At 47.5% G+C, this 284948-nt stretch overlaps 4 protein-coding genes and 4 long non-coding RNA genes across 23 annotated transcripts in view; 6 read left to right on the top strand and 2 right to left on the bottom strand.

The window, feature by feature from the left end:
- The window catches only part of PTP4A3 (protein tyrosine phosphatase 4A3), a 36701-nt gene extending 875 nt beyond the window's left edge, over positions 1–35826 (top strand). Inside the window, exons 1-6 of one of the 3 annotated variants that reach the window (XM_084508472.1) lie at positions 1481–1624; positions 27450–28244; positions 29642–29734; positions 33029–33159; positions 33742–33816; positions 34326–35826. In XM_084508472.1, the coding sequence (XP_084364598.1) occupies positions 28140–28244; positions 29642–29734; positions 33029–33159; positions 33742–33816; positions 34326–34443 (522 nt within the window). In that variant the 5' untranslated portion in view covers positions 1481–1624; positions 27450–28139 and the 3' untranslated portion in view covers positions 34444–35826. Of the gene's footprint in view, positions 1–1480; positions 1625–17851; positions 17874–27449; positions 28245–29641; positions 29735–33028; positions 33160–33741; positions 33817–34325 lie in introns of those variants that run through there. The other 2 variants (XM_084508473.1, XM_084508471.1) reach the window with 2 other exon arrangements.
- A 21878-nt stretch (positions 35827–57704) lies between these two features.
- On the top strand, positions 57705–59032 carry LOC311433059. The gene is made up of 2 exons (XR_014690533.1): positions 57705–57772; positions 58951–59032. It is a non-coding gene; the product is annotated as an uncharacterized lncRNA (long non-coding RNA).
- A 28815-nt stretch (positions 59033–87847) lies between these two features.
- Positions 87848–110108, top strand: GPR20 (G protein-coupled receptor 20). 2 transcript variants are annotated; one of them, XM_084510790.1, is made up of 2 exons: positions 87848–87947; positions 108763–110108. In XM_084510790.1, the coding sequence occupies exon 2, from the start codon at positions 108778–108780 to the stop codon at positions 109843–109845; it is 1068 nt and encodes a 355-aa protein (XP_084366916.1). In that variant the 5' UTR covers positions 87848–87947; positions 108763–108777; the 3' UTR covers positions 109846–110108. The 2 variants fall into 2 exon arrangements, with proteins under 2 accessions (XP_084366916.1, XP_084366915.1); XM_084510789.1 differs by lacking the exon at positions 87848–87947 and adding an exon at positions 98956–99142.
- LOC311432380 lies at positions 100221–119267 on the bottom strand. Its single transcript, XR_014690028.1, has 3 exons — positions 119137–119267; positions 100930–101083; positions 100221–100375 (listed from the first exon to the last, which is right to left on the bottom strand). It is a non-coding gene; the product is annotated as an uncharacterized lncRNA (long non-coding RNA).
- Positions 119268–147891: 28624 nt separating this feature from the next.
- SLC45A4 (solute carrier family 45 member 4) lies at positions 147892–217760 on the top strand. 13 transcript variants are annotated; one of them, XM_084509620.1, is made up of 12 exons: positions 170343–170456; positions 175823–175944; positions 176612–176813; positions 184433–184659; positions 190348–190681; positions 190759–190978; positions 205901–206089; positions 208041–208220; positions 209225–210300; positions 210409–210508; positions 211256–211467; positions 212185–217760. In XM_084509620.1, exons 5-12 carry the CDS (start codon positions 190679–190681, stop codon positions 212545–212547), a joined length of 2343 nt encoding a protein of 780 aa, XP_084365746.1. In that variant the 5' UTR covers positions 170343–170456; positions 175823–175944; positions 176612–176813; positions 184433–184659; positions 190348–190678; the 3' UTR covers positions 212548–217760. The 13 variants fall into 13 exon arrangements, with proteins under 13 accessions (XP_084365750.1, XP_084365743.1, XP_084365745.1 ...); XM_084509619.1 differs by lacking the exons at positions 170343–170456; positions 175823–175944; positions 176612–176813 and adding an exon at positions 167541–167704; XM_084509618.1 differs by lacking the exons at positions 170343–170456; positions 175823–175944; positions 176612–176813 and adding an exon at positions 167541–167704 and having other exon boundaries at positions 190348–190978; positions 212185–212574; positions 213694–217760.
- On the top strand, positions 195297–205590 carry LOC311431769. The gene is made up of 2 exons (XR_014689632.1): positions 195297–195326; positions 195752–205590. It is a non-coding gene; the product is annotated as an uncharacterized lncRNA (long non-coding RNA).
- A 977-nt stretch (positions 217761–218737) lies between the features above and the next one.
- On the bottom strand, positions 218738–259130 carry DENND3 (DENN domain containing 3). The gene is made up of 24 exons (XM_084509005.1): positions 259127–259130; positions 251811–251902; positions 247198–247474; positions 246317–246432; positions 245684–245823; positions 239984–240095; positions 239008–239127; positions 237578–237796; positions 236888–237009; positions 236232–236387; positions 233993–234089; positions 231299–231402; positions 230788–230969; positions 229900–230421; positions 228622–228884; positions 228096–228266; positions 227086–227215; positions 226535–226642; positions 225083–225222; positions 223683–223843; positions 222654–222787; positions 221762–221877; positions 221493–221630; positions 218738–220369 (listed from the first exon to the last, which is right to left on the bottom strand). Exons 2-24 carry the CDS (start codon positions 251892–251894, stop codon positions 220169–220171), a joined length of 3813 nt encoding a protein of 1270 aa, XP_084365131.1. The 5' UTR covers positions 251895–251902; positions 259127–259130; the 3' UTR covers positions 218738–220168.
- LOC311431494 lies at positions 252187–262746 on the top strand. The gene is made up of 2 exons (XR_014689488.1): positions 252187–252787; positions 261728–262746. It is a non-coding gene; the product is annotated as an uncharacterized lncRNA (long non-coding RNA).
- The last annotated feature ends 22202 nt before the right edge of the window (positions 262747–284948 follow it).

Here is a 284948-nt window from a genome sequence, read left to right as displayed (position 1 = left end):
GCTCTCTCGCCCGAGGCCCAAAATAGCCGTGTCACCGGAGCCCCACGAGCTTTTCGGCCCCGCTGGCAAAAGGCAAAACCTTTCGGGGAATAACACCGTGCTTAAAGGTTGGGAGGAGACCTCTGGAGGTCGGCTTCCTCCACCCTCCTTCCTTGATCACCGATTTAATCTCATTTTTTGCGTGCGCCTCGATGACTGCAAATCACCAGAAGCATCCTCTGCGAAGTGCATTTCTTTGCTTCATGCCTGCAAAGACAGCCAAAAAAGCCACATTTAGGCCCGTTTCCAGCTTAATCATCCCTTGCGAGGGGTGGAAATCGGTGCCTTGAAACCCAGCGGCGCTTGGTATTAAAATAGCCGGCAGTAAACACGGGCTCCTATCGATAACCTTAATGACGGGTTGGGTTTCGTCTTAAATAGATGCGCGTTGCCACGCCGTAGGGAAGTGCAGGTTTAGCATCCAGATGGGGCGTAGCATGTTTTTGTAGTGTCAGTGGGGGAAAAAAAAAAAAAAAAAAGGGTTATGTATAATGTGTTGTTGGGGAAGAAAATGGCAAATTTGGGGGTTGGGAGTATGGAACTTGTTTCTGGGCACCACGTGGGTGTTGGGTTGTCCCAGCTTTGGAGGTGCAGCATCCCTGATTGCATCTTAGAAAGGCTTGGATGGAGCTATCAAGCCTTAATACTCCACAAAAACCCACTCAGATTTTTTTTTGGGGGGGTTCTTTTCCCTCTGATTTTATCCCAAAACTGATGGAGGCAAGCAGCGCCCGCCGCTCCGTTACGGGCTCGGTTTTACCCGCTTACGCCACTTGGCGAACACGAGAAGGGCCCGGATTCCTGTGGCAAGGAGCCCTTAAAATTTCAACAGCTCTACCTATAAATATAGGCAGCGTGAAAGGCAATCCGCCTTCAAAAAAAAAAATTTTAAAAAGAAAATAAATAAATAAAAGCCTCACACTCTTTTTTTAGTCCAACCGTATCTGCCTGACTTGAGCGCAATGCAGCGCGTCTCCGGCCGGGAGCCTCCAATGCCTCTTGCTGATTTCTGTACGAGTAAAAATGGGTGTAAAGGTGGTGTTTTAGGGTGAAACGCAGCGGGATGTGATGGCAGGAGGGTTGCAATGGGGTAGCTTTTGGGATGGTGGAGCTGCAGTGCCCTGGGGCGGCGCGCGTGGAGCCTGGAGCATCCCTTTGGGTGCGAGACGGTGCCTGGGGTGCAAATTGAAAAAAATCATAAAAAATAAAGAAGCATGGCTGGGGAAATCCCCTTCGGCGAGGCGTCCCCGGTGAGGAGCCGTGGGTCACCTTGCGGGGCCAAAGCTTGGGGTGGGGGAAACCGGGTGCTGGCGGCACGGGGAAGCGCTGCGTGTGCACTTCGCCCCGGCGCGGAGCAGACAGGCTCCGCACGTGACCGTCTGCATTTCAGCTGATCGCTGGACCACTCTGCCAACAGGCTCTTCTCGCAGCTCGGCGGCCGTGATAGCGCTTCTTTTTTTTCCCCTTCTTCCCCTCCCCTTCCTTCTTTCTCCGTCCTCCGCCTGCTTTCCGAGCCCAAGGCTGCGACAGGGGGGGAGCCCGGCTGCAGCTGCGCGGGGTCCGCATCCAAATGGTTTCCTGGAAGGCGAGTTTTTTTTTTATCTAAAAACGATCCTTTTCCCTTCGTCTCTGTGCTGGTTGCGTGTTGGTTTTCCTTCCTCGTGGCACGGGCGGATCAGACGAGGGCTGTGGGGACCGGGGGTGGGGGAAGGAGGGATCGAAGGGGGGGGGGTTTATGCCCTCGCGGATCTCCCCGCTGCGGTATCGCGCCCGATCGATGGCAGCTCCGTCCCCTGTCATCTCTGCGATAGTTCCCGGCGATTTCCTCTTGACGTCAGTGCAGTTAATCAGACGGGGAACGTGGGAGCTGGCAGCGCCGCTGCCTCTGAGCGCCTCGCAAAGCCTTTGGGGGGGGGACACCAGGCGCCCACACGGGATTGTGCTGGGGGGATGGCAATGAGGCAGCCTTTCAACCCGGGGAGAGCTGGCTGCGGAGCCAAACCGATGTTCTTCACCCTTAATAATCCTCCTTGCATCTGTTATTTTTTCTCCTTTAAAAAAAATTATTATTATTTTTCCTGCTAATAACAAGGGAAGCAGCGCAATCCCCTACACCTGCTGCATTGCCGGAGGCAAGGACCCGAGAGCCCTTCTTGATTTTTAAGCAGCCTCCATCTCCCTACCCGGACCTTTTTCTCCTTATTTTTATTTATTTTTTAACCCCAAAGCATTACGTGAAGACACCCGATGGCTTTTTTTTTTTTTATGGCCGGGCTCCCCACGCGGGTGGCGGTACCCGCGGAGCCAGCGCCACCCCCAGCACCCTGCGGGAGCCCCTCGCGTGGCGCTGCTTAATTACAGACTTAACGAAGCATCTCCCTATTTCCACTGAGACGCAAAAACATTCCCTCCTGGCCAAGGGTTTTACAGGGGAGGCCGAGCTGGGCAAGAAAACGCTTCCCGGCGGCACCCTGGGGAGCCGCGCACCGAAATGGGAACGCCCGCGTCCCTCCAGCCTGGCCCTCCCTGCCGAGCCCTTTCCTTCCCTATCCGACCTGCCACTCAAAGCCTCTCCTCGCCGCTGTGTTTTTCCACAGCCGGCTGCCCGAGCGTGACAGGGGCAAGAAGAAAAGCAGCATGGGGCCACGGGGGCTGATACTATCAGCCGGGGATGCAGCCGTGCAGGTGGGCTGTGGTTGGGTCCCCCCCTTCCTACACCCTCGAGGGTGTTTGGCGACCCATCCCACCTGCCTGCGCCTCTCCTATAGGGCTCCTTCTCCTCCAGGTAGCCCAAGCAGATCAGCTGAGATGCCCCGAGATAGGTGAGGAGAGGAGAACATCCCCATAACCCTACTGGGGCAATGGGGGGAGTGATGGGGCTACAGGGTTTTGCTTTAGGAACGGCCCCAACCCCTTGGTGGCATCTCCTAGGGCTTCCAGGCTTCAGGCAGGACCTGTCACCAGCTCAGGCTCCCCACCACCAATTTTGCTCAGGACCCCCCCTCAGGGCCTCTTTTTATTTTATTTTATTTTATTTTATTTTATTTTATTTTATTTTATTTTATTTTATTTTATTTTATTTTATTTTATTTTATTTTATTTTATTTTATTTTATTTTATTTTATTTTATTTTATTTTATTTTATTTTATTTTATTTTATTTTATTTTCATTCAGGATGTTTTCTAGCAAATCGCTGGAGAAGCACTCGGGAACTTTTGGGGTTCACAGTGGATGCGGAGCAGACCTGGCCCCAGCCTCTTGGCTTTGGGTTTTTGGGGTCACAGCCCCCAAGCCCCACTCGTGCTCCAGGCAAGCAACATGGCTGGGTGCATTTTTCAGCTCTCATTGGCACAGGGGCTTAAAAAACCCCATTGTGTCCAAGCTAAGCAGGGTAACACTTCATAGCTGGGCGCAGGAGTTAATTTTCCTTCCCTCTGCCATGCCCTACAGCTTTTTTTTTTCCCATGCAGCAGGACCGGGGGGAAATGGGGGTGCGAGTCCGGGCGATCCCGATGTCCACCCAGGGGCCCCCTCCGTGTGAACGGGGTCAGCAGCTGGGAAATGGCAGAGTGGAGTGGTAATTCCCAGCTGCCACGAAAGCGGCTCTCAAATCAAATTCCCTCCGAGGAGCAATTCCAAGTATTTGAGGGTTTGAACTTTTCCGGGGAGGACTTTGGGAGCTGCCGGCTGCCGCGCTGCACCCTTGGCACCGCGAAGAAGAGACCCGGGGGAATGGGTTTCATTATCCCAGCCTCTAAAAGATGTTTTTTTTTTTAATGTATAAATCATTATTTTTATTCGTTAGCTGCGTGCCCTCCGCGACGACCCGAGAACGGAGCGCTGCTGGAAGCAAAGCTTGCCCTAAACCCCAGAAGTGTTGCAGGAGATGCCCGTGGGGCCTGGTGGCCCTTGTGGTGCCACCCTACCTGTCCCCACACGTCCCCAAGGGCTGGGTGCCCCTTGCCATGCATTCCTCGGCCGGCACTGCTTGGTAACTGTGGGCACAACAGAAAAACAAACCTCGCAGCGAGCTTCGCTCTCCCAGAGCCCCTGAAGCTCGCTTTAAAAAAAAAAAAAGACTTTGGAGCGATGTGGTCTTTTTTTTTTTTTTTTCTCATGCTCATGAAAATTCTCATACCAAAGCTGTAACCTCCGCTGCCCCCGCTTTCGTTGGGTTTTTAAGGTGGCTTTTTGGGGGCGTCGGAGGGGAGGTTTATCCAGCCCCGCTCCCCAGGCTCTGTGGGTGCCGGATTGCAGCTCGCGCAGAAGGCAAAAAAAGAGGGGTTTTGGTCAAAAAATGAGCAAAAAAGTGCAGTTGGGGACGGGCTGGGTACCCCAAAACAGGGATAATGTGCAAATGCAGCCGGACTGGAAGTAGCCCCCATACTGTAAGGATCCAGATTATAGGGATCCCCAAAGGGATGCTGGTAGCAGGGCCATATCCAGCCTCACACCTCTGCTTCCCCACCACCCCTCCTTGAGCTGGGGACAAACCAAGCCAATTTGGGGCAAAACCCCTGCTAAAAAAAACATTTGCAGCAGGGTTTTCCTCCCCATACCAGCTTCATCTCAAGATTTTCTCGGCTCCTTGTAGGTTCCTTTCCCATCCTTCCGCCAAGCCGTCCGTCGGCCTGGCCCTGCTGGACTAATCCTCAACTCCTCTTTTTCATTTCTTATTCTTAGTTCTCTGCGGGGAGGTGGGAGAAACTCATCTCCTAAGGCAGGGAAGTGGCAGAGACCTGCGAGTCCCAGGGGGAGCTTTGGCACGGATGGGAGCAACCCCTGTGCTCTCGGCTGGCTCCGGACTCCCAGCCCCAAGTGGCATCCCTCAGACCACACACTTTGCTCTCTTTTTTTTTTTTTTTTCTCCCTCCCGACCTAATCCCTCCAACCCCTTAGGCTTTTTTTTTTTTGTTGTTGTTGCTGCTGCTGCTGCTGCTCCTCTCCGAATTCCTTCTCATTCGCAGGCTCGCTGCCAGCCTACCACACGCTATAAAAAGGGGACTTGTTCTCCAGGCTCCCCTCCGCTACAGAACATTTACACAAATAGCCCCGCGACGCGGTCCCGTTCCCCCTGCTAGCGCTGGGAGGGTGCCTGGGGAGCGGGGCTGCCCTCTTAAGAGAAGCCAAGAAGTCGAATTTCCCGGAGCCTGAAGCCCAGGCAGCGTTTAAGCTCCCCTCCTCCTCCCGTCAGCTGGAAAAACAGAGCCGTGCCTTTATTTTATTTCATTTGATTTTGTCCCTCTCGATCCCGGTGGAGGTGCGCTTTGCATCCCCTCGGGCAGGTGAGGCCACAGGGCAGGATTTGGGCACGACCACAACGTTTTGGGCCCCAGCAAATCCTCCGGGAAAGGAGCTGCAGAGCCCTAGGTCAAAAAAAAAAAACAATGCTTGTGGTTCCAATATGGTTGGGACGGGCTGGAGGGTTCATCCCTGCCGTGGGGATGGACTGGGTGACTTGTGTTTGCTCCCCCAGCTTCATCCCACTTTTTTTTCCACCCCATTTTGCCACCCATTTTCTGTTTTCTGGATGCTCTGTGTTCATCTGTAGGGACGCTGAGACGCTTGCCATGCTTTGGACCACGCAGAGCTCTCACCGAGCTTCTCCTTCCTCCAAATTTCCCCATTACACCACCCAGACCCGCAGGAGGATGCCCCACGCCAGCTGCCAGCTCCCAATCGAAGCCCTCAGCTGCTTTCCTCAGCACTCTCCTCTTTTGCAATGCAAAAACCCTTTTTGGCAAAGAAGAAGGTTGTTTTTTTTTTTTCCTAAAGCAGCCTTTGGTAACGTCCTTCCTTCTCCCTGCAGCTTGCAGACATGGGTAGCGACGTGACGGCTCGCTCCCGGCCGTGCTAATCTCGTGCTAATCTCTCCCCTGCTCGTGCGGGGCTGAGCCAGGTGCTTTCCTCCAACCCAAATTGATTTATGGCATTTAACTTCAACAGAGCAAAACACACACAGCTCCCTAGCACGGGTCCCCTCTGGGTGCTTAGGGCTATCCACGACTCATTAGGGTGTGATTAAAACCTTACCAAGCAGGCTCGAGGCTCCGTGCACGAGACCCTACAAAACTCAGCACGATTTGAGCCTGCTCCAATGTAGGATTTGCCATCAGGGCTCTGCTTTCCTCCTGGGGGTTGTAAATCCCCCCATGGGGATGTTAAAACCCGCTTTGTCATCTTATTTCCCCTGCTTTTTCTTTTTGCTGCCACGTTCACCGGCTCTGCTGTGGGTTTTCTTGGCCGGTGAGTGCGTTTTTGCACTTTTTTTTGGAGGCCGTGTGCTCATTCCTGGGGACGCTGAACTTCTCCTTCTGGTTTGGACCCTCTCCTTGCCAGGTGGGGCTCGGTTCCTCCCCTCCTTGCCTGGAAATCTTCTCCAGGTGCCCAACCTCTCCATCCTCCTGACCACCAGCCAGCTCCCTTATTTTCCCCAAGCTTTCCTTTACTTAAAAGTTGATTTCTACGTGTTTTGGGTTTTTTTTTGGTGGTTTTTTTTTCATCCTGCTAAACCTAAACTGTATCAGCCTTTGTCCATTTGAGGCAGGATTTTATGGTCATTGCAGCATCCGTCTGTCGGGCCGTGCCCTCGTTAAACCGCGCGTAAATTGGCATCGCCGCGGAGGAGCTGGGCTCTGCGGTTCTTAGCAGGATTATTCTTGGCTCTCCATTTCACCAGCAAAGCTGCTCTGCTGGTGTAACAGTTCCCAGCCTCGCTCCTCTCTGATTTTAGGTGCCAACCCAGCACTGAGCAAATTCCTGGGAGCAAACCAGAACCCCATAGCAAGTAGGTTTCCACCCAGAGCACCTCTTCTCTATTCCGCGGTGGTTTTAGCGCATCACATTGGGCATTGAACTCTCCAAATCCTCCCCGAGCAGCCCGCAGGCTCCTTTACAACCACAGCTCCAGCCTGGATCTCCCGTTGTGCATCGCCTCCTGCATTGCCATCACTGGTCTTGGTGGTGCTGGTGGCGTCGTGTTTTCTCACTGCCTCCCTCGCCATCCAGCACTTCTTTTAGGTGCAGCTGGCCATTTGCTCCCTGCGGTTGCTCTTCCTCTTTCCTCTCTCCCCGTTTCCTTGATTTCTCGCTGCGTTTGAAGCCAGGGGTGGTCGGGGTGTGTTTTGCAACCCTTCCGCTCCCGTTATTCGTTTCTGAGAAGCCAAGGGGAAGGAACTGCAAGCAACAAAGAGCCCAAGCTTGGAGGGCTGGCTGTTTATTTGTCAAAGCGAGAAAAGACGAAGAAGACGAGAGGAAATCCTCAGCAAAAACGTACCTCAATGAACTTCAGGTTTGGGCGCATCAAACCTCAGAGGAGCAGAGCAGGAGCAGCAGGAATGGGGGGACCTCCTCCTGATGTGACTTCAGGCAGAGGTGTTCCCACTGTAATTACTGCAAATAACACCTCGGGTTTGTATTTTGCACCCCTGTCTGGCTCTTTTTGCATCGTGCATCCCATCTCGGTGGCACCTCCTGCAGTGGGTTTGCCATAAGCCAGCCCCCAGGGGTGCAAATGGGGTCGAGGAGACTCGAGCCAGCCTTTAGATGCTCCAAAGAGGAGATAGGGACTGCAGGATGGCTCAGATACCAAGGCAGAAGATGCTCCGAGGTCCAAAAAGGACAAAAATAAGATCTTTCAAGAGCCTTGAGGACCGCTTAAGGTCTTCTCCCTTGGAAGCAGCAATTACCAGATGAAAGAAAATGTCTTCAAGCCAGCGACCAGACGTTTGGGAGCATCTGGTTTGCGTTTTGCCCGTGCACTTGGGGCGGCGGGGAAGGCTGCTGGCTGTGTTTATAGCCGGGCAAGGCAGAGCGGCGTCCTTCGGGGAATACGGCCGGCGCTTATGAAACGCCCCAGACAGGAGCGATTTCCACATCCCATCCCAGAACCGTTTAGGTTTTCTCTTGCCTTTTCGTCCCTCCTCGCTCCCGAGGAGGCATCGGCGGCGTGTAATTGCCGCCGGCTGTAATGCAGCCAGACCGACCTCTTCCTGGCAGAGGCGAGCGCAACAGGAGCCAAGGGCTATTGCGTGCCCTGAATAAAACGATTCCAGCCCCAGGGCCTCACCCAAACGCGAGGCATCCAGGACCAGCTCGGTGCAGTTTGCTCGAACCCACAAGAGTCGCTTTGCTGGCAGCTGCCCCTAAATTCTTTTTTTTTTTTCTCTTGGTTTTCCCCGCAAAGCCACCTGCCCGCTGGCCACATCTCAAGGTGCACCTGCGGCTGCCAGGAGCAGCACATCTGGCTGCCGTTAGCGGGCTCCATTTAGGGTTTTTTTTGCTAAAAAAAAAAAAATATTCATGGCTTTAATTGAAAGCAGAGGCACGCGGCTGCGCCCCGCCGCCCGGCGCGTGGCTTTGCTGGGCTTTGATGGAAGGATGGAGACTCCAGGTCCCCCAAGGAGCCGTCGTGGTGCATCCCACCGTGCTTCTCTTCCTGCTCCCAGCTGGGATTTGCACCGAAACCCAAAGGATTTAACTTCCTAGCCCTGAGCAAAGACAGCCCGAGGTGATGCAAATGCATGACCTGGCCCAAATCTCAGGAGGAGGTAAATATTGCACCACGCGGAGCGGGCCGTATCCTTTGCCCCAGCTTGAGGGGCTTTGCTTTCTCCTCATCCTCCCAAGTGGCTTTGACGGGAAAAAATGCACCAGCAGCTGTGCTCAGCTCCGTGGACCATCCATCTGAAATTTTGGTGGTTCTCACCCAGCTGGGGAGCCTCTGCTGCTCTTATTCTGGTTCAAATCACCTCCGCTTTGTGCAGATCTCAAACCTGGGGACTCAAACTCAGCCCCCTTCCAAGCAGGAGGTTTGGGGAGGAGATGAAGAATGGGAAAGGCTTTCTCCTTGCCACCCAGTTTAATTACGAGTGTTGTGCTGTGGATCCCCATCCCATCCTCGTGTGAGGCTGCCGGCGGGGAGGAATTGGGTTTCACAACCCATCTTTCCAGGCTGCCATGAGATTACTGGAAGGAGAGAAATGTGCCGGAGAAAACGTCCCAGTTGCTGTTAAAAGGCGCAGCTTTCTCTCCTCCTTTCCTCCCTGCGTCACCCTGGGGTGCCTTTGCCCTCCTGGCCTCCCCTTCCTGTGCAAATAATTGCAGGCGCGATAAGCGGGAGCCGTTTGGCTCTTGTGTCAAGGAGCTCATTGCTTTTGCTCGCGGTGCTCCCGGGACGGAGCTCAGCCCCTTTATATCTGAACAATAAATCTCGGGGCTCTCCAGGACACACCCTTTGCGCGAGGCACTACTGCCTCTTAAATAATGGGCCTGCCAGATGCTTGCTCCGTCTGGGTGAAGAGCACGCCAGCCAGTTGGAGCATCTGCAAATCATTTTCCAGGAGAGCCCAGACAGCGCAGGAGGCTCGCCCGAGTCCCTTTCATCCAGCCCTTTTGGATCCCCGCAAACATTTCTGGGCTGCTTGGAGCAGAAGCGTCTGCGCCAAGAGGAGCTGCTGGAGCCTTCTCCCCCGTGGGCTCGAGGTGAGGGACGTATCCTGCACATCCTGGGTGCTGGCTTGAGAAATGGTTCGGAAAGTCTGAAATCCGTGCCAGGCAGAGGTTAATTCAGGCTGTTTTCTCGGATCCCTTCCTTACGTCCACCGATGCTTGGAAATACCGAGAGCACCAGATGCAGAGCTGAGGTCCTGCGTGTTGGTTGAGCTGGTCTGGCACCGGATCTGCTCCTTCTGGATGATGTGACACTGAAAGGGCTGAAGGTGGGGACAGCTTTCTCTGTTGTGCCCCATCGCTCTCGTTCTGGGGCACAGGGACCCCAGTCACATTTTACCTCCAGCAAGAAGAAATCCTGCGAGTTCTCTGCAGGTCTCATTGCATCTGACACAGCAGGGGTGAGAGCTCCATGGTGCACTTGCCCTGGTTTCTCTCCCAGGCTAATTACAAGCCTCTTGGACTCTCTCAGGCAGCTTTGGCAGGTGCTCTGCTTTTCTAGCTCCAGCGCCGGGGAGCCCCGGCCACAGCCGTAAAGTCTTTCCCCGACTATTAGAAAGCGCCTTCCGCTGCTGGAAGCTGTGAAGTGAAAAGGACCTACACAAATAAACTTCCCGAGGGCAGGGAGTCAAAATATCCCTGGGCATGTTTGGTGGAAAAAAGGTTAGCCAGCCCCAAGCCTTGGACTCGCTGCTGGCCTGACCTTGTTGACAAAACACGGGGTTATTAATTGGGGTTTTAGGCAAACGGCCCGAGGATATTCAGCAGGAGCCTGTCCATCACGGCGGCTGAGATCTCCCAGGGCAGCGCCGTGAGAGCAAATCTGGCCGTGCTCTTCGCAGACCTCCGCGGAGAGCTGAATGAAATCCCTCCAGGATGCCTTGGCTCGCCAAGCTCCCCCGAAAGCCAGGCGGCTGGTGCGTAATGTGCTCTGGACCTCGGGTGGAGGGGATGCTGCAGCACACCATGCTGTCTCCTGCTCCCTCGCTGGTCCTGTTCCAGCCCCAGCTTTTGTCTCTGAAGGACATAATGTGTTTGGAGACACGCTTAGGGTCTGGCCCCAGCTCTGGGTTGGGGTTTTATTGCTGAGGATAAGGCGTGCAGGGGTCTCAGATTCGCGCAGTGGCCACGAGAGCATGGGGGTTCCCCAGTAGTGGAGCTGGGGCAGAAGCGCAGGAGGAGCCAGCCAAGAAACCAGGCAGTTTAGGGTTTCCTAAAAGGACTCTGTAGACCATAATCAAGCTCTTGGCTCCCTAAATTCAGATTTCTTCTCTCAAGCTGAATCTTAGTCGTAGCATCGTAACCCTGAGCAGGAGTGTGACCTTTGCTGCCCCAGCGTGGTCCTAAACTTCTGCAGCCACTCACTGTTGCTCTGGCCTTTGAGATGCTCACCATGCCATGCCAATCCCCAAGCTTGGTGTTTTTTTTGGGGCTACGACAGGGTGTTTGTGGCTACTTTCGGTGCACCCGCAGCATTTCAGCCGGAGAAGAGTCGCCGGAGCAGCTCAGCCGAGCGAGAGCAGGAGCCGGCTGTTCCTATCGCGGCTGGCGAGTTCATTCACAGGATCTCACGGCAGCGAGCAGCCCATCTGCTCGCTTCCCTCAGCTCGGAAAGCAAGCAGAAACCAGCGCTGGCGCCGGCCCAGAACAGAAGCTATGGGATTCCTCCTCGACAGCGTGACAGCAAACGCTCGTCTCGCACGGGGCCAGTGCTGGGCGGCTCTCGCCCGCCGAGCCCGCGGTGAAGCCCGTCCCGTTTCAGGAAGGGCTTGCCTTTGGGCTGCCAGCTTTCCTGCACCTGAGTGACTAAGCGAGCTGGAAAGCACCTTTGGTGCGCGCCAGGGTGGTGAAAATTGGGCTGCCAGCAAGGAAACATGCCAGCGCACATCCCACCGTGCTGCGAGGAGGTGGGCAGCACCTGGCAAAGGGGCTGCGCCCTCTCCACAGCTCCCTTGAGAGGCTGACAAATGTCTCTAACATTAGAGACCACCTCATTCAGAATGTGGTGTGGGTGAAATGTGCTCCTCAGGGTTTTGCCAGGTCCCTGAAGCCCCGCAGCTGAAGCCCCCTTGCCTGGGATGCTCAGCTTTTCTCGGCTTCCTTACTTCAAGTTGCTCTTTGCAACCAAACGAGAGGGATCGAGGTGCCCCTGTTCGTCTTGCACAGCCTCCTGACGTGGTCTTGCCCACGGTGAAACCAGCACAGGGGTGGAGCAGTCCTTCGGGCAGGAATTCAGAGCAGCCCGGCAGCTCTCCGCAGAGCCGCGATGGCAGGCGGCCCACATTTCACAAGTGGGGTTTTCCCATCAGACTCTCCTGCTGCTATAAATAACAGGAAACGTTCTGTCGGCTCTGCTCTGGAGAAGGTCAGGAGCTGGATTCTGTGGTCCCCGGAGTTTTAATGAGATTGGAGGTTCATGCAGCATACCCAGAAGTCCTCTGGGACGGCCTGCCTGAGGCCCTTTGGTTCCTTGGATGGCAAAGTCTCGAGCACCGGCCTTTGGCAGAGTCACCTTAGCCACCCTTTTGAGATGTCAGGTCCTGCTAAATCCTCCACATGCTGTTCCTTCTCCAAGACCAGATATTAACTCTTGGATCGCTGACGAACCTGCTCATGAGTGGTTTGAACCATCCCCTGCTGGCAGCTCATCTTGCGATCTCCCTCATCAGCACTTGGTATTCTCCTTGTGGTGGGCAAATGCCTAAAATTTACCCTTTGCCTTCTCCATCAAGGAGGCTGATCCTTCCTGAATCTGCACTGGGGCTGAGGGACCAGCCCTTTGACTCCTGGGTTGTTGGTCCCACCACAGAGATGGGAAGGTGGGGTGGGAAACCTGTGTCCTCTGATGGCCAACCATTGTGGTTGTCAGTGCAACCGGGAAAAGGAGCCCCTAGTGAATGAAAGAAAACTTCAAGTAGCACTCAGTGAGCCAAAATTTCTAGCTTTTATTCAAATCATAGTATTTGTCTTGCAGTATTCCCCCAAACCAATACTTGGTCAAGAGTGAGGTGAAACTAGCCATGCAGTGCTCTCCTATCTCTGTTATTTGGGTCTGCTCCTAATGCCTGTCTCCCTTCAACTACGTTTTGTCTTGGCAACATCTCTCTGTCTCTAAATACACGCATACCACAGCAAGGTTCCTACCAAAACGCTGGTTCCTCAAGGAACCAGAGGAACTCCATCGTTGTGGATAGGACTTGGGTTAACATCTGGTGCCAAGTGGTAGCTGGTGAGGTGGAAAGGTGGTCTGAAGAGGCATAGACCAAAATAACTCACATCTCGTGCAATTGATGTGTGCAAATAAATCTCTTAAAATAGGGATGTGGGTGTCCCATGCTGTTGCTGTAGTTAGTATGAGGGATGGGGAGATACCTCCAGAAGTTGGCTTGCTCCACAGCCCTCTGTATTGATTAGAGAAGTGAATGCAAAGGGTAAATGGTGTTTGTCCAAGTCTAGCTGGCATGGAAAAAACTCAACACACGTCTTCTCTGGTTGTTGGCAGTGGTGCGTCTCCATTGGGCTTGCATTTCCCGTTGGGCATCCCCAGCTTCTCTCCTCCTGGTTCTCCCCTTGGGCTTGCAGCAGGATGGAAATGTGACAAATCCACCGGGAAGATCTGGCTCCGGGAGTTTGCTCAGACATCTCAGCAGCTTTCCCTGGTTGTGGAGGGCCGTGTTGCCCCAGCAGCCACGTGGGGAGGAGGCAGAGCCGCCGGCTGCTGCCTCTCCCTTTTCCCCAGCAGCTGCAGGAATGCTTTGATGTCTGCTCCTCCGGCCCCGAGCACCCAGCACCAAGATTAACCACCCGTCAGACCCCTTCTCTGCCTCCAAACTAATCTCCTAAACCCGGGCAAGCCCCGCTCAGAGGGCTCCTGGCATTCCCTCCTTGCAAAAAAGAAGGGTTAAAAATAGTTTCTCCCCTTGCACCTGCTCCTCCAAAGCCAAAAGTGAGTTTTATTTTTACAGCCCAGATTTCCTCCTGGTGGCTGTCTCCTCTGGTGGGGTGTAGGGGAACGGGGCAAATAGAAAAATCATCAGTCTTAATAGTGCAAAGAAAATAGACAGCGTGGGAAGTGCTTATGCTACACATGGGTTGGAGGGAGCCCTTTCCCTTCTCATCATAACCATGTGCTTCGAAACTCAGGCAGAAATGCAGCTCCAGTGTTGGTCCTCAAGAAAAAACACCTGATTTTGCTCTTCTTTTGTGTTTTTCCAGGCCAACCCTTCAAGGGACGGGAGGGCTGAACAATTGCAAATGGAGCTGTGTGTTTGTGGGCAAGTTATTTGTGGGGTTTCCTGGGTCTAAGTTAGCATCCCCTCTGCAGAGCTCTGAAGCGGAGAAGGAAGCCTGGCTCGGCCCCGATTAAATGGTTTCAATGAGGGTGAATTATTAATTTTTTTAAGGCCTGCATGTTTACATTTCATAAGCTTATTTTAAAACATGTACACAAGAGCGGGCTTATTTATAAGGCAGAATAGCCCACTGTGTCCTTACCTGACTTGAGTGTCAAGGAAGCAGCTTTTTTTTTTAAAAAAAAACTTTTTACAAGCGTGGTTTAAAATAAAATCCTGGTTTGTTGCACCCCAGTGAATCTGCCCGGGAGGAGGTCAGTGCAAGGTCTTGTTTTCCGACTGTAAAAAACTCTTGTGCTTATTTACAGAGCTTCTTCTTGCCAGCTGTCATTTTAGGATAATCTGTTAATGACAGCTATAGGTAAAAAACTCATTTCCATCCCCCAGAGTCCTGGCAAGGCTGCGCTGCCAAAATCCCAAACTAGCCCAGCTTCCCAGCGAAAAGCCTTTGGGAACTTTCCATCTGTAGAGCAGGATCTGCTGGGTGACCCATTCAGTCAAGGTCTTGGCAAGGTTTCTGGCTCCAAATCCCCAAGGTAAATACATAAGAAAGCCTTTTAGGGGCGATGGGCGTTCTCTGCCTCTTAGTCCCGCTGGCAAAAACCGCGGGAGAGGCCCCGCTGGCTGCCCCCGAGGAGTTTCTCCAAGGAGGATGGGGTGATCCTGAGTGAGGAGGCGGTGGAGGAATGAGGGGGTGCCAACAGCCAGGGGAGGATTTTTTTTTTCATTCTCTGTTTTAACTATATGAACTGGTGAGGAGCACCTTGTGGTGGTGCAGAAGAGCTTCGGGGGAATGTTAAGTGTGGTGAGATGTTAAGCATGGGCCTCAACGACAGACCCAAGGAGTGAAGTCTCACAAAAAAGAAGCAAAGCAAGTAATATTTATCTGGCAAAAGGGAGGAAAGATGTTTTTATGTCTATGCTGAGAGAGATTTTTCTGCTTCTAGCAAGCTTTCACGAAGCCCATGGTCCTGGTGGGTATGCTGAAGGCCTAGGAGGCTGGGAGGTGAGCAACTACCTTGTGTACCCAAGGAAACAGCTGAAGCAGACGTAGGGCAAGGGCCGGGTTTCCATCCAGCAGAGCTGTAAAACCAAAGCCCTGACCACTGGTGGTTATTTAAAGACTTCCTGCGATGGGAAGGTGCTTGGCCAATGTTCAGGCTGGGCGCCTGCTCTCTGCAAAGCCAAATAAACAGAATCCACTTGAACTTTCCACCTTGCGGGCTCGGCCAGATGCCTCATCCCTCGCTACGAGTGCGCCTCGGATGGGCTCTGCCTCCGAGCCTCCATGGAGGATTTAGGGTGACCACCACGCTGTGGGGTACTTTTCCCTTCACTCAAAGGAGGAGTTGGGTGCTGTTGTCCCACTGCTTGGAGCTGGAAGGCAGCAGCTGGGCGGGAAGGCCTGTGTCTCCAGGATGGGCTGGGATGTCCTACGTGTGGTCTGTGTCCTCAGATGACCGTGGGCAGGGCAGAGAGAGGAAATTATATCCTTTAACTCTAGATGTGTAGTTTCAATGCTAATTTCCCAAGAGGAGGACAGCTGAGATATTTCCGTGTAGCCGGGTGCAGGAATTTTGTCCATCCATCACAGACCTCCTGGACGGAGTCCAACAATGGGACACAACGATGGTGGGACAGGAGCAGCTCTCCTGTGAGGCTGAGAGCTGGGACTGCTCAGCCTGGAGAGGAGGAGGCTCAGGAGGGGATCTCATCAATTTGTACAAACACCTGAAGGGAGGCTGCAGAGGGGACAGAGCCAGGTTCTTGTCACTGGTGCCCAGTGCCAGGACAAGAGGCAACGAGCACAAAATGGAGCAAAGGAGGCTCCCTCTGAACATCAGGCAGCACTTCTGTGCTGTGCGGGTGGCTGAGCACTGGCACAGGTTGCCCAGAGAGGTTGTGGGGTCTCCTCCTTGGAGATCTTCAAAAGGCACCAAGATAAGATTTGATAAGATTTATTTAACGTGGTGCACGTCTATCCTTGCTTCTGCCCCTTCCCTGGTGACCCAGGACATTTTGGCAACCCAGCGAACTCTGCAGTGGATGCACCTCCACGGATGGCTCCCTACTGCCAGCAGCAGCCCCATGGCCTGGGAACTTTTGCAAGACTTGGCAGTGGGGCCACTGCAGGCGTATTTCACACAGGACCCAAAAATATTGCTGTCAGTGCAGCGTTGGTCGGTTTGAACGCAGGGTCAGGTCCCTAAGAAATCAAGCCTGTTGATGGACAAACCTAAGCAGATTCGAATGTTTCGTCTGATTTTCTTGGATTGCAAAGTTTCCACGGGAGCCAAAAAGCTCGCTTCTCTTCTTGTTTACTTTGCAGACCAGAAATACAGCTGGGTTCAGTGAAATTAGGAAGCTTAAGTTCTTGTAGCGATGTAGTAGAGGGGGCAACTGGAAAAGCTCAAATCTCTCCGTCAGAGCCCATAAAATAAGTCCAAGATGTTCTTCCCCAGCTCTGCTGCCCTGTTTCTGCTCTCTGCCTGTGTTTGGCATTGATAATGATGATTCAGGCACAGGGCAGCCCCGATATCAAAACCCTGGCTTGAAATTCCTCTGAATTTGTAGTAAGGCAGCAAATCTTGGGGCTTTTCTCTCAATAAAGGTCAATGAGTTGGGACCATGCAGATGTTTCGAAGCATATGAGTGCCAGTGCTGAGTCTGGATGATAGCACGGGAGACGGCGGGTGCAACCAGAGCATCGTTTTAAACTGCAAATGAACCCTGAAATGACAGCAAACTTGAGGCAAGCCCACGTTTCGGGCCAGGCTGGCCGTGAATCAGCTTTGGAAAATGAAAGACGAAACTTTCTGACTTCAGCTCAAGTTATGAACTTCTAAACTCCCAATTATCTGATTTGCTGGAGGCAAGCCAGAGACAAACATTTTTCGAGGCGAGCACATGGGATGGCTTCCTGAAAGTGAACTCATTCAAAAAGGCGTGATTTGGAAGCAAGAAGTTAGACTCAAAAGCTGATGTTTTGAACTGGGTTAATCCCACATGAACGTGGCTTGCTATGGATTCCTGAGCTCCTTTTGAGCATCCTGTCCTGTTGCTCTGGGATAAAATGTAGGGGCACAATACAGCACTTTCAAAAGTTGAAAAAAAAAGCCTGTTAAGCCCATCCAAATGATGTCAAATGAGCAGAAAACTTCTTGGCTTGGTCTTTCCCCCCCAGATGCCAAGCCAGTGGCTGGCCATGAACTACGTAAAAGTGAAGGCCAACAAGGCAGCCCACAGCCCAACTTTTTTTTTTCATGGTGCACCTTTGGGGTACCCGTTTCCCCTGTAAAAAATTAATTTATTTTCTCTTTTACTTTAAAAATTGTTCTGTATTCCCAAAAACTATTTGCAGGTATATATTCTGATTTTCTTAATGGTTCCTCCCTTTGGGTCAGCCCTATATTTTTAAATAATTTAAGCTAAAAGGACATATAAGTATATATATCTCTAAAATCTAACACAAAACTGAAAGAGGAATTTGGGAAATCTGTTCAATGGGCAGAGAGGGAATGGCATTTGTAGGTCAGAAAGTGAAGCGTCCTTAACACGAATGGGATCAGTGGGATGGATTTGGAAACGGGACAAGGAAAAGATGCTCAGTGGTCTTCCATGCTTCTCCAGCTGTCGTAGCTCTCCTGCAGATAAAATGTTGAACTTTATCCTGCAGGTGAAACGCAGGAGAGGCATCGTGCAGGCAGCTGGGCAGCAGTTCCCCCCCCACGAACTGCTGGAAGTGCCATCTGCTGAAGTCAGTGGAGGTTTTGTTGAGCTCTGTTTGTTTTAGTCAAGCGGCCGGGTCAAGGACCAGGGTTTATCATCAAAGGGATGCACCCACGGCACCGGCTGCTGGGAATTGTCCTCGTCCTTGGGGCTGTGGCCTCAACCTGGAGGGATTACCGGGGTGTGCTGTAGGTGAGGAGTTTGTGACGCTGTGCCACTGCCGGTGGCCCTGGTGCCTGTCCCCTCTCTGCACCTCCATACCAGCAACAGTGCTTACATCTGCAGTTGTGGCAGCAAAATGGGTGAGTTCAAAGCTCTCTGCATCCACCAAAATCTCTTGTTCCTGCCCCAGTACAAGGCTCGTATGCTGGGAGCAGATTTGGGGTAGCACCCCTCTGCCTTGGAGCAAGGGGAAGGTTGCGTGGTGCTCCTACGTGCAGCTCACTGCGGTCCTTGTAGCTGGCAGGGGCTGTGGGTCCAGCTTAGCAGGAGAAACCTGCATTGCCAAAACCCCTGAGCCAGCCCTGTGACCACATCCCATTAATCCAGCGCCCGCCTTTCTGCAGGGAAGCCTCGTGGCAAGGTCCCCGAAGTCTTTTAGGTATCACTGCCAGGCAGAGCAGACACAGCCCATGGGTAAAGCTCGGGGGAACTCCTGCTGCTGTGTTTCTAGTAAATGCCTGCCCAGGGCAGGGTAATGACTGCAGAGAGGATGTGCTCCATCCAGCTGATGGATGCCGTTTACGGTAGATCTGGAAATGGGGGTGGGGGGGGTGGAGTGAGGGTTGTTCTCTTCCAGAGGCTGATAAAATGCTGGGGAAATTCCTGCCTGGGAACACGCAGCACTTTCGTGCTGTGCTGGTGCCTTCAATTACAGCGCTCGTTTAGCAACCCTTGGCTGCCCATCCCAACCCCGTGCTGCCCACGATGCCGTGCCAGGACAGCTGCAGATGGGCTGGGAACAGAGCCAGATGAAAATCCACCTTTTTTTTTTTTTAATTCCACCCCCCAAGGCGGGATCCACTCCTGGTGCAATCGCCCGGGAGGGAGCTGCCAGCGAGAGCCCCTAAGAAAATGCTGGGGTCTGCGGGGATGGAGGAAAACCCCGGTGCTGGAGGAAAAATATTTAGACTCTTGCATGAAATCTGGCATAGATGAGGCAAGCGTTCACGTGTTTAAAAGCTGGCTGTTGTGGTTTCACCAATCCTTGTCTTTTCCCCCTGTCCTTGTTGGCATCCAGCGCGCTCTCATCACGATTTACCAGCAGGGAAGAGGAAATACCCCACGGGAAGGATGTTGCAGCACATTCACCCCTTGCTCTGGTGCAGGGTTAGGGATGCTAAACAGGACCCGGGAACCCAGGAGCCACTTTCTCATCTCCACAGCCGTGTGGGTCAGGAAGAGGGAGGTCGAGCCTTGTTAGAAGGAGGTGAAATTACTGGGATGAGCTGCCCCACCCATGCAGGATGCTGGCTTGGCTGTTTTCAATTAGGTATGCTCCTTTTGCTTTTCCATGCAGAATAAAAAAAGACCATTTCAACCTAAAAAAAAGACACAATTTGAGGATCCGGCCTCATTTGGTGTTTGGTTTCTCCAGGAACCTCTCAGTGCTCTGGGCTGCCCATCCCCTGGCTGGTTTTGCTCTCGTGTGCGGGGCCAAAACTGTGGGACAGATTTGCAAAGAAGCAAGGCGTCCTTTGTGCTGGCTGCTGCAAGCACTCAGTGCACAGCTCCTGTAGGGCTCTGTAATGTGGATTTTCTGCTGAGACAGTTAAAATTCTATGGGTTTCAGCCAGGTGTATTAATAGGTATGCCCTCCTTTAGCTGCCTCTCCGTACCGCTGATTTTGTAGCTGATCCAGCACTGAGTACTGGGTATTTCTGCGTGGTCCCTGCAGATTTATGTTTTATTTTCTCTTTGCTGCAGCCGGGCTTTTTAGGAAGCAGCAGGAAAAAGAGATGGGGAGAAATCCCTCATCCCAAATATTTAACCTGCTCCTAAAGACCTCTGTTCCCCTAAGCAGAAAAGGGTGATGAGGATGCCCAGCTCAGCCTGCAGCAGGTTTTCTGCCCAAATGCATCGAGGTGGGCCTGAAAATAAATATTTATTATCTTCGGTAGCTGGCTGCTGGCTTCATCATCACAACTGATGAATTTCAGCTCGCAGCTTTATTTATCCAAGCCAAGGAAGCTCGTTTGCTTTTGGCCTGCTTAGAGCCTGCTCCAGCGCAGCAAGGGTGGCCAGGAAATGCCACCCACGCCAGGGTGTCGAGATGTCCCTGAAACCACGGGGAGCGGAGCAGCTTGCGTGTCTCCAGGCCATCAAAACCTCCCCCTGGGGCCGGGGAGGACGTGCAGAGAGCAGATGAAACGCCGCGTCCTGTCTGTCCCGTGGCCCTGCCGGATCCGGCCCTAGGAGCTGGGGAAGATTTCCTGCTGAGCAGGGCGGCGAGGCTTTTCGCATCTCAGCCTTGATTTAATTTTCAGGTGATAAAAAAAGTGTTGCGCGGCCCTGCCCGGCACTGCTCAGCAGCCAGCGCGTTCAAACGCTTCCCGTTCTGCAGGGAAATTTGCATTTCCCTAAAGGCAGCACCGGTTTTATGCAAATAGCCCCGACGAAAGAAAGTTGAGAGTCGAGGCCAAAGCGTGCTCGTGAGTAAGCAATTCTTGGGGATTTTTGTCAAGAAATCAGGCGCTCTCCTGCAAACCTCTCAGCATTTTGGGGAGCAGCAGCGTGTGCTGCCATCAGGGGGGCTCCTCCAAGCTTGAAAAGCTCCAGGTGAGGAGTGCTCCACCTCCACGTTGTCCCACAAGCCTGGAAAAAGATGCTTTGGGGCAGCAATGCCTTGCTGCTGGGTTTGCTCCTTGCTGCACCATTCCCACGGGATGTGGCATCCCGAGTTGGTGCGGTGTTCACATGCAACAGCATCTGCTCTGTCACTGTAGGCAAAGGATTTTCTGACTATAAAGCTTTAATCTCCTCTTTCTTTCCCTTCCTGCCATCCCTGAAAGACGTCAGCCTTCTGCAGTGCTCTCCAAAATCACCTGGGCACGGTGCACTGCAGCCAGAGGTGCGGCGCTGCACAACATCCCCCTTGCTTTCTCTATCAAGATGGTAAGATGAGTGAGCAGCAGCATCCCACAGCATTTCTGGCCTCTCCCATTCAGAGCAGGTTTTTTGCTCACACATATGGTTGTGATTTCTCTTTTGGAGATGCCGGGGTGTTGGCTGGCTTTCCTAAAAGCCACCGATGAAGTCGGATGCTGCTCCTGGAGGCTTTCAGTGCTGGGTGACCCCAATGCACGTGGCCGGTTGCTGATCTGAATTCTGTGATTCTGGGATCTGGGAGATTGGTTGCCACAGAAATCAGTGCTTAAAGTCTCCCGGTGGCTATGCAAAACATCTCCTTTCCAGAGCACCATCTACTTGCTGGCGTGGGCTCCTTCTTCCAGAGCAATGCCTGATCCTGCCTCCTCCTCCTCCTCCTCCCAGTCTGGCCCCCCATCTACCTGACTGAAGGGATGTCAAGGCTGTGACTTCCAGCATTTTGTTCCCTTTGATCTTATTATTTAAGGGCAAACCACCTTTATTTGCACAGCCAGCTCTGGTGGGTGGGGGACGCCGGCACGGTGTCTCTCTCTCGGCGCTGGGCTTTTGCGCAAGAGCAGCAGCGGGTCAGCCCAAAGCCCTGCCAGGTTTTGTCCCCGTGCATCACAAACCGGTGGCTCGGAAGCATTTGCAAACCCACTTCTGCCAACCCACGTGCCCTGGCTGGTGGAGGAAACCTAAAAAAGGGAGCGAGGAGCCGTGAAATCCCTCTCAGCCTGCTGCCTATTAACGCGGAGGAGGAGCTGCCTTTCTTCGGGGCCCGGCTTCTCTGATCGATGCTGGCTCGATGCCACCGGAGGAGATCTTTCCATAGGGCTTATCACAAAGCAGCCCCAACATGTTTCCTCCTACCCCACGTTTTGCCATCCCCGGCACGTTGCGGGACAGCGTGTGCTTGCAACACCCCCTGCGGGGCGAAATCCGCCCCGTTGGGGAGGTTGAGTCCCCTGGAGCCCCCCTTCTTCGTCAACAAGCGGCCGGCGGTGGGGTTGTGCAAGACGCCGGTGACGCAGGGAGGGCTGCCTCTGCCCTTTGGTCAGGGCTTGCAGAGGTGGCAGGAGCAGGAGGTGTGGGTGCCGACGGGGTGGACGGGGGAAAAAATGCAGAAAAAAATGCTATTTTTGGCTCAAGTTTGAGCCGGGCTTTAATGGGAAGGTCTCAGCAGCCCTTCCTGTCCTTCCCATCCCATGAGCTGTTGCTGGCACTCCCAGTGCTTCCCATTTGCCCTTCAGACACCTGCCATGAATATTAGATTTGCTCAAAAGCACAAGAGCAGAGGAGCAGACGTTCAGCCACGATGGATATTTGGGGTGGTAGAGGCACGTGGTGGTGGTGGCCAAGCAACAACCCCAGGGTCGGTTGTGCCTTGGGGCGAGGACAATGCTTTGGGGTTTTATCCTTCCATAGATGCTCTCGAGGAAGCCTGGAAATGTCCCAACAGAGGAAGAATTCCTTTTTTTTTTCTCTGATTCCTTGCACCAAAAGAAATCCCTGAGGGATGTGAGCGGCCCCAGCACCCAGTATTTGGAGCTCCCTGTGTGTCGGGTGCCGGATCATAGGGACTGGCAATCCCCAATCAGCCAAACCCTCCCCAAAAAAAACCTCTCTGCATATCTGGGAGGCAGCCAGCTTCCAGCGTGCAATTACCATTCCCTGCAGAGTTGGCCTCGCCCCCCCCGCTTCTTTTTTTTATTTTTTGGAATTTTTTTTCCTCCTTTCCCTTCACATCCAAGCCAGGAAAAGCCTCTGACGTCGGCACCACGGCTGCGAGCCGGTGGGGGAAGGCGGTGGAGGGGATATCCCACATCATAAAACCAGGATCACATCGCCCGTGAGTTACCCACAGGGAGGGGGACGGATCGTTTTCCCCCAAATGCTGAATTTTTGGTGCTTTTTTTGCATTTTTGATGCGCGTCTCCCACTGGCTGAGCCTCTTAGGGTGCAAGCAGGAGTTGGGCTAAAAAAAAAAGCCATCGCTGCACACCCTGTATTTAGGCTGCTCGGGGAGGGTTGTAGGGTAGGGTGAAACCCCAAACAGCAGCTAAAGGGCTGCTAAAGGGGATGTCTGCAGCACCTCGTGTTCCCTCCAGGGCTGTAGGTGCCTCTTCAAAGAATAAAAGTGCAAATAAAAGATAAAAAGGAGTCGATTGATCGTGTTACCCCGGCCTCGGGTGCATTCCCTGCTTGCACAACAGCTGGGAGGACCGTGCTGTTATCTGTCTGTCTGTCTGTCTGCCGAGCTATCTGATCTTCCCCAGTCCTCCCTCTCCTCCCTGCCTCCCAAGTGCCTCCTGCTTGCGAATCTCTGCTCTGACATCGTGCCAGCATCCTGGCCTCCTTCCTAAATACCACCAAAAACTCCTTCAACCCAACCGGGGATATAAAATAAGGGGCCACGCGGTTCTTTTTTGCGAATTTAGGTGGGAGCTGGTGTCTGAACCACGTGCTGATAGGGGGTGGAGGGAGATTCAGGAACTCCTCATCCACTTTTTGCAGCTCAACACCTGGAGCAGGACGTGCCGGTGGCCGTCGGGCTCCTGCGGGGTTTCTTGTTTTTGTCTCTCTCCTCCCGGACCTTTCCTGTCGAGTTCCCGTTTCCTTCCGCGCGGATGCGGCTGGAGGAAATCTCAACGCGGTCGCTTTCCTCCAGCCGGCCCCTGCGATGGCCCCGCGTCTTCTCCAGGTCCTGGGGCACGGTGGCCGTGGGTCTCCTGTTGGCACCGCCGTGATCAGGGATGGATTTGTGGAAAACCACTACGTGAGAATGCCTGGGACCCCTCAGAAACTTGCCTTCTGTTTTGGGGGTGTCGGGATGGAGATGCTCTCGGTGGAGCCGCAGCTAGGAGCAGAAGGAGTTGGTCATAAGTGGAAGAAGAGGTTGGTGGAGTCCTGCTACGTGGGCCGAAACCCGCCGAGCAGATGTAACACAGCTGGGTGTTTTGCTAGTTTTTTTTTTTCTGAAGGTGAAGGTTGAGCGTGAGATGAGCGCGCTCGGGAGATGGCTGTATTCATGTCCGGGTAAGATGCGCATTGTCTGGGTGTGTAAGGCCCTTTGTTCCAAGTGAAAAAACCCACGTGGAGCAACGATTTGGCTCTGCAGAGCTTCCTTTTCCTTCGCTTAGGGAGTTGCTGTGTTTAGGAAAACCTGACTCTAGCAGCTGCATCCCGCTAACCCCAGCCACACCGAACACCGGCTGTTCCTGCAGCCTGCCTTCTGCTCGTCGACCAAGCCCTTTCATTAGCTGCAGCGAGGAAGATCTGCCCTTTATTTTGTGTCAAGGTACGGGGAGGACGAGCAGCCCCATCCCTGCCATTTTAGGGTCCATGCCCAGATGGCTGGGATGAGGCCAAGGTGTGCACCACGGAGCCACCAGGCTGCAAGTAAATAATTAGGAAGGGAGCCTGGTGCTTCCCTCCACTCCAAGGTGTATTCTTGGGGTGGTGGCTTGGTGGTCTCCATGTCCTGGAGCAGCATCCCCATCCACTTGGGTCATAACAACCCCAGGCAGCTTGGGGAAGGGTGCCCAGGGAAGTGGTGGAGTCCCCATCCCTGGAGATGTTCGAGAGATGTGTGGACGTGGCACTAAGGGACATGGTTTGGTGGTGGGACTCGGTGGGTTGGTGGTTGGATTTGATGGTCTTGAAGGTCATTTCCAACCTAGATAGGTCTGGGATTGCTTCCTCACCATGCCAAGGGTGTGATTAACCTGGATTTGTGTGGGACTCTTGTCTACAAAACCTCTTGCATGCTTGAATCTCTAGAAAGGACATCCCCGTGGGAAATAGGAGCTGGAGATCTCCAGCTCATGGCTTCATTGGGTAACTTGCGCCAGGTTTGTGCCATCCCCAAATCGGGGCTCTCTTTTGGGTCTGAGTTCTGCAGGTCACCCTTTCCTGGGTTTCTCTGATACAAGAGACAGCACCATCCTCTTCCAGCTCCAAAAAGCACGTAGAGAATTTTTGGGATGGGACTTTGTCCATCCAAGCAAGCTGAAGTCCGTGTACGCATGCAGAGATGAAGTTTTCAGCACAAATTGAAAAAAAAATCAGCACAAAACGAATCTCTTCTGTCTTGTCAGCCAAGCTGAGCTGCGAGGTGAGGACATTTGGGGACCACGTGGCGAGTCCCCAATTCTTTCCCCTTCCTTCATTGGGCTTCACCCCGAGGAGCTTGAGCCTGGAAGACCAGCACCGTGCCACCGCGCATCCTCCTCCAGGGCTGATTTACTGCTTGTGCTTCCTCCTGCTCCCCTGGAGCTCTCGAGGCTGAAGGGTATTTATTCACTTGGCAGGTTATTAATATGAGCTGAAATCCCCTTGTCCGCATTGTTCTGCCGCACTTAATATGGTAATCAGCCTGTATGGCCGGGGATGATTTGCGATTGAAAATCCATTAGGAATTTATGGGCTTTGGGCTGAATTGCTGGGACGTGCAGTTGCCAAAATACTTGAAATGCTTCCCCTGGAAATGAGACCTTGTGGGAAACGAGTGCTCGCTTTTCTCAAACACGATCAATTCCCAGTGAATCTCCATTGCCGGCAGCAAGTACTCCCGAGGCAATAAAAAAAAGCCCTATAATATGAAGTTCACCTATGGAGCACAAAGTGTGGGATGGAGACCAGACTATGGCTCCCGACGTGCTGTGCAGAGCTGCACTCAAGCCCTTCCAACCCCAACCAGTCTGTGAAGATGGATATCAAAAAGAAAATGCTGAGAGGCTGCTCGAATCAGACCCCAAATGCAGCTCTCACCTCACTCCCATCCTTCAGCCGACCTTGCAGCCTCTTAGCAGCCACCAAAATGGGATTTTCTCAGTGAGGGCTGCAAAATCCCCCCCTGGGACATCCCACTCACCCCTACAGCCCCAAAATCAAGCCCATTTTTAATGAAGCTTTGCAGGAAACAGGAGCTGCCCTGCACCCATCACTGCAGCCTGTACCACCCCATAATCCAGGCTGGGTTTTAGTTTTGCAGAGCATCCCCACAGGACAAGTGAACATTTTTCTTTAGCAAAAAAAACAACGGTGTGGTGTGGGTGCCACCACTCCCATCCTCACATCCTTCCTGCTTCATCCCTTGCTAGAAAAACCTGGTTTGGTGGGACCAGGTTCTGCAGAGGGGATCTGTGCCAAAATCCCCTTCAATTTTGGTGCCTGGCCCCGTTCAATCTCCTTTCCATAAACCCATCCTCGCGGGGCCAGGCGCCGTGCTGCGCGTCGGGGCAGTGCCAGGGCTGGCACGTGCTGCAAATAATTAACAATTAGTGCACCAGCAGTGGGAAAATCCGCGATTTGCACAGCCAACCCGGGCACGTTTCAGTCGGAAAGCTTCCCCTTGCCACACCGCCTGCTTTGTGGCTTTATTTTTTTTTTTTCCCTGTTGATATTTTTTCATTCCAACCACTCGGAAAACAAGCGGGTGGGCTGCCTGGAAATGATGCCTGGGTGCCGAGGAGCGCGGCGGCGATGCTGGTGCTCAGCCACCTCCCGGCCCCGCTTTGTCTCTTCGCCTCGGAGCCTTTTTGGGGTAAAACGATGCAGGGGAAACTTTCCAGGAGATGAGAGGAGAGGCGAGGGGGCGCGTGCTCGCCCGGCTCCGGTTACTTATGTGCTTATGTTCTATTTTGAGGCTCCGGCCACGCGGCGCTAAGCAGCCGCTGACCCAGGGATGGGACAGGCTTCAAAACAAGAGTCTGGTGGGTGATGATCTTGGAAAACACCGGGTTTCTCTAAGCCCAGCACGGGGCTTGTGGTGTCCTCATCTTCCTCCAGATCCATCCTCTCGTGGCTGTTCGCCTGGTGGTCGTCGTATTGGGTTTTGCTCCCCCTGGTTTAACCTCATGGAGAGGAGGCTGGGTGGCCAGGGAGATATTTAAGGCTGAATTTTGCTGATCATGCCCAACTTTGGGTGCTCTTGTGCCCCATGGGAGGGTGCTGTGGCTGGGAAGGACCTGGCTTCTAGGCAAACCCCGTGGCTTTCTCCTTGCCATCACCAACACGAAGGCAAAGAGGTGTCCCCGTGCTGCCGGGGTACCCCGTGAGTAGCGATGTGCCGGCAGCGGGGCGAACGAAGGAGCATCCAACCCCAGCAGCAGCAAAACCACCCGCCTCCCACCCCCTCCTCCGCCAACCCCCCTCAAAAAAAAGCTCATTTGCAGGCGGCTTAGTGGGCCTAAGAGCATTAGGGATGCATTTGGTTGACATTAGCCGCTCGAGTCGCGCCGGGAGCGTGTGGCTGCTTAGGGGCAGGCTGGGCACGTTGTGCGCAGTGCCGAGGTTGCCGGGACACTCGGGTAAGGTCCGGAGGGATGGGATGGGTGAGAAATCGGGGTGCTGCCCCGACACGCCGCCCCCACGGGGGTGCTGTCGGGGTGGTTACGAAAACGCCGCCGAGTTGCGTAAAAAGGCGGGCGGCTGCGGAGGGATTGGGGCGAGCACGTGCCGGCCGGCACAGCCCGCACCCACGGGGCAGGAACGCCAGGACCCCTCGCCCTTCACCACCTCGGAGCCTCCTCATCCTCCTCCTTGCACCTCTGAGTGTCACCCGAACGTCAGAGCAGGCTAGGGATGCTCATCGGGGATGCAGGTTCTGGCACAAGTCATTAGGGCAGCGAGCCCCATCCACTTGATGCAAATAGGGTTTTATCTCCGCGTCCCCATCCCATCCACCGCGAAGCTTTTGGAGACACGGAGAGCGGTGCCGGGGGTTCCTTTGGTTTGATTCACGGGGCTGCCCTGACCTCTGCCTTTTACTTTCCCTCCCCTTACAGCCTCGCTCTCCGCCGGGATTTATGGAGGTGCTGAGAAGCAGCTTTGAGCACTGCAGCCCCCGGCCGCCTCGCCTCGCCCGGCGTCCCGACCTTCGGATTTAACCATTCAAGGCTCCCGTGCATGGATTGCCCGAGCCAGGCACCGCTGCCGGCCACCGCCGCCGCCGCCCCGTAGGCTCCCGGCCCCCCTTGCCGTCCCCAAGTACTCCACATACCCCGATGGGGTAACGTGACGGGGCCACCCCCGTGCCACCACCATCCCCATACGCAGAGGCCTTTCTAGAGCGCGGCACCGGAGGCGACAGCCGCTCGCCATTGCACACGCCGAGGACGCCGACACTACAGCAAAGGGATTTTTATTTTGGTTTTTTTGTTCTTTTTTTTTTTTTGTAATTATTATTATTATTATTATCATTAATATTATTACTACCGTTTGGCTTTCACCCCGGGGGGGCTTGCGGTGTGTCGAGGAAGCCGGCGCACTCCCAGGAGCTGGGATTATTTGCACAACGTTTGTACATTGAGTTCTCGATCCTGTTTTTGGTGTTTTTTCGTTTTTGTTTTTGTTTTTTAAAGCGCAGAGCGGTGTTGGGTTTTCTTTTCCCCTCCACGCCACGCTTTTCTTGGTTTTTTTCCCACCCCCCCCCCACCATCAGCATCACCTCTGCGTCACCGTCCTCCCATCCCACCATGGCCCGGATGAACCGCCCTGCGCCGGTGGAGGTCTGCTACAAAAACATGAGGTTCCTCATCACCCACAACCCCACCAACGCCACACTCAGCACCTTCTTGGAGGTAAGAAGGGTCGTGATCCCGTTGCACTCTTGGGGGGATTAAAGCTGCAGTCGGCTCATTGGGATGCAATGGGGATGGATCGCGGGGTAGCTCATCCATAGGACACCAGCGCAATCCTATTGGTACCCCCCATCCCGATGGCATCCTGGACGAGGTCCTTATCATCACCAGCTTTTTAGGGCAGGATATTTTGGAGGACCATGAGTGTGGGGTTTTTCAGAGCTTCACCATCCCCATTGCATCCCCTGCCAGCTCCAGCAAAACATCACCTTTTGCAGTGAGATGCGCAAACGCACGCAACCTCCCCGGCGTCTCGACAAAGTATTTCCCACCCCAAATATCCCAGCACCTCCAAGAGAGCAGGAAAACCCCCCATACCCAAAAAAACACACGTGAGCACCAGGGACATGTGTGAACACGAGGGAGAAATCCGAAACAGCCACCGCACACTGGTGGCATAATTCCCGTTCCTTCCAGCCGCTGCGATTTCTGGCTGAGCGCACGGGGATTCGCCGCGGTTTGGCAGCCCTGCGCTGGGCAGGGATCAGCAGGATCATCCGAGCCCCCGGCCCGTCACGAGCAGGCACCGGGATGATCTCAGGCGGCGCCCAGCCGGGGCTGATACGCCGGCACGTAATCCAGGGGCAAGCCGTGCCACGGGTGCTAAGCCCGGCTGGAAGGAGCCCAAGTCCCGGCGTGCCCGCAGCGCGTTCGAGTAATTAACTGGCGGGGTACGGCAGCAAAACGCCTTCGTCAGTCCCAAAGAAGCCCCGGGCAAGATGCTGAGTGGGTTCAGAGGGGTGTGCCAAGCCCTCATCCATCTCCACGCGCTTCTGCAGGGGGAGTTTAAACCTTGCTGAGCACCACTAACACCTCTTTTGGAGGATTTGTCCCTTTTTCGGCGATTTTTCTTTGGGGCATGCACTGCAGCTCTGCATCGTGTCCCATGCTCTGGGTTTTGCTCTTGGTGCCGGGACCTCAGGTGCTATTTTAGTCCTGGTCTTTTAATCCTCCCATTTTGTGGTCCTGGTCTTTGTCTTTGGTGCTTGCATGGGAAATTTGATGTGTTTCCAAATCCCTTCGTGGCTTTAAAATTAAATGGCTCCATTGGCGCTCTAGATTAAAAATCCATCCCCGTGCCCATGCAAGGGGTTTGGTGCCCCGGGGTTTACAGTTTCCTTGGGATTTGTTTTAATGTTTCCTTCCCAGGCCAAGCAGACCATGAGAATTTCTGCTCTAGCATCCAGAGAGGTGGGAGTGATGCAGTTGTAGGGGATTTGTGGGTCTGTGTGGTCGTCACAGGGCTCGGCCATGTTGGGGACAACCAGAGTGCATCCCAGTGGGGTTTTTCCAGTTCTGCCTGTCCTAAGACCCCCCCGTCTCCTTTCCCCCCCCAGGATCTGAAGAAGTACGGTGCCACCACGGTTGTGCGAGTGTGCGAAGTGACCTACGACAAGACCCCCCTGGAGAAGGACGGCATCACCGTCATGGTAGGTGGACACCAGAGGGACACCCCCGTCCGTGTCCCCCACGTCCCACGGCTCCAAAAAGCAATGAGGCTCCACAGGGGGACACACAGGAGCTCGGGGTCCCCCCAGTCCCATAGGGTAGCACCAGACAATGATGCTTTACCCTCAGCATCTCTGCTTCATGTCCGTGCACGAAGAGGGGCTTAAAAATGAGCAAGCTCCTTGCTGGGAAAGCTGGAAGTATCTGGGCTGTGTTCAGGATGGATATAGGGGGTGGCGAGGGAGAGGTTTGTGGGTTTGGTGCAATTATTGCCTTTCCAAGGTACCGCAGGAGCTTTTGGAGGTTTGGTTGTGCTGAGCTGCAGGCTCCCTGCCATGCAGCTGAGGCTTCCCACTGAGCGGGATTTCTGCAGCAAAGCTCCCCCCGCAGCCGGCGCAGGGAGTGTTTGAACAAGCGGGGGGAAATTCTTTTCAAAACAAATGAAAAATCACAGGCTTTCCTTGGTCGGCGGAGGGAAAAAAGCTCCAAACAGGAGAAACTCAGCTTGCTTTGAATCCAGCCCGCAGCGATCCAGGCGTTTGCTTACCAGGAGGAGAGAGATGAGGATGATTTACAAAGCTGAGCCCCAGACCCCATCCCCAGGGTCTGCTCGGCATCCCTCCTTCGGCACAGATCGTGTGCGTGCCCTGGAGCTTGAAGGCAGGGTTTGAAGCCCAACTTTGGCCTCGGGGAGAGGCGGGCGAGCTCCCCGCTTGCCGGCGTCGGGCTGAAATTGGGCTGGTGCTTTAAAAAAAGAAAGCAGTGCCCACGCAGCCGAAACTGTGACTCATGCAGCCGAGCCCGCAGCTGCCTGCGCTGCCCGGCGCTGGGGCTTGGGAGCAGCCACGAGAGCCACCGAGCCCACGTGGAAGGTGCACATCGTTCCCGTTACCCTCGGCGATCCCATTACCCCTTACCTAAGGGGGATTAGGAATCGGGGGGCTTTTTTGCTCTTTTTTTTTTCTGGGGAATCAAGGGGAGCGAGCAAGGAGAAGGAAGGCAAGGATGCTGAGCTGGCAGATCCCAAGCTGTATCTCGCTGATAAATAATTGGAGGTGATGTCAGGCGAGATTGCCGTGCCGGGGATTTGGCACCGGGTGAGCTGGGAGCCGCTTCCCAGCCTCGGGGGGCAGTGAGAAATGGGAGGAAAACAGCAGAGGAGCTTTCGGGGGGGATATGGGGCACCCCCGTCCTGCCCTTCGCAGAGCAGGCAGGTGGTTTTTGGTGGGCTCCAGCCTTTCCCCAGCTGAAACACGAGGGTGTTCTCCCTGTTGGGAAGGGTCTGGGGAGCCCCACTTGCTGGTGTGGGGAGATGGAGAGTTCTCGCTATATAAGATACACCCTAGATATAAGGGATATCCTAGATATCAATAGAGATATACCCTAAATATAAGGGATATCCTAAATATCAATATAGATATACCCTAGATATAAAGAATATCCTAGATATCAGTTATACCCTAGATATAAGGGATATCCTAGATATCAATAGAGATATACCCTAAATATAAGGGATATCCTAAATATCGATATAGATATACCCTAGATATAAAGGATGTCCTAAATATCAGCATAGACATATCCTAGATACAAGGGATATCCCAGATATCAGTATAGATATACCCTAGATATAAGGTATAATCCTAGATATCAGTATAGACATACCCTAGATATAAGGGATATCCTAGATATCAATATAGACATACCCTAGGTATAAGACATCCTATATATATAGATATATATCCTATATGTAAGATACATGTATAGATAGATACAAATGCATCTTTTATATAAGATACATTCTAGATGTAGGGAGATAAATATCCTATATGTATACCTATATATCCTATATATAGGATATACCTATATCCTAGATATATACCTATATCTTATAGAGAGATACCTATTTCCCAGGTATAGAACCTCAGCCTGAAGGACTCCAGCCACAAATGTGGTGAAAAACAGAATTTGGTCTGTAAGACAGGAGAGACTGTGCCCTACGTATGCATCCTATATGTGGGATATCGCTGTCACTCTCTAAGATATGGCCTATATAGGAAGGTGTCTACATCCTATATCTACGATATCCTGTAGGACATGATAGATATATCTTACATAGAGAGATAGCTATAGGTAGAGGTGATATCTATAGATATCATCAAACCATGATGATTCTGTCCCCGTGCTTCCCATCGCTCATATTTCTCTTCATCCCATCCAAGTGATGCTCTCCTGCCCACCCCTGCCTCACAACCCACTTTCCTCCTGCCAAAAAAAAAAAAACATTTGGGGATAGAAACGGCCCCATTTTGGGAGCGATGTGCAACCCCAACTGGTGGTCAGTGCCCATAGGGAGAGAGCATCCCTTCCCCAAAACACATTCAAAGGCAAGGAGGAGGATGCTTTTTCCCCCCAGGAGCAGAGCCTGGTTGGGAAAGTGTAGCAGCACTTTACCTGCTACATCACCAAAGCCTTATGTTGAGTCTGTGCAGCTCAAGGAGCTTTTCTGATGGCCAGGAACACGCTGTGGCAGCGAGAGCAAAGCCTGCCGTTTGGCTCTTGCCCCCAGCAGCCTTTTGGAAAATCAATTTTCTTTCATTTTTGTTCCTTAATAGCCTTCCCGTAAGGATGCTGTTTAAATGACCCCATTTGAAGGGTCTCCCTCTGGAAGGACAGAGCCCTTCAGCTTCTGCTAGAGTTACAGAGGGGGTCCCCAAAATTGCAGCCTCCCAGATGGCCCAGGCATCCTTTCCAGGCTGTGTATTTGCTTCCTCCTCACCTTTCTACAGCAGGCTGGATTTTGGAAGTGGGAGATGTTGGCTGTGTCCTGATCACCTTTGTTAAATTTCCTGCAAAGTGGCTTGGTGCTCCTGGCACTGGGTGTGTCGGTGAGGGAAAGGATGGGGCTCGCAGCGTGGCTGCCAAATGCAAATGTGTTTGAGTGAAACCCCAAATGAGCTTGGAGGAGGCACACAACGGGCTGTGGAGGCAGGAGGATGTGGGGACAGGACCACGCTGGAGGCTATATAGGTGCTTCTGAAGGATGAGCCTGTTCCTAAATGGAAGACCCTGAGCCTAACACCATCCACCCACAAAACCCTGAGCCAAAGCAGTGCTGCAAAACCCCAAACCCACTCCTATCCCCAGCTGGCTGCACCCTGAGCTCAATTCCCAGCACACAGCGTCTCCCCAGGATAAAAGCAATCCCCTCTGGCTTTCCCCGCGGGGATCTGACGGTGGTTTTCTCTTTTCCCATCCTTCCCCCGTTCCCGCAGGACTGGCCGTTCGATGACGGAGCGCCTCCTCCCAGCAAGATCGTGGAAGACTGGCTCAACTTGCTCAAGACCAAGTTCTGCGAAGACCCCGGCTGCTGCGTGGCCGTGCACTGCGTGGCCGGCTTGGGGCGGTAAGTCAGAGCCCAGCAGGAAAAACCTCCCTGTTTCCCCAATCCTGTCCCATTTTTATGCAGGGATTTTGCAGCAGCGGAGATGTTGGGAATAGGCAGTGATGTGCTGCTTCCTGAGCTCCTCCTTGCTCTTCTTGCCTCCTAATTTTGGGTACCGGGGGGTACCGGGGATGCTCGGTGCTGTGCTGCGATTGCCCAGCAGTGGTTTTGCTTCTGTAATCTTCTTGCAGTGCTTCCACTGAGAGCAGGAGCCCCTGCTGCAGGTTGGGGCTGTGCTTTGCATATATATTTGGATCTGCTTGTACAAAGATTTGCTTCCAAAATCCTTCCTCTCATGAAAAGAGCAGCAAAAAGCTGCCAGCTCCGTCCTGTGGGTTTGACCTCCAGGGTCAGCCACTCTTTGGGGCAGCATTTGCAGCTGTAAATTTTAATTTACAAATTAAAATCCGGAGCTGGCAACTGCCCACAAAACCGCTGTCACAGCCCCATGGTCCCCACAATGTCACCACCCCAGGACGGAGCATGAGCTCCTGGATTTGGGCTGCGTGGCAGGGGGGTGACCGTCCTGCCGTTGCCTTACAGCGCTCCTGTCCTCGTGGCACTGGCCTTGATCGAGAGCGGGATGAAGTACGAGGACGCCATCCAGTTCATCCGACAGTAAGTGCCCCAGCAAGCAGTGTTTCAGCACACAAACCTGGTTGGGGTGGGAAGGGACCTCTGGGGCCATCTGCTCCAGCCCCTGCTCAAGCAGGGCCACCTCTAGCAGGGTGCCCAGGACCACGTCCTGGTGGCTTTTGAAGGTCTCCAAGGAGGGAGAAAGCAGCCCTGCTCCAAGGGCATTGAAAGATCTGGCGCAGCTCAGCTTTTGGGAGGTTCCTGTTGGAGGAGTCTGTGCCTTCATGCCATCCTGCAGCGTAGGATTTTAGGGTGACTCCAAACAAATCCACCTCCATGCCCTTGCCCAGGGCACTTGCAAGGAGCTTGCACTGATGGGACCCGGTGCCACTGCTGGGGTTTGTCCCCATCGCCGTCCCTGCAGGATGCACGCAGCTTCAGCCTCCAAAATCCCAAACTGTGGCTCCGGACAGGGGATTTTGGCCCCACAACGGGTGAGTTCGGAAGGGTCTCGCCCCGCACTAACCCCCCTCTTTTCTCATTCCCCGCAGGAAGCGCAGAGGAGCCATCAACAGCAAGCAGCTGACGTACTTGGAAAAATACCGACCAAAGCAGAGACTCCGATTTAAGGACCCTCATAACCACAAGAACAAATGCTGCATCATGTAACCTCAACGACCTCTTGCCAAAACCCGTGCACACAGACACCCCAGGCACTCGCACGCGTCCCCCTCCCTCCTCCCAGCCCCGCGCACCCCACGCACTGCCCCGCTCGCGGACCCCGCTAATAGGGGTCGGGGTTTTGGGGGGATATGGAGCACCCCCGATGTGTGCCGGCACCCGGAACACGCTCACCTTGCGGAATCCCCCCCCAAAAAAAGGATGCTCGGTCCAGTCAAAGCCCCGAGGAGCGAAGGCGGTGCTGCCCTTTGACTCCCGGTGCTAGCAGGCAATTAGTTCCCGTGGTGCCGGTTCTCTGTCGCCTTCCTCCTCCTCTTCCTCCTCCCCTTCCCCTCTTGTTGCACTGAGAGCAAGTCCCGGCATGAGGAGGGATGGATGGGCACGGGGGCACTTGGTTTTGGGGGATGCAGGCCGGGCTGTGCCAGCCAAGGAGGGATGGGGAGCAGGAGGGCCGGGGCACCCCAAATAAAAACCCTTTCCCACCTCTTCCCTAAAAATAAGGGCTGCAGCAGCAGGGATAGGGGTGGTGATGGGAAGGAGGGAAGAAGGGGGTTCGTAGCATGGTGCTGGCCCTGTGGCCTCAGGAAGGGCTAAGCTAAGCCCCCCCAGCACCATTCCCTTTCTCCTGCCCCCCTTTCCATCACCATCTCCCTGCGGGGCTCGCGGGGGGCTCGCAGCCCCTCCAGGTCCCGCAGGGCTGCAGCGAAGGCAGGGGCACCAGGAAATTTGGGGATCGTGGCAGGGCTTTGAGGCACCCAGCTTTTGGGGATGCAGAGTCAGCGCTGGGTCCCTCCAAATGCGGGGTGCTCGTATTTATAGCTTCCAAACTCAAAGGAGAGGGTGGTGGTTTCTCTCTCCCCGCGTCCCCCCAGCTGAGCTCGCAGCGATGCTGCAGCACCGAGCGTGTGCTCAGCATCTTTCCCATTGCATCCCCAAGCCACGGGGCAAACCCAAATTCTGGCCGTGATGCCCTGGGAACACAAAAGTGCATCTCGGGGCACATCCACATCCTCCAGCACAGCGTTTGCTGGCCGAAGGGCCAGGCTGCAGCTTTCCTGGGGGATTTGGAGTGCTCCTGGCAAGAGCGCGTCACCAAATTTTGCACCTGCCTTTCCCCTCTCCTCCCACGTGGCATCTGCACCGTGTGTGCTTGGCACCCCAAAAAGCCTTGGTGCGTGCCATGGGGTGGGAGCAGAGCTGCCCCCGAGCCGGGACGTGAAACATCTCTCAACTTTCTGCCTTTGAACGCTTGCAGCAGCGGGAGCGGTGGGCACATAGGGGGCACAGGGGTGGTTTTTTTTTTTTTCTTTTGATGAGGGTAAGAAGAAATTTGCTAATTAAAGGAAAAAAAAAAAAAGTTTGTCTTCCGCACGTCCTCTGGCCTTTCTTTCTCCCATCACTGCCCTGCAGAGCTCGGTAGGTGACCCACAGCCACCCAGACTCATCCTCAGCACCATCGGGGTGGGACAGCCCATGGGGTGGGACTGCCCACGCTCCCTTGGGTTTCTCTGCCCCTTTCCAGGCTGTCAGTGCCCACATCTCATGGGGAAGGTGATGGTGGCTGAAAGGTGATAAGGTGAGCTGATAAAAGCTGTATCTTGTATTAAAACAATCCCTCTGAGCCAGCATCCCTTTCCTGCTGATTTTCCCAATCATGTCCTGCTGCTAAAATAGGTGCTGTGGCTGCCGCCTCGACCCCAGAGGTGTTAGGAGGGAGCTCAGCACTGCGACAAGGGCGACCCCAATCCCTCTTGGACCTGTGGAAGGTTTAGGATAAGACTGGGAACCACCACTGAGGGTACGGAGGTGTTTCTGCCCTGGCAAAGGGAGGAGAAATGTTCTCACCCATGCTCACAGGAGCATTGCACGTCAGATCGCCCGGGGCAAGATTTTGGGGGTAACGCAGGGAGGGAGGCAGGCTTGGCGGCGCTTCTTCGCTTCATGTAGCATCCACCCGACACCTTAAAAATAGGGAGCTTTTAGCATTAAGAGCAGTCCTTGACCTGGAAAAATCCACCTGGCCAAATCCTGAGCACCCCTGGCCGGCAGAGCAGCGCCTTGATGTCCTCCGGTTTTGTGAGTCACTGCGAAAGAAACCATGCTGCTTTAATTGCCCTACTTTTTTCTTCTTTTTTTCCCCTTTTTTCATTTTTTCTGTTTGAATGGATGTGTTCCCCCTGTCCTGGAACTTGCTGTCACCTCCCGCATGCTGCTCCGTGGACAGGACACCCAGGAGCTGCCACCCTTGCATGGAGGCTTTGAGACCTCTCCATGTTGAACTGCCAAATATTTGGGATTTTTTTTTTTGTTTGCTTTTTTTTTTTTTTTGGACTTGGGCTCCTACCTCTGAGGTACCAGCTCCTTGATGTTTCGGCACAAAGCCAGTTACAGAAACAACAGGCTATGGAAATGGAGGGGTCTTCCACTTGGGTTTGGGGTAAGAAATCTCAGATAACCCAATTCTTTCCATGTCTTGGGACAGTAAAGGGGAAAGTTGGAGCTCAGTAGATATGCAGTGCCTGAGCGAGTCCCAAGTGACCAAGAGCTCATGATTTGGGTTGATTTTAGGGTCCCTTTTTATGGTAATCTAATCCCTGTCTCACCTCAAATGCCGAGACATGTTGAAAAGAGAAAGGTAAAAAATCCAACACGTTTACCAGTTCTGTTACTGCTCTTGTTGTCTCCATTGGGTCTTGCAGAAGTCCTAGGGAATTAACACACCATGGCTTTGGCTGCAAGGAAACCACGTTTGCCTGCCCTTATCTGCAGAGGCAAAGGCACAAATTGGGTTTTAGCCTTCTGCACCCCTATCCCCCCTCCATGGAAACCCTCCATCTGTCCAGCATCCGAAGGGACTCATCTCCAAACCTCCTACAAGGTCTCCAGAGACCCAAGCAATGGCAAAACCATCAAGCCAAGAGCTCGTAGGCTTTGCCCAGGAGTAAATCATGGCTGAATATCACATGGGGGATAAACCCAAGCAGGAATTCATGGTTGGAAGGACAACGTGGCCATTAAAAATGGGCAGCTCTTTGCTTAGGGAAGGTCTGGTGGCAGACTTTGCATTTGTAAATTCATATTCTTAATCTTGAAGCTTGGGCTAAGAGCATCGGATGAGGTTTATGAGTAACAGATTCTCCAAGGATGCAAAGGGTCTTGCTCTAGCTACAACAGAATGAGTCAATTTATTTTATTTTATTTTTCTTGGGTTTGTTTGTTGTTATGTTTGTTTTGTTTTTGTTTTTTTTATTCGTCCCAGTGGGGAAACACCCAGGGAGATTCATGACTTTCATACAGTTTCCAGGGGCTTCTATCTCATTTCCTTCCAGCGGGCAGGGTAGCTGCAGTTCGGCGGGTGGCTTTGGATGGGATGCTGGCTGGTGGGAGAAAAATGGGTCCAGTTTCTTTGCACGGTAGGGGTCATGGGCCCGTTGTGATCCCACTCACAGGCTCCAGCAGACATTCCCGGGGAGGGGGGCGTTTCTCTGCACTCGGTTTCCCTTTAGACAACGATCTCCAAATGAACCCTCTACTTCCCCGCTGTTTCTTTCTGTGCAACAAAGGACTGAATATTTTCCTTTTTAACTCCGTGGGCAATCGTAGTAGTATGTAGATTAAGCCCAGATGATTTTTTTTTTTTTTTCGGTCTGAGCCATAGCTAAGTTATTGTACCCAATGCTTTTTGTATCAGGCGGCATCACTTTGAATATGCAGATGAGGTATAGGATCTTGACACTTTATAACTTTTTTTAAAAAGAAACTTGTCTGTTTACTTATGTCTTGTGTAAAAAGGAAAAAAAAAATGTATGCCTTTTAGTTATCACTTTTTTTTTTTTTTTTTTTTTTTGAGTTCTATGAAATTACAGTGGTTTCACTCCAGCAGCGGCGAAATAAAAAGCGTTTCACTGTTTTGTACATCCCTGTGTGCTGCAGTGCTGCTAGGGTCGGTGGAGGGGTGCACAAGGAGGGTGTATTGGGGTCCTTGGCTGGCATCTTCAGCCCTCTCTTGTTCCTCCCAGATGCATCCCAGCTACATTCCCTGGGATATTTTTACTTGTCTCATCCCCCTGCCCTTTTCTCAGGGCTCCCAGGACAGATAACGGAGGTGGCTGGGAAAGGGTAGGACCTACTGTGACCTACTGAGACCCCGGAGCACATGCTTGATTAATCACATGCTCGATTGCCAAAGCATGTCATGGTTTGTAGGTATCTGCCTCGTCATCAAATAATCGGCATAAGGAAAGCCCACGCACATGTCCTGATCCAGTGCCTAGCATGTCTCAGCTGATGGAGTTGGACAAATGCTGTTGCTACTAATGCTGTAAGGTCCAGAGATGCCTTATCCCATATAGAAAGAGCTGGCTCCATGGCAAGGCTGTAGTGTAGCAAAGCTGACCACCCAATGGTCCTGGTTGAGGCCCCAGAGGACCATGGCTACTAAACTATACTGTGGAAAACCCTTGAGGTGACCTGTGCAGTGAGTAGCCCTTGTACCAGAAACACCAAATACTTGGGTCTACAATGACCAGTCTCCCTGGGCCCTATAATGAAGCAGCAATGGGAGAAACCAGCTCCCAAATAACCATCACCCACCAGCATGACCGGGGATGGGTTGGGAGCCTGGGCAGGGACTGCAGTTGGAGAGGTGGTGGCTGCTTCTCCCTCTCCTGCTTCTTCTCCCATTATAGACCAGTCAAACAGCTAAATCTACTGGGTGGAGAACAGCCACTGTGACTGAAGGCTTGGGGCAGCATCCTCCAGTTGAGCAACACCAGACACGTTGACCTCAGTCCACCCAGGAAGGCAGACTGGGTGGACTGGTCAGCACACCACCAAGGAGGAGACAGGCTGGATGTCTGGGCAGGCTGTCTGCTGGCAAGAAGAGGACTTTTGCAGGGAGGCCGTGGTGTCCAAGCCCTTGGAGGAGTTTAAGAACAGGGCTTATGTTTTGCCCCATCCAAGTTCAGGACATGAGGATGACCGCTGCCATGTGGTTTTTATCCCAAGCCACGCTAATGCTCTGGGGTCAGCTGTGGTCAGCCCAGCCCCTCTCCAGGCTCAGGACACACTGAACAAATTAAAACTGCTGAGATAACTGAGCTAGGCATGACATGGGCACTCAGAGACATGACGGATATCTCAGCATTGCTACAGGAATTGGAATGTGTTTTCTATGGGAAAATAACTTCCCTCGACTGGGAGAGGGGGAAGGTTGAAATGGTCAGGACTCATAATGTTTTCTGCAGGACAGGAGCTTTGGAAGATATTAAATGGGTTTTACGTACCGACTCTCACCATCTGGGCCAAATTATGGACCCCTCATATGCCTATGGGGACTCCTCGAGAAACCCAGTCACTATGATGTACCAGCTGAGCAGCAGAAGAGGTGGGCTTTAGAATCATAGACTCATTAAGGTTGGAAAAGACCTTAAAGATCATCCGGTCCAACCATCATCCTGCTACCAACATCACCCACTAAACCATGTCCCTAAGCACCAGGCCCAACCTCCCCTCGAACACCCCCAGGGACGGTGACTCCACCACCTCCCTGGACAACCCGTCCCAGTGCCTGACTGCTCTTGCTGAGCAGAAATATCTCCTCATTTCCAACCTGAACCTCCCCTGGCACAACTTGAGGCCATTCCTGGTCCTGTCAGTGGTTACCTGTGAGAAGAGGCCAACCCCCAGCTCCCCACACCTTCCTTTCAGGCAGAGAGCAATGAGGTCTCCCCTGAGCCTCCTCTTCTCCAGACCAAACATCCCCAGCTCCCTCAGCCTCTCCTCACAGGACCTGTGCTCCAGGCCCTTCACCAGCCTCATAGCCCTTCTCTAGACCACTAATCTTAGCAGGGCCAGCAGGCCCAGGAACAGTTTTGACCCTCTCCAGTGAGTGCTGTGCTCTGCAAAGCTCTGCCAAGGGCAAATCTCCACCGGCCTCAGCCCCAGTTAGGGCAGGGAGCACAGGCCCAGGGCTCTCTGCATAGGAAGCTGCTGCAAGGTGGGTGCTGACATTGCTACTTTAAGGAGTGTCGTAGGTTTTCCTTACACTTCCACTGCCAGATTGATGGCTCAGCGTTAGTCTTGATGATTGAACTGTTTGAAACAGGGCTTGTAAGGACCATTTGTCCACCTCTCTGCCCCAATAATTTGAATCCTGAGGACTGGGACTGATTACACCCCACAGGGCACAAGAGCTCCCAACATCACCACGTTCCTACAGGGCCAGTGACAGCAGCAGGTAAAGGAAAGACCTTAGGAAGAAATTCTTCACTCAGAGGGTGGTGAGGCATGGGAATAGGTTGCCCAGAGAAGCTGTGGGTGTCCCATCCCTGGAGGTGTTCAAGACCAGGCCGGATGGGGCTTTGGGCATCCTGGTCTGGTGGGTGGCATCCCTGCCTATGGCACGGTGTTAGAACTGGATGATCTTTAAGGTCACTTCCAACCCCAGCCATCCTCTGATTCTAAGTAATATGTCCAATAGACCATAGCTCAAGCTTTGTTGGAAACACGGGAGTCCACCTAGAAGAGTCACTGCTCACACCTCACCCACATGAGACCTGCTCAGTGCTTCACCACGGGCAGAGACCAGCCATGGGGAACAAAACCAGGCTTTGCTCATGAAACCAGCTGGGTTTTTCACTCTGCCCCCCATGGCCAAGGCAGGAAGGCAAAGACTGGAGGCTCCATGGAGGCCAAGGAGCAGGAGTTTGCAAGAACAGACTGGTAAGGAAGGAAGGCTGACGCTAATTGTGTGAGCTCCTGAGTAATTACAGGGGTTTGGGTGGGGTAAGCAGGGAAGGGGGAAGGAAAGTCCCCTTGCGCTGCTGTAGGCTCGGGGAGACTTTTCGGTGAGATGCTGGCTTGCAAGAAGGGAGAATTGCAGGTCAGATCACACAGGGGCACCGTAGCCAAAGATGTCCTTGGTTCGCCCCAACGCTCCTCAAGCGCTCTGCAAGGCAGATCCTTATCTCCCCACCCGCTTTGAACCAGGCAGCTGCAAGGGGCACTGCCTCCAGGTTTGTGCAATAAGCAACTGGGCCTTCAATCAGCCTAATTGCTGCCTCGCCTCCCCACCAGAAGGGCCAGGGGGACTTCTTGAACGCAAGCATGTGTGCTGGAGGAACACCCGCCCGCACTCCTGCCCGTACATGCTGTCTCCTACCTGCCTGCATTCCTCCTCACCCTCCGTCGCCAAAAATCGTGCACCCCTTTGCAGGCCAGCCCCTGACTCTGTTCCGGGCCAGGCTGGTGCCTCTCCACGTGCCCGTCATCAAGAGTAGCACGACAGAAGCCCAGTAAATTGGGGTGTGTGGAAGGGTCTGGGTTGGTCACTCATGGGTCTTGGGATCTCTTCACAACTCACGCCATGGTTGGTGGAGGAGTGGGTACCTGTGAGCCCTACCAAAACCACGTATCTCAGAGCCTTCAGTCATGACAGAACCAAATTTGGTGAGATCCAGCCAGCTCAAGGTGAGCATCCATCACATGGTCTCATCCCCACCTCTCCAGTCAGCAGATATCAAGTCAAGAGTTGATACCAGAGACTCGGGAGAGTCCAAACTTCTGCAGATATCCAGCTAACATGGAGACAACCACGCTGGAGACCCACAAAGCCTTGGGAGATAACCCATCACTCTAAACTCACTCCACAACATTATTAAACCACGTCAGAAAGCCAGCTCTCAGCAGAGCCATGGAGGAAAAAGCAGCAGGGACTTCAGTGTAGCCATGGTCCAGGTTCATGAAACCGGATGAAAAATGCTTCATGAGGGCCACTTTGGCCCCTGTTTGCAGCACGCTGAGCTGTGACAAAACCTTCCCTTGCTTTTTTTTCAATGTCAAAGCCAACACCACCTTGTTTTGGGCATAACACCTCTCTCACTGTTCCCATCCAACTGCTCGGGGTTCGCAACATCTCCACCTGAGGACATGGAGCTGTCTGCAAAGGGACTTCCACCAACAACACCACCAGCATCAGGGAGAGGCTGTGAGGTGATGGCAGGCTGCAGGGGTGAAGGTCCCTCATCCCCCCAGGGTCTGGGGAGCTTTGTGGGGCCGGGGCACATATCAGGCACAGGAGGATGGGAGGTGCTGCCCCACTTGCGTTGTGGTATCTGGAAACTCCCGTGTTCCTGAGGACGAAAATGTAGGGCAGATCTTGGGTTGGGAAGAAAATTAAAATGTTCTCAAGAAATGCAGCTAAAAAGTCAAGTGAGAAATTAAGTGCTGCTTGGCAGAGGTACAGGGACTTGGATCGCCGGAGGTGGGTTTTGCCCTGGGAGCTTTCCCTGCAAACAGAGCAAGGAGGGGAAAGAGAAATGCTTTGCCCAGACACATGCCACCAGCCCCATGGTTCAGAAGGGATTTTTGCAAATCGCTGCTCCTTGACGTGACCATGCCAGGGAGTCATGCTGCCCTGCTCACCAGGCAGGACCCGAGGGCAGAGAACTCATTTCAACCATCAGGGAGAAAAAATATTTGAGTGGCAGGAGGGGAAGAGGCTTGCACAGAGCCTGGAAAGGGCTGAGTCATTTGCTGACGGTGTCAGCAGCCAAGGAGAAAGTGCTGCTGCCAAACAGCCACCTGGATCTGTGTCAGAGCATCCTTTAAAAAAAATTATAATAAAAATTTAAACTGACAGCCTCTCCCGCATCCCGGCGGAGAGCTACGTGTGCAGCCGGGGAGTTCCCTGCAGAAAGCAGCGGCGGTGGAAAATGCCCATCCCTGGCTGCAGGTGCTGGTTTCTGTTGCAACACCTCCCTTGGGGCTTGCGGAGCAGGGGAGGCTGCACAGCTCTCCCACAGGAACCGGGCAGCCTCCAGGGACGTGTCACGGCCAAACCGGGGCTTGGGCCAAGGACCGGGGGTGGGAGATAATTAGAGAGCTGCCAGCTGGGTGCCGGGAGGAGCGCGATGCGAGGGCTGCCTCCGCCTCTCAGGACAACCACAGCACTGGATGCGCTGCTGACTTCAGCCCAGAACCGACTCTTGGTGGGTGATAGAGGGCAGAAGTTTGGGGTGCCTGGCTCAAGGCATTGAGAGGAGTCTTGATTTTGGTGTGTGGATGCTCAGCACCCCGAAGCAGGGCTGTAAGCAAGAGGGATCATGACAATTCACTGGGTGCTGCCAAATACCAGGGGCAAAGGTCTTGGGGCTCCTTCTGGGTTTCAAACCTTCCACATATGTTTATTTGGGGGGAGAAAAAACAATTCGGTAGTGCATAAAACATACAAAACCAGCACAAAAACAGCCTGCTGTGACATCTGTATCTACCCCACCTGTAACCAAGTGACCCAGACATGAAGTGAGGCTGAGTCCTTGTGGCTGCAGCTCCACAGCCTGTTAAATCTGCACTCCCCATCCTAGGAGGGTCTCGGGACAAAGCCCTGAGCAGCCTGGGCTGACCCCAGTAGCTGACCCTGCTTTGAGCAGGAGGCTGGACTGGAGACCTCCAGGGGTCCCACAATGATCCCAGAAGAGAAAAAAACATATATATCTTACATCTCAGAGGATACAAAGCTGCAAGAGATTCCAGTTTCCTCTTGGGACTTGCACCTTCTCCTGAAGCTGTGACTGTCTCCTCCAAGATCCAAGCTGTAGTAGGGTCAAGGCATCCCCAGCTGTAGAGGGACCTACGTCCAAGCTGCACGCTTCCTACAAACACAATTCACCAATAATTATGAAGGTTCATCTAATCTGACTTTCTGCACAGCATGGTCCATGAAACAACTTTACCAAGCCCATAAAGCTGTATTTGGCTGCAGAGAGCTTTTTTTCTGCAAGCCTACCATGGTCCAAGGGATGGGTGGTTATTTGTTAAGCTGCAGCAGCCTGGTGGGATGTACAAGTCCTAATGCTCTTGCTGTTACCATCATCATCCTCATGGAGAGCGAGCATCAGACCCAAACATTGCACCCAATCCCAGACACCATCAAAAACAGATAAATCACTTTTCTACACATACCCCATACTCAACCTCTCATCTGTTTTCAGTTGAGGGATTTTTTCTCCTAAGATATTTGCATATTTACCAAACACAAAGCTCTGCAAAAAAACGTCTGGCTCCATCAACCATTGCCACACGCTCCATCGTGCCATCAACAAGGCTGAGCTGCACCCCTCAACCCCTCCAGCCTTCACTGGGGTCCTTTTCCCCAGGGATAAAACTTTTCCACCTGGCTGGGCTGAACTCTGCATCCGAATAACCACTCGCTGTGGCTGTCTGTCCGTACCACTCCACTATTTTTAATCCCCTCCTGGCTTCACCAGGAGCAATTCAGGGTTCATTTCCAACATGCTGGTGGGAAATACTGCGTGACTTTGGATTTTCCTCAGAAGAAACAGCTCCAGCCATTAACGACTCCCCATTGATCCTTTTTGAGATCTGTCAGTTGGCCAATGCTTAGCTCATTTCACATATGCGCTATTGATGTTGCGTGGGGCTTTTCTCCCTCCCCTGCAATGCCACGTTGTACAAATCAAACATTTTACAAGCATGTTGCACATGCAGTAATGTTTATGAACCAATCTTACAATCTAAAAGAACAAAATCAAGTCGGTACAACGAGATATTTTCGCCATAAAACCGCGTTGACTGGCATTTTTTATATTACTGTTCTCTATGTTTTTATGAACCAGATCCTAGATCAGACTGTTATTATTAACCATCAGCCTGTTATTATTAGCCTGACATCACTCCTAGACGTGTCTGGCCCATAAAGGCAGCTGAGCTGTTCAGCAGGCTCCCGAGGCTTAGCACCACATTAGTATGGGTCCTGGAGACCGAGAGAAGATGCTGGCCTGCTCATTAAAGCCTTTGCATCTCCCAAGGAGCTGAACTTTAGTCTTGCTCGGGTTGAGCTTCAAGCAGCTGCTCTTTGTCCAAGAACAGGTTTCCTTATTGTGTGCTGAAGTTTTTTGGGAAGCCCAGGTAGGAAGTAGGCGCAATTTGGCTGGGCTCATGCGGGCTCACAGCATCCCCCTGTGGCTTTGTAGAGCTGCCAAGGAGAGGAGGTGGTGGTGGTGGTGAGATGCTCCAGGTGCAGCTGGGTGCTCTTGCAAAGCCCTTTCTGGGTGTTAGCAGCATGCGGTGGGGTCTGACCCACTGGCTGCAGGATGGCAAGGATCGGGTTGGACTCAAGAGTCCAAAATGATGCTGGAGGAGGATATCCCTGCCCTGAGAATCTTGGGAAGACATAGTCCATAAAAAAGGATGTCTCAGGTTCTGGACCCAAGACTGAGCCAGATCCTAGTGCCCAAATCCCACCACTGTCTTTTGGTGTCCGCACCCACCCTAGTTTTTCTCTTCTCCTCCAGCAAACTCATCTGCAACATTAAAAAGCAGCCGGCACAAAGAGCCAGCTGCCCACCCATGCTCTCAGCCTGCCACCAGGGTAGAGAATCAGCGTCCTTAAGGACACAGCCTTGAACAAAAGCCAGGGAATAAACCCAAAACAAGTTCCTCTGCAGCCTGACCTTTTATTGTCCGCACGGGGCTGCCAAACCAAACTGCGCTGCGGGGCCCTCCTGCTCCTTACAAGCTCAGCCCAGATTCCTCCCACCGAGGCTCGCGGGGACTCCCCGGGTGTGAGGAAGACAATGGGGGGGGAGGAAGACAATGGGGTGATCCTCGGGGTGGGCAGACAACAGCCAGGGTGTGTCGCTTCCTCTGCCTCCGTCCAGGGAGGGGACCCAAGGGGGCTGGGACCCGCAGCTCCTGGCAAATGGGAAGGTGAAAGCAGATGCTGTCTTTGAGGTTGATCGTGCCAGGAGGGTGCAGCGGGTTTAATTTTCACCCCTCTGGGGTCTGTTGGGGCCACACCAAAATAAATAAATAAATAAATGTAATTGTCCCGCTATGAATGTCTGGTGCTGGAAGAAAAGCTTAGCTCTGGGCTGTGCTTGCCCTAGAAAATCAATTCCTTGCTTTGCTTTTGCTGCCCTGCGTTTTTCTCCATCACTGTCCTGCTCAGCTTGCGAGCTCCTGAGGACACAGGCAGAGCTTTAGTGGCCGAGGAGCCCTTTGCTTGGGGGAGACAAGCCCTGCTCCCCCCGCTTGCGAGCACGCAGCCAGGGCTTGTCCACATCAGTCGGAGCCGGCTGCCTCCAATTAGCAGCGGGTGATAAATCCAGAAGGGGGAGATGACAACCCGGCGAGATGAATCCAAGCATCCTGCCTTTTCAGTTCCCTTTTGCCCATCACCAGACACGGCCGGGTTTACCCGTTCCTGATGGACTAACCAAACAGGGAACCTGGTTTGTGTCCTCCTCCCAGCCTCACTGTCCTGCTGTTAGTGGAAGGAGATGCCAGAGGTGTCCCCTGTTAATCTGTGGATAGGCTCAGCCCCATTGTCCAGCATGGACACATAGTACCAAGCAGGTGACCCTACCCTGAGCCAATTTGGCTTGGTAGATATTTTGGGTGATGAACCCCCTGGTCCCACAGTCTCCTTTGGCATCAGTGCCTACAAAAAAGGCTGGTGCAATCACAGGCATGATTTGCAGAGGACGTGGGCAGCCAAGAGGAGCGATTCCCAACTTTATTCCCTTGTCCAGCCCTGCACAGGAGAGCTGGGAGCCCTGAAAGCCAGCATGATGTGTGTGATGCTGCATAGAGACCCCACCACGAGGAGCTGTCAGTGCAAGCCCTGGCACCACCATGACACACAGGAACCTGGGCCAGGGCACCCCAAAACATCACCGCTGTGCATTTCCAACGGGAGAGCTGCTGGCATGGGATCAAGGGGAGAGGAAGAGCTTTGGCCAAGCAGACAGGGCGGGGTGGCCCAGCACTGCCCTTCCAGCCCTCCCCGGCCTCTCCCGGCTCAAGGAGCTCCACCCCAGCTCATGTGGAGGCCTGGCTCGGGGCTCAGACTGCTTTTTGTTGTTTTTTTTTGCCCCGTGGTTTTAGGGAGGCTTCGCCCTGATCCTGCCAAGCAGAGGAAGGTTCCCCTCAATGCCATGCTCCCCAAGGGCAGTGGCTGCTTTTCCCCTGAAAATCTGGAGGGAACATAATCTCCTCGAGGGCTTTTCAGCCTCGGCGTCATTTGGGTTGAAACTGCCCAGGATGATTCACATAAATCTTGCTTCTTTAGGAAAACAAGGAAAAAAAAAAAGCCAGGGTGTGGTGTAAAAGCAGCTCACTGTGCCAGCAGCATCCCTGCTGGGTTTGCTAAGCCTTCTCTGGTGGTTTGCAACCCAACTCTGCGACTGGCTCTTTTGGGAGGCTATAAACCATCCTTGGGACTGGCACAGCTTTTGGGATTGCCAGCCCCAGAAGTGATGGAGAGCAGCGTCTGCTCTGCAGACCTCCACAGATGGCTCTGACAGAGCCCAGCCCTGCTCTGAATTCATCCCCTCCAACAAGAAAAAGGGGATTCATGACCATTTCTAAGCTCTGCCCCCCCTAAGCAAAGTGTGCACCTCAGCAGGGAGTTTCATCCCACAGCCTTGTGTTGTCATACTTTGGTTTATGGTGCATTTCCCGTTGCACCAGCCTTTATTGCAGGGAAAAGAAAAATTGGGAGGGGATGTAGGAAATGCAGCCCTAGGGTTTGGGTCAAGGCCAGGGTGGGATGAGTGGTGGAGTGGGGAGGAGAGGAGGACCTCATGGGACGTGGTTTCACAGTGATGCCCGGCTCCATTCGGAGACACCTTGTTCAGGACTGGAGTCTTGTGGAGACATTTCAGATCCTGCCAGCAACCTGGAGAGGCAAAAATCATCATTAGTTGGAGCAGGAGGCAGCGGGTGGGGGTATGGATACAGAGCTGGTAAAGCCTGAAGGTGTGGGGTGCTGCCTTGAGCAGCTGCTCATCTTCCAGCAGATCGCTTCTCCTCCTTTGGAGCAGTCCAGCTCCTGTTTTGGGGCAGAAGCTGTTATTTGGCTGTGTTGGGGCAGTGCCTGGCACAGTGGAGACAGCAAAAGAGCTGTGACATGGAGCACGGGTGGGAAAAAACTGCTCGTCCAGCCATCGTTCCCCTAGCACCACGTGGGGCTGGCCATGCATGGTGCATCAATGCCCTCTTCTGGAGCCATCCCGGCAACATCACACCCCGCAAGGATGGGGCTGAGAACAGCAGGGCTTCCTCCCCATCCCACACAGCCAGGACATGGCCCTAAGACAGAGCTCCCTGGGCTGGAAGAGGGAGAATCGAGAGAGGGAGGCAGAAGGGATGCAATTCCTGATGTGCCAAATTCATTTCCACTTCTTCCCTTCCTCACCAGAAAAGGGTTGGGAAAAGAAAATAAAAACTAAAAAGAAAATAAAAAGAAAAAAAATAAATAAATTTTATAAAGACCAGAACGACCTGGGAGCAATTTTTTGCAGCTCCATTTGGTGCGGATTGTCCTTGGACATGATTCTGTAGGGTCTACCCGAGGCCAACCCCGTCATCTCCAAAGTGGGCCGGGTGAGCAAGCACATTAGCAAGTTGGCAGCTCTCCTTTGTGAGTTTCTTTAAAAAGGAAATTGATAGGATTAATTGTATGTTAATTAAGCACGCCAAACAACCACTGGTGAGACCTGCCACCGTCTTGTGCTGTCATGAAACGCGAGAGCCGTAAAACAGGTCCATGGCTCCGAGTGGGAGTAACAACAACACGGGTTTTGCCCTGCTCCAGCACCGCAGACCCAGCCCAACCCTTCTGCAGGAACAAAACACGCGTTGCAAAATTTTTTTGTGCTGAAATATTTCTGCAGTTTGCTCTCCTGCAAGCGTATCTCGTGCCAGCTGCAGCTGGTGTGGTGTCTTCGGGGCTCAGAAATGTCCCACAAGACTGGGGTGACTTTAGGCAGAAGCAGATCTAGCTTGAGGACTACTATTGAATGGCATGGGGCTGTCTCAGCACAGTTTCCACCACATCTCCTGCCTTTCCTGGCTCATGTGGGTGCCACCGGTGTTACCAAACCTTCCCAAACCACAGTTCTGGGATGTAGAGGTGAGGCAGGTTGATTTGGTTTGGGGTCTATATCTTAATCCCATAATCTGGATGTTCCTTGGGAGGCTTTCTCTGCTTTATCCATTGCGAGTTGAATGGGTAATGATGCCTTGTGTTTATAGGTAGCAATCTGAGGTGCTTGCTTATTGGACTCATGATTAATGGGAACAGATTAAGAGAAGGTGTTGGAACAGTTGTTTCAAGTCTGTTTTCTTTGGGTAAACAACAGAGAATGTCAAATGTCTTTGTCATTGGATCCACCAGGTTTGGGTTCCCTGCTTTCTTGGACTAAGCTAACAACAATTTTCAGGCTGGGGCTCAGATTAAACACAGCACTCAGCCATGTGCTTAAATCTCCTTGGCCTCCATGGCACTTCACTGCAACCTTGTGCAGTTCGCTAAATTTGAGGACCTTGAGTTTTTTGGATAACAAAGATAACATGTCCTTGTCATTGCCATGCTAAGGGTCACTAAGTCATATTGCTGGCTAGCACCAAGCTCTTCATCACTTTGTTCTCTCCGTAAGTGGTGAAATAACTTACAAGGGTATTTTATCTGTTTTTATGTGTAAAAAAAGTCATATGTCCCTTCCATGAGGCTGGTGGAACAGCAACAAGCAAGCCATGCTGATCTCTTTTATTAAGCAAGACTCAGGCCTGCCTCAGCCTGTTGGCTAGCTGGCTGAGAAATGATGAGAGGTGGCTCCCTGCAGAGAAGAGTTCAAGATCTGAGGCATGACTTCGGTGGGCTATGTCCCATTTTGGTGTTCACAGGGCACAAGAGAAGAGCTCCAGCCCCCTTCCTCCTGGAAATGTCCAGGCCTGAATACCAGGACATCTTCAATAGAAGACCAAGTGCCCAGGGAACGTGTGGACTACACTATTGCTGCTGAAGGCCAAATAGTCTTTCCAACATGGTGTGTGCCCACATTAATCAAGCATTTCTGGAACAGTTCTCCATCTTTGGTATTTACTGATGTAACAGTTTATGTCCATACCATCAATGTCTCTTTGTGTCCTGGATAGTGGTTGCGTCCAGCCTGCCCATTGGGAATGCTGTCTGGCCCACATACATTTGGAAATAAGTGGGGAGAATTGCGGGGTTACTGAGTCAAGAGCATGCTAGGGACTCTTTTAACACCTTAACATCCCACTCACCTCCCAGGCAGCTCCTAGCATTCTCATTTATTAGTAAGGATGTACCCAAGGATGTTGGGCAGCCCACTGATAATTGTTCTTTCTGCAATATCCTTCCAGCCAGGCACTTCACACTGGAAGTGAGCGATGGTTTGGAGGCTGGAGGACATAGCCTGGGACTGCTGTTTGGTCTGTGTACTGTTTTTCAGACCCAACATGAAGCAGCATCTCCAGGACTTTCTCCAGGACACCAAGACAAGTGGTTAACCCAAGTGATTTTCAGCCCACCAAAGCCTTCTGGATGCCCAGTGTCAGCAGGCAGAATCCATCCTTCTCTTGCTGTCCTAAGACTCCATCCTTCGTTCTCCACTTCAGCTGCATCCAGCGTGCTCGGAAGGAGCAATCACTGTCCCTCTGCCTTGGCTTTTGTCCCCTGCAGATTGGCATCCACCCCGGAGATGAAACCCCTTGTAGCGTGTGCTCGTTTCTTTTTCCTTGCTCTTGCACTCCCTCTGCTGTCCCAAATGATCTACTGACACAGAGAAATGCTTGTTGCAGAGCTAAACGCAGGGTGTTTTCTGTGTAACAGAAAATGAACCCGTTAATCCGAATTGGAGCTCACCTGTTGTTCAGGAAAAACGGTGTGAGAAATGAAAATGCGACAAGTACAGCCCCAAAATGAGGGGGGCTCAGCTTGAGCAAGAACTTCTTCAAAATCCCAAATTCTCCCATGTGGAATCCCCCATCTCTGGATAAGCTCAAAAGCAATGGCAGCTTTTTCAGTGGTCCAAGAGCCCATCAGTGGGGTTGTCTGAGCTAGCACTGAGCTCCCTCCTCTCCTAGAGATTATCCAAGCTGAGAAGGACTTCAGACAGTTTTTAGTCCAACCTGCTGTCAAAGCAGAGTTAGCTACAGGGCTCAGCCCAGGTTGCTCAGGGCTTTCTTTAGTGTGGACCTGGTACATTAGCAGGCCGGGCCATTAGGACTTGAGGAGCTTCACCATCTGAGGACCCTTTGCATGGCATCATCCCCCAAACTCCTCTGCCAAAGAGACCCCAGACTGAGGTGGGGTAGTTCCCAGACAAGTGAGAGATGATGGCCAGGCTTGGAGGGCCAGGAGGCAGCTCTACACCCCTCCATCTCTCTCTTAGCAGCCCAAAGCTGCTCCTTTTTCCTCTCCCAGTGATGGCTCAGGTAGCTCAATGGTAGCTCAAGGTCAAGGGGACAGGTGAGATTCCCTTTCCAAACCATGGCTGAGGCAGTGACATGCGTCTGTCTTTTATCCACGCTCCTCTCTCTTGGTCTTTTGGAATGGACTTCTTGGCTCTACCACCACACTGGGCACCCATCCCTTCAAAAACAGGCCCAAAATAAGAAGCCTCATAGTTCAGCTCTGGAGGCAAGCTCTGGAGGCCAGAAGAAACATAACCCTCAGAGGCCCAGTTAACCTTTCCCCAAACCGCTTTGCCTTTCAAAGCCAAAAAGATGAGAACTAATGGGGCTGCTGGGAAACAAGGGAGAGCATGGAATTGCTCTGCGTGTCCTTTTGAAGGTCCCAAAAGGAAAAGGTCTCTGACAAGGGGTTTATTTTCATTAAAAATGACAGACCCAGCTCAACCACTCAAATAAACAAAGCAAGTCTGTAGAACAGCAAGTGCAAAAGGTCCTGGGTTATTTATAAAGGGCTTTTAAGTATATTAGGCCTAACACCAAGATAAATCAACCCTGCTAGGATTCCAGAGGCATATCACATGTGGCTCTAGCTGTTGTCAGCTTTGTGCCGGAATATATTTAGCGGGCTGCTATCTTCCAGATCTTCCCTGCTTTTTCCCTAGGGACTCCGCTTTGAAAACTAATACATTGAGACCAAACACAAGTTCCTGTGCTCACTCACATATTGACCAGCTCAAATCCTTCAGAAGCATTCAGTTGCCATTGCATTCAACAGGTATTTTGCTGCCCAGCATGTTGCAGAACAGCAAAGGAGCTTGTTCAAGACCAGGTTTGCTCAGTGTGGCCAGCAGGTTGGTTTTTATTTTCTGTGATAGGCTATTTAGTGTAGAGGGTCTTCAACTTCTAACACTGTGAGCCCACATTCAAATAAATCTGAGGGATTACTTCATGGATGGCCATAATGAAGATGAGGACGCTTGAGGTCTTGTGGGAGCTGTTCAAACGACCAGTTTGTAGGGTGGGATGACATGGCCTTGACCATGAAGAGCAGAAGAGGGTTTCAGCTGGAGATTGATCATTCAAGTGTCTACATGTAGGTGCCTACTGCCTTCTACGGGTGCAATTCAGTGCCCTAAACACAGCTGTTTCATACCGCATGGGATATTCCCACTGACCTCCAACTGGCACAATGGCAGCATGTGGGTGTCCTATGGCTCCCATGCCATATCTGGCCTTTTCTACATATCTCTCAGGTATCCTGAGGCACCTCAAACTGGACCAGATGTCTAAGCAACTGGATTGTTCTCTGCATGTCCCAGAAACCTGGGTGAAACTTGTCCCACATAGTGCCTTGCATGGTAAGGTTAGGGATAGGCACATTTCTAAATATTGACTTAAATTCCTCCCACTCTTTTTTTTTTTTTTTTTTTTTTTTTTTTTTTTGGAAAGGATGCCACCTCAGGGGAGAGGACTTTGGGGGAAGAAGAATATCTTAGAGCTATGTTCAGATGAGTGCCCAACTTTGGGACACCAGTTTCCCTGCCAAACTACAGCTGCTCGTGCACCTCTGTTGGAGCAGTCTGGACAGTTGGATTCACTCTTCCAGAAGATGTAGGACAGGTTTTTTTTATCTTTGTTTTATCATGAGGCCAGAGTGTGTGTGACTGCCTGGGAAAGTGATGACATTCTTTCAACATCGCAACACCAGCATCATCGATAAGGTTTAAGAAAACGAGCGGAGAGAGGGAAGTACTTGGTTTGGGGAACACTAGTGGAATCCTCTGGATTTGCTTTTTGATCCCACATACCTCATCTGTTTTCAATTTATTGAAATTAACTGCAGTTTAGAAACACCCAGTAACTGCCTAATTGGTTTGAACTAACTGACTGCACACAACCCAGAAGATACCAGCTGGTGACCCCCTGCCTTTCCAAAATGGCTGTGGGAATTGTCTGTAGGAACAATTGCTCAGCAGGAAAGGCAAGCTTTGCAAAATCAGGCTTCACTGTGAGAAAAAGTTGTGGTTTTGTTCAAGTTGATTCCAAATTGTTGTTGTTAGTTTGATTTTTTTTTTTCTTCCCGGAAAACTCAATTCAAGAATCCTGTTTTGGGTTAGTTTAGTGCCAGACATCTGCTTTTAACTTTGTGCCACGACACACAGCGTGGCAGCAAACTTCTTCCTTCAGTTGATCTGTGCTGGGGTTGCCCAAGAACATAGCTCTCCCCTTTAGCTAGACAAGAAGCAGATGAAAGCGCTGAGGAGACCGGGGAAAATTAAAATTTGGCTGTCTCATATAGGGACTTCTGTAGCTTTTTGCCACCATGGATGGGAAATAACACTGTTTTTCCAGAGTTGCACTCAGCACTCCTAGCAGCCATCTTAAAGATGACTGTCAGCCAAATTTTACCAACCCCACAGACTCAAATTTTCCCTACAAAAGACAGGCGTCTGGCCTCCATTGCCCATCACTTTTCTTTCTTTCTTCTCTCCCTGCACTTAGCACTTGCAATTTGATGCCCCTGGTATTTCTGAGAGTGAATTCAGTCTGGAAAATGTTGAGGACCAAGGCGATGTCCCCTTGAGCCATTCAGCCCAGCACTGCTAGGCTGGAAGCATCAATACCAGCACTGCTCTGACCAGCTGTAAAATCCCACACAACTGTTTTCACTTTGAGACTGCTCAAAGTCGGTTAATTCCTGGAAACTTGCACCAGATGGCGGTGCCAGCCCATCTCCGGCTTCATCTCTTAAATAACTACAAAGGCAAGCTCTGTGTGTTCCTGAATTGCTGGGGTTTGTGCTGGTTGCTGAGCACCCACGCCATGCAGATGTCCCAGTGCACCTTAGGGTAGACCTTCTTTGACATAACTGTCTGCTCTGTCTTCCCAATATCCTGGGAGAAATTAGACAGATAGATAGATAGATATTAGAAAAATAGAAATAAGAATATTAGAGGCAGGGAGAAGATGAGGAAACCAGTTTGGCCTCACTGGGACATGGTTTTGCCATCTCCCACAGCAGTAATGAGCGCCTGCTCTGTGTCGTGGTGGTTTAAAAGCTCTGGTTGCAGCCAGAAATTTCAGAAATTTCAATCCCTCATTTGTCCCTGCAACCACAACCTGATCCCAGGAGATTTCTACATCAGAATGAAAATGCGTCTTAATATTAATGTGTGCAAAGTTTTAGACCAGGTTGTCAAACAACCCCTGATCACTCGTTGTTTAGCAGTTATGGATCCAAGCTACATAAATCAGTAACAGAGCACACTGTCAATTTCTCCATCTTTTTCTTCTGGAAACCCTCAAGGAATTCAGGCATGATGTGACTGAGGACTCTGCTCATCTTTCCAGCCTGTCTCCAGGTGGTGCCAACCCTCAGCAGTAAGGGATGAGAACCATCCGAGCAGGGAAAGAGTTCAAGGAAGGACCACAGAGGGCAGGATGCAGGCAGCTTGGAGGTAGATACCTGCCCAGGGCCATGCCTCCTGCTCTATTTAATAGGTCAGGTAATAAAATGGTTTCCTTGTTCTCAGAACTTCCAAAGAAATTCTGACTGAAAAGGAAAATAAATAAACAAACAAAGAAATAAATAAATAAATATAAGAACTTGTTGAGATTTTCAAATAAAAGCATCTCTAAGGCTGGAGATGCTACAGGCTCTCTGGGCACCTATCCCAATGCTTAACCACTCTCAGGGGAAACTTTTTTTCAATATTTCTCATTAGAAATTCCTTTGCTGACACTTGGGCTTGTTGCCTCTTGCACCTTTGAGACGAGATTGGCTCCAGCTTTTTTCTAAGTCCCCTGTAGGCATCAGAAGCCTCTTAAGTGCAAAATAAAAGAGAATAATCAATTTCCCTGACCTGCTGGCTATGTCCTTGCTGAAACAGCCCAGTATGTGGTTCATCTTCATCACCACAAGGGTGCATGGCTGACTCCCATCTGTGTTGTGTTGCTCCATTTTGTAAGAGCCAGTGTTCACTGAAGCAGGGATTTGAAGTTCCCTCTGCTAGAGGATTTCTTATCTATCAGGCTAAAATAAAACTGCCTACAGTCCCTTCTTCTCTGGCTTTGACCACAGATTCACTGTGGGACCTGAGAAAATTTTCTCAACTAAGGTTTCATTGAAAATGTTATGTTCCATGGTAAGGTTCAGTTTCAAATAAACCAGCATTTTTTGATGGAAAAAGATAATCAGAAATCATTTCAATCATTTCTAGGCAATTTTACTAACATCTACCCCAAAAGAGACACTCATGGAAGAGCTTTTCTTCATTACCATGATTTTTGGGAAAGGCTCTGGACTTTAAGGTTGTACCCAGAGACCATCTTTCTGATGTAGAAATATGGCATGAAAGGTTTGGGCTTGATGATTTTATTGTGTCTGTCTTTATTTCACTAAGAGATTTAGCATTGCCCTTCCTTAGTTTTGCTGAAAAACACCTCCTGGATTCAAAAGAATATTTACTGCAAACTCTAAATTCTCCATAGCAGAGAAAAGAATTTGAACCCTTAATAAGGACTTCCTTCCTCCCAGTATCATTCATTCATTAGATAAAGATAGGCTAAAACAAACATAAAGGACCAGTAAAGATGGAAATTTCAGTGATTAAAATATGATTCTCCCATCTGTGTGCCACATAATTTCCTTGATTCTTAGGATACTGCTTCTCATCCTCTCCAGATCAGCCTGAATGACCTCAGATGACAAACAAAGCCAGCCTTTGTCATGAATAAACGTTGCAGGACTTCAGAAACAAGATATTCTGACAGGCATGAATGGTTCCTCTGATGCCCCCAACTTGTAGATCAGCTGTTCGTCAGACTCTTGGTCAGATAAGGTTCCTTGTGCCTGAGCTCCTGACATATTGCAATGGTTGTGTCTGTTGTCCAGCCCTGTTTCTGTGTCAAACATGTGTCCACGTGCTCTGCATTTCTGCCTGAAAGGTTGTCACTTCCTACTTCCCTCAACAGCAGAAGAAACACCCCTCTTTGGAAAAGGCTTGATGATTAGGAGCAGACCGAAGCTGACAGCCCGTGTTGCCTTCAGGGTTGTTCCTAGTCCCTTCCTAAGGAGGACATTGCATAGAGCTCATTCTTTAAACAGACACAAAGCCCTTTTGGGCATGGGTTTATGGCAAAATATCCATTAACGCTTGTTGTATGGCAGAGGCATATGTTCAGCCCAGAGTGGTCAGAATGCTAAAAGGGAAGAGTTCAATTTGAGGCCACTTGAGCAATTACTGGCAAAAACACCTCTTATTTTTGTTGAAGCTTCTTATGTGTTTAGTCCTCGGAAAAGCAGATTGCCTGAGGAAAAAACACAAAAAAACATGTGAGCATCTGTGGAGGAATGGTTAAGTGAAATAGGACATGTTGATGTTGGGCAGTTATGAGGCAATGGGCTAGTAAAGTACCGTACTCAACTCACATGAGTCTGGCACGTACACAGCTGGCTGAGAGCCAATCAGGCTCAAGGACACGATGCCCTTGAGCGATGGGGAAAGTCCCTAAGGCAGGATGGTGGCTAAAAGAAGGAGGAACTACCTGAAAAGAGCGGGAAATGTTAGCCAATCCTGAGCTTAGTTTTTGCAATATGTATGAGTTGATTATGTTCGAACTAGATAAAAGGCGACTGAGCTATCCATTAAAGTTGAAGTTCATTGTTCACTTATACTGAGCGTCTGTGTCTTCCTCCCGTCGACAACAAATTGGCGCCCGAGCAGGGACCGGTCTGAACGGGATTTGGACACTGCTGGCAGTGATCCTGGGCCACGTGTTCGACGGAATAAGGGAGGATCCGGTCCTGCAACGCAGCCTAGGAGGTGGAAGGGACAAGAATCCCCGCACCCGCGTCGGGAAGGTGAAAGGGACGTGGAGTCCCCGCACCCGGGAGAGGATCCCGCCGGTCACGCGTCGCTGAGGTCTGAAAGGTGAAAGGGACAGGAGTCCCCGCACCCACAGCTCGGAAGGTGGGAGGGAGTCCCCGCACCCGGGATGAGCCTATAAAGGGTCCCGCCGGAAAAGCGCCACCGAGGTCTTTGGAAAGGCTGCAACTGTATATATAAAGGTATGAAAGACAAGCGGCGTATAATTTGCTCAGATGCTTTTTAGAAAAGCGGAGTATTTTAGATATAGATTGTAGAAAAAGATTTGCCAGGGTTATTAGCATATGCAGTAGCGCAGGGTTGTTTTACAAATCCTGATACAGTTTTTTGAAGAAGCAGAGTGGCGTAAATTTGGGGACAAATTGTTTGATGTTATTAATGATATTAAGTCTGCTAAAAAATTTATTGAAGCCTTGGAGAACAGTCACTAACGCTTTAGCTACACATCAGGCTGAGCAGGGAGTCGCTGCTGCCGCTACAGAGCGACTGGGATTGCCGGGAAGTGCTGGAGCTGGGCATTGCCCACTGCCGCCTTCAGAAAGAATGATAACGCTGCCTCGGGGCTACGGGGCAATGGGAGCCTCCCCACCCCCTTCAGTCACCGCCACGAGCAGCGCTGCGCTTGGAGTTCACCGTGTGGCGAGTCGGCACAGAGCAGAGGGACGGACATCAGGACCCTGCAGCCTGTCTGACGTAACCATGGAAGCAGCGGCGGCTGTGCTGCTTCTCTCTGGCATGGTTTTGATCTGTGGAGACCGTGCATGGCAAGGAGTACCAGCCAATGCTTTTGGAGGACCGTGTTACCTAGGGCGACTCACACTTTTCGCTCCAGATTTACACTCGTGGCAGAACTCGACAAGGAGCAGAAGAATTAAACGAGAACTAAAAACTCTGGGTTCTGACTGTAATGATGATGTAGAATTGTGGGGTCCAGCAGAAAGATTCTTTGTTTCTTTGGTGCCTGGTGTGGGAACTGCACACGCTTTGACTAACATTAATAAGCTTGCTTGTAGGGCTGTTAAACAATCAAATGTAACAACACAAGTTCTTTCTGAAATGTCACAAGATATGGAGAGTCTAAGACATGCTGTATTGCAAAATAGGGCCGCTATTGATTTCTTGTTGCTGGCTCAGGGACATGGGTGTGAAGATGTAGAAGGAATGTGCTGCTTTTATCTTTCTGACCATGGTTAGTCAATTCACGACCAGTTGAAACGGTTAAGGGATCATACACAAGAAATTGTAGTACAAGATAGTTGGTTTGAAGGTTGGCTTAAATCTGTTTTTGGGAACATGGGTGGATGGGTTTTCTTAGTTAAAGAGGGACTTCGCTTTCTACTTATAATTATATCGATTATAGTTGCTGCACGTATAATCCTTAACTGCCTAACTAAGAAACTAGAGCAACTCACAGAGAAGGTATTTGTAGCGCAAAATAAAAACGGGGGAATTGTGGAGGAATGGTTAAGTGAAATAGGACATGTTGATGTTGGGCAGTTATGAGGCAATGGGCTAGTAAAGTACCGTACTCAACTCACATGAGTCTGGCACGTACACAGCTGGCTGAGAGCCAATCAGGCTCAAGGACACGATGCCCTTGAGCGATGGGGAAAGTCCCTAAGGCAGGATGGTGGCTAAAAGAAGGAGGAACTACCTGAAAAGAGCGGGAAATGTTAGCCAATCCTGAGCTTAGTTTTTGCAATATGTATGAGTTGATTATGTTCGAACTAGATAAAAGGCGACTGAGCTATCCATTAAAGTTGAAGTTCATTGTTCACTTATACTGAGCGTCTGTGTCTTCCTCCCGTCGACAACAAGCATCATTTGACTTTTGAAAGAGAATAAATGAGAAAACAACATGCATATCATCTGGCACATGTCCTCATCCAGCTCCCAATTCGTTGTGTGCTTTGTGCTGCAGAACCCAACCTCTACCCAAAGAGAAACTAAGGCAAAGGGGTTGATGCCAACAGAAGGAAAGGTCTTTTTTAATATGTGATGCATATTATAAACTTATGGGACTTGTCACAGGATGTCATGGGGGCCAACATTATGATTGAGTTCACAAAGGATTTCTTCAAACTCATGGAGAATTTCAGCAGGACAACTTAGCACAGTGATCTGGCTTCAACTTCTGCCTTAGGAAGCCCCTAAAATACCAACTACCAAAGGCAGAGCCTATCAAGTATGTTACTCTAGGCACCTGTGTTTCTCTCAGCCCAAACATCTGCTCAGAACATCAAACATCAGCCCAAACATCTGCTGTCAGAAGCAGCACACTGAGATGCACCAACAGAGATTGCCATTTGTTGCCCAGCATGGCAAGGAAAGACTGTGGGTTAATGAGATAATCCTTTATTTCACAGGCTGTGGAGAGCAGATTTTCAGCTGCTGTTAATCAGCTTTGCTTCCTACTTCTCCGTGAGGCTCTGGAGATTTGCCCCTGCCAAGGATCTGGCCCTGGTTGCCTTTTTCAGACATGAAGAGTGTCCAGCATGCCCTCAAGAGCTCCTCTTGCACTGCAGAGTCCTAGCGAAGCCCTTGAGGCTTGCTGGAGGTGCCCAGAGGAGTTTCTTCATGTCCCTTCAGAACTGCCCTCAGCAGGGAGAGAAGGATTTCTTAGAATTGCCTCAAGAACAGCAAGTTTGGGAGGTTTTCAGTGCAGCATGGGCTTTTCTTAGCAATGAACAATGTCCATCTCTTGGGATCCATCAGACATTTAAACCTTGGGTGGCTGGGCGGAGGTATACATCAGATCTGTTAAACTAAACATGGCAATGCAAGCCAATCCTTCTCAAAAACAAATGCAGAAACATTATTTTTCCAGCAGGAAAAAATAAATAAAAATAAAAAATCACGCATAGACAGCACAATAGGGGCGGCTATTTGGCAGCCCCCACCCGTTCTCATGGGACCAGCCTATCTGGTCCTAAAGGAATTGCCACCATCTCGTAACATTATAAAGTTTCTTTCCCTGTAAGTTGCTATATAAACTTTTCTAATAACTATAATGTGAACTGATCCCAGCTGCTCAGAAGATGGATGGCCATATCGCAGATCAGTATCAGACCCTGACGTAACACTCGAGAGCTTCGCCTCCCCTGGTTCCCATCCCTTACGGTATCCTATTTCACAAGAGTAATTGCTAGCAATCGCCAGCCAACGGCTCAGAGGCTGGAAATGATATGTGGAGACAAGCTCTGCTCCTGCTCTGAAGGATTTACACCAGCTGGCTGAGTTACTGTAGGCAACCAGAGAGAAGTGTTGCCTCCCGATGATATTAATGGGGCTGGGAAGTTTTGTGGTTCCTGCTGGTTGACACAGAGTCAGCCTGGAGTGGGGGCAGCCCATAAAGAACAGGTGATTTCAGCCGTGTTTCTGCTGGGTTGATTACCTGCAGAACTCACATCAGTTACCAAACACTTTGGGATGGTAGGCTTGGGATTTATTGTCCTCCGAGACCAAAATACCACATTGCTGCTAAAGGCTGTGCTTTCCACAAAGCATTGGCAGGGCAGTCTGAAGAGGATGCTGTGAAGGAGGCATTCTGTGCAGCTGTACACATCAGGGCTTTATTTTTGCCTGTGATAACACAATTTGCCTGTGTACCAAGGTAAAACCAACCACCTGGTCCTTGTTGTGTAAAATGGGCCTTACTGGAAGTGTTATGCTCCCAGCAAGCTTCACATGGGACTTTCTCCTTCATCTCATCAGCTGCAGCCTATCAGTCAGCCTCACAGGGGTCTTCCAGGGGTCTGTCCCACAGAGGACAGCCAAAGGTCTGGCTCCATCCATCTTCCATCTCCCACCAGAGCCAGCAGTCACCTAGGAAAGTGAGTACAAACAGGGATGAACTGCAGTACAACTCCCCCAAAATATTCCCACTTCAGTCAGAAAAGACATATTTCTCCCTAATTATCCTAACTGTATTCTCCTTGTATGGATTCATCCAGGCATAGGAAACCTTTTCTGCTTTACAAAACCCTATGGTATGGAGATCCATGTTTAGCTGCACTTAGTGAGGAAGGAGCTGAAACCAGGACTGCTTTAAATATGAGACAGTTCTTACTGTTTCCTGAAGCACAAGCCTCCCAGCCCTTTGTTTGGAAACGATGTTAGTTTTTTTGTATTTTCTGTGCCAAAGAAATCCTTAGGATCGAGGATATTTTAGGAAGGTCTTCTGGGTGTCTCATCTGCCCAGAGGTGATGCTGGGCAGCACTCGGGATACATGGGGAAGGCTGAGCCACAGCAGGCCCATGGTCACTACAGGGAAATACCTGCTAAAGGATGCTCTGAAGCACCACATCTGCATGAGACACAGCTGTAAACATCTACATCAAGAGATGTATGTCCACGCTATCTGGCATTTCAGCTTCCCTTCGCTCCAGACTAGTGAATCCCACCCCACCTGGCCACGTGCACCAGCCAAAATGCAGATATCAGTGGCACAGACACTAAAACCTCCTCCTGCCCACCCGTATGTGCTTGTGGCCAAGCAGCTGGATGAGTCTATTCCATGAGCTCAAGTAACAGAGATGTATCTGGGAGCTAAACATCCTGCAGTGCAGAAGGGGCTGCCAAAAAAAAAAAAAAAAAAAAAAAAAAAAAGGTTTCCTTCCTTGCTTCAAATCCTACAGGCTTTTTGCAGCTGGAGACATCCCAGGGTCTTTCTGTTGTCTGGTAGCCTGCTCTCCTTGCCCCCAGCAGATGGATACAAATATCTGGACACCCTGAAAACCCAGTGCTTGAGACCAAGAGACACACCAATGCCAGCTCTGAATCCATTTGCTTTGTGATCACAGAAGCTTTCATTCCCATTTTGGTACCTCTGGCAGCACCTTCTTTCCTAGGCATGCTTTGGGGATCTCACCCACAGAAGTCCTCTTCCATAGAAGAGGAGGACCCTGGGTCAAGCCTACAGGGAGAATTCAGGTGCCCTGGCACCCGGCCTGGTTTTTAGCATCAGTTTTATTCACTGCACCAAAAGAAAGCTCACCATGACGTTGTCCACAGCTCTCCAATATCATCCATTTTTTTATTTAATGTATATACAAAAGCACTTTAACTCCATGTGGGCTTTACTAGCCTCGTGCCCTGCAAGTGCTCAGAGTAGCCCCCAGAAAGCTGGAAGCCATTTAATAAGAAAAGTTGAATGTATTAACTTTCTCTTCCCAACCATTTAACAAGACTCATTTAATGCATCAACCTTCTCTTCCTGACCTGCTTGTGCCAACCCTGTGGTGGTTTCCTCCCCAGCCCCAGCAGCTGATGGGTCCTAGCGCAGCCCAGCCCTTCTTCCCAAATGCAAAACCCTGCAGATAGCCCTCTTCTTCAACATCAAAGAGGAAAAACCCCTTCCTTGTGGATGTAGCCAGGATTTTTGGTGACTCTGGGAGGCTCCAGGCACAACCCCGCACCCTTGGCAGCCCACTGGATCCAGCCACTGTCCCACCAGCATGGGCGTGAGCTCCCCTGAGGGGAAGGAGACCGAGGTGCCAAGGGATATTGCTGCACTGACAGCTGGATTTACACTTTCTCCATCTGGGCCAGACGTCACTTTTCACAGCTCATTGCTCTGCTTTGTGTCCAGCGCTGCTTCTCCCTCCCTCCCCTCCCTTTATGTATAGATATTTTATTGCAAACACTCCGGTTTTTACGACCGGATTTTTCACGCTCTGGCCCACTTCCCCCATCAATTCTTTTGTCACTTTTACTGTCAGCTGCTCCTGGATAAAAATAACAAGGAGGGCCAGGTTTCGTGAGCCGGTCTGCGTGCTCATGGGAACATAGAGAGAACAAGGGGAAAATTATTCTGAATAACCAGGCTATCTGTCAGGAGAAACAGTCGCTGATAATAATAGGCTAGTGCATTGTAACTTACTATTTAATTGAAATGCTGCTCTATTCTTCTTTGAGGTCCTCTTGCTGGGTGTCCAAGTTAACAGGAAAAAAAAATTCCTGTCCAAATTGGATTCAAATCAGTATATGTATACTTTTTAGTTTCCTGGAAACTGGAAGCTTTCCAAACATGGAGCACACCCATTGGAACTGGCATTTTATCAGCTCCACAGCCAGTAGCAGCAAAATAGAAATTGATACCAGTTGCACTGTGTTGCTGCAGGCAGCACCCAAGTTCCCCTGTTCCTGGGGTTAATCGCTGGGTGAATGCAACCAGGGCTTGAAAAACAGCAGGTTCAAGAGTTCCTGGCCCATAATCCTGGCCAGGTTCCACTGAAGTCCAACCTTGGACTCAGTTAAATCTCTTTAAACCCAAGCTTTTTTTCAAAGAGAGAAATTCATGTTTTCTGAATTAGCATTTTCCCATGACTCTTTTACTTTAGGAAAAAAAAAAAAAAAAAAAAAAAAAAGAAATAAGCAATGCACGATAATCTGAATAAGCCCAACTGCAGTGGTAGGTCTTTCTTATGCCTATCCTTGATTTTACATGGACATCTGTGCAACCTCTCCTACACAAGCAAGGGCCAAGCATGCAGAATATAATCACATAGCTAGTAAAAGTAGCGCATGTCAGAGATAGCCTGGAAACAGGAGATAAAACCACAGATTAAAAATAACTTCAACCCAGATGGAGTCAAGGTTGAAAACAGTTTTCAGGTAAATATATTGCAGGATATATACACCAAAACAAAGTATTAAAAACATTAGGAATTCACTATAAATTTAAATTTAAAGAAATCCAAGCATGTTAATATAAAGAAACGTGAAGGTAGGATAACCAAAAATATTAACCCCATAGCAAGTCTACAAAAAATCCATTTCATTATGTTAAGCACTCTAGTTCTGTTTTTCAGTCATCAGATGGATTGAGTTGCCCAAGGTCACGTTAGATATTTTCACTTTCCTCCTTAGTGGTGCTTTTCAAACAAAATTAACAAACAAACGTCAAGAGCTTTAAAAAAGTGGTTTAGCAAAAGTACATGTAGGCAGTGGAATTTTCTTGCAATAACAGTCTTATGGCTAGAGTTGTTTAAATGTAGATGAGGCACTTGAGAATGAAACAAAGAGAGAATCCCATTCTGCTCCTGCCGGGGCATGTGGACAGGATGACCTAACAAGTCTTTCCCATCTGCCATCCCTGTGGTTCTCTGAGAAATCAAATCCCAGGAGACCCCAGGGCCTGATCCTGAGAGGTGAACCCAGCGGACTAGACTTCACCCTACTTAGATTTACTATAAATAAGCTTGCGTCGGGGCCAATTCCTGGCATTTGCCTCTTTCTCAGTCCTTTCAGTCAGCCCCTCTTGGCATTTAATGATGTGATTTTTCCAGCAAAGTATGGATTGCTTTCACTTCCATGTTTTTCCCAGCTGTCTGACTCAGAAATATGGGCTGTCTTGGTTAAATCTGGGGTGCCAACACTAGAGCAATGGGCAAAGATGTCAAAATAAATAAATAAAACAGGCCTAATTTTGCAAATATTTGTGCAAAGGAAAAAATGAATCTGGATCTGATATGTCTACCCTCTTGCTGAGTGTATAGTAAGTATGCCAACGGATGAGTTTTCTGGCAAGAAACTTTGTGTAAAGAGTATACACTAAGTGAATTCTCAAAAATATTTCAGGAGGGTTAATTTTCATTGCGCAACCCTTATTCTAAATGCCATTAATCTCATCAAAGATCAAAAACATTACTGTGTAATCTGTGTAGCCTACAAAAAGTTAACCAGACTTGCAACTGTCACTAACTGAAAAATATTTACTACAAGCAGATGAAAAATAATATCCAATAATCTGTACAATCAAGAAAACCTTCATTCCCTAGGGGACAAATTGAAAACAGAAGAGGAGACCAGATTCCTGGAATGTGTTATTTGACTGAATTACGTTCTCAGCCTTCATTTCATTTTTTTTATATGTGCCGTCCAATCTGGGAAAAGCATTTGACAATATTTTAAAGCTGGTAACAGTTGTTGGTGGGAAACTACTCATTTAATTGAAATCAGCCATTTTGTGTCAAACCAGGAGTTCACACAAGAACTTTCCATTTTCCATGTAATAATTTTAGCCAGAAAAAATGCCCTGGGACAGACATTGCAGTCAATCTCATGGAAGTTAGCAATTAAATCTGGAGCAAATTGCTGAGAATTTGGAAATTATTTGCATTTAGCTTTCAAATACTAATAAAAACTGAACTTAAAATGAAATAAACATTGTATGATGCTTACAAAAAAATTACTTTTTTTCAAGTGCACATCTGGGGGTAGAGGTGTCCTTTCTAGTCCAGAAAAATACCTTCACTATGTGCTGGCACTGCTAACAACATCAGCCTCAATGTTGACACCAACATGCTGTGTCCTCTGACTAGTAGCTACAGGAATCCACCACCCCCAAGGTTACACCTCAATGGCCTGGATTCCTTCTCCTTCATACTCCACTGGGTCAGATATCATCAAGGTATCAACGGTGGAAAAATCCAGCTGAAGAAAAAGATGGCATCTGACAAATAAAAGAGTTTCCAAGTGTAATGAAGTTCATATGCACACATAGATACTATATTTTTTAAATAAAATAAATAAAAAAGTTGCAGAGGGCCTTTTTCCCAACTGTACATAGGTCTGAAACCTGATCAGGACTCCTCTCTTCCATATGAACTGGTTCTGGTTCAGGAATGTCACATTTTATTGTCCTCTACCCCCATGAATCAATAACAAACACCTTGATCAGCCCAATTTCAGTCCAAGAATTCGGCCCAGCTTCTTGTCACCTTAGCACGAGATGTAAAGGAACCTTATTGTAAAGATGGGTGGTTTTCTCCTTCTGATCTATTCACAGGTTTCCATTTGCCAAGTTCTGTCTACTTTCCACAGGGCCGCTATCCATGGAGAAGGCGATGAATACATGGGCACAGCATACAGCTACTTGGAAGGGGCAGTGAACATCACATGGATCACAAATTATGGCAAAAAATGTAGATGTGGTGCCCTGACAGATGCTAAAGACCTGGGGACATTCCTGGCTCTCTGTACCCTTCCTGTTAAGGATAGATTTGTGTCCATCTTGCACAGCACCACATCAGACATCCAAAAAGAAGACAAGAAAAAGACTGTCCTTCATGTCCTGGTGTGCCAGTATTCAGGATCTCTAACCCTCCACCCAGACCTGTAAATGGAAGGCTGTGTTCTTTCTGTTGGCAAAGCAAGGTATTTTCTTCCCAGGTCCACAGTCAAATTTCTCGATACTTCATGGCTGGACTATGCCCTCGACTTCCATCCAGCCTGAGTGGGCTTTGGGAATTGGCAGCTCATTACAGAGATCATTCATAATAAGCAGATCAGTGATGATGAGAAACTCATTGGTGGACAAGACCAAGGCCACACTGGGGAATGACTGCATGTAAGGAGGAGACAACTGCATGGTCCTCATCTTCCTCTCATTGACTTGGAGGGCAGATAAAGAAGCAGAGACACAGTCCTAGGCAAGCCATCACAGGGAATATACGGTGCTACCCAGCACTCCCATGCCAAGATATTGTGGACCTAGTGTCCACAATGGCAACGAGGTGAGTCATGTCTTCAGTCCAGTCCATCCAATGTCTTGCCTTTCTCAAAGGGACAACTTCCAAAAGGGGGAAACTGATATCCACTCATCTAAGCCTAGAGAAAAGCAGAGGAATGTGAATAGGTAGCAAGGGTAGAAGGAATTAGGGCTACTCTGTGCTTGCTAGCTTCATTCCTCTGCACCCATTTTTCTAGCCCATAATGGAGACTACGCCTCTTCAAAGGAAGATCGTGCTCCTATCTCAGCCAGTGGCAAAATGCCCAGCAATTTCAGTGAGAGCAAAACAAAGACTTGTGGAAAAAAAAAAAAAAAGAGAGAGAGAGAGAAAAGGAGCAAATTCACACTTGCCATAAATGTGTTTGTGTGCCGGCTTTCTATCTGCAAAGGCTTTGTGTGAGCTCACTTCATCCCCATCACTACCAGCCGTCAGCTTGCGCGTGGGTGGTCAGGGCAGCGCTCACCGCAGGGCGAGCGTATATCAAGGAGCGATGATATCAACAAGCCGCCCAGCACTAGAGCTCTGCCCTGCTTGGGAGGGGAGATCTCCCATGTGCTGAGATCTCCCATGTTGGGCAGTGCTCAGGAGGTCCATGCAGATGGTGCCAGCCCATCATGCCAGAACCAGGAGGAGAGAGATGAAGGAATTCAGGCTGGGAGCTTCCCAGCATTGCCATGAAACATCGTCTTCCAATGTTTGCTCATTCTCTGTCGATTTCAAAGCCCGTGCACGTTGCTACCCTAAGTCAGCATTAAGCTGTGCTGCTGACACTGTGCAGAGAAAAGAAATAGTGCTGGGGATTTGGATGTTATTTCAACATACAGCTTTGCTCTAATTCTTTATTGCCCAGGTGAGGAAACAGAGCCCAGGCTTCAAGGCAGCCTGCCAGGCAAGGATCCTGGAGTCTCCAGCTCTGAGCAATTCACCTGATGAAACACCTTGAATGTCCACCAAGATGCTGATCTTCTCAGAAGCCCCCACAATAATCATCAGAGTAACAAGGCTGACATCCACTGGAGCCTACCGTGGTAGGTGCTAGGACACGTCAGCCCCACGGGATACTCCCAGGTATGGGAGGGTGTGGACTATAATCCCACTTGACACATAAGGGTAATTATTCTTCATTTTCCTTGCTCATCACCTAGGTAGTTAACCCAGTAGGGCTGAAATGGCTTCTCACCTTGTCTAGTGGAAAAACCTCTCCTGGAAACCACACAGAGTAAATCAGCACACAATAGTTTCCAACAGACTTGAGATACAACAACTTTCTTGGCAACATTTGAAACTTTTTCCTTTTTTTTTTTCCCAAGGTCTTGACAGGCTCTAGGGGGAAAGAGGAAGAAATATTTTTTAAGATGAAAGAGGAACACAGGTGCAACATGAGCCCTCATCCTACTGAGCTGTTGCTGTCAGAAGTGTTAGGGCATTGGATTCTCAGGCATCCATCTCCAACTCTCTTGTATAAACAAAAGTCTAAACAGCCAAGCAAAGGCTTTATGTCCTAGGGAATTTAGCATTTTTCTACAGTGCTCTTCACAGGGAAAGAATGCAGCTCCAGAGATGGACAATCTGCTTTAAACCATCCTCACGGTTGACGTCACCATGATTAAACTAAGCAATTCTGGGGCCAATAATGACAAAAAGGGCAAATTCTTCTTTGAACAGTTACTCCAAGAGCTATCCCACCTGCTCTGAGGGCAAACCAAGCTCCAGCCCAGCTGACCAGAGGGCTCTTTGGAAACCAGAAAAGACCCTGAGATGGCCACAGCGACCTGGCTGATCACCCACATTTTCACAAGAGTCCCACCATTCTCTTCAACAGGGCAAAAGAACCCCAACATGATTGTACTTGAGGCCATCTCTCCCATGTAATTTTGCAAAGTGTAGGGTACAAAAAAAATCTGCATGGTGTGGCTGTGGGACCACAAGTAGATGCCAAGGATAAGGGCATTATTCTGAATAATGAACATATGTTGTGTTCTCTTATCCTAGATTAGTCCAAGAGGAAAGAAAAGGGTTTAAATAGTTTGTATTCTCCTCACCATCCTCCTGATTCACCTCCTAGGAGGCAGTACAGGCTGAGATTCCCTCCAGATTGTGACACATAAACATAGCTGCTCCCATGTAAGTTTAGTGCCTGAGTTTCCACCTAAGACACTGCAGTCAATGGCACCTAGAGTTTAACCCATCCCATTCTACATAAGATATCCAGCTTGGTATGTATTCATTTTCCTGAAATGAGATATCTAGAAATGTCTGAGATACCCAAGGGCATTTAAGATGTCCACACAAAGCTGGTAGATAAGACACAAGGTCCTTTTCAAATGAGGAGCTATTTAGATAATTGAATTCCTTCCACAGCTTTCCCATAGTAGTTGATGACATTGACATATCAGGTAGCCAGATATGTCCTCAGGCTACCTGGATGTTCTCCTCAGCGTCTGGTCTTTGGGAATGATCTAAATTTCTTGCTGATGGTGAACAAAGTGTTGCCAATGAAAATGTCACCTTCTCTAGGCAAATGTCACTGTCTGTTCAGACTCTGCATACTGCCTCCCATGATAATAATGCCTTCTGCTCTAATCTCTGTGCTTTCAAGCCTGCAAGCTACCTGCCTAGTAGAAAGGTATTGATTCAGATATCCAGAACATATAAAACCATAGTGGAAAGGCCTCCACAGAGCTCATTTAACATTAAAGATTAGAAAAAAATAATAATCATTTAAGCAGGAAATTGTCCCTATATGTTCCAATGAAGCAGCCTGGATATTCTTTCACCTCTCTGAAGATACCCCAGAAGAATCACCATTCTCCACCTGAATGACACTCTATATTTATACAACCTCTTCATCTCCAGAGTTCAGAAATGTTCTTTGTATATCAGTCTTCTTGGCATTTAAGAACCATTTCCCTCAAAATTCTCTCACTGGTTTTACTTGCATTGGTGGGACCTCCACTCAAACCATGATCATCGTGCTTGCTACAGGATTCTTGGTCCTACAAGACTACGTTTGAACATCCATGCCTGTTCTATCTCAAAAGGAATGACATCAAGAAAGGAGTGATGAGGCTGCCCAGTTGGCTGAACCCAAGCTCAGTATAACCTCAGCGCTATTGCAGCATCTCCATTTGGTGTCGTTGTCTCTACACTGCCAATTCCTTCAGTATGAAAGGTGAGATGATAGCAAAAGCTATCCATATCCACTTTTTCCACTAAAATAAGGATTTCCTTGACTGCATCCAAAATGTTTTTGTTCCTCAGCTCCGGTGCACCAAGCACTGCCTCTGGACACATCAGCCATCCCCTGGGACTAACAGGAGAACAAGCTGGGTGAGTCAGCATCCTGCCTCCAAGAGTGGACGCCCAAGAAGGAACATAGGCTTAGGACAAATATATTACAATATTTCCTTAAAACACTTCCCAGCATTCAACAGTCTGGGGCGTTGGGAATTTCCCAGGTAAGAAGGATTTCTGCGTATAGTCTTCAATGAATTTCTCTTCCGGACTTCTCTAGTGTCTTTATGAGCCTACACAAGCTTTTCCCACCCATAGCCTCCTTAGCAAGGACCATCACAATTTTGTGATGTTATATGATCCAGCACCTCTTTTTGCTTGTCTTGAACTTGTCTCTTGGTAGCTTCTTTTGGTGTCCTCTAGTTTTGCATTGCAGAGATCATGAAGAGACACCCTCCAGCCTCCTCCTTTGTGCTGCTCAAGAGAAACATTGCCCTATGCTCCCTTATTCTTCACTTTTTCAGCCTGAGAAGTCCTAAAATTTGGCAGCACTGCCACTTCTTTCCAGAGCAGGTCAGCAGAGGGAGCTGCTGGTCTGAGCCCTTCCAGCAGCTCACGTCTCTGTGCGTGTTTCAGCTTCTAGCACTCAGTCTAAATATAAAACAATACCCATTGTTTCTCCCAGCTGCGTCTGCAAGTTTCAGGGGAATGCAATCAAATAGCCAATTAAGGCAATGCACTCAAAAGGAAGAATAGTGGTACTTAAGATAATGCTTTATTCTGAACAAAGGCAGATCTCAGGGCTTGTCGTAAGGCACCAGCCAAGGGAACAAGACGAGCAAGAACAAAACTCCCCAGTCAGAATGACCCCTGGATCTTTCCATGTTTTAGGGAAGTTGCTTTCACCTGAAACATCAGAGCTTGAAAGATCCTGACTTGAATATCAGGTAATGTGGGGATCTGTAGGAACACAGCTTGTGTTTTGCTGGAAACTGGTTTTATGCCTTGGAGAGGTCACTTGAGCTCTCCGTGCCTCCTTTTCTCCAAACACCTGGGCTTTGACCACCTTTCCTCTAGGTGCCCAGGACAGGGAGCATTTCTTGCCGTGGTGATTAGAGGAGGCCTCAGCTGATGGGACCCATGTTAACCTTGCCACATGTTGAGCTGGGAGGAAAAAAATAATCAGAAAATGTCTGAAAAAGCTCGGTTTCCAGTGTATTCCCCTGGATACTAGCACATGTTTCTCCCAATTTTTTTCTGCAGAATGAGAGAACTTTGGTGGAGGAAACCAGCATTTGGTGGAGATTGCCTCAGGACAGGTGATCTTTGTGGGGTCCACCACGAGACCCAGAGTACAGAAAGCACCGACTGCAAGTGCTGAGCTCCCCACATGCCCTGCAGCTGAGCCTGGAGCTGCTGGCTGAAATGAGCTGAAATGGGAGCCGAGTGCAGGAGGAGACCCAGGGGCCTGACAGCTTCCAGTCCTCCGGAAACTTCGGGGGGAAAAAATAAGGAAAAATAAAAAAAGTCTGGTTTTGGTCTGATTTGGAGCCAAACCAGCTCGTAAAGAAAAAGAAAGAAATAAAAATAAAAATAAAATAAAATAGAAAAAAAAAAAAAAAAAGTCTTGATGACATTTCCCGCTAACCGGAAAGTCTGCTTTCTTTTCCAGCAAGCTCTCACTCCCCCATCACCTCTGGTTCTGGCACCCTCCAAAGCGCACGTGTTTTGGCTGGATTTTATTTGATCCTCAGCGCAAAGAGGAGCCTCGCGTCTCATTTCTGGCAGCTGGATCCCACCGCTGGGTAATTCTGTGGCTAAACTGTTTAAATAATGTTAATGGCTTTACAAATTCACTTTCAAAACAGCCCGAAGTGTAAAGCCAATGCAGCTGAAGCAGCATGCTGGGGCTTAGGCGTGTTTAGATAAGAGTGGGTGCAGTGTAAGCTTTCAGAGTGCTCCACACGAGCTATTCAAAAGCTGGAAACTGGGGACTTCTGCCTCTTTGCTGCATCTCCTGGGCTCTGGAGGGGTAGTTTCCTACTACAGCAGGGCAAGGTTTGCAAGCCAGTGCAGCAAGAGCCTTTGGGGGATTAGTATTTTTATTTTTATTGGCAGCAGGATCCTGCTCTGTGGCAGGTGCTGTTGGAGAAAACAACAGCAGCTCCATGTGTTTTTTTTTTTATTTTTTTCCAGGTTCTTCAAAACAGCAATAAATAAAAAGAAAAAGAAAGAAATCAAAGGCTTAGCAGAGGGCACTGAATTTATGATAGAAGCTCAGGCCTTAGCATGGGGCTCACACCCACTTCTTTGAGGCCCAAATTGCAGTTGTCTGGAGCCAGGTCATGCTCTCAGCTTTTAACCAGGACCTGCCCTGACTCCCCAGCTGCTGAGAAGGAGGTTGTGAAATGCAATGTGGCTGCTGGAGGTGGCACGACTGAACGTGGGCAGAGAGCAAACCTCAGAGCTGCAAGTCCAGAAGGCAGAGGCAGGAGCACAGAGATGCAGGCAGCGCATTTCCAAACCCAGACCTTTCCTGGGTGCAGCACAGAAAGCCATCAGAAGATGCCAAAGCTCTCCATGCTTAATGGTATTTGCACACCTACAGCTCTCAGGGCTTGCACGGGTTTTGAGTCCCCCACATGGGTCCTGCTGGTGCTGTGATAGTCCTAGCAGCATCACACAGGATTATCTATGCCTCGTAGCAGCCCACATTTCACAAGGGTCACACATTGCTTCCACATAACTGCAGCTGTGTTCAATAACCTCCCCTGGACAAATAAAAATAGGTTGGGGATGTGCGTGTGCTGTGATTTACATCGGGATAAATCAGCGGTTCTGCCCCAGCGGTCAGCTGTGTACCAGCAAAGTGAGATAAGGTCGGTACAGACATTTGCAGCGTGCTGCAGGAGAGATTTAAAGTGTGTCAGCATGGCTAGACTCCATGTTATGTGTTTAGGAAACCAAACAAATTCAAAGGAAAAAATTAAGTGTGTGTTTTAATGATGGGGATGATAAACCACTAAAACTACAGTACGGGAAGGGGTGGATTCACTTCTCGGTGCTTCAAAACAAATAGCTCCTCCCAAAATTGCTTTTTGGGCAATTTACTGAGCAATGATGTAAAACGCAGAGGCTGCAGAAGTCAGAAGAAGGTCTGCCAGCGGCTTTGAAAGTTTACAGTCCGGTTTTAGCCTTGATGAATGAGAGGGATCAAACAGGAAAGAGGGTTTGGGAAGAGAGACAATTTCGGGTCAGCATGGAAGGAAAAAAACAGTCATATGATACCATGGTGTTTGTGGGGACCACACTGCAACCTTGGCCGTTGTAGGATCTGATACCATGAGGTCAGGGCTGGCTGATCTGGGGTCACGAGGACGAGGATCCTAAGCACAGGGCTCCACATCCCACAGCATCGTTATGGGATAATTATGGCTGGAGGGGACCTCAGAAGGTCCGACCTCAAAGCAGGGTCAGCTCTGGCCATCAGTACAGGTCGCTGTCCCCCAGGATAGGGACTGGGCAAGCTGTCTCCTTCCAGCAGAGTTAGGATCACCCTGCCCAAAGCACAGGCAGAGGAGGCAGCCCAGGAAGGATGCATGAAGGACAGAGGCCATGCTTGCTGAAGCCAGACACAAGGGCTTTGCCCTTCCCACACCTTAATTACCCATCTCCTTCTGGACTCCTCCAGGCCACAGGAGCCCCAAGGCACCTCTTGCTGCCCCAGGGTGGCAGCTCTTGGCTCACCCTCTCTGGCAATGGTGCCGATGTGATCATCCTCCAGCTCTTCTCCCACTCTTCCAGAATCAGGATCAGAAATCCCAGGCTGGTTGGGGTGGGAAGGGACATCTGGGTCCATCTGGTCCAGCCCCTGCTCAAGCAGGGCCACATCCAGCAGGGTGCCCAGGACCATGTCCTGTTGGCTTTTGAAGGTCTCCATGCTTCCTCCAAGCTTCTCCACAACCTCCCTGGGCAACCTGTGCCAGGGCTTAGCCACCCACACTGACAGAAGTGCTGCCTGATGCCCAGAGGGAGCCTCCTGTGCTCCAGTTTGTGCCCATTGCCTCTGGTCCTGGCACTGGGCACCACTGACGAAAGCCTGGCTCTGTTTGCAATGCACCTTCCCCTCACGTATGGAAGGGAGCACTGAGCACTGAGAAATGTGGCCACAGATTTTCTCCATCCTCTTGTTGTGCTTCATTCCAGGTGGCTGAAAGACTGCAGAGTCAGAGCGGGGAGGAACACAGATGGACAGACGCCCATTTCCTTATGAAACCAGGCTAAAAATAGGGCGAGATTGGCCCTTGGAAGCCACCCGGTCCATCCTTTTGTGCCGAGGTGGGACCATTTCTACGAAAGCAATTGCGACAGAAACTATTTTAAGCCCCCTCCAGCTCCTCCCAGAGCAAGCTGGTTGCGTTTGTCCCCATCACTCTGCTCCCTTGTGTCACGGGGTGTCCCACAGGACTGCCTGTGTCGTCCCATCACTCTCCTCCTCTCTCTGCTCCTGTTTCCAGATGTGTGCCAGACACACGGACTGTAAAACCCAGGGATTCGAGTTCTTATACCTCATCGACATCAGCCACTGAAGAAATGAATCCCTCCTTAAGATTTTTTCAAATGAACTGGATTTAAATTTCTATTTACTCCACCTGTTTTATTATGGGTGATGTCTGCCTCTTGACTTCATGGTTGATTTCTTCATTTCCGTAGATTTCCCTAGGAGATGTTTTCCTACAGTGAACGCCATCTGCTCGAGCCTTCCCTGCCTCCTCTGCACCAGATATACCCCAATTTCCCCAGCCTCCTCCTTCTGCTAAACATGAAGTTGGTTCATCAGCCATATCCAGGGCAAGGAGGATGAAAGCTGATGACCCAGAGAGAGGAGATTCTCCAACCCACACTCTCATGGGGGCACATCCTTTGGAAATGCCATTCCTGCGCGTTTCAAAATCCTTTTCCCAACCAGCACCTGCCCTAGCAGTGGTGTACACCCTGTCTTAGGTCGGAAAGGTTGCCTTTCCCCTTTTCCTCCCTTTCTCCCATTCTTCTCCTCTGAACCAGCCATTCCCCATGGCTATATAATCCAGATTAAGATGTTCGTTATATTTTAATTGCAGCAAAATCAGAATTCATTTTTTTTTTTTTTATGCTGGGAGATGAGGCCTTCTCTTTTTGTAAATAAATAAATAAATAATAAAACAGTTATTTAGAGAGAGAAAATGTAATAAAATAGAAATAAAATTAAATATTAATAAATAAATAAATGAAACCAGAAAAGAGTGCAGTAGCTAAATCTCAGAGCTGTTAGACCGCGTGCTTTTTGCTCTCTGCATCCTTGATGGGAAGATTTTGATCTGTGATGACAATTCTCTGTCTCAATAGCCTTTTCCTGCCCAGCAATTTCCTGACGTGAGGATGTCGGTCCTGATTGCAGCAGGCAGCTTGAGAACAATCCTATTGCAGCCAGGAGAACTGAGAGACAGCAGAGGTGGCAAAGAGGCAATGGCAGTACTAGGCAGGCAATTCCCAGAAACATTTCTCTAGCTGGTGAGAAGAGCACAGAAAGAAAAACTCTCCAGGGACAGAAAAGCCCATGGAGGGGATACAAGATGACACAGAGCTTCAGAGACTCCAGTTCTCCCCAGACAACTGATTTTCCTGAAAATAAAGACTAAAATAAGGGAACACAAAGAGATAAACAATTGTGGGGTAGGACTGAGCTGGGCAGAAATTCAGAAAGAAGAAAAACGAACAGATTGGAGACGAAAAGAGCATCCAGCAGGCATGCACACAAACCCAGCAGGACGGTGGTTTGCTGAACAGTTGCCCTTTAGTTCCATGTTTGCTCTTTAGAGGGGTGAGAGGACAGAGAAGGGGACATCCAGCTCTTTCCCCCAATGCCCATCATGCTCTAAGCCATCATTTTGGGCAAGGCTTGCCCATTCTTGACTCGTGCTTTTTCTCACTTTGCTAGAACAAACACCTTATTCTGTCTGTTCTGCATCTACAGGACAACTCCACCATGATCCCACTGCTCCATGTGCAATGCTGAGCATCCCCTACCCTTCCCACAGAGCCACGGGGTCACAGAATGGCTGAGGTCAGAAGGAACCTCTGGAGGTCATCTGGTCCAACCCCTGCTCACCTACAGCAGGTTGCCCAAGACAAAATCCAGATGGCTTTTGAAGACCTCCAAGGAATTGTGTCATGGGGCTGCCCCACCAAGTTGGGGAACCACTGGAAACATTGCAAAGAGGAAGAAAAGGTTGAGCAAAAGGAAAAATGAACTGTAACTTCTTGATCCAAAGGGTAAAATGAAATTAGTTGTGTGTTTTTGTTTTGTTTTGTTTTGTTTTGTTTTCACATTCCTTTCTTCATCCCTTTCTGTTTTGCTGCCCCCAACATTTTCTGCTGCCGTGTCTCTGTGTAGCTTTGAGCTGTGCTCATCCCAGCTACCTCCCCTGTGGAATAAACCTTCCTCCCTCTCTGTGCAAAGCCAGCCTGTCCAGATCCTCAGAGGACTGAGGAGGGCTGATAGACACTGCAGAAATCCCCAGGGCCCTAGCTGCAGAGTCATATTCCTGGAAGGAACGGGGAGGTTTAGCAGGGGTGATTCCTGCTTGCAGATCTCACACGCACAGCTGGACTTTGCAATTTCTGAGACTTGGCTGCGGAACCCTGGGTGTGATTTCAGATCCAACAGCCTGCGCTGCCTCCCCACCTTGCTGCTCCTTTTCCGTGTCCCTGGAGGGTGAACAAGGAGAAGGTGACACACGCTGTCATAGGGCGATTATTGCTTTTGCTGCTCACATTTAACAGCCACATGTTCCCATTGACTTTTATTTCATATGACTTCCGTTTCTTCACAGGATGATCACGTCTCTCTGTGCAGAAAAATCAGCTGCCCTAAGTAACGAGCTTGTTCCATATGGGAAGGATCGGAAACAGCTTGAGTGGGGTTTCAAAATGCAGATTTAAATGATGGGCCGGAACTAGAGCTTGGTTTTGGACGCACCATGAAAACATCAGCTCGGGTTTCGGCGAGCTGAAACTCACAATTGAATTGCATGCCAGGATTTTTCCAGCTGGAAAAAGAGATGAGCAATAGGAGAGATGATGGAGGTTTATAAAACCACAAAAGGCATGGAAAGGGTAAGCACAGGCTGACTTTTTGTGGCCTCTTTTAATGCAAGAACTAGGCCTTTAATCAAACCAACACGAGGAAGCTGCAAAGCAAACACAAGTCAGTTCTTGGTGCAATGTGTGGTCAGGCTGTAAAAATCCTCGCCACAGGACTCCATGGGTGCTAAATGTTGCAGAAGTCAACAGGACAGAAGGTCATGAAGAGATGTCCGCTGGGATTTGTTAAATATGTAAAACCCAATGCAGCTCCAAAAACCTTCAGTGCACAAGTACTGGAGGCAGGGAAAGTACTTGGAGAAAAAGCTTCAAGCATCTCTGCTGTTCTTATATGGTGTATGTACATACTATAGAGATTTAATTCTCCTGTAAGCACAGAGGAAATGCAGAGGTCCCTTCCAATCTGAATTATGCAATCACCCCACGACCTGGTGTTTATTTGCAGCCCTGGTTGGATTCCTCCTTCACTTCCTTGGCAGTGGATCAGTCCAGCCCCACAGGGATAAGCTGACAGCAATGCAATAAACACTTTTGGTGCAACCAAATCTAAAGTTCAACCCGTAATCCTGTCCTGATGTCAAATGTATAGATCACATTCTGGTCCCTGGGATGCTCCACTACAGTTTAAACAGCCTGTGCATCCTTCTGGCCGCAGTGATGAGAGGTGAGACCAAAACGGGACCAAGACTGAGCTCTGGTGACATCAGGGTCCTGGGCAAGGTGGGTTCAACTGGTGACTTAAGGTACTCCCCATTTTTCCCCACTGGACACACAGGGAGAAGATCACATTTTCCAAGTGACCCAACCCTGCTGCTGATGCTCCCAAGCCTCAACTATCACTCAACATCAATTAAATGCTCCCTTCCCTCCGAGCGTGTCTCTCTCCTGCTCTGCGCCCTCAAGTTCAGTCTTGCCTCCAGGGAATTGCAGCCCGACTCAGCTCTAACCAAAATAAACTATTCTGGCACGAGTCCCTGTTTTTCAAGACGTAGCTTTAAAATACTCAGCAGTAATTTTCCCCTTTCCTTGCTCTTGCAGACAGCACGGGCTCAGTTGTGAGAGCTTCAAAGATTGTCACCTACAACACCATAGTGGCCCCAGTGTACCCATGTATTTATTTTCTGATATTTCCCTAGCCGATGGAGATTTATAAGCTGAAAACAGATGAGATTTTCCATGGCTTGTAAACTTGTGGAAAAAATCAGAAAGACAAAGACAGCTTCGGGCTTCGAAGCTGTAAAACAACATTCAGCTCATGTGATTTTAAATGCTTTAGACTTTATATCAATATTGTTCTTCCATCGGGGGGGTGGGTAGGAAGAGGGACCCAGCTACCCCAACAGCAGGAGAAGTCTTTCAGAAACAACAAAAAAACCACAGGCCTGGGTAATCCCTGTTAATAAAAACAAAGCTGCAGCGCAGTTTGTATTTATAAGATGGAATCAGGCAAGCACTTTATTCCCATGGTGCTGTGAGACCAAAGGGATATCAGAGTGGTCGCAGACATGTTTTGGAAGCTCCCCAAGTGCATCCTCTTGTTGTCTTCTCTTTTCTCTTTTAATTTGAAGGGACCAAGCCCTGAGTGCTATGATCTAGCCTGGATCTCCCACTCTGTCCCTCCTGTTATTTTAACTTCAGGCATAGCAGTCCTTTGAAAAAGTGCCCCGTTCCCACTGCCTGGGAGCTATGGGAAAAAGCTATCTTGGTCCTATCAGGAATGTGCCTCGCCTCTGCCCTGCGGTTGTGCTGCCTTCGGAGAAACTGGTGTCACAAAGCAGTGTGGAAGGACGGGCCACGACTTTCCCTCAGAAGAGCTGGGGATGAGGGGGGACAAGTGGATCAGGCTGTGCTGTCCCTTGGCTCCTCGGAGCTGGAGGAAGCTCATAGAGACCTGGGTGAGTTTTTTTCCTGCTTCTTGGGGATGGGAATGTTTTAGGGAAGTGGAAAGTTTAGGTCAATGTGCCGCAGGACGTTGGAAAACCCATGGCCTGGGGAGCAGCTGGAGGCCAAGTGAGATGTTGGAGAGCTAGAAACCTGCACATTAGCCACTGAATCAAGACATTTCTGGATCATCTCTGCTAATTAGCTCTCCAGAGGCTATAAGGGAGCTCAGAAACCTAATACAAAGGAAACATGGACATGGAGGCGCCTACATATCTTCATCCCCATCTATTACTGAATCCCACCCCAGAGCTGGCAACATGAATTCCCACCAACATGCCCAAAGGTTTTCATTGGGTATGGGGTCCACAGATAATACAAAGCAAGAGCTGAGTGGGAAAGAGCACGTTTTGTAGCTTGAATCTACCTGACACAGCTCCTGGAAAGCTCATCTTCAAGCCAAAATGTTCAAACCCTTAAAGGTGGAAGAGCTTAAGCCAGAAAATAGGAGCCCAACAAGCAAGTATTGACCCCATGATGTGTGCATCTAGTACTTGCCTTTCAGCCAGGAGGGTACTACATATAGAAAGGATATATCTGGCCTTTCCAAAATAGATCCCCGACCCATGGAAAATGAGAGTGTCCTGCCCCAGATTCCCTAATAGGGCTGTAGGGCGTGACCAGGAGGGACATGCTGAGACATCTCAGAGGATGATCCTGTGCATTAGTTCAATCTTCCCAAACAGGAAAAAAGTCTTTAACATTTTCAGTGTCAAAAACCACTGCCTCCCTCTACCTCTGCCCTCTCCAACCATTTTACCATACAGAAACCTCTCAGGCCATTCAACCTAACCCAGGGTATCTAAGAGGGGCAGATTTAACACCCCCAGAAGCTGCACTAGGCCCGTAGCCTTTTGAACCAGACAGGCAATATTCCCAAGGGCATCTCAAGTGCCAATACCATGCCTGACCAGCTTCTCATACACCCAAATTCAGCATCTCCATCTGACTTAGTGTCTCAGCTTCCAACACCTGGCTTCTCAGGGTCCAGAATTGGGCAGGTCTTGCTTCCCTTGGTGTCCAGAGCAAAAGTCTCATTGACCTCAAAGGAGAGGACCAGAATTCATAGGTGATGGAGAATGCACTGACAGGTGAAAATCACACACACACACACACAAACAGTTTACCCAAATTTCCTCTAAGACACTGCCCTCTTCACCTCAGCCTTCCCCTCAAGCACGTGGATCCCAACCATGGTTGGCACTGCCAGGGTCATCGCATTTGGCACCTGATGTGCGACCCTCAAGCACTGCCAGCTGTGTAAAACATTTTTGGCTCCAGTCTGGAAACATGAGAGGCCTGGAGAAGAGTTCTTCCCCCTCTAGCTGCGATTGAATAGGGCTGGTTAATCCTTTTGTAAGGGTGCTAGGCAAGCAGCCAGGCCTGCCCCTGGGGAAGCCATCCAAACCTGACTCATCCTCAAGCAATTCAGATTGTTCTTTTCAGTACTTTGGAAAAGGTTATCAGTCTTCTTGTTTCAGGACAGAGCGGACTGATGGATAGGGGGAAGAAGGCAACATGCACTGAGCTTTGTCTGTGGAAGGCAGATAGAGATGTGTGATTCAAGCTTGCCCTCTGCAGAAATCTATTTTCCACATGTGAAAAGAAAGGTTTTGTGCTGCTCTGCAGTATCTGACCACCATTCATTTCTACTGAGCCACCAAACCCAGGAGAGGAGGAGATGAGCAGCCAGCCACAGGTAGACACTGACTCCATCCACCCCCTCTTGGAGCCAGCGCACTCTCAGAGGGATAGGATTTCCCTTGCTATTCATGCATCCATGCCAGACTGACTTCTGCTCATGTCAAGGCTGGTACAAAACCATAGGGACCCTGTAGGAGAAGGGAGAAGCAGGAGGGTAGCTGGGAAGGACCAGAGTTAGCTGGTTCTGCAACACAACCAGGCTCCATACCTGCTGATCCCTACACTGACTCCTCTGCCCACATCTTCTCCTGCCTTTTGTCCCTGTCTGAGAGGCAAATGTTTGAGAGGTTCTGTGCATCCAACATGTGGCCTTTCTGCATAGAAGAAGATTTAAGAGCTCTTCTGACTGAGCCATGAACTGAAACCAAGAAAAAAGCTGAGCTGAGCATCACTTGCAAATAAATCCTTCCCAATAGTGTGGGGTCAGAGGAGTCCTAATTAGATCAGAAAAGACACAAAACTCAGGTCATGGCATATACAATCAAAACAGGAGGGCATGTTTATCTCATCATAGCCCACCCAAAGAGTCAGAAGTAACCTTGGAAGACCTCAGAGCCGACACAAGACTCACTTTTGTTCATCAATGCTTGATGGAGTTTTGCCCCAGAGCTGTGTTGGCAGCCAAAGATAATTAACAGCATCGTTTTCCCATTAATCTGTGGCCCATTGGGTGCATGGAAGCAAAACAATATGTTGCTGAGATCTACTTACTTCCCCCTTTTTTACATTCCCGGTTATTTGCCAAAAGCCATCAATACAAACAAATCAATAACAGGCCTGTACTCACTTCCAGGAATGAAATGTGTGCCAGCTGCTAGGAAACTCCTATAGGAAAGATCTTGGCCTCGCTGCTCAAACACACAGAAAGGCTTTATGGGGTGTAAATTAACAAGCTATAAAATGTATCAATGAAGTAGCTATTCCTTAAACATTTTACTGCTTCCTTCTGTGTTAATACATCTTCTTTACGGGCTTGAGCCTGATGGGTACCACCAGCTATGTAAGTGGATGGAGAGAGTGTAGCACTTTTTCTATAGAGAGCATCGACCAGGCTTACACAATGCAGCCCCATCACGGGCTGGTACCACAGGGCAGGCGGCATTGTTAGAGGTCAATTGCACGTCAGAAAAGAACTATTTTCTGACTTCAAGAGCATAGTGACTCAAGGAACTGTGTCCTTCCCAACCAACAGCTCTGTGGTCATCTCCAGTCAACGTGAGCCCATGCTGATGCAGCAAGGACCAGCCCTGCTTCACCCTCCATGACCTTCCCACCAGTCATGGGCTCCCACGCTCTATTTGGGCAGACAGACTGATCGGGGAAGTGATCCAGCATGGGATTAAGCACTGTTTCATTCATCCAAGACCCTTTCACATAACTTCTCTGAGTCATTTTCCAAGCAGCCACTCCAGTATTTGCCTGGCGTAAACATGGCAGAGAAACGTGCAGCTGGGTGAAGGGGAGGACACAACGGCTACAGAGAGATGACCAACACAGGTGAAGCTAACAGGGGCTAATCCACAGCTGAACTGCTCACCCAGAGACAGAAAATGTGATTTCAGAGAGGGCCAACGTTTGTCACCACCCAACTGCCTCCCATGGCAATGTGCTCCATCCACTCCCATCCGAGTTCTTGTGCCTCAGCCCAAAAGGCAGTGAAAGTCGATTCTGCCAGGTTTTATTTGGGGAATGTGGCCTCCAGCCTGGAGAACAGTCAACCAGCAGTGGTAACTTTGCCATCAGAACCTCCCAAGCTTCTCTGTTCATACCTTTATTTGCTCCGTGATGAAGCAGACAAGAAAAAAAGTACATTTGTATCCACTTTTAGGCTATTTTTGTAATCGGGGGAAATTTTGCATAATTCAGAATCAGGCTCAAAAGTGAAATTGTCTCTAGGAGCATATTGCTTGCACCTAACAAGCATGTTAATGGCTTGGTGTATTCATACAAGAGCTCAACAGACCATTTTTATTTGGAACAGGCTACCCAGGGCAGTGATCATGGCACCAAGCCTCCCGGAGTTCAAGAACAGTTTGGACAATGCTCTCAACTATGTGGTTTGATTTTTGGGTGGTCCTTTGTGGAGCCAGGAGTTGGACTGGATTATCCTTGTGGGTCCCTTCCATCTTGGGCTATTCTATGATTCAGATCTTGGATGTATTTTCTCAAATGGCTTTGGGTAAATCTTTTACCCAAAATGACTGTTCTGGAGAAGACAAGGAAAAGCTACTACATGTCATGCAAAGACACATAAAGTTCCATGACAGCTCCTGTATTCGTGTCACAGTGTATGATATACAGATTATAGATCACCTTCCATAATGCATGTTGAAGGTCCTGCATAAAAGCTGAAGGAACCAAAGGCAGAACTCCCACCGATTTTATCAGGAATAGTACTATCCCCAAAAGATTAACTCCTTTGATTGAAACATTTATGTTCAAATTGTTTACACTGTCACTCCTTAACAAGGTGAGATTTACACTGCCTCGGAGTCTAGCTAGCACCAGCCCAATAAAGTCCTGACTTTGGCCCAATAAAGTCCTGGCTTTTCTTCCATCGTCTCTACTACTTTTCTTAAAACAAGTGTGTTATTTTCCTTCCAAACATCCCAGCTCATTCCAGCCAAAAATCTTTGAGTTCACTTCACCCTTAGAGAGAGCTGGCCAAGGAACAAGGAGGACACTTTTAATGAGGGCAGAGCTAGTAGGGCTTGAGTTGGTGGTGCTGGAAATTAAAGGCAGTAGCTATTTTCCCCCCTTTTTTCTGCTCTGGCTTAGATAAATCCCCAAATGTCAAAGTTGAGCATTTATTACATAGCAAATGCATTTTAGTTCTCAAACTCACTTTAAGTAGCCAAGGTGCTAGTGCATAAATAGCCAGCTTTCATCAAAGTGGTGTTCCCATGGTAGACAGCTTAAGCTAGCTCTTGTCAATGTTGGGAACAGTCGCACGCCGGAGCAGCTGATGTTGGCGTTGCTGCTATGCCATGGGGCACCCATCTCACTGCACTGCGAGGATGGGAGCCCGTAGTTCCCTCAAGAACACAACCTCCTCCATCAAAGGTTAAACCACGGAAAATTCCCAAGTACTAGATCATCTGCCGTTTGCAAATCAGCAAGTTAGTTATGCATGTACTTCTCTGGCCACTTGAACTAGGACCTCTGTGAGTTGTCCTGTTGACTAATGGAAAGTTAAGCCTTCAGGGCTCCAAAGGCTGGGCCACTGAGCCTTAAAACTGTTGTTCTGTGCCAGTTTGTCCGAGACACTTTGGGCAGTACAGAACATTGTTGTTGGTTTCTTATTTTTATTTTTAATCTTAATTTTAGCTGGAATAGAAGAGCAAGATTGTGGAAGAAATGTAGCAACAGTATTTGAAACGAGCATGGAATTTTACACAGGACAGAGCTCCCAGAAATAGCTCTGAAACAGACTGCTTTAAAAAATAAAAAATAAAAATAAAAATAACAGATTTTATTGGTGTTAGAGGGGTGATTTCTCAGGGCTCTATTTACTGAGACAAGCCTAGAAGGGAGGGAGTGTGTATCCCTACAGAAGAGAAAGCAAGACATGTGCCATTACACAACCAGGCAGCGCATGAGACCAGGGTCTCCATGATATATTTTGTTTAGATGATGGCACTGCAGTCCTGTGTGTTTGCTTAGCAAAATCCTTTGGTAGATCCAAATGAAAGACTCCTGAAGATCTGCTCAGATCACAAGCTTTGGATGTGGCCATTGTTATTTTGGGGAATGGAAGGGTAAAAATGCAGATCGGTTGCAATCTGCTACTTCACTTGGTCACTGAGAAAGGAAAAAATAAATCCAGGTACTTGCTGTTCCATTTTAATTTTTGCGGGTAAACTCTTTTGATATGCTTCCTTGTTTCCCTGGGTCTGGTCTGCTACCTAAAATTCTGCAAAATGAGAAAAGAGAAAAAGGAAAAGCTCCTGGGGAAATGGGCTTGGACTGGGCTCCCTCCTTTCGCAGGGGTCTGTCAAAAAGGAAAGCAAAGAAAATGCCACCTCTGAGCACAACCTTCAGCTCAGGAGAAAATGCACCAGGAGAAATAATAAACCCTGGCAGGGCCCCAGACTGGCCATCATGTTTTATGAACTGTCGTTTCCCTTATCGATGGACCAGCTCGGAAACACAAAAAGCTGCTTTTGCAAGGCAAGAGGAAAAAACACCTTAGGAAATCCAGAAGTGAGGCCTGGCATGGTTAGGGTACCACAGGGTAGTGGAAGAGAGGTAATGGCAGTCCCTGCTCTAGTGAACACTAAGCTATTTCCCAAAAATGAGACCCTGAATATATACCTCCAGAGTTAATAAAACAAGGACTGCAACACAGGTGTTCAGCAAGAGTTTCCTAACTATGAGGCTTGGCAGAGAAGAAACCCTAAATCCCTGCCATCCTCAAGAACATCCACAGTTCTCTTACAACCCAACACCTTTAGGGTCATAAGATCTTCCTGAACAACCCTTCACAACCTGTGAAAGACTCTAAAAATCCCTGCCAGGTAAAAAGAGGGTTAATATTGCTGCTACCTAGGAGGTTATCACTAAAATGGGACTCCTGCCCAAGCGTGATGGGTTATGGGCATACATCCACTGTGATGGGTTCTTCAGAGCTAGATGGTCTGCCTTCTTTTGTTCAGGAGGTCCATTTGTAGCAAAAACTATAAATAAGCTGATAGGTCAGGAGACAGAATGAAAAAGGGTCGCTGCTGGGTCATTTAATGTATAGACAAATACATGTTCACTTGATCTGCCGTGTAAACCTCAACTGTTCAAGTTTATCATTCACTGCCAAAAATGCTATTACAGCAGCTTGAGATTTCAAAGACAGCTATATTCCTGTTTCTGACTGACCTTTGGATGGATTTTTTAACTCGGAAAAAAGAAAAAAAAAAAAAAAAAAACACTTTATGTGTTCTGAAATGGAGCTTAAAAGTTTTAACACATTTCTAAGTATAGACATGGTGATTTACGAGGGCCCCTTTTTCTGGTTTTTATAAGACTGTCTTTCTCCAGCAAAGAACGATATATTGGTTCAGACAAGAACACCGGGAATCTTTAAGACTTTAATATTTATGACATAAAGGGTGTGATCCAATAGCCAACAAACCAGACTTATCATTTGGCTCAGCCATGGATGTGCCAAAAAACCCAAAATCTTCCCCTCTCTGTGTCTCTTATTCTCAGTGGTGGTGGTATATAGGGACAGAAAATATTTTCTCACTGGCTGTTTTCCAGTGCAAGCTAATCATTTGGTGGTACCAGATGAGATTTCCTTTCCCAAATTCCCTTCTCCCTGCAAAGTTTTATTACTGCAGTTTCCAAGTGCTGGCCAGCCCAATTACGTTTTTACCACCAGATGCTTGGGGCTGCTCTGGTTCATACAGACTAATCTCAACACCTTACAACTTAGGGTTTGTGCATCATGGTATCACCTAGACAATCAACTAGGAGATGACAGACCAGTTGTGTAAGAGCTGAACAAGTGCATCATAGAAAGGTATGATGCAAAAAGTTCCAAAACCCAAAAACAGCATGGGTTTAATTGTGGTTGTACAATAATACAGGTCAAGCTCTAAATTCATCTTTAGGTGTGGCTCTAACATCTGCATGCTCGAGTGCTTGCATCACACCACCCAAGTGAATGAGCACTCATGAATCTAACAGAAAACCATCAGCATTAAAGGTATGAAAGCCTCACGTTGGAATTCCTGGAAGCAGCTTGGCCACGCAAAGAAATCTGGCTCGGCTCCCAGGCAGAAAGGAGCCCTAAACATAGGTGTGATTAATCTGCCGTGAATAATTCAGCATTAACGATCACGCTCACAGGTTCCAGTTTCCGCTGGTGTTCTCCAAATCCTCCAAATCTCTCACAAACCCTGGTCTTGTGCACGTCCCATGCACGTGTCCATGCACACGTCCACTGCACGGAGCTGAAGGAAGGATACGCACGCCACGTAGCAGAAATCTCAAGATGATTTTTGAGCCCTAATTGGAGCAAGTAAGATCTCCAGCCTTATGAGGGTCTGCAGAGAGGTAAGTTATTCAGGTGTTGAACCCAAACACAAGAAGCTGTGACGTGGAAGTGTGTAAAAATCTGACCTGAGTGTATACACAGGTACACTGAGGTGCACTCTCGTCTTCAACTTCATGGTGCATGAAGCCCACATCTTTAAGGCCACCCTTGGTGATGGGCAAAGCAACCCAAATCTGCACCTCCTCTTCCCTTGAAGATAGGCACAGCCCTGGCCTGAGCACAGAGGCAATACAACTGAGTGTCTGTGTCCATGTGGCTTTGGGCAGGGGGCTTGGCCCCCCTTGATCCCCCTGCACTGTCTCCATCCCTCTCCCTTGAACCAGCACATGGGGCTGAATGGGTGGAGGAAGAAGGCAGGGTTTTTCTGGTTCAGGTGAGGAAGAAAGCAGCTCTCTGCACAGGTACAAGGGCCATGCCTCCAAACATCCCCATGTCCAGGTGGTGATCAACACGTGGGGCCAGCTTGGCCTGGAGAAGCACCCTTTCATCTACCACAAGCCCCTAAAACTGCCTACATCACGAGAACTCACCTCCAGCTCATCTTCGCTCCTCTCCCTCCCCAGCCCTCCCCTCCACCCTGAAGACATCCTTTGACCAAAAGGAGCCGCGGAGGCTAGGAAAGACACTGACGTCAATGTAAAAGTAAACCAAAGAGGTCTGGTTCCTGTATCGCTGTGCCGGGCTGAGCGCCGGAGAGCGAGCACGCTGTCGTTCGGTCGAGGAATCCGGGAGCAGGATCAGCAGCTGAGCTTTCTCATCCGAGCTGTGTAAGTACCGGCGGGGACGTGCAGCGAGGGGGAGAGGGAGGGAGATTTACCAGCTGCAGCTCGGGAAGGCAGCCCTGGCTGAGCTGAGAGTTTGGAGGCACGGAGATTGGGATGGGAGTCCTTGCAAGCTGGGGCAGGAGCAAAAAACACATGGGTTTAGGTGCTGTTGGCTCCACGTGCGTGGGGATGGGGCTGGTGAGGAGCATCTTCTGACAAGCATCTCCTAATAAGAATCTCCTAACAAGCATCTCCTGAGGAGCACCTCCTGCACTGGGTGCTGCAGGGGAAGGGGAGGGCTGGAGAGTTTTGTGCTGGTGCAATGGAAGAGGGAGTCTCATCGAGGGAGATGTGGGTGAACCAGTTGAGGTGAAAGCCAAATTTGTGCTGGTCCACCTTCTAGCCAGGTACACGTGTGCAAGGATGCACACTTGATGTGTATAAAGCAGGCTGCAGGCTATGCTACCTGAGAGATTCAGTGTGAAAAAAAAAAAAATATATATATATATATATATTTCTGGTGTATCTCCCTATTCTGACTACCTCTGTCGAGTCCAGCTACATATGCACGTACACATCTTGCAGATGTCCCCATGTAGGGATGCAGAGCTAGACACAGAGGTTTTATACCCAGATGAAAAAGTGAGAGAGGGCTCAAAATGAACTTTGCAACATACCATTAGGAAGCAGGAAACTTTCCCCAGGAAAATGGTATGGAAAGCACCCTTGCTTTGGATGTTCTTGAATGGGGGAAGCAGCTGGTGGGTGAGAAGGATGAATGGTCCTGCATGCAGCTGGCTGAGACGTGTCTGGCTGCAGTACCTCATACAGAGAGCACCTCCTGTCGTGTACACAAACCATAGTCAGCGGCGGAGTGTGATGAATTGGAAATGCAGCTCTTTGGACCCATTTCAGCTGTGTTTTGGTAACATGAGGCGCCTTCTGTCCTAGCATTTCTCACATGCCAGGGCCAATTTCTCTCCTTCAGCAAAAAGCTGTCCCTTTCCCTGAAATGGCCGTTCCTCCAGCAAAGCTGAAACTACCCCATTCAAAAGCAAAAGGCAGTGGGCATAAAAGTTTAATCCCTATTACATGTGCCTGACAGTCCCAATTGAAAACCACCGGGGCAAATACCTCTGTCATCCAATATTAGATGCAAAAGGCTGCACCTCAGCTCCTGCTGCAAGCCCTGAGCAGAGCCGGAAGAAAGCTAGGATGCTGTGGAAAAAAAGAGGCAGAAATGCCCACCACCTCCGTGACACAGCATCCAAAGGCACTGCCTTCAGTGGGAACCTCTTTACTAAGAAAAGACAGTTTTCTGTCTCTTTTGCCTGCAGAAACCTCTGCCAGCCCACAAAAGGGACAGCAAATCCCCTTCTTCCCCCCTCTCTTCCTACAAGGACACATGGCCACTTACTGTATATATTATTAATTCATAGTTTTAGTACATTTTGCTTAACTCCATTTGAGCCTCCTTTGTCTTCCCCCCCTGTGTGTTGAGACAAAACACAGGGAGGGAGCCATCTCTTCCCTCCCCGTGGAGCGCAAAGGCGCCGAAAGCACCCTACAAGTCTTCCTTCCCCTGTTTTGAAGACGGAGGCAAAGGCCAAGGAAGGAATTGTACATGAAACATCCCTCACGGCACGTTCTCCCGCAGGCAGTGGAATGGGGGAGGCTGCTGAACAGAGCAATAAATCCCACCCCGTGCACGTACAACACCGCCACGGCGCTGCTCCCCCGTGTGTGCATCGCAGCCTTCCAAGCACAGGGGTGCACCCTGGGGTGATGCTGTTCCTGCCCCTGTGTCCTCCTTCGGGGGAAAAGACCAAATCCTGCCCCCCGGCTGGTCAGAAGGGAGGTTGGCTGTCTGCATTTTAATGGGCTGGAGACAGGTAGATGGGGATTTTCAGCAGGCAGGTGCTCAGCACATTTGGGGAAACCTCACCCTTTAAGGAGACGCGAGCCCCAGCATCCAAAAATGCAGACATCCAAATTCCCAAGCCCTTATTAAAGTTGGAGCCAGAACTCCCCCATGGGAGTAACGCTCAGACAAACACACCAAACGCATATTGCTTGGACTTTTCTGTACACCAAGGAAGGTTTCTTTACACACCTGGGTGTTGGGTTTAGGGGAGGTAAAACCATTTATCACCTAAATGTGCATCATAACGAACCTCCTGTAACATCTAAGGTCAGGTCTACAGCCCCATCTGAGGAACATCTGCTGCTTCTGTAAATACCATAAGGATCCTGACACCTCTACATGCTCTCTCTTTCACCTCCCCTCCAGTTTTTATACTTGGCATTTTAATTTGTAGAATTTCACTCAAAACAACCACTTAAGGCTACCCACAGAGAGAAAATCCTAATTGGTGCTTAGCAGAGAAACTCTCTCCTTCCAGGAGGTCCTAGGGAGACACAGCAGAGTCCAGCCACGCTTGACAAAGCCCAGAGGTCAAAGAAGTTGGGCAGCAGTGAGGGGTGAGTGAGGGGAAAAAAAGGTGTGAAGCTTTGGGGCTGATGGGTCTGGGCTGAGCTGGGCTGTGACACCTAATCGACATCACCTGTAGGGATGACACTAACCAGGGACACTGCTGTTCAATCCCAACGTGATATTTACAGGGATCGATATGCCATTAGTGTGTAGACCCAGAGGACTGAATTCTTTATTGCCTCTTACACATAATCCATAAAAGATGTGCAACTCATCTATCACAGCCTCAAAGTGGCCACTGTCACACAACAGGAAAGGTGACTTCTTCCACGTCACTCCAAAAAGGTTTTCTGGCAAATGTCCCCTCCTCTTCACGGCTCCAGCCACCTGCTCTGCAAATACCTGCCAGAAATCTGGGGCTCTGGGACATGCCCTAAAGCCACCAAATGTGGGATATGGCTCCTGGTGCAGTGGCCAAGCCGATGGCACCCATCACTGAGCACACTTGGGTTGTCACTTCTCTCTGTAGGACACCCGGAGAGATGGATTTGGGTCTCCCTGTGGAGCTGCCCCATAGAGGAGCTGTCACAAGTAGGTTTTGGCCTTGTGGATGAGGCTGGGGAGGTTTGCTGAAGTTCTCTATTTCGTCCAGGACACCAAGGACTTCATCTAGCAGGATGCAGAGGAGAAGCTGGGTGGTCACAGCCGGGGTTCACCTGCTTGCTCTCGCAGAGTGGCAGGCTGTCTCCTTTTCCCCTGCTCAAATAAGCCAAGCAATACATCTCCAGGAAAAATCCAGGCTGCCAAGGCACGCCACGCTGTCTTCAGCCCCCAGTTATGTAGATAAATTGATTGTCGTGAGAGTGACGAAGCAGCGCAGCAAACAAACTTTCAGGAGCATGGCAGCCCGTTTTTCACACCCCAGGCTCGGGGCTTCCTGCAGCTTTGATCAAACACACAGCAAATTGTCTGCAGACTGCGTTTGTTTTAGAGGCAGACTTGGGAGCTGAAGCAAATCAGCAAGGGGCAGAGCTTTCTGAGAGACTGACCACATTCGTGCAGTGCTGTGCAGGGTGAATTGAGCGGGTATCGATCATGGGGCAAGCTCACACAGGGCAGGAGCAGGATTGCACAAGGAAAAGCACAAGGAAACACTCTGCCCCTGAGCTACCCCTTTTCCCACCACCCCAAAATGGGTTCGGAAATGCTGGGAGAGGTGCACAGGCTTTGCATACCCCACCCCATCTCAGCCACATGGATTCAGCTGTCACAGCCCCGCGTCCCGTGAAGGCACCGAGTGTCAGGCGCCTCGGAGGATGCCCAGGACTGAAATAGCAAGGAGCAGACGTCAGGAGCCGGAGTCACTGGTGGGGAGAAGAAGGGGAGTCATGCTGCCTCTGGCCCTTGCCTAGATTAGGGATGTCTCATACCAGGGCTGCTCGCCTCCCACTCACCACAGTATTAAGTTTGCCCGAGGAACCGGAGCTGCTAAGACACCAGCAGCAATAAATCCTGACGGTGTGATTCCTCGTGAGCAGCTTACCTAGGAAAGTGCCCAATTATTTCACACACGCTGATTTATTAATACACCCAGGAGGGCTTGAGCCACCACTTCTTGCCCAAGGGAGCTCAGCCCTGGAGCTCAGCATCTCGACTCGCGGTAGTGGAACTGATAAACGACTGGCCGTGATCAGATGGCATATCTAAAAATACAGGGCCTGCGGTTTATTTTTCTTGGAAAATGGAAAGACACCCAAAGAAGCAGAGCCCGATTTAGCAAACACAGCAGGCTGGATTTTTGCTTTAAAGAAGCCAGCAGAATGTGCCCGTGAGGAGGTGACACTTGGGTTGTGGTACAGCCATGGGATTCACCTGCAGAGCCTTTTCCAAGGCACATACCCATTTATTAGCCCATTTAACACTATTTATTACATCTAGCAGTGCTTTTCTAAGATAAAATCCTTACAAGCAATGCAAAGGGCCGCAGTGCATGGGTGCCAAACGGCACTTTACAGCACCACCTGAAATAACAGAGAGAGAAGCTACGAGTAACAAGATGATGTTACGGAGAAGAACGATTCAGCAGTGGCAGGTTGAGCTTTTGCTCCTGATAAAAATTTCACTTTGAGGCCAAAAACATGAGCTGGAGGTCTTCCATACACCCTACCATCCATTGGGTATTCTTAGAGGGGCCATTTTGATAATAGGGAAACTGAGGCACCTTCACAGACAGCAGCTTTGTCCCCAACAAGGCCCCTTGCACAGAGTTTGCTGTGGGAGGAGGGCCCGCCTGCAGGGACAGGAGCTGTAATTCCAAACAGCTGAAAACACAAAGGGAAAAAAAAAATCCAAAATAACAGGCAAAAAAAATCAGCAAATGTACCAGCTTCTTCCAGAGGCAGCAATTTTAGGAATCACTTGTAATCAAGCAGCAGCGGGGTTGGTTTTTTTTTTTGTTTTGTTTTGTTTTCCAAAGGGGGCCCTTTCTTTTCTACATGTTCCTATAGGGTTTTTCATCCCCGTGGAATTTCCTACCATAATCCACCAGATTTACGCTGCCCTGTTCCGGACCAGAGCATCACTGAGCTCCGCGTGCCCCTAACAAAAGGCAGCTCTTCGCAATCTCCACAAAGCAGGCGAACAAAAAGGGCTGGAGAATAGGATTAGCACGGGTTCAGCTTGCAGAGAAAAAGAGCAGGGAGGGGATGTGATTTTCTGTGAAGCCATTTGGGGAGCGTGGAGCAGATTTTCTGACTTGAAGGCATCCTGCCTCCTGGTTGCTGCGACTCCGCGTGGCACCGGGGCATGGGCTCGGCTGCTTGCACAGCGAAGGAGCCCGGCGTTGAGCAGATGGTCCTGGCAGCATCTGCTAAATTGGAGAAGGTGGAGGTACCAGATGGGGCCCCTAAGGTCCCTGCTGCTTGCTTGCCATGTGTGTGTGAACGTCCTTTCCGTTCTCTGCACCCCGCCTCTATGGGCTCAGCTTGGGTTCACTGAATGCTGGAGGTGGGAAGGGACCTCTGGGGCCATCGGGTCCAGCCCCTGCTCAAGCAGGGTGCCCAGGACCACATCCAGGTGGCTTTTGAAGGTCTCCAACGAGGAGACCCACAACCTCTCTGGAATACCACTTCCAGAGCTCGGTTTGAGGTTTTCTGGCTCAGCCCTACCACACCGTGTTTCCCCCTACCCCAAACACAAGAGCAGAGCACCGAGAGCTGCTTGGGGACTCTGTGGACCACCCTGGAGCTACATCCTCATGCAGCCAAGCCCAGTGTCCTGCTGATTCCTTCTCTACAGGCCTGGAGCCAGAGCTGGGTAAAGCCACTCCTCGGGGCCCGTCCCTGACCTCCTGGAGCACGTGTGCCCGAGCGATGCCAAACCCCGGCTGCCTGCGTAGCTTTCCCCTCTGAGCACCCGTGTCCCTGTGCGCCCAGTGACAAACAAATCCAGCAGGGATTGCTTTGCTGGGAATGGGGAGAGCTCCGCGGTGAGGTTGTGACACTGGACGTCGTGTTCTTGGCAATTAGGTCCTTAAACTTTGAAAAAAATAGCAAGGAGGAAAAAAAAAAAGAAATTCAAGAAGTGGCTGCTGGCCAGAGCTGGGTTGGGGGGACTTAAAGGTTAGAGGGAGACCTCGCAAGGGGTCCCAAATGGTGATGGATAGCAAGGGGTGGTGGAGATGTGATGTGCTTTGTTGGGCTGCTGAAGGGTCTCTCCAGCTCTTTTTATTGGTGTCTTGATTGAGGATCCGTGTCAGAAACCCCACTGGTGTGACAGCAGGGCTGATCTGGGCAAACTGGGCTGGAGGGAGGGATCCTGACCCCGCACAGGGTATGTCTATAGCAGGACAGGGCACATCCATCTCTGCAACCCTTGTCATGTAATAAATGGACACAGGCGGGACCGATGGACCAGGACCAGTCATTGGGGACAGACCTCGGGGTCACCTGGAGAAGCGGCTTGCTCCTCGTGCCCTGCAGATGCCTTCACAATTTTCAGCTCAGCGAAAATGCCACGGCCAGGGGAGAGAAACACAGGGGGAGGAAATGCTCAGAAAAGTCAGTTCCTAAAACTGCAGCAGGCAGGCAGGAAACGGGCTCTTGCATACTTTCTCCCCCGTGCCTGACTCACTCGCCGGGGGCCATGGACATCGTTTGGGAACCACTTTTCTTTCCCTGTTCCTCATCAAATGGACAAAGCACGGCTGCATCCCGTCAGCAGAAGCCCCCGTACGGTCACTGTCTGATCTCCCTCCCTGTGTAAACACGCCTATGGGGAGCCTGTTTGGAGGCTAAGAGTCCTTCTGGCCTTTGCTGTGCTCTGAGGATGCTGAGTGACAGCCCAGCGGGTGCTGGGAAGTGCCTGTGATTTCGGAGCAGTGCCTTGGCAGGAAAAAAGGACTGCTGTCTGCTGAGCCTCTTATGTCAGGTAGGTACAGCTGCCTCTGGGCCCTGCTGAGAGGTAATTACAGGGGCAGCTGGATCATCTTTTATAGCTCAGCCAGCCTCTGTTGCTCATGCTGAGAGGCAGGCAATGGGATGCTCAACGTGATGAGGGGAAGCAGTCGGATGTCCTCCTCTGGGCAGAAAAAGCTCAAATTTCCCTGCTCTTTTGGTGTTTCTGCCCCAGCTTTGCAGGAGAGAGACAAGTTCTGGGAGACAAAAGATCCACCTTCACAACCTACCCTATTGCCTTTCCCAAGCTGGTGTCTGGGAGCTACAAGGGCAGTGAGATTTCTCCTCCTGCACCAGTGATGGAGCAGGAAGGAGGGAAGGTCACAGGCTCCAGCAAGGAGAAACCCCAAGCCCAGACCCCCTGCACAATCTGCTGGGTCTTCCCGATCAGCCCTGTCTGCTACTGGGTTGGTGCATCCATCTGAGTACCAGTAGCCCTGACGGGATCAGTTTTGACTCAAATTGAATAAATGGAGCTCAGCAGGGGCAAATCTTGAGCTCCATCCCATGCCAGTCCACAAGGTTTCCCACCCTTGTGGACAAGCAAGGATATAGGATGAAGAGTCAAGGTTTCTTCCTGGCTCTCATGAGCCCCACCAAATTGGTCTGGCTAGAAGTTGTCCCCACCAAATATCTGCTTCTCTCTGCTATTCTCACTGCTGGAGGGTAGAAGTTAGGGCAGGTGCTTTCATCCATCAGGCAGGAGCTCAGCACCTGTCGGACCCCGCTCGGCTCCGTGAGGCTCTGCAGCAGGGCTGGGACAGGAGCCAGCCTTTTGTTCCTCGTCCTTTGACAACGTTCCCACACTGCTGTCCAAGGTTTTCCTTCCAGAGGATGGGAACGCACGTCCAACTCGTTAATGGCAAGGAAGCACAACGGGGTTGACCAAGCCCCTCTGCAAGGCAGGACATTCCTACACATTCGTGGAGAGTCTCGGTGTCTGTAGATTTTACCGTAAACCAAATGTGTGGTTTATGAGAAGAGTTGGGGAGGGTAAAATAGATGTAGGCTGTCCTCTATGCCTTTAACTTTTCCTGTTGTGGTAAAGGATTTCCTTTACCATAGCAGGATCCACGTCATTTCTTCATCAGCCCTGCATCTCCATCAGCTGGGCAACCTCCCTAGGTAGCCTTCTGAGGACAGGCTTGTGTTTGTGACATTCCCTCTTCCCCTTTCCCTTTCTGGTTCTCCTGCTGCCTTGTGCAGGAGCAAGACAGTGGACAGACATTTCAGAAATACCTGTGTTGATGGGAAAATGGGAAAATGCTCAAGGAGGTGGGCTATGGGCATGTGAGTTCATGTTCTCTGAAGCAGCTAATCAAAAGAGGTTTCCCAGACCACTTAGTGAAGATCCTACTCTTCTTGTGTCCTCCATGCAGTGAGGATCCTATCCTTCAGTGTCTCCATGAAGCCATGACCCTAAATAAAGGCTCCTCAACTTTCTGAGCTCTATTACATTGCGTCTGGGTCCAGGACCTACTTGGGTAGAAGCTCTCCTTCAGCACTGAAAAAAAGAATGAATTTCTGAGGATCTGTTCAGTCTAACAGATGCTAAATTCAACATCCCAACAAAAACAGGCATGCTCAGACGTGTTGATCCCCACTGTTATGGGATTGCTAGGAGTTATTATGGGCCAGCAGCACTCTTCCATACCCTGACGATTGTTATCCCATGTGCTAATTTCAGCTGATCCAATACCTTCTTCCACTTACACTCTGAAGGCATCCACTTCAATATTTAATGTTGTTGCATATTCTTGGAGGTCTTTTCCAACCTCAATGTTTCTATGCTTCTATGATATTGAGCCAACAAGCTCGAAAATTTTCCACTTGTTAAAGCTTCCCTTTTTTTTCCCCCTTCGGGAGCGTGATAAATGTCTGAAAATCGAGAGATGATGGAAGCTCTTCATTCATCAGCTACGGTTACAACTCCTCCCAAAGTCGAGTGTGGGAACCGTGTCTGGGCCAAAGCATGGCCCAGAACCCGGACGGACCTCCTCCACCTTAAAAGCAGCATCTGCTTCCCGATAAGGCATGCTCTGTACTATCTCAGGCACAACTTGAAACTTTGCAGCTGTTGCCACTCCAAGTCTAGCTCTAAATTCAGCAAGGAGGGAGAGGCTGGGATAGCGGAGGAGTGTGGGGCACTCGTTTTCCTGTCCACAAAGGATGGGAAGAAAGCTCTTGTGCATCATGCAGGAGAGCAAAACCAAGTTGGTCCTCACTTAGGAAGGGCCAGGAAGCCCCAAAGCAGGTGAACAGAGCACAGGTGTCCATACCTCATCCTGGAGAAAAGTCTCCTTGCTTTTTTCAGTCTCATATTTGTAATTCTAGAGCTGTTCCCTAAATATATCAGGTTTGTTGACAGACTGGTAGAAAATTAAACATTTTCCACCATAGACAATAACAACAATAGGGTCCAAGTTCATCTTCCCCACCCAACACTGGACCATAGGTTGGTTTCTTCTCTTTTGTTTTTCATCTTGCTCAGCTCCCAGGAATGAAGGAAGTGAAGGCAATTTTATTAGCCCGAGATGACTCACGGAGGCCTTCCAATCAAACTTGTTTTCCAAGTCATGAGGAAGTGAAAAGCAGATGAGATCCCAGGCACGTGCCTGAGCTGGAGGTCGCTTGTGAAAGGCTGGGATATCTGCATCAGGGAGCACGTAAAGTCAAGGGAGATGTTCCTGAAACTGGGGGAAGAATCTGCCCCTCGTTCTGAGGAAACTCAAAATAGAAAATCAATGAAATAACCAGACAAAAGAGATCAGCTCAGACTTCCTGGGAAAGATCCAAGGGTGAAAAACTAATTCCAGAAAATGAGGTCAACCTTCTCCAATATCCATAGCTACTGTTTGTGCTCTAGCGAGACACGCATGTGTGGAGTTTACCTCTCCTCTATTTATGGATTTGGCCTCTTGACCTGGAATTCAATGCCTCTCAGTTGATCTTGTTGTGTTGTGACGGGCTATATCCTGCCTGTTTGTTGTGTTGGCACCAGCGAGGCCTTTATCTAAATGGTGCAGGAAGACAGCAGCCCAGGGCTGGCACTAAATTCTTATCGATTCTCCCTGTCCTTCTGAATAACTACCTTTGATGAAATGTTTTGCTTCATTTTTTTTTCTGCCTTTTTTTCCCAAGAGGGACTCCTAAAGCTCCTGTAAAGCCTCGTGGAAATAACATCTGTGCATCTTTGACCCCTACCCCTCAGAAGATGGCTTTTTTTGGTACCTAGTCTAGACCAGAAAACATCCCATCATGAGGAGGGGGTCAGGGATTTGGGAGATTTGGGTCCTTACAGTATTGGTCAACAGAGACATCTTGAAAGCTGGTCCAGACGTGTGCCTTGAGCCTGTCTCAGCAAGGTGACCCTTCATTATATTATGCCCAATCTCACCTCTTCTGCAGCCAAAGATGAGGGAAAACTCAGCTCCAGGCTCTGATGCCCACAACCACTCTACCACCAGAAGGAAAGGGCTGTGTGAGGATGGACAAATGTGCTGGGGAACCTCAGGCTGTCCAGTTGCACCCCCAAATAACCTCCACTCAGCCACTTCAACCTAGATCTGATCAACACCTTTCTCCAACAACTGCAGCCAGAAGTCACCAAGGCATGCAAAGTCACCCTTCATCTCCCTCTGCCAGGTCCTTTCTTAGGGTCTGGACAGCTGGGTTGGTTCAAAGCATATCCCAGGCATCCCAGGCATCAGGTCCAGCACCTTCCTACAAAGTTTCTATCTAATCCCAGATCATGTAGGGAAGACAAAAAGAGAGGTATTTCCCTCCCATGTCACACGGTGGAGGCTCAGTGACTTTGCAGTGGCCTTGAGCTGCCTGAATGCTCAGCAAGGAGATTTTGTTCCCACAGAGACATAGGAAAAAAGACCTGGGGAGGGGACAGGGTGGGCAGCAACGTCACTATTAGTTCACTAGAGATGTTCAGGCATTAGCGCAGTGAGGAAGGCTGGAGCCCTCTTTAGCGTTTCCAACACTTCATAAATTTCAGAGAGATTTAGGGCAAGGAGCCAGACGTTTGGGGAGAAATTCTGAACACTAAAAGACAAGTGGAAATATTTTTTTTTTTGGTAGTGTGTATTTTTTCCCATTAGTTGCAAGGCTATATTTAGAAGAGGGGGGGGGGAGACAGAGAGCGCGTAAGAGAGATTAGGCATTTCTTCATGTTCTGTAGTCACTCCAGTTGTTCTGCTCGTAGGAACAGATGTCTCTTTCCTGGGGCGATAGCAGTCAGGTCCACAAGGAAATTTTCTTACCAGCAGCTCCTCTAACATAGAAAGGATATCGGGCCAGAGGTAAGTCAGTCCATCGTGGAGGGATAGACCAGTAGATGCTTTGGGATGTGGGTCCCAAATGGGGGAGCAAGCGATCGGGGAGGTGGCAGATGTGGGAAGATGTGACCCTAAGCCTGGACTGGACTGGAAATTGTGGTTATCACAGCAGGGAGCCCCAGCAGGGTGAGGTGGAAAGGGCATGTTGTTGAATATGTGGAAGAGCTACTTGCAGAGCCCATGGCTCTGCCCTTGCCGCAGGTGTAGAAGGTTTCCAAAAGGTGCCCGGGCTGCACCATGGGGCTGCTCTGGGCTGCAAGGGGTTTTTCACATCGTGAGCTTCCCGTTGTGGGGTTTGGGGGCTGTACCATGATATGTGTGTTTTCCAAGGAGATGGGGGGTGATGAAAGGCGTGCAGAGGTGCTGGCTTTCCCCCCAGGGAAAAGTACTATGCCAACTCTTGTGAAAGTGGGGGGTTTTTTTGTTTGTGTCCACATAATGAAATTTGGGGAAAATAAATTTGTGCAGATTTTTGAAGCCAGTAGATAAGTCGGTGCATTGCCTGGCTCGGGGGACTGGGGATGTTTTATCTCTGGCTGTGCAGAGGGGTGCAAGTTCAGCTCTAGGAAAGATGCTGTTTTCTTTCTCTGAATCATTTGCACGGTCAGCCTGAGGAGAAGCAGATTCTCTCCGATATCCTTAACAGATTTCTTCAGAAACCCTCCCGGCTTTCATAGCAACACACCTTTCAACACCTCAAAGTTTTTTTTCCAGGTTAATCCAGAATTTTCAAACCCCTTAAGGCACTGGGTGGGGAGCTGTCTGCACAGCGCAGTGACATACGTGCCTTGGGAGGGAAAACACAGCAGCCAGTCCCCAAAGGATTAAGATCTGGTAATCCATCCTAGGATTCCTCCAAAAAATGTCTGCTCCCCGGATTAATCATGGCTCTGTGCCTCAGTTTTCCCCCTCAGCCAAGAGAGCAGCACGGCTTGAAGTGAGCACTGGGCTGCAAAGGTACATCTGTGCTGGGCTGGTCTGCTGCTCATAGGGAGATGCAAGCACACCAAATTTTCCATCAGTCCCTTGTCCCTACCTGCATTTGTGCCACCTCCATTACCCTGTGGGTGTTCAGCTTGGCTTTTTCTGTCCTGGACCATACAGAGCTGCAGGTATTGTCCGAAGGCAAACCTCTGCTGCTGCTCTTCCCCAGTGTCCTGCTCGGGCTTCTTGCCACGGGACAGAGCCAGCAGGCAGCTGGAGGCATAAAGAGGGAAAAGAATTCATAGATAGCTAAATTTGCAATTAAAAACTTCCTTTTCAAAAAACAAGTGGCAATGCACAGGTCTGATGTTGCTCAGTTTAAACTCCCACTGTGGTTTTGTACATGCCTGTGAAGTTCCTGGATGTGCCTATATGGTAATTCTCACTGCAGGGCTCTCCTTGGACACAGCCAGGACAGATTTTAATCCGAACTGACATTTCTAGCACTGTGTCCCAGCCACCCTTGAAATGCTAGATGGATTACTCTAATCCCCCCAAAAATCAAATGCATTTCTCTTGTACTGTTGCAGCCTCCCAAGAAGACAGGCACAGATCCATCTCTACTGGCTAGACCTACAAAACTCCAGGCCCATTAGCTTCTTTCCAGATTTAGCTTTAAAAAGAATTTTAAAACTTCTTGGAAGTTTTTTTTCTTCTCCAAAAAAAAAAAAGATGTACTTTCCCCTCCTACTATACTAAGGACAGAGAGGGATCTGAGCAAGAAGTCATGCTCTGATTTCTCTTACAGAGCTAAAAATGCATGGTACCTGCTGCAGAGATGTCAGACCATGCTCCCTGGTGACAGATGGCACTTGGTAGTAGCCCTGGTGAGCTACGAGATATTGATATCTGCAATGCTAGCAGCATGATTTATAGGGCATTCAACAAAACACAGCAATTCTGTCACTCCAAGGCCAGGATCTGGTAAAGCAGAAAAGAAGGACATGAAATATGCTATGGTATCCATAAGTTGGTATCCATAAGTTGTTGTAGATGTCTAAATGTTGCCCTAAGATGTCTGGACAAGAAGGAATTACCTCAAGATGCACCAGGCGAGGTTCAGGTTGGAAATTAGGAGAAAATTAGTCTCGTAAAGAGCAGTCAGGCACTGGGACGAGTTGCCCAGGGAAGTGGTGGAGTCACCGTCCCTGGGGGTGTTCAAGGAAAGGTTGGACGTGGTACTTAGGGACATGATTTAGCGGTGACTTTGGTGGTAGGAGGATGGTTGGACCAGATGATCTTGGAGCTCTTTTCCAACTTTAATGATTTTATGAGTCTATGATTAGCACTTTTAAGGTGACTTGTACAAGCAAGCTTTATAAGAGACATGCTGAAAGATCTCTGGATGCCCACCACTGCTGGGTGCACATGTGTGGGTCTGGAGAGACAGGGGACCTGCAGGTTGTATGAACAATCCCACTTTGTTCATTTGTACCTGTACATTTGGGCTTCTTCTTTCAAAGTCAAATGTGCAAATGGGCACAGAGGAGGTATAAGCTGTGCAGAACTCCACCAGCATGTGAATTGCCTGCTCTGTGTATCTTTGGGAGCCTCGTTCCATATTTTCCATGCATGCTCCTATCAGGGATGGACCATGCAGAACTGTCAGGTTTAATACAGATTGTCTCTGGGGCGTTCAGCAGCCAGCTCAAGCCCAAATGCAGAGAGCAGGCAATTTGAGCCAAGAAGTCTCCCTCCTGGTCACTTTTTGTCCCCAGCAGAACCAGGCAGCTCACAGAGGACCTGATTTTGTCCTTGGGCTTTTTAGGAAGCGTGGGGTACACCTATGTGCACAAACAGCATTAAACACAACAGGGTGAAGTAGAAATACCCCAGGGTATCACAGAATCATTAAGGTTAGAAAAGACCTCCAAGATCATCTGGTCCAACCATCACCCTACCACCAATGTCACCAACTAGACCATGTCCCTAAGTACCACATCCAACCTTTCCAAACAAATCACAATTCATGGCAACACCCATTGCCCATCCATAGTAGGGCCTTGGAGGTGGAGGACCATGGGTGGTCTTGCTGAGCCCATCAGACAGGAGGCAAATGGCTCAACAACATCACAGGATTGCCAATCTGTTGCAAATCTGAAAACATTTAATATCAGGCCAAAAAAAAAAAAAATGAGAGGCAAGCAAAGCACTCTAAAAGAAGCCATTCGGTCTTGTTTGCAATGTCTTGATGCCAAAGCAATTGTGAATTTTCAGGGAAGAAGACCTAAAGGAAAGGATGTGTGGTGGAGAGTGCTAGTAAACTCCTTGCAGGTTCATAATAGAGGAAAAAAATGTATTCTGGCCATGCTCAGTGCCTAGTTGTGGGTTTCTCAGCTCTGGCTTCCTCTGTCCTCCCAGTGTTTTTCAACCTGTTGGCTAATTTCAACCAAAATTTGGCTGCAGGGGAAGATCACCTCCATTTTCAGGATATTAGGCAGCAACGAGAGGAGAAAGTTAAACAAGTGCCGGAGCCAAGGGAATAGCTGGAACGTGAATGCTCATTAAGGCAGCCGGGTGTCCACATGGGAAAAAGCTATTAATAAGCATCTCAAACAGAGGAAAGCTTTCGTCCAGCCCTTTGAGCCACTGCAAGGCATGAAACCATGAGAAAGCAGGTGTCATTTCATCCGACCCTCACAGAGCCGTGTGTTTTGTGTCTCCAATGCGCCTTTTAGTTCCACAGCCTCGGAGGGGGAGGAATAATCCTACCCTGGACTGGGTTTCACAGTTTTTGATGGTAATTCCCCCACAGCCAGGTGTTTCATACACTTCATCCAGCTACCCTCACTCCAGGGGGTTTCATCAGTGCCCAGGAACCAAGTGAGAGCAGAGATGTGATGCCTTCAAATACAGGATCTTCCCCACCCTGGGAACAGCCTAATTTCTGCTTTGGGGTGGGATCTTTCTCCCCTAGACATCAGCTCACGGCCCGGGCGCTAGATGGGAACCAGCTTTTCCCTGCTGGCAGCTGGATTCATTCCCTTTCTCTCCCTTTCTCCCTCCGTTCCCACTGTCAGCAAACCCACCCTCCCCAGGCTGACAGAATGAGCCCTACCATGTATAGGGCAAGGTCCTCAACATGCACAAAAACACCATATTTGGCCAGTTTGAGCCCGAGTTGAGTGAGAGCTTGCCAGGAGGAGAATCAGACAATTTAAACCGAAAGAGAGTGAGTTTAACCCTTCGTTTATAAATAGGATGATAAATCACCTAGGGAACTTTAAACACGGCGAGGCTGCAAAGCTAAACACATGCTGCTGCCATGCCAAGGTTAGCAGGCAGGACAGGGTGAGGGGTACGGGGGGATGATGGAGGATCCAGTTTGCCAGGTCAGATGGTCAGATTCAGGACAGGGAGATGAGGAAAGCTGAAGCTGTTTATACTAAACAACGCTTGCTCTCACTTATTAATGTCCTTTTCATCTTTCCCATCCCAGTGCGTGGCTCTCTTTTTCTCTCCCTGTATGCAGAGATGCTATCTGCACACGCCAATAAATAACCCTTTTGGAGACTGGTTAGGACAAACCTCCACTGCATGACCTGCCTTTTCTTTTGTATCCCGTTATTTGAATTGCTGGGCTAGATCCAAAAGTCCCCTGGGTCAGGGAAGCAACTCCTGTTGATTTCAGCGAGCAAGGGGTGAGGCTTAGGGCTGATGCAGAGCTCAAAGTCGGGTGGAGAGAAATAAAGGATGGCCAAGGGTATCCTTCTGGGACAGATGAGGCACTGAGCCGCTTGTGTTGAGTGAACAAGAGGGATCCAAGCAGCAAGCGAGCAAGACAAGAGGCAGCAAGTCCTGCTTTCCGCTCAGAGACCATCTGTTTCCTATTTGGCCCAAGAATGATGGAATTGGTTGCGTCTCGCAACGATGAAAAAGCATTTCAGAGCAGGTTCCTGTCTCCCATTGCAGAGCAGGGACCTTTATCAGAACGAGGGAAGCCAGGTCAACCTCCAGTCTCCATCCCTCCCCTTATCCCGTTCCTACCCAGATGCCTGCTGGACTTTTAAGGAAATGCTGCTCATGGCCAGCCAGACAAAATCCAGCCTGAGAGGTATAATATAACAGCACGGGCTAACTGGTGCATTCAGACACCACTCCGATGGGAGGATATTTACCCATCGTGGACTTTGCAGACTGCCAGCTCCATGAGACAGGGATTGCATGGAAATCTGGGGAGCTGTGAGCTGATTTAGGCATGGAGAAGTCCAGCTCCAATCTCCCTGGGTATTTTAGGAAGCAGGGTGGCACAAAAGTTGTAAACTCTGCAAGAAAAGGTGACTCCGGTTCTTGGAGCTCTTCGTGAGTTTATGCTAGAGTTGCAAGCTATGAATAGGTACCATAGAAAAAAGAGGTTTTTAGAGGCTGCAAAGCTTCTCATGTGCTTATCCATGACCCTCACTGACTGCTCCATGGTTATGCATAATTGAACTGACCCCACTTTAACACCTGCATGAATATTTCTGGTGGCGGAGACAGGGAGACCTGCCTGAGGTAATTTTGGACTTGGAAATGCGGGGAAGGGGGCAGAATTGGAAACCTCTGGGAATGTTCACTTTTCCTCAGACACGAGGTCACGCTGCCTTTCTGTTCAGCCTGCTGCAACATGGGGCAATGTACCTTTGTCAAGTGCTTGGAGACCCAGAATGGAAAAATACTTAGTAGCTGTTAACCAAGGGTTTGGTCCAGCTCCATCTCATTAAAAGCACTCAGAAGAATGCCGTTGCTTTGCCAGTCAAGCTCTCCATCCTTGCTGTTTGTGAGCAATCCCACAAAAAAAAAAAAAAAAAAAAAAAAAAAAGGCCATTCACCCGAACATCCATCAGCAACAATTTGATTAGAGGAAGACTTTTTCCCCTGCAGCCCAAGAGCAGCTTTTCCATCGCTTGTCAGTAAGGAAATCTTCAGAATTACTTACATTTGTCAGGGTTTCTTTCACATAGCTGCTTATACTGTGAGTCCAGGCAGGGCAGCGATAGAGTAGGAAGAAACATCAGCTCTAACACGGCTCCTCCGTTACAATTTGGCAAAGTGCTGCCTGTTATTCTTTTGGGTGATTACAATATCTGGAGTTTATTTCACTGCACACAGAGCTCAGTGGAAGAGGGGCCGACGTAAGCCAGCACACCGTATGTGCTGATGATTTTCGTTTCTGTGTACGGGCAGTACTCACAGGGGATACTTTCCTATTAGGCTAAAGTGCCCTACTTACCTCAACAGCGTTGTGAGGATGGGGCACATCTGAAGGCAGCTCAAGTTACTTATTTCACTGAAGCAGGAAAAGAAAAATGGAAGATGAATATCAGGTGCTCCTGATAAGGCATCTGAGAGTGAGTAAAAAGCTTGCAGAAGAGGCGAGTGACTAACAAGATGTAAAATCAGAGCAAACAGCCAATGCCTTACAATTACAATAGGAGGACAAATGCACATGCAAGTTCCTCCTAAGGGGTGGGATGGGTGATTTTGTCTTCTCCCCTTGCTCACCTACCTGCATGAACACAGATATACAAGCTCATGCCGCACTCGAGAGGCAATGGAGTCTTTATTTCCTTACTTGCACGGGTGCAGTGGCTTCTGCAGCGCTCCCCGTGACAGCATCTGCAAAGGGAAGCCTGGGAGCAGATCCAGGCATCTGCTGGTTTCAGTTTGTGTTTGTAATTAAAGAGCCACACAAACAAACAGAGCAGATCAGATGGTGAGAATATTAGAAAATCATGAGAAGATGGGCCAACTTTCTACACCCTCCCCACGCGTCTTTCTCAAGTGCCACGCTTTGCGATTCCACTGCCTTCAGCCAGTCTTGGGTCTGTTTTTTCCTGTTATTTACCATCAGCATCCTTGGCACAAAATCAGAAGAGACGAGACTTTTCCCCAGGAGCCTGCAGGCTCAGTCAGACCCAGACAAAATAACGTGAACACATGTGTGACATTGGCTGCCGCTGGAGGTCAGTGCAGGGGGAGGTAATCCAGTTGTTTCCAAAATACATGTTCCCACATCTGATTGCTGATGGAGATGTCCTAAGTGCAAAAGTCAGGCCTGTTCCTCTTTGCCCAGCAGTCCTTTGGGACATCTGACACCAGCCTTCGGGATTTCAGTCCTGCAGAATAACTTGGGACTGGGTTTGATTTCAGGAGGGCTTTGATGATTGAGCATCAGCCATTCCAATGGGCAACTCAGAGGCATGGATCTGAGCAGCTACCTAAACACGACAGATTGCCATTTGCTTATAAACATCCTCCCGAGTTCAAGGATATTAAAACCCAGCTTTTTTTTTTTTTTTTTACCACTTCCACTGACTAGATGAGAGGCAAGAAGAAAGTAGAGCAGCCACCAGATCCCGGGCTGCCTGACCTAGGACACCTCATGATGGCAAAGTCAATTCTGCAAACATCTCCAGAGGGAGCTTGATGGCAGACCTAAATTCTTAGTCCTAATCTCTGCTTTTTCTCAGCAAATACTCTCCTTTAAGATCACCTCAGTGAATGATACAGAAAAAACACAGGTGGGCTGTGACATGCCATGAGGACTCCACTCAGGGTGGTGAGGCCCTGGCACAGGCTGCCCAGAGAAGCTGGGGATGCCCCATCCCTGGCGGTGCTCGAGGCCAGGCTGGATGGGGCTTTGGGCAAGCTGGGCTGGTGGGAGGTGTCCCTGCCCATGGCAGGGGGTTGGAAATATGCTTCTATGGTTACAATTGATTTTAAGCTGGAAAAAAAAAACAGCAAGCAATGTGTTCTTGCAGCTGACAAGACAAAGTGAAGACAGTGCTAGGTCAGGAGGATCATGCTCAGCAGATTGAGGGGACAAGTTACCTCCAACAATTCAGCCCTGGTGAGGTGCCCAGCTTGGTTCCACTCTGTTCAGGGGAAAGTTGAAAGACAGCAGTGGGTTACCAGATGGGAGGAACCAAGTACATCCTGGGGACAATCAGCTGGAAAGCAGCTTTGCAGAGGACTTAGGGTTCTGGTGGACATCTAGATGCACACAAGCCAGCAATAAACCCTTGTGACAACACCCTTAGGGTTGCCTTAGGAGGAACGTTCCCAGCAGGTCAAGGGAGATGATCCATCTCCTCTGCTCAGCACTCAAGAGAGCTAAGTCCAGCCCAAGGAATTCCATCTATCAGGACTTTGTGATTCATTAGCCCAACAAACAAGCTCTTGGTGGCTGGCCACCAACAGCCTGAAGCCTTTTGCAGGCAACAGAAGTCCTATTGGGACACCTCCCAATCCCCAGAGGCAGCAAAAAGGATTAGTGCAGATAGGAAATCAGCTGCCAAGCTTGGAGGAGCTTGATATCAGGACCCCCTTAACATCTCAAGCCTTCCCCATTGAGACACACCACGGTTCCTGCAAGCCCTGGGAGATGTGTTTGCAGCTCCTTGTCTCCTCGCCCTTCCGCACTTGGCTCTTCGGTAACAAGGATTTCAAACCCTCATAACTCAAGTCTTTCAGCATCATTCTCTGCTGATTCAAGCTGATTTTTTTTTAACCTCACAGGCCTGCTCAGCTGCTTTGAGATATTCCAGACATTTTTCAACCATTTATTTTTATTGAAACCAGCCAAGTCTCTGTATATATTGGGCTTTTTTTTTTTTATCTTTTTAATATACAAATCAGTTTAAAATAGTGTGTAAGTCAGGAATGATTTGCAAATTAAACTGTCAGACCCTGGCAGGAGTGGTGGCTGACGCCCTTGGTTGAAATTTCCCGGCTGCTGTTGCTCTGAGTGCAGATCTCTAGAAAAATGCCACACAACCCGCTTGTGTTTTCCTGGAAACTTCAGCCACCCTTTGCTATTAGGACAGTCTCATCGTTCCTGAAGATGCTGCTGCATGGAACTCTCTAATGGGATCACCTGGTTAAGAGAAGGAATGGGATGTTTTAGGAGTCAGACGGTGGGCCTGTGGTCGTGCTAATAGGTTGGTAAAATGTCTTCTGCCTGCCAGCACTATCCTGCTCCCATGGGAGGTTCAGAGAGAGGCCCCAGTTAGGAAGAAACTGCTCCCATGGAGAAAGAACTCAAAAAACGAGTGCCTTATTCAGGAAGTAAGACTTGGTAGGACCCTCATACTGGTCTGAGCCTCCCTCCCACAGCAGCAAATGGACTATGCGTCAATGCACCCTGCTTACCCCCAGCAACCCCGTCCACTTTTCTGGGCCATTGGCCATGTGTTTGGCCGAGCATGACCCAAATCCCTTAATTTCCCTTCTCCTCTCTGCCCCCCTTGGTGTAGTTCACTTCTTTGTTCTTGCTAGGGTCTTAAAACCAATTTTGAACAGAGCAAGGGAAGAGCAACTTGAAGTTGGCATCGTATTGTTTTGGGATTCCCCAAAACACCTTTGAAGTGGGGATCGCACGCCTTCCCCAAAACACCCAGCTGGAACCACTGGAAGACAGCAGATATAAAAGCAGGTATTTTCCTAGCAAGTACCAACCTGCCACTTAGTGTATTGACTGATAAGCTGCCTAGAGAGTACAGCAATACCTATAATTACTGAGGATGTGCAAATACATTGGTTTAAATGTTCTCGGGACAAGATTCTGAGCCTTAAGCTGTGATATATCCGTCAATAACCCTCTGCTTCTTTTGTTCCAGCTTGCTGAGAAGGCAATGACCATGCCGACCTCCTCCACCCAGCTGCCAGCTCTTGACCATATCAATGCCACCCAGCGACCCAACTCCAGCCTCTACTTGTTCTCCGTGTTCATCCACCCTGACAAAGAGCTGTACAGAGAATTTTACAGCCTATCGATCGCCCTGATGGCAGTCAATGCCATCATTTTCCTGGTAGGCGTCGTGCTGAACAGCTTGGCGCTGTACGTGTTCTGCTTCCGTACCAAGACAAAAACCACCTCTGTTATTTACACCATCAACTTGATTGTTACTGATCTCTTGGTGGGCTTCTCCTTGCCCATCCGGCTCATCATGTTCTACTGCGCCGGGGACTGCCTGTATTGTTCCTTGGTTCATATCTTTGGCTACTATGTCAACATGTACTGCAGCATCCTCTTCTTGACGTGCATCTGTGTTGACCGCTACCTGGCGATCGTACAGGTGGAGGCCTCACGTAAATGGAGGAACCCCACCTGTGCCAAGGGGATCTGTGTCTTCATCTGGATCTTTGCTACCGTAGTGACTTTCTCCATCCTCATCATGGCAATACAGTTTGCCCAGTGCTGCCTCTCCAAGATCCTGGTCCTGATGGTCTGTGAGTACTTCTTCCCCCTCATCATCATCATCTTCTTCACCGCCAGGATTATGTGCGCTCTCTCCAAGCCCAGCCTCATGCACCAGAGCCGGGAGAGGAGAATGAGGGCTGTGCAACTCCTTATCACCGTCCTCATCATCTTCATGATCTGCTTCACTCCTTTCCACGTGGGACAGGTAGCCATCGCCATCAAATCCAACATGTCCAATAATGTCAGCCTCCTCGTCTACCATGTGACGGTGACTCTGAGTAGCCTCAACAGCTGCATGGACCCTATTGTCTACTGCTTTGTCACCAACAACTTCCAGTCAACCATGAAAAACATTTTCAGGAAAACCGAGCCACAGCAAGCCCACGTGGACATTCTGGGCACAAACAAGAACTCCAAGGGCTCCAACGCAATCATCGCGTTCTCCAACACAATAGGAAGCCCTGTGAGCTTGCCATCACCAAGCAGTGTCCAGATCTAACCTACTTCCAAGCGGACTTGCTGCAGGAAGCCGGCGTAATGATGCTGGAACATTGCTAGGGTGCATTGTACCGTTGCCTGACATCTTTTTTTAGGGTGAGGTTCAGATTGACAGTGGTGGAATTTATTCCTCAGAAACATTGTGGTCTGTTTGGAAAATAGAACTTGCAGTGTGGTTAGTACCAATACAAAAGAGAGATTATTAATTACTGTTCCCAACAGGAATGTTTTCTTTGTATTTTAATACAGACATTTTGCTAGCAATGAATTCCTTACTGTGGTTTTCTTTTCCTGTTTGACATTGTAGTGATGACTACGAGTCCTATTATGACTTAGAAAGCAGTAAATCCCTCTGTTTTCTATGAAAGCTTTCAGGCCTTAGGCATGTGCTTAAGGGTAAAGGATAAAAGTGATGTTCCCAGAGCTATTCAAAGATTTTAGATGTCAATGGAGTGGGGCAGAACCATTCTAACCCACCTATCCCCAGTAACTACTCAGTTGTTTCTGAAAAAAGTCTGAACTTTCTCGGGGAGAAATTGTGAAGTCAAGCAGTAATGTCTCCTCTCACTATTTAAGCTTTAAGAAAAAAAAAAATATATGTGGGTGTGTATGTTTTCATGCACATTTTCTGTGCTTGGAGAGAGGTTAAGGATATGTTCCACCTTTATTTGGATCCCTAAATCCCCTAAATTGCAGATGAGCATACAAAAAAAAGCTGTGAAAATGAATGTGCTTTCCAGCAAACTCTGCTGTTCAGCTCTCTCTCCCTGAAGAACAGCCAAGATGAAAAGCAGAACCAGACTGTGATGCTATACTATCCGTGTCTGAGTTTTCTTCCTGGCACATTGTGAAACCAGGGCTCGCAGTCCTAATTCCCTCTATCAGTTCATCCACTCAGTCATTTAAATGCTGATGCTTCCAGGGACAGAAAAAGATTCCATCTCAAGCATCCAGGTCAAAACTCACCCCAGCATAAAGCCCCTACGATGATTTAGGAGCCATATTTGAAAGGTATGTGAGGATATGGATGCCAGGAAATTCTGTCCAGAATAGTGGGTAAGTGTCCTCATTTGGACTTTACCAATTAAACAATGCCAATACTAAAATTATCCTAGGAAAAGAGCAAAACCTGCAGTGCGAATGGCAATAACATTTGTTGCTGCTCCATTTCTCCTTGCTCTTTTGGCTACTTACCCTCCATCTGGAAGGCTACCCTGAAGTCATCAAGTCTACCAAAAGGCTTTTCCTGGCACACAATGGTGTTGCCATTTAGGACAGCGGGCTCTAGGGTTGGTCCAAGCTGGCCATCCTTGAACACTCTGCTTCCCCCAGGTTTCACCCACGGGGCAGCCACCTCCATTTCACAGAAACACAACCCAAATGATTCTTCAAACCGTGTCCTGAAGCTACATGCATGTTCCCCTCACCCCGTTTCCTCAACCAATCAGTCAGGCACTGGGACGGGTTGCCCAGGGAGGTGGTGGAGTCACCACCCCTAGGGGTGTGCAAGGAAAGGTTGGACGTGGTGCTTGGGGACATGGTTTAGTGGGTGACATTGGTGGTAGGAGGATGGTTGGACCAGATGATCTTGGAGGGCTTTTCCAACCTTAATGACTCTATGATCCTCACATATCCCAGAGCACTCCCAGGCACAGACACGTCTGCTTGGACAGCTGAGTCCTGTGCCTGAAATAAAATTATATATCTACAATCTACAAATGGGCATTGCTCACTCAGCTTCCAAGGGACCTGAAGAGGATTTTTTCCTTCCTAGAGGTTGGGATGACAGCCATCAACACAGTGGTACATCCCACGGGATGTAAGACTGTTGTTCTGGCTGTTGCTTCCCATTCTAGACATGGCCGTGGTGAGTACTCCCACGGTACTCTGCTTTCCTTTTGCCTCATCTATTTCTTCATTCACCTGCAAATTACTGACTTTGATGAGGCACCTAACAGCCAAGGTCACCTTCTTGGCAGGTCTCCGACAAATGATGCTTCAGCACACACGGATTATGCTCTTGCTTCTTGGCCATGCTAGGCACTTCGCATTTCCACCAGCCCCTCATTTTGAGAAAATACGCCTCAAAGTTCTGCACTGCAATGCAGACCCCCAAAACCCATGCCCACCCACCCACAACGTGCTCTCAGACCGCGTTCTCATTACAGCTAACTTGTTTGTAATGAAAATCTGCCTCATATATACAGAGTTGTTAACACTACTGCCTTTTGCCAAGACTATTTCAGAGAAACCGGAGCAAAAGTGCAGGCTCGGTGCATAGCTTATTTTAGGTTCTTTGTTCCAACAAGCTACAATTTCACACCTCCCTTTCTTCTGCTATCAGCAGGGTTTTTGCCATATACAGAAATGCTTTAACATCTTTCTCAGTGCCGTTGTTTCTTTGTGGCCAGTATAAAATCTCCGAGATTATTTGCTTAGATGTTTGAGTTCCTAAATAGTGTCTCAGCTGAATCTCTCTGCTGTAAACTTAACTTGCAGTAGGCTGAATTCCCTTTACTTTCAGTGTATTATTCACCCCCCAGAAGACCCATCTGACACTGAATAATTCTCTTTACTTGGTAAAGCCTGTTGCGTTATCTAGAGCTTTCAATGGTCCTTCTTCCGTTTTCTCCCAGCTCCAAAGCAGGATCAGGTCCTTTATCAAGAACACAGTCTCCAAAAACTGGCAAGCTGCTAAATCATTCACAAGCTAGCCTATTTTATTAGTGACTCTTTGTGCTCTCCGTTTAATCCATATTGTTTACACGTGTCATTTCTCCTCAGGGTGCAGCACTTGCCAAACTTCTGTCCTATTTAGAGTCAGAATTTTCTGCTCAGGGTGCAATGTAGAAAATCAGGATGAAAAATTTGGCTATCATAGGAAACAAGCTTCCAATAGCACAGGTTTGCTGGGCCCATTCCAATTCTCAGTTCTCATTGCTGCTGAAGCCTCTCTCAGTTCTCTTCCAAATTTCTCTAGGCTCGGGGCAAGTCTCCTGCCCCTTATCTTCTCCATCCCTCTGCTCAGGTCTCATGTTGGGTTGCCTCCCCGTGATCAGGTTGCTCAGAGAGGTTGTGGGGTCTCCTCCCTGGAAATCAAAAAGCCACCAGGACGTGGTCCTGGGCACCCTGCTGGAGGTGGCCCTGCTTGAGCAGGGGCTGGACCAGATGGCCCCAGAGGTCCCTTCCCACCTTAACCACTGTGGGATTCTGCGATCACCGACAGGGATTGCAACAGCCCTGTTCCTGCCCCAACCTGCCCTTCCTCTGACGAGGGCAGCACATCAGAAGCTGCACAAGATACACCAGGAAAGCCTCCACAGGCACTGTGAGTAACACCACGCACCATTAAATACACTCAGAGGCTGTGAAAGCAGAGCACCTACAAGACGACATTTGCAGGGCGAGATTTTACGTTGAGTACTTGAAGATTTAGATGCTGAATGCCCGACGATTTCGAACAAAATCGGGCACTTAACAGCCTTTGAGAATCTGAGTCATTAGCCAAAGGCTGAAATATTAATAGGGTTGGATGGCATTGCATAGCATGCTATCACCGCCAAGTCCGTGGCAGACAGAATACAGTGTTCCCTAAAGAGCTTAACAGCAATAAAGAGCCCTGTAAAAAGCTCCAGCCTTTCAGGGGAATTACATCGTTCATTCCCCTTTGATGTACCACAGCTCTCTTGCACATCTCAAATCCTATGAAGTGAATTAGAAATATCCTCTTCTACCAGCTGCCCCAAGGCTAGAAAAAAAATACTGTGCAAAATCTCATGTTTTGGGGGGGATTTCAGCCATTCCTGGGACAAGACATCTCTGTTAACAGTGAGCTCGCCTGCCTGAGTCACTGATGTCTGTAGAGAGGCAGAATAGCCAGCCCTAGGTCACCGTGCAAACACAGCTGGGCCTGGAAATGATGAAAATCTGCAATTTTGTGCAAGGAAAGGAGCTCCTGCCTTGACACGTGGGGTTGTATGCCAGATCGCCTTCCCCCTGGGCTCTGAGCTAGCCCTAGCTCCATAACCTCCTTGATAACTGCAAAGGGGAACCAGCATAGTGGTGCTTGAAGGTGATTTCTTCCCTCCTGTTCAAGTGGAGCTTGGTAGAGGGGAGGGCTGGTGAGAACAAGGACGAGGAAGATAATGGAGGGGAAGGCAGCCAGGGAACGCAGGGAACTGATATTCAGCATAGGATGACACAGGAAAACGAGGGAGGGCTTGGCTTGCTTTTCCCCATCAGGGTATCGCTAGTCCTGAAACAGGAGCTCTGGGGAGGATTCCAGTGCTTGGATCAGAGCTGGAAGACTCCCATTTAAGGAAGAAAAAGCCTAAAAGCGGAACACTGTACCCTCTTCCCAAGGTGAGGCCCAGCAAAGGGACAAGAGTGATCTCCCCACAGCCGTCTGAGCTGTTGTGTTCTTGGGGTAAAGGAAAGGAAGGGCTCCTGTGTGCTGGGAGAGATGAAGAAGGTTTTTGTCCCCCACATCCATGGAAAAGGGGTGCAGGAGGTGCAGACAGGGACCTGGTGTGATATGGGTGGGCTAGTAGCAGTTTCCATCTTGTATACTGGTTAAGTGATGAGGAGGATTGCTAAGGGAAGGGCTGGGTGACACTGCAGCTGGATGGTGCCACCTGGAAAACCACATCACAGCACACCTCATGACCCACGGGGCATCCCAGGCACATGCAGAGTGGGATATTGCAGCAGGTCCAAGAACATGGGAAACGAGTGGATATGTCACCACAGTACCTCAGCAGGGGGTACTGTTCGTCTACTGGGATCTGATGGGAGGAACAAGGGAGGATATCCCCTGAAATATTCCCTCCCCATCTCTCTGATCCACCGCAGGACATGTAGCCTCAATTCAGCTGCTCTTTAAGGTGTGCAGGCTCTTTTTTTCCTCTGCTGGCCTTCAATATAGTCACAAACACAACAATTCAATACCAAGCTGAGACGAGGACATTGGACCAGCAGAGTCCTTTACCCTGGGTGAAGAACTGGCTTGGCTCAGGTCTGCCTCCATCCTTTCTCTACACCCAGCAGATGCTACAAAAAGCACCCAAACTTCACTGGCAGAGACACGAAATTTCCTAAGCGTTTTTGCAATCTGCCAACGCTGGCAGCATATCAAGGCCTTAATTCATGAAACTATCCTTCTTCAGGCTGTTTGACTGTAGCATCAGAGCTCAGATTAATTTAGGTACGGCTTTGATTTCTATCGCAAGTGATTTCACTTCTCTGTCACAGCCATATGTAGAGCTAACTGCTCAACGCGGGGCTGCCCTTTCCAGCTCCCCATGCATCAGAAAAGAGCATCTCAGATTAAATAAAGCCAAGTTTATGTGGAGGAGAAACCTTCACCTGATGGCAGTCTCAGCGAAAACTCACAGAAAGGAGCTTCTACCACCACAACCAGACAGTAAGTAGCCCTCTCCCGGCTCCAGTCACTATTAAACCCACGTCTTCCTATCAGGAAGGGCAGAGTGCTGGCTGTCACCTTTCAACACCAGGCAGCAGAAAAGCAAAGGTAAACATTTGCCATTGATGTTTAGATTAAATTCTATTAACAGTGGGAAATTAAACCACTGGCAGCCCTTATGGGTCTGCTTTCCTCGTTGTCTTGACGATGTAAGGCCACCTTGGCGAGAGCCTAACAAAAAATTGAACATGTCTAGGACCTCAAGGAGAAATATAACAATGGGGTAATGTTCCCCTGTGGCCTGTGGAGAGGCCCCTGGTGGAGCAGGCTGTCCCCCTGCAGCCCATGGGTCCCACATGGAGCAGATCTCCACACTGCAGCCTGTGGAGGAGCCCCCAGTGGAGCAGGTGGATGTGGCCTGGAGGAGGCTGCGGCCCATGGAGAGCCCCCACAGGAGCAGGCCCCGGGCCGGAGCTGCAGCCTGTGGGGGACCCGTGCTGGAGCAGTTTGCTCCTGGGGGATGGACCCCGTGGGACGGAGCCGTGTGGGAGCAGTTCCTGAAGAGCTGCTGCCTGTGGGCAGCCCACACCGTGAAGGAGCGGTGGAGACAAAGCGTCAGGGACTGACCGCAGCCCCCATTCCCCTGCACTGCTTGAGGGGAGGAGGTGGAAGAGGGTGGATGAAGGGGAAAGGTGGTTTTAGTTTGTTCTGAGTTTCTCACTGCTCTAGTCTGCTAGTCATAGGCAATAAATCTCATTAATCTCCCTACGCTGAGTCTGTTTTGCCTGTGACGGTAATTGTTGAGCGATCTCCCTGTCCTTATCTCAACCCTTGAGCCCTTCCCATTTTCTTTTCTTTTCTCCTCCTTTCCCTTTGAGGATGGGGAGTGAGAGATGTGGTAGTTCTCAGATGCCCAGCTGGGTAAAACTACCCCATCACCTGTCTTCCAGCTGCAGTAATAGGGCTGAATGGGGCATGGATTGCTGATTTTCTTTGAGTGTTGTGCTCTTGACTACAAGATGTGATCAAGTAGGTGTGTGACAGCGTGTAAGCCTCTTGTAAGGAAGAAAAGGAGTCGCTTCAGAGAGTTTTCTGGAGAGCTCACTTGAAGCTTATTGTAGATAAATGTGGGTAGAGATCAGAATTGACTGCAGTGCTATGCCTTGATGGACAGATGTGATCCAGAGTTTGGTTTCTTTATGGATCGTGAAGGGATGTATACACAAACACCAGCTGACAGCCATGTAGAGATGTACAATGCTCCATGAATGGGCGGATCTACCAGAATAGGTTTTATTTTGTCAAAAGGTCAGTCGAGAGCTCTGATCCGAACATATCTCCTTCTCCAGCCATGTCACCTTTGCTCTTTTCAGTGGGAAGAGCCAAAGAGCAAGCACTGCTCTGAGCTCCAGCCCCCCACAAGAGGCATTTTTGAGAATTCCTCTCCTCTCTCCCTTGCAGCAGACCTTTAGTATTCTCCTTGGTATCTCAGCAAACCCTAACAGGACTTTCTTGACGTGACCTTAAAGCAACCAAACAAAATTCCCTTTACATGGTTAAAGCACCTGGCCTCAAAATACTACCCAAGATTTTCCTCAGAGTGGGTTTACTTCCATCTCCTCCAAATGCAGATGTCTAAAACAGGCCTAGAAATGGTTGTTCATCTCCACAGGGGAAGAAAGGATTGCTGCAAGTCGGTTATACAGATTCCCCCAACAGATTTGCCCAGGGGAAGCCCATATCAGAGCAGGGCATGGCACAAAAGCCTTGGGTCAGAGCCCAGAAGTTGGCTCATCTTTCCTTTGATCTCACAGGCAGCACCTCTCCAGCCAGTGAAGGACCCCTATAAATTCATTCATGAGGCTCCTTAGACAGCAGCTTACACCAAAGCTCCGTACCCAGCCCCTTGACGTTTTGGAGAGCTCGGAGACTGCCCAAATCCCAGCTCCCAAGGGCAGGCCTCTCTTGATTGATATTATTTAGAGTTGGAAATGCCGTCCTGCCAGCACCACTTGGAAAACACGGCGGTGCTCAAGCTATTCGGCTGCCCATTCGCAGCCCATGTGGTGGGAATCTGTTGATAGGCTCTTGACAGAAGTTATGGTTTGTTTATCTGGTAGCTTTACTTTGTGCCTCCTACCCAACCCGGAAACCCTTCCTCTTCTAACCTCTTGGCCTGCTATTATACACAGACTAGTCTGCACGATAATTTTGGCAACCATGCTTCATCCTCTGACAAACACTGCGTAAAGCAAACAAATCAGTATTGTCATAATTAAAGCGAATTATTGGGTGGCTTATCTATACAATCCTAACAGTTCTGCCACTGCAAACACCATACCTTGCCTGCAGAGGTTTCAGCAAGTGCTGTAGGATATATTAATCCCTGCAACAGCAAAATTAGGCACAAAAACCCTGCTGCCTCCCAAAGTTGGCAGGACTTGGAGGCCTGCAGGAGTTCTTCTTAAGGTTACCGCATGCCTACCAGAGATGAGAAAGCCTCATGCAATCATCCCTTTTAAACTGGAAGCCCTTTTTAGGGCTTCTTTAGGGGGTTTTAAGCCCTTTTTTAGACAATCTTCCAGTTTTGCTCCGATGTTTCCCTAAGGTTTACAAAAGATAAAGCACGTTCTCTGCAGCATCACATTCCAACCATGGCTCTTTGCTTTGTCTTTGTCTAACAGATTACTACACCCCACAACGCCAGATTTTTTTTTTTCCTTTGTCCCAGCAGAGGTATTTGTAAACAGCCATGCATTCCCGCATTCCACAAAAAAATATATTAAATGGCCCTGTCTCTTCCTATGAGGCATACTTCCACGGTCAGACTTGCAGCCTAGTGTTGGTGATCGATAGAGCAGCTGTTTGTCCTGCAAGCTCCTGGGGGCAAGAAAAATTGATTGGTTCTGCTGAGAGTATCTTGTAGGGTCACTTATAGCAATGCAGAATAAGAGGAGAAAGGGAGAGCCACACAAAGCAGGGCAGGAGAGCTGCACAGAGGTGTAGGTGTGCAAAGCAAGCACGGGTGGCAATGAATCCTCTGTGTGTGTGTGTGTGTAGTTATAACGGGGTAATGGAGAAACAGGGCAAGGATCCTGGATGAGACAGCTGCGGGAAGGGAAATCCTCTCTGTGTCAGGCAGCAGGAGCCTGTGGGCTGTTAAATACACCAGCAAATTCCTGCTGTGTGATGTAAATCAGACATCACCCAAAGCCAGGTCCAGAATCCATTGGCGGCCAGGCAGGATTTCGGGGGTTTGTGGTCTGTCCTGGGCTGTTCCTGGAAGTCTTTCCCACCTGCTCCAGCTGTTGGTGCCTTCACAAGAAAAAATATTCCTGGTCCCCTGCGCTGGGGTCTGAGAGAGCTGAACAACTGGCTGAACACCTGAGGACCCCGGCACCTTGAGAAACCCTGATTGATGCGAGGTTAATGCGAGCCCAAAGGGGCAGGAGATCTCTTTATGCTCTCTCCACCCTCCTCGAGGACACAATTTGCTTCCCATTCATGGCAGGGTGGTTTTCCTCTGCAATCAGCAAAACACCTCTATGGATTAAATACGCTTTAATAGCTCTCCAGAGGAGCCTCTTTGACCACCTAGTGGAGCGTAAAATCACAGGAAACAGCCTGGAGAATAGAAAAAGCTGTCAGGACACAGCCATAAATATTCTATTGCTTCTTTTTAGGCTTTTAGGCTTCAGCCTAGGAAGTGGCTCATCTCTGCTGCCAGGAACAGAGGACTCAGCACTGGGCAGGACAAATGTTGAACCTCTCCACTCATCCCTCCCAGTCTGCCCAGATCCCCACGAGCTTTTGTCTGCCTTATTAGCAGCGTTACAGCCATTCTACCATTTCTTCTCAAGCCTTACTCACGCCAGTGTGTCCAGTGTCAGTCGGTGAACCAGAATCCAGCCCTTCCCACACAGAGGTGAGATCCTAAATCTATCCTAAAGCTATCACTTGACATGCCAGCAGCCACCGAGGGACTGTCACAGGAGCTGTCCCCCAGCTTTCCCTTCCCAGGCTTTCTGAAGCAGCTCAGAGCAGTCCCACACCAATTTTATTATGCTTAAGGAACTTTCCCAAGGCCACCTACGACTCACTTGCTCGGTCCAGGTGGCTGGTATCCTTGTTTTGCAGGAATTTTTCCATTTTCTCGTATCTCTTCCCTTCCCACGGGAACAGGATGCCCGGACGATGAGATGCCGCATGGTATTCTTCGCTCACATGAGCAGTACTGGTTACACACACTGTTTAGGGAAATTTTATAAACACAACCAGCAGGTTTAAGGATTTTTTTTATTTCAATTAAACACTCGGGGATAACAAAATGCCAAACTCCTAGAAAAGCATTAGTAAATCAGTAGATTTAAACCAGGTCAAGGAATTATTTTTTTTTTCCTTGGAAATCCTTTTTAGCTCTGTAAAATGCCACAGGGTGGGAAGAGGGAGGTTGGCTAAATTCCCCAAAAAGACTTTGCTGACCCTCAGCCATCTCTGCTGCATTGCACTGCTGCAAGGCAGGGAGGATCTGCTCCCATCACTGCTTCCTACAGCTTTTTTGGATACCCTGCAGCAAAAGGATTTCAACAAACAGCAAAAGCACAGAGAAAGGCTCCCAGACTGTGGCAGTGGTTGAAGAGGGCTGACGCTGCCAGCCAAGTAGTGACCAAACCAAGCACTGCCCTCTGCTGAACACAGTCCGAAGTCCCCACAGAGATCCCAAGGATCCAGCTAGCCAGAAAATTAACACAGAAATCCTGTTTTGCTGGGAGGATGGAGAAAAACAACGCCCTCCTATATTAGATCATGAATTTCTCCTTCAAGTCTGCTGCCAAAGTCCTGTATTTTGTGGTTTTCATGTCAAATCTCTGCTACAGGGTTGCATCTCTACAGTGCATTTAAGTACACACCGCTACATAAGGCTGCTATTTTGTGCTCACCATCAAACGTGTTTTGTATTGATCCCTTTCCACCAGCCACCCTGATTAAGGATTTTGGCAAATGTGTAAGAAAGAGAAAAGTTTCTGATGAGAATGATCACAAAAGTGCATCCAAATAGGCAAAGATATGGGGAACGTACTACATTTGAGAGGAATCACCCACTGAAAGTGATTTCTAAGGGACTTCGTGAAGTCTCCATCACAATAAGACAAGCCTGGGTGCTCTCCTCAAGGGCACATCAGCTATGGGGAGGAGGTAAAATCTCTGGCCCCATTCAGATGAAGGCCAGACTAGGTAACTGGAGTAACCTCCTTCATCTTCAGAATGCCAGTCATTCCCTTGTCTGACATACTTTGGGCTCAGTTTCCCTCATTGAAAGAGCCTGAGGAGCTTTGAGGGTGATCTCATGCACGCCTTCATGTCTTGGACCCCACAGAAACCCTTGGTGTTAGGTCAGAGGTTGGACTCAATGATCTTGAGGTCTCTTCCAACCTAGACAATTCTGTGATTCTGTGATTCTGGTGGGTTCTTCCATCCCTAATCTCCAGCCCAAAGCTGGCAAAGGACCACACACAGACAGGGGCAGGCAGGATTCTCGTCTACCACCAACAGCTTTTTGTACACCTCTTCTGAGACCACCTGTCCCCAAAGCTCTGAGGGTGAGGGGTCAGTCACCGGTGCCCCCAGGATGGATGGATGTTTGCTCCACACACTAATTTAGAGTAGGGCAGCCAAGCCCCAGGGCACAGCACACACAGATTCCTAAGGATTCATTTATTAAAGCTGCCAGCTAGGACTACCCTTGGCACCATCGCTTGATTTATAGCACACTTCTCAAAACAGCCCAGCCAGCCTGGAGCCAGGAAGGGAGCAGAGACCCAACAGCACAGCTCCGTGCCCTCCTTCTGGGACTGAAAGCAGAGATTTTCCCATCCAGCCACCAGACTGGTCCAAATCCCACCCCAGGTGCCTCGTGCCTTGAGCTGTGACTTGCCACCACTGCTTTAGCAGTCACCATGCCACTTAGCTGAGCTGGGCTGGTCTTTCAGCATCCTTGTGGCCTCTCCTCTGGACACACAGTGCAAGAAGTGCCTGAGACCTCCCTTGTCTTACCACCCCGGAGACCCCAGGGTTATAGACTGGTAACACACAGGGTTACAGACTGATGGACATCTGCTTATTCCACTGGTGGGCTTCCCTGGCATTTCAGAGATATCAGCCCATGCTGATGCAAGGAGTTCAGGCATTTTCTAAGAGATGGCTGCAGTTAGTCCGCTGTGCTGCTTTTAGCTGCTGGTGAAGAAAAAATATCACATCAGAGCTTGTGAAAAAGCATCTTTAACACAGCACCAGGCAAGGGAAAATAAATGTTAGCCCCTACCTGGAAGGAGGATGGAGGCAGAAGGCTGCACATCTCTCCTCAGGGCTCTTCAGCACTTGCTGAAGGGGGGCTCTCTGCCATTTGCCAGAGAAGCTGGCTCTGCCAACACAACCCACACACAACATATTTCACCCTAAACTCCCACCCCAGACCCCATATCCAGAGCTGGGCAACCCCAGGATCCGTCCCCCATAGCTATGGTGGTGGCACCCCTTAACAAGCCTCCAGTTGGACTCCACAGAGCCAGCACCACGGGCTGAATCGTTCTCCTTCCTAAATCATCTCAGCTCTTGCCCATGTACTCGGCAAGAACCCATCCCACACCATTTTTCTGGTGCAGTCTTAATGGTGCTGCCGAGCCTTGGTTCAGAGAGGGGGATCTGCCCCCAGACACCTCAGCCTGAGGCGGGCATGGCCGTGCTCACGTCCCCGGGCACTGCGAGCTGGGATCTGATTTCTGGACCTTGCCACAGGGACTCATGAAAGGAAGGCAGCAGGATTCCCTGCCCCAACGTCATGGGGGAGGCTGAGGGGAGAAAGGAGAGAGGGAGAAGATGGGAGAGAGAACGGAGAGCCGCTTCCCGCCATGGTCGCAAGATGGCGCTGCGGGAAAGGCCGAGGGCCGCCATGCTGACGGCGGTGAGGGGACCCTCGGTGACAGCAATGCCGGCCCCTCGGTGGCAGGGCTCAAACATGGTCCCCACACGGTGGCAGGGCTCAGACCCTGTCCCCTCAGAGACATGCTCCTTAGGTGTCAGGGCTCTGACCTCTTCAGTGTCAAGGCTCAGCCCCAAACCTCTCCCCCCACCCACAGTCAGGTGTGGAGCCACAGCAAGGTCACAACAGCCATGGGCAAGGGGACAGCCACTTTGTTGTCCCCTTCCCTCAGCAAGGGAGTGGACTCAGCAATGGGGGAGCCCAAAGGTTGCTCCGAGCACCCCCTGCTCCCCTCCATTTGAGAGGTGAGAGATGGGGACACCCCGCTCCCCTTCACCCACCTCAGCACATAACACAGCCAACATTTGGCCCCACGCTCTCAGCTATTTGGGGTATAAAACTGCCCCAAAAGCAGCAGCAGCCAGGCATATGTCAAGGTCAAGGTGGTAATTGTCTTTGGATGCTGCACAGGGGCAGGTGTGGTGGTTTTACAGCAGCCCCTCTAGCTAAGCATGTGGAAGGGATGCAGCCCTGTGACAGACCCTGCTTGTCTTTAGGGAGTGCTGGCATCTTTACAAGAAAGGTTCCCCTGTTCTTGCCATGGGATACTGTTGCATAGGTGACCCTGGCCTAGTCCTGGGATAACCCTTCCCATTAGAAGTCCTTCCTCTTTAACTCCCTCTGTCCCTGATTTCATCTATATGACTCCTTATGTCTTGCAGATACATGGGGAAGCACTGTGTCCTGCCTCGCCTGCCAGGCTGTAGTCAGTGTCCTAAACATACCTGGCTAGAGCTGTTTTAACGCTCTGAGGCTCTCATCCACCCCAAGGATAAGTGGTCTAAGCCCAGACCTCCAGATGAAGAGCAGTTAGTATCTCTCCTGGGTGCACAACAGGACCCAGGACATGGAAATGCTTTGGGTATCACACACAGCATGTGTGGGAACCCCTCAGCTCCAGGGAAAACCTACACACCCTGCATTACACTCTAGCAGTTTCCTGTCTGAAGCTGTTTTATTTGTCAACTTCTGGGATTGCTAGTAAATCAGGGGAAAATAAAGCTATGACTTATCCCTTCCATTCTCAGACACGCAGTGCTCCTTCACTGGGAATTTCCTTTGGGTTACCAAGTCACTACAGAAGGAAAAGGAAAGGTTCTGGTGGAAATAAGTCACCACAAATCAATCCTGTGAACCACTTGCTATGGAGTGCATCTCCAGACCAGACCATCTGAGTCTCTTTGTGCATTTTCCCCAGGCACTATGTATGTCTGAAAGAGCCCCAAGAAGCCCTGTTCAAAGTTTAGCTCCACCACCACCCTCCACGTGCCACACAAAACACAACAGAGCATCCCAAGCAGTTCTCAGTCAAGGAGACACTTGAAATACAAAGGACTAAAAGCCTCCAAGGATGATGTGCCATAACAAAAAGGCAGGAGACAGCAAGTATCTTGCCAGGGTCATGGGTCCCTGTCAAATGATCATAGAATCATAGAATCATAGAATATCCCAAGTTGGAAGGGACCAAATGATGTCACCCTCTGCATTACAGAGAAGGAAGGACCCAGCCCAGTTCCTTTCTGACGTTAGGTCTGACTCTGGGATAAATTTTGGGGGTGTAGGCCATTCAGAACACTTCTGTCTCCTTCTAAAAGCACAAGTGGACTGCTTGCCCTTCTCCACAACTGGCTATTTTTACTTGGGCTTGTCCGGTGGTAACAGGGAAGGGAGAGAAAAGAGCCCCCAAAATAAATCAAACCCAAAGCCAAGTTCTGCATCAAGGAGGAAAGGTTTCCTTCCTCCTAGCAGAAACCCTGAAACATGGGAACAACTCAACATGATGAAAACAGCGTGTAGCTGAGAACAGTAATGGGCATCCCCTTCCAATGCCCTCCTGTGGATACCAACAAATCCCACATCTTCCCAAGTGATCAATATGTTCTTCTCACAAAATAGATCCCCCATTTCCCTGGTCAGTCCAAGCTCCCTGGGATTGTGCACAACACTGGGAACCAGCTGGTAACCCCCGATGTTTAATTCCTCCTTGGTCTCCCTTAGGCATAGAGACTTTCATGTCTTCGAATGCAACAAGGGAGCAAATATTTCCATTATCTCCTTTCTCCCCCCCGATTGCACATACCTCTTCCCGTGACACATAGCCTGCTGCAAGGCCACGAGGCACCCATATGCTGGGAACATTTTGTGATGTTCCTTTCCTAATCCATTTGAACCCTAACAATTTGACAGGTCAGGCAAACCTAACAGGTTTTGCTACCAGCTGGTGGAGCAGAACAGAAGAGCTCATCCCTCTTTAAGTAGGACCCAAAGGACCAGGAGGCCACCCCAGCCTCCAGCCCTGTGAAATGCACGATTCGGTGGGCTGCTCGGGGAGACAATCACCAGTATAATCCCGGAGCCTTCCCTATCATTCACACTCCTTTGGACAGGGCACGTAACTTGCCTGTGATTCATCTCGGCAAGCTGCCACAAAGGAAGAACATTCAAAATGGCCCACGATGACTCTCCGCTGCTTCGCTCCAAATCAAACAAGAGAAGCAGCGGCAGCTGCAGAGCCTATTTCAAAACACAGAGCCCCGGCGAAATGGTGACACAGCAATTCGCCCAAGCCCAAAACACTGCAAGGCTCTGACATAAGCAGCCTTTTTTTACAGCCCAACCTGCAGAGGCGGGGGAGCTCACCTGGCTGGTGATTTGATCTGTTTCTGAGTGACAAGTCAATGGAGAAAAATGTGGTGGTGCCTCGCAGTCAGAAACAGTTGCACACAGAAGCCAGGCAACTCCAGAAATTGCCCCTTTTCCCTTTTAACACAGTATTATTTGTATCCTGGAGATCCTGCTGCTATTTTTTAGGTAGAGGACCCCCCAGCCTTACAGAAGAAATTTATGCTCCAAGGAGGAAGTGCAGTGAGTGACTACATCTGGCCAAATAACCATATGGAGAAATGATACTGCTTTGGCACGGCTGTCCTGGGGCCCTTTATAACCTCTATCCTAAAACACGGCCCTGCCCTTCCAGATCTTACTGTTTTCTCAGCATTCTTGCTTCAACCACATTAAACCTGCGTGTTGATACTGAGAGTCAGAGTTAAAACAAATGGATTTTTGTGTAGCTTCACTCACTTTGACGTGGTTTAGTGAGCACACTTTAAGTTCGCCCCTCTGGGTAGTCCTGTTTAGCTTGGAAAATTGGCTCTGCAGGAACGAGCTCCCCAGTAATGGATCTGTGCTCATTCCTTGTTCCAAACCACAGTTTTCTCTGTGCTTTAGTTTAGTATGGCTTTAGAAGTGGGAGTTCTGAAAACCCCAGTGCGAAGGATTAACGTGGCTCGTATTTGTAGGGTGCTATCTACATCCTCGCTGGAGATGATTTCAACACAAGCGTTGCTTGTATCTGCCCTCCCCTGCGTTTGCTGACATGGGATCAACCTAATCCTCTTCCCAATCACACCCATCTGGTGAGCTGAGCCTAACCCTTTAGATCTGAGCTGATACCAAAGCCATAGTGCGGGAGGGCAGGGGGACACGTGGAGCAGGGCACATCCAGCTACACCCATCCAGGGAAAGGAGCCGGCACAAGCTGGCAAGAGCAGAATGAATGGGGCGGTGGTGTTGATTAAATAGGGTGTCCTCAGAGGCTCTGGGGTTTAATGGCAAGTCTCTGGCAACTGAAAGGAGGTGGAGAGGGCTAAAAGCTCAAACAGTGGCCGAGGAGGTGCTCAGCCTTCATTCCAGCCTCAGTATGGACAGAAATGGGGTACAAATGTCAACCCTTTCGCTCCCTTTGAAGGAAGCCTTTGTGCACTCGTCTGAAGACACTGACTTCTCCAAGGTGCTTTCAGTTGTGGTGGTTTGCTTGAAGAGTGCCCCCAGTTCCAGTTCTGGGAGAAGGTTCAAGTCCGCCCAAGGTTAAAACCAATCAGCGAAATTAGCAGCGGCTTCATCTCAGTTAACCTCAAATTGCCTACGTCTACACAGACGCACCTTGAAGCAATTGAGCTCAAGCTTTTCATTGGCGCCGGATCAAGGACCATAAATTTGTGTTTGAGCTTGAGCTCGCACTGCACATAAAGCTTATCCAGACAGCAGGCCCGCATGAGCATTTACGAGCTGCTTCCCTTCCTCTTTCCTATTTCCACAGAAAATTGCTGAGGAGTGTTCCTGACGGCCTTTTAAAGCACAAGCAGTCAAAATATATCGGTACGGTATTTATAGGCTGTTGAAGCAGTATAAAATAAAAATAAGAGCCTGCTCCTTTGCTGCAAAGCTCAGATTCGGTCTGCAACAACACGTGCTGTTTGCAAGCACAAGACGTTATCTGTGCAGAGGTTATATTCACGTGACAAGTGGTCAATATAGCAGGGGGCAACACTTGCAAAATGTCCCTGTCACCGTCACCGTTCCCAGCATTTGGAGGCACGGAGGTCATCGTGGTTGCATTCGTGGATGGATCCAGCTTTGGCCACAGTCCCATTGCCTTCCCCACTGGGAGAAGCAGGCAGATGGAAAAAAAAAAAAAAAAAAGGCTGGGAATTGAAGCTAGGTGCAGGGCAGGAGCTGCTGATGCAATTTGTTTGTACGAACTTTGCTTTGGGGATTGTCCCGCCTTGCGTCACGGCGTCGAGAAGAGCCTGATGGCCCATGTGGCCTGCTAGATCTGATTCAACCACCAAAGTTTGCAAAGACCTTGAGGTTTTTTGCAGATCAGCACAAACCATTTTATGGGGTTTGTTTTTTTTTATTTGGTCCTCAGGAGCATAGCCATTGTATTGCAAGATGCAATCCTCGCTCTACCTGCTACAATTTGCCCCAGCTGCCGGTCCCTGGAGGCAGCTGAGACCAGCCAAAGCACAGAACAATTCCTGCCCTGTGCTGCAGAGGATGGAGCCTGCTGGAGATCCCTCTCTGAGTTTGCTCTGTGGACTCTCTGCCCTCATTAAAGCAGAAAGAGATCTCCTCTCAGTGCCTGTTTCCAGTCCCTAAGACCAGGAATCACATCTTTGCCCTTGCTGCCATTGTGGCTGTTACCACTGAGCATTGGGAGCATCCCTTCTCAGGAGGAGTGGGGCATGGAGTGAGAACACATCCACGCATCTTTGCTCTCATTACCTTGTTATTATGAGGTCTGTTATGTTCCACAGGCCACAAACCATCCCATAATCACCAGCCATAAAGCAGTTTGATCCAGCAGCGCAAACACTGCAGGTGTTTCTGGCAGGGGATGGACTGGGGAGGGCAGATCGTAGAAAGAAACGAATTAATGGTTAACATACAGAGCGGCTTTTTTTGTAAATAGCAGCATCAGCAACTCTTTATTCTTGCAAAATGTAGCTGCAGATGTATCGTGGCCAAATCTCTTCTGTAGTGCCCTAAAACTGGCAGCAATAGGGTGCTGAGATGTGTACCTGTAAGAAAGCGTGCATGGAAAACCACAGAGCAGCCAGACAGACGTGTGCCAGCTGCTTCCCTTTATCTCCAAGCCTTTGCCTTCTTGTTCCGTGCATTACAGTGCTTCACCCCACAAAGCCCTGCAGAAGGACAGCCTGGACTTCCCCAGCAACATGTTCCAAAACCTCAAAAAGCTTGCAAGGCCCCGAGGCCTCTTTGGGAGCTGGCTGGAGGAACTCAGACACAGGCCAAAGGTGGACGTCTGTGTAGGTGGGGAACAAGTTGTGCTGAGAGCTTCCAGCTCTTCTTGTGGGGATAACACCCACTGAGCACATTTGGGTAGTCCATGAAAATGAAAGGTGTCTGGAGGAGATGGCCGAAATCTGGAGTGGAGGAGAGCACAGGCTCAGATGCCTCCTCAGCCACCAGCCAGCCAAAATCCTCTTTTGTCTCCCCTCGCAAAATGGGGATCAGCTCCCCCTCAACATCTTGTGCTGGTAGGGAAACGCCGGGCGGGGCTCGGCAAAAGATTCAGTGGGATTTCTGGGCCTTGCTTAGTCCACACATCTGTAGCTGGGCTGCATTTCTCAGATCAAAAAGAGAAATTGCTTTTAAAGTCATTGGTATTGATACATTTGGCAATGACAACATTGTCGTACGCTGACCCCATGCCCCTTTAATCTGATTTCTCCCCCACTGCCCTGGATGCAGACACTTGCAGAGGTAACGCTGCTCTCCCATCTTCTGATAAATCCTCCCACGCACAGCTACCCATATGAGATCATTGCAAGGTGTTTTTTTTTTCCTCTCTTTTTTTCCTTTCAAACCATTAAGACGTGAAACAATTTTTACGTCCATCACTGCTCCTAATTTTCAGACCATTTTCCTTATATTGTTATGACCAGCATAAGAGCCAGGCAGAGGCATCTAGAAAAAAAAAAATGTGACTCCAAACTCTTCAAAAGCCCTCTGCAATATCTCTGCCTGGCCAAGCTCTCATTGCACCCTGGGCCAGGAGGGGCTGCAGTGATGTACTGGTTCTCTACCAGATATAAAGCACATGTTGCTGAGTGCCAGCTCTTTTCCCTCGTCCTGCTAGTAATAAAAGATATCAGAGTCACTCAGTCCTCACCTGGCCGGGCAGTCAGCACAGGGAAGATGTTTTTCCCTTGCAAAAGTAATGGCTGAAAGAATACCTGCAGGGTTTAAGGATCTGGTTCTACACTTTATGGAAATGCTGGGCCAGACGGAGCTGGTCTAGGTGGATATAGCACCACCTGAGTTGTTTAAGCTGCAGTAAATGAGAAAGGATCAGGAAACAGCGAAGTCATTTATCCCCTAAATGACACCGAAGGCAACAGAAGCCGCAGAGCCCTTGTTCCACCTGACGTGCCACTTGGAAAGGAGCAACGCGAGGGCCTCTGTCATGGTAACTGCTCGTCCCTAGCAGACGAGCTGTCTCCAGGCCTCTCCGATTACATCTTTGCCGTTATAATTCACATCCTGCACCTATCAGCGATAAGGTCGATAGCAGCAAGTACAATGGGGAGCTGCTGAGAGCTCTGTTGTTGCACATGCTCCCGCCGACACTCGCTGCGCTACAGAGACCAAAAATAACTTCCTGGTCTCCCAGAGCGGCGCGGAAAATATTTCCCTGTATTTTCTGGGTTATGGATAACTTCCCTTCTTTAGGTTTATGGTAGCTGCTCCTCCAGGATAGCTGAGCACAAATATCCCTTGGGGGCATGTGCCGTTTTTCCCTGCGCTCTGCAGAATTGCTCTCACCCCAGAGACCTTCACGCCCTCCTTACAAGGGCAGAAAATCACTATCCTTTCTCTGTCTTTTATGCTTATGAAGCATTTACTCGAAATTTCTCCTTTTCTTTCCTTTTTTCCAACATCCTCAGCTTTATGTTCTTACTACAAATCTCCTAACACTTTTATGTGAGCTCTCAGTGCGTGCTCATAGCAGGGAGCAGCAACACTGCTTGTGCCCTCTGTTGTTACTCTAAATTAAATATATGCAACCCCTGAAACTCCCAGAGGCACTTTTCTATTTTTTTTTAAGCAAGAAAAGGAAAAAAATATGTCCCAGGAGCTCCAATTCTTCCCCAAGAGCAACCACATCTGCAATTGCTAAACACCACCAGGGCAATGGACCACTACAATCAGGGGTTTGCCCCGTATTTGAGGCAAGGAGTGGTTTCTTGTGTGATAAGTTGTGTCCTCACTGCTTAGACTTTGTGGTTTTGTTTCTTTCTACTCCAGGAGCTCTCTATCAGCTGCTGTTATTGACATAAATTGGAGTGAACCCAGGCAGGGACTTTCTCCCTCTTTCCTCTTAATAACATCCCCTGTTCTTATCTTTCATCCGATGCATGAAAATTATCAGAAAAAAAAAAATAAAATAATAATAATAATAATAATTACTTCTACTCAAACCCTCCAGCTTTTTTGCTTCTCCCTTCCACTTTTCCCATTTCTTCTGATGCTATCTCTGACTGACTTTGTATTCTCTGAGCTTTGTATTCTCTGAGTGGTGAATGCAGAGATCGTCCCTGTGTGCTGGCATGCTGTGTTCTGCTTAAATGTTCCCAAATTATCCTCGGCAGTCTGCAATTTGTTTTCAACACACGCTTGTAAACTCCAGAAGTGCAGCGAGAAGGGGTAGGAACAGGATGTGAGAGTCTGGCCAGGTTGAGAGTGAGCAAAAAAGAGTATCCAGGGGCCTTCGTGAAGGTCAAGTCCTGTAGATAAGCCACCATATCATAAAAGCCATTAGCACTAATTGTTTTTCCAGCAGGAATCCCTGTCCCTTTTCCACTGTGTGTATGAAAATACAACTCACACACATAAGGGGTGAAGCTAGAACCGCTATTGCAGTCACATCTGGACACCTCCGAAGCCAGAAAGGCCCCATAGTGCTGTCTTACATGGATACACATCGTAAGTCCTGACCCCAAGTAGGTTAAACAGGCAGTGCAGAGCAGGAACGGGTAAATTTATTACTCCTCTGGCCACGGAGAGGGATTCCTTTGCTGGGGCTGATTGGTCTGGCTGTCCCCAGGCTCCCAGAACAGCTCATGAACTCCCGTGTTTTCATGGATGCTGAAGGCTTTGACAGTCCCTGATCCAGCTGCAAAGAAACACCAGCTTTTCTGGCAGCATGGTAATGACTCATTGTCAGAGCAAACATCTGCGTCTCATCTAACATCTGGTGCAGCACCAGAAGTCCGACTGATTCCGTAAGGAAACCAACAATGACCTGCTGATCAGGCCAAGAGGAGGCAGGCTTCAAGCTGGTTTGCACTGCTCTGCAGTCTCCAGAGCACCATTAATATGTCCAGGGACGTGAGGGACCTGGAACCAGTACTGCATACCCTTTTCTGACCTCATACACTGCAGCCAAGTCAGGGCTGTTGAACACCAGAACTTGCGAGCAGCCAGCTGCTTGGGGAAGCAAGCCCAGATGTGTTAGGAAGGGCTGGATTTTGTAGGGCGGGAGTAGGATCTCCTTTAAAAGGTAAATTCCCCAACAAACACTTGGACTTCGAGAAGCCCAAGAAGCTTTATGTGCCTAATTCTGCCTCTGTCCCTGTGAGCTCAGGCCAGACCCATGAAGTCAGCCATGGGGTGGCAATTCTCTGAGGGCTGGGAGCCTGGATATCGTGCTGACGTGGTTATTTAGCCTTTGGGTACCTCCTGCTCAAGGCCCTGGTGTTGCACTGAGCAAACTGGGCAGCTGGCTTCAAGTCCCCAGTGTCACCAGTCACTGGCTGGAATCTGTTAGGGAAAACTGAGCATCCTAATATATTGTCACTAACGTGGCACCTCTTGCTCCATGCAAGGATATGGGAGACAGACCAGATTGCTCAGGTCTTTACCCAACCAGGTCTCGAAAACCTCAAAGGATGGAGACTGCACATCTGGTCCCCTTGCTTATCTTGTCCTCATGGGGAAATATCAGCCTGACAAGGTCAGATCTACCTTCCAAAAACTGGATTTTTGTGTATTTTTTGATGTACTTTTGATGGCCTGTCTTGTCTGTCCAGGCCCAAAGTTGATCTGGGGGTCCCAGAGCAAACCCCTGGCTCCTTACCCCATCAGCCACAGGTAGCCCCAGTCTGTTGAACATGGGGGCTGCAGAGCCACTGGATTTCAGCCCGTAACACCTGCACCCAGAACCCAGAAAGATTGGCAAGACCCTGAACATTGGGTCTAGAGACATCAAACATGAGGCTAAAAGAGTCTGGTGATGTATTTGCCTCCTCTGCTCTTTGCCAGCCTGCCCCCTGCTTTTCCAAAGGCTTTAATTTGCCTGCCTGACAGCTTCCTTTTATTAAAAATCTCCCTTTTCTTTGAGGTAGCCAGAGTCACAACACTGTAGGCCAAACCAGAGCTCCCGTCCCCCAGGACATGTTCGTTTGGTGGCTTGGCATCCTGATCAGGCTCTGAACGAAGGATGAGGCAGAAGCTCCTGCTTCAAAAGGTGCCTCCACGCCACCAATAGAAGGATCTTGGTGGCCACAGCTTTCAGAGGGACCTAGGAAGGTCTGATTCAGCCACTGCTGCTGGATAAAAAACAGCCCAAACAGAAGGGGAAACCAGCTTCTGGTTGCAGCATCTGTGTGGGGCTGGACACTTCTGCTTTCACACACGGGTGCCATGAGGTGGTTCGTGTCTCTCACTCACACGTCAATAGGCCCCATGCAGGCCCAACACAGCCAGGGATCTCCCTGGGGGTTTGGTGGACACTGAGGAGACCAGGAACATCTTTCCAGGGAACTGCCTGGGAGGATCCCCTCACCTGCATCCCAACAGCCTCACATCCTTAACTCCAAGTCCCATCTGCTGTCTGGACCAAACCCATAACAGGGTATATGGATCTGTGGCCATTTTTCAACCACTATGAGGGGCCACCAGTATCATGAGACTTCACACCAACCTCCTCCCACATCTTTGTGGAAGAGAAAACCTCCACCCCAAGCCAGGTCCCCACCAAACCTACCTTCTACTCCCTCCTTCTGCTCTCCTCAAACCAAGACCCCAACCCTTAGCTTCTGCCCTCCACCTCCTCGGCCCTGTCCTCCTCAAGCAGGGCCTTCCCTCCACCCATCCAATAAATCCAATAAACCAGCCTCCTTTTTTCCTTTCCATGCCTTCCACCTCCTCCATAGCCCAGCCCATGGCTGTTTTGGAGCCAAGGCACCCCACTGCAGGGAACCATTTGGTTTACTCCTGTTCTCTTATGGGATCAGATGTGACAGCAATGAGCACAACAGAAAAGCTGTCACTAGAGGCAATGTACGGAGACTGGACTTCAGATCTAATGACTTAGAAGCATTTCATGTGTTAATCATTCTTCTTTGTTGTTCTTTATCCAAGTTGAAGCTAAATCTTAATCTCCTTAATCCCACTATTTCCATGTGAAAGGTCTCCGGGCAATGTGGGAGATAAACTCATTTATTTCTCTTAGAAGTTATGTCAAGGAGCACGACGGGAGGATCCGCATAGGCAGGATTTTTTAGCAACAGTCCCCCAGGGTGCGAAAGCCGTGTTCTTTTTTCAAACCTGATTAATTCTGCATCACTTGGGCACATTACAGACACCATTTTCTTGAAGGCTACAGCGTATTCCCTGGGCCACAGCTGCTGCTTCTGCCACTACTTGCTATTTCTGGAATGATTGCATCTGACAAATAGCAAAGGGAGAGATTTCAGCAATGACTCAGAGGCAGTTTCACATCCAATTTTACATCCAATGAAAGCTTTTCACTGGCTACAAAAATGTGAATGAATGAGGCTTCTTCCTGCCCCTACAGCCTCTTGGGATCTTATTGAATGTCACATCTCAAGCTAGGGGCACTCCATCGCCCTTCGGTTTTTCTCCTTTCCAGGCACAAGGGACAATGACTGTCAAGTCCTCATCAAACTTCTTGGGTTTCTCCCTGTTTAGTGACAATGGGCTGGGTTTGGATGTACCCTTTTGTCCCCTAGAGGAGCTGCCAGTGATGGGTCTCTCCATGCTGTCCCACTTCTGTGAGTCACCGGGATTTACTCACTTCTATTCATCTCCAAGTCCGAGTGTCTTTTGGCAACACACAGAGATTTAGTCTATTTGCTCATCTAAGAGCCATTTACACCTGCCATTTGTGCAGCCCTTTCACTGTGGGTCCCTTCTGGTTCTTCAGCAGGAATCTTCATCCATTCTCCAGTCTTGCCAAGCTCAACATTTCCATCAGAACATCAGCAGAACCCCAATACAGGCACAGCAGTGACTGCTCTGCCACCTGCAGGATCTGTTGCCCTGCTAATGTAGACCTAGAGAGCCCTTGTCCTCCCCTATAGGTAAAGTTGCCCTGTTACCCCATCCCTGCTAGTTCTCCACCTCTGTTTCTGCTTCTGGACCCAAGAAGCATCAGCACGGTAACAGAGAGACATTTTAGCTTTCATAGCCTGGCTTAGTCCCACATTCAAGCAATACTCCTAATGTTTTGGGTCTTTTTCCATGTAGGAAAATGGTGATAGAGAGGAATATGGAAGCAGGATTTCTTTTTTTTTTTTTTTTTTTTTCCTATTTGAGGCTCAGTTTTAATGGCCTAACTTTGCGTTAAGTATTTCATAAATTGCAAACAGCCTTCTCAAAACACAGACTGAAAAAAAAATATATCTTTGAGAAATTCTAAAACTCAGCTTTTCTCTGTCATCAGAAATTGGCTGAAACCCTCCGAGCTCCAGGAACCCCCTACCTTTTTCAGTGGAGACATATTGACCCCCCAAGGGGAAAATCTGCATATCTCTGCAAATATTCCTTAAATTCTTGCCATAATCCCCAAACCTGGAAATTACACATCTGCGCATCGCTTCCACTTCTAGAATTTGCCCATTCCGTGACTTTTTTCTCCTTTCAGGAAACGCCTTGAGCACCTTTTCAGGCAGATGTGCGGCAGGGCACTCGTACCTCCTGCGGTCTGAGTCAGGCTGAGCCTTCTCCTCGTGGCCTTGTGAAAGTAACGTGACTCACAACGCCAAGTCCCTGCCCTCCGATTCCAGGAGGACTAATAGCAGAAATGGTAATTAGCACGTTGGAGGATCAACAGTAATTACTGGTGTGTATTAACACCTACTATTACCGTCATTGTTATTAATATCAATAATGGCTCGAGAGTAATTGTGATTCTTGAGGCAATTAGAAGAGCAATTTTGTTATTACTGCTATTTTGTGCCTGTAGCCCTGAAGCACCTCGGAGCCCTTGCCATGAGCAGAGCTGGCCGCGACGGTGCCAGCCCCAAAGGCCAAGCCAAGAGGCAGCGTGGGGAGATGCTGAGATGGAGATGAAGGAGGTGGGGACACGAGGCGGTGTCATCAGCACACGGGCAGGAGCAAACAGGTGCTAACGTGCCAGCTGAGGAGTCAGGCGATCCAGAGGCGTTCCCCTTCTCCACCACAACCTTCCCCGTGTGACATCAAAGGAGGCGTTTGGAAAGCCATTGGGGAAAGGAGGCAGCTGCAGGTTATGGTGCTTAATTGTAGGTGTCTCCATGGGTGTAGGTGCCTGAGCTCACTTTGCAGCCACCAGGGACCAGATCGGAGCTGCCAGTGGAGGCTAATAAGCCATTTAACTGGCTGAGTGTACAGCTAACCCACCTGCCTAAACATCAGCACGATAGACATCAATTATATCGATAAAACCAGGAGCTCAGTTTGGTGGTAAAGCCATGATGCTCAGCTCCTGGTTTAAGTTACAGTGCTGGGCTCCCACCTGAATCTAGTTTTCATTCCTCTCTGGACGTAAGATCTCAAAATGGGTGTAAAAGATCTCAAAATGGGTGTTACATCCTGACATGTAAGATCTCAAAGTGAAAATAACTTGCTGTGCCCGGGCCTCTCTCTCCAGAATTTATAAAGTCACAGAGGAGAAGATATTCCTATCGGTTCAGTGATCCAGCAGAGCCAAGGAACAGCTGTACTGTCATGAGCGAGGAGAAAAGCAAAATGTGACGGAGGCTCAAAAGCGAAGGAACAAGGAGGGGAATTTCTTAAGCCAGTTTCACCACGAAAAAACAGCATCTTGTTAAATGACACCCTGTTGCTGCCCGCCTGGACAGTGGTCTCTTCCTCCTCCAAAGGTCTCCTCCAACCTGAATTACCCTGGGACTGCAGAAGCCTACAGCAGTTCCCAGCTGTTATTCAGCTCCCTGTTTAATCATTTACAGCAAGGTGGGATGGGCATCGTGCTGTCAAGACCTTGGTGCTCGGCGAGGTGACACCCCCAGGAGCCCCAGCCTGCCCATCGCTGCCTCTTCCACCCCACACCAAGCTGAGCATGGGGCTCACCCCAAACCACAGCAGAGCCTTCCAGGAAGGGGCTGGGTTATTCGGAGGGGTCCGCATCCAGCCACCTATCTCCGAGGTGACACCCTCTGCGCCTACGTGACCAACACCCTGCTCCTCGCCCTCCCCACCCAAGGAGAAATTAACCCACGGCGAGGCTCCCCGTCACACCCTGGGAGCCCGGTCGTTACCTGGTGACCTGCTAACAAACATATTCCCCACACCACGATGCTGTGTCCTCTCTGAGCCCCAAAAAAGTGCCAGTGGGCAGCTTTTTGACTCTTTGCGGGGTCAGGAGCATCTCTGCGCTCCTCATCCCCAGTGCCTTGTGCTGGGGGCACTTGCATCTCCAAATGGTCTTGTGCTCCTAGGAGAGCTTTGCAGGATGGATAGTGGCTGGCATGATATAATAACACTGGTAAATCTCTGATGTGGTGGAGAGCTGCCACAGCATAAATTCACCGGTGTTTGGCACCGAGGAGCACTCTGCAGCACGCCCCGTGGTGACGCCGCTCACCGAATGCTGCGCTCACGGCCCCGAAGTCCCAAACACCCTAAAGGGTGTGGGAATGAGGGCATCAGTGAGACATAAACAGGAAGAGTGAGAGAAATCCATGTGTCACCGCTGGGAGGGCCTTGTTTCCGAAGCAACTGGGTGGATCCTCAAGCCTCTGGGAAGGACACCACGAGGTGACCTCCTCCTTCCCTCTGCCCCAAGGCAAGAGCAAGTGTGCCTGAACCTGCCCCGAGTGCTCTCAGCTGCCCCTGAAACATCCCAGGCCACCACATTTGCTGTCCCCAGCTCTGCCAAAGCTCTGCCTCGGTTCCTCCACCTGTAAAAGGAGGAATTTGCAAGCGGATCCATTGCTGGGTGATTGGAGAGGCAGCGGGGAGGGGAGCCTCCGGCTGATGCTCGATGATTTGCAGCCGTTTGGTGAAAAGCAAGAAACGCACATGAAAAATTATGTGCTTAGGGGTGTTGACACCTGCTGAGGTGGGTGTGACACAGCTACAAAGTGCTGCCAGTCTCATGATGGTCCAGGTGTGCACACCCGTGCTTGTTTGGCCCTTCTCGTGCTCCTCCAAGCGCAAAGGGAGCATTTGCCTTGCAGAGCAGTTCCCAGCGCAGGGACCGTGGCCAGATTTCCAAGGGACACCATGTACCTCCTTTTAACTGCAGTTTGAAAGAAGTTTTTTTTTTTAATTTTATTTTTATGGTTATTGTTGCTGCTGTTATTCTGTTGGGCTTGGAAAATGGTGTGAATTACAGTGCTAGACTTCCTAAAAAAAAAAAGTCAACATTTGGTCGATTGGGCCAGCATCCTATTTTAGCAAGGAGAGCGGCAAGAATATTACTATTTTTGTCCAACGCTGCATATATCTGATGCCTGTGTGAGCACTGGATGGCAAATACAGCCAAACATGTGTTTTAAAAATTGAAGTATTTTTATGGCTTTAATTGCAACGCCCTCAATCTTTGAACCCTACTCTTTGCAGGACATCGTGGGCGTCCAAAGCTGCGTAATCTGGGTCCAGGTGAAGACCGATTCAACACTTTGCCTCAATCGATGTCTCAATCCTGTGCAAAATCATGCCATCAGCTTGAGCTTGAATATTCCTGTTGCACCAGACAGGCTCTGTGTGCAGCAGACATCCCAGAGAGCCTCACAGCTGTTTACCAGCTCTGTGTGCCCAGGATCTGTAGGGTCCTGGTGCGATTCTCCACCACCCCATATTAAACACAAGGACTTATTCCTGAGAACAGAGACAGCAAGGGGCTTCTTCTCAAATCTGGACAATAGTTCTGGCTCCTGCAGAGCCAAACTTACTTACAGAGATCAAACTTACTTAGCTGAGGTTGGTTCAATGCCCCATATGTTATTGTGTTCCCAATTTAGCTCTGAAGTCACTGCTCCAGTCACTACTTAGAACGCTAAACCTGTGTCATTAAATCATCTCGGAGCCCTCTGGGGAACAGTTAAGACTCAGGATGGCCTCTTGGTATTACTGTGCAATTTAGCTGTGTTCAAATCCTGTTAGCTGAGAAATATGATGAAAATGTATCCAGGAGACCAGCGCTCAGCAATACAGCTTCTATTCTTGACAGATGCACAAGCCCAACTTTCCACTGATAGTAATTGCTGAAGACTCGGACCTCATGATTTATCCAGGGCTTTTAAAAGCTTGATATTTGCTGTTCTTCCGGCGTGGAAAGGTGAAGTTTAAATATAAAACCTGCCTCGGAAAGTTGTGTGCCATCCAACCGGCCAGCAGGTTCCTTACAGATGATAGCGCCCTGATCCTGGCATAATCCGATGTTTCATAAATGCCTTAAAAGATTAACGCATCATTTTCTGCTCAAACGGCAGAGGAGAATCGCATCTCTGCAGAGTAAACACTGGCAGCAGTCTTGCATAAGAGCCAGCAATTTCGCTGAAATTCTCCTCTGCGCTTCCTTGCAAGGGCAATTACATAATCAGGAACCTGCATCTATCAGAAGCAATCCTTTTCATTAAACAAGATGCTTGGCTAAATGCACAAGTGCAGGCTGAATGGGAAGGAAGGGAAGGGAGCTGGACTGCATCGCCTGGCTGGCTTGCAGAGAGGATTTTAACCTTTGAACGACTCAGCCCTGCTTAGTTTTTTTTGTTCATTAGCCAGCTCCAGCACTAGGAGCAGGAGTCTGGCAGCACCACGACCCCTCGAATCCCCATCTTGCGAGGCTCGGTGCTTACAGACTTGCACGCGCCCCATCCTCCTCTGTAAATACAAGGCTTGTACCTGCCAAGGGGCACAGCGAGGCTCAGCGACTGAAAGAAGATCTGTGGGTGCAGAACAGCCAAAGAAACCTCACCTGCTCCTTGTTGAACCTTTGAAGAATTCAAGATTTCCTACAGATTCACTACACGCTGTCCTGCTCGGCCGAGCTCCCTTAGGGACACATCCTGCCCCTCTCTCTGCCACAGTCCCTTAGTTTCTAGTTTCTCCTAAGTCTCCAGGTGCATAAATTAGGGCAATTAGTGCTTAAATCTTAAGGTCAGTGCAGACAGTAACGGGCATCTGCACTTCAGCTTGTCAGCTAGACCCCATAACACCCATGGGGAGACAGCAGCTAGGATGAGATGTCCCAGCGGTTCCCGTTTCTCTCGACTTTGACGGGTGAATCTGCCACGACCTGCCACAGCCCTGTCACTTCCCTGCATTTGTTCTGCAACCAGACACAGCAGCGGACACCATTAGCACAGTCTCCAGATACAGATGGCAGCTGTCTCAGGACAAATGTCATTTAGAGCCACATCCTGAAGGCCCATATCCAGGTATAAAAACCATCAGATACGCTCATTAGCCTGCTAAAAGTGCTCTGCTCTGCTGGTACCAAGAGCTCCAGGGGAAGCCTGGATCTAACACAGGTTTATGCCTTACAGGAAAGCTGTGTCCTCACCGTGTTTTCCCCTTGAACTGGTGGTAGGACTGTCCTTGGGGAAGATAAGGCCAAATTTTGCAGGAACCCCAAGGATGTCCATCTTGGTTTGGGATGGGCTTCGTATCTCAGCTCTTACTGCCTCATCGTGGTGCACCTGGATGGGGAAAATAAAGGACAAAAGGACTCAGAGAATCATACAATGGCTTGGCTTGGAAGGGACCTCAAAGATCATTTTACTCCAACCCCCTGCCATGAGCAGGGACACTTTCCACTAGATCATATTGACCAAGGTCCCATCCAGCCTGGCCTTTTGTCCACCAAAACCCCCAAATCCTTCTCCACAGGGCTGTTCTCCACCAGTTCTTCTCCCAGCCTGCACTCCAGGACTGGATTTACCACACGCAGCCGAGCGAGGAATGTAATTCACTGAAGTGCCTTCTCTCGGCAGGAGAGCCCTTCCTGACTGCTGTGAGCGAAATTGCAGGAAACAATATTTTTCCTGCTCAGCCCTGGCGAGCCAACAGCACAGAAGGGACGTTTTTTGGCAGCGTTCCTCTGAGTTGATACAAGCATCAAGGAGACACAAACCAAGGAGGATAGTGCTGTGGTCCACCCTCTTCCAGATATGAAACCATCCTCCTGCACTGGCATGGTCTTGGTGCTGTAGGTGTTAATCCTATCCAGAGTTTCCAGAGCAGGGAACTACAAGGCCAGGAAGCTTTGGCAGAGGATCTGGTGAACATTTCAAATCATTCCCTGCAGCGGACAAGCTGTCCTTGGAGAAGTGGAACTATGAAGCCTATTTTTTTAGAGACTGAAGGTTTTTAAAGGATGGTTTTGGAGGTTTTTAGAGACTTCTCCTCTGGGGTAATACGTACTGCAATCATAGCACTGTATTTCCATTAGTGGAGGCATGGAAAGAGACCTTTTCTCCATCCAGCAAGTGGTATTTGCAAAAGTGGCAGGAGTTTTGATTTCTAAGATCTTCAGCCCTTCATCTGAGCTGGCTGAAAAAAGTGAAGGATTCGAGGGCTTGAATGAGCAAAGCGGAAAAATCACGTAAGAGAAAGCAAAAGGTCATTAGCTTTGTATCTCCAGCAAACTGAAACCAACACCCTTAGCTATTGCCTGTGACATGCTTTAGGTCTTTCTGGATCGGAGCGTGAAAATTTCTGGGAAGGAGACTCAGTTATTTCAGCATTTAAAGTTCGTATTTGCAGGAAAAACACCCTGAGAGGAGGACGGTGAGTTGGAGAGAGCAACCAGAAAACAGCAGCGGGGTTACAGAGCTCAAAGAAGAGAAAGGATGAGGAGCAGCCACTCATAGCATACTCAGAGGACAAACCTGCTCTAGGAAGCCACTTCCAAATACTCTAGGATGGGAGTTAAAAAGGTAACAAGGCACTGAAGATCAATTAGTCTTTGCAAACGATCCCCTGTGATTGAGTTTCGGTGGGAAACAGGCACCTCCGCATCCTTCTGAGGCTCAGCGGGGTGAGCATCGTGCTGGGAGGGTAGAAATGTCACAGCCTGCAGAAGGAAAAAAAAAAAATCAAGGAAAACTGCTGATGTTGCTGCCAAGGGGATTGAAAAGCTGAAGTGCCTTGGAGCAGGTCACTTCCAGAGCACTTGAAAACTGCCATCGAATTATCCGGTCAAATGAGCGTTAGATAAGCAGAGGCCTTTTTGGGGGCCTTCAGGGGAATTCAGACAAGAGGGTTATTCAGCAGCTGGGTGATTAAGAAAACTTTCTGAGGCAGGTGGGGGGATAAATCATCGCTGCCAACCCAAGACTCAGCTGGGAGGGTGGCTGAGGAAAGCCGTGAGGCTCAGCTGGGGCAGGCTCCTTCCTGACCAGCTACCAGATCCCCAAGCTCTTTGAGGAAGCTGATTGAAAAAAAAAAAAAAAAAAAAAAAAAAAGAGTTTTTTGGTTTTTTTTTGCTTGGGTTCTTTCTCAGCCAGGTTTCCTATGTGGCTAGGAAATCCCCTCATGCATTCACCATGCCTGTCTGTTCCTCCCCTCCTGCCCAAGAGTTTTCACCCCACCAGCGACAACCCTGGGGCTCGCAGAAGCACGAGGAGAGGTTGTCCTCCACGTGCTGTGAAAACGGGTGGGCAAATACAGCGAGGTGTTTGGGGTCTAAGGGCTCGAGCAAAGTGTCACAGGGTCACAGTCCCTCTGTCCCTTCCATAATAGAGAGGAGCAGTGTGTAGAAAAGCTGGGGGACGCTCACCCTCAAACACACATCGGGTTTTGGAAATGGATGGAGGATGTTCTCATCTGAGGACCATCTCAGCCCACCAGGGCTCAGCCTTCTCAGAGACCCTGGAGGTTGTGCCCAGGACCTGGAGGGAGCCACACGTCTGTGGTCTGGCAGAGGACTATCAGAGGAGATGGAGATGAAGACGGCTGGCAGACAGGAGTCTGGCTTCTGCCAGTGAGTCACCGCAGAGCTGGGCAAGCTGCACGTCCTCCTGTGCCTCCGGTGCTGGCAAAAAAAAAAAAAAAAAAAAGGATACAGATCTGTCTCCATGTTGGGCCCTGAAATTCTCCAAAGGAGGAGAAGGAAGGAGGCAGGGTATGTGTGCTAGCCATCACCTTTTGATCCCTGAAGATGGAAAGTGCTTGGTTCGTCCTGCAGCCAGCACCAAGCGGTGCCACATAAATCAGCTGATGATGAGTCGAAGTCTATCAGCAAGGTTAATGAAGGCCACTGGAGTCACTGTTTCCCCTTTTCTTCCCTCTCCCCTCCTTGTTGTAACAAAGATCTCCTTCTTTCCTTCTCTTCCCTGCTGAATAAGTTAGGTCTGGCCATCTCCAGCTCCATCTCCTGCTCCTAGAAGGGTCACCAGGGTTAGGTCAAGACCCTATTTGGTCAATTTGGAGTAATTCACCAAATTGGAGTCATTCACCAGATTTGGAGTAATGGCAAGGGAAGGGCTACACAAACGGCACGTGCTGATGGCACCTAGGGGAGCAAGGCAGCGAGATTCCAGCAGATCGATGTGCAGGGCTGGGAGACAGAGCAATGAGTAAATGCTGGTGACTCACTGACATAGGAAAGGGTGGAGAGACTCGTCACTGGCAGCTCCTCCAAGGGACAAAAAAAAAACATCAAACCCATCTGCCTCATCTACCTCAGCCTCTTCCCATACATCTTGTGCTCTCCAGTGGACTTCGACCTGTTTGTTGCTCCCTCTTTTAGTGGGGGACCCAAAACTGACCACGGTGCTCCACGTAGAGGAGGATCATCACTTCCCTCAACCTGCTGGCTTTGCAAGGGACCTGTAAGAGAACAAAAACTGCCCGTAAATTCAGCAATGGTTGAATCAAAGCTGTCTCGGAAGACACTGACAGTTCTGCTCCCCCTCCCTGTACCACATCTTTGGAAATCTCATCTGAGAACGAGCCTACAGACACCTCTTGTTACTTGCCAAGAATCTCACTGAATTAGCAGCAAGAATGAGCTGTTGCATCTTCGACGGCAAAGCTTTAAGTATTTGCTGATGTGAACTAACATCCCCCTCTCCGTTTTGATTCGTATGTCCACTCTGCTCTGCCTGATAAATTGCCTCCCGTGTAGAATCAGAGAATCACAGAATGGCTTGGGTTGGAAGGGACCTTGAAGACCACTTAATTTCACCCCCCTGCCATGGGCAGGGACACCTCCCACCAGCCCAGCTTGCCCAAAGCCCCATCCAGCCTGGCCTTGAGCACCTCCAGGGCTGGGGCATCCCCAGCTTCTCTGGGCAGCCTGTGCCAGGGCCTCATTTTTTGCCCCATGATCAAAACTCTTTGGGAGCAAACCTAGGAAGGATGAACAGATAGCTCCAGCCAGCCTGGAGATGAAAGGGTGCTTTCAAATCACTAAGAAAACACGATTTAAAAAAAAAATAATATTCCAAAGCAGGAGCTTAGTTCAGCTTTTAATCACCCTCTCACCCCTCCAGGCTCCACTGAGATGTTATTCCCTTGGCTGATAGAGCCCCTCGTAGCCCAGAAGCGAGAGCAGGAGGCTGTGGGACAGGACGCCTGGGCTGCCCTGAGGTCTGCCCCCGACCTGCTGTGGGAAACACGTCTCAGCCCGGCTCCTGAGGGGCTGTGCTGGCAGATTTGGAGGCCGAGGGTTTGCCTGCGAGGTGGTTTTGTGCAGCGTGCGTCACTGCAGCTGTGGTTTCCACCGCACTTATCGTGCCGGCCCCGTAACGCTTCCCTGTCTTACCGAGGTGTCAGGAAGATTAGTTGATGTTTGCTCAGCGCTGGACAGATGCGAGGAGAGGGGAAAGGTCCCCTGCCAGCTCTTCCTTCTCGCTGAGCAAATGTCATTCTCTCTGATGATGTTTTCAAGCCCTGCCAGGATCCCTCTGCTTGCCTTTGCCTCCTCCCTTTTGGTGGCCCTTGCGGACCAAGGTCCCAGAGCAGAGCTTCTCCACCCAGCACGGCAGGAACCTCCTCATGGGAAACATCAGGGCTCTCAAAAAAACCTTCTTCTTTCTCACCCCTCGCTTTCCTACTGGGTCTGTGTCCCCCTGTCCCTCCTGCTTTGTGGCCACACACTGCATGGGGCTGGTAGGAAGCGCTGGACAGACCAAGTGGGACCAAACTGGCCCCTCCTGCATCCCTGTGAGAGCAGGAGTCTGCTGAATTGTTATTTGAGGAATAAAGGCAGAAATCCCATTTTATGTGCCCCTGCTTCTCTCTCTCTCTTTGCTGCCATCGCTTTGCAATGGATTCGTCCCCAGGAAAGGGAAGCAGGTTAGCTCTGAATTAGCTCTGCAACCACACAGAGCCCAACGCCAAAAATCTGCAATAAAAATAAAAATAAATGCAAAAATCTGCATCAGCCACCTCCAGCAGGGTGTCCAGAACCACGTCCTGGTGGCTTTTGAAGGTCTCCAAGGAGGAGACTTCACAACCCCTCTGGGCAGCCTGTGCCAGGGCTCAGCCACCTGCAGAGGAGCAAAATGCTTCGTGCCGTTCAAGGCCATTCCCCAGGCTCAGCAGTGTAGCCACGTGGGGCAGTCAATCTGCTTGGAAGAGGAAAAACCTTTTTGCAACGCACCAAGGTGCCCAGCCAGGGTTGCCATGGTAGGAGGAAAATCTCTGGGCTGATTAGGATTAAACTTTGGCTTCCCTAAGACTGAATGGAGGTGGCCCTGATGGATCAGATGGATCCACAGGTCCCTTCCCACCCCAACCACTCTGTGCCCCCGTGGTTTTGTAAGCAGAGCCCCCAGATCTCCAGGTAACGGAGCCACGAGGTTTCTCAAATGACCCTGGCACTGCCAGCCTTTGGTGAGACCTCAGACACAGCCCTAACCCCAATTTCCTTCCCCGTGGCTGTGCCCTCACTGCCCTGGTTATTTCACGCCGTGTCCTGCTTTAAGCCAAACCTCCTCCCCAGCATTCGGTGCCATCAGGGAAGTCACCTCACCTTCCAGCCACCGGTTTCGTGGGCATTCAAGGTAGGACAGGATCCCAAAACGGTGGGCAAGCCGCGGGGCTGAGCCACGCAATGCCGGGGCTACCTGGAGAGGAACAAGAGGGGGAAAGCTAGCGTGTGAGATCTGACAGGCTCGTATCAAAGCCAGCTGGCTGGCACACACACCGAGCCCAAAACACCCCGGGCCACCCCCCTCCCACCCTCCTGATACCATCACACCCCTCCGCGTTTAATTAAAAAGGGATTAAAGCCGGCTGCAAGGACGTGGGCGACGGCTGAGGTCAGGGGGTGCCTTGCTAGCAGGCGCCAAGCCCCGCAGCTGGTGCTGGGCCACTGGGCTGCCTGCTGGTGACGACGACTTCTCCAAAACCTGGGAAGGTCTCAGCTGAGAGTCAGGCACCTCATCCGGGCTGGATTTTTTTCTTACAGAGCTGCTCCAGGAGGAAAGAGTAGGATTAGTGGTGCAGGAGCCCACGGGGGATGCTCACACCGCTGGTAAGGGTGAGTAGGATGGGGGCACATCTCCGCTGGCTCTTCCTGAGGCTCAGATTTGGTTGTGTGTCCTCCAACCCGCTCCCCAGTTCCCAAAGTGGGATCGTTCCACCAGGCAGAGCTCAGAGGGGTTTTTTTCCAGCCAGGCACACACCAGTCCTTCCCAGATCCAGGCTGATGGAAAGCCCTGGGAAGGTGTCCGCGGATGGGGCAAAGGACCAAGGAGCCCCCATCTCCCCTTGATTTTGGGGTGTTCCCTAACCATGGTGGGAGATGGCTGGAAGTCACCTCCACAGTGGGGTTAACCTGGGTTTGAAGTCTTCACGTCAGGGAGTTGCACCTTCAGGAGATGAACCTATTCCCAAAAAGATGGAGAAAAACTTAGAAGTTCATCAGAATGTCCTGGGTCAGAAGGGACCCACAAGGATCATTGAGTGCGACTCCTGGGTCCGAACAGGACCACCCAAAAATCAGACCCTGTGTCTGAGAGTGATGGGACGTGGTGGCAGGAGGAAAGATGGCTTGGGATGGTGGGTGGACTCCACCACAACAATGTCCCTGGGCCTCTCGGTTTGTATCACTGCAAAGAACTCATCTGGAGGACACAAGTGGGTCCCTTGTCAGTAGGGTGGTGGCTCGTCCAAGCTGTGACACGGGACCAGGCCCCACAGGGGTTGGACAGGCCAGTCCATGGCAGGTCAGTCCTCCCAGTTTGACCTGACCCAGCCACACATTCCCTAAAGCATTTTGGCTCTGCCCCAAACCCAGATCTCCCTCAGTGGTTTGGCCATCACAAGCCTGAAGAGCCCAGCGGAGTTCCTGGTGGCCTTTTAAGCTCTTCCTATCAGGATTTCATAGAATCATAGAATAGGATCATTCAGGTTGGAAAAGAGCTCCAAGATCATCTGATCCAACTGTCCCCCTGTCACCAATGTCACCACTAAACCATGTCCCTAAGCACCAGGCCCAACCTCTCTTCAAACACCCCCAGGGACAGTGACTCCACCACCTCCCTGGGCAACCCGTTCCAGTGCCTGACTGCTCTTTCTGAGCAGAAATGTCTCCTCATTTCCAACCTGAACCTCCCCTGGCACAACTTGAGGCCATTCCTGGTCCTGTCAGTGGTTACCTGTGAGAAGAGGCCAACCCCCAGCTCCCCACACCTTCCTTTCAGGGAGTTGCAGAGAGCAATGAGGTCTCCCCTGAGCCTCCTCTTTAGACTGAACAACCCCAGTTCCTCACAGGACTTGTGCTCCAGGCCCTTCCCCATCTTTGTAGCCCTTCTCTGGCCACGCTCCAGGGCCTCGATGTCCTTTTTGTAGTGAGGGGCCCAAAGCTGAACCCAGAACTCAAGGTGCGGCCTCACCAGAGCAGAGCACAGGGGAACGATCACCTCCCTGCTCCTGCTGGTTCCATTACTCCTGATACTGGGTGCTGTTGGTGCTGTCACCCAGCCTTGGAAAGAGCTCTCCCTCCCTCCTTCCCTCCTTCCACACCCCACACTTGTCAGAGTCCATCTGAGTCACCCGCTCCGCCTCAGGCAGCCCACGCTGATTGAGTTCCCTAACAATTAAGCAGGGCCTGAAATCTTCGCAGCACTTAACGTGGGTCAACTAATTAAGCTGAGCGCCTAGCTGAGGTAGGTTAGGTTTGGTCTTGCAGGCGAGCGTGCCTCCTGGATTGAAGGCAGAGCCACCTTTTTGTCCCCATGGGTCCCCACTGGGACCTCAAAGGGTCTCAGGGCCCATAAGACCTTGTCCCTCGCTCAAGGTTCTTTCAAAGCCTGACCTTGATTGTGATTTTCTCCCACATTTTCTGTCCTCTCAGGGGGGACAGGGTTCAGGTTCACCAAGCTGTGGGCACCCCACAAGCAGCCAGGTGCCTGCAGGGTCCCGCTGGCTCTGCCTGGTTCCCAACCCCACAAGACTCGGGGCCTGATCCTGAGTGAATCGTTTACCTTTTTCCCCCAATGCACCCGCTTTTCACCCAGGTGAGGATAAAAGAAAATACCCTGCAGGTTCCCAACCATCAGCTAAGGTCTGCCTTGATCTTCCTGATGAGTACAGGATCCCCCAGCACAAGGATGGCCAACCCAGATGTAGGTGGCCCCATTTGACTTCCTGACACCAAAAGGTTCAGCCCTGTGGTGCCCATAACACCAAGGAAGGGGCTTGAGCCAACACCATCAGCATGCAGGTTGTAAAAGCATCTCCGCTGCTTGTAAGGGACGAGGGACACCCTTCCCATGCTTTTTTAATAGGGAAACTTCCACCCTCACCGTGAAATCCACCCCAGAAAATCCAGGGTCCTAAAGCAGAGGAACTTGTAGACTAACGCTTTACCTCTGGGTCATAAACCATTGCATACATTAGGAGGGTTTTTTATTTTTTTATTTCTTTTTTGGTTTTTTTCTCTTTCCTGAATATGCACTGATCTCATTCAGCCGGGGAAGAGCACGGCGTGTGCTCAGCCGGGCTCTACCTGGCAAGCTGCACGGGCTGTGAGAGAGGGAGCGAACTTGCGAGCAGGCTCTGCAGTGGCTGCTGCCGGGCTCCTCGTGGTTTCCTGCTGGAGCAAGAATTCGGCTTCCTCACCTGGCCTTCTGCAGAGAGATGAAGGGTAAGGCAGCACAGCAGCTCCACGCACCGCCAGCATCCTCTGCTTTCAGATTAGCTGGGGTCGGGATTTGCCGCTAGCTGGGCGAGAAAACGTCTGCAGGCTTCCCCCCCCACCACCTCCCGGGGAGCAAGAAAATGCTTTAAACGTGCTGAGTGCAGGGAGAGAAATCAACGGGGACCGCTCCTGATGCTATTTTAAACGTCGACACAGAACCGCTAGCTAGCGGCGCTGAATCCAGCAGGGCTGCAGAAAGCCAGGAGCAGCAGCAGAAGGCACCGGCTGCCTGCCCGTGCAGCAGGGAAGCATTTACAGGGACGTGTGGGCTGCTTTTTCGGGTCTGCTTCGTTCGGTGCGTCTCCTCCCGACACCACCGTGGCGTTGACATGTCGGCTTCTGGATGCATGCGGGCAGCTCCGGGGTTCAAAATGATCCGCAGCTAAGCCGTCCAAAGGGATCCGCGCTGCAGCCCATGTGAGTGCCCCGGTGGAAGTTTGCATGCGTGGCTCCAAGGGGGGGATGCAGCTCTCGGCCGGGTGACCGAGGGGGAAAAAGGGCACTCCGTGGGCTCGCTGCATCCGCCGGGTGCTGCTGAAGGCAGCACGGGAGCTTAAAGGTGGCATCGGAGAGCAAAGATAGCGCAGCGACTCCCAGCCTAAAAATAAAGGCTGTTGCAGAGCCAGCTGCCGCAGGAAACGTCCCCTCAGTAAAGGACTGGGAAGGAGAAGAGCAATCCTGTGGCTGCCGCTGCAGCTCTTGGTGCAGGGGGGTTAATTGGGGGTGAGGATGTTTGCTGGCGGTTAAATGCTGCAGCCTGGGAGGCTGGTTAAAGATGCAGAATTACCAGAGCGGGCACAATCATCTCGAGACAGGGGAGCACCGATCAGTTTGAGCTCATCCTAGGGAAAAAATAAATAAATAAATAAATAAATAAATAAATATTTTTTAAGATAAGGCCCGTTTTGCAAAGCCCAGGCACCACGGGGATGGGCACAACCCAGAGCAGCTCTTTGGACCGGCGGCTGGAGGCCAGGCCTTTGCAGAAACGCTGCTTGTGCAAGCAAAACTGCTGCTGGAGGAAAAAGCTCAGGGGCTGGGGAGCTTCTTGTGCGTGGGTGCCTGTCTGCGCTTTTGGGGGAGGAGGTGAGAAATGCTCCCCGTCCCCCCCAGCTGACTCTGCAGCCGCTCGAACACGATAGTTTTGCTGTGGCTGTGATGCTGGGTGCGATGCAGGGCCGTGCTTTTAGCAGGAGAAAGCTGCCGGGGTTTAACGTGATGGTTATTTCTGGTGCTTACAGCCTTGTAAGCAGGAATTTCGTAGCTCTAACCAGAGCTTGTTTCTGAAAAGCTGGTGTCGGGGGCCCGTTGCTGCTCCTGATGGATTAGGATTGATTCCCCTGATGGAGGGATCGATGCTGTGTGGTCATTACGTGCTCCAGGCACAGGTCCCACCTCCTCCCTGCCTTCCCTGGTTCACATCTCTGTTCCCTGTTTTGGAGATGAAAGTTAGGGAAACGTCCTGGATTGCTACTTCATTGCCTTTCACTACATTGTTTGTTTTCGCACTAAATTTATGGTCTGTATTTTTTTATTTAACACAGCCGAGGACAAAGGGTCCTCTGTGCTGAGCAGGCGTCTTAAAATGTGCCCATTAAACCTCGCCCTGTGAAACCATAGGGGTTGAGTGCTGCGTGCGCTGGTAGCGATGGCCCCGACATTTCTCGTCCTGAAGATTACAGGAGCTGAGCTCAGAACAACGCTGTCGTTGTCAGAAAGGCTGCAGGGAGGGAGGAAGGATGGCAAGATTGGCACACGAGGGAAGGGCTGCAGCTCTCTGACTTGCAGGACACCTTCCTGCTGTCTTCACCCAGAGAGGTTGTGGGGTCTTCTCCTTGGAGACCTCCAAAAGCCACCAGGTTGTTGTCCTGGGCACCCTGCTGGAGGTGGCCCTGCTGGAGCAGATGGCCACCAAGGTCCCTTCCCACCCCAACCACTCTGGGACTCTGTGATTCATGATCTGGATGACCAGGAAAATCTTCATCCACCTCTGAAGCACAGCCACGGCTTCACTTGGCAGGGCTTGGCAACCCATGCATATCCTGCCATGGAACTGGGCGTCGCGTTTTAGCCCTGCCGTCCACCCACCTTCCCACAGCGGGTGCCGAAAGTGACCAAGCACCACAAACAAACTCCTCCTGGATGAGCAGCTTTCCTGGATTGATACCCACAGAGTGCCTCTGCCTGCCCTGAAGTCATCCGCAAGCTGCTCTGAGATGGGTCCAGCCCCCCAAGGGACAAACATTTCCAGCGTCCCAGAGCAATAGGAATTTTGAACACACACAACAAACACCTTGCTAGCAGCTGCACGCATGCACAAAAACACTGACCTGAACAGCAGCCAGATCGTGTTTTTCTTTATGAGAATGCCCCGTTCTTGAGCAATTTTTCCAGTACATCCCACGCAAAGAGGTTTTCCTTGAACGCCACACGGCAGCAGTTACCACCTCGTGCCAGGTTGTTTTCTTTTCTCATTGTGTAAGGGCTGGGAGGGCTCTCACGCATCACCTGGTGTCTCCGTCCTGGCTGAGACACCCTGAGCGATGTGTCCTCAGGGCGCTCGGGGACCGAAATCCAGCCAGGTTTCCCTGCCCCTACTTGATGTGCGGAGTCCTGCTGAAGTCACAAGATCCCAGAGCGGTTGAGGTGGGAAGGGACCTCTGGGCCCACCTGCTCCAACCCCTCCCTGCTCAAGCAGGGCCACCTAGATGAGGTTGCCCATCAAGGCAAGCTGAGACAAGATCTCAGCTTTCCACAAAAGCCTCGGGCTTTCATTTTGGCACGTACACACGGGTCTATTAAGGTATCATCCTTCCTCTTCTCGTCACGGGAACAGCCCTCGTGGGACAGGCACGTTGACTCTTCCAGGTTCACATGCACTGCAGAAACCTTATTGATACTCAGACTCCTTCAACACCGGCATTGGCTATTAGCGTCTGGGATATTTTGCTTAATTAACTAAATTCTTAGTTGTCAAAGAGCTACAGGGTGAACAAGAACAATGTATTTAGGGTTGCGGGTATAACCAAAGTCCCACATACTCCTCAGTTGGCCCAGTGTAGCCTGTGCTTACTCTGAGTTTGAGCTACTGTGAAAAAGGGGAGTTTTTAAGGCCTTATTTGACCTCATTTATCAACTTTGGCCATGTGAACTGGGCCACACAGCTTCCACTTGCCCACAGGATGCAAAGACAAGCCAGGACATATGCCTTAATGGGTAGAAGAGGATAGTTTGCCCCAGCTGGGTTGACCTCAAATATAGGATCCCAATTATCTATCAAATCATGTATGATGGATCACTGCACTTCATGTTTAGCTATAAGTGATGGACATGCAATATTTATTCCTAACTAAGGGAATGAAATGGTCAAACTCTCCCATCCCACCTGGGAGAGCTGCAGGGTTATTTCTAGGGGAGTGGCTCTGCTCCTTGGCAGACATTTCTCATTGATCCAAGCTTGAAATCCCATCAGGTCCCTCGTTTCTGCAAGCAGGAGAGAAAGAGAGGCCAAAGGAGCACTGTCTGCCCTGCCTGTCTGCCTCCTGGTACCCTGCACAGTGACCTGATTTGAAAACCAGGAGAAAAAATTGTATTAATTCAAGAGAATCTAGCAAAAATTTCCCCTGTGTTGTCTCACTCAGTAAAAACAAACAAACAAAACCAGTATTCTAGTTCTTCTTTGACCAAATCAGATCATTTTTAAAAGTCCATTAATTGTAAAACCCCAACCCTCCTCCAAATAAAAAGGCATGGGACATACAAAATTTGCTTTCCACAGTTCTCTTATCCAAATTTGATCTTCAATTTGCTCGGCCGTGATGAATTTTTGGCCTTTAACATTTCCCAAATAAACAAATAAAAAAATTTGGAGCCCCAAACAAACAAAAAAATTAACAGAAAATGTATATTTTCTTTTATTTCTAATGTAACACACCACAGAAATGCCTAGGGAAACCTCTGCTTCATGGTGCAGTTTTATGAGGGAGTGAAGTAAACCCTGTAGTGGTGCAAAGGCGAACTGATCCCTGTCCCCATGCGATGCTGGAGCAGACTGAGCAGCTTGTTACACATCCTCTATATGTTCTTTTAGATCTATTTTGGGGTATTTGACATGATTAGGTAATCATTAGGCACAGGAGAAGCTTCTGGCTGGGATCACAACCGCATTGTTGGCCAGGGAGACTCCTGCATTTGAGTCCTGTGTTAATGAACATGGAGTTAATGAATACCTGTTAGGAGAAGAGGTTAATGAACATAGAGCTAATAAATACCTGTTCGAAGAAGAGGCTGAGCTAGTTTGTGGGCCGGGGACCATACAGAGGATGCAGAGGATCCTGCCAGAGGATTCGGTGTGCTTCAGTGGGGAGGAGGGGGAGTTTCAGATCACAATTACCTTATAGACATGCACAGAGAAAAGAACTATAAACACACGAAGAAGAATACAGGTTAAATTTGATTTGGCAATCTAAAAAAAATAATAATAAAATAAATAAATATATAAATAAATAAATAAATAAATAAATAAATAAAAACAGGAGCAGTGCTGCACAAGGGGGGCGCTTAGTCCGAAATCTAAGTGACGTGAGGAGTGAAGAACCATCATGAACCAGTAATATTCTCCTCAGTTCTCATCTAGACATCCCAAATCTCTGACTTTTCCTCTTCAGAAAGCGGCATGGGGCTGCAGAGCCGCCTGCCCTCGGGAAGCTTTGTCAGCCATGGCGGCGCTGAGGGCCTGGGCAGCCATTTTGCCACGTCCATGGTGCGGGCGGGTTCGTGGGCCTGAGGAGAACATCGGGCTCTTTTTCAGGCAAGCAGGAGCTGTGGCTCTCCACACGTTGTGCCGGGACTTGGCGGCACAAAGGCTGAGGAAGCCCAGGGCCACGTTGGCTCTTTGTGCAAAGGCCGGGCAGACACATCCAGGTCATCCGCTCCAGACGGCATTCACAGCCCGTGGTTTTTGTCATCCTCCAGTCATCCCGAGGGGAGCTCGGCGCCTTGGCAGCAGCCCTGCCGCTGTCCCCAGGGTCCCTGGAGCACGGCCGGAGCGTGTGGTGGCACTTTGGGAAGAGGCCACCACGTCCTGCTTGGATGTGAGGTGCCTCACGCACAGGGCGCCCGGCCATGGCGCCTCTCGGGTTCATTTGGGCACAAAACTCGTTCCTGGCCAGCTGAGGAGACATCCAAGGACAGGATTGAGCCGCGGCTCATCATCTCCTTCCTTCTCCTCGGTCCTTGTACCGCTTTTGGCTGGGATAGTTAATTCCTAGGAGGCATAGATGCAAAAGGGAATGAAGCGAAGGTCATCCGCGGCCAAGTCCATAGTTGTCTCTCGCCATGCCTTGGTGGAGTCCAGCATTCAAGCTTTGGGAAGTGTTTGGAACTGGATAAATGAGCAGGAAAGGCAGCATTTTGGCAGCTGTGAAAAGGAGAGGCAAGCTTTATCCTTTGCTCTGAGGTTTCCCTCAGCTCCCAGGCTTTAGACACTGAGGCGCAGGGGTTGGCAGAGCGTGACGAGGGAGATTTGGCCACGCTTCTTGCTGGGCTGACGGGAGGGACTGTGCTGGAGGAAACAACGGCTCGATGACGGCTTTCACATTCACAGGGCAGCTCATGGCCGTGCGTGCCTTTGGTGTGCTCGTTTTCATGGCATTTTCAGTAGATGCACCTTTGAGAGGGAAAGAAAATGAGTGCAAGATCCCGTTTTTCTAGCAGACCCTGATTTTCGTTTTTGAGGCCAGCTGTCTGTCTCAAAAAAAAGATTTTTCTTTACAATCCTGGAGAGAGAGATGAAAATGCAGGGTCAGCTGCAAAAGATCAACTTGCTGCAGCAAACCCAGCGCCCTCTGCACCAGCCGAGAGAGCGGGAACTTGGCTTGCGTTGCTTCTACACAACCGATCAATGGAAACCAGGCAATGAAACGCTGCGGGTTAGCATGGTCCTGCAGGCTGGGGGGTGGCCAGAGCTAACACGGTGACACACACAAACACACCGTCAGCTGGTGAGACCCCAGCTCCTCCTGCCGCTTGGTTCTCCGTAAGGAAAGGCCCGTTCAGCGCAATCATCATGGATTCAGGCCTGCTTAGCCGCTGAAATTTTGTCTTCCCACAGCTTCTGTGACTCACTCTGCCCTGTTCTCCTCCTCCCTCTTTATTTCTCTTTCATGTTTCCTTTATTCCCTCCTCTAGCTTCTGATGGGGTCGCACAGGCCTGTGTGTTTGAGTCTCTTCCCAGGGATCACTCATCCACACGAGCAAACTCAGCCACCTATCTCCGCTGCTAAGAGCATCTTTCTATTCCTGACCAAACCTGAATCCTTCTGCCCTCCATGCCGTCTTAGCCTCTCCTACATCTTCCCATGGGTGCCTAATTAATATTTAAAGGTCAGCCTGGCTAAAACAGCCTTGGATATCCCCTTCCTCCTAAGCATCCTCCCTAAACTTTCTCATAACACAGCAAACAATATGATGTGTTATCTGCCACGCTATCGCAGCTCCTGGATGCCAGCTCCACTTCCCACCTCTCTTTCCACAGTCCGTGCATTTTGGCTGGCTTTAAACCTTGTGAATTTTCTCCAGCCCAGCTTCTCCAGCCCCACAAGTAAATCTCTTGTGTATCTCCTCCTTCCTCTGTTACCGAAATACCTTCCATGGGACCTGATAGTGCTTCGCTCTTACCCATCCAGGATCCTTCCTATGAGGTGGTTGATGCCCCATGGCTTCAGTGTTAAGAAGCATTTGGACAATGCCCCCAATAATGTCCTTTAACTCCTGGTTAGCCCTGAAGTGGCCAGAGAGTTGGACTTGATCCTTGTAAGTCCCTTCCAACTGAACTTTTCTACCCTAAAATAGATGTTTTTCCTAACTTCTCCTTTTTGTCTTCCACAAATAACCCCAAATAGCCCTTCCAGCTCCTGGCAGAAGCCTGCCTTTGCTCCCTAACATCCGCACCCACCATGCTGACACAGATTACGTTATTGCCCCGTGATCCCCTTTGCCTGAGCCCATCCGTTCCCCTATGTCTCAATCCTGGAACGGCAAACACCAGGAGTCATTGCGCAGCACCGCTTAGCCCAGCTGCAGCTTCTTGTCCTATGGCAACAGAAACCAGGAATAATAACAGCAAGGTGATGACTCATTAAAACCAATAACCTCAATAATTAGGCTTGCTTAACTTTTCCAGTTGTATAAACAACTGAAAACAAATAAATAAACCTTATGCTTTTATGCATATTCATTTTAATATACAAGATATTTTACTCGTCCAGTTCGTCGCACAGAAATTTGCAATTTCAGGCACTTGTCTCGGGTCTGATTTCCTCTCTACCCAATGGCAATCCCAAAGAGCAAGCTGAAATGCTTGTTTTGCCCAATTCTGTTAGTCCTAGAGGCTTCCCAGCACTTCGCTGCTTCTGAGCGAGGAGGAGCCCAGCTGCAGCGGTGCCTTGGTGCTGACAACCCTTCAGCTGCCATCATTGCTACAGGGGAAATAAAAAAAAAAAATAAAATAAAAAAAAAAAAAGGAAGGCAGAACTGTCCAAGTTTTGAGTTCCTGAAAAATCTGTTTAAATCAGGTCAGGAAAAGTTGTGTTGGAGTCTGGAAACAAAATCCTCTCGAGATCTGATGCTCGGTGGGTGCATCTCTGCCATCCACCTCCCATGGGTGCAGCCTTTTCTCTGCTACCCTGCTGCCTGCCCCTCGCTAAATAACCCTTGTGTGCTCATTGCTCTGGATGGAGGCAGAGAAGGAAGGTGAAAACTATGACAGGAGCTGCCTGTGGGATAGGAGAGGCTGCCTGTGGGATAGGGGGGGCTGTCTGTGGGATAGGGGGGGCTGTCTGTGGTGCAAGGAGCCATCAGGCAGAGGAAGCTGAGGATTGAACCTTGGAGAAGGCACCTGAGGGGAAAATGGGCAGTTGAAACCCCAGCAGGGTCTCAGGGTCTCAGCAGGGTCTTCTCCAGCGCTGGGGAAGCCTTAGTGTAGACAAGACCTCAGGGCACTCAGGAATATCACCTCCAGGCTGTCACACCTGCCCCATAGTCCTCACACCCCCCAAAGACCCCCAATGAGTACAATAATGCGGTGTTAAAAACGGGAAGTGTTTATGGAGAGAGACCAGCTCGCTCCGCTGCTCGGAGCTGCATGTCCTGGAGTCCCTTTTGATGTAAATGTGTGAAATTACACATTTCTTGCAAGGCTCAAATGTAGCCATGGCAACGTGGTTATCAAACAGTTCCATATGGAAGCACAAATCCATAGGGGTTTCTGGCTGCTGAGATTAAACTGCCCAGGGACAGGGCTCGATATACACCAAGCTCAGGCTCTCCATGTCCAAAAGGAATCGGCTCCAGCTTTGGACCGAGATTTTTTTCAAATTTTTTTTTGCCTCCAAATTGTCTTCGTTCAGCTGGGCTCATCACCAAGCAGACGCAGAGAGCTGCTAAAGGAGCTGGTACCATCAGCGGAGAGGCAGCATCATGCGCCTCTCTGCTCCTTTAGGAAGTTAAAAACTTCATCAAAACTCCTTCGCTCAGCCCCTCAAAGCCTCTGCGCCTCCTCTGCGCCTGGGATTCTGTGATATTTGGGGCAGGAGCCTCAGCATCCCTCTGCAAGCAGCAAAGAAGTGGATGTATCTCCACAACAGCACAGTGAGCAGCTTCCTTGGACACCTAAAATCCCCATTGTCAACTCCCCCCAACCTGTCACGTAGGAATTCCTAGGGTGGCTCCCTCCCTGTAGCTAATTAACCCCTGATCCTCATTTCCAGCAGGAACATCTCATGTTTCTGCCTCCAGAAAATGACTCATGCAGCTCTCGGTCCGATAATTTAGGCAGCCTGCTAAATTCTGGCACCTGCTGCCACCGCAGGTTGTCCTGGGGACGGATCAAATCCCTTTCAACCTTCCCTCCTGCGAGCCAAACATGTCAGAGCTCCAGCCCGCTCCTGTTTCCAAACCCACTTCCCACCTACATCAACCGTCCTCCTCGGGTTCCTGCTCTGCAGAGGGAGGTTTTGCAGCAGAACCTCTTCACTTTTCCTCCCAGACTATTTTAAGGAAAGGTTGCATGGGATATTATTTTGCTTGAATAAAATGCAGCGTGCTGGCTGTAAAGACAGCCTTTTCTCAGTGAAGGACATGATTTTGGAAAGAAAAATGTTGTTTCTTGATTAAAAATAAAGGTGAATCACACCCGACCTGTTTTGGAAAATTAATAGAAGCTGTTGCAGCGCTAAGTGACATTACCCAAACAATTTTGGGTAGGAGCTCCTGCCTGTGGCCACGCAGTTGTGCATGTGGACCTGCCGTTCCTGGCTGCAGCAGACTGAGCACCTGATTTGGGGTTAGCTGTGAGTTATGGATAAAATAAAGGCAGCAAAACCCTGCCTGATGCAACACCTGCAATGCAGGAGCATCGGTGTGCTGCCGAAGCACCCAAGCCATGCCACCAGAGCGTCTGGTCCCCAAACTCGGTCTCTGCAGCCGGAGAAAAACCCTCTGAGAGGGAAGGCGAAGCTGTTATCAGCATCCTCTCCGCATCCCTTGATCTCCGTAACCGGAGAATACCAACGGGAGCGCTGGAGCCTGAAGTGGCTGCAAGCCATTTGCTTTATTGCTCGACGAGTGGAGGCAATCTGCGGGCACCGAGCGAGTCAAGAGCTTCCCTCTCCTCGCAGAAATGAGTCCACCGAGCGGCCAGCCTCAGATAACTGCTTTTATGAATGGGCTTGGAAATAGCAGATGCTGGGAAGCTGTTGCTAAGAAGCTTTTTTTTATATATTTTTTTTCCTGCCTGCTGCCCTGATCGCTCTGGCCAATGCAAGCCACGGTGTCCCAAGCGCTGCGCAGCCCCCCAAAAACGAGGAAGTGGGGCAGGGACAGCAAAGGTTCTCGCTCTGCTCTCAGCCTGCACGGAGTTAAGCAATTATCCAACCCCGCTGCAATTCTCACTGGCAAGGTTTCTTCACCTCATGGGAGACTTGTGGAATAACACAGTGCTTTCCTAGGGAGTGTCAGCCATCAGGCGAATGTGCCTTCCAGAAGCGATTTTTTCTTTTTTTTTTTTTTTTTTTTTTCCTTGTTTAAATATGTAAGTAATTGTTTCTTTAGCGTTTGGTCTTTGCCTCTTCGTGACTCACGCTTCTACCTTGTCGGCTTTCAACGCGGGCCCTGCCCTCCCTCGCAGTGCCACAATCCTCCCAGCTCTCACCCACGGCGCCAGGTCACCCCGGGTGAAATGGTGAAAGACGAGAAGCTCGCTCCTGCCCAGATGTTCTGCTCCCGGGGGGCTGCTGTTGGGGGGCTACGTGCGCTGCAGCAAGCAGGCAGAAAAAAAAATAAAATAAAATAGGTGTAGGCAACGCCCCCAATAGATGTAAATAGAGGTTGGTCTGTGGTTTGGGATTTGGACGAGTCCAGATGCGTTTTCACCGAGACGGCGACAGGCTCTGATCCCCGGCGCGGCTTCTGTGCCAAGCGGCTCCTTTCTGTTCCAGCCTCCTGCGGCGCAAAAGTGCCCTTCAAAATAAAGAGGCAGAAAGCTTAAACATTCATAAAACTGCTGCTTTAGCTTTTAATCCCAGTGAAAAATAACCCCGCCTTTCAGGGAGGGTTGTTTTTCTTTTTTTTTTTTTTGGTTTGGTTTGGTTTGGTTTGGTTTGTGTGCGTAAATTTTCCCCCTTCACTCCTCTCCAAAATTTATAAAAAAAATAAATAAATTAAATCAACTTGAGGCAGAGAGCAATTATGGAAAATTTCAGGCCCAATGGTTAAAGCGTGGCCAACTTGTAAAGTAATTGGAAACACGAGGAGAGAAAGGGAAGTGTTTGGCAACGTGAGTGTCATGCCTTGGGATGAAAGGTGCTGTGTAAGTGGAGGATTCTTTTTTATTGCACGCTCTCCTCTCTCTGATATGTTAATTGTGTTTTGCCTGATCCTTTGACAGTTCATTAATTTTTTGGTCCAATCGCAGGCTGTGGAGGGCAGATAAATCTCAGGCTATTATGGGAACACCCTAGAAGTTTGTATAGAAAGGAAACTCACGGTTTCCTGTATCATCCTTCTGGGGATCTTGAAAGAACTCAAAAAAAAAAAACAAAAACACACTTAAGCAAACTTTCTTTGGTGGAAAACGGAAGGAAAGGAAACTGTGAACAAGCAAACAACACTCAATTCCATGAGACAAGAGATACTCGCAGGTCATTAGGGAGAAAGTAAAGGCGATGACCGCAACGCGCAGTAACTGTCGGAGGGTGTTCTGAAAAGAATGGGAATCTCTGCAGCTGAGCAGCATTTCTCATCTGTAAAAGGGTGAATGAGGCAAACCACCAGTGGGATGGGGGCCGGGATATCCATCCCAGCAACGCCTGAAGTCCTTTTGGAAGTTTTTGTGAGGTTCAAGCAAATGAGCTGGAAGTGGTCACGGATCACCTGCGTAGCTCTGCTTTCTTCCTGGTGTTAACAGCACCGTCAGCAGAGGTCTGCTACCACCAGCTCTGATTTTTTTTTTGTTATGTAGGCATTGAAAGCAGAGGTGGGAACAGCTGAAAGGTTTCCCGGGGCTGGCTTCAAGTGCAGAATTCACCCAGAGCTCAGAGGGCTGGGCCAAACACAGCTTCAGGTGTGTGAACACGTCGCCCATCTCCAAGATTTTGTGGAATTTGCTATGAGCACATCCACGTGGTGGAGAGACCTTCTAGCTGCTTAAACCCCAGGAAAGCTTCTGCTTGAGTTTTGCAGTCAACAACAAGACGCAGGCCTGGAAGAAGAAGTGGTTTAGCGGAGCTCTTGGCTAGCAGCAAGCAGGGCAGGCTGGGAGGAAGGGAGTGAAAGGGAAGCAGTACAGCAGCATCGCTCATTTCTGGGAAGTAAAGCTCAAAAAAAGCCAGAGGGGGTGACAGAAAGCTGACATCCCCTACAAAACACGTGTGCCCCTCTCTGAAGAGGAAGAGTCCAGCAGGTCTTTGGTTTCAGGTGGATAGATAGATGATGAGAGCTGGTGTCTGCTCCGTACCTGTTGTAGAGTTTAAGAGCGGATTTCTGTCTCCAAGGGTGCTGACCGGCAGGTTTGGAGAGGCATTTGTGAAAATATCAATTGTGGAAACAATTTTTTTCTGGCAGATTCTGTAGCGCTCGCTTCTGGCCTGACCAAAACCACTAACAGGAGAAAGGGAGAGAGAGAGGAAAATATATGAAACTTCTGCCAGCTGGAAGAAAATGGCTCGATCAAATTCAGAGCAACCCATTCAGGCCAGTTGTTGTCTGATTGAGATTGGGGGTGGCCATTTTTGCAGAAATGAAACTGATTACTTGACGGGATAAAATCGAAACTCCTCAAAACCATTTCTGCTGGTCTGTTCTCAAAGCTCTGCACAGCAACAGTGCTTCCCCGGGGAGCTCGTTAAAATACCCCCATCGCTCTCATCGCTAGGAATTTCTCTCCTCTCAATTTTATTATAGAAGAAAAAAATCAAGGGGACAAAACTTTTGGTCGCTACCAGTGCAGTCCTGGGTCTTTGAGGTACTTACTTTAGGAATTTAGCTGCCAGACTCCTTTTACAAACCAAGGGACAAGCTGCTGAACTGATAGGATTGCCCAAATCCTATCTGGGATTTGGGAACTGGAAAATGCAGCTGGCTTTATAGGGGTCAAAAGCAAGGACGGGAGTGTGACTTACCCCGGGCGAGAAAACACTATGTGAAAGGCTCTGACCATTATCTGCCAGCCTCCGCAGGCTGAAATGAGGTTTAGCAACTGTGGTGTGAGTCAGTATGCCCAGTTTATCCAGCAGAACACTGCCCATTTTTTTTGTGGGGTTTCCCACCAAATTGGCTACAGACTGAGTAACCCTGGGCACATACAACGAGCGGATGAAAGGAGAGGAAGAGAAGAATCCCTTTGGAGAGCAAATAGATTTTAAATCATCGTCAGTGCAAAGTGAAGCTAGAGCTCAAGAACAGCAGCGTGTGGTCTCCACGCTGTATTTTAGGTAGAGGGATTCCCCCAAATAAAATGTTACATGAAAATTCACGACTGGGGTGACAGTCAGTTCTAGGGAAAGGGAAAAATAATAACACAATTTTTTTGAGCAAATAACAGAATTTGTGAATTTGACATTTTCCACCCACCTTTTAGTGAAGACTTGATTAAAAGAACCTTAAAAAAAAAAATAAATAAATAAAAAATAAACCCTCAGTATTTTGCTGAGGATTTTAGTTTCCATTCCAAACAACTCTGGACTTTGGAAATGCATTTCATTTTTTTTTCCTCTGTGTTTAAAATGGCTTTAATATGAAACACTTCAGGGTCTGCAGTTGTTTGGCTGTGTTTGGAAATTCAAGCAATTAGAATAAAAAATAGGCGCCCGATTCATTGCAGTTTCTCAGTCACAACTACAACAACAGCGTGCTCCAGGTTATTCTTGAAACCTGGATTGCTTAAGTCATTTAAATAGATTTCTATTTCAGAAACAAACTGGGAGCCAAGAATTTCACAATTAAAAGCTCGAGGGCTATAAAACTTGGCTTCACCTAAGACTCTTAACATTGTTTTTATTATCTTAATCACCAGGTTCTTTACATACTAATTTTCCATCCCATTGCCAACCGGTGCCAATCCAGCTCGCTTTTCCATCACCCAGGTGAGCGTTACTCATGTTTTCAGGGGAATGTAAAAAAAAAAAAGATGAACATAGTGGGTACAACCCGGTCTATTTTTGTGACTGCTCACAGACCTCCGCTAGCACTGAGTCACGGCTAGAGAAGTCATTAGCTGAGGTGGATTCCTTGAGTTGCTCCCCAGGATTCTCCAAAAAAACACAGAAAACACTGCTGCTTTCCCACGTGCCGTCCCCATGACACAGGGCTGAACAATTTCAACTCCTGCCTATGCTGGGACCCGGAATATTGCAAACGCTGGTGAGGTACGGCCCCGATTAGGCAAGGGGAGAGATGAGATAAGTCACGCCGTGCGGTTGTAACAGGCCTTAGCAGAACAAAGAGCAAAAGCAAGACCTCCTGGAAGGCTGCAGAGGTTTCAGGTCCCACCTCGGCGATCAAAACAGACGTGCCCAGTAACACCTGCGTGCTTTCAATTCAGCTGGAGCTAAAAGGCTGCAAGACAAGAAGGAGGTGTGAGTCAGGATAAACGGCCTGTTAACTAAAAGCCCTGGTTTAGTGTCTAGAGATATCGGCTCGGCATCTGTGTCGTGACCAGATAAAACATGACATTTATTCTGCGCCGAACTGGCATCACCTATAAATAAGTTAAACCCCCGAAAGGTCGTTTTGTTATGAGAAAGCACTAGGGAATAGAAACATCCCTCAGGTGAGGCTTCGGTTGGGAGCTATCTCCAGCACACTGCAGGAGCCTGTATGGGGAGAAAATGAGCACAGCTCCCTGGTTCAGTCTTTTTTGTGTATTCACCAGTGTAAAAGGGCAGTGATACTGGCCAGAGTAAAGCTAAAGCGAATGAGGTCACTTGGAAATCTTCTCAGCCTTAACCAATCTCAGGCTTTGGTTTTTCAGGCTTTGCCTCATTGCAGGCTTTGGTTCCAGGTTTTTGGTTCTTCTTCGCAAACCTAACGCGATGAAAACGTATCCGCCTTTCAGTTTGGCAAAAATAGAGAGAGACCAAAGCACAAACAGCCCGGCGCAGCGATGGAAACCTCATAAACATCTTCGTCATGGTTTAATGTGAGAGCTTGGAAGGAATACTGACTAATCGCAGCTCATTGCCCAGGAGGAGAGAAACAGAAAGAGAAAATAACTCCAAAAAGGGCAGTTTCTGGTCTCTCCGTTGCAAGGGAAGAAGTGGCCGAACTGACCAAGTCCTGCAGCTCTCAAACATTGTCCAGCAGCCGCTGTTCTTGAAGGCCAGACAAGTAAATTCCCCATCAAGTGCAAATTGCACTGGAGCTTAATGCCTCACAGTTTTATTGTGCAGATAATTATAGAGCACATAAATTCAAAAGACAGGGTAATTCTGCAGCTGTTAGTACCAATTTTAGCTGTGCAAACCCGGAAAATAAGTCTCATTCTTCAAGGCAACCTCCAGGAGACCTCACAAGCAGCAGCAGCAGCAATAACACATCTTAGGACCTCATCTTTTGCCAAAGTACCTCGGGACCTGACCCATCAGCCATTTATTTTCTATATGGGGGTGGTTTGGGGAGGTGTAGCTCCTGCTCCTGCTCCAGGTTTAGGCACAGAGACCCACAAGTGCCCTGCCACGTTTGCTTAGGACCACTGACACTGCTCTGGGGTGACACGAGCCAACTGGCCCCAAACAGGTGAACTTTTGGGGACAAGGCAGGGCAAAGGGCCGGGTTGCACTCTGTAGCCGCAGGTGCTGCCCAAAGCAATTTGGATCTGAAAATTCAAGCTCAAAAAGTGCCCGTCTGGGTCCCCCTCACAAACTCATACATCCTGCTGTCCGTGAGACCTTCTTGTGACTTGTCTGAGTCCAGACAAAAAAAAAAAAAAAAATCTTTGGTTGGCTTGGCACAAGTCGACAGCTTTTATCTGATAAGCAGAAATTAGAAATATATCTCAATGCTTTTAGGCAGAAAAATAAAATAAAAGCATCAAGGGACATGGGCCATATTAACACAGCCATTTCAAGTTCCAGCTTCATGAGAGCGTATGCTGGGGAAGGGTGGGAAGAAGGAAAAACAACAGTTTCAAGCTCAGGGCGCTGTTTTCCCATCAGAAATGAATCAAACACCCTTTGCGAGAGATACCCGAGGGATAAGCTACCAGCCAAACGTGTGAAAGTTGAGGCTCATTTTTCACGTCCTGTTTACCAGTGGTCCTGGCCAGGAGACATCAGCTGGGCTTCGGAGGGCTCGGCTTTGCTTCAAGCCTCGCCTCAGGTCTCCTAAACCCACGGGTGTTGCCAGTCAGGAGACACCTCGAAGAGCCACCTGTGTCACACGCTGTGAAGGCTGAACGCCAGCTAAAACAACCCCGTGGGCTTTTGTCTGCTGGGGATGATGAATTACCTTTTATAAAAAAAAAAAAAAAAAAAAAAAAAAAACTCTGGGTTTTTAAAGGATTTAGGAGCAGCCTCCCGAGGTTGGGACAATCGAGGAATCCCTGCCTTTGGCATAAAGCAACTCGCACCAGCTCCGAAGGCTGGCAAGCAGTCAGCTAAACCCATTATCGCACGATAAGGCTCGAACATTGCATTAATTCCTCAGCAGCTGTCCTCTGCTCCCTTACCCCTTTCATCGCACAAACATCTCTTCAACTGTCTGAGGGAGGGGAGGAGAGGGAGGATCAGACGCAGCCTTGTAAAATTCCTCCAGCCCGCTCTGCCTGCGGCAAGTTATTTCTTTTGACACGCATGTAAAATAATATCGGGGGTGGTGTTTGTTTGCCTTGGCTGCATGGCCAATTTTCATAACACTTTTGGAAGCCAAAAGTACCTGAGAAACGGAGCGGGGAGTACTCACGGCAGCTTGTTGACGATGCTGGTTAATTAACGCAGCTCATTAAACAGAGGAGACCCCTTGCCAAGACGGAGGGCATCGCGTGGGGAGCTGCATGGCTTTGAGGGCAGGATGTTGCTCTCCAGAGGGCCCAGGGATTTTCTGGAAAATCCTCGGGTCCTGTGTGCAAAACAAAGCAGTGGAAGCAAGAATCCTGGGAGAGAGGAGAGCCCAAGGGGGTTCACCAGCTATGCGACCCACAACATGGAAAGCAAAGCACTGTGAGGGTCACGAGGGAGATTTTAAGGTCATTTCTGGATGTTTTCTCTATGGTAAGCTCCGGCTGAAGTGCTTCAGCCCCACTACGCATTGCCATGGGAGAAATAAGCTCAAGGAAAAAGATTCACAAAAGCCACCCTGTTGAGCAGGGACCCAATAAAGGTAAACTGTAACAAATGGTAGGGAGAGGAATGTGTCCCGAACCTCATTCTTAATTATTATTTAGGGTCTTTTCTCTCAGCCCCACAAATATCAGACCTCAGCTCTGTGTCCCGACGGACATGGCCGTGCCCAGTGCGCATCCACAGATCCCTCAGCATCAGCAAGAGGAGAAACTTCATTTCTCCCCTGCCAAGACTCGAGGATGTGTTTATTTATTATGGATTAAATATTTGGAATTGAATAAGAACCTCAGAGGGACGAGGTGGATCTGCTTCCTCGGCTTTTTTTTTTTTTTCTTTTCCCACCCCCTCGCTCTCTTTGTAACAATTCCTATTTTTTTTGAAGTAAAATATTCGCTTTATGGAAAATTACCCTTTCTGGCTCTGAGCTCAGCTAGTGGCTGACAATTAGCAACTCTCAAGCGAAAATCACACGAGGAAATAAGATGGAGAAATATCTGGACACGCCTGGACACGTCTGGACACTGCCCGAACACGTCTAAAATGTCAGGGGGAGGTAAGGACCGAGCTTTGACACAGCGGCAGACAAGAAAAGGACAAAAACAAAAGGGTATTTTCCTCAGGTATTTTAAAGTGAGGTGTCAAAACATCAGGTAACCTGCGTTGCCACAAATTATGGGGAACCAGAAGCAAATCTGGGATGTTTTAACTGCACGCCCAGGTCCCGATTCCTGCTGGGTGTTTCCAGTTGCGTTTGCACCTCAGGTAATTTGCACTGAAATCGCCCAGGTCTTTTCCCTCACCACAAGCCATTAAACTCCTCCACTGCTATCCATATAGGCAAATCTTGTGTCTTCTGTGGAACCAGCTCTCATGTTTTATTAATGCACTTTCAGCTGAGATATAATGAATGTTGTTTTCCTGCCAGGAGGAGGTGTTACACTAAGCTGCTATCGGTGTGGCAGCTTTATCTTTACCGCGTGCATAATTAAGACAACTATTTTGCCGATTTATTTTTTTTTTCCAGAAAGGTAACAATGTCATTACAGTTTTTATATACATCAATAGTACATTAAACCAACAACCCTTCTTTGAATAGGCTTTGGGAGTCCTCACCAGGGGATGGTTAATTCAGCAAGTTGTACAGGATTGTGGTTACGCCTGCTTTTTAGTCCTTGGCCTGAATTAGCCTAAAAACAAAGATATATTGAAAGTGGTGTTCTAGAATAAAAGATCAGCTCTGGTTTTTGTTTCTTTAGGGTATGTAATCGTAGTAATTTTGCTCTACTCGAAATTAATATTGCTTTTTAATAGCGCAGAGCTGTATGCCGTTCTTTCATTTTGCCTTCTGTGGTTTTCCTTTTTCTTTTCTGAAGTCTGGTATGCGTTGTGGTTTATTCATGAACTGCAGAGAAAGAAGTTCACAAGAAAAAAAAAAATTGTTTTGGAATATATACTTAATGGAATGGCAAGAAACAGAAAACGGTTACACTTACGCGATATAACGTGCATTTTTACAGGCCACTAACATGCAGCTTTACGCATCTCTAGTTTATATAAGTAAAGAAAATTAAATATTACCCTGCCCAATGCAGTCAGCACAGTTAAGACTAGATGTCAGTAATTCAGATTTAAGAATACATGCCTGTATAGGTTTATGAAAGAAATTGTAGGGCAAGTTTGCACAGGGTGCATACGATGTGGCAGGAACTTCAATGTAATGGGGTTTTCTCCTCATAATAAAAGGAAAACTTTGGACATGTGGCGTGTGGAAAGCATTGGAGATTTGGTTTTTGGAAAACTTTGAGATGTGTGTGGAAAGTTATGGAAATCTGGAATGTGTAAAACTTTGGAAATTTGGTGGGTGTAAAACTTTGGAGATCTGGAGGGTGAAAAAAAAAATAGAAATTTGGTGAAAAACATTGGAGATTTGGTGTGTGGAAAAATGGAAATTTGGGGTGTGAAAAACTTTGGAGATGTGTGTGGTAAACACTGGAGATCTGGTGTACGTAAAACTTTGGAAATTTGGTGTGTGGAAAACATTGGAGATTTGCTGTGTAGAAAACTGGAAATGTGGAGTGTGGAAAACTCTGGAAATTTGGTGTGTAAAACTTTGGAATCTGATGTGTGGAGTACTTTGGAAATTTGGCGTGTGGAAAACATTGGTGCGTGGAAAGTTTTGGATATGTGGATTATATAAAACACTAGAAACCTGGAGTGCTTGCAGTACAGGCAGGGAAGGGACCCCAGCGCTTGTGTTTGGGTGACCGAAGGTCGCCTGCCATGGCAGGTGGCAGGGCACAACTCTCCCTCCGGGGGCCACCCCATGGCAAAGTGGCTCGTCTGAGGAAAACACCCGGAGCCACAGCCGAGCCTGACGGCCTCCTCCTCCCACCCCCTTTTGGCTCCTCGCCGGCCTGAGGAGGCAGAGCGGCGAAAATGGCCGCTACACCTGCTCCCCCCCCCGCCTCCGCCATCTCCCTCAGGTGGCAGCGCCCCTGCGGGGGGCGCGGGGCGGCCCCGTAGAGCCGCCATCGCGTCTCCTTAGCAACATCCCACCCCCCCCCCACCACCATTTTTTGGGGGAAAAAAGACGAGGTTACGCCTCCTTCTACATATTCATGAGGCCGGTGGCGAGGAGGGGGGCGTGGAGGGGGCGGAAGCGGAAGCGGGGTTCCGAGGAGCCCGGTATAAAGCGGCCGCCGGTGCCCGCTCGCGTTCGCCGTGAGGGAGCTGAGCCCTTCCTCGTCCTCCTCCTCCTCCTCCTCTTCCTCCTCCTTCTCCTCCTTTCCCCCCCCACCCTCCCCGCCTCACGGAGCTGGTCCCGGGTGCAGGGGGGAGAGCAGGGGGCAGGTAAGGGGGATTTGGGGGGCTGTTGGGTTTTTTTGGGGGGTGAGGGTTTTTTTGGGGGGCTGAGGGGTGAGGGGGTGAGGAGGGGTTGGGGTGAGGGATGTGTGGGGCTGTGAAGGGGAGGAAGGTGGGATAAGGGAGATATGGGGCTGTTAAGGTGCAGGAGGGTTGAGGGAGTTGGCGTGAGGAACATCCAGGGCTGTAGAGGGGAAGATGGAGGTGAGAGGTTAGGATGAGGTGGGTATGGCCTCGGGAGGGGTTGGGGTGATGGAGGTGTAGGGCTGTGAGGGGAGATGCGGAGGTGAGGAAGGATTGGGGGGGATTTGGGGTAAGGGGTGTGTGGGGTTGTGAAGGGGAAGAAGGTGGGATGAGGTAAATACGGGACCGCAGAGGTGAGGAAGGGTTGGGAGATTTGAGGTGAGGGGAGTGTGGGGTGAAGGGGTGGGGAGCTGTGGGGTGAGGGTTTGGGATGAGGGAGGTAGGAGACCATGAAGGTGACGAACAGCTGGGGATGTTTTGGGGGATGGAGATATGAGGCTGTGAAGGTAAGTAAACTGGGAGAAAGGCGTGCAACTGGAAATAGGGGAAGGTGGAGAGGCTTTGGGGTGAAGGAGGTGCTGTGGGTGTTAGGAGCTAGGGGATGGGGAGCTTTTTAGTGAGGGAGATAGGAGAAGGGTGAGAAAATGGGGTAAGGAGTAAGGGGTGAGGGAGCTGTGGAGATGGAGAAGCACTGAACCCCATGGTAACGGGCTGGGGGGCTGCCTGAGCCAGATGGGGTGGAGATCTTGGAGATGATAACTAGGATGAGTAAGGTGGGGATGGAGAGGCTCAATTGGGGTGTCTAGGGTAGAGCAATGAGTCCTAACAAGGTGAGGATGGGACGGAAAGAGGTGGCTGTGGGGTTCTGCTGGGGGACGAAGGGACCAAAGATGGAAATCAGCTTAGCCTTTCAGGCTATTAAACTTGACTAGCCTGCCACTGGAATAATTCCACATTTAATCTGCAAGCCGATCTCGGCGGGCACCACCAAACAGTGAGGGCTAACCTAGGCTGCTGGGGTTGGTGACTGGGGAGTCCTGGGGGGAGGAAAAAGAAATTACTTCGCACTTAACTCGTAAATCTCCCCCGAAAGCTGCAGTTTTCCTCGAGATCGTTATCAGTGATTTGCAGCTCAGAGCTGCCCTCGTTCTGCACCTGCTAGCTGTGTGAAAACTGCTTTTGACTTTGAAAAATACCCTCCCCTGGGGGCAGTTTTCCATCGCGGTGGGTCTTATAAAGGCTGGCATCCTTTAGGTTGTGTGTAGGGGAGGAAGAGACGCAGCCAGGGCTCTGACTGGATGCAGTGGGTGAGTCCGTGTGGCTGGAGCTCGGCTCCTGCAGCTGATTGCGAGTGGGAAGGGCTAGAAGAGACCCCGCAGGGTGGTGGAGGTTGGACAGAGGAGGTGATTTTGCTTGGAAAGGAGGTGTGTTGCTAGATGCACAGAGGGATAACCGTGGTGTTCTGGGAATTCACGGGAAGAAATCTCTCTGTTACAGTGTGCTCTGTAAGAGCTGCTCCAGTACGATCTGCGTCATGTTCTGCTGCCTCAGATCAGGCAGTGCTACTGAAATATTTAAGGAAATATGGCTTGAGCTGGCACTTGAGCTGAAAGAGCCGGTGGATACTTGCTGGTTCCCTGTAGAACTCGAGCTTCTCTGTAAATATCTAGCAGGAGTGGCTGCTGATGTGATGACTCTGACACTTCTGCTGCTTAAATGCTGGACCTGCATAGCTTGTGCCTGCTTTTTTTCCTGTAGGATTGCAAAATAAGGTTTTCCTCGTTTGTTTAATGATTATACTGGCTTGATGAAATGTTCAACAGGCCTAAGTGCTCCCTTCCTAAATAAGGAAAAGCAGTTTCGGGTAACAGATTAAGGTATTTAGTTGATGCTTTGGCTATAAATGCTTCCAGAAGTATCTTTTCACCTTAGGCTTGAGAAGGTAACGCGCTCGTAAGCTGCTCAAACTGCATCCAGGTCTGTCTCGGGTGTTCTTGGACATCTCTCTGTCAAAGGCAGCAGCTTGGAAGTGAGAGCTTCATTCCTATATGTACAAAATCAGGCATTTAAGGGAGTTATCTCAACAAATAACTCAATTCCCATGATGGAGAGGATGGGATCAGTGAGATTTTGGGCTAGCTCCTTGTGGTATTGGAGGCCGGCTCACAAGTTGGCTCATGTCTCATGGAGCCAAGGGAATGATAACAGGTCTTGTTCTACACAACTGAGGCGTCTTCAGTAAAACTGAAAGCATCTGTTCCTACAGATAACACTCTTGTGTAATGTGTTAACTCCCAAAAAGCAGCAGGTTCCTGCAGGAGGTGTTTTTTTTTTCCCCTTTTTTTGAGGGGAGTGAGCAGTGTCTGCTGCTGTCATCTCATTTGGGTGCTGTGGGGGCTCCTCATGATCGAAAGCAGAACTCAACGCTGAGATGTTGTGAGCAGTTCAGCTTCTGTACGTCCTCCCTTGGCAGCTTAAAGCAGCATGATGCATCCTGTAGATGTCCTTTATTAGCGGTGCTTAGACTTTAGCTGTCGAACTTCCTGCTTCTGCGTCACCTTGTGACAAAACTCACGAGTTGAACCAACCGCCTTCCTTCTAGGACAGCCTCCGAGGAGCTTAGAGGCTGAATTTGGACCCGTCTCGCGAGTCTGTGACCTCAGAGGTTAATTACCTTTCAACTCGCTCCAGTCTTGGCTTCGGTGACGGCTCAAAAGTAAGGCCTTGGTAATTTAATAGGGCTCTGCTCCTCTGCTGGGGCTGGAATGTGTGGACTCCACCGCTCTCCCTGTATGAACTTGTTTTTCAACGGGTCGTTCCTAAAAGCTGGGAGAATAGGAATGCTGGGAAGTGTTTCATTAGCAAAACTGCAGCTGAGGATTGAAAAGCCTCGATGTCAAAACGTTCAGCTGGCAACACAGCTTAGAAAATGTGTTTGTGCCTAGGTGGGAGCTGCTGGCAGCTGACTTAGCTGAGCAGAGCTGTGGATAGGATTGCTTTTTGAGGAAAATAAGTATTTTGGGGGTCTGTACCTCTGCTGTTGCTGCTAACAGCAGGCCACCCCGAAATCTTTGAACTGAATGATCAAGCAGGGAGTGTGGAGCTTCAGGTTTTAAAAATAAAAGCTTTGCTTGTGGTTCAGGCTGACTTTAAGCAGATGGTCGGTGTGAAAGCCTGTGGAAAAGAGGCAGAGCTGCTTGAATTGAAGCAGGACTTGCCGGCTGATCTGCCAGGGGAGCTGCTGTGGATGCAGCAAGGTGATGGAGGGAAGTGTTAGCAGAGGAACTGGTAGCATGAAAAATGGCTGGGCTGCTTTGGGATCTCAAAGGGTCGCTCCTGTTGCTCCGTGAGCTTCCTAGCAGAGAGCTCATACATCGTCCAGAAACAAAACGTGAGCGGTTTTGGCAAATCCAGCTGCCAGAAAGCTGAAGGAGAAAGTGCAGCCAGCATGAGTGGGGTCTGGGGCTTCATTTTGGGATTCTCCTTCCAGCTGGGCTGCCCCAAACAGCCCGGGAAGGGAGCTGGAAGCAGACCCTGGAGCTGAGGAGGTCAGTGCTGAGAGCTAAGGACTTTACATGCTCACAGGGAGCTGCTGCTGGTCAGCTGACTGCTTTATGGGCTGCAGCTTATCAGCTGCCCACACATCGTGCATCTGGGTCACAGCCCTACTCATGGTGTGCTCGGTAACCACCCAAAAGTTCAGCTGGGGCGGGATATTCTGCCCTCCAGCTGGCGCTGAGTGGCTCTCAAACCCTCAAGCTCAACAGTGATATCCTCGATCAAGGGGTCTCTCCCCTGAGGGGGGAATAAAATACTTTGCATTAAAAAGAGCTGAGTTTATCCTATCCAATTTTGATTCAAACAGAGCTTAACTCAAGTTAAATGTGGGATTTTGGGTGTCGCAGCCCTCCCTTGGGAGGTTTTGTGCCCTGGCTTAGCCAAAACCCCCTCGTGTTGGTGTTCCCAAGGGCTGGGCAGTCATTTAGACCATAGCTGGCATTCTTTATTATAACAGCTTGGGAGAAGCAGCCAGGTTTTCTCACCAAACTCATTCTTGGCCAGCACGCTGGGCTGGTAATAATTCGGGTTGGCGTAGGAGCTGCTGCTGACCTTGGGCTCGCTCTCCTGGCGTGTGCTGTGCTCGAGCACGAAGCTTGAGGTGGGGGTGTTGGGAAGAAGCTCGTCTCAACACAGTAATAAAACTTAAAAAATGCAGTTCAGGCATTCAGAGTCGCTTCCCAGCACTTCCATCCTGTGCACTATTAATATTAAACTATCCCCTTCAGCTGGCTTGATGCTGTGAGGTGTGACTTTGTCTTTCTTGTACTTGGACTGACAAATCTGGGGCTGTCCAACAATGGAGGAACCTTCCAAGACCAAAATTTAGTCATTTGTTGCTGCTCAGGTAGTAAGGCATGGGAAGACGGGAGGTAAACAGCCCTTCGTGGCCCTAAAGAATAAAAAGGTGATTTTAAAAGTCTTAGCGGTGTGTAAACAGCAAGAGGAAAGGATGTTTTGATAAATTGTTCCTGCAGTGGTGTTCTGGGCTCGCACGGCTGGTGATCTCGGAGCAGAGAGCCCGGTTCCTCGGCTCGCTTTAAATGAGAGCTCCGATGTTTTCCTAACTGAAATTGAAACCAGCGTTCTGCTGACCCTGCATATTTTCAGCCCTCCACTGGCTGGCCCGCGCCACTTCTGCGTGCAGCGTGCTTCGTGTCTTTTGGAGGCTCGCAAACAAGCCGTTATCGCCCCTCGGTGCCAGAGAAATAAACGATCAGAGCGGGGGCTGAACCTGCAGCTCCCTCTGGCCAGCAGCACGTCACGCTTAGCTCCTGCCTCCTGGCCTTGAGGATGCGACCGTACCCCGAGGAGCGGTGAGTGTGGTGCCGTCAGGTTTCTCTGCCGCTTAATTTTAATGTGCCACAGGGATTTTTTTTGTTTTTAGGGGGGTGGGAGAAGGCGTGCGTGCGGGGTAAAAACACTTCTCCCCTTTGACGAGGGGAATATCTGAGCAAGGACGCCGGCCTGTGCAGCCTGGCCCCGGGTGCTCCCCGGGGAGTGATTTGGCAGTGTGAGCTACTGCTCCTCGGAGCGGTGTGGCCGGCCAGCGAATTCCCAGGAGCTCAAAAACTAACCCAAAATAAATGGACGGCTAGCTTTCACGCTAACACATCTCACACACATGGCCTGCTCGCTGTCAGGGGGAACTGGCACTTGATGTAGGTTTGTTCTTTTGTTTTCTTGGCTCTTGTTCTCCTAACTAACAAGTAGAGAGGGTGAAGGGGTTTTTTTCTTGGTGCAGGAGTGGAAACAACTCTGGTTGTTTCCGGCATCGTGGCACTTGCGTGGCTCGGGCTGCTGCTCATGTCAGTCACTAGAGCTGAAGTCAAAACACTTCATCCTGGGAGCTGAGAAAAAGAACAGCCTGACAGTGATCTGCATGCTTTGTGCTCCCACAGATATTGCAGGTAGCTGCTGGAGAAATGCCAGTCCCAGGCTGTTTGGGGTGGGAAGGGACCTTTGGGGCCAGCTGCTCCAGCCCCTGCTCAAGCGGGGCCACCTCCAGCAGGGTGCCCAGGACCCACGACATTTCCCGGAGCTGCTCTTAGCAGCTTTCTTTCCCTCATTACTTTCTTTTCCTCATTAACTAGGCTCCTAAATTAACACCCTCTAAAGAAATCAGCTCCAGTTCTGTGTTAGGGCTGGTTACTGAATAACTGATTGTAATTAATGCTGAGATTTATCACTGGGACAATAATAGCCACACTGTTCCCTGAAATTCAGGCTCTTTCAGAAGCTTGTGGTCAACGGGCTCCTTGTCTGGGTGGCTCTGGAAGGAGCCTGTGTAGGTATTTCTGAATATCTGACGGGATCCTTCACTGAGCTGACAATAAACTGCCTCAATTGTGGGTCGTAACCTCGTTCTGCCTGCTAGGATTTTAGCAGCTGATGCATTCCTGATGGCCTGTGAGGATCTTTCAAGTTTTAGAGCTTTCCCTCTGACAGCTCCAGGCTGGGAAGTGGCCCTTGGTCAAACACCTGCACCAGAGAAAGCTTTAAGTCCCTCGTGGGCTGAGACTTAACACCCAGCCTAGCTTAGAGAAGGCAAATTCTCCAAGTTAGCAGGGAGTGAGGCTTTAGCATTATGTGGAGACACCAAATAACGCCGTGTTCCTGCAAAACAGGGTAAGGAAGCCACACTGTTGTTTATCTCCTATGGCAGCCTGCAGCTCATTAATACTGCATCCACCCCGAGCTTGGAAAATGAGAGGAAGCCTGCCAGTGGCAAATATTAAAGGAAAACCAGTTCTTTAAGTTTTGCTCCAGTGGCTGCCCAGCATCCTTTCTAATTCTTACCTGGTGGTTACACAAGTGCCACTAAAATGCTTCGTTTTCTTGCTCCCCATTGATGCAGGGATTAAATCACTTCCTTTATTACAATTTTTCTGGGTAATTGCAACATCTCTTCAAATGAAAATACTGGCAGATTCTTTACTTTTGGTGATTTAAGTATTTTAAAACCTAGACTGAGTACAAGCCAGGAAGCCAAGGCTGGAAACTTCTTGACCCCATCCTATCTGATAAAGCAAGCAAGAGCCCAAAACTCTTCATCAATTTCTTAGCATCATGGGACAAATGTAGCTATGTAAGGTGCTAGCAACTAAGACTAAAGCTGTTTAAATCTGTTTTTTGCCTCTACAAATATTTAAGCCTGATGTTGCCACTCTTCCAACCCCTCAGGAAAGAATTGAAAGGGGAGTTGAAAAGAGAAGGCTCCCAGAGCAGTGAATAAATCGCTAATTATACATATATACGAGCATGTAGTTTGTTAAATCTTTATTCCTAACCTTTCTGGTAAGGTTTGACACAGAGGGGAGCTGCTGACTGTGCAGGGGAAGCCTGGCACACTTCTGATCTGTTACACCAAGAGTTTTGCTCGTGGTGTGTGTGTGGGGAGGATGCGCTTGGAGTGACAGACAAGTGTCACCGTTCCTGATCTAATGGGATTCGAGGCACGGCTGCGGAGCTGCCAACACTTCAGAAATCAGCTGAATCACAGCAAATGGTAGGCACAGCTGCTGCTAATGGCAGGGATCTGCTGCAGTCTGGGGTTTTGCACCAGGAAAAACTTTGAGTTGGTTGATTTGAATTGGTTTTAACCCTGTGATGATGAGCTCTTTATTATCCCAGTCGGTGACAGCTCAGAAGCTGTTCCCAAAAATGCCCAGGGTGGCACAAAACTGCCTTGAAGGGATGAAGCAAAGAACCAAGGGTGCATTTCTCCTCTTACTCCCCTCCTACACACAGGATTGCTTCCAAGGTTATGCAGAAAGAGAGCCGCAGACACTGTGTCAGGAAAGATGAGTCTGAAGGCTTTCAGAGGTTTGGAACAGTGTTGTGCGCCTTGAATTCCTAATAAAAGAAGCCCTAATTACCTTAATGTCTTCCTTAGTCACTTCACAGTTGGAATCACTTCTGTAAATGGAGATGCTTTATCATAATCTGAATAGGGTGGACCTTTCCAATCCAGCTTCAAGCTAGGATGTACTGACTGGCAGATAAATGACACTGGCTCTTGGTTTGGTAGCCCTCTGGAGAACCAAATGCTGCTTCCCAAAACTGTCTTTTCACTTTGCAAACATTAACTTCATCTTCTTACTGATGTGTAGATCATATCTTTAGCTCATAGCAGGGAGGATGAAGGAGCCTTTTCAGTGTGCTTGAGTTCCTTGGGATTGTCCCACTCCTTGAACCGATCACATTTGATAATAAAGCCTGCCAGAAGGCGCATACACGTGCTCAGTTTGTCTTCCATAGAGCAAAGAAATCCAGGCTCAGGTCACTGAAATCCCTACCCAGCTGCCTGGTTGTTCCTAGTGCTTATCCCTGAATAAACCAGAGTCTGTTTTGGTTGTGCTGAGGGCACTCTCCTCTTCTCTGGAAGTCATCGTGGCATACTGAACCCATAAAGCTTGCGTCTCTGCTAATTTTAGTTCCATGTTTTGAAAGCTGATAACACTTGCGAAGCTCTGTACTCCCTCTGAGTGAAGTTTTGAGCCTGAGTGAAGCTTATCGTTATAGGACAAGCCTTCTTTCGTCAGGAAAATAAAGACACAACGGCACGCTTCATTTTCACACTGTTTCTCCAGTCTTTGTGTATGAGTTTTAAGACGAGGGCAAGCTGTCTAGGGCCTCAAAAGAAGGTGAGCTAAGACTTTTCCATTTAAACCAAAATGAGGTAACCTTTTGAACTCTTTCTGTCGTTCTGTATGATGACTTGTACCACTTCAGAGAGCTTTGTTGTCTGCCCCCCTTTTTTCCAGATAGCAGAAGGGTGTCCAGCTTAAAAATTTTCCTTCTCGAAGAGAAAAAACTTATTACAGGATAATAAATGGCTTTCACTTCAAGGAGATAACAGGGAAGCTGTGCCCCTGTTTTGTCTATTAAATTTTGGCTGCTCTACAAAGCAGCATTAGGGAATTTCAAGTCTATTTAGGCTCTTAAAGCCCAAAACGTTTGAGTGTACATTATGCGTAACTGCGCATTGCTTCAATCAAATCTTAGTCCTCCCTGAAATCTGGCAGGTCATTGTTCAAGCAGTAAACACATTAGTTTATTGCATAAGCTGGTACTGTAATTGGAAAAGTAAAATGACTAAGCAGAGTTCTCAGTGAAGCTGCCAAAATGAAGTAGTCCAGAAGGACAAGCCACTTTTTTGTTAAAATTAGCTTGCACAGCCATGAAATTCTTCGCCCCGAGGGCTTCCCTCACTTTGACAAGTGACCTAAAATGTCAAATACCTCCGTGTAACTTTCATCAACTCTACGGTCTTTGTTAGTCGAATACTAACTGTACTTTCTTGTCCACAAGCTACAAGAACTGAAGAATTTTCTCCCTGAACTTCCTCGTGTTTAATATCGAGGCACCTGGCTACAGCGTGCAGCCCAAGGGGGAAAGTCTGCGCCGTTGCACCTGGTAGGAAGGCAGTTGTGTGTCTTCACAACTGGATGGGTGAGGATTGTGAGGAGCAATCTCAGCTTGCAGAGCCCCAAGAAAGCTATCAACGAGTGTGGTAAGGAAGGAGTAAACCTGCTCTGCCTTTCTCAGGAGAGATAATAACACTCCTGGTACCGATAACGCGGGGAATGTGCTGTAATCTTCCTGCTCACAGCTTAGGCCAATTTCCTCTTCTCTGAAGAAGAGATCGCTTTAGTGTACTGCTTTTTCAACATGTTTTGCATTTGAATCTCATCGTCAAGTCTTTGTTTAAGTGAGGAGAATAATTCCATGCCCTTCCGCCTTGCCTTAGTCATGTCTCCTGGCTCTCCCCCCAGCTTTTTCGGGTTGGCTGGCATCTGTTTAGGTACGGCGTGCTTTGTGCACTGAAGTGTTCAAGATGAATGTTGTTTTACTGGATGAGGAGTCATCAGTCACATGAGGTGATCCTCACCTCCAGGAGCACGCTAGGACAAAAGCAGGAGTATCTGTTTTCAACAGGAGACTGGCTTGGCTTCTACTTCTCTGCTAAAACCCACAGACCTTGAAAAATCTGCTGTCCCTTCCTCAGTTAACTATGCTAACATAAAGAATGCTTGAATAAATGCTTTTTTTTTTTTAAATCAATTTTAATTTCAGACTGGCCCCTGCAGTTCATGCAGGTCTGTTCAGTAATTCAGGGCTTTAACTGATGCTTCTGGACCTGCACAGGGAAACTCCTGACATCCTGGTTAGAAATGCTGTTTTGGGGTCAGCCATGCTTCCTAGCAAAAGATGGGGAAGATGGTGTACTGCTCTAGAAAGGCCAGTGAAATCCTTCATCAGTGCTAGTTTAATGAAGTCTTCCTGTGTTTCTGAATAGGATTCTTTGTGGAAAACCTCAAGTGACCAAATTCAGGCTATTCCAGTTGTTTAGGATCAATTCTAAAAGTCTCACAAACCCAAGAAGGCCTATGGCAGGCTATCCAAAATGCCAAAGTACTTGTAAGAGGGTTGTTTTTTCAGAAATTGTAGGCAAAATTAACATCACCGCAGTCTGACCTGGGTAGGACAAGGGATAAACTAAAAGAGGGTAGATTTAGGTTAGATATAAGGAAGAAATTCTTCACTCAGAGGGTGGTGAGGCCCTGGTACAGGCTGCCCAGAGAAGCTGTGGATGCCCCAGCCCTGGAGGTGCTCAAGGCCAGGCTGGATGGGGCTTTGGGCAACCTGGGCTGGTGGGAGGTGTCCCTGCCCATGGCAGAGGGCTGGAATTAAATAATTTTCAAGGTCCCTTCCAACCCAAACCTGTTGTATGATCTCTGCCAGTCACTCAAGGCTCGCTCACTTCTTTGGTTTGATGCCCACTCTTAATAGCCGCACGCTTTTAGCAGTTGTAACACGTTCTATACTTAGCACACACACATCTCTGTATCGAGGTAACATCTCTGTCTGCTCTGTGAGCACCAAAGCAACAACGTAGCTAAGTGTATTTCTGTGCACTTAGCAAAACTGTTCCTTCATCTTAATTCCGTCAAACTTCTTCGTATAAGCATCCTGTAAACAATTAGTAAACAGGCCCAATGCAGGGAAATAATTCAAGGAAAAATGTTCTGTCCCGTCTCAGCTTTGTGTTGTATAAAGGCACTTCGCTGGTTCTGATGCTGGAGAAAGGAGTCCTGCAAGTGTTAACTATTTTCTTTGGAGCTGGGTTGGAAGCCAAGCCACTATCATGTACCAGAATAAACTGATAAGAGAAAATATTCGCTTAAAAGTAGAGCAGTCCTTTAAAGAAATAGACTGAAGACCTAAAACTCTTTTAAAAAGCCGAGAGTAGGTAATATTCAGTCTTCATCCAAGTAATTGACTTTGGTTTTGCAGCTTCAGCTCATCCCTTTGTTTTAGGAATAACGGCTGCCCTGCTGTTTCCCCCTGCAGATGTAAGCCCATGATTTCATCTGTAAAAACAGAATTAAGGCATCCCTTTCGGAAACCTACCTGCTCAGAAATGCCTAGCAGCTTGAAACAGGTGCACCTGCACTCACATCGTCCTTTGTGTGTCCTCTGCATGTGATTTGTGCTGCTCCTTGTTCAGGTTGCTGCTGGTCTTTACCTGTGGGTGGTTGTCATCTCCTGGAAGATTACCACTGAGTTGATTTTGAATGGAAAATTAGGATATTATAGCAAGTGGAAATCACCAAGAGGTGAAAGGATCAGAGGAGTGATGAGGGAGATCAGAGAGATGTAGAATACCCTAAGATCAGGCTCAGCTTTCTGAAGGAGCTGTGAGAATGGACATCCATCACGCTTGTAGGATCAGAGAACATCGAGCAATGGAAGCTTCGAGCAAAGAGCTGAATATCCTAGCTCCTGGTAGCCCTGTTCTGAGCAGCTTCTGCTCATGGAAAAAAGATGAAATCAGAGCAAAGGGAAGACACTAAAAAAAACTCTTGTACCAGCAATTCTTCCACTACATGAGCAGAGCTGAAGCCAGACTGCATGGGAGTGGGGCGAGGTGAGGAAAAGTGTAAGAAACGTGTGGGGATGAGAGAAGCTGAATGGAGAGCTATTTAACTGCCTTTAGGAAGCCCACACTGTAATTTAGGTGCCTGTTAGATGAATCTTAAAGACTTCTGAGAGTAGGTCTTGCTGTTTGGGTTCATGCTTCAAATCAACACTCAACAGACTTCACTTTCCCCTCCAAGCTGTGGTTAGTACGTGTTTTAAACGTGGAAAGGAAATACTGAAATCTTTCATCTGTGGATGCTTGTCCACTTTGGGGATTCTGAATTTATGTTGTAGCCCTCACCTGACACTGAAAATATACTCAGACTGTGGAGTCCCTTTTATTTCCTGCCTCTGCAGATGGCTTACACCAACTGCCGTGTGCATTTTGAGGTCTTTTTAAACAATAAAAGCACAAAACCAAGCCTGTTTTGTCTGTGGTTAGGCTACTGCTTCTCTCCCCATCTCACAAGTGAGTTTCCCACTTGCTTTGTGTGCTGAAATTCTAGCGTTTCCCCGATGATCCTGCTTGCTTTCCCCGTGTGCTGCTTGCAGTGCCTGCGAGTTTGAAAGCAGCTCTGCCCACCTCCAGAAGCACTCGTGATATTATCTGACCACAAATTCGCTCTGCCTCTGAGAACGATCTGGAAGGGCACTCGAGCTGGTATGCAATTAGCTGTGCATAACGAAGCAACCACTAGATTAGCTTTGTTTTCTAAACAATCAATCGTGCTTGTAGAGGCTGAACTTCTCATTTCCACATTCTTCGTGCCAGCAACCCTGCGTCTAGCAAATGACTCAAGTGCAATCCCTGCGAATCTCACAAGTGAATTAACGCTGGCCATGAGCTGTTGCCTTCAAATACCCATTTTATGCAGAGAAACTCCTAGAAGAAGCCTGAATAATCCAATAGAAACTACACAATTGTATTTTTTACTCATGAACATTCAGGAAAAGGTGCTTTAGTATGCATAAAGCTGATGCCCTGCATATGCTTTAGGTAATTTTAGGCTACGTGTCTGATAGTAAACTACAGAAGAAATACTTGTAAGAGACTAGATGCTTTTCAATCAGCATTTGCTGACAGAGCACGATCAAACTGAAGGTGACAGGACTGAACCCAGCCCGTGACGTAGATGTACTTTGATTTTTTCCTGCCAAATGTGACCATCAGCTGTGAAATCTGCCCTAATGATGGCACAGGTGCGACAGCAGACCATAAAAGCACCTCAACCACAAGTCTCATCCCATGGAGGTCCGGATGTCTGCTGTGTAGTGGTGTGGAGACTAAAACTCGTGCATCCTATAAGAGGAGAGTGGCCGACAGTTCTTCCCAAATTAGGTAAAAACGCCAAAATCTGACCAGCCTTTGCCAAGTGCTTCATAGCTCTACAAAGTCAAATGGAAGAGGTCTGCATACCTCAAATATTTCCCCTCTAGCAGGTCTTTAAGCATCGCATCCAACTGCCAAGCCTCTTATTATTGCAGTGTGTGTCTGTAAATGTCTTATCTCGCCAGTGCTAACAGGGTTAGAGCTTGGCAAAAGCCACGACTGAAATAGCATTTATTCATAGTTAAAAATCAAAATATGTTGGTAGCAAGCTGCTCTCACACGCGGCCCCCAGCTTTCTGCAGGGCTGCTCGTGAACCAGCTGTCTAAATCCTGTGACTTGCAGGGAATTTGTCTAAAACAGATGGTTTGTAAATGCTTCATATTGGTCAAAATGTTGCCTGTGCACGAGCTCCTAGAAAGTGTAAGTCTTAAGTGTTGTATTTCACATACAATTTTGCTTAAAATTGAATATTAAAATACTTCTGGTGGAGGTTCTTACAGCGTTCCTGGAGATGTGGTCTGAAATCAGTGTGGTCATACAACCCTTCTAAGCACTGATTAATCCATTTTATGGGCAGGACAGCATTCATCTGGAATTCCTGAGACTTAGTAATTTTATTAATTATTGTTGCTAAGAAGCGACTCTGAATTTTGGTCCTTTATCTTATGTCCTACTTAAAACATACCGGCTACGCATCACTGCTCGGACAGATAAAATGTTTATTTAAATTGTTCAGAAACTCAATGGAATAGTTGCCCTTTGTGGCGGTGAACATAAACACGGCTGGTGTTCGGGATGGTCTGAAGGAGCAGAGCAGGAATCTGCTCAAGTGATGTAGCTGCAATTTTGGTGGAGTGTGCAACCTCAAAACTTGGTTCTGCTCACTGGTGTTCCAAAGGGGAGATGCTGAAGGTGTAAGAGATACAAATTTGTTAAAATCCCTTTATTCTTGTCTTTCAGTGCAAGAGCAGTCAGCTTTGTTTCACATGGGGCAGGTAAAACGATCTAGGAGCCCTTGATGAGAGGAACCTACGCAAACATTTGGGGGTGAGGACGAGGCAGAAGGGAAGGCGTTATTTATTCACACTGCTGAGAGGCAGGCTGTTTCTGGCAGTCGTGCTGAATCGGTGCTGGCTCAAACTGCAGGTTCCAGGTATGATTTAAGCAGTTCCTGCTGAATTACCAGGCTGTCACAGTGAAAATGTACCAGTTTGGGCTGTGAGTTCACTGGAAAAAGGCAAAATGATAATATGCAGTGCGAGGTGACATGAGCAGTTATATTTAGGTGTTTACAACCTCTTCGGAGGATCTGAAATGTGAGAAACTCTTCCGAGTTGTTTTGCTTTTCCTCCCAGGGAGTAATTATTTCCTCAGCTTTAGGAAAACGTAGCCAGAGCGTAACTTCTCCATCTTGGTTGGAGAAAATTCTGTGGATGCTTTCAGAAGCTCAACTTTAACAGAGCTTTCTGAGCCTGACTGAGGATAATGCATTTAGGGACTGCTAATTGGAGATGATTCCAATGAATTAGACTTTGCAGATGTTAACGATATGCTAGGGGAAGTCAACTTAAGAAGATCTATGCTCTGTTCTTTTTTGTCTTGATCTGCTGAATAGCTTCTGTAATTGTCTGATACATCTTCTGGCACTGTTTGGGCTTCTGAAGCGTTTACAGCCTGAAGAAACCAGTTGGTACAGCCTGCGAGTTTTCAGAGCACCGAGGGTAATTAGCTCAAATGCCAGCGCACGAAAATAAAGGAAGTCTTGTGCCCTTCACCGTAGGTGCAGTAACATCTGCAGGGAATATCTGGCATTGCCAGTCTGGCTTGACTGTGTCTGATGGATGAATATTCACACAAAACACCGATCTCAGCCTCTTGCAGAAAGCATTGCTCATTCTGGGGAGTAATTTGCCAATGGTTGTGCTGATAGAATTCATTTCCCACACCGCCCTGGTCAAAGACCTTGGGAGAAAATGCTGCTGGCAACGATGCCCTGATAGGTAGGATTGCACTCGCAGCACCAGCCGTGCGGGGTTGGACACCTTCCTTCTGCAGGAAGGTGAGGTTGCCCCAGTTAATCCACTTAGAGACATAGCGAGATGTTCCCTGACGATAGCCTTACGGGTGTTTTCCTCCACGGCCCTGCCTCGTTGAGACAGAGGGGGATGAATCAGCTCTGGATGGGAGATAACTCTCGTGTTCGACGTGGTTTAAGACTTGAGGATCGTTCTGCTTGAGCTGGACCATACTTACCAAGGTTTGCCTGGGCTTAGCTGACCAAATCAATGCTTTTCCTTCATTAACGTTTTCATTTTCACTGCAGCATCACTCCATATTTGATGGCGTGATCTCCATCCCAATGAGTTTCTGATGAGCAGATTGTTATTTTTCACCTCTGAATGCACTCAGGGCTTGCTGTCTTGCCCTTAACCCTCATCTAATTTTGAGGGTAGATCCTGCGACTTGGAGATCCAAGATTAGGGCACATTTTTCTGTGAAACTACTTCAAATCTGCCTTACTGGCATCACAAATCCCAGCTGTTTTTCACCACTTAGGAAGGTTTCTCAGTTGTTATTTGTGCCCATGCCTCCTTAGCAGTGTACTTGTTTAATACATCGCTGTTAATACACTTCAGGCTAACAGGAGCACACACAAAGTGTTTTTTTTGGGGTTTGTTTGTTTGTTTGCTCTCAGTGGTAAAGCCAGGAGGAGGTTTAATCAGATAATGGTCCCTCCCCTGTTGAAGAAAATGAAGTATTTCCTAGTAAAAACAGCAGCAGCAGTGATTTAACAATGTAATCTGATCTAATATTAGCAACGGGCTGTGCCTTCAGGGAGCAGTATAATAGCCAATCCACCCAATAAAGTCTGTCTCGCCTTCAATTCGGGATCCTTTTTGAAAAGACGGCTCCCCGAATTGGTTCAGCAACGTCACAAAAAAGCCGGGCTTCCCTCCGTTTTGTAGATTTAGTACCAGCAGGGCTGGAGGTGGGCACTCACTTAGCTCAGGTTTTAATAATTCCTGGTGTTTTGTGTGCATCCCAAGGCAAGGGTGCAATAATTAATCCCGAACCCTTTCGAGGGGAAGCCGTGCACACTTCTGCTCGTATTTCATCTGCGTTTCTTGGGGGAGTCGGGGATGTCAGAGTACGGCCTCAGCACTGGGAGAGCTGCCAGAACCCTCTGCTTCCCCTAGATAAGTGTATTTTCCACAAGTTATGGCCTTTTTCCTTTCCTTTTCTTTCTCCTTTTCTCCTTTTTTCCTTTTCTTTTTTTCCTTTCCTTTTTTCCTTTCCTTTTTTCCTTTCCTTTTTTCCTTTCCTTTTTTCCTTTCCTTTTTTCCTTTCCTTTTTTCCTTTCCTTTTTTCCTTTCCTTTTTTCCTTTCCTTTTTTCCTTTCCTTTTTTTCCTTTCCTTTTTTTCCTTTTCTTTTTTTGTTTTCCCCTTTCCTTTCCCCTTTCCTTTCCCCTTTTTCCTTCCCTTAGTAGTGTTGCTCAGGCACGATCCCCTGGTAAAACAAGCCGCTTTACGCCGTGTGGACTCGATGCCTCTGCTTAGCTGCCTGCTGGATTAAACATTAGGACGTGTCACACGCGGCTCTTTATTGCACCCAGTTAGCCTTAACCTTTTTCCTTTGGCAGCCTCTTTGCTCTTCGGAACAGGTTGGTCCTGTTCAATGTCAAATCCGAGGTTGCCTTTGGGTGGCAGGAGGAGCGGTGCTCGCATACGGGGCTGTGAAGTAACATGTGGTGCAACTGCATTAAAAAAAAAAAACAAATCGGGGAACGAGCCCAGCCTCCCTCTTCTCTTAGGGTTAGCGCAGTTCTGTTTTTAGAAAGCAGCGCCTGAAAACCCTTCTGTGTTTGCATTTGACTAGGTGAGGAGCCCTAATGGGAATTTAATCAGCTACGGGGCTGTAATTGCTGCCTTTTTGAACCGAAGGCCTCGTGACTCGGGTACACGCTGGTGCTTCTAGAAAGGTGCAGGATTTTTGCTTGTAACCGTTTGCGAAGGAGCAGCGCAGGACGATGGGAGGATCCAGCCCCCTTGCACAACTCCAGCAGAGCTCTTGAGTGCGTTTGTCCAGCAGGGTCAGAAATCCAGGTATGTTTTCAAGCTGCTTTTCACCCTCCTACCGCGGCCGAGCGCTCGAGCCTTGGCATGGGCCAAAGAAACTTCCCCTGTGGCCAGTTCTGTTACTATAAACAGCTGCTAATAATGAGCAATAGAGCCACAAAACACCCGGGCAGAAAATAGCTGCCTGTTGGCTAAGCAAGTGCCTTTCTGCCTCGCATCTCTCAAGTGCTGCGAGGCAGAATAAATGCTGCCACTGGCGGCTGAAGGATCCTCCTTCCGAGGAAGAGGAGCGTGGAGCTGAGCAGGTGAGTCTGCTTTTTGACCTTGCAGCCTCAGGGAGCTGCTGACGGCTTCTTTGCTCCTCGGGAGCTGCAATTTCCCACTGGGTTTGGGTATTTTTTACCCAAAATGTTACTTCTAGCTGCTCCCATCCCCTGAAATGTTGGTGTGGAGCCACGCAGCCAGGTAAAACCAACCTGGCTTTAAGGATACGCTGATCTCTCTGGCTGGGCTTTGCTCAGGTTGGTTTTTAACCTAGATCAGCTTCATAAATGCTCGTGGCGTTGTGCAGGAAGGGGTGGGAGTAAGGAAGAAAAGGAAGAACAGAGTGCTGCTTTTAGAGGAAGTACTTGTTTATGCTAACCCAAAGTGATTGAGAAACCTATAGCATAAGCAGTGTGAGAGGCTGGCTGTGTATTTTATGTTACACCTTTGCAAGCAGCAGGTTGTAAAGCCAAAATTGCCTTGCTAGTGAAGCTGGCTGGCCTAAAGAACGGATTGCTGATAAATTTGAAGCTGTTCGTGCTGTGGGGAGGTCGCTTCCAGCTGCTGCTACCCCAGGGGTGGCTACCAGGCCTGTGGCAGATCTGCAGAAGACAGGGACGGTGAAGGAGCCACCTGTTTCGGTACAAAATCATCTGGATTCATTTCCTGGAACCGTTTTTGGTGTTTTGAGAAGGGACAAATCCATGTGAGGTGTCATATCCGTGGCTGCAGAAGGATGAGGGATGAGGGACAGCTTCGGTAGCTGCTTTTTCACAGCACCACACTATTGCTCTGCTGGTGTTTGAGGGGACTGGAGCTCCAAATGCCAGCAATTTCCTTGGACAAACGCCATTCTCCTCTTTCAAAAGGCACGGGCCCAAACAATGCATCATCCTGCAAGGCCGTCAAACGCCGCAGCAGAACCCAGCCTCCTTTTTGCATTTAATCCCAGAAGGAATAACAAATGATGTTTGTCTCCAGCGCAGAGGTGGAAGTGTTCAGCCAAACGTTTATTTAGTCTGAGAAAAAGCCAGATGCACTCCGAATGCCTTTCTTTCCCATGCTAACATCAAAGCTGCACTTCAACCACTCGAGATAACTTTTCAAGGGATGGCCAGGTTACTAGAAACTCGAGCATAAACCAAGTTGACAAGTACATGGGGTGACTGGGCAATTAGAGGCTTGCTACCCTAATGTAATTCCCAAGCTGAATAGTGTGGCTAGCAGCGCGTGTGGCCGTGGGGTGTGCTCCTTGAAGAACTGAAGGAGGGTAACGTGCAAGATCCTGGAAGGAAGGCAGGCTTCTCGTGTTAGACTGGCAGCTCCTGGACTCTTTTTTGAGTCAAACAATTGGGTATTTTGTGAAATATGCTCGCTTGTTTTTTTGTTGTTCGTGATTTTTAACTGTTTTCCCTGTGAAATTAGTGAAGAACGAGGGAAAGGCAGGGGCGTTGGTATGCAAGGATGGCTCAAGGCATCTCCATCCTTTGTTCCAGCATCAAGAAGATGAAACTTCACAAACTGCAGAGTCTTTGAGACAGGACAAGTGCTACATCACTCGAAAACAAGGCCCGGGTGGCAAAGAGAGTGCGTGCGATCACCTGAAGTGTGCTGCGTGCATCGTAGCTTCATTAAGGTCGCAGGCTCTGGCACTGGCTCAGAATATCCCCTTGCTCGTCGAACAGTACATTCCTACTCCTTGTGAGCCAGAGCTATCTGGGAACATGTATTAAAAATAGTTCAGTCTTAAAAGATTGGGGCGGGACCGCTGCTAACCCCCCTTTATGCTCTATTTTGGGACCGCTGGGTGTAGTGCCCATCACCTGATCTCCAGACCATGGTGTCAGGGATGTGAAAACACTGCTGCTCGACCTCGGAGCCCTCACCAAGGCTGGGAAATGTGAGAGAAGTCGTTTGACTCATGCCTGGATGGGAGAGAGCACAGATTTATCAGATTAGAAGAGAGCTGAGCAGCTTTTGTAAACTTTTGCTCGCAGGTTAGTCCTCTGAGTTGCCTTTGAGGTGTCAGCCTCCCCTTTTTTGTTTGTACCATGTGCAGCGGGGCCAGAGGTCAAAGTAAAAGCCTGCAGGCAGGTTGGAGAAGAGCTGGTGTCATCAAATCTCCTCCAATATACGTTTTACAAGCGTGCATATTTCTGCACAGAAGCTCCCGCTCGTACCCCGCCTCCGTACAGTGCCCGACGTTAACCCCTTTGTCAGGCCGAGACGCTTTGTTCTACTTTCTCATTCTTTGTGAGTCATCAAAACGCCTCTTAAAGCGTTGGGGAAAGTACACTGAGAGTGCGTGGCAGATGGGGTACGCGGTCTCGTCCTCCTAAGGCACATTTTGAAGTGAGTTTGGGTGCTGCGTGGCCTGATGTTCCTGCCCTGCTTGAGTGATAGGTAGAAGGTAAGCCTAATTCATCACTTGGCTTTATTTTTAACCTTTTTCTAATTTATTTTTAGAAAGGAAAACAGCACAGGCCTGTTTCTTTCCCTATAAAATGAAGCCTTTGAACCTCAGGAGGAAAAGGAGTTTGCTGTATTACAAGTTCCCATTGATATTCAAAACTACAATCTAAACTATGCTGTCAATTAAATTTTGGCTTTACTGGCTGACAAAGGTGAAAACAAAACAATATTTGTGCTAGATGCATCCATGGCAGTGTGCCCTCTTTGCTGTTTTAATCCAGCTCCTCTTTACATGCCATTTAATTTGGATGCGGAGCCCTTTGCTACGTAAAAGCTTCCGTAATATTTCCTTCCAGCAGGTAAATGAATTTGCCTGCCCTTTTTGATAAGAACGCCGCCGTTCAAACCTGCCAAATGCAAAACAAGCTTGGGAAAAGAATCAGCCTGTAAGATGAGCCTGAACACAGCCTCCAGGGCTTACCAACGGACTGGAAGACCTTCCCGAGAGGCTCTTGCCCTCCAGCTCGTGTGCTAGACGTGTGCTTGGAGCCAGATGAAAGTGCCACTCCCCACAAAATTGGCACAATGGGCCAGCAATTCGCTGCTGCTGGAGATAAAACCCGCACGTTGTGCCTCCCCCTGTCGCACTTGAAGACTGCAACCGCTTTTTCTGGCGTGTTTAAAATCTCCTGCTCTTTTTATCCGGGTCAATTACAGCTTCAAAGTCTGCCTCCATCCATCATCCGTTGTTCCTGTCTCTTAAATTATCCGACTGCTCCCCGGCTTCGAGCAGAACTTCTCCAGCCCTCCCTGAAGAGCCGAAATCTCACATCTCCTCTTTTGTCCTCCCTCTTTTCCCATCCTGGTGACAAATCCTCCCAGCCTGCTGCCAGCCTGCTTGCGTATTCAGGCAGCCCCAGTGCATCATAAAATGCTCTTCCTGCCTTGAAACTACCTTATAAAAGAGGTGTTTGGGGGAAACTGAGTCAAATCCCTCCCAGACAGTGACACGAGGAGACATTGAGCCTAAGGCTTTAAAGCCTCGTAGTACAGGAGCCTTATCAGTCACCTCAGCCTGTAATACGACGTGCTCGTTCGGAGAGATTTCCAAGTAGTAAGAGCTGATACGTAAACTTATTAAATTCTGCTGAATGCAGTTTTGCCTGCCTGCCAGCAATTAAACGTTTTATTACTGTAATTAAAATAATCGCTTCTACCCTGCAACCTGTGCTCTCTAGGTTTTATTCACCCGGGCCTTCTGTTACGATAAGCGTACGTGTTCTGTGCTCGTGTTTTGGTGGCGGAGCTGTTTGGGGTGTTGTTGGTGGTGTTTTTATTACACGGTGCTTAATTTCATATTTCTGATAAACTAATCGCTGTTTGAGGAGCGAGTCTGAAACCTCAGACACTAGAGCAAGGTAAGAGACTGCCATCCCTTTCCTTCCTGCTGCGAGCTCAACACACTGCTAATTAGTGGGCAAATGAGCTCTGCCACACGCAGAACGTGGCAAATCCAAACACTGATGGGAGGAAAATGCTTTATGGAAACAGCTTACGAAGAACTTGGAACAAGTTCCTGTGTTTGTCGTGATTCGGCGACCCTGGGCACTGCAGCTCAGCTCCTCCTTTTCGTACCGAATGGGTGAAGAAATGCTTTCTTGAGCCCTTCTTGTTGTGAAGGATTTATTACTTATAGATTAAAACTTTGGAACTTGAAACTTAAGTAAAATAGCGCACAACCCCTAGTTATTTTAACTTTCCTTGCATGATTTGACTAGCTCAGAAGGAAATGATGGGAGTAAGTTGTTACCAAGGTGGCCGAAACTGAAACTTCAAGTCATTTGGGGAAGTCTGGGAGGAGAAAAAAACCCAGACCAAAAAAAAAGGATGCTTTTGGCTGGAAGAAGAGAAGCACTCAGGACGTTCCCTTGCTGCACATGTAGAGCAGGGTGTTGGGGTCACGTGGAAGCAGAGTTGCTGACGTGCTGCTTTAAACCCCAGACGTGTCATCTCTTTCTTAGGACTGACTTGTAGGTTTGGTGCCTAATGGTCTGATTTACCCTAGAGCCCACAAAGAGGTTTTGTAGGCGCAGCCAAAAGGGCTGGAGACTTGTTGGGGTCTGGCAGCGTGGGACCATACCCCTCGAGGGTTTGTCCTGGGATAAGACTCCTTCTAAAATGCTTTTTCATCCTCCTGAGTGAATATTTGGTTGACGTGGGACTGTATTTATGGCTGCTTTGACTTCGTCTGCGGCACAGAGGAAGGGGAAGGACAGGAGAAGCCCGTCTTACCTGGCAGGGATAGATTTCACAAATAATGTACAGTGCACCAGCAATGTGTATTGCACCATTATCTCATTAAATTCACAAGCCTCGTAGGATATGAGACTAAAACACTCAGGTGTGTGCAGAAAGTGGAGATGGATGCCCATGCCATATAGATCTCGTTAAAACTTCAAATATTTTAATGCCAGTCTTCAGAATTACGTGCCTGATAGCTTCTTTCTGCTTGTGTTTGCACGGTGATGAACCCCTCTGCCAAGCTATGTACTCGATTTGCTAGTGCTAGGGAAGCTCGGAGGAGCTGTGGGCTCTCAGATGTTCCTGCAGAAGTAGCTGGCAACTTCCAAAAGTCCAACCTGGGCTGTCGGTGAGTAAATGGCAGGCGATGAATCACCTTCCTGGCATAGTGCTGGAATATCCCACGCTGTTTTGGGGATAGAACCTGCCTCACATTTCCCAGAATCTGTTAGCCTGGTGCTGGCTATGCTCAGGGTCTCAGGCACTGCTGTGTATTCTTCGGTGGCTTCGTCTAGGATGAATTCAGGAGCTCAGATAAGCATCGGTTAACGGGAGGAGCTGCCTTTCACTGGCAAGTCCAGGGGTAGGAGGGATCGTGGAATAAAAGACCCTACAGGAGGCAGGGACAATGGAAAGCATTAAGCAGGAAATAGGGTATATGGTTAAAGGGGGGGGGCACACAATATCCTGAAAAAAAAAATGCTATTGAAATTTTTAAATGCCTGCTTCTTGTTGCAGATTAATCAGCCGCTCGATGGGGATTAACAGTGGAGCACCTCTTTGTGTCGCCTTTCCACCTCTCTGTAGCAAGAAGAACAACTTCAGCACTTCTTCAATAATAATTATGAAACTGGTATTAACTGAATGGCAATTATGGATTTTTAACTCTAACTCTCAGTAAACCAGCAAGCCATATGTTGAAATTCCTACCAAATAGCTTTTCGTCCTTGATGTCTCGTACCTGTACAAGAAGTTGCAAGATTCCTGTTTGTACAAGAGGAATATAAGCGTTTACTTGCCTGAGGAACAGAAGCTGAACGAGAAGACACCCTGACTTGTTTGTGGAGTTATGGTAGTATTATTTATATAGATATAACAAAGAGATATATATATATATATATTTTTATGGTAATGAAAATGGCTCCCCAGAATGCTGACTCGGAATCTATGCAAGTTCAAGACCTACCTGTGGCCCAGCTTCAGAAAGCAGAAACCAAGGAGAACGAAAGCAGAGAGGAGACCATTAGCGAAGGGTCCATAGACCGGATCCCCATCCGCCTGTGGGTGATGCACGGCGCGGTCATGTTTGGCAGGGAATTTTGTTACGCCATGGAGACGGCTTTGGTAACGCCGGTGTTGTTACAGATCGGTGAGTCTCGCTTCTCTTCATCAAAACTTTACGCCTAAATTTTCATTGATGTCAGAGGAAAAGGGGAGTGGGAGCCGATAACTTCAAAATGCAGATGGTAAAAAAAAATGGGTTACGTGTTTTTTTTAATTCTTAATTGTGTGACTGTTTAAGTGGGGAGGATTTCTGTCTGCATTCACCTTGTCTACTATTGCTTTGCTCCATTTAACCCGGTGTAAGTTTTGAGTTCACATTTAAAACCACCAATCTCCAAAGCTTCTAAAATTCTGTGTTAAAAGGTAGGTATCCTTCACACCAGAAACTTCAGGCTATGAAGGACTGCAGTGAAGCTTTTTCATTTATGAAGAAATGCTTCAGGTTACAGTACTTCAGAACAACTAGATGTTTAATTTAGCTTTTCCAGCTCTTAATGCAATGTGACATTCATTTCAAACCACTAGTGAGTGTTGCGTTATATGGTTAATGTGCTTGGTTTATGATTGAATACACAAATGCTCTGGATAAACCCTGATACAAATAGCTCTAGAAAAAAATGAGGGAGAAAGGGGAATTGGAATAGGAGCAGGTTATGGTAAATTTTGTGGTGAGTGCTATAATTAGGTTTCCAATAAACTGCTTGCAGTACTAACGATATCTGGTTTTACCTTATCAAATTCAGAAAATCATGCTCCTCTATCAGATACCTGAAAATATTCCATGAAAGTGAATGGAGACGCTGCAGCGAGCATGGCTCCGCGTGAATAAATCAATATTTTGTGTACACTGTGTAAGCGTGTATGCAACACAGGCGTGTTACCTCTTTGCTAATGTTTGCTTTGGCTTATACAAGCAGTCGTGCCTTACAGCACGCTCGCTTGTGGCCAAACAGCAGCACCCAGCCAAGTCCCTAAATGCCGTGCGATGAACATTTTACAACACTGCTGAAAAAATTCAAGGCTAACCTTTGAAATGAAGCATTCCTATTTCCTTTAATATGACCAAAGTGCATCAGAGATTGAACGTGCGAGCGTGCGGTGGACAAATTCCTTCCTCCTTGAAGCTATAAAATCCTGTTTTCAGATGAAATTACTGCTAGGTTTGCTTTATATTAACAGATGGGTCTATAACAGGTACAAGAGCCACGAGAGACCCTGAGGGGTCATTCCTCCTCTGAGCTTTCCTGAAAATGTTCGTTCTCAGAGCTCATCAGGTGCCCTCTTTGGATATATTATTGACGTAGTTAAAATAGATTATAAAAGTATTATAATGTATTATTGATATACATTATATGTGCTATAAATATGTTCAACTCCTCTGAATAGGAGCTGTCTGCTCAAGCCAACTGGCTGAATAAAACACACGCAAGGTTCATCTAGGAATATTTACAGTGGCTGTAACTTCTTTCAGGATTTAGGGGGTTTTGGATAATGTCAAGATTCAGAGATTCAAAATATTTAAATTGTATTAGGAGCTTAGATTTAGTTACTGTCTACCATGACTACAAAATACTCGCGTCCTGCTCTGCATGGAGAAGACCTCCACTTTTGTAAGTGACCTGTACTTCTTTTTGTTGTTTGTGCTGGCCCTTGGGTGTTTAAATGCATAGCTGGCTGAGCTGCCTTTACCTTCCCAAACGATTAAGGTCAGACAGCATAAACAAACCATCCTCTTAATTACTGATCACTCTCCTGGTTTACAGGTCTTTTGTGAGCTCTTCTGGCAGATCTGTTTCCTCCAGATAATTGAAAAATCTCTCTTCCCTTCCTTCCCTAGCACCAGTGATCACCAGAACATTGGGATTTGGGGGAAGGGAACGGAAGAAAAGAGCTCTAATTTCTAGAAAAGCTGGCAAATGGGGATGCAGTGGTAATGTTGAGTGTAGTATAGATGAGAAGTGGAGGTCGCTGGTTAAATATGAGCATTTGGGGAATTGAAATTCTCGGTGCTCTTGCTCGTGTTCTCTTGGCAGAGCACTAAACATGGCTGGATGCACTGAAGGGTTAAGTTATTCACGGGTGACTTCTCTCCTGGTTTGTAATTACCTCTTACATGCTTCTGTTTACCTTTATCAACCTCAACATCTGTCTGCCTCAATATTTCTGCCTCGGTGAAGGGGACTGCACGGAGCTGTTTTAGTGCTGTAATATTCCCTCTGCTTCTTGTTCTGGCGAAAGCAGCGTTCGGTTCTTTGCTCCCTGAGATCCCTCCGGCTTCAGAAACTTTCCAAGAGGGGGCAGCTGGAGAAGCGTGGTGATGCAAGCAACAAAAAGAAAAGAAAATTTCTCAAAATAAACCGAAAAACCAGAAGCCTTTTGGACGTGCAGGGCAGACTCCTCCTCACAGCCGTACGTTAAATCTGAAGGTTTCTGGTTTGTACTCACGTTCCTCATCTCAAAGAAAATCTTTGCTCCCCGAAACGCTCTGAGATTCTTATCTGATGCCTCGGTTAAAACCTTAGATGTGTTAGCACGGTGCTAGACGCTTTGTGCTTGCAGATATTTGACTTCCCGAGCTGTTTGTGTACCCTAAATCAGAGTGTAGCTACCATCTGGCTGATCCTAACCACCCGGAGACTTCAGGTACTCCCTTGGTGCAGTCCCTTTCCAGTTCAGCCCTGCTTGGGTTATCAGCACGTTTAAATTCCAACAAGTCCTCAATCCCTTACAAAAGAACCAGAGGTGGGAGCTGCTCGACTCGAAGGAGCGAATTCAAAAGCTCTGGAAGTCTCTGAGTGCTGTACGCCTGCCAAAATACGTGCAGATTTGTGACTTTAATCTTTGCCTTTATTGCCGTGCTTAGATAGATGGATGTTACGTTGCCTCTTCAGCAACGCAGCTACAAATTGGTGGCAGTCTTGTCATAAACGGGTTTTAGTAGCTTAGCAACAGGAACAAGACAAATGCATCTCCTTGGGTGTTTTTATTCTAACGTGTTCTTTGATTCCCAGCTATCTGCAGCTCAGGAGTTCAAAATTAAGCAGATAACTTGTTGAGGATAATTTGGAGGACACAGAGCTACGCCTGGTAGGAGAAGTGGCAGGCTGACTCCAGATGAAATGATACTAGGTGGCACTTCTGTAAGTTTTAACCTCTAAAAACCTTCGTTAACCTTTTTTTGGAGGCCCACTGAGGCAGCAGTTCTCCCGACCAGTGTTAAAACATCACAAAAAAGCAAGTGGTGGCTCCTTCAGCACGCTCGGTTTGGTCATTCAGGTCAGCCCAAGGTGGTTTTGGAGGAGCTGGAGGATTTTGTGTTACAATTTAGCATGTTCTCTGCATTAACCCTGACTGACACCAGCTACTGTCGGCTTCCTCTGCCACGTTACCATATTATAAATTCCATAAGAGCACGAGAAGGCTTTGTCTTCTGAAACATCTGTTCTGCAATGCTGTTATCTGTGAGAGGGAATTAAAATCCCTGCTATTAACGAGGGAAGAAAATACAATGTCACTTGGAAACCTGGCTTCTAAGCATTACATCTCCAAATTCATAATGGTTCGGGGAAAATTTGGATGGGATTGGGAAAGGGTTTTGCAAGGGATTTGATGTGAATCAAGGTGAGGAGAAGGTAAGGACGGGTCTGGCATAAAAACTTGGAGAAATCTGTATTTTGGGGCTTGGGGTGGCTCCTACCTCCGGGAGGATTTGCCTTGCGACAAGTGAATAGAGGTGATGCAAACACAGAGTGTAAATTTCATATTTAATACGCTGAAAGCTTCGCCAACCCTTTCCTGTTGCTTCAAAGGCTCTTTCCCGTGCTGTTGAGTGTTTTATGAATAGTTAATAGGCAGAGAAGTGACTGTCAGCACCAGAGCTGTTCCTCATTCCCCTGCGTGAATTATTAAGGGGATTACACCAGTGCTTGAGGAAGAAACAATGTGCATTTACATCCAGAAAAACACAAACACGCCTCGCTTACCTTTACAGCACCACTTAAATCTAGGGGTGTTTCTCTGCAAATTAGGTTTGGTTTGCTTTATAATTTCAATAATTTCTCCCATTCTGTGCTCTCACACCAGCAGAAGACTGTCCTTGCTGCTGTCTCACACATGTGGGATAGCTGTCTGGGGCTTTGGGCTGTGGGTTCGCAGCGAAATTTCCTCCTCAGCTCTTATGACTAAGTGCTTTATCAGCCCGAAGCTCAGCAGAGCGTGCTCGGAGGGTCTTGAAACGGAGCTCACGTGGGCTTGCCAGGACGGGAAAAGTGCGTTAAGCAAGAATAGAAATTGCTGATCCTGAGAAATCTCAACGTGGTGGCCGAGAAGTGTCTGGCCTAAGCAGATTTAATACTCCGGGGTGAACTTTTAGCATGAAGTAGCTGGTCTCCCCCTTGAAATTCAGCGTTGATACCTGCCTGAGAAGAATGCGGGTAGGTAAAGAGGAGATTATGGGGACGTATTTAGAAACCAAGCATGAAGTGTTAAAGATAAGTCAGCCCGTAGGTATGGCTCTTCAAAGGAATTAAAGTATCAGTTGCTGACTCAATTCAGTGTGGAAGGGGATAGTCTTCCACGGCTCAGCCTGAGATCAAAGGCAAGCTAAAAACCTTAAAGACCTGGGGGGGGAGAGGGAAACAAAGGGATTGGATGAGCTTTTAGAGGCTGCCTATAATTCAAGGGAAAAAGGGCTGACTGGCTGGAAAAACTCAGCTGGAGGAGCCTCTTCAACATAAAAGCAGCACTGGCTGTTTATTTCAGCTCAGCTCTCCTCTGGCGGAGAATTATTTTAAGGACATAAAGGATATACATTCATACAACTGTCCACGAATCTGTGTCTTCCCATTTCCCTTACCAGGAAGAAACTGTCCGAGTTGCCCTTTGACCCCCCAGGTGAATTTTTTTCTAAATCCCAGCTGCATCTGAGCTCCTGGGCGTAGCTGCATGTGATGCTGAGGATCTGAATTCCGCCTTGGAAGAGTTAACGGCTTGAGAGCTGACCTGGGGGACTGTACCACAGCTGACCTCAGGGCAGGAATTGAATTTACAGTGGCTCCAGAAAACTCAGACCAGTAAAGCCTTAATTGAATACACTTCCCAGCCGTGGTAGTTTTGAGGATAGTGTCTTAAAGATCATGTAAAGCTTGAATTCAGATCTCAAACAGTGAAAAGGAAAACAGCAAATGCTGTGCCTTTGAGGCTGACTGCTCTATAAAACCTCTCACCCATCATTTGTTGGTTATTGACTAATTTTATGCCTGCTAAGGGGTTGTGTAATTCTAATTTTACTGTACTTTAAACCAAAAATCAAGTCAATGAGGCTTTCGTATCACTTTTCTCTGACATAAAACACCTCTTGGCTTGCAATCAGCAGCAGCACGGTTTTTGAACACGTTGTCTCCAGGAGAAGGTTTGGTTAGGGATTCATTTAGTGTGTGAGAAACCATACAGCACATGCAAGAAGCAGATCTGAGAACTGCGGGCAGGTAGAGAAATCACAACGTGCAAGACGAAGCAAATTGCAGGACAACGCACGCTGTCAGCTCTCCTGAGAGGATGGAGATTTAAAAGCAGTTCTCAATTTTGTTGCCATTTCTGTTCTTCAAACCCATTTATCCTGACACTTCAGGCTGTGTGTTGTGGGAAGGGCTCAAGGCCTCCAAAAATGATCACCCCTGACAAAGGGAATGGATATTTCCTTTCCTAAACCTCTCCAGCTCCCAGCAGGTGCAGCAAAGCAGCAGAGATAAGGACCAGCTAACGCCACCACGAAAACCCAGCAGGTTATGGGACTACACTGAAGTGTAAGCAGATTTTTGGGGGTTTAATTAGAAAATATTGGGTGAAATTCAGTTTTCTTTCAGTCTTTTGTCGCTGTGCATCTTACGTTGGGTTGTTTTGGAGTTCTTCCCTGCCACCCATCGTGTTGGTGCAGGTGAGATGTGCGCTGAAATCAAGTGGTTTTACCCTCGCTGCCTCAGCCTTTCCTCTTAGCCTGCCTTCTGCCCACGTTTGCTGTCAGCCAAACTTGCCAAAACCCTCAGCTTTTTGTACTTCTGTCCAAACACGCTCCAGGAGGTGAGGGGAAGCCTCACTTAAATCTCAAATCGAGGGGCTCCCGTTCAACGTGGGTTGTGAAACAGGGCGTGGAAAGGGGAAAGGCTGCGTGCTCCTTAACGAACAGGAGGCTTAATTTTCAAGGAAAGAAAACGAAGGCCACTTTTGAAATGAAAAGAATGTCAGCGGGCCGCTGCCAAATCACAGAACGCTTTCATAAAGCTCGCTGCAAGAGGGTTGTCAGAGCTGCAGCCCCTTAAGCCTCTATTCTGCGCCCGGTCTCCTGTGTGCTTGTTGCAACAGCGTTTCTGCTGCCATGCGCCCTCTGGGACTGCCTTTAAATCGGCCTTTTTTAACCAAACAAGAGTGGAGAAGGGTTCAGATACGCTTCCTGCAGGCCGTTCTGCAAGAAATTGTTGGGGAATTCGGAGCTGCTGATTGTTCGGTGATGAAACTGGAAACGAGTCCGTTTAATTAAACGCGGAAAAAGCAAATCACAGCTTTTGTTTCCGTGGGCTTGGAGAAACACCCGATAGCTCCTGTCCCTCCATAATCATATTCCCTTCTGAAGTCTGAAGGTGAGGTGTTGTAACTGGCTGTGCTGTCACTGTAGCATCTGTCTCACCTGTCCTGGCTCTGGATCCTGCTTTCTGGCAGAGATCCTGCTCTGGATCCTGATTTCTGGCCTCTCTGGCTCGAGTGACAAACCGAGCTGGACCCTTTTCTGCGTGTTCTTGTGTACGGGCTTGTTTGGAAACGTGAATTTCCTCCTTTTATCACTTGTCCTGCCCCGTAAACAATGGGCTTTCAAAAATTCACTCTATCAGAATGGAGCCCAGCACCCCCCCAGCCAGGATAATCGGCAAATTCCAAAAATATCCTGCTGGCTCTAACTGAGCTCTGGGTCTGGAGGTGTTCAATACCTCCTGTAAATGTTATATGAGGTGTTCAGCACCTCCTATAAATGTCGTATCTGGCCACTTCCAGCATTTTTTTTTATGTCTTTGCAGAGTGGAGATCAAGTCCACACACTTCAGAGCTTACATAGCTGGCCAGAAAACTGATGTGAAATTAAATATTTTAAAATCAGCGTTAAATGGGGATGCTCCAGGAGGAACCTAAAGGCAACAAAACTCCCCCGGTACTCGGACAAATGATTTTTTAGGGGCAGGGACGGGTCATTGCGGGATCTGCTGTGTTTTCCTTGCCTGATTTGGGAAGCCAGGCAGCGCAGCTCGCCCAGCCAGGCATTTTCTGGCAGGGAAGAGTCATTACAGGCATACCTGCTGCCTGACATGGGCTGCATCAGGTGACTGCAAAGTGGTTGTTTATCCTGCTCCGCTACTGATCAGACAAACCCCATAACGATGGGCTGCCCCTGCAGCCTCGAAAACATCTCATCTTGTGTTTTGTTCCAAGGTAGGCACACAAATGAAGAGCAGAAGCACTGGGCTCTGCTCCTGCTTTTCCCCCCTTGAGTTATTTTTCCGTGAAACCTGACAAAAACAGGCTTTTGGGGTCAGTTTATCACCTCTGTAGTTGTTCTGTACTATATCTGCCTTTTTAGAAAAAAAAAATATTTAAAGGGTTTAGGGGATCACTTAGGGGATATATTCCTCGTATTATTGCTGCTGAAGAAGTGCGGGGGGAGGCTTTAAAGATATTCGGGGCAGAAGAAAACAAGATGAAATCAGTTAAAAAAGCTGAGGGTGGCTCTTCCTCTGTAATTGAATTAAGAATATTTTAATAATTGATCCCTGCTTCACTTTTGAAAACATGAAATAACCTCAGGGGAGTCCCGAGGACTTCAGGAATGGGCAGGAGGCTGGAAGAACAGCGGCCAGAACACAAAGGTTACACCAGATACCTGCAGTGTTTGGTACCTCTCGTGTTCCCTTGGCTCTAGGGCAGCGACTGAAGGAGCTGCCCGCGTTGCTTGGGGCCCTTACGAGGACCACACGGACATGATCCCAGCTGAAATGCGGAGAGAACCGCCTGGCCAGGTGCTCGGGGGGGTGTCAGGCCAAAAGCCACCTTCCTGAGTCACTTTTCCAAGCGTGTAGCCTAAAAAGCAGGCTGGTTTTCCTCCACGTGCAAAGGCAAGCTGGTTTCTGCTCCCTTACCCTACAGTATTTGGGATGTCCTGGCCACGCTCTTCACCTTACCATGGCTTGATTTTTTATCTTAATCATGCTTCTGCCTCCCATCAGGTTGGGTAAGGGCAGAGCAGAAGGGCAGCCAAGGTTTCCCCTAGACAAAAACCCCATGGGGCAGCTGCTGGGCTGCCCCCACCCCGCTACCAGCAGCCCCGTGGCCGGCAGGTCCCCATTAAGCAATCCAAATCTGGTTGGAAAATTGCCCTTAATCATCAACCAGATTTTTAGGGGGCCGTCCCCGGGTGGCACAGAGCTTTCAGAGTTAACACTTGAGGTTTGGCGCTGCGTGGAGGGGAAAAAATAGGGGTTTTGAACACTGCTTTGGGGTTAGATTTGGTACAGAGGCTACGTAGATGGTCACATCCCAGGGTATTAATGCCTTAATCACGGCAACAAAAGCTCCACTGTGGGTAGCAGAGCACGTAATGAAGGATTTTATGTCGTGCACGTAAATCTGTTGGGTTTGGGGGATTGTGCAGTGCGTTGGAGCTGAAGTGAGCGCCCTCGTTTATAAACTTGCCGATTATTTCTGAGGCAGTGACGGGAAATTATCGAGCCCGGGACAAACTGGGCTGCTGCGTGCCTGCAGGCAGAATAAACATGGTGACGTTGTGGAGCTGGCCTCGGGTGCTCCCACGGGTACATAAGGGATAATTGGGTGCAACCTGCATCTCGCAGGCACTCCGGAGGAAATCCTCAGCTTTTTTCCCCTCGATTTAAACCTCTCGGTTCCATCCCCAGACCTCCCCTTGGCTGGAAGCTGGAAGGCGGCGTTTTTATTGCTGCTGGTTGAGTCCTAAATACTGGTTAATGAGTGACAGAGGACGATGAGTTGACAACAAGTTGCCCAAGAGCCCAAAAAAGATGGCACAGGTAATCTAGGAAACTGCAGTGAATCCGTTCCAGCAGTGGATTTTTGCTATAATAAGAAAATCTACAACAGCAATTGATTCTTGGGTCTTTTGACCGAAGAATTTGAGCATCTCACGTGTTTTGCCTCTCGTTTCTCCTCTTCAGCAGCAGTAGGGGTGGCTTGTGTTGGCACCTGGGTCTGTTGGACTCCCCCAGCTGCCAAAGAAGAGATGGGGAGGGCAGCAGCAGGAGGCTGAGAAGACAGAAAATGGGAAAACCAAGACAGAAACTGGGAAAACGGGATGCTGAAACCCTTGAAGAGGCCTGGCACTTATTCCCTTAATCCTATTCTTCAGAAGTGTCATTTAACCCAACGGGGCTGCTGGTGGCGTGATCCTTTTAATATCCCTGCTAATTCTTTGCTCGTTTATCTCGGGCTAGACCCAGCTTTTCTCTGTAGCCTTGTCCTTACGACACAGAGCAACTAAAGCAGGAACGTGAGTGCATTTCAGGGGCAGGAATCTACTGTAAAAGTGTTTGGACATCGTGGTGAGGAGCGTGGGGGGGTCCCTGCCCTGCGTTCAGGCCCCAGCCACATTTTCTGGTGGCTTTGGAGATCGTTCTCTATATTTTACCCTAGCGTAGCACTTCCTCAAAATACTGTGCCTTTTATATCCTCGTAATATCCCTTCTAATGATTTTTTCTCTCGGTTATCACTCCCTGACTGTTAATAACCCACCCAAACAGCAGCATCGTGCTTTAACCATCGCTCTCACAGCCCGCAGCTGATTCTCCCTTCTCACCTGGCCTCGCTTCGTGTCCCCAGGAGCAACCCCAAACCCTTCGGAGCCAAGGAGAGGGCGGACTTCTTGCAGCTGGGCGATGCTTCGTGCTCCGGAAAAGTATGTTCAGAACGCAGAGCACACGTCCCACTGCCCATAAGATGTACGTAACATGCTGACAGCTCAAAAAAGCTGCAGACTAGGCAGAAAGGCTCGCGTTGGGCAGCCCCAAGAAGAATTTCGGGATGGAAACCTTACCAGGGGGAAGATCTATGCCACGGTTTCGATACCCTTCCTGTTTTACATTCCGCTTATCGCCGCGGGTCATTTCGGAGACCCTGAGCAAACACAAGCTGCCTGACAGCTCGATACAGGCTGGGATCTTGGTGGAGAAAGCAAACAGCAATTAAAAAGCTCGTGGTGGCAGCTTTTTTCTGAGCTCTTCCACCTGCATGTGGAAGTTGAAGCGAGCCCTGTGGCCGCACACACTGCCCACTGTAATTTTGCTCTGCTGGCAGCTCGCTGAGGGCACAAGACACTGAGACATCAGGAAGGCAAACCAGGGGCTCTCCCTTCTCATACAACATCAGGCTGTGATCGCAAGGAGCTCTTAAAAGCAATTCCTTCTTAACAGCTTGTTTCAGTTTCACAGGGGGATCCAAGCTCAGTGTTTGTATTTTAGAGGCTGGGGAGCAGACGTCAGCTTGCCTTTCTGAAATGCTCGCAGCCCTATTCCGAAACCCCTCATCTAGATTCTCCAAAATGCCTGAGTTTGCTCTGTTTTCTCCAAATCTGCCGCGACAAGATGAAGAGCAGATACCGAGGCTCCGACTCTTTCACAGCTTTTTTGACAAGCATTGATCCTGGCTGGCTGCGTGCTTTAAAAACGCAGCCGAAACAGAGTGGCTTGCGGAGGGAATGCATTTCAAACAGATCGATGCACGGTATTTTTAGCAGCACGCCGTGTTTTCCGGGGGGATGAAGCTGCAGCACACAAAGTATTTACGTGCAGGGCCCGACAGCTTCTCGTGGTAGCCCAGAAACTTGGACGGCGTTCGCCTTCGGCGCGTAAACAAGTCTCTAGGTGATGATTTCTGAGGAACGAAACCAGGCGCTCCGCATCCGATTCCCATATCAGATCGTATTGTTAAGCTTATAAAGACCTATTTTTCCCCCAATAGACCTTATCAAAACGAGGTTTTGAATAGAAGGCGCTGCATGGGACTTAATCTTTCTTCCACGGAGCCCGTGACCTCACGCAGCCCTCAGCCCGCTGGTGACACAGTGAGCATTTCCTGTGAACCGCGAGCGGTGCTGGTCCCACTATTGTTGGGCACTTTTTTTTGTGTCTGGGAAAAAACAAACCCTTATTTACTAGAAGCCAGTGTCCTGTTTGTTTGTAGCTGGCTGGGAAATGCCACGTTACGAGGGTCTCAGTGGCTGCCGGCGCTGCTAACAGAAGCTGTTGTTGTGGTTTGCCCTTTTTCTCACTGATTTCTCTCAGACTTCGGAGGCCGACTTGTGACCTGCTCCGGATCCAGTTCACGGCACAAACGCTACCCTTGTTTATCCAATCTGCTTTTTCCCTCCTCGGTGTTTCCTCAGATTATAGCTGTCGGTAAAAAGCTAAATAATAATCCTGAGGTTATTATTCCTCCCCCCTTTCCCCCCCACCACCTCCCCGTGTCGCTCCTTTTCCAAGCTGGCGCACGGGCGAGCTGCTACCTGGCAGGGAGAACGCATCGGTGGAAAATTCCAGGCAAAATACAGGAACAGCATGGCACTGGGAATGGGATGCAGCTGCTTTGGACTTGGAGTCCTCCTGCAAGCCTCTGCTAAAAGCGTTGGCTGCGGGATTCTTCCCTCAGCCATCTGAAATCGGCCCCAGCCCGGTGAGAGCCTGTTCCAGGTGGGTACAGCAGCTGCCAGCAGCTGGGACGTTTTACATTTGGCTGTGGCGAGGCCGTGATGTCGATGTCAAGCCTGCTGGGCCTTGAAATCTCATCCAAACCGGCGTCTGCACAGCTGTGGTGAGCATCAGAGGCTGGATGCTGCCTCCTGGCACGGCACCGCAGCCAAGGGTTATTTAAATCCGTGCTGCGTTGGAATCCCTGCCGCTAGGTGGGGCATCAGGAGGAACTTCTTGGTGTTAAAATGTTCCCTTTATGTCTTCATTTCAGCTCGTCGTCTTGGATGCCTTCTTAACTGGTTTCCAACTTAAAAATATCGTATGAAATGGTCAAGTTGTGTAGGAAGGTATCGCACATACATACACGGAGAAAGGAACCATTAGGATGTGTAATTCCCTTCCTCAGCTGCCCAGTGCCCTTCACGGACACAATTTCTCTGAAGTTTGGTAGAGCTCCTTCTTGTGAGGCTGCAAACTTTCAGAAAACATTCGTATATATATTTATATTTAAATATTTCCACGTCCAGTCCCCATATTTATTTCATTTCTGCTGCCAAATCACGGACACCAACCTAAATACCCTAGCGATGCAAGTAGGCATTGAAGGTACTAAAACCTCTTTTAAGGGAAGTGTTTTGGCTTTGGATTTCTCCTTGTCTGTCTGGAAATTTGTCATTTATATCAAAACTTCCAGCACTAACATAACCCTACTGCTGAAACAGTGATGGTGCTGGAGACGCCGCCAGTAGGATTTGATCTCTAAGGTATGTTTTGAAGTCTCACATCATGGTGAGACTGCTTCAGAAAGCTCTTTCCTGGAGGACCCATGGTGGGAAGAACTCTGTGAGCTCTACAAAGGATGATTTCCCATCACCAGAGTGCAGACATCAGAGGCAACACCTAAATCTATATGGAGAGAAGAGTCTTGAGGAAATCAAGCAAGAGAAAATGGAAAAATGGTCCTGAGAAATCCGTGCACAACCAGTGGGAACTGTTCTCTGTGCAAGTTAGCCCTTTCCTGTTTATTTGGAGGAGCGGGGAAAGCTCCTGCAAGACAGAATTTTCGGAATTCTGCTTGCTTCAGGGCTAATGGTTCTTCTAGGGATTTTTATCACGGCCTCTTCTTCCAAAAATAGACGTCTTGGCTGCTAAAGAGTAGTTCAATAAACAAACCCAAAGCGGTTTGTCTAAAGCAGGATCTCCAAACATTACGTGCTCGGATAAGCGTCCTTTTTTATTTCCCTTCCATAAAAACTACCGTACATCCCTCACTCATTTTGAAATCCTTGAGATCTGCATCTTCTGCGAGCCATTTTCAGTGCAAATATTTGGATTTAGGTTTGTATTTATAACAGATGCTAGGAAGATCACCCTTTTCCAATCAGTGAAGATGAAACCTTCTCAAGAAAGCACTGGAGTCTCTCTCCCCTGACTCACCGAGGCTATGATGAGTCTCCACATTTCGGCACAGAGCAGAGGTTGGGTAAAAGCCCTTTTTTCCTTTTATTTACTGCTCTGTAAAATCAGAATGCAGGCTTTAAGCTGCTTTGGAGTTATTACATGTAAAGTTGACCTCGGAAGTACTGAAGTCAGGGTAACGCTAGCAGTAAAAATCCCTGGGTTTTGATAATCTTGGGCCATTCTTATGCCAGCTGGTGAGTTGTGTGTTGTGTTTTGTTTTTTTTCCACCCTAAAAAAATCACAGCCTGCTCAGCATTTAGCTTTGCGTGCCCTGAGCATCCTGGAGCAGGCGAGGTGCTGGTTAAACACACAGCCCCTGCTTTCAGACCTCAGTTCTGGATCCTGATGGCGAAATCGTGTTTTTATGGTACCTTGTGGGCAAAAAAAAATGGCTTTTTTCCTGTAATATAAGTACCATATCACCAGAATGGTGGGAAAACCTGCTGTACCTAGCGGGGGAAGTCACCAGCATCGTTAGTTGGGATTTGATGGCACTTTAAATAACAGGAGATTAGACTTCCAACCTCGCAGCCTGGGCTATTCCGGAGGGGGATTGGTGTAATCCCGCTGGCAGCAGGTGCCTGAGGATGCAGAACAGAGCACGAGGGGCAGGTCAAAGCCTCCAGCGAAGGTCAGACACCGCTCACACAGCGGCTGCCTCTCAATTATGAATGATTTTCCTTCGGAGGATCGAGACACCAAGCTTGTTGGTCTTGGGCTGCCAGCGATTGATTGTTTTGCTTGCAGTGCATGTCGGAGGGGTTACCTGACCCGTGCTGAGAAGCTCAAACGGGGACAGATGGCAAAAAAAAAACCAAGCACAGCTCTCCTGGTCCAGTCTGCCATCTGCAGGCCATTGGTGAGGTGTAAAGCAGAGCTTTTGGGTTTCCTTCTCCTCCCACACACCTCTCCCTCTCCAAAACTTATTTATAATGTTATTTTTTTTTCCCTAGGTAAATATTACATGGTAAGTCCAGTCTGTTTCCATCCGATGCTCTGAGTAATCCCCTCAGTTCTGGAAAACAAAATAAAAAGCAAGGATATTGGAGACAACCAAGCTTCTTCAGCTGCTCCCTGCATTTTAAGGAATAATTATTTCTCCTTCCATTGTCCATTGATCAATCCCATCATAAACAAACATTTAAAAATTTCCTTAAAAATGGGAAATTTCTCATGACAGCCAAATTCTGCCCATCATCCTCAGCCCATTCAGTCTTTAATAACCCTTTAAGGCAGTGGTCTTAGATGTGCAGTGCTGCTGTGATGTTTGGCTGCTGCTGGGCATTAGAAGCCCTGGTGAGATGGAAACGTGTACGAGATGTACGACCAGCAGCTCGCTTCCAAGCATCCCAAAAATCTTTGCTTTTATCATCCGTGGATGGACCAAGGACGGAGCAAAGTGATCAGGCTTCTACACGGCAAATCTTGGCTGCTGCTCCTTTACAGAGGCACTCCCTGCTAAAATCCCTGACAAAACAATCATCAGGTTCAGCAAAATTCAGCAAAAGTGGGATTTGGGGGCAGGGGTTCAAACCGGGTGTAATCGAGCCTGATTAGTCCCCCCACCCTTTTTATTTTAAACTTTTATTTCAATAGCTTAAATATACTTCATGTTGTGTTTTTTAACCATTGTTAAGAAATCTGGCCGGAGTTGTGCATCAAGGAGCAAACGTAAAGTAAACCAAAGATCAATTTACGATTTTCCAAAGCTGAATGAAATGCCCTGCACGAGGTCAAATGTCTGCTGCGTCCCACGTAACCTTGCCATCCTTTTTTGTCTTTGTTCCAGGTCTTCCTGAGCAATACTACAGCCTCACTTGGTTCCTGAGCCCCATCCTGGGCTTGATCTTCACTCCGCTTATAGGCTCAGCCAGTGACCGCTGCACGCTGAGCTGGGGCCGCCGGCGGCCTTTTATCCTCGCTCTCTCCATTGGTGTCCTCTTTGGAGTTGCACTTTTCCTCAACGGCTCCGTGATAGGTAAATAACGGGGAAACCACCTGCACACATCCCTACCTTCAGATTTTTATGTAAGAAGTTACCATAACGACAAGCAGTCGAATAATTCGGTGGTAAAGTCATCAGAAACCTCTGCAACACCGCACTTGAGCTGTCCACCCTAAATGTTTTCACTCCTACCCCAAAATCCGTGCGCTGTGCTGAGTGTTTTGCAACGGGAGCTGTCAGGGTCGCTGCAGAGTTACTCGCGCAGCGGCTGCCAGCAGAATGTTTCTCGTCGCCGAGGTGAATTTCGGCGATCCTTGACATGGGAAAACTGTAGCAACCTGTTCACAGGGAAATGTTTCCTGTTGTGATCCGTTTTCCCTTTAATGCATATCTGGCAACACATCCTGTTTCCAGCATTATTTCAGAAATTATCTTTTCACTTTTTCTTGTGCTTTTCTTAGAGCCGGTATTGAAAAAGGCCAGAGCACAGTTAATATTTGTTTATCAAAAACGATGTGGGAAAACAATTTTTCCTGAGCCCCCATCAAAGCTGGTAAAAATAGTTCTCCTTGAACATAGTTTACTACAGAACTTAATCTCCAATCTAAGGCTCTTTTGTAAATGTAGTGTAAGAGAGGTGACACGAGTACATTTGGGAAATGTTTACGTTGTGATGCAAATGAAAGGAACTTAACACCTAATAATATCCTCTTGGCTCTCTTTTTGGGGGGTTAGGTACAGCTCTATTGTGAAAAAGTTGTACTAATTGAGGGAAGTGAGCGGAACACTGCCTTGGCTCAGCACATTAGCTTTTCAAAGCCAGGTTGGATTGCCATAGGAAGCTTTTCATTTCTCTGCAAAGTGCAGATGAACAAGGTCTAGCTTATGTTTTTTTGAATTTACCCAAGAAATATCAATTATTGGAATTGCTCTCGTATGGTACCACTTGTGCTTCGTTGTTGTGTCACCAAGACTTACTCCTCCAGCTCCAGGTGTAGGCAAAATACTGGACTGCAGCACTACTGCAAGATTTTAATTGACAAGGAGCTCTTATTTCCTCACCTTGGCTTAGGGCAGAAGCCATTGATACTGGCAAGCAAAGCTTTTATAGGTTCATTTCGAAGTATCTCACCTTCTAATAAATCAGCACAATTGATTTTTCTCCTCTTCTTCCTTACACAGCAGTGCAGTTTATGGCATAGCTCTCTAGAAACCCCACGTGTTTCAGATACCCAGAGCTGCTTTTGCTCCATGAAACTTCTTTAAACACAGAGGTTGTCACAGCGCATTGCAAAAGTGATCCGTGTTCATTAGGCATCCCTTCCTGGGATGCTGTTGTGGTAGGTTTTGAAAGAATAACCCCTTCTGAAAAGCACTGGGAACACTGCTGTGCCTCTCCCGAAGGAGCCTGGAGCAAACTCAGCAGAAGTGAGCCACATCCCAAGGTCCTCTCCAGACCTCTTCTGTAGCCAGCTCATCTCTTACTCAGTCATCATCATCAGTTACACTAATATTTTTATCATTCGTGCATGTCTAACAACTAAATCTCTCTGATTCAAGAAATTCACGCCTTTGTCAAGGATTAGTTTTATGAAAAATTCCCTGGCAATAGATGAGGTTTGTCATTCTGCTTTTGGATGCTCTCCTCTCTCACCATGGCTGTCTCTTTTATAAGAGCAGCCTTCAGCATTTGGAGGAAAATACACGAAGAATGCAAAATAATCTCCAGTGCTAGCAGTGCGTCAAGAGACACTTTAAAAATAGCATTTTGAAAAATAAATGTCAGCCTTCCAAGTGTAAAAACATAATCTTCTGCCCCAGACCTTCCATCAGGCTGTGCCAGAGAGTTAAAATTGCCAATTTGTTCTGCAAAGGAATGTTTCCAGTAAGTGTGCTGGCCACCTTTCTCTTAAAATTAACCTTACTCTTCGTAGTGCTTGCTTTTGGGCTGACGTGCTCAGATTTCTTTCCTGTTTTCCTGCAGGTCTGGCTATTGGCGACGTCCCGGACAAGCAGCCCATCGGGATAGTTCTCACGGTGCTTGGCGTTGTGGTGCTGGACTTCTGCGCCGACGCAACGGAAGGGCCAATTCGGGCGTACCTGTTGGATGTGGTGGACAGCGAAGAGCAAGATATGGCCCTTAACATCCATGCCTTTTCAGCTGGTACGTGGCTAGGTCATGTCAAGGTCTTGTCAGCTCTTCTGATGACCGAGTTTTGGCTGAATTGATTTTTCCTGGGTCAACTGTTGTTTTTTTTCATCCTTTGCCCCTGCCGTTTCCTTACAAGTACTGAAGCTCATAGTGCAGCTGTCTTGGAGGAAATACCCCTAAGGACCCCCAGGCAGAGAATAGAAAAATTATTTACAGAGGATGAAATACAAATGCAAAGTGCACTTACCTCGTGGCATAAAGCAATGAGTTGGTGGTTAGCATTATAAATTTTTTAAACCACTTGGTTAAAATGAGGGCTTTCAGCATTTGGTGCTATCTGCTGAGTAGACAAAACTGAACAGTAGCAAACTGCAGTGAGTCTGTTACTTGAACGTAGGTTTATGTTCTTTTTCCCCAAGTGCCATACTTGGTAATGAACCTTGTGTGCGTAAACCTGTGTGAGAAAAGGGCAGTGAGCTACAGACTGAGGAGCAGAGTTACTGCTGCACCTTTCAGCCGCAGTATACACTCATTTTAAGACATGAATCCAAAGATGTATCCTCCAAACACTTGCAGTCCTTCTTTTATTTACCACTTTTCCCCAAACATGCACCCTTCGGGCACTCCATCCCTTCTGAGGCTAAGGGAGCAACAGCCTTTATCCCATACAGTAGCAGCTGTGCAGCCCCAAAAAAGAGCTTTGCACAAACACATCTTGTTTATTTACTCCTCCTTGTCTTTATGGATGCATGGAAACTGTAAGGGCAGCAGCAATTAGTCCTGCAGCCCTCAGGTTGTCCAGAGCTAGAGTATGTGTCCCAGAGAAAGCAATTTCCCAAAGAAATTGCCCTATCAGATATTTCCTCACATTGTGAGCCAAAAACTCATTTAAACTCATTTAAAACTCATTTCATTTAAATTTTGTTGAAGTTTTCTGATGTAAGCAACTTGTCTGTCGGGTTTAATGTGCTTTTTTGCCAGTGCTTATTGCCATACCTCCGTTTTCTCTTCCACAGGTCTCGGAGGAGCAATCGGTTATATGTTAGGAGGGCTGGACTGGACGCAGACCTTCTTGGGTGTTATTTTTAAATCTCAAGAGCAAGTCCTTTTCTTCTTCGCAGCCATTATTTTCTCAGTCTCCGTTGCTCTCCACCTTTTTAGCATTGAAGAAGAGCAATATAACCCTCAGCAGGACAGGATCGACGACGAAGGAGACACCCTCTCGAGTGTCAAATTCAGCGGCAGCCTCCCCCCTCTGAATCGGCTGAACGTGATCAGCGAGGAGGAGCCGTACGGAGCCTCGATGTTCCACGATGAGGTGCAGTCCGAGCACGATCTCAACATGGAGTTCCTGGAGGTGAACATCGTGAGGAGTAAGAGCGACTCCGTTCTGCACATGCCCGACGCCACCTTGGAAATCGAATCGGAGCTGCTTTTCCTGCATGACATCGAGCCCTCCATTTTTCAGGACGCTTCGTATCCAAACACCCCCCACAACACCAGCCAGGAGATGATGAAGTCCAAACTGAACCACCTCGCTCCTTTCCTCAGGGACAACGAGAAGGAGGAGGAGATGTTGCTCGATAACCGCTTGAACGAAGACAAAGTCCCGAACGCGAACGGCTCCCTGCGGAAAGACTTCCTCAACGGCCACACTCGAATAGGCATGAAGCAGTCCAGCACTTCCAACTCCATGCGGAGGCGGAGGCACATGTTCTACCGGCAGCCCTCCTACACCTTCTCCTACTACGGCAAAATCGGCTCGCACCGCTACCGCTTCCGCCGAGCCAACGCCATCGTCTTGATCAAGTCCTCGCGCAGCATGAACGACATCTACGACATGCAGAAACGGCAGCGGCAGCGCTACCGGCACAGGAACCAGAGCGGCGCGACGAACTCGAGCGGAGACACCGAGAGCGAGGAAGGGGAAACCGAAACCACCGTCAGGCTCTTGTGGTTGTCGATGCTGAAGATGCCAAAGGAGCTGCTGAGACTGTGCGTTTGTCACCTCTTAACGTGGTTCTCGATCATTGCTGAAGCTGTGTTCTACACGGATTTCATGGGCCAGGTCATTTTTCAGGGCGATCCAAAGGTAAGAGAGGAGTTCCCATGTGCAGACCCGCTTTGAGCTGCTTGTTTGTTTTTTTTTCTGAGGTGTGCTCACCGAAAGAAAATGTCTTTCTCTTTGCATTTGGCGCAGGCCCCTTCCAATTCAACGGAGTTACATGCCTACAATGCGGGGGTTCAGATGGGATGCTGGGGGCTGGTGATTTATGCTGCTACTGCTGCCGTTTGTTCAGGTAAGAGACTGCACAGCCAGACACTGGAACGCACCTCATCAATGCACTGCAAGATAAAAATGGTTTCGCTTCAATTAGCATCTACCCCCTCTTTTGGAGCGAAAAATACTTTTGAAAAGCACTTTGGGTGGTTGTAAGGGGAGAGATTTTTTTAAAAATCCTAAAAATATAGAGGTAGAAATATGAATAGATGAGTTAAATGGCATCAAGCACAAAATGATTCCATTTTTAAATGGCATTTAGCTACTCATCAGGAAACTAAAGAAAAAATTTTGCTTGTTAGAAGATTCAAGCCTGTATAAAAAGGGTTTTCCAAAGGCTGTTTTAAAATGAAAGTTTTACACAAACTGAAATACGGCTGAAAACTTCAATCATCTGATCATTTCATCTAGCAAATGCGTTTGCATTAGAAAGAGCTCTGTGCTCAGAGTAGAGCCGCATCGATGACGTTTAATAAATAGATAACAATGAATGGACTTCCACTGAGTGGACTGATTGAGTTTCACGTTATTGAATTCTGCTGTAGGCTCGTAGCAGGGCTGTAGGCAAGTCCCTGAGCTCGTTAGTTCCTCTCTGAAGCAGCAATACGTCCTTTTCCCAGCGAGGGCTGAGCAGTGCTGCTACGCCTTGCCAAATATGCAGTCAGCATCCAAATCCTAAAAAGCATATCGAGCTGCCACGGCCATGTCAATACCATAAAAGCTCACCAAATAAGCTGGTGTTTGTTTTATTCTTGATCTGTTGCAGCCTTGTTGCAGAAATACTTGGACAACTACGACCTTAGCATAAAGGTGATCTACATCCTGGGCACACTGGGTTTTTCTCTGGGCACTGCAGTGATGGCGATGTTCCCCAACGTGTACGTCACCATGATCATGATCAGCACGATGGGAATAGTCTCCATGAGCATCTCCTACTGCCCCTACGCGCTTCTGGGACAATACCACGATATTAAAGAGGTACGTGGAGTACTTTGATCAAGGCAGAGCATTTATCTGATCTAGGGAACCTGCTTTGGCACGGGGGTTGGACCCGATGATCTCTTGAGGTCCCTTCCAACCCCTACAGTTCTGTGCAGTTATATGAAAGGATTGCATATCTCTGTGCAGAGATATGAAAGGATTTGCATGCATGTGGGTAGATAAAGAGAGAGGAAATAATGATTAGAGTATTTATTATCTACATGGTGGTTGCCACTGTTATGGTAGCATTAGTTAGGTTCTTGGCAGCCTTAGATCTTGAGGTGAGCCTGGACCTGAAGCTCAGGGTTTGAGGAGATGGAAGGCAACCTGATGCTGCTGGCAATGAGGACAGCTTTCCTGCCCAGTTTTTAGCACTGTGACGTTTGGCTTACAGATGACACGAGGATTATTTATCATAACACGTTTCTGTGCTGGGACTGGAAGGGAGATCCCTGTTTAAAATCACAGAAATAGTTTTCACCAGTGGATCCGTGTAGATTTTTTTATGAAACCTAATCCTGGGGCCAAAGTCATGTTAGGTAAATATCTACCTTGGGGTAAGGTGAGGGGGCTTTGATAAGGAGATAAGGAATTTGTTGCTTTGGACGTGGCATAAAATTGACCACGTGGCTGAGATATTGAGGAAGATACCCGTCTAAATGTTTGCTTTCCTGCTTTGCTTTGCCTCCTAACACGTTTCTCGTCTCTTCCCAGTACATTCACCACAGCCCCGGGAACTCCAAGCGAGGATTCGGCATCGACTGTGCCATTCTGTCGTGTCAGGTTTACATCTCCCAGATCCTCGTGGCCTCCGCCCTCGGCGGCGTGGTGGACGTGGTTGGCACGGTCAGAGTCATTCCCATGGTGGCTTCGGTGGGATCCTTCCTGGGCTTTTTGACAGCCACCTTCTTGGTGATATACCCCGAGGTCAACGAAGAGCCGAAGGAAGAGCAGAAAGGACTGGGTCCTCCAGAGACCGCCGAGGGCAGCAGCACGAGCACGGAGAAGCCGACCGTGCTGAAGCTCACGCGCAAGGGCACCGCCGCGTCGGAGCTGGAGGGCGAGTCAGCCGTGTGAGGCTTCACCACATTCCAGGGAGTGCAGGTGCAGGATCAAGAACTTTCTTTTCTTTTTTTTTTTGTTTTTTTCCAGGAAAACGAATTAGGATCTTCACTACTTGTAGCTAAAATTGCAGAAGAACAGGCAGTTTCATGCAAAAATGTAAATGAAATTCTGTAGTCCTTACTCTAGGTTTGAACAGGTAGCTATGATGCTAATTGCTTTCTCTACAACTTAGAAATGTCATTTCTGAACACTTTTTTATTGCGAATACATTTAGATTTCAAATAAGTTTTATTAATCTGCATGAGACTCACAGTGTATACAATTAGCAGTTAGAAAAAATAAGTTTTCGGCTGTTTTTAAACTAACTCAAAATGGAAGCTATCTCGACTTCTAGTCTCTTGCCATTTTTTTTTGTCTGAACATTTCAGATTTCACTAGTGCAGTAACTGAATCCAACGCTTTGACACCTTGACCAGTTTTTTTTTTCAGGAGCATATTATTGGTCTGACAGCTACAGTTCTTTAACATGAATTTTAGATTTCGTATTTTCGTTCGTGCAATTACTACAGAATAGTTTTATTTTCACAAAAAAAAGAAGCAATTGCTGCGGTTTCTAAGAAACTGCTGCGAGTCCTTCTGGTCATACTGTCCACCAGCTGCTCCCACGTCTGCTGCTTGGCCCAGGCGGGTGGCGTTGGGTGCATGATGTGAAGCAGAGGTGGAAGGAGCAGCGGCTGGGAGAGGCGGTTGGCACTCGCGGGTTTTTGTCACGAGTGCTGAGCTTTGTGAATGTCTTTGGAAATAACGCTGTGACAATTTCTTGCTGGGAGTTTCGTGTGCCCGTGAGCTCTGGGGTGTTCTCGGCGTTTAAACCCAATCGTCTCTGGATGAAGCTGCCGTGGGGAAGGGTCGTCTGTGGGGTCAGCTTGGTGGGATGGGGCGTGCGAGTTGTCACCCGTGGGGAAAGGAAAGCTGTTGCTGAATTGCACTTTTTCTGATCCTTTAACCCCCTGGCTGGGAAGGCAACAGCCAGGGGAAGGGCACAGTGTCAGGCCTACCTCTGTGACTTTGTGGTATCATCTGGTTGTGTAAAAATCCATGTCGGAAACAGTTTTTAGGCCTTAAAATCCAACCCACTAGCATGTGTTGCTGTTCCAGGCCATGTGTCGGAGGACTTGTAGGCTGGAGCTCTCCCGAGCTGCTCCAATTCCATCAGCGCAACCTCCGTGCCCCCTTCCTTGATTCAGGACGTAGCCACGGTGCAAAGACATTTGCTGTGAAGAGCTTCAAAGAGCTGTGCTAATCCGATTTAAAACCTGATCGGGATCGCTGGCAGTTCCCCAGTCCATGGGCAGACGAAACTCAAAGATCCGGCAGCCGTTTAAAGCAACTTCAGGACCCCAACTTCCACCCGTCGTCTTCTGAGAAGCGTTTGTGATGCTGTTGATCCATTTTCACGTGGACCTACGGGTTGCAGCCCATCCGTGGGCTAAGCAGCCGACTCACACAGCTCCTCGTAAGATTCCTGCTGCCTCAAACTTCTTCTACTACAGTCCTTTAAACCTGCATGTGGAAATTATGCTGCAATATAGTCAGTCAAAAGAAAAAAAAAAAATCTATATATATATATTTCCAAATGAGAAGCAGTTTTTAACAAATTACTTGAATTGTCGATGTATTTAAGAAATGTTTCTTTTGGTATCTTCGAAGTCGACGTGCGGTCTCGGCTGGCATCACCGACCAATTCCTGGTGTGGTTTCCAGCTGAAGGCTTTCGGGCAGCGCCGACGTCCTTATGCTGGCAAGGGTGACGATGTCGTGTAATCGCACAGGACTTTTATTATTTTTTTTCTCAAATGTCTCAAAAAAGTCTTTTTTTTTTTTTTTCTTTAAGGTGATTTTTTTTTTTATTTAGGACACATACTGTGAACTGTGTTCGGACAGGGGAGTAGTACTACTGAAAAACACGAGACCTTACTGAAGCAATCAGTTGCGAGAAACGCTTTAACTGACCTTCTGCCGTGAATTTGATCATCTCAGTTACATTTAATATATTCTGGTGATATTCCTATCTAACAGAGCTGTATTTCACCCTATAACTGGCATTCATGTAAAATACAAACTGAGTTAGATGTTTTAAAGCGGCTTTAATATTTTATTTTGAAAACTCCTTGAAGATTCTGCTTTTGGTTCAATGAACACTGTCGAACGCTCCTTATTTCAGTCTCTACTTCTCAAAAGGTTCTTCTACACTTTGAAAACCTGCTGAAAATCTTCTGGTCAGCGCCAGCCTTCCCCCATTTCCCCCCCGGTCGTGGTTTCGGTGATTGTGAATGTAGCTTCAGCCCGGCGTTGCTCCAGGCAGCACCTTTGTAAGCCAAGATTTCTTGCACAGGGAACGCAAAACAGTTTTGGGGTTGAAGTCACACTCTTTTATTTAGCTTTCTCGGCCGGGGTGAGCAGTGAGGAGGGAGAACGACATTTCCAGCCCAGGGGGGTTCAGTCGCAGGCAGAGCAGGGCCGGTTTGTCCCAGGCAGCGTTTTGCTGAGCCTCGTTTCAAAGAATTGGACGTTAAAAGCCAGATTTGGGATTGGCTATGGGGTTCTTTAATTACCCTTCACGACGCAGAAATACGCACACCGCCTTGGAGCAGGAAGCTCTATTTCACTGCCCTCTAAAGCCAAAGGAAATAATTACCCATTGTAAACAGGCTGAAGTATTTGTAGTGTTGCCAGAAGAATTAACTGGGGGCAGCCCCTGCCAAAGTATCTCCTCCTGTACCTTGGCCAGCCCGTGAAACCACTGCGCTGACTTCCAGCGTGCTCGCCAGCGATGGTTTCTGACATCTGTCAGATAGATAAATGCTTTTTTCTGGAATTTCTGAGAGTTTTCTTAGCCCCGGCACTGCTCAGGGTAGAGTGGGCACTCGTTTGTGTCTAGATGTGTCCCTTACCTTTATTTTGATACAGAAAAGATGGGTTTTGTCACAATTCAGAGCTAAACTAGTATGATTTTATGTCTTTATTACAGAAGAGAGAGTTGAGGGGGCTTTGTTTTTTTATTCCTGGTGATAGTAAGTGTCATTTTTGTTTGCTGGTATTACTGTACGAGCTCATCCTGCGTGCTCCGTGTCCTGGGACCTTCATGCAGTCGTCTTGAGGTGCAGTGGTTTCATTCCGAGTCGCTCTATACTGTAAAAAATTTAATGTTTTGCTGCAGCCTTTCTGACCTCCAGCACCTCTGCATCAGGCACCGTCAGTGCTCAGTTTCTTGAGTGTTTCGTGAGGACTTTGTGGTCGGTGAGCTGCGCGTGGGTAGGAATAGCCACGGGGAGGCAGAGAAGCTCCAAGCGATGCGCTCAGCAAGGCGTAGCAAGGATTTTGCACCGCTGGGTTATCGCAAGAGCCCAGTCGGGTCTGAACCGCTTGCGGCTGGCAATTTGAGATTCCAGAAGCAATAATTTCTTAGGAATGTTTCCCTTCCTGCTGGTTAGACGACGATCATAGAGATTTATTACCTACATAGCCTTTTCGGAACACGACTCCGGTCGTTTCGGAGCGCTGGCACTAAGCAGGCACGGCAAGCTGCGGGTTGTTCATCATCTGGAGGGAGGAAGCCAGTAAATCCAGCAGAGGTTAGCGCTCCCTGAAACGCGCTGTCCTTTTCCCCTCGCCTCGGGAGCCCAAGGCGACTGTACTCAGCAAGGTTTTCAAATGAGTTCTTCCAGCTTTTCCCTCGTCCTCGCCCGCTGCGCGACGAGCTCGGCTACACGTATTGACCTTATTTAAAATCACTAAGTAAACTCCTGCATGCTACTCCAAGCACATGTAGCAGCTTCGGCATCTGAAGTATCTATTGTGAAAGAGAAGTCGTTTTTCTTTGCAGCTGTTTTGTCCTCGTTTCCTTTTCATAGGCCAAATAAATGTTAATGAACACCAAATGTTGCACAGAAATGTTGTTAATGACTGTGTAGAAGAAATACCAAATTTTATTTTTCTTTGCAGAAACTTTTATGGTTACAGAGAGTCCTCTAGCTGTTATTCTTAAGCGACAAAGCTGAACGTTTGTAAAGCGCGTTGAAAAAGTGGTCATTTTAAAACCAGGGGAGCTACCCAAAGTTTTCTGTTTCTCATGTTGCATCCAGAACAAGAGGCGAGCTGCAGCAGCCTCTTTGGTTTCAGCAGCCTGGCCAGTTAGAAGGGGTGTTAGATAATAACCAAGGGGCTCAGGCTTTCAGCCTCGCACAGGGAAACACGGGCACTCCGACGTTGACCGAAATTACAGTAGTTTAGTGGCAAGCATTTACACCCCCAAAAAAAGAGAATGTTTTCAAATTTCTTCTCAAATTCATTTTTCTTCTCAAATTCAAAGGCTTTTGGCACAGTTACGACCTGCTAAAGCTTTACTGAAAAGCCCGGACATGGGTTCATTTTGACATATTCTACCACGTTCTGAAGTTTTCTGACATTTCCGAAATTTCGGAGTTGTGGGTGGAGTTCTAGGAGCATTGCCTTGCTCAGCCATGCATCGCCCGCACCTATTCAATCCTCAGCGATAGCCAAATTGTAGTAAACAGCCCCAAAACCAGGAAGACTTCTCTCTTACCACATTGGCAGTTCCCGATGATGATTTTCTTTCGGATGTAACATGAACACTAAGCCCTTTTGGTAGCCAAATGACCAGCTTCTTTAAAATGCCTCATATTAATAGAAAGCTGCATATAGGCATCTCATAGCGGAAAAAAAATAAAAATAAAAAGAGAATATTTAGTTCCTTTGTGAACTGGCCATATGACAACTACTTTTTTATCAACTTATTAAGTTGGGGCACTATAATAGCTCTTGCTGAGTTTAGCAATGTTTATAAGCATGTGTTAAACACATAATGTTAAGTTTTATGAGGAAAAAGGGATAAAGAAAAGTAATGTCACAGATGAATGTTTGAGTGCATAGACGGCATAACGTATGTATGTTTTTTATTTCTACACTGTTGAGCTTATTTTCTGTTTTAAGGTCAAAAAAAAAGAAAAAGATTTGTTGCATGAGAACTGTTTTATTGTGTTCTGCACTTTCTGTTCTTTTTGTATAATCTCGATTTATTTTTTTTCATTTACGCGTAGAAAACAACAACAACAAAAAAATCAATTTAGAGCTATTCTACTTCACGAGCCGTTGTGTTCCGATCTGTTGTTCTGAAGTTCGATCTTAATAAACATTTCAGTAAGAGTTTGGGGCTCGCATTCCTGTGTTGTTTGTAGGGTGGGGGTATATTTGTGACGTTTTGTGATGTTTGCGGGAGGGAATACCCATGGAGGAGCAATGTGCTGCAGCCTGGGTGAGGTGCACGCCTGGTTTTTTTTTGCTGGTTGCTCTCAGGGCTTTGCATTCCCAGGCAGAGGCGAGGGGTGGCAGCCACCTTCTAAGCCAACAAAGGCCAATATTGAGAGCTACAAGGGCAAAGCAGCTCAGGGGACAGCTTCCTCCCTCCTTCACCTGCCTCTCCTCTGCTTTCATGGGGTGTGAGACCCTGCTGGCCCTGGCCCTAAAGGGGCTGCAGCAGGAAAAAGTGGGCCAAAAGCTGGGGCTGGGGGAAGGCAGGGACCTGCAGGGACCCCTGCAGCCTCCACCCAGCGCTCCCCACCTCATCCTCAGCCCCCGCGCGGCCTCTGACCTGCTCGCAGCCGGAGCTCCCATCGCTGCAGCTCCTGTGGGTTACTTCCAGAAGGAACTGCTGCCATCCCTCGGCTTGAATCATCAACTGCAGGAAGGAACAGACCGAAAGTTAGCCCTGAACCGCAGCCGGCTTCCAAAAAAAAAAAAAAAACAAAAAAACAAGGAATCTTTCCAAGAGGCGGAAGAAGTGAGCTGAAAGCTGCACGGCACAGCTGAGCAGCCCCAGCACGGGGCTAAAGAGCCACTGAGTGTGCTCAGACAGGGCCCTGCTGCAGCTCCACTCCTCAAAGGGGCTTCCTAGAGCTCAGAAGGTCTCCGTGTCCTCTCCAGAAGGCAATTAGTTGGGGTTAAGCTGAATTGAGACACGCAGAGAGGAGCCAAAGCCTCTCTGGGCAAGTGAGATCAGAAATAGCAGCTGTCTGTAACACAGGCTGGCAGGATGCAGCACCTCTTGCTGGTTTATCAATAATTTAAATATTTATAAAAAAAAAAGTTAAACAGAAGAAAGAACAAGACATAAAGACAGTCTAGAGTATCAATATAGTGTTTAATATTCTTAAATTGAAAAAAAAATATACTAAAAAGATAAAATTACATTTGCCATCACATGATAAAACCGTTTGTCAGTACATTGAAAGAGTCAGAAGTATGACATGAAGTACATCTCCAGTAGTTTACACTTCACTGTTTCAGTTTACACTTGTTAAAAAAGTAGCAGCCCATATTTTTCCTTCTATTTACAATAATTTAAATATTGTCTTCCACTCTAGTGACACAAATAAAATTATTCTGCAAAGATTTCTTGTTTTACTTGAAGATGATTTTGTTACCAATGGGGAAAAAAAAACAAACTCAGGAAGAGATCAGGGAATGCTGCTTGAAAGAATCCCTTTGACTGCAATCTGATGGTGCCCACTCCAGTAATTAAGGAGTAGTTTGATGACTTTGCAGAACTTAAATAAAATTACATTAAATTAAGCAGGTTCTCCATTAAATAACAGCAGCTCCTCTGCTTCCAGAAAGGGTGACCGAAGAGAGGGCTGGCAGAGATTTGTCTGCAAGGCAACTAAAAGGTTGCTTCCAAAAGGAAGTCCGATACACTTTCTTTGAATAAACTACTAATAATAAACTGCTGCATGTATTAAGTGCTTCAAATGAAAAAAAATCAGTTGCATGAAGTGTTACAAGTATCAACTGCATTGTTTTTACAGGAAGAACAGGTTTAAGAAGTAAAACCTTATGGAGACTACCGAAGTATCTTGCTTTGCCAGCAGGAAGCTTTCAGTGCTATCAGGGAGAGGCCGCCTGGACATACCTTTTAAATAACAGCACCATAAATATACACACGGCGGTAGCAGACGGCCCTCCCACCTAAATCTGCTGGTTCAGAAAGGTACCGGGCATTTACAGTAACTCAATAAATCAAATTAACACATTTGGGTGTTTTGTTTGGGGTTTTGTTGCTTTTTTTTTTTTTTTTTTGGAGAGATTGGGTTCTGTGTTTTTTTCCCTCCTGTGAACTTTTCCAGCTATTACAGGCTGTAAGGCCATTTTTTGTGAGTTTTTAAGGTAATCCGTGCATCGCTGAGAAAACATCCCTGTGGAATTACCAAGCTTATCCTCCACTAGCTTTGGCTCACTCAGTGCAGCCCACACCACGGGGTCCGGCCTCCAGCTCCAATCCTTCACACCAAAATAGGGGAAGTTGAAAGCCCGTGGCCCCGCTATTCACATTTCCATTTCTTTACCCAACGTGCAGGTGCAATTCAAGGTGCAAGGTGAGATTCGCTTCTAGTCTGATTTTCTACAACGTAGCTCCGAAAAATAACTCAATAAATACAAAAATAACACTGACGGCTGGTTGAAATAGATGCAAAACGCTACAGTAAACAAAGCCGGAGGTCTTCTTCCAGCACAGGCAGACACGCTGAATTTGCCTTTTTGTATTTTGGAAAGCTGAACTACTCGACCTTCCAAATTGCGATTTTCCCTTCCTCCTTTCCAGCACCACTGAGGACGTATCTGTCCTCTGCCGAGCAAAGTGCCTTTACTGTGTCGGCGTGCCCAACCAACTCCTTCTCCACGCTCTTCTTCTCAGTGCTGACCACGTAGATCTTCCCTTTGGTTTTGCCCTGGGATGTTCCGCTGCTGCCAACCCACATCTGGAAGAAAAACGTAACAGAATAATGCTTTTTGATAGATTTTGTTCTAGGACACAGCCGAGACAGGAGTTTTGCATGCCGTGAGAATAAAGTGAGGGTTCTGTCTTGCTAAGCTGGAAGAAGGGAACACTGAGAATCTCCCATATATGTATTTATTGGATTCAGGGTTTTCCCTACAAAGAAAGGGGTCCTGAAGAGCATCCTTAGGAAAAATAAAATAATCAGGCTAACAAGTCTGACTTCCATCCCTGGAAAGACAGCAGAGATCATCACAGGGAATAAAATCACTGAGTAAATGAAGAAATTCTTACTGGTGGTGAGCATTAATACAGAATATTTTTTAATCTGATCTATTGGGAGCAAGTCAGCTGGGCTTCTGACAAAAAAAAAAAAAAAAAAAATCACAAGAGTGCAGATGAGAATGTAGAAGAAGAACTATTTTTCAACGAATCCCACAACTAGAGAAGTAAGGGCCCCGTGTGGAAACTAGAAAGAGTTCAGTTTCATGCAGAAGAAAGCACTTCTCTTTATACAGCTGGCAGTGAACTTCTGGAACCTGCTGCTCCAGGAAGCTGCCAAACCTGCAAATTCAAGATGGAATCAGATTTACAGAATTTGGGTCCAAAAATAGATGAGACTGAGGAAGAAATATACCCATTTATTTCTTGTTTAGTACCCCTCAACAAGATTTGAGGAGAGTGAGTGAGTTTAACTGCAGAGCTGTGAGGAAGAGGAGCGTGGGTGCTCCAGGCACGGTGACAAGCTTGGACAACAGGGGCAGGCTGGAAGATGGCGTTTGAACACTCAGGGTCAGGAGATGGAGCACGCAGGGATATCTTCCAGTTGTTTCTTTGATATCAAGGTTAGTTAAGGTGGAGTTGAGTGAGGAATGAGTTAAAGAGAAAAGGAGCAAAGTTCAAAGTAGAGCAAAAGAGCCCTTAATGATATGGCTTTCCAAACAACCCTCTAATTTACAGGTTAGCTTTTCTCATTTTCTCATTGTTTGTCTATTAACATTTTCTTCCAAAACTCAGTTGCAGGAGCCTTTAGATTAAATATCAAGGGACCTAAACTTCCCTTCCACAAGAATTCCACGTGTAAGAACAGTCCAAATGTCTCCCACCTGGTTTTTAACTTGGATCATGCAGGTGATCTCAGAGCAATCCTGAAGATGAATTTTTTGGGGCGTGCTTGTGAAGTCTTTGGTGTTCCAAATATACAGGTCACTGCTCCCTGAATACGATGCCCACACTTCATTTCTCTAAAGGGCAGAAAGTTGTGTTTAACAGCACTGCTGACAGGAAGCATAATGTGATAAGTAATTATATTTTCACTTGTAACACCACATAATGTGGTGTGGAGGCAGCATGACTACCAATTCAAATTTAATACCTCAGGAAAGAGCTGGAAGCAGAGGAAATATGAACACAAATCCTTCAGGTGGCAATCAATTTTCATCTGCAGTCGAAATTCATAAGTTGACATAACGAGTATGCAACTTCCAGTACCTTCAATACAAAAGAGAAAGCGCTGTTAGCAGAAGTGCCTGCTTCTTCCACAGCCACAAAGCAGGGGGAAAACAGGCAAAATAAAGCAGATGCATCTAACAGCTGCCTTGTTTCTCAAATCAACAGTGAAATCTTGGAGGTTCTTCTTCCTCTTTTTTATAGCATCTTTTTTTTTTTTTTTACATCTGTCCTTTCTCTAAACTCTGGTTACCATTCTGTAGCACGAACACCTGTTAGGAATCCAAAAACACTGCGAGGAGAAAAACCAAACTCCTTTACAATAGGAGATCTAAAGGAGTATTAGGAGATAATCCTTTACCCAAACATAAATCCTGCCTTTATTTATCTAGGCTTCTGCAGAGGGGATGACAGGTTCAGGGCCAGAAGGCAGGCATGAGGATTACCAAGTCAGACCAATAACATCAAATCTAGCCAAAATATCAAATGGAATTTGCAAACATCATTGTCACTCTAGACTTTAAAAGGGCTTTTTCAAAGCTTTTCATTCCAATTTACAGGGAAGGGCAGACAAACAGGGTGTAGCAAGGAGTCATATCCTGCAGTAAGGATAATACCTTTAGGAGAAATCCGAGCTAGCCAACTATGAAAGTGTTTTGGAAGCCTTACCCGCTGAAGACTGCTTAAACAGACCAAGTGGAAAGAATATCACATACTGAAAAGTCAGTGTTTGAGATTAATGGATTGTTCTGCCTAATAAAACAGCGTATCGTGTGAAGATTTAAAAAAAAAGTTAATTGTTAGAGTAATGAACTTACAGCACCACAGCTGGTCGTTATGAAGTTTGAGAGAAGTGAGGTTCTGGCAGGGCAGCTGAAACGCACGGTTAACTTTCAGAGTGTTGATGTTCCAAGCGATCACTGTGCCATCTAAGCTGCTTGAGTACGCTTCACTGTTGGTACAGATAAAAAATTAATAATGACAGCACAGCGTACATTCATGTTCACAACAGAATTCATGCACAGAAGAGGCTTAGCGTAAAATTTGCTATTTTGCAGGTAAGCCTAATTAACATTTTTCACTTCATAGACTGAAGTCCAAGAGGCTCCAAGCCAGACACAGATCATTTTAGCAGTGAACACTCAGCCTCGCTCAATTATTTGAAACAGTGACCAGAGCCTTGAATGGATGAGAACACATCCATCCTATCATCCTATCCCAAAAAAATGCCTAAGGAAAGACCTACACTTGAACTAGAGCACCAATTACGTCATGCTTGAGGAATAAAGTACAACAAAAACATCCCCTATAATCCTCCTGAACATTGTTGCTTGTTAGGACTTTTGATTAAGATTTTTGACACATATTCAGCTTGTCATTGACCACATCCCCAGATCCCTTTCTCTCCAGCCTCTCATCCCCAAGTCTGTGAATATATTCACAGTAGCCCCTTCCCAGGTGCATTATCTGACCCTCGCTCTTGTTTAACTTCATACAGTTGGTGACTGCCCAGCCCTCTAATTTGTCCAGATCTCTCTGTAAGGTTTTTTCCTTCCAACATCTCAGAAAATCAGCCACTGGTTTCCTCTATGCTCCTTGAGCAAAGTTAATATTTTTTTTGTTTTTGCTTCAGTCAAATAATTAAGGCACCATACTGCATCACTTAGACCTTTAACTGGTCCTGCACTGCAGGCTGAAGGTGCCCAGACTGATGAATACTTCTCTAGCTACATAAAATGTCTCTTTGTTTAACCACAGGAAGATTCTCCTTACATCCACGACTCTTCCAGTCTTTCACTTTTGATTGTAAATGTATTTTAAGACGAAAACAGTGTAATTAGATATACCTGGGTATCCCATTCTTCTTCTCCACAACGATGTCAGTAATATCAGAACGATGATCATTTAGCTGCTTATTACAGGACATGCTGTGGGTGTTGATTATATAAATTATGGAGTCTTGAGAGCCGATCCACACTTGACTCTGTTCTACCATCACCATACAAGTCTGGGGAGAAAAAGCAGGATTAAAGACAATTCAGAAGAAAAACACTTTTGAATGTAACTTAAAAAAATGCTGCATTAAGAGTTCCAGTAATTACCATAAAACTGTAACAAGATCAAGACTCAGCACTGCAGTATTCTATCCTTTGCTCTGCTGAAGAAGAGGGGAGAGAGGAAGAAAAAGAGAGAAAAGGGACAGATCTCTGCCAAGTTTAACCTTCAGTAATTAGGATTAATCATGTATCTTGGTTATTGACTCCAAGCTGTGTTTCCTGGCTTACACAAAGTAAAAGTTACAGATGGTGCCAGGGGAAACCACTGAGGTTGGTGTATTTCTGTCCTCTGGATTAGAAGCTGCACTAGCCACCTGACATAAACATACTTCCCACTTTAGTTAGAAGTGGTGCCTCGGAAAATATCATCTTCATTGCCTCTGGAACATCCTTCCCCCATTCAGAAACTTTTAATTTCTCTCCCAAGTCCCCTAAGTTCCAAACTTCTCTTCTCCTCTTCTTCAGAACAGGCCAGCATCCAACTCCTCCCCTAAATTTCCACTTCTCCTCCACCCCCAGCCCCTCACCATCAGTTTTACTTTTCCCTTTCTCCCACATTTATCCTCAAAGATGTTTCTCAACTTCTATGAAAGTCCCCTATCCAACTCCTTTGCTGCTTGTTCTTTCTTCTGCATGTTTTTCACTCAGTCCCAAACCTGATTTAGCTCTCCCTGTTGCTATTCTCTCCCTTTCAAGTTATTTGTTTCAAGTCAAGCATCTCTCTTTAATCTGTTGTTAGAGTCATCATTTTTTTTTGACTGCTCTCTCTCTTACAAAATCATCCACTGGTTTCCTTGCACCAGTTTCTAGTTCTTCAGCACAGATGACTTTCCGTGCACTCTTTAGGCTCTCCTCAGCTTCTCTTTATGTAGACTCTCTCCACTCAAGCTGTTTCAAAGCAACCTCCCTGCCCCAAGCGCCCATGCCACTAGCCCAGCACACCAGACCAGCACTCAACCCATCACTTCCCACCAGTTGAGTTGTTTCAGCATAAATCCATTTCCTCTCCTCTCCCTTTTCCTTAAAAGCTTCCATTTCTCCAAGCTGACCGTGGCACAAACGACCTGAATGTCCTCCAACAACTTTTAATGAGTAACAGCGTGGCCTAGCCCCACAATTCAGGGTCACACAGGTTCTAGCAACAGAAAAACCAAGCTGAAGCAGCAGTCACGGTACGTGTTAAGTCTCACCAGCCTGCAGCGGCCCATTCTGAAGCAGTGCTGTTGGATAGACCAGGTAGATGCATCGAAAACCACCACTTTCCCCTCATTTAAAGCACACCAGAGTTTCGGGTGAGCGGTGTCGGGTCTTTCTGTAGGGTCAAGATGCCCTAAAAATGAATCAGAGAAGAAAATAAACCACTTTTGGAGACACAGGGTAAAAAAAAAAAAAAACGTTATTAGGTTAGGCAGAGCAACTTCCTAACAAAATCCACCCATGTTCTGCCACTGAGCACTCCAGTTAATGAATTGGATGACACAGCTCATGATGAATTTGTGCTCCTAATCTATCTGTTGCCCAAATATTAGGAATTAAATGTGAACTTGCATCAGAAGACTAGTAAGGTTACGAAGTTAACCCAGAATTAGTTGCTCCACTTCCCACATTCATGCCCGCTGTGAACAGCCTCAGATACACGCCTTTTGTTTTGTTTTTAAATGTATGATCATATACTTTGTGTCTCATACATCAGTGCCAGCTGTCCTGCACTGTATAGATTTACTTTTGAATTAGATCAGGATCTTGCAGCAAAGGAGAGTTATTTCTAGGATTTCTCCTTCACTTTCTGGCTAAATGCATGTCGTGAGTGAGGCAGAAGTTAGGATCTCTAGGGAATTCTTAGTGTTTCCGAACCAGAACACCCATGTAAGTCATTTAATCCAGAACTTCTCATGTGCAGCACACTCCTCACTTCCAGACGTTAAACCTGAGGTGAAAAGCTGAATTTATATTCAAGTCTCATTAAGAAGTGGAATACGACTGCTCTGAAAAATCAGAGCCACGACAACCCAAATTAAGAATTTGAAATGATGAGGCTTTCATCCTTAACTTTTTTTTTTCCTCCAGCACATTTTGAATCAGTGAGGTACAAATTTGCAAACTACCAAACTTTTGCTCACAAGGAACACGGTAACACATTCTTCAGGAGTGAACCTAAATCAAGTGCAACAAATCAGACATTGGATCACACAGGATACAGTGAGAACCACAGGAATATGGATCTGTCTGGGATTTCAAGAGGTAGTACACTATTCCCTGCACTGTGGTTCCACAAAACACCCCCATTCGACTATCCTGGAAGATAAAAAGGAGCGGTGAATGATTATTGATCAATAATGGAGCATCCTTCTTCCACCCCGCTCAATAAATGAGGTGGAAGTCTTAATGGGAAATCAGCGCATTAACACATAATTAAAGACTATTATAACACATACACGTAGGAAAGCAAATTACAGCTTTGAAAATATACCTTGGAGTATCTTAATATGCAATATTACTGTTCTTTTTTAATGATTTTCCTGTTTTAGTATTCTATACGCAACCAAAGGCTGTCAGAATGTGAACAGAACCATACCAGGTGCTGGGAGATAACCTGCTTCACAGGCTAATTAAAGCTAACACAGAGAAATTCATCACCTCACCTGGAGTATAAAGCAAGACATCTATTGCTTGTGGAAACGTCTCACCAGCTGAGGGGTTGATCTTGTGCTTTAACGTCTCTGAGGTTGTTTTGGGGACCATCATGGGCACTGAAAAAGAGATGTAAAAGGTTACAAAGCGCATGCTTAAAGCCTGAAATCGATCTGTAATTTTTCTGAAAGAATAATTCTGCATCACTTATTAAAATTATTATTTTTCATTTTTCTTTCCCTCTAACTTTGGCTGACCATGAAAGCCCAAACAGTATTTGTATGAATTCTGGTAAGAGAATCACGCATACAACACCCAAGCAATAAGGAAGTGAAACAAAAATCCAGCAGCCTATATATGGACATAGACATGCCAACTATGTTGTGCACAGGAGCAAAATAAATAAAGTTACTATTTAATAAACTATAGCTATAAAGTGCAATTAGACTATCGTCATCTTATATTTCTGCTGAAATTAGCTTGAAAAACTTAATGTAAACAGAAGAAGCTGAGGCAGATGGTGAACCAAGAGCAGGCTTTGTGGTATTGCTGTGTGACTGACCTTCGTTTTTCATCCTGTCAAAATAGGACAGCTTAGAGGCTGCGTAGATGCTTTTGGAGGACTGCAGTGCACCAACCACAGCATCCATCAGGAGAACGTTTGTCAGCGCCTGCTGAATATACTGTGGATCCTAAAGACAAAAGTCTTGTTGTAGTTTTTTATTTTCACAAGTTATTTTTCACAAGGTTGTGTCCCTGGAGCACAGTCCATGCTAAGTGCAGTCAGACCCCATTTCAAACCCCACTCCCGCGTCCCATTTCACCCCCAAGCAAGGGCATGGAACGGGGAAAGAAGAGCTACTTTTAACTCATTGCACTGAAAGAAGTATTCCAGATCTGGAAGTTCAGACTCAGGATGTGCAAACGAAACCACATGAACTGCACTGATGGGAAACACGCAGCACGGACAGGATAGGGACCAATTTTCAGCCTGGACCTCTCTGCACAGAAGTGCATTACTCTTGATCTCAGCTAAAATGATCCAAAACCTTCCTGGAGAAACATCAAGACACATTTTCACTATTAAACTCATCACTGCTGGAGGATTTGGTGTTTTAGATGGAAACCATGGTTGTGTGATCTTTTTTCTCAAGGTTTCCGTAGCAGAAGAAAGCATCGTGCTGTTCATTCAAAGGGATCTACAACCACCAAGATTCCCACGACAAAAATCTTTCTGTATATTATACTTTTTAAGGGAAGCAACTTGTGGGAAGCTTTCTTTTGGGATCAATACTCCCATGCTGTAAGTTTAAACTATAGAATTATTTCCCATAACTGGTGAATAAACAAAAAGGTCCAGGCTAATGGATTAGAAAAAAGTAATTTTTAAATGTAACTTCACTTTTTTTTGGTAGTATTCTGGATGTACCCTATTTAGAAGAAACATCAGAAGCAACAGCTTGTTACTTAGCTATCATGTGCTGAAACCTAGAAATTCCAAGATTGATACATGAATAATTCAGAACAGAGAAAGCACACCCCTTATCCAGTTAGATATGCCCAAGTTTATACCTTGTGATCGTCTGCCATTTTCTTCCCAGCCCACATTTCTTTCACTATCAGGTGCCAGAGATCACACTCTGTTTTAAGGTTAGCTTCAAAGACTTCTTTTTTGGATCTTGTTGCAATCCTCAGAGTAGGTATTTTCAAAAGAAGGAAAGCTACAGTTGTGACCTTCACATCCTGGAAAGAAAGAAAGCAAGGAAGATGTACTGTGCAGGCACGGGTGAGGTGCAGACCCACGAGTAAAAACACTTGTGTTTTTACACACCTCCAGCTCTATATCCCACTGTGCTTTGCATCTTTCTGTAAATCTAGAGGTTACGAGCCCCAGATTTTTGTACCATGCCATCTTAGCACCCAGCACACCTCAACCCTGCAATTCTTGGCCTGAAAATCCAGAATTTTATCCGATCACTGATATCAGAGGTGTTTCCTACAATCCTCACTGAAACAGTCAGGTTGAAGCAAATCTCTTAGCAGAATGGAATAAGATTTGTGATCCAGGATCATGCAAGAGAAATTCCTCGATGCTCACCTCTATGTCCCTGAAAGCAGCAATATGGATATAGCCAGGACGTCCTCCTTCGGTCAAAAGGAACAAGCGTTTTTGGGTCAGTGCTATTTTTCCTACACCATAGTTAGTTTTAACTGAGCAAGACAACTTGTAGACACATTCATTTTTATCTAGGTGCTCTATTACTGCCGGTGGCAGATTTACTTCTTGAGCTTCTGCTTCGGTTTCTTTCCAGTAGTTGTAGAAGTCTCTAAATGTTTCAGGATCGATTTGTTTCTGATGCCCTAAAAAAAGCAGAATGCTGGTTACTGTGAGAAACTATTATACAGATTTAAACAGAAAGATGGCTTTAAAGGATAGCTTTAAACTTTCAATTTGTGCTTCTAACAGCATAATGGGTAAACAGAGTACAAAAAATATCAAGAAAAAAAAAAAAGTTGGCCTGGAAAAGAGTTTGGAGACAAAAACTTTCTTGAGAAGGATTTATAGAGAAGGAAAATGCAAAAACTGCACCATTATTTCTTTTCTTTAAATTCTTATCAGAAAAATCCAGCCAGACAATGGGAAAGGATTTGTAATCCCCTACTGAACTGAATATTTTTCATTATTACATTCCAGTTCCTTATCCTATACTGTGTTACTATACTACATACTTAACCTGGAATAAAAGTTAGACTTCCAGCAATTAAATACTTCAGCAACAGTTATTCCAAATACATAACTATTCTAAGAATTCAAGTGGGTCTGAAAGCAAAGTCAAACAAATTCTTGAGAGGTGTATTCTACCTTTGGCCTCAGAAAGTCTTGCTATTTTGACTAACATTTAATCCTTCGTGACACAAAATGTAACAGTTACTGCAGTGACTAGGTGCAGAAAGAACCAAACAGTGTTTTAGAAAAGCACTCTCAAACTGTTTTTAGAAATCTGTCACAAGACTCAGATCTCTTTGAGGAGATAAGAAAGTTCTCTCAAACATTGAAGTAACCTCTCCTTTTGCTACGATGACCATCCAAGAGGAGTTTAATTTGTAGCTACTTGAATTCTGGAATTTGCTAGGTGCTTTTAACAGTCTGCCACCTTACCAGGCTACCTGGTGATTTTTAAGAGTTATTTTCCATTGGCAATTAAGACAACACTTTTCTCATCTAAGCCAAAGCAGAACTGCACACCACAGATCACAAAACAAGTAAAACTACCTCATCTACACAATCTGGAAAACTGTAAGCTGTGTGCACATAAGCAGATTCCTTGTCTTTATGTCAATGTAGATAATCCATAAAAATACATTTTCTACCCACCTACTGTTAAGGCATCAAACAACCGATGTATAGTGTCTTTGTCTCTGACAATCCCAGACTCCTGGATTCGCTTCACAAAATCATCCAGTTGCATGTGTGTTTTTGGCAACGCAAAGTTTTTTACGTGGTCATCTATTTTTGTAACTTCCCTTTGTTTTTCCATCACTCGACTTATCAGCTTCTTCAGCTCAGGCTTGCGGTCTGCTTGAAAACGCTCAGAAGGAGGCATAGTTTCCACGATCTTTCTTACAAGATCAGTAGGAAAAATTCTTAAGTCTGTTTTATCTAGGTTCTGAAAGTCAGAAAGTGCATTTAGTAGCTTCCCTTGCATCAAGCTAATAAGTCCCCGGAGGTAGAAGTACCTTGCCAGCAATGCTGACTTGTCAGGTGGTAAGGTATTTATAGCTTTGCTGAGATGGTTGAAGAACTCTGTATAGTAGGAGTGAACACACTGGTACATCAGAGGAAAGTGAATTTCTGGGATTTTGAATGTGCTGACTGATTTGGAGGGCATCTTCAGAGCTAAAAACAAAAAAGAAGGTACACTGATTAGCGTAAGCAGAGAGTAAAAGTGTGAGTGTCTTCACAACCAGCAGTACTGTAAATAATGCGAAGAAATCCCAGTTGTGCTAAGGACACAGATGCACTGTACGCACATCCTCCTTATTATCAGAGTATTCCCTATTCTGATAACACCAGTAATAGAAAATGTATTTTAATTTGCATATTCGTATATATAATATGATACATATATATATAAGCACAGGCTCAAAGTGACCTAGCTCACCGTTTCTTTCTAGCATCTGACCCTGTTTCTGTGGAAATCACTGAACGATGTCACCAATAAAGATGACAGAAAAGCATTTGTTTGACACCTTCTTCCCTTACCAATGTCTGTTTCTACTCTTCGAAATGAGGAATTTCTAGGGGGGACTTCTGGCAGCTTGATATCTTGCAGATCAGGCATACTGATCACCATACGCCTATTCATCATGGACTGTGAATTCATTTGTTTAGAAGCCATTTTCTCTGTAGCCATTCTTCTTGGGATACGAAACATCAAGTTCAATCTGAGGGAAATAATTTTAAAAGTTATGCAATTAATTTTACAACTCTGTATACATACACACTAAACGACTACTTGATTATTTTGTTGCTGTTTTACAATATTAAGTTTTACAGTATTAAGTTACCATCATTCTATTAATTTACAATTCCAACAGCCGTGACTGGACACATTTATATCATTCTTTCACAGCAAGCTTAATAAAATGGCCTATCAGTTAGTCACAATCTTATTCATGGATAACCTGATCTCACACCAATAGAGTCAAAAGGACTTTTATCGCTGACACCAAGATGAGATTCAAAAACACAGTAAGAAATGAGAAAGCATCACCTGTCTTCTTCAGACTGGGTACTCAGCTCAAGTCGAGCAAAAGCATCCATCTTTCTGTTCAAACGGGCTTTAAGAAAAGAGTGAAACATGTAGGTCTCCAAAACCTGCAAGAGACAAACTGATTAACTCTTGATCATTTACAAGTTAGCAGCATCTTTTGCTCATTTTTATTAGCTTTGCTTATACAAAGCTAAGAACGTTGATGTTAGCAGTCACAAAACCAAAAATATTTCAACCAGAAGAACCAACTCAGCTTTCATGCACCTTCCGCACTTGCTTAGTGGCAAACTGCAATCTCAGACCAACCTCGAAAAGAGGGAAAGAAAAATAAAAAAGAGAAATACTGAGCATAACAGAGAGTTTTAGCTACTGAAGTATAACAGCATTATTTTCTGCCTGTAACAAAGTGATGCAGATATTGTCTATGGTTTGGAACACAAAGTTTCTGGCACTCTAATGTTACATAAAACTGCAAAGCTACCAGTCCCACCGTTTCAAATTAAAACAAGATGAAACCAGGATTTGAGGCAGCATAACATGTGTAACTCTATAAATGTTAGTACTAACACAGAGCACTGAAGTATTGTTTGAAGTTAAACCATTCAGAAAACTGATCGTTCAGAAAAATCCAATGCAAACTTCGTCAGGAGAGTGTTATAACCAGGAATTATAACCATTCCTGTTATAACCAGGAATCCTGTCTTTATGCTTATGCAACTTTTAGCCATTAGAAACGGACTGACACTAACAAAAAGACAGTTGTATCTTTGACTGTAAATACAAAAATTGTTTAATTAATGCTTTATCACAGAGGCTTGGCTAAAGTATGCTTTTTAGTCTTGTAGTTACCGGGGTGGAAGTTTATTGATCAGATAAACATAAGTAATTTTGATTTATGAATCAGATTCGTAAGTAATTCTGGTACTCTGAACTTAATGGAAACATTTTCACAACAAATAGCCTGTTTGTACTCAGGATGCCTCTTAGCTACCTATTTGCAATGCATCCTGTAAAATGGCATCTACAGAAGCACCAAGATTTCTGCTTTCAGGTATTCTCCAGTAGATGGCGTATTTTATTTCCAGTTGTATATACAGGCGCTGACAAGCTGCAGGAACTGAGTCCTTCCTAATGGTTTTTAAAGATAATTAATCAAGATAACTCCAGATATCACTAGATACCATTAACACTATCGATAACACTAGATAACACTAGTGATTAGTCCATATTTTTCTAACTTGCAAGATTTACTTGAAAGCATACATACCACTGTGGTATTTTAGTATTTAAATGAGTCATCTGTTCAAAGGTCTTCTTAAATATGGATGTGCTTTAAATTTCAACTCATGAAATTGCCACTCCTTCATTTATAGCATTAGAAACTGCCATTGAGAACATTTCAATTATTTCTATTCGTTTGAAATCTGAGTCAGAACATTTCTCCTAAGTTTTTGGCCAGCTGACACATTGACAGGTTCTTTTTATTTTTTCCGTATTTAGTTTGGTAAATGGCTAGACACAAACCCTTAAATACGCAAAGTCTATTTCTCAGACACGTGACAGTTTAGTTTAATTACCTGAAGGTAAATATTAATTTAATTAGGTGCAAACAGTTTGATGAAAAATTAACTACAAGGATAAAAATCTCAAACTTTGAGTTTCTGGGCAAAGCGCCTGAACACTTCAAGAAGCTCTGGTGTAATTTGTCTATTCTTAGTTTCTCCTTTTCCCCCTGCTCCTTTCCTTCTTCCATTTTCACTTCCTTTCTCCTCACTTCCCCTCCTCACCCAAAGGGTCTCCAGCCTTTGATGATCAGTGACAGCCTCAAACCAAAGAGAACAGCACCAAATCCTACAGCCTTGTGACCAAGATGCTCTCTTTTTAATGAGGAAATCACACCCACCCTATTTCTTTAGGATATACACAGTCATTACATTAAAAGCATTCTCATGCACTGGTGTTCCAAAGGAAAATGCCTGCAACCTCACAGAAGGAACAAAAGGAACTCGGGGCTTGTACAGGAAAACTCCACATGCCTACGGGGCTTTAAAATCAGGTATATTCCAATAAGCTGAGTTAGTAGGAGTGCTAGAAAAAATTAAGTGGGGATTTTAGGGTGTCCTTTAGCCCGAGCAGCTGTAGTTCTACCTACTGAGCCCAACAACAGACAAATCCTGTGGCTGGTGTGAGCAGCACACTCTCACTGTGACACGCTGTAGGAAACGGGTTTGGGGCTTGCAGCCAAGCAGGCATCAGCAGCTCCACGCCCCGCTGCCCACGCTGCAGATAAGGCAGGTGCTTCAACTCGTGTCATTCAGGCTCTTCTGCCATGCTCACAGGCTTGCTCAAAACCTGTGTCCACGCGTGGGCTTTGGTCCAAACAGTCTGGACAGGTGCCTGCGCTTAAAATGCAGTTTAGATGTAGCTCTACTGACCATCTGCCATAGGTTTATCGCACCCCTGGGGAATTACATTTTATTTGCTCTGAAATTACATAGTGTCTTGCTCTCCAAAATGCTGCCTGCTATTTAATCTGTTTACGGTAAATAAAACAAATCTCATAAAGCGTTCTGTGAAAGCTGGTGAGTCAGGAACACTACACAGCCCAAACTGTGACCATGCCATTAATTTTTGGCATTAATCCTAAAGTAGGGATTAATAGCAGAATCACAACATATTTAACACTGAATTTACCTTTCTGTAAAACGGTTGGTCTCCCACTGCCCTTGTTTTCAGAAATTCTTCACTGTTAAACACTCTGTGTTCATAATTTAGATGGTCTTTTACTTCCCTGGAGATAAAATAAACACAAAGATAAATATGCTTGGGGATTTGTAAGTAAGTTGCCCTTTTGCAGCAGCAACCCACTGATACTACCGGAAACATGCCGCAGTATCAGAAGGAAAATTCAGTTTTACTGAACAAGCCTGAGCTACTGAATCACAGAAAAAAAATACAGACTCTTGTAAGAAGCAAAACAAGCTACCTGCTGTCACTGCCATTTCCAATCAGCAAGGTCACTTACAGTCCATGGGTTTAATTTCAGTAACCCCTGGAGGAGAATCTGTATATTTAAGTCATGACTTAGGCTCCAACCCTGAAATTGTGTCTATATGCAGGGTCCCATACAACCCACTGGAGGCACTATGAAGGCACCTCTCCACATGGGCAATGTGAAATCTGTGATCTGGCTTCATATTGTCCCACTGCATCACATCTGTAACATGCACATGAGACACTGAAAATATTTTGCTGAACTCTCAAACTCTGCTCCTAAAGCCAGCACTAACTGACAACTTGTGTTGTGTCTGAAGAGAAAGAGTTCTTTCAATAAGAGAGAAAGTGAAATGCAAAATCAATGCAATTTTTAGCATATGCATGGTCACAGCAGGCAACAGAGGCTCTGTGCTATCTCTGAAAAACCAGACATCAGTTCTAACTTCTGTGTCCTAAAAATGAGAGAGAACAAGCTGTCTCAGGAGCAGCATGTGTGAGTTTTTCAGGAAAAAAAAAAAAAAAAGCTGTTCACTGAACTCAAGCCCACGGGTAAGTTATTTAAGCTAGATACATGCAAGTGGCTAAAATCAGGGCTCCTACTAAAAGGTTAGGATAATAAAATTCTATCTTATTTCATCTATTCATGCTGGATATTAAGAAAAAAAAATAAAACAAACTCATAAATGAAGAAAATAACTTGGTGAGCTAAAATCCAATGTAAGCACAACTGGGGAATCTTATATCCATGCAGAGACCTGACAAAAGGCCACTACATTGCTTGTCTTTCATGCATGTGTTCAGAAAAATGGTAGTTAGTACAAGTATATAGTGCTATATTATTTATCATGGCTTGCTTTGAACATGGAACCTCATGCACACAGAAATACTACAGTGCTTCACTGGAGAGAGCAGCAAGTGGCAGCACAATTGCATCAGAGATTTACTTTCCTTCATTCCTGGACGGTGGTAGATAGAGCATTAGAAGTTAGAAGAAACAATGCTGAAAAATAAAAAAAAAAGAACAGAGGAAGTTTGAAGGCAAGGAGAAAGAAAGCAAGAAAAGAATCAAAAGAATCAAACAATCAAAAGGTTATTATCATCTCTTAAATACCAAAGCATCTGTTCATTTTTTTTTTTTTTTTTGTATACAGGCATTTAGTGAGTTAGAGAGTTCAAGCTGTTCAGGCAGGAAAAGGCATTTCTTGTTCATCTTTATCTGGAACATATTGCTGCCAAACACTGCAATCCACCAAATCCCACAGTGGCAGCACATCAGGCTTTAAATGGATTTCGTTTTCCAGATCCAGCTATGCTCTCTGGAGTCTGTTGATTCGTCCACATCCAGGAGCTACTGTCCTTGCAGAGGGCCCAGCCATTTGTGTGACTGTTCTCTACAGTGACCCAACAAAAGCAAGCAGTTAAAGCCCTGGCACTTGGGCTATATAAATTAACCCAGCACCTCCTGACTGGAAGTGTTAGGAGAAGGTAGGTGAGCAGCTGACTCACAGAGAGCTCCATCTCCAACAAGAGGGGGGCGGTAAATGGCTGGGGATTTTCCCCTCTTCTTCTAGAGAAAAGGGCTGCACTTCTCTTCCTGGAATCCTCTCAAAAGAGACACGCAAGTCCACAATTAGAACAGCTTTACCTGAGATGTCCTAAAAATGTGTATCACCAAATCACTGGGATTGAAAAGGACCTCTAGAGGTCATCTGGTCCAACCCCTGCTCAAGCAGGGCCACCTACAGCAAGTACTAGATGTATCCGAATACATTAATGATGGATATTCCAGCAGGTTGGCAGGACCTCTTTCTCATTCCCTCACAAAACCTACGAGATTTATGGAATGTCTATGAAACAGGATAAAATAAGAATATTTTCAGTGACATCTTAACCAGTGCCATACGCTCTTATGATAAAGAATTCTATACCCGCTCACCTGAAGATATTAACAATTAACTGCAAAGTCATTTGCTGAACTTCTGTATTCAGCTTCTGCTGCCAAGCCCTTCTGCGCATTTGGAGTTCACCAAGATCTGTGCTGGCACGGAGATGGCACAGCTCTAGGTCATAATGCAGCTGAAGACCCTCCACTCTACACGGAAAAGAAAAATAAATGTCAAGTTACATCCTAACACCAATGTTTTCTTCTTATCTATTAAAGAAAAAGTCATTTAGCTCTCACAAAAGGTTTTTTTTGTTGTTGTTGTTTTTGTTTTTGTTTTTTTTTTTTTACCAAGTGCAAGACTGATTTACAAACACTGACAAGCGAACAAGATTCCTGGAAGTCCTATTAGCGCACGTACATCACAGTGCACTCAGTTTTCTGTATAAAGAACAGTAAAGTTCAAAGAATAATATCTGAAATCAAAAATAAACAATTGTTCTAGGTGTTGCAGCATAACATGGCTATGATTACAACCGCTTAAAAGTTAATTGTATATTAATTAATTGAAGACTTCAATTTTCCTTCATCAAATGGCATTTTATATGAAAAATATGAATTAATAATAAATAACACACAATAAAAACATTAAAAAGAGAGCCCGACATGATTTATGCACTATGATAAACACAGTTTCAGTATCTTTTTACCTCTTTATGAAAGTTTCTGCGGCTTGTGCCGGAACATCTGGAATTTCAGGTTCCTCTTCATCCATTTTTGAACGTGCAATATTCCCATTATCAATATTAATTAGAATTAAATCTTCAGTTTCCTTTTTAACAGAAGAAAACAGAAAGACTGACAATGTATTTCTCTTTCTCCTTAATACACAAGAGTACTACCACCTACTAAAAGAGTGTTTCAAAAATAAGGACAAAAATAAACCTTCAGAATAACTGAGAAATTACATTCTTTATATTGCTGTTTTTCTTCTAATTAAGTAGTTCCATGATAGAGAACAGCAGCTCCATTAGAGTATTTTCAAGTGCATGCTGACCTCTTAACCCAGCTGCCTGGAAAAGGAATTCAGCCCACACAACTCTTCAAGCAAAGATCTGAAGGGAAACTACTCATACACAAACAACATGTAGATGGAAATTTTCCCAGATGAAAAAGAAACTCCCAGAAGCCATGAGAAAAAGCCATGAGAAAAGAAAATAAGGGTAAAGGATATAACAAGCAGCTTATCCCAATAAGCCAATGGTCACACTAACATGGCTCTATTACTTTTAGTTTCTTCACTTCTCACACACCTAAATAACAAAGCCAGGTTTCTAGGTGAATCTGAAAGAAGGGAGAAAACACACACATGGAACTGAACAGCAAGAATGGGAACATACCGTGCTAACTTCCTCAAAGTGATCGATATGACACCCCATCAGAAAAGATGTTGGGGCCATTACGAAATCCAGCATGTGACGAGACAGAATAGGCACAAAAGTGTGCTGCCACTGAAGAGGATGAAGGTACAACATAAAGCACTCAGCCACGAGCGTCAGCAAGGCCCAGTCAGAAGAGAAGAAAACAATTCTCTGCTCAGTCAAAATGCAGGTCAAGATCTGAAAACAACAAAGTGTTTACAAGGAGTTACATCTAGAACATACAGCATATATACAAATATTCCATCTGCTTGCAAAACAGTCTCACAAGTTCTGTTTTCTAAGAGATAACTTACGTACTATTAAAATTGAAATAACATCCATTTATGGGCTCTTAGAAAACTAAGAGAAGAAAACAGAGAAGGAGAGTAAATTTAATTATGGAAGTCAAGAGGAGTTTTGCCACCAATGTCAAAGAGGTTAGGATTTAGCTGAAATTACTGAAGTTAATCCACCCTTTCCTTCTGATAGAGAGGGACTTAATGGCATCTCAGCACCAAACTCAGATGCCTTGAGTTAAGTGGGATGACTCGAAGCCAAGCCATGGCACATACTGGTTATCTCACAAAGGTGAGAACACAAACTCCATGCTCCAGATGCACCAGTTGCAGAGGACCATTATGGAGGATTTTTGATAGCTCCATTCATAAAATGCAGAAGTGGATGGAAAAATGGGCACATCAAAAAATTAAAAAAAAAAAAAAAAAAGCCAGTACCACCTCCCTTCTCAGGGCTGAGGAGGTTTACAAACATGGATAGAAGTCTCCAACCAGAGCTTTTTAGAGGAAGTGACACCAGTACTGCTAAAGATCTTGAACAACCTAATTGAACTTTGAAGTCAGATCTTACATTTAAGCAGAGTCAGATGAAGTAACCTACAAAGACACTCCAAATCAAAATTATTGGACGATTCTATGAAACCCTGAAAAAAACTCTTTGCAAATAGCTTCTTGTATTTTCTTGTCTTTCTATACCATTTACATTCTCTTTACAGGAATGCCAACTGTTACTAATCCATCCTACAGGTCCCTTTTTTACACATGAAAAGCGTTCTTATGAACCTTCCGAAAATGCATTTTATGAGAAATAAAAATAAAATCTGTCAGCTTGGGCATTTATATTTAAAAATGTGTGCTTAAGAAATTTAGCACCTGTTGCTAAACTGCAGGAGAAATAAATCCAATATGCCTTAAGCTGGTCTTTAAGTAAGGAAATATCTTAAGAAGTACGGTTTATTATGTTATATTTTTAATATGCAGAACTAAGGCTATTCTGAATTCCTGGGTTTACGATGCTTTTCGGTAACTAAAACATCTTGTTTTGTTTGTTTTAAATACAAATTACCAGTACTATCAATCCCACATACAATTTAAAGTGTTGATGAGCTTTACCTGAAGCACCTGCTTTGGCTTGAAACACAGCAACGGAAGGTGAAGATCCAAGTCAATAACTGGACTGTCCGGGTCCTCCCGTGAAGGAATTATTATTTGAAGTGGTTTCATATTAAATACCTGTTACAACAGATGTTTTTTTGTTTATTTCTTAATGAAAGTGTTCCCACACCGCATTTAGCCCAGAATTTTAGGTCCAGCTACAAAGCATCAAGATGAACTAGCAGCAAAGAGACAGGTATTTGACCACTGGAATAGAAACAGAGGGAAATAGCAAAAGATAAAATCTCTAGTTTGAAAGACTGACAAGGACTTTGTTTCCTTTCATTATCATAGGCTACTTTGCCAATAAAACTTTAAAAGAAAATACTTTTAAGACTTCTAAAACCTTCTTTGTTATAAATATATTATAATGTAATTTGTATCTGTAGGTACAACTGGAAAACTCGAAGTCTTGATAAAATTCATTTAGGAAACAGAAAAATTATGAACGTTATGTGAAGAAGACAAAACAAGCCAAACCAAATGGATTATTTCAGTGTTTCAAATATTCCACTTCAAATATCAGGGGGACAAATGCTGGATTATCTCAGCACTCAGTAGTTGGTTTAGCCAATCACTCAATGTTCCACCTATGCACTTTTTTCCCTCTTCTCCAAACCCCTTATCCAAGGTTCAAGGAAATCAGCTAAGGAGAAGCACATGGCTGAAGTACTGCTTCCCTGGAAGCCATTTCAGGTAGATGAAAGACAACAAGGTGCCCAAAATCAGATACAAGACAGGGAACTCCCACACTTTGGTCAAGTGACACAGTTGAGAGGGAAATTTTGTTTCCCTTTTGACATCAGTTATGTATCAGCAGGCAAAATCTCTGATCTGACAGGGAAGACATTTCTCTAATTTATACGAAGCAACATCCTAGAGCTTTATAGTGTGTCATATGAAGATAATTAGGAAATTCAGCATCAGTAATTACCAAGTGCAGTGGTCCTGGTGGCGGGCTGGGTATTAAAAATAATTTTGCTGCAAATTCTTTTATGTGATCATCAACATCTAAATCCTTGAAAGGTCGCAGTTGCACCAGTAAGCTGAAATTAAATTATAGAGAAAAATTTATAAATAATAACATATAAACATGAAAAAAGCTTTTCTGATGACAACCTAGAATTAAGAGGTATTACTAGGAGCAATGAAGCTATTATACCAGATAATTTGTTTCTAATTTATTGGATACTTTTATGGCTCCATTTAATTTTAATGATGCTGCTGTGTCAGAAGCAGACCAGTGTTTTGTTTTGGTTGGTTGTTTTATTTTACTTCCTTGCATAAAATAATGCTCCATATGTATCAGAGGATGCAGCTGGCACACTTCATCTAATGATGGCCAAAGAAATCTAGAGGTGAGATGCAGCTTGAGGAAGGAGCATACTCAGATTGCTTCAAGAACAACACAGTGCCATTATGTCCATCCCATCCCAAGCATCAAAGATCAGCTCTAAGATGGAAAACACTATCAAAAAAAGAGAAACTGTATATTAAAAAAAGATTAAACAGCAGAGGAACCTGAAGCAAGAGCCATACATAATGTAAGGCCTAACCCTGTATGAACACCGCTGTTTGTTATTGTTCTTACCCCCATAAGGACAAATGCAAAGTGCAAACTTGTCCAATATTGCTACTCTGGATCTGCATTACCTCAGCTGTTTCAAGGCCACGCAGATCATGCGGTTTGCATTATATGTCAGCTCAACTCACGTGCATTTAAACATACACGATATTAACACAGCAAACCAGGAAGTCTGACAGCATTCCTGAAACGTAACAATTCAGAAGCTACAAATCTGGAATTTAAGCCTAATCTGTATGTGCAGAAATGAGGAACTTCGTATGGTTAATATTCTCCTTTGCGGTTTTATTCTGCTTTGTATCTTCTTTGGACTCTTGCAGGAAACTTGTAGTTGGGAAAAGAAGCAGTCTACAAAGCAACTGAGTAGCTTGAGAGATATATCAGAAGTCAGGTTTCCACATTTGTGTACAGAACGTAGACTCCCGAATAAAGACATTCTGTTCTGTGTCACCAAGCTTTATAGCACGTTAGCAATAAGGAAGACATTTAGATTTACTAAATTCACCTTTGGAAGCTGCCTTGGGCTGAGTACTAGGCTGCAACATGCATCCTGCAGAGTCCATCAGCTACCAGGGGCTGTGGAGGTGGCAGGGGGACAGGAATTTAGAAATTCTCAAAGCAATCCACTTTAAACATGCTGCCACACTCAGACCACATCTAAGGTACTACTAACAGCAGAGGCAGACCTAAGAGGTTTTTGTTTGTTGCTTTATTATTATTAGAGATTAAAAAGCACGTGGCAACACATCCAGTAAGTGCTACAACAGAAACCACCTGACCCTGATGCTGCAAAGGAGCAGATGTACAAAAGGGGCTGTGACAGCCTCCTGATCAGCATGCTGCACCCATCATTGTAACAGCAGCTGACAGATCCGCACTGCAAAAGCCTGCTGAAATAAAGGAGGTAATCTCTGAGACATTAGAGAGGGAGCTAATGAGTTTAAGCACCTTCCATTACCTCTGCTAACTGCCCTTAAACAGATTTTTTCAGAAAGCAAGACCACGGGAGGGTAGGCACTTTGTACTGCCTTGGTGCTGGGAGCTATTTGCACTTTTCCCAAGGCAGCTGAAGAAACTCTTACACAGGCTGGAAGATTTCTTGTTTGAACGAAGCCTGTTCATCCATCCAAGATGAGAGCTCATCCAGAGGGAGATCACTGCCAGGGATATTTCACTTTGTGAACGAAAGATCATCATCACTACGATGAATATTTGGAAGTTCACCTTGCACTTCAAAGCACATACACGGATCTAACTTTGGATGTTGCATTCTCATCTTTAGTTTGAGCCTGGTTTCCATTTATTTTTACTGTACTTTGGTGTTTGATAAAGATTAGGAGCCCAAGTTTTATCTGGAAATGCTTATGACGACAAAATACCTCTGAGGAATCTTCTAAATGAAAACAAACAACCACCCTACCTATGCACAATCCTCTGCACTGCAGGGCCTGCAAACAACAAGCTCTGCAGAGCGGAGTTTTTTATTTTTATATTTCCCCAGGAATCTCTTGCTGGGACAGGATCCTAAATGGAAACAGAACCTACTTCAGCATCAGCCCTTTATTAGCAATAACAAAGAGGATTTTTCCCATGAGTAATTACAGGAAAGAGCTACACACCAGAAATAGGTGGTTTAAGGTCCACCAGCAAGTTTTTTCAAATCCCCAGGCTGGCAGAACGATAAATCAGCCATAGCACCCAGAAGAGTGGTAGATGAACATAACTGCCTTTCTGCTTTACAGGCAAACAGCGACAGAATTTTGTAACGTTACAAAAAGCTGAAACAACCCCAGCTGCACAGGGAACTATGCTTCAAACAGATCACTGAGGTCTTGTTTGCTATAATTGCTTGTATTCCTTTCAGAACAGCCATGCATCCCTGCAGCGAACTGTTTGATGCCCTATGAGGAAAAATAAATAAGTCTGTAACACAATCAAAACCAAAAAAATGTTACCTCTCCACTTCTTCCTCTCAACTCCACCCTGGCACAGCATGCTACCTTTTTATAAAAAAACAAAACACCCCAAAGGGTAGACATTCTGATCTTATCTGTCCAATGCAGTCAAGGAAAGCACGTGGTGATCACAAGCTTTGAAACAAATATAAAAATCCCAAAGAATATATGGAAACATCATCGGTTGAGTTTCCAGTTCAGCAGGAAAAGCCAGCACTGAACAGAGTTTTGCCACTTGCGTTTCCCCTCTCCTTCCAGCTGCACACACACACATGAGGATCTTACAGCCAGATGCAGCAGAGATACAGGAGGAGAGCTGTGCCACTAAATTCCCCCACTATACAACCAGGACAACTTGCAGTTCCATTACCCTTGAGAACTGCCATATAATTATTGACATATCTACAAGTCAATTAAAGCTTAGATGGCAGGTTAAAGACAAATTTGAACTGCCCTTAGAAACCAGTGCAGTTTAAAGGAAGAAGCCATCTATAGTTACCTTGGAGGCTAATGCTTTAAGTGAGTGCAAAAAACGTGTTATGGGTGATGAAGGCGGAAATATTTAATTATAATGTTTAAAATACCCAGCCAGAGGCAGAAGGTTGAATTTCTAAAGAGATGACTCTACCTGCTAGTTCCTTTCCACACGTGCAAGGCTCCACCTGCAAGCTGGTTCCTGTCTGCTCTGAACCTAGAAACATTTCTGTAGCCTCTGGAATTTTCCATGGCTTTCCTGAACATTTTCCCACTTCTCCCTTAGCGGACTATTTAGAAATGCTTTCACAAACTGACTGCTTCATCCAGCTCGGAAGTATCTCCCTTAGAGAAGAAATGACTCATGAACATACCATATAAACCTCTGCTGAGCACCATAACTGCAAAACTGAATCTAGACTATTTCCCAGCCTGTGGAGAACAGAGTTCAGGGAATAAAAAAAAAGCATAAAGCTGGACTGGGTTTACGTGGCAAGTTTTTGCTAGCAGGGAGCTGCAGGGCTGGCTTCTGTCTGAGGGGAGCTGCCGCCCATCCGTGGGGGACCCATGCTGGAGCAGTTTGCTCCTGGGGGATGGACCCCATGGGATGGAGCCGTGTGGGAGCAGTTCCTGAAGAGCTGCTGCCTGTGGGCAGCCCCCACAGGCTCAGTTTGGGAAGGACCCCACAGGGAGCAGGGGCAGAAAGGGACCTGGAAGGAGAGACAGAGATGAAACGCTATAAACTGACCGCAGCCCCCACTCCCCATTCCCCTGGGCCCCTCAGGGCATTGAGGGAGAAGAGGGTGGATTGGGAGAAGGTGTTTTTAGTTTGCTTGTGGTTTCTCACTGCTCTAGCTTGTTAGTCATAGGCAATAAATATCATTCATCTCCCTACGCTGAGTCTGTTCAGGCTGTCACAATAATCGGTGAGTGATCTCCCTGTCCTTATCTCAACCCTTGAGCCCTTCCCATCCTATTTTCTCCTCCTTTCCCTTTGAGAAAGGGGAGTGAGAGAGCGGCTGTGGTGGAGCTCAGCTGCCCAGCTGGCTAAAACCACCACAGAAGCGTATTATAAAGGCCTGATAGATTGCAAAGCATCACAGCTCAGGTACACAGTTGTAACAGTCACACAGATTAGTATTTATTTGAGGTTTGGGACTATAAAAAGCGAATGAATCACCTCCTGCAGTACCAATGGCTGATGCAACTGACTAAAATGGAAGGACTGGAAAAAGTGATCTGGGCAGGAAAGGAGAAAGTGAAACAAAACATTTCCTTTTTAATTTACTTATCGTCTGGATTTTGCAGTAGCCTGTGAATACCTAGTTTTTACCACATCGATGTCCCTCGTCCACACTTAACCCCTCTATTAATGCTCTGAAAGTGACAGGACAGAGCTAGCATGAAAAACAGCAGTGGGTGTTTTCTCCTTAAGGGCAGCCAAGAGTTACTCGCTTCTGGTATCAAAGGTTTTTGGAGGAAACATCTGAATTACCAGGGAGGAAGGAAGGCACTGCTTTGTTCTTCCAGGGCTCTCTTATCTAAACCGGGGAAAGCCAGCCCCTACAACATCCAAGCCCACAGGGGAAACAACCAAGGTACAGAGTCCAGTTGGGGGGCAGTGATGCACCCACTGCACCCACGAAACACACTGCTGTCTGCTCAGAACACCAACAGCAGGCAGAAAAAGATTGGCAGACTCAAGCTGTGACCTAAAACCCTAGTATTTCTCAGCTTACATATAAGAATATCACCTGCTGAAGCAAATCCCTGCAAAAAGATGACACGTGACGTCAAATTTGTCTCTACAAAGCGTGACTGAAATTTCCTGAAAAGAATCTCCTACAAAGCAAGCAAGATTAGCCAGGAATGTCCACCATGCAGTGCCAGGCTCCCTCATGCAAGGAGGTTTTAAGCCACTTTAGAAAAGGATACAGATTTTAAACAGTTTAACAACAAAGCAACATACAAAGGTTATGACCTCAAAATAAGTTACAAAAGAAGACTGACTTATGTTCATTTCTCTTTTAACTCATCCGTACTGCAGAGTTTGAGTGTTTCTGACCCATGAAGTACTCTAACACTACAATTTTCTATGCTAGTTCTACGACAGCCAGGTAGCCACCATACTCCCTCAATTAACTTGGATTTTGTTAAAATGTCATTAACTGCTTATCCATACACATATTCACGTTCTTATGGCATTTGTGTGCTGCATAATAAAGAGGTCTTTGGCTTTTGAAGTGATTTTCACCAGTGTGCCAGAACTGCACTCATCCTTCTTCCAGTGGAAAGAAAAACAAAACCCAACCAAACAAAAAAAAATACCACAAAGTCTGAGGCATCTGTTTCCTGCAAATTGTTATTCTTCTAGGCATACCAAGAATATCAAAGAATAGAAAGACGTCATCAGATCTAAACATTAATTTTTTTGATATTTAAAATGTGTGTTTTCCTACTGCCCAGGTAACATTCACTTCACATTTCTTCTCTTCCACTCCCTCCCATCTGATAGCATCTTAACTTAAACCTGTTTTAGCATTCTGCACGTTGTGGGAACTGATGTACGAAAACCTGCGCAGTTATTTCCAGTAAAAACACAGAGGATAGCAAGCCTTACCATGAGAGGCAATCCTTGAGGGCATTGAAATACGGGTATCTGGATATAACGCAAATAGCGAGCGGTACGAAACACTCCGACTTCTTCTCAGTCCGTGCAGATTCCCAGGGGGGCTGACCGTTTGAGGAAATACAGCCACCCTACAAGGAAACTACAGATTAATGTGTTTATGTTAATCAGGAATTTGTGGCTGGTATTTTCTTGAGAGCCCAAGAGATACGATACCCAATTCCCTCTGCATTTTCAGGGGATTTGGATGCCTATCTCCCTTGAGCTCTTCAGAAAAATTTCAGCCTACACGACTAAACACACATATCAAAAAGAATTTTAGCAGAGAAGATATTTAGAAAGAACAGAGGGCACAGCCTTCACAAAAAACGTGCCCAAGGGACAAGTCTGCTCTTAAATATTCAGTCAAAACTCCTGAAAAACCTGTTATGGATTTTAATCAGAGTACACTAGAACAGCAATGCATTAAATTACAATGGCATTATAAAGTATGATTTGTTCTATACTTCTGCTAAGAAAAACTATGTTAACTAATTGCAGAAATTAAACCCGGCATTATTTTCCAAGCATTTTATTTTATATCTTTTAATATGTTTCAATAATGGCATGAGTTAAATAACATACTTGCATAGGCTGGTAGTACTGTGCAACAACACCATATGTTCTGTTACCACAGACATCTGTGAAGACCAGGAAATGAATCTGGTCCTCTTTTGATTCAGAAGTTACATGAAGTCCTCCTGCAATGAAGACAGAAGTTTGTTTGTTTTTTTTTAAGACTATATATATATATGTAGTTAAAATATATAATGATACATATATACACACAGTGACAACTGCTTGAAAAGTGATTATTCATACCAAATACTGCACATTTCTACTTAATTTCAGGAGAAATGTGTCATCTGAAGGGATTAAAATGCACATATACAATCCAATCAATCTAAGGTTTCTTACAAAGGTTGCAAGCCACACATTACTGAAGAAGCCAGAAATATTCCACAATTATTTTGCATTTTAAATGGAAAGTACAATAGATGAGTTTTGCTCACTCCCCCCTCAAGGTATCTGTAAGGTGTGCAGTACTAATATGCATGTTAAAATTGCTGCACTTAAGCCTGGAGGAAAGAGTCATTACTAACTTTATTGTATATGTTAAGAATACACTAATGAGGCTATCTTAATAGCAAATGCAAATTCCAAGAGTCATTTAAAAAAAAGGGGGGAAAAAAAGAAAAAGTGCACGGGTGCTCATCCATTTAAGCCAAGATTGTGAATCCGTTGTGGACGGGGATTTTCTGCTTCCCTCCCCTGCACCTGCTGCAGCTTCTTGTTCTAACGGGTCTGTCCCACCCAGTTCAGCCCTACTCTCATCACTGACCTGCTGAGAAGTAGACACAGTTTTTGTACTGTGGAATTCACTAAGAGAGTGAAGATGATCGTGTTATGGGTCATGAAAAACATATTAAAACAGTTCTCACTTAGAAGTGAGAGCCCTACAGTACCTGGGAAGCACAGCTGTGGCAAACCAATAAGATCAATGTCCTTTGGAACTGTAATGTCCTCGGTGTCGGGCACTTTCTGCTCCCCATTGACACTCTTGATGTTTTCAAACTTGGGTTTCTCCTTCTTCTTTCGGAAAGACCGACGCTTACTTCTGTTCAAATTATTAGTGCTTGTATTAGCCGTGTGAATATCATCTCTGCTGATGAACGGAGGCACAAATACAGAAAGAACTTCCGGATCAAGGGGAGGAAGATTTTTGGTTCTTCTTTGAGTATCCTATAAAAAATAACAATAATGCATTAAGTTGATACTCATCCTGCTAGGTTTTTAAACCATTCTAACCCTGTTTTCTCCCTGCTTCTACAGTTGTGGGTTTAGAATACATTTTTCTCTTCTTAAATAATTCATTTTTCCTTCCAATTTCCCTCTTTAAATAAATCAGTGCAAGGGGAATACTCTGGTCATTTTTAATCTGTAAAGAATCATTCTTCATCTTTCAAAAACATTCCTTATCAGTAATCCCTTTCACATAAAAAACTAACAAATATCAAATAAGCTATTTCCTCCTTCCAAGCATTAGGATTAAACACAGGCTCTCTATAAAGTAGCAAAACAAACCAGGCAACAAATAAATGAAAACAAACAAACCAAAGGAAGCAGAGCTGAACTCCCTGGGTAAGTCTTTGTTCAGTTTCAGGGAAAGTTAGGTTTTGACTCAGAATAACATCGACAAGAGAAGGAGGGGGGCCCTTTCACAAAACAACTTCTTGGATTCTTGACCACATACCTGACATGAGTAGCTGCATTTGAACTACTTCGCTGTCATTTTAATTCTTTTGGCAAGGCAAAAGCAGCAAGTGAGAACTTTGTTTAACCAACGGATATTTGGAAACAGGAAAGGCAAGCCTCAGTGTGGCTGACAAGCCTTTCCGTGTGCATTTTTTGCCAACCTTAAAGACAGACAAAGCATGCATACAGCTTCTTTTACCCTAAGACATGATGCAACTGGCACTTATATTTTAAATAATCATTGAATAGCAGTGCCGGCCTCATCATTTGCCCCACTTTTTCAGGTAGCTGTAATATACAAAGCTCTGTTTGTTCACTGAAGCCCATCCTCCTCTGTCAAAGTTTTGTAACAGGAAGTCTCAGCATACACATTCCAGCAGATGAGCCCACCAGCGGTCTTCTTTACTTGTGAGGCATCACAGGAAAAATGAGAAGGAATACTTAACCTTCATGATATATTAGTTACTGGATCGTTAAGATCCACCATATTCTATAATAGCATACTTGAAAGAAAATACATAAAAATAAGTGAGAAACCTAACATGATCCCTCTCAAAAAAAAATAAATAATAATAAAACACAAACAGAAAAAAAACACTGCTAAGCACTGCAGAAGGAAGTTGAGAATTAAGGCTTAGCCCTGAGGCTGTTGCACTAGGAAAACACAGACCCACTCCAACAGCAGCAATCTCAACTTGGCAGCTTTGCCCCGCAGAGCTTTTGATAGGAGGCTGCTGCGACAAGGCAATCCCTGACTGCCTCTGAAGGCATCTCTGTGCTACAGAGCGCTGGATGGCAGCCAGCAATTCCACGGCCCCTCAGCTAAACAGCTCCTAACGTGGCAGGGCCTTGATGGCTGGGACTACAAGAGAGGCATTAGACACCAATTTGATTTTTTTCCCACAGAACAGCCTCGTCAGCGCTGTTGCTGGCTCAGTGACCCAGTTGTCAGCAGTCAGATCAGCTCTTATTAAGATCTAAAGCCCAAGTCATATTTTCTTAACCTCTCAGATCAGAGAACGAAGAGGCAGCAACCCAACAACATCCACTTGTGTCTACTATTCTTTGAGCATTTCTTATTCTCTGCTTCTCCTGCCACTTCTCTGTTTTGGGATGCTTCTCACTACCGAATGCCCTCGCAGCACACCTAGCTTCTTGTAAAGACTTGTGCCATTTCTCTCCTTTAATTCTGCAAGATTTCTGATGTCAGTGACTTTATTCTGTCACTATTTGCACCAATTATGCTCCTGTGACAACAGTGCCACATGCAACACAGATAAAAGAGACTTCTTTAAAAACAAAAAAAAACGAAACAATGACCACATTGCTTTTGACAAAAACAAGGAGTATTGAAACCACAGAACGGAGAGTCCTCTCAGCCGTGTGATCTTGACTATTTGGTGTCTCCTCGATGGCATTCTCCTCTTCCCATCACTAAAGAAGTTAATTCCACCTCAAACGTCACCAAAGAATTGGCTTCTTTAAGGAAGAACCAGGCAGGGAAAGGTATGAAGGCTTCCCCTAGAGGAAGGGACCTCTGGAGGTGACAGCAATAATAACTTTGAAGTTAAATCAAGTTGCTCTGGGTCTCATCCAGCAGTTTCAGAAATCCATCGAGAAGCAGATTCTCCCAACTTGTGCTGCAGCCCTCAAATAACTCAAATCACTTCTTCTGGTAGCCCTCCTGCTGGTCAGCAGCTGTCTGTATCAAGGTACCCAAAGGTGGGCCGGTATTTCAGGTGTGTCCTCGAGAGCATTGAGCTACAATAATAACAATAATCACCACTTAGCTTCACCTATCAGCAATGGTCTTGATAACACAGGTCACTACCTGGCAGCTTTCACTGCCACAAGCTCACACTGCTGACTAATATTCAACGTGCTCACACCTGGCTGCTTCTGCACAACGTGACACCTCACTTCCAGAAGGCCGTTACAGAAAATGTCCAAAAAAAAATGGTTTGGTGGCGATGTCTGCTTTGGGATGGCCAGAAAGCACAACGCAGCCATTAAAGAGCAGCATCTGTAATACTTATGGTGGTGGGCAGGTCAAAAACCCAGCAACGATGGAGCCAGTGGAAGATCCCAGACGTTTCGCAGACTGCATGTCACATTCATCACTTCAAAACTCAGCTTTATATCTGGAAATCTTAGAGCGAAAATTATCTTGGCAATAAGGACAATTACTGGGTGACAGCCCAGAAACTTCTGTGCAAAATTGTCTCTTTGTTCCCGGAATCCCCACTGGCAACAGGTCTCTTAAAATTTCTCCTGTTTGGGGAGTGGTTTAAACATCACGCTCCCACTGACCTCACTGACTTTATTACTCCACATTGCAATAAAGTTAATGCATAAACACAATTTCCAGACCAAGATCTGAAGCATTGACAAGGTTATCCTACTGTTACATCTGCAAATATCACCAGTTTCCATACACATTTTATTATTCCTGTCAGAAGTTCTCTTCTTTCTGCACTCACTGGAATTACACAAAACATATCCCAACATTTTCTGACGTCCATAGTGCTGTGGAAGGAAAAGGAAGTGGGATAAACCTACAAACTTTCCCCAAGATAACAATTACCCTGTGGTGTAACAGCTTGAAGAGATGTTACTGTAGTAACATCCACACCCACAGAGCCTACTTTCCTTTCTGACACTGTGAGCAAAAAGAGGATTCAAAGCATGTGATGTGATCAGAACAATGGAAAGGCTTCTTTTATTTTTTTAAGCCAGTTTCCTATTTATTGTTCCACATGTTTTTGGAAGCAATGAACTCAGGCTGAGCATACAACAGTGGATGAAAGTGAAAAGGAAATCCATCCCTTCTGGGTCTGCTCCTGAAGCAGCTGCCAGAACAACACGTACACACCAATTTCAAAAGCCTGGTGGCAACATTTATGGCATAACTACTTCCCCAATTTGAATGTATACATGAATGAGATCCTGGAATTTGAACCTCTGCTTAGCCACTATCACTGAAGAGGCTGACATCAGCAGAAACCGTCTCCTGAGTGAGTAAGCAACAATAATATTTTAACAAAGCCTTTTTTTTATCTAACACTATGAGAGCGCACGGCCAAATCCAAGCTGAAGAAAGACAGGAGATCCGTGGGAGCAGGAGCTCGGCTTTTAGTGCATACCAGCAGCATCACAGCTATTCCCACAGCCGGACAGCCTCAAGCAGATCCATCAGCACGTACCAACAAAGCAAAATTAACCAGAGGACTTTAATTGTTAACTCACATGTGCAGCAGCGGGTCCTGAGCATATTACAAATATTCGAGGCTGAGTCCAACCTATCGACTCCTGCTGTACTTGAATCAAACAGGTTGTAATTGGGAGCACTTAATGAGCCTAACCTTAACCTCAATACCAGGATTTCGACCTTTAGGTTGCCCTCAGGGTACCAGTTACCTGGCTTTATTCCCCTACTTTTAGCTTGTTTTCCACCAGAGGTGGGAAATGGGATGTTAACCTGTAAAGTATACACACTATCCAAGCATTTTGCCTATGTAGAGCTACTTTGCACCCTCCACCAAAGCCCAGACCTTCAACAAAGCGCAATTACTTCACATTTTTTGCAGAATTCCCCCTGCTGCTGACGGTCTCCTGTCAACTTTTCGAGCGTTTCTGCCGCACCCGATGCCAGCACGCAGGCAACCCAGGTGCTTCGCCCGCCTCAACACTTCGGGAAAGAAGCCCAAGGAAGGCAGGGAGGAAAAAAAAAATCTGGAGAAGAAGCTGCAGAGGTTGTCCCATGGAGGTTACCTCACGGAGGAGGCTGCCCGCCGCTCCCCCTCAGCCCCCCGACCCCCCTCACCTGCAGGAGCGCCCTCAGCTGCTCTTTGGGCACGCCGACCATCAGGCAAACCTCCAGCAGGCCCGAGGGCAACACGTCCTCCATGGCACGGCGGCACGGCAGCACGGCAGCACGGAGCGGCACGGGCCGGCAGGACGCGGCGCTCCGCCACCTTCCCTCAGCACCACCCGTCCCCTCCCCTCAGGCGGCCCCGGGGAGGAGCCGCTCCCTCAGGGGGCTCCGCGCCCTCCTCTCCCCTCAGGGAGTTCCGCTTTCTGATTGGCCGCCCTTCACGTCGCTCTGAGGATGCGACCAATAAGAGACGCGGAATTGAGTTAGGCGGGCTTTTCGGGGCGGGGCTTCGCCTCTTGTCACCGCCCGGGCTGAGGGGAAGCCCGGCTCGCCGCATGGCGGCAGCCGATCGGCGACCGTCGCGGCTCCTCCTCGGGGAAAGCTCCCGGGGAAGCCGCTCCCCGCCTCAGGGGGAGGCTCCTTATTTTATCCCGAGAGAAAACAAGCCCTTTTTCTTTCTTTAACCCTGAGGTGCCTCGAGGCTGCCCGCTTCCTCATAGAGGCGGGTGCAGTTAGCGGTGCCGCTCGCCTCATGTTTGCTCCAAGTGACTCAGCAGCAGTGCGTGGCTGCCATTAAATACACCATTAAATACGAGCCCCGTTTACATAACGTGTCACAGTTTCATAGTTTCGACGAGCCGTAACCGCAGAGCGGGTTGCGGGCTGTGGGGTGTTTTCGCCTCACAGCAGCAGGGCCCCGGCTTCGAGCTGCCCACACAAGCGAGGGGATGGCGAGGGGATGCCGTGGTTTCTTTTCCAGCTCTTTAATCTACGCAGATACTGAGTCACTTCATACCTACTGTCTCAAATTGGCTTTCCCTGACCGAAATCTGCGTCCTCTGGGACTGGCACGTAATTTTATCGGTGGCTGCACGAGGTACCTGCGACTGCGGCGAGCAGTTTCTTTGAAACCGAAAGTGTGAGAGGTAAATTCACCACAGCCACCAACCTCTTCGTGGTTTACTCACGTCTTACACACACAAAAAACTCCTGGTAGAAGTGCCTTTTCGTGGAGATTTTATAAACTTTTTTTTTTTTTTTTTTTTACAGCCTCACGTGTTCTCAGATAACTTTTTGGGGGAAGTCACACAAAAGAAACTCATTATATACCACTGACTAAAAGAAGGAAATTCTTGAAAACCTAGAAGCTCAGGGATTATTTCTTCCAAGCCTCACAGATTTGCATTAATCCCTTACAGCCTTAAAATTCAGTGTTAAAATCATCTTGTTTAGCTTGCATAGCCCAGGACGTGGAATCAGAGGGATTTCTGGATTTCTGGATGCTTCTGACTGATGCATGAGTCCTGAAATAGGGTTTGATTGCAATCCCTGCTAGAAGTCATCTTACTTTTGGTTTCACTGTTCAGTTCGGCTTTTTGCCACTGGTTCATGTTAAGCTTTGTCTCCTGTTTGAACATCTTTGCTACAAAGAGATTTCTCCTTGCAGAGAAAATGTAGAGTTCAAGACAATTCTTGATCACAATTTATTTTTAAGAAATCATACAATTTATGTATACTCATTAAAATTCTTCCCAGTCACATCTGTGCATCTTTTCTCAAACTCTTCACAGTTTCTGGATATTCTTAGGGTTATTACTTCCACAGTGACAGCCCTACATCTCACAGTCTTTGACCCGTGTCTGTGACCTGCTGTTTGACCACATTAAAAGAAACATACAAATGAACAAAGGCTATTTAGCAATCTAGGTCACCCTACAGTTAATTACTCTGTATTATGATTAGTTTCAGATTTCTCTGCTCTCTGCAATGATAAATAGTGAATGATTCCTGTTCATAATTAGTCTAGCCCTCAAGAAGTTGTAAAAGCAGAACTACAAGATAAAAGGTGACAATGTGAATCTCTGATACAATCTCAAAAACTTTGGAAACAGGAAAACAGGTAAATGGGCTCACTGGTAGGAGACAGAATAATTGACAGAGAAGAATCCCTCTGTGTTACAAGGGGATTCACGTAGTTGAATCAACTTTACCCAAGAAAAATTGACATCTGAGGAAGAAATATAGACTTTTAATATTCTCTTTTTTTGCAAGAGTACAAATACAGTAGATTTTTCTTTGTTAACTATCTGATGTGGTGCTCAACTGCTTAGAGTACATGAAGAAAAACTGCTGCTGTAGATACATCTGAAGATGTAAGATGCCCTTGAGTGGGCAAGGCTCTATCGGACCTGAAGGCCATGTCTTGGTAAAGATTCCCTTAACATAGAAATCTAATTCAGCTTTCAGTGTTCCTTTGATGCCATCTTGCTTATAAAATATAACCAACCCAATCAGATGAGAAGCCTCGAGCTGTCTCTAGCATTAAGGACATCATCAAAATCCCATAGTCACAGGGAATATCTTCCATCTTCCATGTTCTGCCTTGCATCTGAAATCTCTTCCGAAATCTTCTCCAGGTGGAAGAGAAGGTGGACTTCCACCTTCACCTCTTTCAAATCGAGTGACTGCAAATCAGATTTGTCTGACAGTCATGCTACGAACCACATGGGCATGGTTGACGTGCTCTCCATCACCCCAGAAGAGAGCTCAGTGTGACTTTGTTGGGTTGCAGACATCTGTAGAGAACACCTCTAGTTAGTTAAACGAACCCTACCCATGTCATAGTAAAGCCAGTCAATGTGTCTTCGTCGTTGCATCTTCCCACACAAGTCTTCTGTCATCTTTGGTACCCAAACTACAGTGCTCGGTCCTCAACCTTTATGCTGCCTCCCAAAGGATGTGGCACAACTCATGATAACAGCAGCGCTGAGGTAAAGAAGAGAAAGGAGTTTGCCCTCCAGAAGCCCTAGGACTGTGAGCTGTAAAGCACAGAAGTGCCCTAAGGAGTTACAAGATGGTTATCGGGCGTGTTATTTTAGTGCTGATTTCCGTTCATGCTTGTGCACGTTCTCAGAGCTGTGAATTATGTGTCAGCTACACAAGGAGCGTACAGTTTCTAACTTTTGCAGAGTTTCACCATGATTTATATAAGTCGACAGGCATTTCCTTTTGCCACTGAATATAGACATCATTTGTTTTCTGCAGGTTTATTCACATGCTGCTCAGTATCCTCCCCTTCACTTACAATTCAGATCGTCTTGCAATGTTCTTCCCAACTTCAGCATTTCAGCGTTGTAATCCTTCTCTCAGAAGGAATACAAAGCAGGAGAATCCCATGGCCGTGCAGAGAAAGGTATTTATGGGCAGCCATGACATCGCTTTCATTGCCGGACAATGCAAATTTAAACTGGTATTAGCAACCACTTGGTAACGGGCTATGCAAATTGAATTATTATTTTCAAACACAGGCCCTGCACCGGCTTAGAATATCTCAGAGCCTCAGATATTTATTCCCATTCTTACTAATGCTATAAAAATGACTGTGATAAATGTTTATCTTACTTATTGTCCAGCTGAGGATAACGGCTTTGACTTCAGTATTATTCTCTAAAAGGTCACCAGATTCAGCAGGAAGGCATCAGAGGGAAAGGAGGACAGCTTAGGCATCTCAGCAGCTATTAACAGTTCCATTTGCATCTTCCTTTTTGACTTGGCTTGTCTGGTACTCTTACGGTACCGAGCTAGTACCTCTGCACTGCCCCACAGCAATCCCAGAACTGTCAATAGCAGTCTTTGCACCTGCAAAAACATCCAATTAATTGGATGTGCTGCACACAGAATGCTCGTCAGCTTTTATGATGCTTGCAGTTAATTTACCTTAATGGCTGTCACCTCCTTTGAGATATAAAGGCGGATCCAGCCACACTGTGAATGAGGGTAGGATGTGGGAGGGAAAAAAAGGTGCCACGACCACACAATGTGCAGCAGCGTTGTGTGAGCGGGTGTTTGTGCCCCACCAGGGAGGGAGAGAGGGCTAATGAGGAATTTAACATCTCCTTAGCCCCGCTGTAATCCCACTACCTGATAAAAGCTGCAAAGGATGTAGGATAACACTAAATTCAGTAGAAGAGCTGCCATGGTGGTTGCGGCTGGAGCACTTGACCTGAGAGGAGTCAAAGGAACAGGGCTGGAGAAGAAATGGCATCGGGGAGCTACGAGCAGCCCCAGTACCTCCAGGTCATCGACAAGACACGGCCAAGCTCATAACCGAGGTGCACAACAGGAGCAACAGTGGTCAAAACTGAAATGGGAAGTACTGAATGTATCTGAGGAAAATATTTTTCATTCTGAGAATAGCAAAGCACTGGAAAAGGGGCCCGGAGATGTTCATCTGTGGAGATTTTCAAGAAGAGACTGAATAAAGCCATGAGCACATGGATCTGACCTGACAGCTGACCCTGCCTTGAGCAGGAGTTTGGACTTGAGACCTCCTGAGGTCCCTTCCAGCCTGGATGAGTCCGTCATCCTCAGCGACTTTGTAGAGCTTAGGGAAATGGTTTAGTGGGGACTGTTAGCGTTAGGTCAGAGGTTGGACTCGATGATCTTGAGGTCTCTTCCAACCTAGAAAATTCTGTGATTCTGTGATTCTGTGACTCTCTGTACAAACACAACAAGAAGGCTAAAAATTCTTTCCATATAGGAAATGAAATGTTAGAATTGCAGGCAACCAAGTAGGGAAAATCCTCAGCCAGCTGGACAAACAGTGACCTTTCAATTCAACACAAAGTACTTTTTGTGTCAGGGTAACTGAGCCCCAAGAAAATAGCTTTGGGTGTCAATGCAACATTTATTCCCCATCATCTCTACACTCCCATTAAGTAGACTGGCCATAATTTTAGTTTTCTGGACAAAAAAAAAAAAGTCTGTTGAAAGTCCATTGATGAAAAAATAAAGAGCTGAGCTTTATCACACGTAGCACCGCTAAGCTGTCAGGTGCTGGCAGAAGAACCAGACTAATATGAGTGCTGTGAGTATGAGAAACATTTCTCATTTCAGATACTGTGAGATTTTCCTGAGGCTGCAGGAGAGCTCCTTCCTGAATCTAATTACTATAGGGTCAATTTTAGCAGTGTTTTATTTACGTGGGACGTATAGCATGTCCCTCAAATCCGATTTGCTTAACATGACATTTATTGTTCCAGTTAGTTGCCATCTGGCACAATCTCGGGCAGCCAATGGGATTTTGATAGTTTTACAGCTTTTTTTTTATAGTAGCATTAAGGCTTCATAACATTTGTCATTTTACTGCAGTGCTGTTAAAGAAGTGCAGATCCAGAATTATCGAAGTGGTGGGACGAGAGGAGAGCTCCATTAGGGCAGAGAGAAGGAAAACCAGATACAAAAAGTTAAACTTCAGGTAGAATAATTTTTATGTGCTAATTTTTGCATAAATCAATCTCAGAAGCCTTAAAATACATGAAGATAGATATCATAATTCATAACTATAAGCTGTTTTTCTTTGTTTGCTTGTTGTAAATGAAGGAAATTTGTTTCTGTCCCTGGTATCTGACGGAATCTGAAGGTGCTTTGAAGTGGTGAGCATGGGTTTACCAAGGTCAATCAACAAGGCGGTGTAATCTCCAAGTTCCCTTTGGAAACTTGTTTGGATAAAGAGCAGAGCAACCTGGTCTAACTTTGAAGCTACCTCCATTTGAGCAAAGGGTTGGACAGGTGACTTCCAAAGGTTCCTTCTAAACAACACCTGGCTTTGTTTCTATACTTAATTAAGCCTAAATTGCTTTATTTGCATCCAAGGGTCCTCAGAGATTTCGAGGTGCAGCAGAGGGAGAACAAAGTTCAAGCATTTGCATAGCTAAACATATCAGGTACTTTTAGGTGTACTTCTATAGCACTGTAAAAGAAATCTCTTTAAATGTCGCCCGACGGGTCAAATATAGCAATTAGACACAAACTGCTGTGTCGTGTGTGACTGAAACTGGACATAACGTGACTTCTGGTAAATAGTTAACTCCAGTTAACTGCTTCAAAATCCCTCATTTGCATGGGGACATCATAGGGCAACTTGGAACATGAGAGCAAGCAGCCTGCACTGCCCCAAGACCAAGGAAGATTCCACACATAGCTGGGTTTGCAAAGAAAAAATACAATAGTAGAAGCATCGCCCATGGTCTGTGCTTGTTTTTTATGCTGCATTTTTCCCGATATTATAAATAAAGAACTGCCGAAGTCAGGGATGGTAAATTTACCTGACAGTGTGTCCCCTCTGTCTTGTTTCTGTGGTTCTTGTTTGTTCCTCTATGATGGGAATTTCAGTTTTCTGTAGGCTATCCTGTTAGTTAAAGAGCAGAGAGAGTATCTACAAAGGTGAATTATTCATCAGAAGCGTGAGGCTTTCTTTTCTGGCCCAGCTGAACGTAACGCTGTCTGTCTTTATTTCAATTTATCTTTCTTAGGTGCTTGGAGAATTTTTCAAAGTCGATTTACCTCAAATCTTCGAAGAGCAGAAAACCACCTAAATACAGTGGCTCTACGAGATGAAGTAATACAACCCAGCGTAAAAGGAAGTGACTGAAAATCGTAAAAGAAGGGTCATACTCCACACAGATGAACCTTAGATGTAATTATCAAGTGTCAGAAAGAGCAAACAGGTTATAACAGCTTTGGTCTTCCTCCAGTAGCCTAAGTTTTCTTCTCATCCACATGTTTTATATATTGGTAAGATCGCTTGCTGCATCTTTTTTAAAATTAAGCCTCCAGCCCTTAATTTCTTCCTTAGGATCAAGCCCACAGAAGTCATTACAGCATTGCAACATCAGGCTGTAAAAGCCTCAAGTGGGGAGGCATCGAAATACATGTGGGATACATCATTTTGCTGTGGCCTGTACTGCACCAAAAGGGAGGTCGTTTTACAGTCTCCTCTTCATAACGACATGGACGACTACCCCTGAAAATCATGTTATTATGGTAAGGACTTCAAAAGGAAAGAAGGTAATTTATTTACGTAGTGTCCAGAAACATCCAGTCTCTTGAACTGAAGCAAAACTTGAATCTCAACACGGAAGACTGTAGAGTTACTGCAACAGGAGCAGTCTGAGTGCACCAGGGAGGAATCACAGGGGCTATTAATAAAGCGATGACTAGAAGAGTGCTGCAGGGCACCGTGCTGCGAAGTACATTTACAATATGCTATAAAAGTTGCGTTTATTTTTAAATTAACGTCTTTTAAAAGCAGTAAATTTTGCTTCAGAGAAAGCGGCCCCCAGCTGGAGTTTCCAAGTGATCCCGGCCTATCTAAACCTCGTGAAATAACAGCAGCCAAGCCTTCTGTTCTCCTGCTCAGCCAAAAAGCAGCCCCTAAACATAAACAGCACAAAGGCTTTGGCACCAAGCAGCATCTGTAATTCAGCACGGAGCCAGCTGTTGGATCCCCCATGGGATATTCTGGTACTCTGCTTTATTTTTGCTAACACCCAGGTACACTAGAGGGCTCGAGACACCCTTGGTGCCAAGCATCCTGCAGACCTATGGCACAGCGTCTGGTCTGAAGAGCTTACAAAACCAACAGCCAGGCAACGAGGGCTTGTTTTGTCTTTATTCTCTGAGTACAGATGGTGTGCAGTTCTGCTAAATTAAAATAAATACCAGAACTTAAATATAACATCCACATCCTCCAGACAAGTGATTGCATAAATATGCAGAATTTGCAGCCTTGTTTTCATATTAATTCTAACCACATCTCCCTCGTATCGCCAGGCAATGTTTTCCCCTTATTATCTTTCACCACCAGTCTCATTTCAGACAGCAAAGCCAGCTCCAGACAGCCAACTTTCTGATAACAAAATATCCACGGCTCTGGCTACCCCTGCAGCATACGACAGAGCTCTGAAAAGCTCTGCTTACCCTTTCAGCTCCCGGGAAGGAAGAGGGAGAAGGTGTGTGAGATGATGATTCAGAGATGGCCACTGCCCGAGCAACAGCTTCTGAGTTCGACTTTCCCATTCTGTTCAAGGCACAAAGAGCAAACCCAGCTCTTCATGACTTTCCCCGGAGTTTTCCATCCCAGATCTTCTGCTTAAATTCATCCCATGTCCCATGGCAGGAGCAAGGTTTGTATAAAAGATACAGGTCAGGAAGGAGGCTGAGGTCATTATTTTTTTTTCGGGTTCACCTCATTGACTCTGCATAACACGTTTCCCTTACCTTTTACAAAGGAGTTGTAAAAAGGGTTTCTGTAGAAGTCATTAGCACTTGCACTGCAGGAGAACCTAAAGCCATCTGAATCCAGACCTCTGAAGGCAGGATGAGCTCCCAGGCTTTGCCTTAGGGAACGTGCTCTCCACCTTTCCTGGCCCTCATTGCCCATTCTGCCCCGAGGCAGAATGGAAGCAGTTAATGATAGCTGTGAGGAACACCACAAGCTGTGTGGATGCCAATCCTAATGGCACGTGTCTCTTCCTGCGGCTCCAATTTCATGGCATCCAGGCACTCTCAGGTCTGAATTGCAAACTAGGCTCTGCTTTCCACTCTTGCAATCATCCACCCATCCAGATTTTCCTCCTTTTTAATTGAGAAAGGGAGGTTGTGAAATTCCTGTTGCTGAGCAACCTGATCTAATTTCCATGTCAGCCCTGCTTGGAGCAGGGGATTGCACGTTGAGACCTTCAGAGATCACTTCACATTTGATTTTTTCTGATTCTTCCCTCCATAAAAGCAGGTGCATTGGGTGTCTTCATCAAGTTTTGCTTGAGCAGAGCCAGCTCCAGCCACCTCTAAAAGAGGGTAGGTTTAAATTAGACATCAGGAAGAAATTCTTCACTCAGAGGGTGCTGAGGCCCTGGCACAGGCTGCCCAGAGAAGCTGTGGATGCCCCATCCCTGGAGGTGCTCAAGGCCAGGCTGGATGGGGCTTTGGGCAACCTGGGCTGGTGGGAGGGGTCCTGGACCATGGCAAGGCGCTAGATTTAGATGGGCTTTAAGTTCCCTTCCAACCCAACCCATCCTGTGATTCTTTGTTCTCCAAAATGCACTCACTGCAGGCCAGAGCCGAGCCCATCAGTGTTGCTGCTTGCACCTCTGCAATAACATTTCAGGAGAAAGGGTAAAAACCCCACACAGCAGCTGTGAGGTGCAGGGGGAAGGCATTTTTAGTTTTGTTTCTCACCATCCTGCTCTATTTTTAATTGGCAATAAACTAAATGAATCTTCCCCACGTTGAGTCTGCTTTGTCCGTGGTGATCATCGGTACGTGATCCCCCCAACTTTATCTCAACCCACAAACTTTTCTGTCTTGTTTTTCTCCCATTGTCCTGTTGAGGAGGGGGAGTGCGAGAGCAGCTGGTGGGAGTCCGGCAGCCAGCTGAGGTCAAACCCACCACAGCAGGTAATGAACTTTACGAGCCATGCCCTGAGCACTGAAAGCACATGAACAGCACTGTGGAACTCGTGATGGGATTTGTTCAAGTGCATAAGGGTACCAGGATGTGCTCTTTTATGAAAATCCTGCAACAACACTCAGAAAACATTTTCTGTTTATAGTTGGATCACTCAAATCATTGATTGGTATTAGGAAACAACAAAATTTTCAATTATCAATTCCAGTTCTTTGCTCTAATTTTTGCTATTCTATTTATGAGTGCATAAATACAAATAAATACAACCATGATACATAAAGCAACAGAGACACTATTTCTCAAAAGGGTTAAGAAAAAGAAGAAAAAAACAAAACAAAACAAAACAAAAACAAAAAAACAAAAAAAAAAAAAAAAAAACAAAAAAAAAAAAAAAACAAAAAAAAAAAACAAAAAAAAAAAAAAAAAAAAAAAAAAAAAAAAACAGCATTAAGGCACTACTATATCGTGGCAAGGCAGTTATTTATTCCAAGCTGAAGGGACTGGTTTCACACACAAAGGTGATCAGGGGTCAGTGTTATCTCCCTTCACTGCTTATATTGTCTTTGTTAAGTTTTAATCTGTTCTGCTCTCACTAGTGTCCACTTTTTTTTTCCAGAAGGAGGGAAAATATCTGGCAGCACCGAGGACTGAAGTAATAAGGAAGCTTGGGAAAAGACTGCACATATTCAGTCGTGAGTACTGTTAGTAAGTTAGTGCCAAGTGAGGTGTGTCATATCAGATTCACAACACCAAATCCAGCCACCCCTGCTCATAAGATATACCCCCACCAGCTGCACAGAAAGAACAGGAAAAAAAAGCAGGAGGTGATCTGATTAAAAAGAATTTGGATGGAACCATGACTTCTCCTGGGGAAGAAAGGGAAAATGCTGTGTTATTACTGATTTATTTAATATCACAGCCCTTTGTGACACACTGTAGGCATGCAAGGTCCTACTGGAAGGAATCTGTCTTTGTAAGTGTGTGCAAACACCCTGGATGCAGACCGTGAAACTGCAAACAAAGGTGGTGTGCTCTGCTTTTGACAAAGTAGTGGGATGGGCACATATGCAATGAGAAATAATCACAGCTCTGTCACCAGAAGTTCCCTGTCTCCCACGACTACCCCCAAATAACCAGCTCTGCAGAAGCTGCTGACTAGTAAGGATGTTCCACAAGCAATGTCTTTTCTGAGTGTTACTGCCATTAACTTTGCATGTTAGCAAAACAAAGCAAGTCTTTTCCCTCCAGCCTGTCATTCTTCAGGCTTTTTGATAGAATCATTGAGTCGTTAAGGTTGGAAGAGATGATACTGCTGGTACAGACCAGTATGTAAAAATTACCAGTTGTTAGGGAAACTGTAGCTCTGTCTCCTAACAGCTGTGGAGACCAGGTTTCAAACTGGTAGTGGGATGAGGACATCAGTGACAATAGAGAGAGTTTAGGGTGAATTTCAGCCTAGTTCCTTCACTTGGTACCAAGACAGATGAGATAAACCTCAGCTTAATCGTTCTAATAAGAGTACAGAGAAAATTGAATTAAGAGATACAGATAAATTCTCAAGAAGCACTTGCACATCTGCATCTTTCCAATTACAACAGAGGGGAAATAAAAATCACATTTGATGTCATCTGCACATTTACTGCTTAGACTGTTGTTGGGATGATTAACAAAAAGCTAAATTAGGTAGTGTTTTTCCACCATATTTAACTGCTAATAACAAATTACTAAGACTAGCAAACGGCTCTGCCTGAAAGATTAGCCTGAAGTTTGTAGTTCTGGTGTACTAAAAATAACAAGCTGGATTTCCCTTCCCTGCCAGCTCATCGGTATTGAGTACTGACAGCATTTTGCATGTGATGGAGAGCAACGCTCTTATCCTGGAGTTTATAAATAAAATACGTGTACCTGCATCACTGTTTGCCATGACTCACCTCTGTAAGATCATATGGGGAAAATCAGTGCACTGCTTTCACCTCTACCAGGCAAACAACGCTGTCTGCAGATGAACAACAGCAGGCCTTGACATTCAGGACCTGAGCTGACGTCTTCTTTGTTTCACCTTCTGTGCAGAAAAAGCAGGTACATACAATAGCACCACAGGATTTATTTTTAACCAGCTTATTTACCTTGCTCCATCTGTTCAAAGCAAGCAAACACCACGAACAAGACAGGCAAGAGGCTGGGCCAGATGTACAGAGGTGGCTACCCCTGTTCTATTTCATGCAGCTCTTGGTCTTCAGATTGAATAGGTGAGGACTTCCTCCTTTCCATCTCTGTGCAAACAGTAACTCGTAAACATACCCATGGAAAAGTAGGTAAGAAGCAACAATTTCAAAACTAAGAGGGCACAAAATGTGTTAGTTCTTGGGCGGGGGGGAAGTATTCTTAATTTGGGCTGCCATGAGTATGGCAGCTGAAGCTTAAAAGCTGGGTTGGTAGTAAATGAAAACTTCAAAGGGAAACTTGAGTGTAAAACCTAGCCCCGTCCCTCTATTAAAACCCCAGGTGACTTCTCTTAATCTTTGCACAAATTAGGAGTGTACTTCTTTCTTTCTGTCTTTCTTTGGAATGTAAGCACATCCTAAATGGAGGCAAGGAATTTCCAAAGCAGCTACTGATTTTGATTATGTTTCTATATGTTTCTGTGCTGTCTTTCAAACTGCAGCTTGTTCAGTATGAACTGGAGGTGTATGGCCATCACGGCCTCTTGGCAACCAAAGATATCTCGGAGGAAGCTTGCGGGTACATTACTTACCCTTTTTCTGAAAAACAGAAGTTAGATAAAATGATGGTGAAGTGTGGGCTTCCCTTCCCCAGTGCTGCTTATAACAGAAAGAAAAGCTCTACTTATTTGTTCCGTGCCAGCAGGTGTAGTAACTGAAATCAAAGTCCTCTCTTCTCCAAAGGGCATACTTGGAGTAAACTGTTTCCTACAACCGAGAACAGGATTTCCCCTACCACAAACTACTCCTTTTATCTTCCTTCTCATAAGCAGTATCTTCTAGCTGAGAAAACCCCAGCTCCTTTTGTGCATGGCCATTTAACTCTTGCTAAGCCTAGTTCCATATTTGCTGGAACAAATGAATATTTGATTTTAATTGTGACTTAACAATTCTGTTTGGGTTTTGCAGAGACTCAGAAAATTTGGACTGGCTGAAACACCCCAAGAGCCACAGAGTGAGTTCATGTCTGAGCCAGCCCAAAACTAGAGCCCAGGACTTGTTAAATTAGTTCCCTGTAATGGCTACACAGATCTAACCAACAGCCTCTCTTCAAGAAAAGGAAACATTTCCCATCTCATAAACTTCCTTTTTGGTGTAGGGAGATCAGACTTCTAATTGTCCCAAAGAGGAAGAATGCTGTTCTTCTATGGGGTTCCCGCTCTGAAGGTCACGAGGAGATGGCAGGAGTTCTTTCAATTGGTAATGACAGAAAATATTCGTTCAAATACATTCAGCACGTCAAGTGGCATTTTAAAAATCCTTTGAGAGTGAGATGGACACAGCTGCAGGCAACTGCCTTTGTCTAGGCAGGAATAGGGCACGGAGGGGTCACATTTGCTCCAGACTGAATTATCTTGCACAAATCACGCTAGAAAAAAAATCTTTCTAAAGGCTTCTTGAAAAGATCAGTTTTGACAACCTAAAATTCATCTCTTAAGATTGGACTCTTATATCTTGTGAGTTTAACAAAATAGACTCTTAAATCTGTTAAGTTTTAAAAAATATGCATCTTTGCAGCTATTCAGAAGGATTCAAGACTAGGGGATCTGTGTTTCAGGAAAGATCTCTTAGCTGCTGTTATGTGTCATGAATAACTGTGACTCCATACAAAGTCTTTTTTCACAAAGGTCCTCCCAGTTGTATCTCCACTGCAGACAGCAAACCAAAAATATTCAGGGTCAGTGGGCTACATCAGGAATTTACTCCAAGGAGCTTTGTAGGATTAAATGTTGGGATCTTCTAAAAGTTTATTTATTTTCCATATAATGTTTTTTAAATCAAGTATAATGTGTTACTGGGATGTGTTTAAGAGAAGTGCTGGTTTTAGGTATGACACTTCCTTCATCAGAATTACATCACTTGTGCTAATTTCTCTGACAGCAGCATGTTGACTCTAAGTCATGCAATTTACACTACATCTTTTATCCCAACACACAGGTAAGTAGCTCTCTCACCCTAAGTTTCACTTCCTGAAGTAAACATACACACACTAACGCTGAAGTCAGAGCAACCACAACCAGCATTTTAGCCACTGCAAATGAAATTAGAGCCCAATTTGATATGGCAGAGTCTGCAATTGCTAGAAAATCCCTTTGGCAATTTTCATGCTAATAACTTCCTCTGCTCATACCAGAAGGTTATGGCCTAGCAGCTTCCAATTTCTTCACTCGTCGCCTGTCTAAAATCACACTACCTTTCTCTAAAATGACTCTAAGACTTTTCCCTGGAATGACTAACTTAACAATATTCCACTCTTCAGTGGTATTTAAATACTCTTAGACATGCTCATGAATTAACCTCCATAACCTCCATTATGAATTCATGGGCATCGTACTTACTACACAAATTAGTTGCTGTTAGATGTTCAAACAATCAATTTCATGCTTTCTCTCATGCTCTGGGCTTACAAAAATATTTACAGAGCTTTCTCATTAGCTTTTCTCAAATCCTTTTTTTTTTTTTTTTCCACAATACAGAAGCCTCATGAACAGCTTACATCCTGTGATCAGTAGTGATCAGTAGTGCTGCTCTCAGACTGTATCCATCTGTTGTTTCTTGTCATACACCTCAAAAGCAATTTGGAGCAGGATTACCTCTTCATTTCTTTTTTTTTTTTTTTTTTTTTTTAAATTAACAGTAGCTGGTAAATGGGGAGGTGGATAGGAAGAGGCTAAATGCATTGCCTGAAATATCCAGTGATGGCTAGGAGTTAGGGCACTATCCATCTTGCTGCCTTTGCATCCTTTTTCTCACAGTTGCCATCCTTCTCGTTCTAGAGGAAGCCCAAGAGTTCTAGAAAGGATGAAAAATCAAATCTAAAAAGGAAGAAAGATTACGGTGGGTAATTCTGGGGAAAGGGAAGAGTTCCTCATCCAGTTTACCAAGCGTCAAAACTCCAACAAAGCTCATACAAAACATGCCATGGCTGCTTTTAACCACTAGGAGACGTATTCAGACCACCTCCCGCTTATAAGAGTCATGGCAAATTCTAGCTTTTAGGTCAAGAGAACGGTAAATATCTCCTACCAGCCAGGGCTGCAGTCATCGACACCTCATCCATGATTGCGTTTGGGATTGCCAAGCTCCCAACACTCTCAGGAACACTCGATATTTCCCAGACTAAGCCAAAAAAAAGCTCCATGTCAACCCAAACTCTTGAGGAGTGCCTACATCCAGCCCAGATTTCCTCATGGTCCCACTCTTCTAAGTGTGGTCACATCACTGGACAGCCAGTATTGACAGAGCTGGAGGGAAGAGAAGTGGTTCCACCCCAATCCCATACAAAAAAAACTTAGGAAATATGAAAAAAATAAATAAAATACACAAAGAGAGTGTTGTAGGCCTTTCTGATTCTGGAGGGCTTTGTAGCTAGAGCCCCAACTTCTCAGAAAGTCACTTCAGCCAAAGAGTCCATTGTAATTAAAGACTCATCCTATTTTCATGAAGACTCATTAAGATTCATCCTATTTTCATAAAGACTCATCCTCTGGACTCCACAAGGGCCTGGAAAGGAGGCAAACATTCCTCGACTAGGACTGTTAATTGCTCTGGGCTAATACACTCTTTTTGCCTGCAACTGCCAGGGAATCTGAGGATGTTGTTGGGTGTTTGATTATTTTAAATATTAATTCTTGCAAAATCTCTAAATAGGTCTTTGGGGGATTTTGCACTCCCATGATATTCATCACTTCCAGGCTCGGAGATCACAGATGTCTTTAGGAAAGTACACCAGGTCAGCTGTAGAAAAAGCAAAATTTCTTTATCCACTGCCAGCTTTACCAAACAGGTTCAAAATGTGAAGGAAAGGACAAGCAACCAAACAAAACAGAGACCTTTGCAACTTCTACTTCATCAGCTTTTCCTCAGTTAAATTCTGTCCAGTGTAAGCAGTTTGCACACAGAGAAGTTTGCAAGAAAAATCCACGGGCTTGTTACAAACTCCAAAGCTCAAAAAATTATTTAGAAAACAGACCTTTTTTGCACACTCATGATGTGTCATCAAGGCTGGACGTCTTCTCCTAAGCCTTTTGTATAACCCTGAGCAAATCACGTCGCCTGCCAGCCACACAATTCTCGGTAAAACGAGAAGTTTTCCCTCATCTGTGGGGTACCACTTCCTAACATATGCAAAGTACTTTGAGAGCCTCTGATTAAAGGTGTAAATCTAGATGTTTCATTAAGTAGTACATGAAAAATCTCAGAGATCAGGCTTCAGTTGCAGCATATGGTGCTGACACACTGACAGCCTTTTCTAAAAGGAAGCAGTGTCATGGCTGTGGACTGTTTTTTCCTTTTCCTTTTCCCTTTCCCTTTTTTTTTTTTTTTTTTTTCAAGCTAGCTACAAGCAAACATCTTTCAACACACCAGAATTTGTACAAGTGATGTTTGAGTATCAGTGAACCATGGATTGCTCGAGATTTGTGCCCCAACTCAGTGCCTTCTGCACACAAAGAAGTGAAAGCACCCAGGGAAGCTTTTCCCACAGTAGCAATATCCACAAGGTGTCCACCCATTCTCATTTGAGTCACAAATTTACAGCCTTTGCTTTTGGTAAGGATGCTTACAGGTGCTTTTTTTACCCATTCACCTGTTTTCACAAAGCTGGCAGGAACTTAATTCTGCTCAAAATTTTGCCCTTTTGTCACATTTGACTGAAAAGAGGTTTAAACATTATTAGGAAGAGAAGGAAGAGTTGGGAGAAATCCATCTGATGCCATGATCCTACAAAGCCTTTGTAAGCACCGGTGAGAAAGCGTGTGATTAAACTCCAGCCAGTATTGGAGAGAGATGGGAAGACACAGCTCTCACTGGACAGAATGAAAGTGCTCTGGCAGTCCAAGAGAGCAACTTTCTGTGAAAGTTTCTTTCCAAACAGCACAGAACATCTAAATGTGACCTTTTTCCTCTTGAATCCAGCACTGACTGTTGTTTTTTTTGCTTAAGTTGCATACATCATCGCTGAATGCAGGAAGCACCTAGGTCTTTATCTGCTCTCCAGTACAAAAAGCAAGGGTAGATGGGCAAATTTGCTTTTTATTTCCCAGTTTAGAGAAAATAAATTCTGTCGGAAGGGCACAGAGAAGAGCTGACAGCTTTCTGAAGAAAAGAAAACCTCTGGCTCCATTCCCAGGAGATAAACATTGTCGTGCCACACACATCTGCACCTTCTTCTGCTTTTCAAGGAGCTGCTGCCGCAGAACCAGCTCTCCTGGACCTGGCCTCCCTTCTCCTCAGGGTTAATGCCTGCAGCCAAATGCACACTGGTTTGTGCTCAGCTGCAGGGACACTGGAGCCCCAGTGATGTGCAAACAACACCTGGCCTTGTAGGCAGCAAGTCACACGCCGAACATTGAGCACAAGCCATGTGCAAGCTCATCTCTGGCCCTTGTCTAAATCCCATCTTATTTAAGACATCTGACAACAGCCCACAGCTCTCCTACCCAGGCTTGGCAGAGCCTGCCCCCTATAGCTAGTAGCCATGGGGAGCAGGTGGCCCAGATTGCTCTCCCTACCTCCCCGTGCCCTATTAACCCATCTGTCACAGGCACCAGAAGGTATCCTCACCCTACACACCAAGGTGGGCTGCCCAGCTGAGGCTGTGGCTGCTCGGGGGTTCCTCCGACCCCTTCCCGGCTCACTGAGCAGAGCTGACAACACCGGGATCAGCCGAAGCAGAGGAGCAAGGAGCTGAGCAGCAATTCGGCACAGCTCAGCAACATCCCAGCCCACCAAACTCTGACCCTGGGCTCTCCTAAAGACCCACACCCTTGAGAATAGATGGGACTGAGTGCATTTTTCCACGCTGTACGTAACATTATTCCTTGTCTGAGATTCAGGGGGAAGCCACTGCATGTTGCATGCCCTGCTGCCATAAATTCCCACTGGGATGTGGCTCTGAAACGCCCTGTGCTTGCAGCCAAGGTGCCGTTTGTGCCCGCAGAGCAAGCAGCACAGCCCCCAGGATCTCCTCCAAATCCTCCAAGGAGCACAGGCTGCTCAGCACCAGGCTGTCCGAGTGCCATCCCCTCACTTGCCAGGCTCTGAAATGCTATTTCAGTCAGTCCTTCCCAATTTAAACATCCTGGCTAGAGGCTGCAGCACTTCAGATGCATTTTTTAACTTTAAAAAAGAAAAAAAAAGGCACACCTGACAGCACAAATTAGTCACAGCCATGGAAAACCTGAGAAAATGCATTAAAATCAGAGCAGAGCCTTGGCTCCCAAGACAGAGTTTTCATTAGCTGCAAAGGACAGATAACATTTTTTGGCTGTTGCCTATTTCCATTTCGAGAGCCGGATATTCCCTTCAACCAGGAGCACCTGAGTGCTTCATACCCCAGTTTTTTCAGTGCACTAATCCTTTCTCTCCTTGAAAACCCAACTCAGATCCATACCTACCTCTAATGGGGGGAAGTTTCCACCATCTGAGCTATGTTCAGACCCCTGAGGTTGCTCTTGAGCTTTAAGGGCACTGATCGCAGCAAAGGATGTGTCCAGCTGGGATGCAGAAGGGTCTGGCCACAAGCAGGATTTTTGTAGGACCCCTGGTTCCTGATCCGGCTCCAGCACCCTGCCAAGGAAGGATTTCTCCACGCCTCCCTGGGTTGTGCTCAGTAATTAGACTGATTCCAGATGTTGCCCAGCCAGGGACTCCGCAGGGGGAAAAGAGGTGGTTCATTGTTTGTTTTTTCTTTTTTCAAAAAAAAAAAAAAAAAAAAAAAAAAAGTAGAAGCTTGTTTTCTGACAGCTGGACTTCATTCGAACAGCCTGGTGGAAAATTGCATTGGTTTTTAAGACACGCTTGCTCACAAAGAAATCTTGTATGAACTATAAAAGAACGGGAAAAGGGAAAAGGGAAAAGGGAAAGGGAAAGGGAAAGGGAAAGGGAAAGGGAAAGGGAAAGGGAAAGGGAAAGGGAAAGGGAAAGGGAAAGGGAAATAAACTCTTTTTATAAAAATGGCCAAGATTTTTTATAAAACTCCTTCAAATGGCCATCCTAGTAAAGGAGAGAAAGGACAGGCACAGCTCACGTTGTCTGAAGGGGATCCACCCATCATTGTCCAACACGGGCATGCTACGAGAGATGGGCGCAGGTGGGGAGGAAAGGGGGAGGTGAGCTCCTGCTGGATTCAGGGCACCTGGTGTATGGTGTTATAATAAAAACAGGGTTAATTTGCTAGGAAGAAACAATTTAGAGAATAGAGAGATGAAATCTGGGCCACCTGTCCAGCTGAGTCCCACCTGAGCTATTACAGAGGGGGGCGAGTTTTCCTCTCCGGGTTCCTTCCCTCCTGCCTCCCCCTCATAGAGGAGCCTGAAATCCCAGCCCCGTGAGCGAAAGCCGGGAGCCTACCGGCAGAGGAAATGCTTTGAAAATGAGATCTCCCGCTCCTGTGCAGCGGAACAGGCTATTTTAGGACCAGCTTGCGTTGGAGGTACGGGATGGGATGTGATTACTGCAGCTGCTAAAGGAAACACTGCTGTGCCCACAGCATCCCGGGTGCATTTAGCAACACTGCTTAGAAAAGTACAGCCCCGAGCAGCTCCCCAGCCTTTTACAAGCCATCAGAGAATCAAACGTGCTCTGGAAGCACCTAGAGCACATCACAGCCCTGCTGCTGAAATCTCCAATTCTTCCCTTTTCTCCTAGGTGATGTGCAGAGCTTGCTACCTCCGGATTTATGGCCCTTCAGCAGAATTCGAGCAGGACACTGCCGTCTCTATTCTCGCCGAGATTTACAGCTGGTTCCGCCTAGAAACGGGCCCCTTTTTTTTTTAATTGAGTGATCTGTCTGGGCAGGAAATATTTTATTTCGTGTCGTGCGTTTCAAGGTCTCTGGCTGTGTCACTGCCACTTTATTTAGCTGCCCTGTCGTAGCAGCCTCGTGTACTATCTGTGGCAACCTTCATGGCTCACACCTTCATCTTTCCTTTTATGCATCTCCATGATTCTTCCCAAGCTGCCTGAGAGCTAAGCATGGCCTTAAATTAGGACTTAGCTATGTGGGAGGCTTTTCCAGGGATTTGGGGGTAATTCCTCTCCCTGGAAAGGCTTCCTGCAGGATCTGTGTCCGTGGGATGGAGTTACAGCTGTCATAGCTCACCGTGCCATTGTGCCACCGTAAATTAGTACAAGCACCAGCTCAGGAAAAGTCCTTGGCCATAACTGGAGAAAATTCAGTGTGTGCCCGCATCCAGCAATCAAATATGTAGGAGGCTTTATAAGGGATGGGATGGGATGGGATGGGATGGGATGGGATGGGATGGGATGGGATGGGATGGGATGGGATGGGATGGGATGGGATGGGATGGGATGGGATGGGATGGGATGGGATGGGAGGGGGGGGCTCTTTAATGCAGTTGCACAATATATGTGGTTGCTGACATTGGAAAAGTATCTTCAGGGCTTGTTCCTCTGTGTCAAAAATAAATAGCAAGGCTGGGCAGTTCAGGGACAAGCGGCGTTCTTACAGCGATGAACAAAAGAAAAACTAAAAGAAGGATCGGAGCCATTTATCTGGGAAGGACAAAATGCAATATATCAAATAATAAACAGCCTAGGACGTGTGGATTGAGCGCCCGTTTTCCTTTCCATACAGTAAAAGAGCAAAATGACATTGAAAAAGATGAGAAAATCATAATTTTACAGCAGAGGCACCTGCTCAGCGTAACTACAAACCACGGGGCTCTGGAATTTGCTTAAAACCCCAAAGAGAGAAAACTTGGTAGAGGAACAGGAACATATATAGATACCATAGGAGGGAGATAAACACTTCAGTACCCATTATATATAGGGGATTCATTTATACCATCAGGGAAAAGAGAGCTCAGGGTCGTTTGCACCCTATACAGATGTCTCCATCACTAAACCCCCTCCGAAGCAAGCTGCCCCACCAAATGGCCATACAGCCACCCCTGTAGTGACGACTGTTCTCCTAAGGGATGCCACCAGCACTGAAGGCAAAGGAGCTGCCACTGACTTCCCAAAATCTATCACATCTGCTTTTTGTGCTAGTTCTTGGCGCAGCGGCGCACACTGGAGCTCCAGTTCAGCGAGGGAAAAATATGATGTCTGAAAGAGCTGCGATGCGGTGAACTTTCCTGGTTGCCCTGGAAACCCTGGGATGCTGAAGGCTCGGGGCAGCTTTGTCCTAGGGGTTTGCGTGGCACCAGGAGCCTCAGCCACAGCAGCACTCACCGAGACGCCGACACGAGCATCGATCGCAGCCCGCAGCTGCAGGGCAGGTCAGCTTGCTCCTTCCTGGGATTAATATCAGGTCACATCCATCCTGATCCTTGTGAGATGAGTTTCGAGATGAGTTTCCTTCGAACGCACATCTGTGCCGTGCGGCAGCTGCTCCTGGCTTTGGGATGCTCGTTGCCCCAGGTGGGCGCAGTCCCGGTGTCTTGTTTGCCTTGACGAAGCGGCAGAGGGAGCTCAGGCAGTTCAAACATCCCTGGAAGAAATCTAGCAGGGATTTGGGACTCCTGGCTGCACTATCACACGTTGCTACCAGCACACAGCTGTTCTCCAGTCACACAGCACGACAGAGCCAGCCCGACAATTCTTAGCTCTATTACCATTTTTTTTACCAATATTCTCAGCTGCGTGGCCTCAGTGCCAGGTAATGCTGAGAAACTGCAAATTTTACAGTTTTCAGTAGGATTTACACGCGCTCAGTGCCCCTCGGACCAGGACCCTGCTTTGTTCTGCTCTGTAAGGCGCTATTTTGTGGCCAAGTCTCACCCTCAATGCCAAGGTTTTACAAAACTCAAATCAAAATGTTATTTTGCAAGCAGGATCTAAATCCCCAGATTACGACACGTTTTAGGAATTGATGGGAGTGTCCTACAGATCACAACAGGTTCCAACAGTGACCAGTGCCCACCTGATTTAGGGAAAAAAGACACGATTTCCTCCCTTTACATTCAGTCTTTTACATACATGGGAGTAAGCGTCTACGGGTGAGAAATCCTGAAAATAGCAACTGTGCTGCAGGTTTATTATCACGGCGTTATTTCTCCTACTAGGTGGAAATAACTCGGCCCTAATGCTGAATCAATTCACAGAATAAACCCTGTGCATAGCTGCTGAGGGAATCAATATGAGACAGTAAACTGAAAACACTCTGCAGATAGTCAGAAAAAAAAAAAAAAAAAAAAAAGAAAAGAAAAGAAAAATAGCTTGCAGCTGTCCTGGTCTGATATCCAGGAAAAGTCTGGGCCTAAAAGTGAGTTGGTTGCCCAGGTCCCACCTAGGTTAACAAATTCATCGAGAAGCAAATGAGGGGAGACTGTGGGAAAAGGGACAAAGGAAAGACATTAAAGAGGAAAGGTGATGCAGGTAAGATGAGAGGTCGCAGGTAAGCAGCAGTGTGGATAGGTGAGGGGAGAAGAGTCAAAAGAGGAAACCATTCACAGTGGGAGAGTAGGAAAATGAAGTGGGATGGGGTTAAGGGCAGCGAGTAGAGTAGAGGGAAAGCTCAGCCTCCTTCTTTCTGCTCCAAGGTGGGAGCACCAGCAGGGAGACCCCATAAAGGTTGGAAAATGATCTCAGCTAGCTCTGATCTTTGCAGTGATAGCAAAAAGATTGAGGGGCAGCATGACCAAAGGAGAAGGACAGAAGGAACACGGCTGCACAAAAAGGGGGCACTGTGCAAAGCAAGGGGCAGGGAAAGACGAGGGGTGGAGAAGACAAGTGAGCACTGAGGATCGATGTGCCGTGCACATCAGGTTGCCATTGAGCTGCTTCCTTGATGCACACTCACCAATCCTGCAGCTGGGCTGGGGGGGGGGAAATAAATAAATAACATAAAGTGGAGATGGATGAGCAATAGGGTTAATAAATAAATAAAATAGATTGGATGAGCAATAGGGTTAAGAGATTTATATTTGACAATACAGTGAAAATACAATATTTGCCTGTTGCTTCTTCCCCTGTTGCCATATTTCAAGCATCTCCAAGATTTTTTTTCCCAGATCTCATCCAATTTCTCTACAGATGCAGCTTCATGCTGCAGTTTCTGCTGCATGGTCCAAGAGTGGTCCCTTAAGGTTGCTCTCGCTGCATGTTTGTGCTCCTGTTCATCCTTGTGCAGGTCCAGAGCTTTACTCTGGGGCTTCCAGTCTTATATATAGTTTTTTGGGAGGCTTCATCTTTACCCACTGAAACTATAAGATCTGAAATAAAGCTAATAAACTGGGAAGTGAGTCCTTCTTCTCCCACTGCTGCTCAGTATATTCATGCAAGAGATACACCAAGCATCCCTACACATCTGCCATCCTGTCCGTGGCCGGGTGCTTTTAGAGCCTTTTATCTCCACGATCTGCTCTTCGTTTTTTCTCTCATCTGCTGGATGGAGGTAATGAAGATTTAAGTACGACGTGCAAACCCATCTGTCCTGGCAGAGCAGCTGGAGCTGTGTAGAGCTGAGGATCTTTGTGAGCAGCTCCATGGGTGGTTCCGCCTGGGACCAAATGGATTCCATATGCGAGGTCATCTGTCATGCAGAAGGCAGCGTCCTTCTCTCTGAGAAATCCTTTTCCCCTCCTGAAATACAGTGAACACATTGTCACTTAACCCAGCATGCTGTTTTGCCATGAAGGTGTTAGTATGGAGCAATTCTTTGGTAATTTCTAAAAGTACAATGGCTTTATATATATATATATATACACATACATATTTTGTCTGTAGACAGCTAGTGATGCCATTTTATTCGTTTTATTCTTGCTGTATTCTCTTCATTCAGGTGATGCCAGTGCCCGGATACCTTTGAGGAACCTCATTTTGGGTGAGATGAGTAGTCTGCAATGAAGATACTCCACACCTGAGCTTTTAATTGTAGGCTCAGACCATTACCCAAGGAGCAACAAGTTTCCACTCTGCAAATCTGGTGGTTTCTCCACCCCATTTCTCATCTATGCCTATAGCTGGGGGCTAATCATCTGGATTTTTCTTACCATCCAGTTTTCCAGTTCTGATTTTTACTGCTCTGTAGCAACAAATGTTCAGATTCTGAATATTTTCCAAAGCTACCCAATTATTAGTATATATAATTAACACCCGAATCCTTAATCCATAAGCCTGGTTTAGGCTGGATCCAGTCCTACTGCACTTACAAAATAAAACCTCAATGTGAACATCACATCTTTAAAAAGCACAAAGCAATCCTAGCTCCCAGTCCTACCCTGTACTCGTACAGTACAGAAAGCAAGAAGCACTACTACAAGGTGTAGCTGCTTGCCATAACTGTAGTACAACCTACTCCTCACAAACTCTACAGGTTTATTAGCGCCTAATTAATTACCGAGACATGTGTCTAAGCTCAAATACTCAGGAAAAGTGATTAATATTACTCAGAGCTACCAGCGTGTGGGTCATTGTCTGTAAGTTTGTAATCAGGTGGTGGCAGTGCAATGAGATGCACGTTTCCTGTAGCTGACAATGGATTATTCACATAGGATGTGCGGCGTAATCGAGCGAAGGCTGGGGGAGCAAACACACCTTCTGGAACCCACCCAGCTTGAGTCACACACTTTGGAAAAGATAAAGTTGCATAATTCAGGGATATTTGTATGCATTTGCACTACAAACATTAGGATCGTGCTCTGATGAAAATACAGCCCGGTAGGAACAGTCTTGGTTCTTACCCGGATCTAGTTAAATAAATGAGAAGTGCAGCTCGGTTTTGGGGTGGTTTCAGTTACGAAGCTATTTCAAGAAACCCATGAGGATTTCTCTAAACCGTGCAGCTGCGATGTGTGCAGGCAAACAGGATGCTGTTCTATCACCAAAGGAATAACAAACAATTCCAAAAGAGGGGGTAATTTGGTTAAATATAGCACTTGAAATAATATGCTGAGAATTCGTGGGTTTTGTGATAATTCTACCTTTTTTTTTTTTTTTGCAGTGGATAATAGCAAAATCCTTACACGGGGAACGACTGCAAATGGTGTTCCTGCAAGAGAAGAAAAGTTGGAGATAACAACTGAAGAACAGCGAGGCAAGCTCTAGGAAATAAGGTATAGAAAAAAGCAACTGAATGCCTGAGGTCATTGCTTTGTCTACATCCGAGGCCAGACCCTTGAGGTCTCACATGCACAGCGAGGCTGAAAAAAAATGTGCAATATTTTCTATCCTCTGTGAATGTATTTCAGGTTCTGTTGACCATCCGAGCATGAGCTCATGCCCTGATTTAGGGCAGCCCAAGGACCAGGCTCTGCCGTCTGTTGGCACCCTTCCCCAAAAAGGACACCTAAGGAAGAGGGTGAGAATTGGACAGGGGTGTGAGGTACGTGATTCAAAGTTTTCTGAAGCCACACAAGCTTTCGGTTCCCACCGCACGCCGTGGCAGGAAGTCCCAAAGTTTAACCACAGGTGTGAAGAGTCACTTCCTTCTGGTTGCTTTGAGCTCGTCCTCTCCTAGCTGAACTTCCTTACTCTTTTCTTGGAGAAAAACAATGAAAAATGAAGCTCTCAGCACCTTCTCCATGATATTCGTGATGCTGTAGATTTCTCCTGGGCATCTCTCGGATTGAAGAGGTGGACCAGGTTAGTTTTTCCGTATATTAAACAGCTGCATTCTGCTATCCTTGTTATTCTCTGAATCCTTTTAGCTCTTTAATTTCCCTTTTAAATAATTTTAGCTCTTCTCTTTCCCTTTTAAATGGGAGGACCAGAGGTGCACAGAGCTTTCAAGCTCAAAGGAATCCATAGGTTTATGCAGTTGCATAACGACATTTTTTATCCCTTTCCAGCCACTTCCTAACATTTAATTTGCTTTAATGACCACTGCTAAATATTTAGCAGGCATTTTTCACAGAACTAGCTAGCACAATCCCAGGTTCTCCCTCTTGGCTGGCAGTGGCTAGCTCAGGGCCACCACTCCACATGTGAGTTGAGGGCTGCTTTCCCCTCGTGCATCCTCTCATTGCTGTGTCACTGGGAGCCATCAAGTCCTTCTGCAGCTCTTCACAGCCTGTCCTCACCCTTGGCGCTGGGATTAGTGTGTCCTGAGCACTTGGTCACTTCACTCTTCGCTCCTTTCCAGCCCGTGGTATCAGTGGACACCACTGTTCATCAGCACGTACCATGAGACCCGACCATGGGCTCCCCCTCTCTGTTTTCTAGGTTTTAATCCTGGTTTTATTCATTCAGGGCCCTTCCCTTTTATGCCTGGACATTCCTTAAAAGCCTTTGATGAGAGATGCTGTCCGCAGCCGTTAGGAAATAAAAGCTGGTTATATCAACAGGATATCCTTTATCCAGAGGCTTGTTGACACCTTCAGAGGACTCCAGTGGGCCCACATGGCAGGACTTCCCTTTATAAACGCCAGGTTGACTCGACCACAGCACATCACATTTACCCGTTTGTCCACTAATTTGTTTTTTTAATGCTAGCTCCTATAAAGCAGCAGCACGGCACCAATCTGCAGGCAGCTTCCTACGCCGCTGAAAGACCTGAGACCTGGACCGTAAAATCACAGAATATCCCGAGCTGGAAGGACCCACAAGGAGCATCGAGTCCAAATCCTGGGTCCCAAAAGGACCACCCAAAAAATCAGACCACGTCCAAGACTTGGATAAAAGCGCTCTCGCTGGATCTGTTTTCCAGACTGTGTCTTTCAGGTACGAGAAGATCAGGAGCTGGGATATTTTCCCCAGATTTTCCTCCTAGTGTTTGCTGTTGGTTTGGGTCAGACCCACAGCATCATTTCCCCGTGACGGGATTTTTCTACCTACCACAAAACGTTACAAGCAAAGTTCCCTGCCCCAGCCAGTCCTCTTGGCAAGACGAGCACCGGTCTCCCTTCGGTTACATCTCCGAGGGGCAGGAAATTCCTCTTTCTCGCCATATCCCCCCAAAATCCTGGGGGTGGGAGCCCTGCCAAACGAGGGGAGGAAGAACCAGACAAGTTGCTGCCAGCTTTGTCAGTCCCCGAGGGAAAGAGGTTCTTTAGTGCGTGCTGCAGTGATCCTGTGCGGTGAATCAGGAACATGTTTATAGCCCCCAGGCAGCCCAACCTTCCCCTCCCGTCTGAGAGGAAAATTCAGACAGGGGAGAATCCGGCTTCTTCGCATAATCCAGAGTGAATTATTTCTTGATCCTTTAAATGATTATTTTTGTGGTTTTGGGGTGCAGATTAATTAATTATTATTTTTTCTCAGCAGTGGTTGCATGGCAAAGCACAGGGCTGCCTGCATCACCTGGACAGTTGCAGCCAGTCTCTTACCACTTGTCCTTCTGGGTTGGGGGACAGGTTCTTTATGTTTTAGAAAATCCAGAAATCAAAATAAATGACAGGAAAAAAAAATAAAAACTAAAAAAGAGCAGCTGCTAAACAGCTCAAGAAGGGCCTTGTGGCCATTTCCTCCAAAATAAACCATGAAAAGTAAACAAGCATTCTTGCCTCTCATGAGGAGAACATTTCACCCTTTCTAGCTCTCCGTGGCTTTGGGATGAAGCAAAGCATCAGCACCTTTGAGCCTTGCATGGGCTGCAGACGTCTTTTTGGAGCCCCGAGCCACCCCAAGGAACATCTCGCTTTGACTCTCCTCATCAAACCCCATTCCCAGACATTGCCCTGGGCTCATAGCACGGAGCTGACCTCTCCAGGAGGCTGGGGAGGGTTTTGCAGACACCAGTAAGAACCAGTTGTCCCACCACAGTGACTCAGGGTGCTGCTGGCAGGAGCGAGGCTGTGCGTGGAGCGCGCCGCCGTCAGGGTGAGTAACCAGGTGAGCACAAGCACGACACCAAGCACGTACATGCTCGGCGTGATACGTAGGGTTGTGCAACCCCATGTGCCTCCAGTAGACGAGCTGAGGGGTCTACATTTCGTATTCCCAGTGTCTTGAGTGTGAGCTGTGTTGTTCATGGGCAAGAGCCTCCAGCTCTGCACCGATGCATGCTCCTGCCTCTCTCCCAGCAGCCCTGGGATGCTCTGAGATTACCAAATCTAGAAGGATCTGGTTTAGTTTAGAGGGATCCCAAAATGACCCACTGCAAGGGATCCGTAGGCTGGCAGATCTCAGGATTGACTTTTTTCTATTCCCTTAGGAAGGGCAGAGGTAGACCATCTGAATCACCAGGACTTGGGACACGTCATTCCCATTAACTTCAGCGAGGAGTTTCCATATCCTCTAGGAAGTTTTGAACACAAAGCTTTGACATGCTCCAACCCCTTCCCACTACAAGTTGTAACCATAAGGGGAAAATAAGGGATTGAGGAAAATCTTAAACAAAAACTTAAGCCTTACAAATTCAGAAGACCAAGATCCACCTATAACTTTTGAGTAAATGGAAAATGCATTAAATTCACACAGACCACAGTCTACAATACAAGTATAGGCACAGAATACCTGCCACAAAATTGCCATGATCTGGAATATAAATTGTCAGAAAAACTATGATGTCTTCAAGGAAAACCACGATACAAAATCCCCTTTTGCTAATTCTCTGTCTCCAAAGAAGTGGGAGCAATGTAAAGTCCTTATGGGTATCAGTCCTCTGGGTCTTATTCTCAAGTGAAGGCCCCAGAGTTGTTATAATGTGCAATTTATGACTGTAAAGTGTAAATTGCACATTATTCATTGCATTGAGAGAAATTGGTGACTTGCCCATTTGGTCCAGAAGACGATGCTCAGGAAAGGATGACTTACTCCAGAATGTCCAAAAATAACTTTTCAATAGGTAAAATCCAAGGTAGCTATGAGAATGAACTTGATAAATTAAGAGAATATCAGATGGATTTGGTTTCCCATTTTAGACTTTTCTATTTCTGTGTTACTCAGTTTATGCCGGACCCACACAAAGCGTGCATTTTATGCACGGATGTATTGACAGCAAAGGAGAAAGGAGAGTATGAAATATAGCTGCTGTGCTGATCTCCTGCACTCAGGCTGCTCTTTTCTTCCGGATATCTATGGAGATAAATTCCAGCTTGCAGAGCAGCCTCTCTTTGCAGTGCAAGCTGCCTTTGTTCACTCACTTATGGAAATCTACCCTGAAATTAGTGATGTTCTCCTATAGAAAACCTCAAAGTTTGGTCTCAAAACCCCAGCTTTTGTCCGGCTGTGGGGACAGCTGCACATCTAGGGGAGAAATATAGAGTTGAAAACAAGCAGACAGAGCAGGGAACAGACAGAAAATCCTGAACCTACCTACATCCCCGTATCATCAAATTGTGTTTCATCAAATTCATTGTGGATCGTGAATCATCAACCTGTGTTTCACCCCAGTTAAACTGGGTTTGCTGTAGGAAAATCCAGATTATGCTGAGCTCCACAGACTCATCCTGCAAACCTTGTACGTGATGGTGGGTACCTGAACTGAGATCTTTGCCTCCGTTTGCTTCCAGCTCATGTTTGCTCCTTTCTGCCTTTTGCTCGCTTCACAGGGAGGAATGTTTGTATAAACACAAATGTGAAGGAAATGCCTGGGGAGTAGCTGCCTGCTATGGAAATGAGCCTGGAGGTCATCTGTGAATATCCGCAACGGAGACCTGGTTCTGGATGAACTTCTCCAGCCAGAGGAGATAAACCCAGTGTGTGATTCATGTGTCCAGTCAAAACTGACAGCACACCTCAGCATAAGCCATCTACTGTGTGCTGCTAATGTATCATTGATAAGCCATGGCTTACTGGGGGAAAAATGGTGTGAGAAATATGAAATACATGCAATAAAAGTAATAACCTGATCGCTCCTGAAAAAGAAAAGAGATTGCATTTGTTGAGCAAATCCCAATCCACCACTTCTCACGCTGGTACCGAAGCTGTCACAGGATGCACAGCTCCAGAGGGTTGTGGGTGACTGATTTTACTGCAGAGAGGAGCCAGCCTACCTTTAACCACTGCCAAGAAGGAAGTCCGGCTCCCTGCTGCCGTCCCTGACCCCAGCGTGCATCCTGCAGCTTCCCTTTCACCACGCTGCTCCGTCCCTGACCCACTCTGTGCCAGGCCAGGAGCTGAAGCAGCAGCACGGAGCCCTCCAGTTCCTGGAGAAGTTTTCTTGCTGGTGTAGTTCCCAGCACCAGTATGCAGCAGGATCAGCACAAGGGACTCGATCAGAGAATCACAGCATCATTACAGTTGGAAAAGACCTCCAAGATCATCTAATGGAAGTGTGCAGGCTGCTGAGCCTGGCCACCCTTTCCAACAGCAGCTACCCACTAAAAATATAATCAAAATCTCTTTCTCGGCCTCCTAATCCCACCTTGCCATGAAAAGAACAACATTAGATGCCAGAGCAAAAGCAAAAGGCTGTAAGGGGAAGAAGCATGCAGTCTTGACTGACCGTGAGAATTAATTTCTGCCATAAAATACGGCACAAAATCTGAAAAGTCTGAGAACCATCCCAAAGCCTCGTCCTCCCGCAGTGAATTTTAAAAGTATTAGTTATGGTTTAACATCACCTGAAAGTACGTGAATGCCTTGCAGGCCAGACTGACGGGCAGGCTGCAGCCCTGAGGGAGCTGCCAGCTAATTAATTAACGCTAGGCAGCATGAGGCCTGATGAAAGAAAACTGGAAGGGCACAGAGTAAAGCTCCTCACTGCAACAAGCATGGGGCTAAGTGACGGGCACAAGGCTTTGCTGGGCAGGAAGGAGGGAGAGCCTCCAGTATCTGGCTGTGAAGGAACCAGGGGAGTATGCGGCCAAAGTTTTAAGGTTTCATCGGAGTTTTTCATATTGATTCGCCCCATGGAGGTCAGTGGGGAAAGTGCCTTTGATAGGGAGGGATCTGAAGGAAAAAGGGGTGCAGTGCTCTCCCGCACGGCCTTGCACCATCAGGCATTGTGCCAAGCCAGAGTCTTGGCGAGGTGATAGAGGGCACTGCTGGCAGAGCAGCACTACCTCATCGTACCTATAACATACACCAAACATCCTCTATATGCTGCCTCTCCTCCCCAGCCTGCAGGATCAATGGTGTTATTTCTGCTCCAGGCAGTGCAGCAGGGGACTGCTTGATGCGGTTATGTTTTTACAGTGAAGTCACCCCACAAAAAACAAGGCTCACTGCCTTGTTTTGAATTGACACTGAAATTCCTTTCAACCCCCTAACCCATGCTTGAAGAGAAACTATTCAGGCTTCTCCTGTCTTCTGTTCGGGTTATTATTAGAAATAATGCATTGCTTCACACTGGTGTTTCTCGGCTCTTACAGCATTCCCAAGGTTTTGATAGTCACCCAGGCTATGTTCATGCATTTAGGCTCTTAAATAAGCTGTTATATACTGACATCCTCTAAACTGAACCCAGAAGTGCTTACTGGACTGAAAAAGACATCACCAGATGGCTCCAATATCAGCCGAGAAGGATTTCTGTTCTTCAACAGGCGCTAAATGTGGCTGAAAAATCAGCAGGCTGCAAAGCGTCTGCATAGTCAAATCACCTCCGAGAGGCTTTGTAATTGCTGCAGTTCTGCAGCGCTGAAAAAATGAGGGTAATAAGCTCCATGTATTACACTTTAACTGTAGCTAGACTCCATATATAGCAGCAATAAGAAACACAGGCTGGTGGTTTAAAAGCAGTACCTGGGGACTCAGCACTTTGCGCAGTGGAAAAGGAGCTGCCGAGCTACCTTGGCTCACCGTCGTCCTAGCCACAAACTTCTACATTTCCAGAAGTGTCCAGAGACAGGAGATCACCGATTCGAGACAGTGTGAAAGGGCCCAGTACTCACAAGTCAAGTCTTGTGCACATCTAAAATTAAATGAGTTTCTCATAGTGATTTTAGGGTGAGAATCTAGCAAGTGACATTTTTCAACATGCAGATCAAAAATAGTTGCTGTATTAAAGTAGCTAGCGTCAAGGCTACAGTTTTCTTTGATACTAAAGCTTCACTAATAATTAAGGTATTTAATTTCATCGTGCGTTGCCTTGCTTTCGTCTCTAAATAGTCTCGTTTTCTGTCTCTGCGCACATGAATTGAGCTGAGGGGTTTCCTAACAGCTGACCACACGCTACCTACAGAAAAGTCTTGAGCATGTTTCCACAAATATCTCTGTGTCTCAAGTTCTTTTCAACAAGGTCTAGAAAAGACAGGACTTTCTGCTATCTTTTGTCTTTATGTTGCACTGACAGATGAGTCACTGGGCTGGGTTTTCGGCTGGGTTTTACTTTGAAAGGGTACTTTCCCTTCCTAGCCACCATGCCAGTCTGAGCAATCCCAACCTCTTTTCATGCTTCCCACTCAGTTGTGTGTGTTTCCATGGGCTTCCCAGTACATCTTGACCAAACATGATGTCTTTTTTTTTTTTTTTTCTTAAAGCCATTTCAACCTTTGTTCAGTCTAAAATAATAATAATAATAAGTCTGAATCTTGGTTTCAAATTCTTTTTGCAAGTCAACCAGCTACATCATTACCTGGAAATCCTGTGCAAAGTGTAACGTCCTCATTTACCATCAGGCTCGGATCACAGAAAGTGCAGCTCCACGAGCTCTCACTCCATAGTTATAGGCATGTTCCAGGCCCTAAACAACTTAGTTTTGTGTCAGAGCAAAGACTCAGAAAGCCTTCAGCAAAGCTGGTCCCACCATGGGACTGAAAGCCCAGCAAGAAGTCCTTTTGCAGCCCCTGGGGAGAGCGGGGCTCTTTGTAGATACAGCATGACACCATGGAGGCCTTCTGTCAGCCTGGCTTTTGAAGCCTTCTGGGCCTCAGCACCGTGGGGAAATGCCCAGTATTCACCAAAAACACCTTTATCTGGCTTGTCCCCCTCTGTGCCCTCTCTGGTCAAGGTTCCGTTTAACAGAATCAGAATGCTTTGGGTTGGAAGGGACCTTAAAGCCATCTATAAAGCTAGGGACATTCAGAAGAATTTTGAAGACGTTTCAGGTCAGACAATGTCAGTAGGATATGATTCATCTCACCTCACTTTAGGAGTCTAGAAAATGCAAGGGTGGGATTCAGTTGCTTTAGACTCGCTATCTAGTGCCATATGGGATGTTCTGTGTTACAACAAGGCCACCACACAGGGCTGACAGACGTGACACCGAACATATAGGAGAACTGCACGTTCTGCAGTGGCAGCCAGAGTTGCTCTTTTCACCTTTGTTAAGGTGACCAAAAGTCACCCAAGAAGTCTACATCTGAGCTAATGGTCTGGGTAGCCATTATGGTGAGAAGAGGCCTAACCATCTGCATCAACTTCAAGGTGCTATTCCTACCAAACGCAGGCGTCTCCTTCAGGAGAAGATAAATTGCTCACTGGGTTCATCTGACAACTCAGTGTCTTGTTCTAATGAAGTTGACTGAACTGGTTTGCAAATTACTGGGCCCGGTGTAGGACATTTTGAGGCCTTTGCTCCTTGGGTGTCAGTGGAGAGGCTCGCCTTGGCCTTTTCTGAGTGCTGGAGGCTGTAATTTGGCTGCTGCCATCCCAGTTGCCCTCCAGAAACTATCATGTGAGCCACAGCAGGTCAGGGTTCCTTCTCACAACCTCGTCAATGGACTTCAACAAAACCTTTGGAGAAAGAGCCTATGGTGCAAGAACCACCTCTGGCCTATACCAGTCAAGGTTTGGCAGTGGTGCTCTCTCCTGTTTTCACCTTAGCACATTGCTTTACATATTGATTGTCTCACCTGCACCCTGTAGGACACCATGGGATCTCCC

Source organism: Aythya ferina (genome assembly GCF_964211825.1).
Source record: "Aythya ferina genome assembly, chromosome: 2".
NCBI lineage: Eukaryota > Metazoa > Chordata > Aves > Anseriformes > Anatidae > Aythya > Aythya ferina.
This window is presented reverse-complemented; position numbering and strand designations above follow the sequence as displayed.

Excerpts from the sequence above, each read along its gene's own strand:
- GPR20 (XM_084510790.1), top strand. The coding sequence starts at position 108,778 with ATGACCATGCCGACCTCCTCCACCCAGCTGCCAGCTCTTGACCATATC.
- SLC45A4 (XM_084509617.1), top strand. The coding sequence starts at position 190,735 with ATGGTAATGAAAATGGCTCCCCAGAATGCTGACTCGGAATCTATGCAA. Across the intron at positions 190,979-205,900 it reads GCCGGTGTTGTTACAGATCG|GTCTTCCTGAGCAATACTAC; the intron begins GTGAGTCTCGCT and ends TCTTTGTTCCAG. Across the intron at positions 208,221-209,224 it reads CATCCATGCCTTTTCAGCTG|GTCTCGGAGGAGCAATCGGT; the intron begins GTACGTGGCTAG and ends TCTCTTCCACAG.
- DENND3 (XM_084509005.1), bottom strand. The coding sequence starts at position 251,894 with ATGGAGGACGTGTTGCCCTCGGGCCTGCTGGAGGTTTGCCTGATGGTC. Across the intron at positions 234,090-236,231 it reads TTAATTGTTAATATCTTCAG|GGAAGTAAAAGACCATCTAA; the intron begins GTGAGCGGGTAT and ends TTTTATCTCCAG. Across the intron at positions 221,878-222,653 it reads TAACGACCAGCTGTGGTGCT|GTACTGGAAGTTGCATACTC; the intron begins GTAAGTTCATTA and ends TTTGTATTGAAG.